Source organism: Macaca fascicularis, chromosome 1 (assembly GCF_037993035.2).
Source record: "Macaca fascicularis isolate 582-1 chromosome 1, T2T-MFA8v1.1".
Lineage (NCBI taxonomy): Eukaryota > Metazoa > Chordata > Mammalia > Primates > Cercopithecidae > Macaca > Macaca fascicularis.
Genome location: NC_088375.1, coordinates 12,772,637 through 13,060,063, shown reverse-complemented (window position 1 = coordinate 13,060,063; position 287,427 = coordinate 12,772,637). Strand labels below are relative to the sequence as shown.

Below are 287,427 nucleotides of genomic sequence, written 5' to 3'. Positions count from 1 at the left end.
CCCATTGCCGCTCGGCTGCGTCCGGGTTCCAATTCGCTTGACCCTGGTAGGAAGACCGGGTGGGAGCTGGGAACGAGCCAAGGGACCGAGCCACCAGCACGTTCATGGGCTCATCCACCCATTCATTGAGCGATTTTTGAGTGCCTGATCCTGTGCCCCCTACTGTGGAGGTTCGCCAGGAAACGGGGTCCCCCCCCCTCCGAGGCAAAGTCACCAGTGTACAACACAAGCCAGTGTCAGGAGAGGGCCCCAAGTCATCAAGGACATTAGGGCTGGAAAAACTGGCAGGGAAAGCTGCAGGTAGGATGGCGGGAATCAACCCAGGTCCTCTGGAAGAAATGGGATGTCATCAGTAGGCAGAGAAGGGAGGGGGAGGACCGAGCCGGGTGGATTCAGGGCACCATCCCCCAGCAGAGGATCTGGGGAGGAACCGGTTGAAGTACAGCCTTGAATCACAACTCTAGGAATTTGAATTCGCTCTATCACTCGGAGAAGAAACTATTGAAAGTTCTTGACAAAGGGAGATAAGCGATTTAAGTGGTATCCTGAATAATCGGTTAATCGTTAATTAGGCACTAGGGTGAAGGTAGAGACAGGTAAGTTATTGGAGGACCAAGTCTAAAACATTGAAATGAAAGAAGGAGCAAAACCTGATTATAAGATCGGCATTGCAGAGGAGAAGAAACGAAGTTAAAATTGAGTTCAAGGTTGTGCACTCAGAGGACTGGAAAATCAGTACTGCCTTTTGACGTCAGGGAAGAGGATCTGGGACAGCTGGAGCTGGATATGTTTGATGTCACACCTATTAACTTGGAGGGGTCAACAGGACATCCCTGTTTCCTGTCAGCAGCTAAAATTAACGACCTTGAACCTAGTTTATAATAATTCTTCAGAAAACAGCAAATTCTGTATAAAATTTAGGGGGCGTGAGTTCTGAACCAGCAGACAGGAAGAAAAAGCAAAGGAAACATGCCTTCTAAGCAAAACGCTTTTGATCTCATGAGATCTTGTCTTTTTCTTTTGAATTCATTAGCCATCAGAGATAACATTTATTACCCATCAGAGACAAGGTGTGTTCTACAAATATTCATTCATTTTGCACTCACAGTAACCCTAGGAAACAGTAACCCTAGGAAACAGACCTGCCTTGTTTTACAGAGAAGGGGCATAGAGGCCCAGAGAGGTTAAGTCATATTGCTAAGGTCACACAGCTGGGAGCTGGTAAGTGACCCTAGGTGTCCCAGCTGCAAGGACCCCACTTATAGCCACTGCATTAAGTGCCATCTGTTTACTACCTTTTACTCCTGTTGTTGAAGAGTTACAAATGCAGCCTGCAGTCTGTTGTCAAATACGGTGCTTTTCCTTCAGTTCCCGCCCAACAATACAGCACTGTGAGTCCCCAGTCTGCTCCCCAGAAGCCCTTCTGACTCTGCTCTATGCCATCTGTGGTTCTGACTGTTTCTGGGCTTCTGAGCCCCAGCACTGCCTGTTCCAGCGCTGCAAGAGCTCTGTATGGAGATTCTTCTCTATGTTCACCCGCACGTGCCACCGGCCCCACAACTTCCCCATGCCCTGTGGTTGAGGGAAACCCTAAGCTCTGTCAGCCTTTTTTGGTCTGTGCCTCCAACACTCCTCCTTCGAAAACCCCCACCCCAGCCTCTGTCACACATCAGAGCTGTCTCTGAAGCTGTGGTCTGTGCCTGGAATGCTCTTACCCTTCTCACGAATTCTCTCCCTTTTTGGTACTCAGGCAGCTTCTGAAACTCCTATTGGTCCATCCGTGGGACTTTCCTCGGGGAATACAGGAGGAGAGCAGTTCTCTGCTTTGCTGGTTCAGCACAGCCTCCCGAGTCCAGCCTGGCTGAGGTCAGGGCTCCCCATTTACTAGCTGTATAAGCGTGGGCAGGTTTCTAAGCTTTAATATCCTTGTCGCTTGTATGGGATGTTCATAGTTAAAATCAAAGGATTGTCATGAGGATTAGATAAGGTGATTCATTAAATGCTCCTAGCTGGGCACAAAGTAAATATTCAGTTAATATCAAACCATCCTTATTACCTAAGGATGGTTCTCCAGGAAACGGGGTCCCACCCTCCGAGGCAAAGTCACCAGTGTACAACACAAGCCAGTGTCAGGTGAGGGCCCCAAGTCATCAAGGAATTTCTATACTAGAAATTCAAAATGCCAAGACCATTAAGGCACAATCCCTTCTTTGAGAAACTCACAATCTATTGGGGAGACAAACACAGCAATAACACAGTGCGATGCTTTAAGAAATACACAAACCAACAAGAGATATCGCTTGTTGAATCCTGCTTCTGCTAGATGCTTCATGTAGCATTCAATTTAATACTAATAACTGCACAAGCTAGTAGCCCTATATGGGCAAAACAAGGTTTGCAGCGATGAGATAACTTGCCCAGTTTCACACAGGTAGTGAAAGACCTAGGATTTGAATCCCAGTTTGTCTGACACCAAAGCTATTATTCTTTCTGCCGCACAATCCTGCCCTTCTATGGAAGGAAAGGTTTCTCCCTTTATTTCCACCCACAAGATCTATTTGCTCCATTGTTTATACATAATGCCCATAATCTCTTTGTGCATGCTTGTGCTCCTTTATTTCATCAGTATCTCTCGGCCTGAGTAAGTCCAGTATATACGGTAAATTCTCTGTCATTTACTATTTATAGCCCTGCACTCGCCTCACATTGCCCAGTCCTTGTAGGACGTGATACTGATGCTGTGTCTCCTAGTAGGACAGTGTGTCCCTGTCACTCCTTTAGAATTTGTAGTTCCAAACACATTCGTCATAGAATACTTACTTTTAAATTGTGCTCTGGACATTTTCTAAGTGTATATAATAATTTGGTCTTTTTTTTTCTAGTTGTTTCTATGTTTTTCGGGGATAAAAGCTCTTTGGGGGCAAGGCCCATGTGCTTTATTTGTTCTCCTGACTTCACAGAGCCTAGCCCAATGCTGCATACACATGAATAAAATTTGCATGGTTCTTAACCGTTTAAGAACTCAGTGATATGTTGAAGAATCATCTGATATCTGCATTACCAACAGCACCCATAATTCTGTAATACACCAGTTTAAAAAAAAATGAAACCTTGCTCTTTTGAGACTTACACTCTTTTCTTGATGGCTGTCATCCTGATGAGGCAGAAACACAAAATTTGAGAAGCAGGTCTCAGGCTGTGTGTCTATAAGAAGCCACAGTAACTTTTACTTTTTTGTTTGTTTGATTTTTGAGATGGAGTCTCGCTCTGTCACCCAGGCTGGAGTGTAGTGGCGTGATCTTGGCTCACTGCAACCTCCACCTCCCAGTTGCAAGTGATTCTCCTGCCTCAGCCTCCTGAGTAGCTGGGATTACAGGCATGCCACCACACCTGACTAATTTTTATATTTTTAGTAGAGATGGGATTTCATCATTTTGGCCAGGCTGGTCTCGGACTCCTAACCTCAGGTGATCCTCCTGCCTCAGCCTCCCAAAGAGCTGGGATTACAGTTGTGAGCCATCACGCCCGGCCCCAAGGTAACTTTTCTCTCTGATGATTCAGACAAAAGTCCAGGCAGCTGAGTGGGAAAAGAGTTCAATTGGCTATTGCACTGAAGGAGGCATTTGTTCTAATCTCACTCTCCTGTGAGGATTGGAAACTGACCATATATGGCCATGGAGCTTTCCTTTATTTTCCAGATACCATGTAGATGTAAATGTATTAGTGTTCCAATTCCAGGGAATTCACCTAATTCAGGAATATTTTAAACAACGCACACTCAATTGTGATCTCAGATAAAAATGACACCTTTGGCCGGGCACGGTGGCTCACACCTGTAATCCCAGCACTTTGGGAGGCTGAGGTGGGTAGATTACAAGGTCAGGAGATCAAGACCATCCTGGCTACCACAGTAAAACCCCATCTCTACTAAAAATACAAAAAATTAGCCTGGCGTGGTGGCAGGCACCTGTAGTCCCAGCTACTCGGGAGGCTGAGGCAGGAGAATGGCGTGAACCTGGGAGGCAGAGCTTGCAGTGAACCGAGACTGTGCCGTTGCACTCCAGCCTGGGTGACAGAGCGAGACTCTGTCTCAAAAAAAAAAAAAAAAAAAGACACCCTGACAAAGGATGAGAATGAAGCAGGATTTGGTGCTCACTTTATTCTGTTTTCAAAGGAGATTCGGATAAAAAGTACTTTGGGAAAACACAATTATGTCCACCTATGTGTTTGGGAAGATGCCAAGCTTTTCAGGGTAAAGTTTAATTCCTATAGTTCTACATCCTGTTTTCCCATGAATGTTTTCCTGGTTCATTATCATCAGTCCTCCAGCATTCACTGCCGGGGTTTCACTTGCCTTTTGTTGTTATTTTAATTTTTAATCTTGATTTATGTAATTTTCAGCCTTACCTAAAAATTACAAAAATAATACAAAAAAAGTTCCATATACCCTTATATCCCCATATCTCATTTACTCAGATTTTCCTTAATAGCAACATTTTGCCATGTTTACTTTCTCTCTCTCACTCTCTGTCTCTGTCTCTGTCTCTCTGTCTCTTCACACACTCACACATGCACACACACACACACAGACACATCGATACATATATACACATATATTTTTATCTGGACCATTGAGGGTAAGTTGCAAACATGACACCTCTTTACCTCTGAATGCTTAAGTACATTCTTTAAAACTAGAACATTCTCTCACCTAACCATAACACAATTGCCAAAATAAGAAAATTAACATTGATATCATACTATAATGTAATTGACAGCTCTTATTCAGAGTTCACCGATATCAAAATAATGTCCTGTAATAGCAAAAGAAAATACCAGATTACAAATTGCATTCAATTGTCATGTGCTTTCAGTCTTCTTCAACTTGAAAGAGTTCCTCAGTCATTCTTTACCTTTCATGACTTTAACTTTTTTTTTTTTTTTTTAGAGATGAGATCTAGCTATGCCCAGGCTGGAGTGCAGTGGCTATTCACAGTGTGATCACAGTATGCTATAGCCTCAAACTCCTGGCCTCAAGTGATCCTCTCACCATAGCCTCTCTAGTAGCTGGGACTACAGGGACAAGTCACTGAGCCTGGCCCTTGACATTTTTTAAGAGGACAGACCAGTTATTTTGTAGGCTGTTCCTCAGTTTGGGTTTGTCTGGTGTTTCTTTCATAATTAGATCAGATTTTGCATACATTTTGGCAGCAGTAACATAGAAGTGATATTGTGTCCTTCTTAGTGCAACATATCAGAAGGAACATGTCCATTTGTCCTAATGCTGATAGCGTTTACTTTCATCACTTGGTACATTTATACCTCCTAATTTCTCCACTGTAAAATTACTGGGTTTTCTTTTCTAATTAATAAATATATTGGAAACAGATAATTTGACACTACATAAATATTCTGCCTTTCATTAAACTTTTACTCTCTAATTTTAACCCCATTAATGACTCTTACCAGAATCAATTGTTATTGTAATGGTTGCAGATATTTTTCTCTCTTCAGTTATTAAAAAAGAATTTTATTTGGTAAACTACACATACATAATATCTCCCATCTTAACCATTTTTAAGTGTAGAGTTCAATAGTATTACATTCAATGTATTAAATGGTAGTACATTCACACTGTTGTGCAACCATCACCATCATCCATCTCTAGGACTCTTTTCATCTCACAAAACTGAAACTCTGCACCCATTAAGCAATAATTCCCATCCTTCCTTCCCTCGGCCTCTGGCAATCACCATTCTACTTTCCATCTCTAAGAATTTGACTACTCTAGATGTCATATTAAGGGAATAATACACTATTTGTCTTTTTGTGACTGGCTTATTTCACTTTGCATAATGTCTTCAAGGTTCATCCATATTGTAGCATGTGTCAGAATTTCCTCCCTTTTTAAGGCTGAATAATATTTCATTGCACAGGCTGGGTGTTGTGGCTGACACCTGTAATCTCAGCATTTTGGCAGGCCAAGGCAGGTGGAGCCTAGGAGTTCGAGACCAGCCTGGGCAACATGGTGAAACCCCATCTGTACAAAAAATACAAAAATACAAAAATTACAAAATACAAAAATTAGCCAGGCATGGTGATGTGCACCTGTAGTCTCAGCTACTGGGGAGGCTGAAGTAGGGTGATCGCTTGAGCCTAGGTCAAGGCTGCAGTGAGCTGTGATCATGCCACTGCACTCCAGCCTGGGTAACAGAGCGAGATCCTGTCTCAAAAGAAAAAAAAAAAAAAATTGTATGTATGTAGTACCACATTTTGCTTATCCATTAATCTGTGTGTGGAAATATCTGTTGCTTTCATGTTTGGCTATTGTGAATAATGCTGCTTTGAACATGTATGGACAAATATTTCTTCAAGACCCTCTTTGCAATTCCTTTGGGTGTATACCCAGAAAGGGAATTGCTAGATCATATGGTAATTCTGTTTTAATTTTCTGAGGAAATGCCATACTGTTTTCCATGGCAGCTATACCATTTTACATTCCCACCACCAGTGTACAAGCATTCTAGTTTCTCTATATACTTTGACAACACTTACTATTTTATATTTTTTAATAGTAGCCATCTAATGGGTATGAAGTGATATCTTATTGTAGTTTTGATTTGCATCTCTCTAATGACTGGGGATGTTGAGCATCTTTTCACGGGCTTATTGGCCATGCATACATCCTGTTTGGAGATACGTCTTTTCATGTCTTTGCTGATTTTGAATCAGGTTGTTCAGTGTTTTTGGCAGTAATGGTCATTTTTAAAGTTTTTAATTTGAAAAATTTCAGGCTGGCACAGTGGCTGACGCCTGTAATCCCAGCACTTTGGGAGGCCGAGGACAGATCACCTGAAGTCAGGAGTTTGAGACCAGGCTGGCCAACACGGCAAAACCCCATCTTTACTTAAATACAAAAAAATGAGTCAGGCGTGGTGGCATGCGTCTGTAATCCCAGCTACTTGGGAGGCTGAGGCAGGAGGATCACTTGAACCCAGGAGGCAGAGGTTGCAGTGAGCCAAGATAGCGACTGCACCACAGCCTGGGTGATAGTCCCGTCTCAAAAAAAAAAAAAAAAAAAAAAACAAGACCAGGCGCGGTGGCTCACACCCGTAATCCCAGCATTTTGGGAGGCCGAGGTGGGTGGATCACAAGGTCAGAAGTTCAAGACCAGTCTGGCCAACATAGTGAAACCCCACCTCTACAAAAAATACAAAAAAAAATAGCCAGGCATGTTGGGAGGCACCTGTAGTCCCAGCTATTTGGGAGGCTGAGGCAGGAGAATCGCTTGAACCCGGGAGGTGGTGGTTGCAGTGAGCCGAGATCGCGCCACTGCACTCCAGCCTGGGTGACACAGTGAGACTCTGTCTCAAAAAGACAGAGAGAGAGAGAGAAGGAAGAAAGGAAGGAAGGAAGGAAAATTTCAAACCCTCAGGAAATTTGGTAAAAAAAAAAACAAAAATACATTCAAATGCACCAATTACTGGACATAGAGGTTCGGGCCTATAATCCCAGCATTTTGGGAGGCAGAGGCAGGAGGATCACTTGAGGTCAAGAGTTCAAGGCCAGCTTGGACAACATAGTGGGACCTGTCTCTACAAAAAAAAAAAAATGGTTTTAATTAGCCATGGGTGGTGGCATGTGCCTTGAGTCCCAGCTACTTGGGAGGCTGAGGTAGGAGATCATTTGGGCCCAGGAGTTTGAGGTTGCAGTGAGCTCTGATTGTGCTACTGCATTTTAGCCTGGGCATGACAGTGAGATCCTGTCTCAAAAACCAAATCAAACCAAATGCACCAATTGTTAACATTTTGCCGTGTTTGCTTTACCTCTTTGAACGTCTCTTTTATGCTCTTATTGTTGTTTGCGTAACCATTCGAGAGTCAGTTGCAGACATCATGACCCTTCATGCCTAAATACTTGTGCGCAGGTCTCCTAAGAGCAAAGACTTTCTCTTTATAACCACAGTACACTAATTGTACCTAGGAAACACAATTGTATTGTCTAAATATACAATCCGTATCCTAATTTTACCAATTGTCCCAATAATGTTCTTTGTAATAACTTTTTAAAAAATGATCATCTAACCCAAGATCATACATTGCATTTTGTTGTTCTTTCTTTCTTTCTTTTTTATTTATTTTTTTCTGAGATGGAGTCTCGCTCTGTCTCCCAGGCTGGAATGCAATGGTGTGATCTTAGCTCACTGCAATGTCCACCTCCCAGGTTCAAGTGATTCTCCTGCCTCAGCCTCCCAAGTAGCTGGGATTACAGGTGTGCAACACCATGCCCGGCTAATTTTTGTATTTTTAGTAGAAACGGGGTTTTGCCGTGTTGGCCAGGATGGTCTCGAACTCCTGACCATGTGATCTGCCCGCCTCAGCCTCCCAAAGTGCTGGGATTACAGGCGTGAGCCACTGCACCTGGCCTGTCCTGTCTTTTTAGTCTTCATTAAACTGCAACACTTTCTTGGCCTTTCTTTCTTGTTCATGTTATTTACAGTTGTTAAAAGAACAGGCCAGTTGTTTTGTGGGTCTTTCAATTCAGGTGTGTCTAATCGTTCTCTCGTGATTAGATTAGGGTTATGCAATCTGGCAGGAATGCTACAAAACTCACGGGGTGTCCTCAGAGCATCTCATCAAGAGATCCATGATGCCACTGTGTCCCGTTATTGCTGAAGTTAATGTTGATTGATTCAAGTGGTATCTGCCAGATTTCTTTACGTGACTCTTTAAGAAAGTAAATTTACTTAGTAATATTTCCTTAAACTCCAGAATTATTACTATTATTAACAACAAAGACATTATCTTTCATATTCTTAAAGCATCTACATATTATTTAATTTCATTTTGGAATGATGGAATGTTTAATTCTGTTGATATCAAATTTTAAGTTGATATCAGTTTTCTTCTAAATATTTTCTCTCCAAAATCGTTTTTGAAACAGCATTTTTATAACTATGCTATATCCCAAGACAATATTATAAGAAGGTATTGGGAGGTTAATCTTTTTGTTTGTTTTGAGACGGAGTTTTGCTCTTGTTTCCCAGGCTGGAGTGCAATGGCGTGATCTCAGCTCACCACAACCTCCACGATTCAAGTTCCATGGTTGAACTCCCAGGTTCAAGCAATTCTCCTGCCTCAGCCTCCCGAGTAACTGGAATTACAGACATGCGCCACCACGCTCAGCTAATTTTGTATTTTTTGTAGAGACGGGTTTCTCCATGTTGGTCAGGCTGGTCTTGAACTCCTGACCTCTTGTGATCCTCCCGCCTCGGCCTCCCAAAGTGCTGGGATTATAGGCGTGAGCCACCTCCCCTGGCCAGGAGGTTAATCTTAAAAGCATATATGTATGACTTCTCAGTTTCTGTTGTTAATTGTCTTATTCTAACAATGGACTTCCATATGTTAATTTGATCAGTCTTAATAACCCATACCAATCATTTATTCATCAATTAATATTTATTGAGCCCTTACTATGTACCTGGCGCAGTGCTAGACATTAAAGGCACACCTAAGAACAAAGTATGGTCACTGTTCTCTTGAAGATTACATTCTAATGGGGAAAGACGTATCCCCATTAGATACGTCTTTCCCCATGAATAAGCAATTATATAATGTGTCAGATGGAGATAAAGAAAAGTGCCGTAAATAAAAATGAATTTACATAAGAACTTACAGAGTGGAGGCTGGGCGCGGTGGCTCATGCCTGTAATCTCAGCACTTTGGGAGGCCAAGGAGGGCAGATCACCTGAGGTCAGGAGTTCGAGACCAGCCTGGCCAACATGGCGAAACCCAGTCTCTATTAAAAATACAAAAATTAGCCAGGTGTGGTGGCAAAAGCCTGTAATCCCAGCTACCTGAAGGCTGAGACAGTAGAATCGCTGGAACCCGGGAGGCAGAGGTTGCATGAGCCGAGTTCGCGCTATTGCACTCCAGCCTGGGTGACATAATAAGACTCTGTCTCAAAGAAAAAAAAAAAAAAAAAAAAAAAAAAGAGCTTACAGAATGATGTGGTTGGGTGTGAGAGGTGCAATTTTATTTTGGTATATCAGGAAAGTTCTCTATAATCTCTTCAATACATTTGGGGCAGAGTCCTGGGAAGTGAGGGAGTGAGCCAAGTGGGTAGGTTAAATGAAGAGCCCAGGCCGCATTTGTTCTTGAGCATAAGGTGCAAAGTTCTTGAGCGTAAGTGAGCTTCCAAAGGTTGGCAAGGGAGCCAGGTGGGTGGAGCAGGGTGAGTGAGGGGTAGACCCCTTGGCCCCACAGGCCACAGTAAGGACTTTGGACAGCATCTGAAAATAGTTCAATGAGCAATACTCCCAGACGCAGAAAGAATCAACCAATCTCCAGAATAAGTATTTTCGTGAGTTAGTTAAATTGCTACCTTTGGTTAGGGAAAACATTGAAGATAGTACAAACCTAGCAAAGGACAGCCAAGAAAGAATTCCAGTGCAAGACTAAATGAGATATTATCATTGGAAAGGTAGAAATAAAAATCGCAAAATGCTATTGCCTTCTCACTGAACTTAAGTGCAGTAACCTACAATCTAATGCTTGTTCTGAAAATGCAGACTTGTTCCACCTGGATGACATACACACATACCTCAGAGATATTGCAGACTCAGTTTCAGACCAGTGCAATAAGGCAAATATAGCGATCAAGTGAAATTACACAAATGTTTTGGTTTCCTAGTGCATATCGAAGTTATGTTTAGCTGTAAAAACCCTGGAAGAAAACCTAAGTAATACCATCCTGGGCTGGGCGCGGTGGCTCAAGCCTGTAATCCCAGCACTTTGGGAGGCCGAGACGGGCGGATCACAAGGTCAGGAGATCGAGACCATCCTGGCTAACACGGCGAAACCCCATCTCTACTAAAAACACATAAAATTAGCCGGGCGAGGTGGCGGCGCCTGTGGTCCCAGCTACTCGGGAGGCTGAGGCAGGAGAATGGCTTGAACCCGGGAGGCGGAGCTTGCAGTGAGCTGAGATCTGGCCACTGCACTCCAGCCTGGGCGACAGAGCGAGACTCCGTCTCAAAAAAAAAAAAAAAAAAAAAAAAATACCATCCTGAATATAGGAGCAAGCAAAGATTTAAGACAAAGATAGCAAAAGCAATCACAACAAAAGCAAAAATTGACAAATGGGATCTAATTAAACTTAAGAGCTTCTGCACAGCAAAAGAAACTATCAACAGAGTAAACAGACAACCTATGGAATGGGAGAAAATATTGGCAAACTACACATCTGACAAAGGTCTAATATCCAGCATCTATAAGGAACTTAAACAGATTTACAAGACAGGCCAGCATGGTGGCTCATGCCTGTAGTCTCAGCACTCTGGGAAACTGAGGTGGGCAGATCACCTGAGGTCAGGAGTTCAAGACCAGCCTGCCAACATGGAGAAACCCCATCTCTACTAAAAATACAAACATTAGCCAGGTGCAGTGGCATGTGCCTGTAATCCCCGCTACTCAGGAGGCTGAGGCAGGAGAATCGCTTGAACGCGGGAGGCAGAGGTTGCAGTGAGCCGTGATTGTGCCACTGCATTCAAGCCTAGGGCACAGAGCGAAACCCCATTTCAAAACACACACGCACAAACACACACACACATTTATAAGACAAAAAAACTACCCCATTAAAAAGTGGGCAAAGAATATGAAAAGACACTTTTCAAAAGAAGACATACAGGCCGGGCACGGTGGTTCACACCTGTAATCTCAGAACTTTGGGAGGCCAAGGTGGGTGGATCACCTAAGGTTGGGAGTTCAAGACCAGCCTGACCAACATGGAGAAACCCGCCTCTACTAAAACTACAAAAATTAGCCGGGCGTGGTGGCACATGCCTGTAATCCCAGCTACTTGGGAGGCTGAGGCAGGAGAATTGCCAGCACCCAGGAGGCGGAGATTGCAGTGAGCCGAGATCGTGTCATCGTTCTCCAGTCTGGGCAACAAGAGTGAAACTCCATCTCAAAAAAGAAAAAAAAGAAAAAGAAAAAAAAAAAAAAGAAATACATGTGGCCAACAATCATGAAAAAATCTCAATATCACTGATCATTACAGAAATGGAAATCAAAACCACAGTGAGACACCATCTCACACAGTCAGAATGGCCATTATTAAAAAGTCAAAAACGGGCGCGGTGGCTCAAGCCTGTAATCCCAGCACTTTGGGAGGCCGAGACGGGCGGATCACAAGGTCAGGAGATCGAGACCATCCTCGCTAACACGGTGAAACCCCGTCTCTACTAAAAAATGCAAAAAAACTAGCCGGGCGGGTTGGCGGGCGCCTGTAGTCCCAGCTACTCGGGAGGCTGAGGTAGGAGAATGGCGTAAACCTGGGAGGCGGAGCTTGCAGTGAGCTGAGATCCGGCCACTGCACCCCAGCCTGGGCGACAGAACAAGACTCCGTCTCAAAAAAAAAAAAAAAAAAAGTCAAAAAATAACAGATGCTGGCAAGGTTGAAGAGAAAAGGGAACATTTATACTCTGTTGGTGGGAATCTAAATTAGTTCAACCATTGTGGAAAGCAGTATGGTGATTCCTCAAAGAGCTAAAAGCAGAACTACCATTCAACCCAGCAATCCCGTTACTGGGAATATACCCAGGGGAATATAAATATCATCCTACCATAAAGACACATGCACGTGAATGTTCATAGCAGCATGATTCGCAACAGCAAAGACATGGAATCAACCTAAATGCCCATCAATGACAGATTGGATAAAGATGTGGTACATATACACCAAGGAATACTATACAGCCCACAAAAAAGAACAAGATCATGTCTCTCTTGCAGGAACATAGATGGAGCTGGAGACTATTATCCTTAGCAAACTAACACAGGAACAGAAAACCAAATACTGCATGTTCTCACTTGTAAGTGGGAGCTAAATGATGAGAACTCATGAACACAAAGAGGGGAACAACAGACACAGGGGCCTACTTGAGGGTGGAGGGTGAGAGGAGGGATAGGAGCAGAAAAAATAACTATTGGGTACTGGGCTAAGTATGTAAGTGATGAAATAATCTGTACAACCACCCCCCATGACACGAGTTTACCTGTATAACAAACCTGCACATGTACTCCTACACCTAAAATAAAATTTTTTTTTAAGTTATGTTTAGGCCACGCACGGTGACTCAAGCTTGCAATCCCAACACTTTGGGAGGCCGAGGCAGGTGGATCACCTGAGGTCAGGAGCTCGAAACCAGCCTGGCCAACAGGCCAAACCCTGTCTCTACTAAAAATACAAAAATTAGCTGGGTGTGGTAGCGCATGCCTGTAGTCCCAGCTACTTGGGAAGCTGAGGCAGGAGAATTACTTGAACCCGAGAGGCAGAGGTTGCAGTGAGCCAAGATTGAGCCACTACACCCCAGCCTGGGTGACAGAGCAAGACCCTGTCTCACAAAAACAAAACAAAATGGGAGGCCAAGACGGGCGGATCACGAGGTCAGGAGATCGAGACCATCCTGGCTAACCTGGTGAAACCCCGTCTTTACTAAAAAAATACAAAAAACTAGCCGGGCGAGGTGGCGGGCGCCTGTAGTCCCAGCTACTCAGGAGGCTGAGGCAGGAGAATGGTGTGAACCTAGGAGGCGGAGCTTGCAGTGAGCTGAGATCTGGCCACTGCACTCCAGCCTGGGCGACAGAGCGAGACTCTGTCTCAAAAAAAAAAAGTTATGTTTAGCTGGGTCTGGTGGGTCACACCTATAATCCCAGTACTTTGTGGGGACTAAGGTGAGAGGCTAGCTTGAGGCCAGGAGTTTGAGACCAGCCTGGGCAACAAAGTAGGATCCTATCTTTACAAAAGAAAAAAACAAGTCATGTTTATACTATACTGTAGTCTATTAAGTGCAATAGCATTATGTCTGAAAAAAAATGCGCACACCAAAAATACTTCATTGTCAAAAAATGCTGGCACAGAAACATGAAGTGTGCCCACACTGTTGGAAAAACGGCACCAATAGAGTTGCTCAATGCAGGGACGTCACAAGCCTTCAATTTGTAAAATAGGCTACATCTGTGCAGTGCTATAAAGTGAATCTTAATAAAACAAGGTGTACCTGTATCAGGGAATAATTTGCATAATATGAATGTCGCACTTGCTCATGTGAGATTTTGTCTTTGAAAAACACTAGATGAACAAACAGAGAATACTGCACGCGGGTGAACTGAGCTGCATTGGAGTGCACAAAGCGACCCATGCGCCACCCTGGCCAGGACAGTGAGCCACCCCCACCCCCACCCCCACCCCCACCCCCACCTGGGGTCCCAACTTTCCACACTGAATTTCAGATGCTGCTCCTTCCACCCCTTCACAGTTACTCACAAGCAGCCACCCTTCCAAAGGCCACTGGGCCGTGTGGTCACCTTCTCTTTAACTTCCCCCTCTTCCTTCTCAGTCTACTTTGCGTATTTCCTCTCTGTTCTCTTTCTTTCCCTCCCCTTTTTTTCCTCTCTGTTTTGCGCTCTTCCTCTTTTACACAGGTGGTGGGCCTGGGAGCCAGCTGGTGAGTGGGGAGGAGCGTAGGTGAACACCCTGCATGGGAACTTCAGGTCTTTTGCAAGCTGATGTCCTATCGTTGCTGTACTGTATATGCATTTCTTAGCCATGGAACATGTATGAAACTGTGCTGCCATTTTTATTAGGTTCCTAGGTTGTTAATGTCACTAATGAAGTTTTTGATTATTCTACTCCTAACCTGGTTTTCCTGGTGAGCCCTGTGGTTTTATTGCTGCAGTGATTTTTTTTTTTTTTTTTTTTTTTTTTTTTGAGACGGAGTCTCGCTCTGTCCCCCAGGCTGGAGTGCAGTGGCACGATCTCGGCTCACTGCAAGGTCCGCCTCCCAGGTTCACGCCATTCTCCTGCCTCAGCCTCCTGAGTAGCTGGGACTACAGGCGCCCACCACCGCGCCCGGCTAATTTTGTGTATTTTTAGTAGAGACAGGGTTTCACCGTGGTCTCGATCTCCTGACCTTGTGATCCGCCCGCCTCGGCGTCCCAAAGTACTGGGATTACAGGCGTGAGCCACCGCGCCCAGCCGCTGCAATGATTTTTAGGAACACATCTGTTGCAATCCAGCAGAACCTACCACATTTCAGTAATAGACATCAGCACAGCCACGGTAATCATCATTTTCATCAGGCCCACCTGTTTCTCTCTGGTATCATTTAAGTTAGGAAGAAAGTGATCTGCCAGTACTGGCCAGGCACGTGACTCACGCCTGTAATCCCAGCACTTTGGGAGGCCGAGGCAGGTGGATCACTTGAGCTCAGGAGTTCGAGACCAGCTTGGGCAATATGGCGAAACTCCATCTCTACCCAAAATACAAAAATTAGCTGGGCATGGTGGCACGCTCCTGTGGTCCCAGCTACTCAGGAGGCTGAAGTGAGAGGATCAATTGTGCCCGGGAAGTTGAGGCTGTGAGCTGAGATCATGCCACTGCACTCCAGCCTGGGTGACGGAGGGAGACCCTGTCTCAAAACTAAATAAATAAACAAGAAAGAGGTCTGCCAGTGCCATCCTTAAGAAGGAAGGCATCTACGCCACAGGGACTGAGGGCTGCTGGCCACTTCGTGGTGGGACTAGCTTTGCCTCCCTGCAGAAAGCCAGGGATGCCCCTGCCAGGCCCTTCTCAAAGCATCGCTTGCTGCACATCTCCTGAGCTGCCACTTGCTCCCAGGAGCCCTTGGCTTCTTGCGCACTAAAAACCCCACACCGTCATCCATTTAGGTGGCAAAAGTTACCTTCTGACAGCAAATGCTGAGCCAGCAGGGTAACTGGAAGGCCACATATGGAAACGAGGAAGTCAGGTTGCACAGGTTCATTCGGGCAGATTCAACAGAGCACTGAACATCCAGAGGAATTTAAGTTTGGGGATGGAGTCTTGCTACATTGCCCAGGCCGGTCTTGAACTCCTGGCCTCAAGCCATCCCCCTGCCTCAGTTTCCCAAAGTACTGGGATTACAGATGTGAGTCACTGCGCCCAAAGTGAGGGTTTTGACACAGAAATCATATACAAGTTAGAGGTGACCAAAATAAACACAAAAGAGACCTTTCTAGAAGCAGCTGGCTGAGGAATATTCTGTGAGCCTGACTTCCCAAATCTCCCACGTGCCTTGTGGGAAGACAGTTGGTGTTCTGCCTGTGCAGGGAAGTGTGTGGGTCTCAGAAAACCTGGAGTGGGGTCTTAGCAAGCTGCTTCTACCCTAATCTCATTTTCTGAAACTCCTATGGGTTGCAAAAGCCATCCAGGTTCCCTGGACACAAAATTCAGGTCCTGAGTGTAATTTCTCACCACACAACCAGAAGCAGCTTCCTATGTTTTTCACGATTAAATAAATAGTTACATGAGCAGTCCCAATGTACGATGTAGGTCCGCAGACAGGGACAATCAGGCTAAGACGTAGAAGAGGCTGGAAGAACAGGCCTGGCCCCACCCTGTCACACTAGCTTGGAGAGACAGGCTGGATTATTAGACAATGAGAAGCCAGTGAGTGTTTGGTGGCGTCAGGTGAGCTGTACTCTGCGATGATTACTCTGTCAGCACAATTTGGGAGGAATTAGAAAATAAATGACATGAACATGGAAGTATGCAGGAGAAAGTTGAAGACTCCAATACATGACAGGGGCAGACTCAGAAAGGTTGGGGAACTGAGGAGGTGACGAGTAAGGAAGAGGAGAACATGCTGGCCCTAAGTGTACTCCATTCAGCTCTAAGGCACAAAGCATGCCTGACAAACAGCCCTAGCTGCTGGCCTCTGGGGCCACCGCTGCATCACGCTGAGGTCCCATGTCCCTGAGCCCGGTGGGGGTGCTAGAGCAAGCCCATTCCTGTAGGACGCCTGCTCCTCTCTCCAGCGATCTGCTAAGCAGGCCTCAATGGCCCAGCCCAATCTTTCCCAGATCCACACTGCAGGCTGTGGGTCCTCCCACCAATGTTCCTGCCCTTTTCTCCTTCCCCAAGGCTGAAGGATCTCCCTGCCTCTTGGCCTGCTCCTTCCCCTTTATCCTTCATAGGTCTAAGAACAGGGATGAGGTTTGGGGACTGGCTGACTCACTGCCCTGCAGGTGAGGGAGAGGGTTACATCTATGCCATTTACAGTGTGTGATGCATAGACTGTCTCATCTAATCACTACAGCGGCCCTGTGGGCTACCTACCACAAACTCTGCTTCACTAGTGAGGAAACCGAGGCTGGGGGTATTTAAATAGTCTCCCAAGGTCTCACAGCTAATAAATGGCACAGCTAAGACTAGTATGCAGTCTTCTTTTTTTTTTTTTTTTTCTTTCTGAGATGGAGTCTGGCTCTGTCACCGAGGCTTGAGGGCAATGGCATGATCTCGGCTCACCACAGTCTCTGCCTCTTGGGTTCAAACGATTCTCCTGCCTCAGTCTCCTGAGTAGCTGGCATTACAGGTGCCTGCCACCACACCCAGCTAATTTTTGTATATTTAGTAGAGATGGGGTTTTACCATGTTGGCCAGGCTGGTCTCAAACTCCTGACCTCAGGTGATCCACCCACCTCGGCCTCCCAAAGTGCTGGGATTACAGGTGTGAGCCACCATGCCTGGTCTAACATGCAGTCTTCTAACTTCAAATACAACACTGTTTCCACCAGTGTGATGATATTCAAGGGTTTGTTGGTAATTTATTTTATTTATTTATTTATTTATTTTGAGATGGAGTTTCACTCTTGTTGCCCAGGCTGGAGTGCAATGGCGTGATCTCGGCTCACCACAGCCTCCAGCTCCCAGGTTTAAGTGATTCTCCTGCCTTAGCCTCCCAAGTAGCTGGGATGACAGGCATGTGCCACCACACTCGACTAATTTGGTATTTTTAGTAGAGATGGTGTTTCTCCATGTTGGTCAGGCTGGTCTCGAACTCCCGACCTCAGGTGATCTGCCTGCCTTGGCCTCCCAAAGTGCTGGGATTACAGGCGTGAACCACCGCACCTGGCCCCCTGTTTGGAAATTTTTATACCAACATAAGACTATTACCCCAATACTGCTTTTTTCTTTTTAATATTCTAATCAATTATAATATGCAAATATTCTAGACAGGGTTGCCATTACAATATATAGACATCACTTTGTCTTCACTTTTTCTTTCCATTAGCCTGGTACTGTAATAACCTCCACGTTGCAGCATAGTTTCATACTTAATATTTTGTTTACATTCCATTTATTGGTGCACACTTAATCTAACCATTTCTCTACTGCTAATGTTTAGGTTGTTTCCAGTTTTTTTTTTCTATTTTAATTTATTTATTCTATTTATTTTATATTTTATTATTTTTTTTTTGAGACAGAGTTTCACTCTTGTTGCCCAGGCTGGAGTGCAGTGGCGCGATCTTGGCTCACTGCAACCTCTGCCTCCTGGGTTCAAGCGATTCTCCTGCCTCAGCCTCCCGAGTAGCTGTGATTACAGGCGCCCGCCACCATGCCCAGCTAATTTTTTTGTATTTTTAGTACAGACGAGGTTTCACCATGTTGGCCAGGCTGGTCTCGAACTCCTGACTTCAGGTGATCCACCCACCTCGGCCTCCCAAAGTGCTGGGATTACAGGTGTGAGCCACCATGCCCAACCTTTTTTGGCTATTTTTAAAAAGCATCAGCAGTGAGTATTGCTCTTTCTCTGTAGGGCTTCTTTCCTCAAATCCTCTTCCCTAAAGTGGGATTGCTGGGTGAAAGGCTGTGGACATTTTCATGGCCTTTGATTGTATTGCTATTGTTGGGAATGTGGGCAAGGGGAGTCCTGAGAGGCAGGACATGAGCAAATCACCACCAACACCAGAGATACAAGAGGCATGCCTGTCCACCTTCCTACGGGTCCAGCTCCAAACCCCCCTTGCAAAAATCTGTCTCCAATCCACGCCCCCCGTACAATTAATCTCTCCCTTGCCTTCACCCTATTATACCAATGGTTGTAACAATGCCTCACCTAGTCCGCAAACTCTTTAGTGTACAACGTATCTCTACAACCTCATGTAATCTGCAGGAGTGTCTTTATCTCTCATTTTACAGATGAGGACACTGAGAATCGGAGTGATTGCCTTGCTCAAGGACACTCAGTAAGCAAGAGGCAAGGCCAGCTCTTCAAATACAGAGTTCTTTCCATTGCAGAGCTGTAAACCAGTAACTCAAATCCACAGTGAACTTTCTGTCTTTGACTGAAGAGGTTCCTGCACCCAGAGTTGGAGATACTTGCATTTGAGATAATACTGACTTCTCCTCCTGGCCAGGCAGCCTCTTCAGCTTTCAAAAAAACTCTATCAGGGCAAGCGACGTGCTTTCTTCCATAACAGTCATTCTCAGCAGAGTAGACTGAACGGTGGGGAGACAGGGAGGAGGAGGGAGGGGAGAATGGTGAATCAGAATTACTTTTTGCAAATTCTGATAAGCCTGAGCATGTGTCAGGGTCTAAGGAGGGGTTAGGAGGGAAAGGAAGGTTGAAACTTGAAAGAGAATCTGATAAGCACCCTAGATGGAGAATCTTTGATCGAAGCTGAAGATTTGCTGGAGGTCAGCATCGGGCTTTGTGTCCTGGTTCCCAGCAGGACAATTCCCGTCATAATGAGATTTCCTAGATACAGCCCATTTAATTCTGATTACAAAGTAGCCATTCCTTATGCAGGAACAAAGGTATGAGAATAAACAAAATGTAAACCCAGACAATGCAAACAGATAAAGGAAGGACCTTTCCACCCACTCTTCATTCTAATGCTGGGAAGAAATTTGTACAGCACCTTGTCACATGTCCTACTAATAATGGCTGAATGGCCAAGTGGGAAAAGATTTGGTGTAGAAACCATGCCAACAAATTTGAAAACCATCAGACGCTGTGACATGAACAGTTTGTTAAAAGACGCACCTAGAGCATCCTCTGTATTTACCTAGTGAGGGACTTCTGGGAAATCCTCCTTCTTTTCTTCATCTGCTGCCTGGGATGCAGATGTGGTAACTGGAACTCCAGCAGCCAACTTGAACCATGAGGCACACTTGGGGAGGGTGCTGTAGTGATCTGCAGGGGTCCCCAAGGACAGCGTGGAGCCGTCCTCACTGCCCGAGCTGCTGACTTCTGGACTCTTATTCCCTGAGACAAGGATCATAGTAAATGACCAAGCTTAACACATTCACAGGACAAATCACAGAAAGGGAGTGCCTTCTACAAGTATAGGAAAAAACGTGGCCAGGTGCCATGGCTCACGCTTGTAATCCCAGCACTTTAGGAAGCTAAGGTGGGAGGATCACTTGAATCCAGGAGTTCAAGACAAGCCTGGGCAACAAAGCGAGACCCCATCTCTATAAAAAATAAAAATAAATAAAAATCAGCAAGGCAGGCATGGTGGCATGGGCCTGTAACTCCAGTGACCCAGGAGGCTGAGGTGGGAGGATGCTCAAGCCCAGGCATCCAAGGCTGCAGTGAGCCGTGATCATGCACTGCACTCCAGCCTGGGCAACAAGTCAGACCCTGCTCTACACACACACAAAAATTTTTTATCAGGGACAGTGGCATGTGCCTGTAGTCCCAGTGACTTAGGAGGCTGAGGCAGGAGGATACTCAAGCCCAGGAGTTTGAGGCTGCAGTGAGCTGTGATCACACCACTGCACTCTAGCCTGGGCAACAGAGCAAGACCCCATCTCTAATAATAATAATAATAATAATAATACAAAACCAAACACAATCAACCTCTCATAGCTGATGGCACAAGCCTCCCTTGCAGGGCACATGCTGATTCTCCACTTCTCCAATGCTTGAGCGTTAACAGAAAATAAACATAGTAAGTAAATGTTATGATCTATAAAAAAAGCTGAGTGCTCTGGAGAAAATAGAGAGGCATGGGGGTTGGGAGTGTGGGGAGAGGCAGGAATGTGAAATTTTAAATAAAGGGATCAGAGAAAACCTCACTGAGAAGGCGGCAACTAAGCAAAGTCTAAAAGGAAGTGAAGGAATGAGCCATGAAGCTGTGCAGGGGAAGAGTGTTCCGGGCAGAGGGAAGTCAGTGCAAAGGCCCTGGGGCAGCAGCAGGGCTGGTATGTAGGGGGCAGGGAGGCTAGAGCCAGAGTCAGAGGGGAGTAGTAGGTGAGGTCAGTGTGTGTGTGCATGTATGTGGTGCGTGTATGTGGTGTGTGTGCTCATGTGAGCATAAGTGTGTGTGGTGCATATGTGTACACGTGTCTGGTGTGTGCGTATGTGTGCTCTGTGTGCATGTGGAGGGTGCATGTATATGGTGTATGTGTGTGCTGCATGTATGTGTATATAGTGTGTCTATATATGTGGTGTGTATGTGCATGTGTGGGTGTCTGGGTATGTGGTGTGTATATGCGTGTGTGTATGGTGTATGTATATGAATGTGTATGTGAGTATAAGTGGTACATGTATATGTATATGTGTATATGTATGTGAATGATGTGTGCATGTGTGTGGCATAGATAGGTTAATATGTATGTGTACATGTGAGTGGTGTATGTATGTGTGTGTTGTGCCTGTGTGCATGTGTGGTGTGTGCTTGTGGTGTGCATGCTTTGTGTGTGTGTGTGTTTACTTGGTGTTTGGGGAGTGGGGAGGGGAGTGGCTATTGGAAGGGCATATTCCTGGCATCGCCTGGCCTCTGAACTCTCCCATTTCCAAGCCTGATTCCATCCTGTTCCTCCCTCTTAAGAAAGAATCTGGTATCAGCCGCTGTTAAGGTCATTCTATCTGATTCTCCCAGGTCTGTACCATGACTTAACCTAGGCCGGTCAGTGCTCCTGGCCCATGCAGAAAAGCCAGAGGTGGGAATACAAACCAGTCAGCGGGGTCTCGGTTTTCAGGAAGAGTGTAAAGCTCCATTGGATCATTCAGGCAACCTCTCTGATTTGACATAAGAGCGGAGGAAATGAAGGATTTCTAATTCAAAATTCAAGGTTCTGGCTTTAAAAGAACCAAGTGGGAGAGGGTTGGGTGCTTTCGGTGGTTGTTTTTCAGTACTGGAAGTACTGGAGGAAGGAGAATTAACAATTTCTTGAAAAAGGAAAGATGTCTGCAACCCCTGCCAATCAACATCGATCAACAGGAAGAGGACGAAGAGGACGCGGCGGCTCCTCTCTGAGGGCATCCCAGGCGCTGTTTCCAGGCTGGCTGTGACTCGGCTTGCCTGAATTCAGGCATAAGAGGATGATTTCTACGCTGAAATACAAACAGAAAGGGACGTAGGGAGCTGGGCCCCTATTCATTCGTGTCATGGCCCTCAGTTGTCTCCAGTCTGCCCATCCCCACCCGACCTCCATACCACTGTTGAGGGAGTTCCTGGAAATGAAAATCTGATCAATTATCCTATTTCAGTGAATCCCACAGTTTTGGACTCCCTGGGCCTCTGAAAGTTTCAATGGAAACTGAAGTCACTGACAGAATGCCTAGCTTTTTATTGTCACCATCATTTGATTAATGACCAGATGTTTAAACATCAAAATACAGGGATAGCAAAGTGTCAGAATCAAAGAGAGTCCTTTCAATTGAATATAGTTCATGCTATGAAAAATTTGCTTTAGATAAAGTATACACATCTGTATAACTATAGATGTAATGTATGATTATAGGTACATGTAATTATGTTATATAATAATATATCATTATAATATATGTAATCTTTAACAATTTTACCACAGACCGATGAAAATTTTGTCATAGACAACAGCTGTTCTGGGCAGAAGGAAGTCACAGACAACAGCTGGCCCCAGGACTGTGCTTACAAGGGGCCCCTGGCCCATGGAGCAATCCTAGGCTCCCACATGGGATAAGAGGGACGCTTGCCAGTCCCTCACTCCCCACCTCACACTCCTGCCCCACTCACAGGTTCCTGAGCCTTGCGCTGTCTCATGCCTCCCAGTCCCAGTCGGTCCATTCTGCCTGGATGCCCTTCTCTTCCTCTTAGCCTTTATGTAATCTCCTACTCAACTCTCAAAATTCTGCTTAGTTAATACCTTCTCTCTTGAGTTTCCTTTGTTTTTCTTCTGCACCTAAGAAGACAAAATTGCTCATTCATGCCTTAGAATGGTGTCTTAGTCTGTTTTGTGTTGCTACAACAGAATACCCGAGACTGGGTAATATATAAACAACAGAAATGTATTTTTCACCATTCTGGAAACTGGGAAGTCCCAGGTCAAAGCACCGGCATCTGGTGTGGGGCTTCTTGCTGTGTCCTCACATGGCAGAAGGTGGAAGGACAAGAGAGGGTGAACGCTTTGTCTTCACACGGAGAAAGCAGAAGAGAGAAAGCCCATTCCCACAAGCATCCCCCTCCTTTTTAAAATTTTTTTTTTATTTTTATTTTTTTTTTTAGCAGAGTTTCACTCTATTGCCCAGGCTGGAGTCCAGTGGCATGATCTCAGCTCACTGCAATCTCTGCCACTCAGTGCAAGTGATTCTCCTGCCTCAGCCTCCAGATTAGCTGGGATTACAGATGCCCACCACCATGCCTGGCTAATTTTTGTACTTTTAGTAGAGACAGGTTTTGGCCATGTTGGCCAGGTGTGTCTCAAACTCCTGGCCTCAAGTGATCCACCTGCCTCAGCCTCCCAGAATACTAGGATTACAGGCGTGAGCCACCACACCTGGCCACAAGCCCTTTTTATGGTGGCATTAATCCATTCATGAGGGCAGAGCCCTCATGGCTTAAACACGTCTGCTAGGAACCACCTCCTCACGTTATTGCATTGGGGATTACATTTTCAACATATGGATTTGGGGGGACACATTCAGACGTAGAAATGGTATCCCTTTCCCTTCCCCCAATCCCTTGCAATTTTAATAATTTTGATGAACTCTTCTCTGTTTCCCCCTCTGGTTTCAGGCATCTTTGCAACCTAGACCTTGGTACACAGCCCAGAATCCCAGTGCTCCTGGTGCGCCATTGCCAATAGTAACCACAGAAGCTAGGGCGTGGAATGCAGTAAGTCTAGAGTCCTGGCACCCAGAGCCCGGGTGGAACTCAGGGTGGGCTGGGAACGGGCAGACAAACATCTTCTCTCCTGGATGCTGGGGCCGTGGCTGGAGGGGAGTGGGTGTCCATCGTGGAGTCCTCAGGCTCTGCTTCTGCCCTGAGCTTTGTGCACCACGCTACTACTGCCCCTCAGAAAACCGGGGAATGCAAATGGTATCAATTTTTTTTTTTTTTTTGAGACGGAGTCTCGCTCTATCGCCCAGGCTGGAGAGCCGTGGCGTGATCTCGGCTCACTGCAAGCTCCACCTCCCAGGTTCACGCCCTTCTCCTGCCTCAGCCTCCCGAGTAGCTGAGACTACAGGCATAGCCACCACGCCCGGCTAATTTTTTGTATTTTTAGTAGAGACGGGGTTTCACCGTATTAGCCAGGATGGTCTCGATCTCCTGACCTCGTGATCCGCCCATCTCGGCCTCCCAAAGTGCTGGGGGTATCACTTTTCTATCTTTGTCATTGTGTTTATTTTAAAATATCTGATTCAAGCCTGTAATCCCAGCACTTTGGGAGGCCGAGGCGGGCGGATCACGAGGTCAGGAGATCGAGACCATCCTGGCTAACATGGTGAAACCCCGTCTCTACTAAAAAAATACAAAAAAAAAAACTAGCTGGGCGAAGTGGCGGGCGCCTGTAGTCCCAGCTACTCGGGAGGCTGAGGCAGGAGAATGGCGTAAACCCGGGAGGCGGAGCTTGCAGTGAGCTGAGATCCGGCCACTGCACTCCAGCCCGGGTGACAGAGCGAGACTCCGTCTCAAAAAAAAAAAAAAAAAATCTGATTCTTTCTCCACTAGACTCTGAGTTCCTTGTTTACTGTAGGTCCCCCCACAAAAGTAAGCACATAGTAGATGCTCATTAAATGCCTACCAGGCCAGGCACGGTGGCTCATGCCTATAACCCCAGCACTTCCTGAGGCCGAGGTGGGTCAGGAGTTCTAGACCAGTCTGGCCAACATGGGGAAACCCCGTCTCTACTAAAAATACAAAAACATTAGCCGGGCGTGGTGGTGGGCGCCTGTAATCCCAGCTACTCAGGAGGCTGAGGCAGGAGAATCTCTTGAATCCAGGAGGCGGAGGTTGCAGTGAGCCGAGATCGCGCCACTGGCACTCCAGCCTGGGCAACAAGAGCAAAACTCCATCCCAAAAGAAAAGAAATGCTTACCAAACTGAACTGATGTTGAGCAGAAACCACCCTGTTCAAAGCAAAGTTTGCTTCATGAAAATGACTCATACATGAGCCAAGTAGTTAACAAAACAATTTCCCTGTGCAGTTCACATCATGTACTTGAAGCGGGACCAAGTCATTCGTCTCAGTGTTCAGACAGGTCCTGAAAGATACATTCTGTAGAGATGTGTTTAAAGCAAAGATCATTTCAGGAGGCTGAGGTGTGAGGATCTCCTGAGCCTGGGAATTCGAGGCTGCAGTGAGTCTTGGTCGCACCACTGCACTCCAGCCTGGATGACACTGTGAGACCATATCTTAAAAAAAAACAAATGAGTAGAACAATGATTATAATGCCTGTACTAACACATCATTTTTAAAAAGGGAATAATTGTATCGTGGGTGGGCTTTTTTTTTCATTTGTTTAACCTAAAACTTGTTCAGATCAGATCTCATTATTATTATTATTATTATTTTGAGACAGAGTCTTGCTGTGTCGCCCAGGCTGGAGTGCAGTGACACAGTCTTGGCTCACTGCAACCTCTGCCTCCCAGGTTCAAGCAATTCTTGTGCTTCAGCCTCCTGAGTAGCTGGGATTACAGGCACCTGCCACCACGTGTGGCTAATTTTTATGTTTTCAGTAGAAACGAGGTTTCACCATGTTGGCCAGGCTGGCCTAGAACTCCTGACCTCAGGTGATCCACCCACCTCAGCCTCCTAAAGTGCTGGGATTACAGGCATGAGCCACCGCATCTGCCTTAGATCTTATTTTCTTGAAGTAGTCTAGCTGAAGCGCAAAATACCCTTTGCCCCTTTACACTTAAGACACGCCAGCTCACAGTTAGCCAGGCGTGGTAGCAGGCACCTATAATCCCAGCTACTCAGGAGGCTGAGGCAGGAGAACTGCTTGAACTTGGGAGGCAGAGGTTGCAGGGAACTGAGATTGCACCATTGACCTCCAGCCTGGTCGACAGAGTGAGACTCCATCTCAAAAAACAAAAACACCACCAAAACCAAAAGAACCACACATGCTCAGGGCTCGAATACAGTTCCGTGTCATGCACACGTCTTCCTTCTCAACTACGAAGCTTTGCAGGTTCAGAAGTGGGCAGAAACCCCTGAGACCATGTATTCTTGTGGATGGTAACTGTATGGACCGAATGTCCTTTGTCCCAGTTAAAAGATCTGAAACTAAAACAATCAGCAGTCCACTCATTTCGGACCAAATATGGTATGTTTTGGCTCAGAACATACTCCATGGAGCTGTCATCTACAGGAAGGTTTAGGAGACACAAGCACTTATCTTTTTCCAGGAACTAGAGTGCTAAATATTTATAAATGTGAGAGAGGCTGTGTGCCTGAGACCCTCTCAAGGGACGAGTGGTTGCCTGAGGTTTTTTTTTTTTCCTCTTTCTGGGTTTACACTGAAGATATATTATTACAAAACAAATGATGAAAAATGAGAAATGTGTTCAACTGGTTGTTTGTGGAACATGACATCAACTGGCTAGCATGGTCCATCTGCGAAGCATTTTTTGTTTTTGTTTTTGAGAGGGAGTCTTGCTGTGTTGCCCAGGCTGGAGTGCAGTGGCGCAATCTCGGCTCACTGCAACCTCCGCCTCCCAGGTTCAAGCAATTCTCTTGCCTCAGCCTCCAGAGTAGCTGGGATTACAGGCACCCACCACCATGCCAAGGTAATTTTTGTCTTTTTAGTAGACATGGGGTTTCACCATGTTGGTCAGGCTGGTCTCGAACTCCTAACCTCGTGATCCGCCCACCCTGGACTTCCAAAGTGCTGGGATTACAGGCATAAGCCACCATGCCTGGCCCTGCAAAGCATTTTTAGTTCTATTCTGCTCTGCTCCACCCTTCACTCTGTCTCGTTAGAGAATCAGGCTCACTATGGAACAGCTCTCGTCTCTGAGAGGCCAGGTGAACAACTAGGCCTGAGAAGGGAATTTTTTAAGTTTTGTGTGTGTATATATACATATATATGTACATGTATCTATCCATCTATTTTATATATATATAATATGCTTTTTTTTTTTTTTGAGACAGAGTTTTGCTCTTGTTGCCCAGGCTGGAGTGCAATGGCTCGATCTTGGTTCACTGCAACCTCCACCACCCAGGTTCAAGCGATTCTCCTGCCTCAGCCTCCCAAGTAGCTGGGATTACAGGTGTGCACCATCACACCCAGTTAATTTTTGTATTTTTAATAGAGATGGGGTTTCACTATGTTGGCCAGGCTGGTCTCGAACTCCTGACCTCAGGTAATCCACCAGCCTCAGCCTCCCAAAGTGCTGGGATTATAGGCATGAGCCACCACGCCCAACCTCAGTTATATTTTAAACTAATGTTACCTCTCCCTATTACATTTATTTTCCAGTAAAATAGCTTGACTTTTACAGCTTTTCCATTTTTAAAACTATAGAAGTAATGCATGACTTTTATAAAAAATTCAAACATTCAGAGAAGTATAATATAAAAAAGAAAATTTATTATCTCCCTTGCCTACATTGCATACTCCAGATGTCATTTTGGATCTGTACCTCCCGAATGGTTTTCTATGCATGCCATGGTTAGGAACACAGACCTAACCCAGTCAGACTACCTGAGTGCATGCCCCAGCTCTGCTGCTCCTCCTAGCAGTGTGACCTTTCATGATACTTTACCTCCTTGTGTCTCAGTTTTCTCATCTGTAAAATGGGCACAATTATGGTACTTACCTCCCAGGGTTGTTGTGGGGTTTAAGCAAGTTATTTATGTAAAATGCCTAGAACAGTGCTTGGCACATAATAAGCACTAGATGTCGGTAAACTATCATTATTAGCAAAGATAGTACCATAAAGGTGCATTGTATTAATTACTACATGGGATTTGCAGCTGTTAACAGTCCCCAGACTCCCAATCGCCGGGCGCGGTGGCTCAAGCCTGTAATCCCAGCACTTTGGGAGGCCGAGACGGGTGGATCATGAGGTCAGGAGATCGAGACCATCCTGGCTAACATGGTGAAACCCCGTCTCTACTAAAAAATACAAAAAACTAGCCAGGCGAAGTGGCGGGTGCCTGTAGTCCCAGCTACTCGGGAGGCTGAGGCAGGAGAATGGCGTGAACCCGAGAGGAGGAGCTTGCAGTGAGCTGAGATCCGGCCACTGCACTCCAGCCTGGGTGACAGAGCAAGACTCCGTCTCAAAAAAAAAAAAAAAAAAAAAACAAAAAAAAACAGTACCCAGACTACAGTAACTCAAACCAGATAAAAGTGAATTTCTCTTTCTAGAAGCCGTTAGAGGAGTGGGACAAGGCAGGCAGTTGCTCTGTTGCATGAAGATTCGTCCTGTAGCAGGGGGCCCTTGTCTACATCAAAGCATTATCTCCAGGGTGTCACTGCAGAAAGGGGACAGAGGATGTGAACAACAACTAGCTTCCTTTTGAAGGATATGACCCCTTCATTGCATATATCACTTCTGCTCACATCCTGTGGCCAGAATTTAGACCTTTTGACAAAGCTAGCTAAAAGGGAGGTGACTGCCCACTTACATGTAGAATTCAGCCACATTGCCCTAGAACCTTGACACCCACCCAAGCCAACCACTTAAAACGGGGCTGGAGGGGGCCGGATTTCTTTTACTAGATGAAATAAAGGATACTGGGCAACAGCTGGCGGTCTCTGCCACGCACTCTTTTTCTTTAGTGGGATTATTTTGTATGTGCTGCTGTCCACATGGGTTTCTCATCGAGCAATGTGTTGGGTGCTGTTCCCTAAGTTCCTGTACACAGATCTGGTTTATGTTGTCCATCAGCTCTCTTGTATTCCAGGAAATTGAAATCTTTTTTTTTTTTTTTTTTTGAGATGGAGTCTCACTCTGTCGCCCAGGCTGGAATGCAGTGGCACAATCTTGGCTCACTCAACGTCTGCCTATGGGGTTCAAGCGATTCTCTAGCCTCAGCCTCTCGAGTAGCTGGGATTACAGGCATGTGCCATGACTCCCGGCTAATTTTTGTATTTTTAGTAGAGTCGGGGCGTTGCCATGTTGGCCAGGCTGGTCTCGAACTCCTGACCTCACGTGATCCACCCGCCACAGCCTCCCAAAGTGCTGGGATTACAGGCATGAGTCACTGCGCCTGGCCAGGAAATGGAAATCTCTTAATTCACATAGCCAAGCCTTACTGATGGATGGACATTGAGGTTGTCTCCAAGTTTTGCTATTGCAAAGAAAGCAGCAATGTACTTTTTTTTTTTTTTTTTTTTTTTTGAGTCAGACTCTCATTCTGTTGCCCAGGCTGGAGTACAGTGGCATGATCTCAGCTCACTGTAACCTCCGTCTCCTGGGTTCAAGTGATTCTCCTGCCTCAGCCTCCTGAGTAGCTGGGACTACAGGCGCACACCCCCACGCCCGGCTAATTTTTATATTTTTGGTAGAGACAGGGTTTCACCATATTGGCCAGGCTGGTCTCGAACTCCTGACCTCAGGCAATATGCCCGCCTCGGCCTCCCAAAATGCTGGGGTTACAGGCGTGAGCCACTGCACCCGGCCAAAACAGCAATGTACGTCCTTCTACACATTTTTTGCACTTTTTTTTTTTTTTTTTTGCCAGCCTTTCTATCACATAGGTTTACAGAAGCAGAAAGGATTTGCACATTTAACATTTTGACACATATGAGAGTCTTCACATCTAGAGATTGCCCCTTTAGAGAGACATGATTCCTATCTGAAGACCTCAGGGGAAAGGTCACCAGTCCCCACCCATCAATGACAGTCTTGATTTATAGCTGGCTCAGACTAACAGTCTGGAAGAAAGAAAGGAAAGGAGACAGAACCTTGACACTTATTGAGAGCTAATTATTATTATCCTTGTAAGTGTGGAAATACAGGCATGGACCAGTTACATAAGCTGTCCAGTTCACGGAGCTGGTAGGCCTTTCCTTTTCGTTCTTTTTGTTTGTTTGTTTTTTGAGATGGAGTCTTGCTCTGTTGCCCATGTTGGAGTGCAATGGTGTGAACTCGGTTCACAGCAACCTCTGCCTCCTGGGTTCAAGCGATTCTCCTGCCTTAGCCTCCCAAGTAGCTGGGACTACAGGCTGCACCACCACGCCCGGCTAATTTTTTTGTATTTTTAGTAGAGACAGGAGTTCACCATTTTGACCAGGCTGGTCTTGAACTCTTGACCTCAGGTGATCCACCAGCCTTGGTCTCCCAAAGTGCTGGGATTACAGGCATGAGCCACCATGCCCAGCCTTCATTCTTTTCTTAAATCAGCTTTATGGAGGTACAACTTACATATAATAAAATTTGCCAACCTTTAGTGTGTAATTTGTTACATTTTAACAAATGTGGACAGTTTTGTAGCCAGCACTAGAATCACGATATGAAACATTTTCATCACCCCAAAAGATCCCTCATTTACAGTCAATCCCTGTTTTCCACCCCAGCCCTGCCAGCCGCAGATCCGCTTTTTGTGGCTATCATTTTGTTTCTAGAATTTCATGTGAATGGAATCTTACAGTATGTGATCTTTTGTGTCTGACTTCTTTCACTTAGAATACTGCTTTTAAGATTCACCCATGTTGTTACGTATATGTGTAGTTGATTCTTGTTTTTTATTGCCGATGAGCATTTTATGGATATACAAACATTTGTTTATTCATTCTCAAGTCGATGGACATTTGAGTTATTTCCAGTTTTTAACTGTCACAAATAAAGCTGCTATGAATGTCCCTGTACAAGTTTATGTGAATACATGTTTTCATTTCTCTTGGATAAACATTTAGGTGTAGGATGGCTGGGCTGTATCGGTGGTATATATTGAAATATATGAGAAATTGCAAAACTGTTTTCCAAAGTGAGTATATCATTGTGCATTCCCAACAGCTATCTATGGGAGTTCCAGTGGCTCTATATCCTTGCCAACACTATCAGTCTTTTTCATTTTAGCCATTTTAGTGGATATGTAGACATATTTCATTGTGATTTCAAATTGCATTTTCTTTTTAATTTTTTTTTTTTTTTTTTTTTTTTTTTTTTTTGAGACTGGGTCTTGCTCTGTCTCCCGGTCTAGAGTGCAGTGGTGCGATCACAGCTTACTGATGATGCCTCAACTGCCTGGGCTCAAGCTATCCTCCCCCCTCAGCCTACCATGCAGTTGGCACTACAGATGCGTGCACACCACCATGCCCAGCTAATTTATTTGATTTTTGTTTGTTTATTTGTTTTAGTAGAGACAAGTTCTCATTATGTTGCCCAGGCTAGTCTTGAACTCCTGGACTCAAGCGATCCTCCCACCTTGGTCTCCCAAAGTGCTAGAATTACAGGCATGAGCCACTGCATGCAACCTGGTTTTCTTTTTTCTTTCTTTTTTTTTTTTTTTTTTTTTTTTGAGATGCAGTCTCACTGTGTCGCCCAGGCTGGAGTGCAGTGGCACTATCTGGGCTCACTGCAACCTCCGCCTCCCAGGTTCAAATAATTCTCTTGTCTCAGCCTACTGAGTAGCTGGGATTACAGGTGCACACCACCACGCCCAGATAATTTTTGGTAGAGATGGGGTTTCTCCATGTTGGCCAGGCTGATCTCGAACTCCTGACCTCAGGTGATCTGCCTGCCTCAGCTTCCCAAAGTGCTGGGATTATAGGTGTGAGCCACCATGCCTGGCCATGATTTGTATTTTGTTAATGATGAATGATGTTGATTTCCTTAACCATTTGTATATTTGCTTTGGTGAAATGTCTGTTCAAATATTTCACCTCCTCCCCAACACTTTTAAAGTGTTTTAAATTTTTTTTAATTAGTTCGTTTAGCTTCTTATAACAGACTTGTAATAGTTCTTCATATATTCAGAATACAACTCCTTTAACAGATACATATTTTGCAAATATTTTCTCCCATTCTATGGCTTGCTTTTTTGTTTTCTTAACAGTGTAGTTTTATTTTGAAACAAAGTCGCACCCTGTTGCCCAGGCTGGAGTGCAGTGGCATGATCATAGCTCACTGCAGCCTCAAATTCCTGGGCTCAAGCCATCCTCCTACCTTAGCCTCCCAAGTAGCTACGACTACAGGTACGTGCTACCTTGCCCAGCTATTTTTTTTCCGTAGAGATTGGGGTCTTTTTATATTGCCCAGGCTGGCTCTAACTCCTGGGCTCAAGTGGCCCGCCTGCCTCAGTCTCCCAAAGTGTTGGAATTACGGGCATGAGCCACTGTGCCCAGCCAACAATGTACTTTGAGGAGCAAATGTTTTCAATTTTGATGATGACCCATTTATTGATTGCTTTTTACGAATTGTGCTTTTAAAGTCATTTGTATCAACTACATTTTCTTATTTTTGGTATTGTTGATGCTCTGACATCTGAGACCTTACTGAGCCAAAAGAGGCTACCCCTCCCAGGCAGGGTAAGCTAATTCCCAGAGATAGCAAAGGACATGCCTGCAAGCACGCCTTCCATTTGCAAACCAATCAACCCAGAGTTCACACCCCCAACCACTTCCCTTAGTGGATTCCCACACTCCGCGCCATTATCTACCTGCCCTAGTCACCCCAGAACCTGGTACCAGGGAGCTAGGGACAGTCCCTGTGGCCCAGAGCCACCAAATTGTTCAAACTGCCCAATACTAACCCTGACTAGCCTGCTTATCTTGCATCATCTATTTCTTCCCGTGAAAACCATGATATAGGCTCCTGCCCCCAGTTTGCATCAGCACAGCCTGCTGTCTTGCCTGAGTACTTCTCCCTGTGGCCCTGCACGGAGTACCACACCTCCTGTCTCTAGGGACTGTGAGTATAACAAAAATCTTTTCCTTCATAACAATTATTTTCATATTTGCATGTCTTACCATACCCAATTAAAACAAATCTCAAATACCATTAAAACTCACTTCTGAGAAATCTTTGCCTAACCCAACCTCACAAAGAGTTTCTATATGTTTTCTTCTAGAACAGAGGTTACCAAGCTATAGCCTGCATGCCAGTGGCTTGTTTTTCTAAATAAGATTTTACTGGAACATGGCCATACCCTTCATTTTCATAATGTTTATGGCTGCTTTTGTGCTATGACAGAGTTAAGTAGTCATGACAGAGAAGAGACCACATGGCCCATAAGCCTAAACATCTGCTACCTTGCCCTTTAAGAAAAAGTATGATGACTTCTGTTTTAAAATTTTTATAGTTTTAGTTCTTACATTTAGGTCTGAGACCTTTTTAGAGTTAAATATTTTTATGATGTGAAGTGAAAGTTAAGGATATTTTTGTGTATGAATATCCGGTTGTTTCTTTTTCAAAAAAGACCATCCTTTCGAAGTTGAATTTTGTTGGTAGTCATCAAAAATTAATTGACCATGTAGCTGTTTCTCAACTTTTTATTCTGTTCCATTGATCTTCATGTCTGTTCTTCTACCAATACCACCCTGTCACGTCTATTGTATCTTTCTAGTAAATCTTAAAAATCAGGTAACATAAGCCCTCCATTTCCATTTTCTGGAAAAATTTGTGTAAAGTTTGTTGTAAATAAATTTTTGGTGCCACAAATGAAGTAGCACTTATACATAACTTTAATTTTCTCAGCAAGGCAATTTTACTTCTATAGAAGGGTGTGACTCGTGGATGGAACAATGGCGAGAGCACACCTGAACAAGGGAGGGTATGGAAGGGTGTGACTCATGGATGAAATAATGGCAAGAGCACACCTGAACAAGGGAGGGGAAGGGGTTCTTATTACTGACACAGGTAGCCCCTACTGCGGCATTGTTCCCCTATTGGCTAGGGTTGGACCGCATAGTCTAAGCTAATTCCAACTGGCTACTTTAAAGAGAGCAGGGGTATGAACCAGAGTGGCAGGGTGAGTAGTTCGGTGGGAAGGGCAGTTACAGAACAGGTGACTCTGGATGATTCAGGTCAGAGCAGGTGACCAAGGGTGACTCAGGATGGAGCAGGTGACCAGGGGAACAGATGTGAACTACTCATTGGAGCTGTTGGAGAAGGTTGTTTAGTGAAACTAGGGCTGAGGAGAACGAGGAAGTTCAACTTTAAAATGGAGAACAAAGCACTGAACATACTGACATACTGATTCTTTGAAGAGAAATTTAGAACTCACTGTATTCAACAAATTATTATTGTTGCTTTTAAATGTCTGTAGAATTCACTGGTGATCCACCTGCCTCAGCCTCCCAAAGTGCTGGGATTACAGGTGTGAGCCATCGTGCCCGACCAAGAACAGCCTTTCATTTCTACCTTGCCTATAGCCTCCCAAACCAAATACAGGTCTCAACCAATTTCAAGGGCTTCCAACCTGGTCCTTGATCTCCTTGACTCCCCTTGGACCCAAGAAGTATGGTTTCTGTCCCCTTTCCTCTGGTGGATGACCCTGGACACAACTCACCTCACACTGACGGAGACAGAGGGGTAGTCCCAGGGAAATGAGTGAGCAGTTACCTGCAGAAGAGGGAACTTTTGAGAGAAGGAACCAGGTAGCTGTGAGGCCCTTGAAAACAGAAGGCTGTCAAGGCAGACTTGAAGGGAGAATATATGTGAATTAGCAAGCGCAGGAGATAGAGAGAGCACTAAGTATTAGAAAGAAGTGAAAATAGGGCCAGGCGCTATGGCTCACACTTCTAATCCCACTTTGGGAGCACTTTGGGAGGCTGAGGCGAGTGTATCACTTGAGGTCAGGAGTTTCAGGCCAGCCTGGCCAACATGGCGAAACCCCCCCCACCGTCTCTACTAAAAATACAAAAGTTAGCCGGGTGTGGTGGTGTGCACATGTAATCCCAGCTACTTGGGAGGCTGAGGCAGGAGAATCTCTTGAACTCAGGAGGTGGAGGCTGCAGTAAGTCAAGATTGGACCACTGCACTCCAGCCTGGGTGACAGAGTGAGACTCCATCAGCAAGGAAGGAAGGAAGGAAGGAAGGAAGGAAGGAAGGAAGGAAGGAAGGAAGGAAGGAAGGAAGGAAGGAAGGGAGGGAGGGAGGGAGGGAGGGAGGGAGGGAGGGAGGGAGGGAGGGGAGGGAGGGAGGGAAGAAGGAAGGAAGGAAGGAGAAGGGGAAGGGGAAGGGGAAGGGAGGGAAGGGGGAAGGGAGGGAGGAAGGGAGGGAGGGAGGGAGGGAGGAAGGAAGGAAGGAAGGAAGGAGAAGGGGAAGGGGAAGGGAGGGAAGGGGGGAAGGGAGGGAGGAAGGGAGGAAGGGAGGGAGGGAGGGAGGGAGGGAAGGGAGGGAGGGAAGGGAGGGAGGGAGGGAAGAAGGAAGGAAGGAAGGAGAAGGGGAAGGGGAAGGGGAAGGGAGGGAAGGGGGGAAGGGAGGGAGGAAGGGAGGGAGGGAGGAAGGAAGGAAGGAAGGAAGGAGAAGGGGAAGGGGAAGGGAGGGAAGGGGGGAAGGGAGGAAGGAAGGGAGGAAGGGAGGGAGGGAGGGAGGGAGGAAGGAAGGAAGGAAGAAAGGGGGAACTAGGAATAGGGAGAGGATAAAGAGATTTTAATTTTTGAAAAAGCTATGTTAAGCTAATCAAGTCACATGAGATCATGCAGTGATGCAGCTACCATAGTATCTAAAGAAAAGGACTCTGAGGCAGGCAGGCTGCCTGGGTTCGAATCCTGCCTCTCCCACTTATTCACTGTGCAATCTTGGGCAAGTTACCTAAACTCTGTCTCAGTTTCCTCATTTGTGATGGTTGTTGTAAGGATCAAGTTATTGCACGTGAAGTACTTAAAACAACTCCTGTCCCATTAAGCACAAGAGACCTGTTTTTGTTCTTGCACCACCTTCCTCCTCATCATTACGTACCTATAAATTAACTAACCTGGATTTTACTGGCATTCCAAGATTTCCTTGCACAGTGCTAAAAGTCACTGTTCAAATTGTGCTCCAGTCTGTGCACTCTTATCAGAATATGGGCAAGAGGTTGGACAGAGTTGCCTACTAGAGAAAGCAGGTATATAGGGAGCATCTTTTACATATGTGCATTGGGGCGGTCTTTCATCACAATGGGAGCAGAATTTGACAGGCAGTAGGGCGGGTGAGGTATAGCTCCACACTAACCAGCTGGGCCGTGTGAGCAAATATTGAGGGTTCCCATTCATCATCAGGCTCCTTCCTTTTTTTTTTTTTTTTTTTTTTTTGAGACAGAGTCTCACTCTGTTGTCCAGGCTGAAGTGCAGTGACACCATCTCAGCTCACTGCAATTTCTGCTTCCCAGGTTCAAGTGATTCTCGTGCCTCAGCCTCCCGAGTAGCTGGGACTACAGGCACTCACCATCATGCCTGGCTAATGTTTTTTGTATTTTCAGTAGAGACGGGGTTTCATCATGTTGGGCAGGCTGGTCTTGAACTCCTGACCTCTGGTAATCCGCCTGCCTCAGCCTCCCAAAGTGCTGGGATTACAGGCGTGAGCCACCGAACCCAGCCATCAGGCTCCCTCTAACACGTGTTTACATTTAATCATTCGACTTGCATAAATCTAGCTTCTTGCCTGCCCTAGACATGTGTGGCTTTGTTGCAAAACTAGACATGCTTTAAAATTAATTTGAAATGCATGTATCTTTTGCTATCCCAAAGATGGTAATATAGCTGCATTGCATTCCTGGAGACCTCCAACACTTCCTTCCTTCCCGAACAGAGCATTTAACTCTCTTCTCAAACTACCGACTGTCTGGGGCAGTGTGCCATGATGCCCCGGGGGAAGCTCCGTGGATCCGGAAGGCAACTCGGGACATCTGCTCTGGCCAGCCCACCCACGTAATGCATTCAGCAGACCTGCCCCCTACAGGGAGGGCTGAGCCTCTGAGCTCCCACAGTCTGTACCTTATAAGTAAAGACTGAAGATTCTTTGTTCATAAGAAAGAGAGAAGAAAGAAAAGAAGCAATTAAACAGCATTGCAGGAGCTCCTAGAGTCTGTCAGTTTCTTGAGAGCCACGCCAGGGTCTCAGCTCTCTTCGTAGGCTGCTCAGTGGAAGTGAGGCACCCAGTGGGTGCTGGCTGAGGTCTCCTCTCCCTCGGCAGGGTCCCTTCTGATGGCCTCCCTCCTCCATCTGCAACAATCTCCCGCACCCCTATGGGCTTCCTTCTTCCCGCCACCTCTACATGCTGGGCCCTCTGGGTTCTGTCGTCTTCCTATTGGGAACTCCCTTTCCAAATGACCTCCTATCCTCTGCTGGCCCAGACCTCTGCTTATGTGCTGTGAATCTCCCATCTCCAACTCCAGCCTGATCTCTCTTCTCAATAACCAGAGACCACTTCCATCATGTCCCCCAGACATCCTAAATTCAGCACTTCCAAAGCTGGAATTCACAGATTTTCCAAATGCACTTACACACCTGGGTTCCTCATGCAGCCCAGGACACTGCCTTTCCCCGACTCGCTCTGTCTAAAACCCGAGTCTTCTTTGACTTCTCCCTTCCCTCTTTCCCTGGTGCCTAATGATAGTAAAATAGTATCGCTGATATATACTGAGTACACCCAGTGTGCTAGACAGCATACGAATCCCCAGCAGTTTCCTTTGATACACGAGGCAGGCACTATTATCAACAGCATTTTATGGACGAGGAAGTGGGGTGCAGAGAGCTGGCTGGAGGGACCAGAGCTGATGGAGAGCTGGACTGAGACTGGATCTGTTTGATTCCAGAGCTTGAGCCTTTTGCACCACTCTGCCCCATCCTTGACGGCCACACGTCCTAAAAACAAAGCAAAACCCAAAACACTCCACCAATGAACAATTTTAGTGATCACTGTCCCACCTCTGGGAGGGCTGGGAGTCCTCAGAAAACACAGAAGTAGCTCCCAGGCCCATAATTCACCCCAACGTTTTTGGTTATAGAAACCTGGTAAAGCAGCCACACGGGCCCAAGCCAACGACGCCCCGCGGCCCGGCTTCCCACAGCCCCGGGCCCAGCGAGGCTGAAAGCAAGTCTGGAAGGCGGCGAGGTGGGAAGGGATGCTCCTCTTTCACTTGCTTCAGAGAAACCCTCGCGAGTCTCAGCATCAGCGGTCCACGTGTGGCCTGCCCTTCAGCGGATCTCACCTGTAACAGCTTCGGGGATTTGGGGCAGAGACTGGGCCCCTGCGGCTGCCCCTGGGAAGCCTGAGGTGTGAAGGAGGATTCAGGATGTGCCTCTGTTTGTGTGTGTCCAAGTGTGAGTATGAGTGTATGTGTGAATGTGGAGGTGGGTGAGTGTATAAATGTGTACGTGTGAATTTGAGTGTCATGTGGGTGTCTTTGTATGCATGTGTGTGTGGGTGTTGTGGGTGTGTGTGTACATGTGCGCATATGTATGTAAATGTAATTCCGTGGATGTGTGTGTGTGTGTATGTGTGAGAGTGTTATGTGGGTGTTTGTGGGTGTTGTGTGTGAATGTGGTTGTGTATGTGGGTGAGTGTTATGTGGGTGTGAGTACGTGTATGCGTGGGTGTGTGTGGGTGAGTGTTGTGTGAGTGTGAGTGTGCATGAGTGTGTGAGTGCTACCTGAGTGTGTGTGTGTGAGTGTTATGTGGGTGTTTGTGGGTGTTGTGTGAATGTGGCTGTGTATGTGGGTGAGTGTTATGTGGGTGTATGTGTATGCGTAGACGAATGTGGGTGAGTGTTGTGTGAGTGTGAGTGTGCATGAGTGAGTGCTACCTGAGTGTGTGTGTGTTATGTGGGTGTTTGTGGGTATTGTGTGTGTAAATGTGGATGTGCATATGGGTGAGTGAGTGTTATATGGGTGTATGTGTATGCGTGGGTGAGTGTTGTGTGTGAGTGTGCATGAGTGTGGGGTGTGAGTGTGTGGGTACAGAATTTATCTGATCCCAAACCATTTTCACACCTACTCTCCCATTTGGAGGCCCATTAAAGGCCCTCCAAGCACTCGCCTGTCCCTCTCGAGTATGGAAGGGACACTCCTCCTCTGAGGTCTCCTAGCACAGCCCATCTTGCACAGTGGCCGTTTCCTGCTTACATGGTAGTTATTTGTACCGTCGTCTCTGCTCCCTCTAACTGGACGCCTCATGAGGACAACACAGCATCCACTCTGTCATTGTCTTCCCGAAGCCACCAGCACACAGTAGGGGCTCAACAAATAGCTGGTGAAGGCCAAGCACGGTGGCTCACACCTGTAATCCCAGCACTTTGGGATGCCAAGGTATGAGGATCCCTTAAGCCCAAGAGTTCGAGACCAGCCCGGTCAACATAGCGAAGCCCTGTCTCTATTTAAAATGTATGTAACTGGCGAACTCGTACAACCCACCCCCAGCTCAGTGTTCTCCACAGGGTCTTTGGGGGTGTTTTCTCTCCCCTACATTTCTGCTTTCAGCCCCAGGAACACCTGCCCCGACAGCCTGGGGTGGTTGGTTGGGAGAGTAGCTCCCTGCAGGCTTTGGTGAGGGTGACCCCACTGGAAACTCCACATAACGTCAACCTCCCTGGTCTGTAAGTCATCACAGAGAGGCTGAGAACCTGGCTGAGGTGCTGGAGGGGCCATGCGCGGTGACGGGACGCGCTCAGCCTTCTAGGCGCCTCAGTTTCCCCTCTTGGCACTAGGAGCAGCACCGTCCCACCCACTTCACAGGCGGTTGCAAGATGATAGCGGTGGCAGTTTTGGAAAAGCTCTGAATGATATCAGACGACAAGTCACAGCACTGTAAAAACAGGTCTAGTGCTTCCGGTGTGAGAAAAGGTTATTTTTCAGTGTGCTGAAATACTATAAAGCAAGTAAGTTGCTGAAGATGGATTCGAATGAACTAAAACTTAAACGTGGCAGAGAGAAAGCAGCCTGGGGCGTGGCTGACAGTGCTGTTTGGTGTGGAAATGAAGCCCAGCGGCCTGGGGCTTGGCTTTTGTAGATGAACCTCCGAAGTGAAGCTGGAATGAGCGAAGGCATCTGCCCCCAACACCGGGTGTCTGAGGCTCTGGCCCCACCCCACAAAGGGGAGACGCTCTCCAGCAAAGCTGCCGCTAAGCAGGGGCTCCGTGGCGACTGCAGCTGGTACCTCTTTTCTTGCTTCCATTTTGCCGTGGTCACTTGATTTTTAGAAGTTGCTGGAGGTACCTGTCCACCCCCTCCTTACACAAGGGGCTGCGTTGGTTTTGCAGGTAGAATCACTTTCCCTTTCTCTGGACTTGATTTTCAGGCCAGTGGACTTGCACAGCCTTTGTTTTGCCTGTTGTACCTTCTCTAGTCGTTGGCTATGTTCCTGGATATTAGCACCATATTTGTAAGGGAGGGTGGGTTGGAGTAGAATGAAAACTCAACTATTTTTGCCTGACAGCAGATTTGATAGAAGTTTTAGCAGAAGAGAAGTTAGCATTTAACTAATGATTCATTAAATATGTTTTCGATATTTCTTCTTATAAGAGATTTTCAACATCAATCATGTATCAAAGAACAGAATATACATACAATTTCCATTTTGTCAGTTTTATCCAATTCATCCACATCATGCAGAAACAGAAGTTTCCAGTAGACGGCGCCAAAGTCTGTCTTTTCTCCGCCTCCCTGCGCGCTCTTCGTTATTTCAAGATCAGCACATCCACCCTCAAGAAAATGACATTTCTTTATCAGCGCAGACCAGCACGAAGTGCTCTTCACAGCAGAAAATCCCGGTAAGATGTCTGGCAAGAAAAATAGCCCCAAGAGTTGTAGCCCTGGGCAGTAAAACCAGAAGCCAGGAACCCTGGTTTCCAAATAGTTGATGAGTTTTGTGCCAGTTCAGTTTTGAAGAAATAGCCCTGCAATACTGCGAGTCAGAGCCGTCTCCCATCTGCTCCCTCTGTCCCTCCCACTGGCCCCCATGGAAGCAGCTGCCCAGGCGTTTTGAGAAGGTGAGTGCCGGAACTCCAGGATAGGAAGAAGACGCTAAGCTTGGTCTTAAAAGACCACGAAGCATGAGATCCAACAGCCTGGGCAACATGGCGAGACCTTGTTTCTAAAACAAAATTTTAAATTAAAAAAAATTAGCCAGACATAGTGGTGTGCTTGAGCCCGAGAGGCCAAAGCTGCAGTGGGCTGTGATTATGCCACTGCATTCCAGCCTGGGCAATAGAGCAAGACCCTGTCTCAACAAACAAACAAAAAGCCAAACAAACAAAACCCCGCGAGATCCTAAGGTTTCCACGGCCTCTCTTCTTGCATTGGGCCCGTGACTCTGCCTGAGGCTGTGACCGGGACGTGAACAGAGAGGAAGGAAAGGGAAATGGTAAAGGGGACAGGATTGTCTCCAAGTACTTCACTAGGTCCAAGGGAAGAGGGCTGGCAGGTGAGGAAACCAGAGAGTGAGAAACCCAGGCTGGGCAATGATGTTGAGCCTAAATGCTGGCTGATGTATTGCCGTCTGTGTGCATTGGACAGTGAAAATTACAAAGAGATGTGGTTCCTGGCCTCCAGGAATTAACAATCAGGTGGAAAGAAAGTTCATTCCACCCGGGGATGCGTTGGGGCCCGCTGGCACCCGTGAGCTGATTGTGCAGGTCTCTATACAATGACGTCATCACGTTGCGTCGGTAGTTTCAAATCTGCCATGAAGGAGTGTTCACATCAGAGAAATCAGCAAACTCAGCAAACCAGGGCTCGCTCCACTCCCCGAGAGCTGAATGTTAAACATTTACCTGCACACTGGTGATTCTGCCTCACTATACCGCAAACTGCTTAAATAAAGGTGGGGCGGGACATTTTGTCATGGTCAGGAAGCTGAAAGTGTCATGGGTTTGAGTCTAAGGTCAAGCTCTTCCACTGATTGACTATCTGACCCTGATTATCTCCGCCGCAGCCTCTGGCCTCTCTTTAATGAGACTGACGCTATCTACCCTAGTTAGTTACAGGGTGGCTGGGAGGCTCAAATGAGATCAGTCTGTGTGGATACTATGTAAATGATAATGGATTTTATCAAGGTAATAGAGGTACCCTTAAAATTCATAAAATTATGAGAATGAGGCCCATCAAATCCCAGTTTGATAAGGATACATATGATAATGCATATTTGTTTGATTTCCCATTTATTTAATAACACTTATTGATGCTTCCCATATGCTAGGCACTGCTAGTTGGGCAGTCTTAAGAGAAGATGTAAAAACACTTTGTAGATTACAAAGCCTTTTTTTTTTTTTTTTTTTTTTTCTTTTTTTTTGAGATGGAGTCTCACTCTGTCCCTCAGGCTGGAATGCAGAGGCTGATCTTGCCTCACTGCAACCTCCGCGCCTCCGGGTTCAAGCGATTCTCCTGCCTCAGTCTCCCAAGTAGCTGGGACTACAGGCATGCATCACCACACCCAGCCAATTTTTGTATTTTTAGTAGAGATGGGGTTTCACCATGTTGGCCAGGCTGGTCTCAAATTCCTGACCTCAAATGATCCGCGCGCCTCGGCCTCCCAAAGTGCTGGGATTACAGGTGTGAGCCACTGCACCCAGCTGATTACAAAGCTTTTGTACAAGTCTTTTGTAAAGTAGAAGGCATCGTGCAAGGAAAAGTGTTGTTTTTCTCAACTTTCTTCATCTCTTCCAATCTGGAGACACTTGCATTTTCACTGCAACTAATATTATATATACCCTGATACTTTCATTTAGACCAAAATACCTGGCAGCGGTCACAAACAATGATGTGGAAAGGAAACCAAGACAGGAAAATATCCTTGCAATATTTCATTGACAAAAAAAGGCCAAAACAAAATTTATACAATATTATTTCTATGTATATCTATATGAATAGGGAAGAATATACATTAAAATATTCACAGTGGCTGTCTCTAGGTGGTAAGATTATTTTAATTAGCCTTTCTTGCTCATATGTAATTTTTATTTTCTCTACAAGAATTGGCTATGAAATTTTGGAGATTAAAAACTGAGAAGTAAAAGATCTTCATGCAGCTATTTATTTTGTAGAATTACAAATATGGATTTGAAAGGAGCCTTACAGATCATCTGGTTTCATAAGATGGGGAAACTGAGGCCGAGGGAGATGGAGAGGAAATAACTGAGGACTTTGAGTTTTTCTCTGAATTTGCATTCTCCTTTTTCTCTCCAAATGTATGTGTGGAGCTTTTAATAATTAATCTAAACCTGTACACTCTACAATTAGATTCTCATCTTTCATTATCTTTCTGACTTTTTGATGTATCCTCTAGTATGGTCACTTGTCTTTGCCTTATTTCTAATTTTTTTTTTTTTTTTTAATGTTCAACTGACTGCTTAGTTTCTCTTTTCTTTGAAAGACTCTTGATGTAAATAAGCCTTCTATCCCAATCAGTGGCCTCTTTAATTATATCTTCTCACGTTTGCTTTCTGGTCTTTACCGACTAATTTCTTCTAATTTCTCAGAAATTTGCAAGGGTGAATCACAATGCCTCCAAGCCATGATTCCCAGAATCAGAAAACTGCTTTTTAAATTTGAGGTAGACTGAAGCATTTTTCATCCACATATACGATATGATCTAATACACCAGCCTTTGCTTTCTGGACCTCAGCATTTACCTCTGCCAGGTGAATGTTTTCCCAACTTGCATGATGACTGCTTCTTGTTGAAAGCATCTGGGAAAATCCGAAGCCCTTTCCACCTCAACAGCACAGGCTGGGCAGGTGTGGTGGGCTCACCCTGTAATTCCAGCTGTTTGGGAGACAGAGGCAGGAGGATTACTTGAGTCCAGGAGTTCAAGACCAGACTGGGCAACATAGTGAGACCCTATCTGTATTAAAAATAAATTTGTCAGGCATGGTGGCACATGGCTGTAATTTCAGCTACTTGTGAGGCGGGAGATTGCTTGAGCCCAGAAGTTCGAAGCTGCAGTGAGCTATGATCACGGCACTGCACTCCAGCCTGGGCAACAGAGTGAGACCCTGTCTCAAAACAAACAAAAACAGCACGAGGCTGGGTACAGCGGCTCATGCCTGTAATCCCAGCACTTTGAGAGGCCGAGGGGGGCAGATCACTTGAGGCCGGGAGTTCGAGACCAACCTGGCCAACATGATGAAACCCTATTTCTACTAAAAAATACAAAAATTAGCCAGGTGTGGTGATACATGCCTGTAATCCCAGCTACTCGGGAGGCTGAGGCATGAGAATCACTTAAGCTTGGGAGGCAGAGGTTGCAGTGAGCCGAGATCACACCACTACACTTTAGCCTGGGCAACAGAGCGAGACTCTGTCTCAAAAACAAACAAACAAACAAACAAACAAAAAAACAGCACTAGACACTTGACTGCTAGATTGCACATGAGCAAATGGATCTGAGGCTAGAGATTGCGAAAGAAGCCTAAGCCACCTTCCAAGATGTGAAGAATTGGGCTGCACGCAGGGAAAGTCCAGAGAGGCAGGGCAAAACGTCAGAACAAGTGACTTCGACTCCTCTTTTTGTTGAAGCCTCTCTGTGACACACAGTTATCCAGCTCGGAACATCTCCGGGTACAGTTTGGCTCCTTATCTGTGGCCTCTTCGAAAAGTGTCAATCATAAGGGTTGAAACACCCGCCTGCATACACGCGCACTTAGTGAATCACGAATTGACACAAGCCTCCAAATTCTTTTTTGAGAGTAGAATAGCACTCGCTGTCCAGTAGAAATATGATGCAGGTCCCAAAGCTGAGCCATATATGCAATTTAAAGTTTTTAGCAGCTGCTTTTATTTATTTTTATTTTTTTAATTATTTATTTATTTATTTTGAGATGGAGTTTTGCTCTGTCGCCCAAGCTGGAGTGCAGTGGCATGATCTCAGCCGATCTCAGCTCACTGCAACCTCTGCCTCTCGTGCCCAAGCGAGTCTCCTGCCTGAACCTCCCGAGTAGCTGGAATGATAAGTGCGCACCACCACGTCCCACTAATTTTTGTATTTTTAGTAGAGACGGGGTGTTGCCATGTTGGCCAGGCTGGTCTCGAACTCCTGAGCTCAGGTGATCACCCCGCCTTGGCTCCCAAAGTGCTGGGATTACAGGCATGAGCCACTGCATCCAGCCATTAGCAGCCTCATTTAAAAAGGTAAAAAGAAATATGACAATGATTGTAATAATGTAATCAATATTAAAAACGATTGTTGGGGGCCAGGCGCGGTGGCTCACGCATGGAATCCCAGCACTTTGGGAGGCTGAGGCGGACAGATACTGAGGTCGGGAGTTCGAGACCAGCCCAACCAACATGGAGAAACCCCCATCTCTACTGAAAATGCAAAATTAGCCGGGGCCATGGTGGTGCATGCCTGTAATCCCAGCTACTCTGGAGGCTGAGGCAGGAGAATCGCTTGAACCTGGGAGACGGAGGTTGCGGTGAGCCGAGATTGTGCCATTGCACTCCAGCCTGGGCAACAAGAGCAGAAGTCCATTTAAAAAAAAAAAAAAAAAAAAGATTGTTTAAGTATTTTACATTCTTTTGCTCCTACTAAGTCTTCAAAACCCAGTGTGCCTTTTACACTAAGGGTGCGTCTCCGTTCCAACTAGCCACAGCTGAAGTGGTCAGCAGCCACATGGGACTGGCGGCCTGCAGGCTGGACAGCACCAGTCCAGGTGTATCCAGCGAGTTGCTGAGGATGGCAGGATGGAAAGGAGGAGTATGAAATCGTGCTGGAATGTCCAAGCAGATTTAATCTTATTGATTAAAGATGTCCACTAGGTGGCGATATATGCAAGGAATGAAAATTTACTATGTGGCTGGCATTGTTAATATATGCAATTATTTGTAGATAAAATTCAGTATTTCCATCATCCCTGCAAGATGAGTAAGAGGATGTTCATTTTGCACATGAGGAAAATGAACCTGAAGCAACCTAGGTGTCTGGTGAAAGGGTTTCCAGCCAGCAACCGGAGGAGGAGGCGGGAATCAAGCCCAGGTGTGTCTGGTGCTGGAGCCCAGAGGCTTCCCAGATCCCCACACTTCATGCTCACCCATCTGCCAGCCACACAGAGGTCCTGGATGTCTGGTGGGCGATGAGCAAGTGACAGAGAGTCTGTGTGATGAGGTTGCTCAGGCTGATGTGACGGCAGTGAGAAGAGGCGTCTCATCTCATCCCTAACCAGATGGGGTTAGGGATGGTGTCCTGGAGCAGCCAACCAGAGAGTGACATCACTGATAAGGAGGCAGATTCACACGCCCTCATCTTTATCAGTGCACGAAATGGCACCCTACGGCCTGCTGGTGACCCGACTGCAGAAAGCTCTGGGTGTGTGGCCTCAGTCCTGTGCCTCAGTCCATGTGGCCTCAGTACTGTGCCAACGGGCCAAGATGGCGACGAGCTACTTTGAGGCCAACGAGTACATCCACTATGACCTGCTAGAGAAGAACATTAACATTGTTCGCAAACGACTGAACCGGCCTCTGATCCTCTTGGAGAAGATCGTGTATGGACACCTGGATGACCCGGCCAGCCAGGAAATCGAGCAGGGCGAGACATACCTGTGGCTACGCTGGACCGCGTGGCCATGCTGCAGTTCATCAGCAGTGGGCTGCCCAAGGTGACCGTGCCATCCACCATCCAGTGGCCATCTGATAGAGGCTCAGCTTGGGGACGAGAAAGACCTGCGCCGGGCCAAGGACATCAACCAGGAAGTTTATAATTTCCTGGCAACTGCCTGTGTCAAATATGGTGTGGACTTCTGGAGGCTTGGATCTGGAATCATTCACTAGATTATTCTGGAAAACTATGCATACCTTAGGGTTCTTCTGATTGGCAGTGACTCCCACATCCCCAATGGTGGCAGCCTGGGGGGCATCTGCATTGGAGTTGGGGGTGCCGATGCTGTGGAGATCATGGCTGGGATCCCCTGGGAGCTGAAGTGCCCCAAGGTGATTGGCATGAAGCTAACGGGCTCCCTCTTCAGTTGGACCTCACCCAAAGATGTGATCCTGAAGGTGGCAGGCATCCTCATGGTGAAAGGTGGCACAGGTGAAATCATGGAATACCACAGGCCTGGCGTAGACTCCGTCTCCTGTGCTGGCATGGTGACAATCTGCAACATAGGTGCAGAAATTGGGGCCACCACTTCCGTGTTCCCTTACAACCACAGGATGAAGAAGTACCTAAGCAAGACCGGCCGGACAGACATTGCCAATCTAGCTGATGACTCCAAGGATCACTGGACGCCTGACCCTGGCTGCCATTATGACCAACTAATTGAAATTAACCTCAGTGAGCTGAAGCCGCACATCCATGGGCCTTTCACCCCTGACCAGGCTCGCCCTGTGGCTGAAGTGGGCAAGGTGGCAGAGAAGGAAGAATGGCCTCTGGACCTCCAAGTGGGTCTGATTGGTAGCTGCAACAATTCAAGCTATGAAGATCTGGAGCGCTCAGCAGCTGTGGCCAAGCAGGCACTGGCGCATGACCTCAAGTGCAAGTCCCAGTTCACTGTCATCCCGGCCAATGCTTGTGGCCCCTGCATTGGCCACTGGGACAGGAAGGACGTCCAGAAGGGGAAGAAGAACACAATCGTCACCTCCTACAACAGGAACTTCACAGGCCACAGTGACGCGAACCCCGAGACCCATGCCTTCGTCACGTCCCCAGAGATTGTCACAGTCCTGGCCATTGCGGGAACCCTCAAGTTCAACCCAGAGACTGACTACCTGCTGGGCAAGGATGGGAAGAAGTTCAAGCTGGAGGCTCCGGATGCAGATGAGCTTCCCCAAGCAGAGTTTGACCCTGGGCAGGACACCTACCAGCACCCCCACAAGGACAGAAGTGGATAGCACGTGGTTGTGAGCCCCACCAGCCAGCGCCTGCAGCTTCTGGAGCCTTTTGACAGGTGGGATGGCAAGGACCTGGAGGACCTGCAGATCCTCATCAAGGTCAAAGGGAAGTGTACTACTGACCACATGTCGCCTGCTGGCCCCTGGCTCAAGTTTTGTTGGCACTTGGACAACATCTCCAACAACCTGCTCATTGGTGCTGTCAACACTGAAAACAGCCAGGCCAACTCCCTGTGCAGTGCCGTCACCCAGGAGTTTGGTCCCGTCCCTGACACTGCCCGCTACTGCAAGAAACATGGCATCGGGTGAGTGGTGATCAGGGACAAGAACTATGGCGAGGGCTCGAACCGGGAGCATGCATGCAGCGCTAGAGCTTCACCACCTCTGGGGCCGGGCCATCATCACCAAGAGCTTTGCCAGGATCCACGAGAACAACCTGAGGAAGCAGGGGCAGCTGCTCCCGACCTTCGCTGACCCAGCCGACTAAACAAGGTTCACCCTGTGGACAAGCTGACCATTCAGGGCCTGAAGGACTTCGCCCCTGGCAAGCCCCTGAAGTGCGTTATCAAGCACCCTGATGGGACCCAGGAGACCATCCACCTGAACCACACCTTCGACGAGATGCAGATCAAGTGGTTCCACGCCGGCAGTGCCCTCAACAGAATGAAGGAGCTGCAGCAGTGAGGGCGGCGCCTCCCACCACACCCCAGCCCCACCCCCCAGCGCTGGCGTCATGTTCAAGTTCAGCTCCACACACGCCATCAGCCGATCCAATCCATCCAGCCATGGGCTCTGATTCCAAGGCGGTGTGACCAGACATGCTTCCTGCTCCCCTGCTCAGCCTGCAGAGTGACTGTGGTTGGGGGGTTCTTAAAATAACTTTTTAGCCCCTGTCTTTCTATTTTTAGTGTTTGGTTCAGATCTTAAGCAGCTCCATGCAACTGTTTATTTTTATTGACAAGACTCCCATCTAAAGTTTTTCTCCTGCCTGATCATTTCATTGGTGGCTGAAGGATTCGAGAGAACCTTTTGTTCTTGCAAGGAAAACAAGAATCCAAAAAAAAAAAAAAGGCAGATTCAGCAAGCTGCTGTGGGGAGGTGTCGAGGGCAGCTCTTTGGGGGATCACACATAACACCCTGTGGCTAGAATAGGGTCCAGGGTATGCTGTGAGGTGAACATGTGGGGTGAGAGCAGTAGAGATGTCAGCAGTGGGCATGGCACCGTGGGTATTCTACCTCCAGAGCAGCGGGATTTAAGCAGGCAATTGATATGAAGGGTTTTACTACCTAGAGGGCTCCACACCCCAGATGCAGAGTGTTGAGCAAATGAGGCAGCCGGTCCAGGGATGATCCCACCTGCACACTGCCTTTGCAAATTTGAATGACAAGTTTAACCACACGCAGTTACCCTGCAGTGTAGGACGTGGCCTAGCCAACAGAACGGAGCAAGAGTTCTGGAAGGTGCTTGATGTTTGCACCATATGCTGTGGAGTCCCACACGTCTAAACTCGAGCTCTGGCTTTGCCATTCACTGGTATCATAACTTCCGGCAACCCTTAATTTCTGTATCACACAGTAGGAATAATGCTGGGGTCAGTGGGTTAAGTTATGAGGATTAAATGAAGCATTGCTTGCAAAGTCGTGTTACCAAAGCAGTCCCATAGTGGAGTGTTCAGGACCACGAGTGGATGGAGGCACCAGACTCTGAAATTCTCATCCGGTCCCCTCCTGTGTTGCCCGCATGTTAGCACGTGGCCGGGCGGGGATACCTGCCCCACGAGCCACGTGTTCATTCAGGAACTATTCCGACCTTACACACCAGGCCCTGGGGAGGGAAAGATGCTGCCTTCATGGAGCTGATAGCCTGGTCGGGGAGATAGATGGTAGTTAAATGACACAATGAATATATAAATACAACCATGACAAGCATTTCGGAGGGGAACCCCAGGTTCTAATTGGGGAGGTGGAGAAAGCCTTGCTTTGTGTGTTAGTTTCCCAGCACTGTCATGACAAAGTACCACAAACTGAGGGGCTTGAAACAACAGGATTTTATTCTCACAGTTCTGGAGGCTAGAGGATCGAGATTGAGGTTAGGCAGGGCCGTGCACCCTCTGGAGGCTCTGGGGGAGGCTCTTCCTGGCCCTCTCCCAGCATCTGGCATTGCTGGCAGACCTTGGGATTCCTTGGTGGTAGATGCATCACTCCAGTCTCTGCCTTTGCTGTCACATGAACTTCTCCCTCTGTCTGTGTCCAGACATCTCTTTCCTTTATAAGAACTCCAGTCATTGGATGTAGGGTTCCTACTCCAACATGACCTCATCTTAACTAGATTATATCTGCAGAGACCCCATTTCCAAATAAGGTCAGTTTCACAGCTATGGTGGGGGCGGGGGTTGGGACTTCAGTATATCTCTTGGGGGAACACAAAAGATATATTGATATATATATTCCTCCACATCATTTGGGGAAGTGATATTTGAGCCAAGATCTGCAACTTGAGAAAGACGTATCCAGTCAAAGAGGTCAGGAAGTAGGTTCTGGGTAGGACGTGGTCTGTGCAAAGGCCCTGGGGCAGGAGGGAGCACAGCACCTACAAGGGACTGAAGGAGGGCAGAGAAAGGATGGGCTTTGGGCACTGATTATCTGTGGGAGTGAAAGAGGTGCTAGGTGTCATTATTGTTGTTTCTATAGAAACGATCACACAGGACAGGTCTTGGTGCCCCGTCCTGATAGAATTGTGCCATCCAAGCTGCGCAATCTGCTTTCCTGCTGTATGCCTTACAGCCAGTTCTTTCCACATCACGTGTCATTCAGAGCAACATGAAACCACAGATGTTTCTAAACGGGACAACTTCAGCGGATGGCGTGGCATGCCTTCAGCTCAGTGCACAGACTCTGCCCCAGACAACCCACCTGTGTGTCCACATTGCCCACTGAGCTGAGCACCTCCTGAGGGTGGGGGGCGTATCGCGTTAATATTTGTACATCTACCATTTCATGAAACGTTAGGCACATCAGAGGAATTTTATAAGTGTTTGCTAAATGTTACTGACTTAGATAATTTCAGGGTGTGGCCAATTCCATCCGAAGGGCGTTATTTCTCTTGTCACTAACCGTATCCTAGGGAAGTTATTAAGCATCCGTCTAATTCAAAGGAAAATGGGTAGGTGGTGGGAGGGTTAGAGAGTGGATGCCATGTTGGAAGTCAGGGGTAGGGGAAAACCAGCTTGCTAATCAGAATGTCAGTGAAGGCTGGGAGCTGGGGCTCACACCTGTCATCCCAGCACTTTGGGAGGCTGAGGCAGGAGGATCACTTGAAGCCAGGACTAGCCTGGGGGAACACAATGAGACCATGTCTCTAGACACACACACACACACACACACACACACACACACACACACACACACAATTTAAATATATTAACCAGGTGTGGTGGTGCACGCCTGTAATCCCAGCACTTCGGGAAGCTAAGGTGGGCAGATTGCTTGAGCCCAGGAGTTCGAGACCAACCTGGACAATATGGTAAAACCTCATCTCTACAAAAAATACAAAAATTAGCCAGGTATGATGGTGCACACCTGCAGCCCAAGTTACTCAGGAAGGTGAGGTGGGAAGATCACCCTAGCCCAGGGAGGTCGAGGCTACAGTGAGCCGTGATGGTGCCACTGCACTCCATTCTGGGTGTCAAAGTAAGGTCATGTCTTAAAATAAATAAATAAATAATTGTTCTATAGAATTGTATTGATTAAAGAAAATGTTCAGAATAGATTTATAAGTAAAAAATTAACAAGGTATATATACATAGGCCAGGCGTGGTGGCTCACGCCTGTAATCCCGGCACTTTGGGAGGCCAGGGCGGGTGGATCACCCTGAGATCGGGAGTTTAAGACCAGTTTAACCAACATGTTGAAACCCCGTCTCTACTAAAAATACAAAAATTAGCCAGGCGTGGTGGCGGGTGCCTGTAATCCCAGCTACTAGGGAGGCTGAGGCAGGAGAATCACTTGAACCTGGGAGATGGAGGTTGCGATGAGCTGAGATTGTGCCATTGCACTCCAGCCTGGGCAACAAGAGCGAAACTCCCTCTCAGGGAAGAAAAAAAAAAAAAAAAAAAAAGGCATATATATGTGTGCGTTGATTTGTGTATAGAATAAGACATACTTTTTTTTTTTTTAAACAGACCCAAATAAATGCTAACAGTTATCTGGGTGGTGGGATTGCAAGTGGGTATTTTCTTTCTTTCTTTTTTTTTTTGGAGACAGAGTTTCGCTCTTGTTGCCCAGGCTAGAGTGCAATGGCGTGATCTTGGTTCACCACAACCACCGCCTCTTGGATTCAAGCGATTCTCCTGCCTCAGCCTCCCAAGTAGCTGGGATCACAGGCATGTGCCACAACACCCGGTTAATTTTTGTATTTTTAGTAGAGATGGGTTTCGCCACGTTGGCTTAGCCAACAATGGTAATTTTAAATTTTATTCCATGGTTTTCTACATTTTCCAAATTCTCCTCAATAAAATAAAAATGATTTCATATTGTATTAATTACTACAATGCAAGATCGTAAGGTCAGAGGGACACTAATGGTGGTCTACCTCGTGATCCTCCAGGACACAGTATTTCACCGAGGGTTTTCGCATAGTTTCTCATTTGATACTCAGAGGACCCTGTGCCTAGGTGAGGATGGCGGTGCTGCTTCTGAGAAGTCGCTGCCTCCCCTTCTCCCTTTAGCCTCCCCCACAAAAGAAGACACTTTGATTGCTGGGCCACAGTCAGTTCTGACTCCCATATCTTACAACACTTGTCAGGGACCAGCCTGGACCTGTTACCTGAGCAGTGTGTGGCCTCCTTTCCTCTGAGCTTTCTCGACACCTCAAACTCCTATCACTCAGCCCCTTATCTCTCCAAGCTTTCAGCACAAGCCTCTCCTCAGCCTTCTAAATAAACAAACAACACCTACACAGAACACTGCCGTTTTCTGTAAGCTTTTCTCCCCCTTTAAAAATTGCAGCAAAATATACATAGGACAAAATGTATCATTTAATCTTTTTAAGTATACAATTCAGTGCCTGTGATATACATAAGACAAAATGTATCATTTAAATCATTTTAAGTGTACAATTCAGTGGGGTGATATACATAAGACAAAATGTATCATTTAAATCATTTTAAGTGTACAATTCAGTGGGGTGATATACATAAGACAAAATGTATCATTTAAATCATTTTAAGTGTACAATTCAGTGGGGTGATATACATAAGACAAAATGTATCATTTAAATCATTTTAAGTATACAATTCAGTGGGGTGATATACATAAGACAAAATGTATCATTTAAATCATTTTAAGTATACAATTCAGTGGGGTGATATACATAAGACAAAATGTATCATTTAAATCATTTTAAGTATACAATTCAGTGGGGTGATATACATAAGACAAAATGTATCATTTAAATCATTTTAAGTATACAATTCAGTGCCTTTAAGTCCATTCATGATGTTGCAATTGTCACCACCATCCAGCTCCGGAACTTCTTAATCATCCATGCTTTTGAATCCACAGTCTCCTAACATTTTATTGCCGTCCTCATTGTCAGGTGAGGAAGCTGAGGCTTTCTTCCTAACCTTGCTTTTGTGTTTTCTCTTTAACACTTGCAGTCTGGCTTTTGCTGGTGGCTGTCCCGGAACTGACCCCCTTCAGGCTGTCAGAGACCTCCCGGGGGCTGAATTTCATGGGCTGCTTCCTGGTCTGGTCTTGTTTCTGGTCTGCAGCATTTGACAATCTTGCTTTCCAATCTCTCTCAGAAATTATCTCCTCCCCAGGTTTCCATAACACTCTCTCTCGAGTTTCCTACTACTAATTCTTGGGTGTTTTCTTGTTCTTTTCTTTTCATGTTTTTCTGTTTATTTGATTGTTTTGTTTCTTTCTGGTTTTTTTTGAGCTGGAGTCTCGCTCTGTTTCCTAGGCTGGAGTGCGATGGTGCGATCTCGGCTCACTGCAACCTCCACCTCCCTGGTTCAAGTGATTCCCCCGCTTCAGTCTCCCGAGTAGCTGGGATTACAAGTGCCCACCAACCCGCCAGGGTAACTTTTTTGTATTTTTAGTAAGAGATGGGTTTTCGTCATGTTGGCCAGGCTGGCCTCGAACTCCTGACCTCAGGTGATCTGCGGGCCTCGGCCTCCCAAAGTGTTGAGATTACAGGTGTAAGCCACTGTCCCTGGCCTCTTCATGTTTTTAAATTAGTCTTCCCTTTTTAATTTATTTTATTTTATTTTATTTTATTTTATTAATAGAGACAGGGTCTCGCAATGTTGCCCAGGCTGGTCTCAAACTCCTGGACCCAAGCAGGATCTTTTCTTCTGGCTTCTTCTTCTCCTGGCTCAGGAACTCATCCTCACTCCCTTTAACCTTTCGATAACCACTCGCCTGGTTTCCCTGCCTCTGGCCTTGCCGATGAGACAACTAAGATCTTTCTGCCAGGGAAATGTGATGCTGCCCTCAAGTCTACAAGGGCAGCCTGAGCTGACAGGATAACATCTAACCTCCTTAGTTGGATATAGGATGTCCCTTGTCATCCGGCCCCCGGTGACCTCTAACATTATCCCCACCCCACCCCACCCCTTTACAGTCTGCAGTAGAATCATCTGCAGTCCCAGTGCTGGAAGCCCAGGCTGCCTCCTGCCTCCCTGTCTCTGCATATGTGGTCGCTTTATCCTAGAACTTAGCATGTAGTTGCCTGTGTGCCCGTCTGTCTCCACAACAGGGCAAGGTCCTGGAAGCGGGGGTGAGGGGCGTGGGGAAGGTCTTGCTTGTCCTCTTTACGTCTCAGTGCTTAGTGTACCTTATATTTGGACAATGAATAAATGTGTGCTGCTCTGGAAAAGAGATCAATGTCTCGATGGAGTGGAAATCACTAAGGGACAGAGCAAGGACTGGAAGTCAGGTCTTGGAAAGTTCTGACCCTTCCCACTATGTAAACATCCTTTCTACTGAGGGACCTCCCGGGGTGACAAAGCCTTGGAGGAAATGCATGCAGTCTCTGCATGGTCCTAAGAAAATAAAGGAAATAAAGTAAGTGTTGTAATCCTGGACCGGAGTAGAGAGACTTCTTACCGGGAGGCATTTTAAGGAGGGTGGAGAGGGGGATGCTCTCCCTGCCTCCCGGTCACAGTCTACAGGAGCTTGCTGCTTCAGATGTGCTCACACGGGACCGAGAGGCAGGCAGGCGGAGTGGTGCGGCTGAAAGACATCTCTGCATCAGAAAACTTGAGTCCCGGTTTTTTCTAGATCTGCCACTGACTGGCCAATCTCAGAAGGCCCAGCAGCCTTCATGTGTGAAACAAACGGGGTCGTTTCCATCTCTTTCAACCTGAAAATCCAGAAAGTGGGGACATCTGTGTTTAAAGATTGTTCAACATTTTTCAGATTAAACTGATCCACATTTTCCAAGGTATCAAAGTGGTGGCTGCGTCCTCTCATGGTGCTGGGAATCACAGACTTCTCCCCTCACCCTTGACCGTGACCTGATTGTAGAGGATTGTTGCTGATAGAAATGTCCAAGATAGGCCGGGCGCGGTGGCTCACACCTGTAATCCCAGCACTTTGGGAGACTGAGACAGGCGGATCATGAGGTCAGGAGATCGAGACCATCCTGGCGAACACGGTGAAACCCCGTCTCTACTAAAAACACCAAAAATTAGCCAGGCATGGTGGCAGGCGCCTGTAGTCCCAGCTACTCGGAAGGCTGAGGCAGGAGAATGGCATGAACTCGGGAGGCGGAGCTTGCAGTGAGCCGAGATCGCGCCACTGCACTCCAGCCTGGGCAACAGAGCGACTCAAAAAAAAAAAAAAAAAAAAGAAATGTCCAAGATATTCAAGGGGCTTCTCTAGAGGAAACAACTTCACTTTCACTCTTGATTCTCTAGGGGAAATATAACTTCCGTTTCACTCTTGATTTTTAACTATTTTCACGTTATGAGTTGAGATAAACGGCCTTAGAGTTGATTCATCGAGGAGAGAGTGATGCTGCCTAGCGTTCTGTGAAAGCTGGCTGTACTGAGCGAAATGCTAGGTCACTGCAGGGAAGGAAAGGGAAGAGAAGTGGGGAGGGAGAGGGGCAGGGAGAGGGACAGGGAGATTGGTTTCCTTTTACAAACCCAGCTGGTTTCCTCAGTAGTTGTGTGTGGTTTCCACCAAACCCACCTATCACTTAGTTAGGACTGCTAATTAGCGGGCAGAGATGAGGACTGCTGTCTGTAGCCCTAAGGATGGTTATTAACCAGGAGGCTGAGCTGGTGGTTGCAGCTGACACTGGAAATTTACCCGGCTCCGCCCCCCAGGAGATGTCCACCCCCATATCCTAGGCGGCTGTGGGCCACAGGCATTTCGTTCTCCAAAATCCTACATTCATCTGACTTCATTTAATATTTGCAGCCACATAAGAAGTAGAAACATGGCCGGGCGCGGTGGCTCAAGCCTGTAGTCCCAGCACTTTGGGAGGCCGAGACGGGCGGATCACGAGGTCAGGAGATCGAGACCATCCTGGCTAACCCAGTGAAACTGCGTCTCTACTAAAAAATACAAAAAACTAGCCGGGCGAGGTGGCGGGCGCCTGTAGTCCCAGCTACTCGGGAGGCTGAGGCAGAAGAATGCCGTAAACCCGGGAGGCGGAGCTTGCAGCGAGCTGAGATCCGGCCACTGCACTCCAGCCTGGGCGACAGAGCGAGACTCCGTCTAAAAAAAAAAAAAAAAAAAGAAGTAGAAGCATAACTTAATTTCCAGATTCGAAGACTGAAGTTTGGACAGAAAAAATAACTTGCCCCGTGTCACCCAGCTGGCACACGGAGGAGCTGGGATTCAACATCAATGACTCCAGGACCACGGTCTGTCTCCATAAGACAAGTATGCCCACCTCGATTCTCCACCTGTCAGGCCTTCTCCATTTTCCCACCTGCTAAATAAATCACACCTGGTTCCATCTCTCCTTCTTTCCTCCCCTAACCCATGATTCTTTGTTGTTGTTGTTGTTGTTGTTGTTTTGGAAACAGAGTTTTGCTGTTGTCGCCCAGGCTGGAGTGCAGTGGCGCCATCTCGGCTCACTGCTACCTCTGCCTCCCAGGTTCAAGCGATTCTCCTGCCTCAGCCTCCCAAGTAGGTGGGATTACAGGCACGTGCCACCAAGCCCGGCTAATTTTTGTATTATTAGTAGAGATGGGGTTTCACCATGTTGGCCAGGGTGGTCTTCAACTCCTGACCTCAGGTGATCCTCCCGCCTCGGCCTCCCAAAATGCTGGGATGACAGGCGTGAGCCACTGTGCCCAGCCATATCCCATGACTCCGTAAAGCACTCTGTGGTTGTTTCTGGGTTATTTTCACTTCTTCAACTAGGAGGTAAGTTTTTTGGGGTCAAACAGCATGTTTTCTACTTTGTTTTCATCCTATCCCAAATTGCCTGGTACCAATCTGGGCACATAAGATGTGTTTGGTAGTTGATGAGCCAACAGGGAACCCACAAATGGCATTGTATTAGAAAACCACAGGCTTTGGGCCCGAGGAATGACCCTTCTCTTGTACAGTTCTATCCACGCCTCAACAGCCCTCTCATAGCTTGGTGGATCTCAGCTGAATGTCACTGAGCCAGAGCTTTCCCCAACCACCCAAGCCCAAGTGCTGTCCCTCCTCGGAGCATCTCTTTTTCCTCCTTCATTGGACTTACTACAACGTGTACTCATAGGCTCATTTGAGTATCTTCCTTATTTTCTCCACTAAAATGTGAACCCAGCTACTGGGGAGGCTGAGGCACGAGAATCGCTTGAACCCAGGAGGCGGAGGTTGCAGTGAGCCGAGATAGCGCCACTGCACTCCAGCCTAGGCAACAGAGCAAGACTCCATCTCAGAAAATAAAATAAAATAAAACTCTGGAATGCTATAAAAGAAACCAATAGTAATGGTTAAGGGTGGGACCTGGGCAGGTGGGGACAGAGGAGCAAGGGAACGTTGCAAACTTTCCAACTGTCTTGCTCCATGCCTAACACCAAGTAAATCTTTAGTAAATTCAGTAAATTAAGTACATCTGTTGATGGATTTGATTAACTAATGATCTTGAAACCAACACATTGGACAAGCAACAGGTTGCAAATGTGCGTTGAAGACAGATGAAAGCACACACTGAACAGGGCCTGCTCCAGTGAACCGTCATCTGCCTGTATCTTTCCTGTTCCAGTTCAAGACCAGTCCGGATACTTGGGCCTTGTTTGGTTTTGCTCCTCTTGGGAAATGTCAGTTCATTGGTCATTACAAGGATAATAGGAGTTACTTCCCGACTGCATGAAAAGTACGTAGAAAAAGCCTGGCACAGAGAGAGAAGCCAATGAGCAGCAGGAATGATGATCACAGGCAATCTTCCCTTCCGCCACCACTCACCTCAGATGACCTGGTGAGCCTTGTATCACAGGCTGGGTATTTCCCCCGGAATTCATATGTTGAAGCTCTAACCCACAGTACACAGAACGTGACTGTATTTGGAGAGAGGGCCTTCTCTCCAAATAGAAGGAGGTAATTAAGGTAAAAGGAGGCCATCAGTGTAGGTTCTAATACGATATGACTGGTCCTGATGAGAAGTGGAGATTAGGATACTGAAACACACAGAAGGAAGCCCGTGTGAGGACACAGAGGAGGGAGGTTGTCTGCAGCCAAGGAGACTGGCATCAGGAGAAAGCAGCCCTGCCAACACCTTGGCCTCCAACTTTCAGCTTCCAGAACTGGAGATCTGCCAGTCAGTGGCACTTTGTCATAGCAGCCCAAGTCGACTAGCACACCTTGCCTAGCCCTGCATTTCTCAAATATATGCAACTACAGAAGTTGTCTTGATTGTTTAGAGCCAAGCCCTGTGCTGCTACAAGGGCATAGGCTGAACCAACCACCTGTCAAGGAGTTTCCATGCAGAAGCAGATGAAGGAGACTTCACCCTAGGGCGAGACCCTTGACCCTGTCCCCAGGAATTCTCCAGCTACGCCTGGGGATGGAAGCTGCCTCCCTGACTACTCTTTTGCTGTTGTGAAGTGCTGGGGTCTCACTCTGTCACTCAGGTTGGAGTGCAGTGGTACCATTACAGCTCACTGCAGCCTCGAATTCCTGAGCTCAAGTGATCCTCCTGCCTAAGCCTCCTGATTAACTAGGACTGGAAGTGCACACTACCACACTGGCTAATTTCTTTGCTCTTTTGCAGAGATGAAGGTCTTGTTATGTTGCCCAGGCTGGTATCAGATTCCTGACCTCAAGCGATCCTCCCACCTCAGCCTCCCAAAGTGCCGGGATTACAGGTGTGAGCCACAGACCCGCTCCCCTGGCAGAGCTTTGAAAACGCATGCAGAGCTGTAGCAGCCGCGGCCCTGCCAGAGAGAGAAGCCCCCATTTTGGGGTTGTTGGGGAGCAGGCATCTGCCAGAGATTCCACCTGGTTCTGGCACGTCTCAGGCCAGCCTGGGCTTCGATTCCTTGGCCAACCCTCCTTCCTTTCTTGCTGAAGTAAATGAGATGTGGTTTATGACGTTTGCAGTTCAGACGGTCTTGACTAATATAGTCTCTATGGAGTCAGATCCTGATGTTCAGCTACTCTTGGTCAGTGGTTGCTGCCGGGGCTCTGGCCTGCCTCTCACTCCTGTAGTAGTGCAGGGCCCTGCAGGGTCACTCTGGGCCTCTGGGACAAGCCTCTAAGCAGAGTGGGTGGCTCTGCTGAGCAGCGTCTGCTGACACCAACCAGACCACTTCTTCCGATGGTGGTGACAGCTGCTCAGTTCTCACCAAGAGCCTGGGGCTCCCTCCCATGGGCTTTCCTGGCACCGTTTGCCGATGGTTATTTAAGCACATATCACAAGGGTGGGTGTGTATCTGTCTTAGGTTATGATCTGAGAGACCAAAATAGACATCCCTGGCCTGGTGCGATGGCTCATGCCTGTAATCCCAGCATTTTGGGAAGCCAAGGTGAGAGGATACCTTGAGCCTAGGAATTCAAGACCAGCCTGGGCAACATAGGGAGACCACACACACACATACATACACATACACACACACACACACACACACACACATACACATACATACACACACATACACACACACACAAGCCAGGTGTGATGGTGCACGCCTGTAGTCCCAGCTACTTGGGAGGCTGATGTAGGAGGATTGAAACTAGGCCGCATAAAACTTAGAAACTAGGCCTCATAAAAAAAAAGAACTTAAAAAAAAATTAACACCAGGTGGCTCTGGATAGGGTCCCACCCTGCCTCGATAAGGTCCCACCCTGATAGGGTCCCACCCTGCCAATTCCGGGAAACAACCTCATGAGGTCCCACCCTGCCAATTCCGGGGGTCCCACCCTGCCTCGAAGTTCCCGGAATCAACAACTCCAGGAAAAAAACCTCATAAGGTCCTGCTCTAACCAATTAGAACAAGACACCTTGCTCAGGCCATAGACAGACCCAATTACCACGCGCCTAAAGCTTTGTTTGAATTTCACGCCCTAAGCTGTGTTTGAACTTGTGTTTGCCTATATAAACAGCCTGTAACAAGCAGTCGGGGTCCCAGGGCCAACTTAGAGCTTGGGACCCTAGCGCGCTAGTAATAAATAACTCTCTGCTGTGAATCTCGTTTCGGTGATCCTTCGTGGCGACCCCTGCCCAGGAGGGAATCGACAGTTCGGTTCCAACATTTGGTGCATTGGCCGGGAAGTGGGGTTGTCCGAGGACCCCCGACCCATCCAGCGGAGACCCATCTGGCCCGGGCCACGGACTGCTGACTGAACGGACCTACCAGGTACTTTCGTTTTGTTCTGTCTGTCTTGCCGGCTAACTCTGAACTCTGGGGAGTACTCCTTCTGAATTAAGTGGGGAAGGGGGACAGACGTGTCCGGCACCTTCCCACTTACGCCCCGGGGGATGCCCTGGCGGTAGTCTGGGAGAAGGCTGACGACTCAGTCAGCCTCCTTAAATCTGTAGGCAGGTCGCCCCTGCCGTCTGAGTATTTTATGATCTTGTGGCACCACTCTCTGGCCGCGCGGCTTCTCCTTACTTGTGGGGTCTTTGTTTTTGTTACTTTCGTTTTGTCCTTGTTATACGTGGATGAAATAAGACAGACGTTGACGACTCCTTTGTCTCTGACCCTGACTCACTTCCCTGACGTTCGGGCTCGAGCCCACAACCTCTCCATAGAAGCCCGTAAGGGACGATGGCGAAAATTCTGCTCGTCCGAGTGGCCTACCCTCCATGTTGGGTGGCCCCAGGACGGAACATTTGACCTCCCAATTATCTTACAGGTTAAAGCAACAGTGATGGATCCTGGGCCACACGGACACCCAGGCCAGGTGGCCTACATAATTACTTGGGAGGATCTGGTCCGAAACCCTCCCTCTTGGGTGAAACCCTTCCTCCATTCCCCTTCCCCACCCCAGTCTACCCTTCTTGCCTTAGAAGCCCCCCCAAAAAAAAATCGGAAACCAGACGCCCATAAGCCAGTCCTCCCAGATGAACCCCAGAGGGATCTCCTCCTTCTTGACCCCCTGCCTCCTCCACCTCAAAACCCCCTTCTGAGACCTCCACCTTACGCTTCACCCTTGCCCCCTGTCTTGTCCCCAGCTCTTTCCTCTACCGCCTCGGCCCCTACCCTTTCTCCAACTTCTCCCTCGGCCCCTCCCTCCACCCCGTCTCCTTCTCCAGCCCCGCCCAAACTCACCCCTCGGACGCCGCCACCGACACCTCCTCGTCTCCGCTTGCGGCGGACTGAGGACCCAGATGGCCCTTCCACTTGGCAATCCTCCCTTTTTCCCCTCCGTACCGTCAATCGCACGGTCCAGTACTGGCCCTTCTCTGCCTCTGACCTCTACAACTAGAAAACCCATAACCCTTCCTTTTCCCAAGACCCCCAGGCCCTAACCTCGTTAATAAAATCCATTCTCCTCACTCACCAGCCCACTTGGGATGATTGCCAGCAACTCTTGCAGGTCCTCCTAACCACTGAAGAAAGGCAGCGAGTCCTCCTGGAGGCCCGGAAAAATGTGCCAGGACCAGGAGGCCTCCCAACCCAACTTCCCAATAAAATAGACGAAGGATTTCCCCTCACCCGCCCAGACTGGGACTATGAAACGGCACCAGGTAAGGAGAGTCTCCAAATCTATCGCCAGGCTCTGTTGGCGGGTCTCAAAGGGGCAGGAAAGCGCCCCCAAAATTTGGCCAAGGTAAGGACCATAACTCAGGAAAGGGATGAAATCCCGGCAGCCTTCATGGAAAGGCTTCTGGAAGGGTTCCAAATGTATACCCCATTAGACCCAGAGGCCCTAGAACATAAGGCTACCGTAGCTATGGCATTCATAGACCAAGCTGCATTAGATATCAAAGGAAAACTCCAAAGACTAGATGGAATCCAAACCTATGGATTACAGGAATTGGTTAAGGAGGCAGAAAAAGTGTATAATAAGAGAGAAACCCCTGAGGAAAGGGAAGCCAGGTTAGCGAAGGAACAGATGGAGCGAGAGGATCGTAAGGACCGAGTGAGGGATAAGCATTTAACAAAAATCCTGGCGGCAGTTGTGAGAGAAAAAGGACCAGGGAGAGAGGGAGAGAAGCGGAGGCGGCCGGCTGGCCCCCGTGTCTTCGCATCATGGCAGCCACCGCTATGCTGGTCAAGGACTCTGCTAAGTTAACCCTTGGGCAGCCACTAACTATTACCCCACATGCTCTAGAGGCCATAGTGCGGCAGCCCCCGGACCGGTGGATAACCAACGCACGCCTAACCCACTACCAGGCCCTCCTACTGGACACGGACCACGTCCAGTTTGGCCCTCCGGTCACCCTAAACCCTGCTACGCTGCTGCCGGTACCAGAAGACCAACCAAGCCCACACAATTGTCGGCAAGTACTGGCTGAGACCCATAGAACACGGGAAGACCTTAAAGACCAAGAACTCCCAGACGCGGATCACACCTGGTACACAGACGGCAGCAGTTACCTTGAATCAGGTACCCGGAGGGCGGGAGCGGCGTTAGTAGATAGCCACAACACCATTTAAGCACAATCACTACCTCCTGGCACGTCTGCACAGAAGGCTGAGTTAATAGCACTAACCAAGGCCCTAGAGCTGTCCAAGGGAAAGAAAGCTAACATTTATACTGATAGCCGGTATGCCTTTGCAACGGCTCATACTCATGGAAGTATCTATGAAAGAAGAGGTCTCCTAACCTCAGAAGGAAAGGAAATCAAGAACAAAGTTGAAATAATTGCCTTATTAAAAGCCCTTTTTCTTCCTCAAGAAGTGGCTATAATTCACTGCCCCGGGCATCAGAAAGGACAGGATCCAGTCGCAGTAGGAAACAGACAGGCTGACCAAGTGGCCAGGCAAGCCGCCATGGCGGAAGTACTGACCCTAGCCACAGAACCTGACGAAACCAGCCACATAACTATTGAACATACTTATACCCCAGAAGACCAGGAAGAAGCAAAAGCCATAGGGGCTATAGAAAACAAAGACACTAAAAACTGGGAAAAAGGAAGAAAAATAGTCCTTCCCCAAAAGGAGGCCCTGGCAATGATCCAGCAGATGCATGCCTGGACACACTTGAGTAATCGAAAGCTAAAATTACTGATTGAAAAAACTGACTTTCTAATCCCAAAGGCAAGTACCCTCGTAGAACAAGTGACATCTGCCTGTAAGGTCTGTCAGCAGGTAAACGCTGGGGCTACCCTAGTGCCAGAAAGGAAACAAACTCGTGGTAATCGCCCAGGAGTCTATTGGGAAATAGACTTCACTGAAGTAAAACCTCACTATGCTGGATATAAGTACTTACTAGTGTTTATAGATATCTTTTCAGGATGGGTAGAAGCCTACCCCACCCGGCAAGAAACGGCACACATAGTAGCCAAGAAAATTCTGGAAGAAATCTTTCCTAGATTCAGACTTCCTAAGGTAATTAGGTCAGATAACGGGCCGGCCTCCGTTTCTCAGGTAAGTCAGGGGCTCGCCAGGATATTGGGGATTAATTGGAAATTACATTGTGCCTATAGACCCCAGAGCTCAGGACAGGTAAAAAGAATGAATAGAACAATAAAAAAGACCCTTACTAAATTGACCTTAGAGACTGGTTTAAAAGATTGGAGACGCCTCCTATCCTTAGCTCTGTTAAGGGCCCGAAATACGCCTAACCGTTTTAGGCTCACTCCATATGAAATCCTCTACGGAGGACCTCCCCCTTTGTCAACCTTGCTTAACTCCTTCTCCCCCTCCGATCCTAAAACTGACCTACAGGCTCGGCTAAAAGGACTCCAGGCAGTACAGGCCCAAATCTGGGCCCACTTGGCAGAACTGTACCAACCAGGACATCCACAGACCAGTCACCCCTTCCAGGTGGGAGACTCTGTCTACGTTAGACGGCACTGCACTCAAGGACTAGAGCCTCGGTGGAAAGGACCCTACATTGTTCTCCTGACCACGCCCACAGCCATAAAGGTTGACGGAATCTCCACTTGGATCCACGCATCCCACGCCAAGGCTGCTCCAGAGACGTCTGGACCAACACCACTTGAGACATGGAAACTCCGACGCTCCGCGGACCCGCTCAAGATAAGACTCTCTCGTATCTAACTCCTTGCTTATTGTTTGCCCTTCTTCCCTGCGCCGTCTCTAGTGTAGTTTTTGACGCTAACCCCCACCAGCCATTTAGCCTGACCTGACAGATAATTAATTTTAATAATCAAGAGGTCTTAAATAAGACCTCCGAGAATGCTCCTATAAAGACTTGGTTTCCAGACCTCTATTTCAACCTAAAAAAAAAAAAAATAGCAGGAAAGATAAAAAACACAGGCCCTTGGTTTACTGGTCCCACAGGAGTCCTATTAAGGACTCCTCAGGATGGACAAGAATGGAAAGGACAGGCTAGAAAGGTGTCCATCAGCCAGAACAGGTTTTATGCCTATCCCGGATTCAGGACAGGACAAATAAGAAAAACTTGTGAAAATCTGACTCACTTGTATTGCAAAAGCTGGTCCTGTGTGACTACTAATAATAGAAAGTAAAAATAGGCCACAAAACCTTGGTATATAACCATATCCTTTGTCCAGCCCTGTACCACAACCCGATATTTGGAAAATTGCAACCTGGTTCGCATCAAGTTTGAAGATGCGGCAAAATCTGATAACAGATAGATAACAACAAGGTTAATATAAGGTCTCTATTTATACCAGCACAACCCGCCTAAAATTCCCCTCCAAATCAGACTATTAGTCAATCCAGACACTGCCCCTGTTGCAGTAAGGCCAAACCAGGTTTTATTAGAAGCTAGGAAGCCCCCGGTTTCCATATCAGAGAAGCCCCAACTAAAAGCTCCTCAAAGCACCTCCCCGCCCTTAATCTCCCTCACCCTCGCCGACATGTTAGGAATTAAGGTAGCGGCTAGAGTTAAGACCGGGACAGCAGCCCTAGTGCATGGTAACCATCATCTGCAACAACTTAGAGTAGCCATAGATGAAGACCTTAGAGCCATAGAACAATCTATCACAAAACTTGAAGAGTCCTTGACTTCTCTGTTTGAAGTTGTATTACAAAACCGACAAGGACTAGAAATTGTCTTTCTGAAAGAGGGCGGGCTCTGTGCAGCCCTGAAAGAGCAATGTTGTTTTTATGCAGATCATTCAGGAATAGTTAAAGATTCTATGGCAAAACTAAGAAAAAGATTAGACAAGAGAAAAAAAGAGAGAAAATCTCAACAAAGTTAGTTTAAAAATTGGTACAACCAATCCCCTTGGCTTAGCACCCTAATCTCCACCATCTTAGGACCCCTCATCCTGCTCACGCTCATCCTGACTTTCGGGCCATGCATACTCAACCGCTTACTCACCCTTATTAAAAATAGATTAAACATAGTACATGCTATGGTTCTGACCCAACAATACCAGACCCTCAGGACTGTAGAAGAGGCTCAAGATTGAGCCTCTGACACAAAAAGAGGAGGGAATGAAACTAGGCCGCATAAAACTTAGAAACTAGGCCTCATAAAAAAAAGAACTTAAAAAAAATTAACACCAGGTGGCTCTGGATAGGGTCCCACCCTGCCTCGATAAGGTCCCACCCTGATAGGGTCCCACCCTGCCAATTCCGGGAAACAACCTCATGAGGTCCCACCCTGCCAATTCCGGGGGTCCCACCCTGCCTCAAAGTTCCCGGAATCAACAACTCCAGGAAAAAAACCTCATAAGGTCCTGCTCTAACCAATTAGAACAAGACACCTTGCTCAGGCCATAGACAGACCCAATTACCACGTGCCTAAAGCTTTGTTTGAATTTCGCGCCCTAAGCTGTGTTTGAACTTGTGTTTGCCTATATAAACAGCCTGTAACAAGCAGTCGGGGTCCCAGGGCCAACTTAGAGCTTGGGACCCTAGCGCGCTAGTAATAAATAACTCTCTGCTGTGAATCTCGTTTCGGTGATCCTTCGTGGCGACCCCTGCCCAGGAGGGAATCGACAGTTCGGTTCCAACAGGATCACTTGAACCCAGGAGGTCAAGGCTGCAGTGAGCCATGATCACACCACTACAGTCCAGCATGGGTGACAGAGCAAGACCCTATCTCGAAAACAAAACAAAACAAAACAGCAAAATAGACACTCCTTTATCAACTAAGACAGACCCTAAGGTTAAGGAGCCAAAACTTACCGACAGGTGGACTCAAAGTTTGGCAGCCATGGCAACTTCTTAAATTCCTACAGGAAAAACCACACTCTTGATAAACTCCCTAACAATAGGAGCTAACCAGCAAATTATCCTAACTCTGATTTACAACCCAGACCACTAAAACTTCGACTGGACAGAGGACCATCTTACACACGCTCTTTCCTGACAAGCAACTGCACACCTCCAGCCAGTTGCAGTCAGATCTAGAGACTGCACACAAACTGTCTGTGTCCTCTAGGTTACCTTTGACATAAAGAGCCCAATTCCACCTCATTTTAATCTAGGCCTCCCACAAAGTGAACATGGGATGTATGTTACATATGTGTTTACTTATTGCACACACACTGAGCTCCCCTCATAAATATGTATCGATTTTGCCCCAGACTTGCTGAATATGCATGACTCTATTGTGTAACACAGACCCTGTGAAGCGTAACACCCATCCTGCCCTTTCCTTCTTTGAAGAGAGAGCACCTTCAGTCCCAGCTGGAGACCATCGCTTCCTGGTTTGCAAATTAATGTCAACCAACAAAGCTCTCCCTTTTTTTTTTTTTTTTTTTTTTTTTTTTTTGAGATGGAGTCTTGCTCTTGTCACCCAGGCTGGAGTGTAGTGGCTTGGTATTGGCTCACTGAAACCCCCACCTCATAGGTTCAAGCAATTCTCCTGCCTCAGCCTCCCAAGTAGCTGGGACTACAGGCGCCTGCCACCATGCCTGGCTAATTTTTGTATTTTTAGGAGTGACGGGGTTTCGTCATGTTGGCCAGGCTAGTCTCGAATTCCTGACCTCAGGTGATCTGCGGGCCTTGGCCTCCCAAAGGGCTGGGATTACAGGCGTGAGCCACTGTGCCCGGCCAGCATTGACTCTTCTACAGCTTGCTGTTGCAGAGTCAAAAAGGATCCAGACCAAGATCCAACCTCCACAGCAGCTCAGAGTTAAAATGCCATTACTCGAGCAGCACTTACTGGAGCGGAACAGAACTGGCTGCTCACTGGCCCTTGGCCTCGCTGCCCTTGCTGGGGGGAGACCAGAGTCCAGAGCCTGGCTGCATATTGAAGGATGCCAGCCAGACAGGGCAGCAGGGGAATTGCAGTTCATAAGGTCATCAGCTCCAGGGGCCACTATTATAGCCATGGAATTGGCTGTGATCTCATCCCAGGTTGGCGGAAGCGGTGGGTCCTCACTGGGCTTTTTGGGCCACGTTGCCCAGTGGCTCAGAGCTAGACATGAGGCTTTCTGGGCCAGCTCTGACCTCAGTTAGCTGTGTGCCTTTAGGGAAGGTCCCTAACCCTGAGCTTCGTTTAATCGTCTGTTAGGGAGAACAATAATTATACATTAATAAAGACATGTTTAGGGATGAACAAAATACTGTGTGTTAAAATGTTTAATTCTAACACCTTAAAAATGGTTGTTTTTGGTTCGTTTGCTCATTTGGTTGGCTTAACTCCAATCTGTGGTCCTCCTCCCCCTGTACCTCTTATGGTCTGACCTCCTTAGGTTTCTCCAAAACCTGCTCGCTCTCATTCCTCGCAGCTCACACAGGATGTGCTATCTGAACCCCTACTTTTCTGTGTTCATTCTTTTTCTTTTACATTCCTAGTTCCTCCTGGGCCCTTGAGGCCTCCCTAATTGTATACTTCCTTCTTTCCATCTTAATCGTGTGATTCTCAGTCCTGGAGCTGGGAAATTGTGCACCTAGTAAGTGACTGCTCATTTCAGGGCCATGCATGGCTGAGTCACTTGTGTTTTTTGTTTGTTTGTTTGTGTTTTTGATACGGAGTCTCACTCTGCTGCCCAGGCTGCAGTGCAGTGGCGTGATCTCGGCTCACTGCAACCTCTGCCTCCCGGGTTCAAGGGATTTTCCTGCCTCAGCCTACTAAGTAGATGGGATTACAGGCACACACCACCATGCCTGGCTAATTTTTGTATTTTTAGTAGAGACGGGGTTCCACCATGTTGGCCAGGACGGTCTCGAACTACTGACCTCAAGTGATCAACCACCTCGGCCTCCCAAAGCGCTGGGATTACAGGCATGAGCCACTACGCCCGGCCTAATTTTTGTATTTTTAGTAGAGATAGGGTTTGCTATGTTGGCCAGGCTGGTCTCGAACCCCTGACCTCAGGTGATCTGCCCACTTGGCCTCCCAGAGTGCTGGCATTACAGGCCTGAGCCACCGCGCCCAGCCTCAAGTCAGTTGTTGGTCGCCCAGCCCCAAGTCAAAGGGGAGAGACATAAAGAGCGAGACAGACCAGCATCTACCTGTCAGCGTTAATGTAAGAACAGCTCAAGGTCTTCCATCGCCACCGTTAAACTGTCGGGATCAGCACCATTCATGGCTCCCAATTGGTGGGGGTAGGGCTAGGCACTTACATGCATTATTTTAATATTTCATTTTCACAGTAGCTCTGTGAGGTTGATGGCCTAGTCTGGACAGGAAGAGCTGTGGGTATCGACAAGGCTGTGCTTACAGTACCTCAGTGAAGCACAGCACTTGTGCATCCCAGCAAAACTCAGAGCGACCCATTTCTCACCTCAGTAGCTGGCATCTGTGCGCCAGCGGCCTGCCTCCTTCTCTGGGGCCCCAGTTTGCTCCCGAAACTCACCCAGCTTGCTGACAGGGGACTGTGCAGGCTGCTGCTGTAATCTGGTGGTGGCCTCTCATCAGACTGCCACAGACGATCGCCCTGAGGCTTGGATGTGGAGGTTGTCCAAGCAGAAGGCTGGCAATATTCCCACAGCCCAGACGTGCTGAGGCAGCATCCATGAGTCAGGCCGTGGCTGCTGCAGCCACGTTGTGGCTTTGTGCTGTGGTCGTGTGCGGAGCAGAGCAGCCACTCACCCATCCACTGACTCTCCAAATTGCTTCTTAGCACCTATAATTCCAGTTCTCCTGGGAAAAGCCCTGCAAGACCCAGGCTTTCCCCAACCCTGTTCTGCTGATTCCTTTTGGTCGATTTCCCAGTATGAGATCCAGTATTATTCCTTTTGAAATTGCATTCCCTGCTGTTTTCCCACATTGAGAGCTCAACTAAGAGGCACTTTGTTAAGAATCTGCTTCTAGGTGCTCTTGGACCAAGTTTAAGTTCTCTGTCCACTCTAGCAGGGCCCGTCTACTCCCAGGGCATCTGTCTGAAGCGGGGCCTCCTGGCCAAATCCTACCAGCCAAGACCTGGATCTCCCAGAGCTCAGAAAGCTCCCACTTGCAGGACCCCTTGGCTTGCCTTCCTGCCTCCTTTCTCTCCCTTTGTCCCCTAGTCTCCAGATGAGAAGACACAGGATGACTCTTGTCCCAAGAAGGCCTTTACTTGCGCTGTGGGCACAGAGGTCTTTCTTCCCTCTCTAAACACAAAGCAGTCACTGTGCTCTGCCTTGCAGAGGAAAAATGCAAATAGTGCTCTGGGTGTGGCCAAGTTCCTTGGGCCTCAAGTGCTGGCCTGCATTCTTTATGGGGTAGCCTTTGTTTTCCCTTCCTGCAGGCTGGGCCTGAACTCTGAAGATTACTTAAAACTCATACTATGCCAGGACATGGACATCACAATAAACTAGGTAAAGAGTGTCAACTCAAAGACTATTTAAGATTAATTGCTACACAAGAAAACTTGAAATGCTCTGAAAGCTTTTGAACCATAAATGAAAGAAAAGTTCATCACCATGTCCTGAAGCTTGAAAACAACCCTAAGAATCTACAAGACTAACAATGAGTTGCAAAGCTGAAACCAACTCTCCTGAACTTTAATAACAAAAACAAGGCGTGATCAATTGTGCGAGAGGAAAGAATTATCTCTCTATTCCCTCTACAGAAATATATTATTGCAGAATTATTCTTTTTGTTGTCATTTGTTTCATTTTTAATTTTTATTTTTAGAGACAGGGTCTCGTTTGTTTGTCCAGGCTGGAGTGCCGTGGCATGATTATTGCTCACTACAGCCTCGAACTCAGGGGCTGGAGTGATCCTCCAACCTCAGCCTCCCAAGTAGCTAGGACTATAGGTGTGCAGAATCATTCTTATATGAAGAGGGGTATACAGCCAAAAAATGCAGAGGTACTTCGGGCAATTACTAAGCAAAAACATAGCATTATTCTTCTGAGTTTTGTGATATTTGTAGTATTGGTCTTCTAAAACTTTGTAATTTGTTCCAAATAAATTTCTTGTTCTAAATAAATATTCACTTTAGTATTAAATTTTGTATATGTAACTTTATTTTTTCTTTCTTTTTTTTTTAAATTCTTTTTTATTATTATACTTTAAGTTCTAGGGTACATGTGCACAACGTGCAGGTTTGTTACATATGTATACATGTGCCATGTTGGTGTGCTGCACCCATTAACTCGTCATTTACATTAGGTATATCTCCTAATGCTATCCCTCCCCACTCCCCCACCTCATGACAGGCCCTGGTGTATGATGTTCCCTTTCCTGGGTCCAAGTGATCTCATTGTGCAATTCCCACCTGTGAGTGAGAACATGCAGTATTTGGTTTTCTGTTCTTGCGATAGTTTGCTGAGAATGATGGTTTCCAGCTGCATCCATGGCCCTACAAAGGACACGAACTCATCCTTTTTTATGGCTGCATAGTATTCCATGGTGCATATGTACCACACTTTCTTAATCCAGTCTATCATTGATGGACATTTGGGTTGGTTCCAAGTCTTTGCTTTCTGAATAGTTCCGTGATAAACATATGTGTGCATGTGTCTTTATAGCAGCATGATTTACAATCCTTTGGGTATATACCCAGTGATGGGATGGCTGGGTCAAATGGTATTTCTAGTTCTAGATCCTTGAGGAATCGCCACCCTCTCTTCTGCAATGGTTGAACTAGTTTACAGTCCCACCAACAGTGTAAAAGAGTTCCTATTTCTCCACATCCTCTCCAGCACCTGTTGTTTCCTGACTTTTTAATGATCGCCATTCTAACTGGTGTGAGATGGTATCTCATTGTGGTTTTGATTTGCATTTCTCTGATGGCGAGTGATGATGAGCATTTTTCATGTGTCTGTTGGCTGCATAAATGTCTTCTTTTGAGAAGTGTCTGTTCATATCCTTTTTAATGGGGTTGTTTGTTTTTTTCTTGTAAATTTGTTTGAGTTCTTTGTAGGTTCTGGATATTAGCCCTTTGTCAGATGTGTAGGTAGATTGCAAAAATTTTCTCCCATTCTGTAGGTTGCTTGTTCACTCTGATGGTAGTTTCTTTTGCTGTGCAGAAGCTCTTTAGTTTAATTAGATCCCATTTGTCAATTTTGACTTTTGTTGCCACTGCTTTTGGTGTTTTAGACATGAAGATCTTGTGCATGCCTATGTCCTGAATGGTATTGCCTAGGTTTTCTTCTAGGGTTTTTATGGTTTTAGGTCTAACATTTAAGTCTCTTATCCATCTTGAATTAATTTTTGTGTAAGGTGTAAGAAAGGGATCCAGTTTCAGCTTTCTACATATGGTTAGCCAGTTTTCCCAGCACCATTTATTAAATAGGGAATCCTTTACCCGTTTCTTGTTTTTGTCAGGATTGTCAAAGATCAGACAGTTGTAGATGTGTGGTATTATTTCTGAGGGCTCTGTTCTGTTCCATTGGTCTATATCTCTGTTTTAGTACCAGTACCATGCTGTTTTGGTTACTGTAGCCTTGTAGTATAGTTTGAAGTCAGGTAGCATGATGCCTCCAGCTTTGTTCTTTTGGCTTAGAATTGTCTTGGCAATGAGGGCTCTTTTTTGGTTCCATATGAAGTTTAAAGTAGTTTTTTCCAACTCTGTGAAAAAAAGTCATTGGTAGCTTGATGGGGATGGCATTGAATCTATAAATTACCTTAGGCAGCATGGCCATTTTCACGATATTGATTCTTCCTATCCATGAGCATGGAATGTTCTGCCATTTGTTTCTTTCCTTAAAGAGGATCTCCAGTATTGAATAAGGTTGCAGGTCCCACAAAAACTGGATCTGGCCCGGTCTCTGGAACTGCTTTCTCAGCACTACTTTCAACGTATCCCTCACCTTCATTCCTTTTACCCTGCCCTGGAGCCATAGGTAAAGCCTTTCTTGCATAGTTCACCAAAGCCTGGAGATTTCAACCACTATCAATGGCTATACATGTTGTGTGCCCAGGGACACCCATGGTGCAATCATAATAGCTAATTTTCCCTGCAGTGCATGAATCTTATACTACTGAAAGCAAGATCTGGTCAGTTCTCAGTCCCTTCGATGTAATGAAATTGTGTGGGTGCAACTAGCCACGTCTTCTTGCATGAGCTCCTTGAAACACTGCCTTTTCTGGAGATGAAAATAGGAACCTATTAGGAAGAACATTGAACATTATCAGACAGCTTAAATGCCTTTGCAAGAACTCCTGGAAAGAACTGGATCTAATTTTCCCCTCTGAAACTTGAGAAAACCACTCACTGTGACTTCCTGGAGAAGGGAATGATGTTGTTTTTTTGGGGTGAGGGGAACAGAGTCTTGCTATATCGCCCAGGCTGGAGTGCAATGGCTTGATCTCAGCTCACTGCAATATCTGCCTCCCGAGTTCAAGTGATTCTTCTGCCTCAGTCTCCTGAGTAGCTGGGATTACAGGTGCACACCACCAGGCCTAGCTCATTTTTTTACTTTTAGTAGAGAGGGTGTTCCACCATTTTGGCCAGGTTGGTCTCAAACTCATGACCTCGTGATCTACCCACCTCGGCCTCCCAAAGTGCTGGGATTACAGGCGTGAGCCACCACGCCCAGCTGAGGGTATGATGTTAACATGCTTCTTAAGATTCATTTATAGCAACAATTTCATTCTGTTTCCAGGCGAATAGGAAATAGTCTATGTTCTTGACCTTGTAGACTAAATTTCCTTTTTTACCGCAGATCCACTTAATACCAAAGTTTTAATGAAATTATTGAATCATTAAGAGAGCATTTCTGAGCAGCTCTAGGAAGGTTATACTACCTGCCTGTTTGCTTAGGTACTAGTTAGGGATTGTCCTAGATTTGGAGTTTATTATGAAGAATCCCACTGGAACTACTTGCTTAAATTAAAATTTGATTTTTATCTTATGACTGGAGGGATGTAAACAGTCTAAGACAGATTTATGGTGATAGTTGCACAACTTGGTGAAGTTACTGAAAATCACTGACTTATACACTTTGAAATGAGTGAACTTTTATTCGATAATGTTTTTTAAAAATCTGATATGCTTAATGCTCTTTCAATTTAGGAATTACAAACATGAGAGCAAAAAATAGGCATAAAATTCATGTATATCTTACAAAAAGTACAATTTGTTAGTTAAAATAGGAACTTTTAAAACACTCCTGGCTTTTACACAAGAATAATCTTAGCTTGTAAAACCCTACTTATCACTTATGCTATCTTACCTACTCCTTGAATCTCAGCACTCCTAAAACCTTTGAAACTCTTAGCATTCAAATTTTAAGATTGTGACTTAAACCAAAAAGCTCACAAAAAATGTAGACTTTGTCCTGAGTGGCTAAGAACAAACATTCCAGCCAGTGAATCAGTTGTTCATTCAATAATGAATCCAACACCTAACACGTGCTGATCTTGAAAGTGAAGAGGTAACTGTGTGTTTCTAACACTTTAGGTTTGGTGGAGCAGGACTTGTCATTGCCTAGAGCAAACAAAAAGTCTTTTATGGGCAGAATTCAGAGACTGAGAGCCACATGACACTAAGTTTTCAAAGCTTGAATTTTTAGAATTCTACTGTAACTGCTGAGGTGGTTTCCTCTAACAATGTACAACTATGAATATAAATAAGTCCAGCCTGATGATGGGATTCTCTGCTGTTAGGTCAAGGTTTCCATTTTTTAAGGGGCCTGCCCTCCTTAGTTGACTGACATTCCTTCTGGCTAGTGTGTTTTTTCTGGGGGCCTCTATTAATATTCTAGATTGAGCAGGCTATGGCTGGTTATATGGTTCCTAATGATAATTTATTTCTATAGCTGGAATCAGCAGAACCAAACAGTACAAAGTGTTCCTTCCCAGGGAAATACTAGCATGGATTTGGTTGTTGAAACCAGCTACTTGCCACCTTGGAAATTCGAGTCCTCTGAAGCGGAACACAGACAGACAGGTTTTATTGGGCAGGAAGTATGGGAGGGGTCTGTTCGCTCATTTCAAGTACACAAGTCATTGATTTTTAGTAAATTCATCAAGTCCTGCAACTATCACCATAAATGTGTGTTAAACTGTTTTCATCCTTCCAGTCATAAATTACAAATCAGATCTTAATTCAAGCAGGTAGCCCCAGTGGGATTTTCTCTAATAAACTCTGGGAGGGGTATCCCGCATGCTGCTGTCAGTGGAACTGGAGGAGCTTCACACTGGGGGTTCCTGGAGTCCTGAGCAGTATAGAGGCAGGGTAGGAGGTTTGGAACTGCAAGAGATGCCTGTTGGTAGCCTGATCTCAGAGACCAGACAAGTTGCAAAACAGGAATTCCATCTTTAGCTTGCCTTCTTTTCACTCCCTAAACATTTAAAAGGAAGTAGGAAAGAATTCCTGAGGACAGATAATAAAAAAGATAATCTCATGCAAATGTGATATACATTTTCCAAAACGTGAATTTTCAACTTTTTTTTTTTTTTTTTTTTTTTGAGACAGAGTTTCGCTCTTTTTGCCCAGGCTGGAGTGCAATGGCGCAATCTCAGCTCACCGCAACCTTCGCCTCCCGGGTTCAAGCGATTCTCCTGCCTCAGCCTCCCGAGTAGCTGGGATTACAGGCATGTGCCACCACCCCGGCTAATTTTGTATTTTTAGTAGAGACGGGGTTTCTCCATGTTGGTCAGGCTGGTCTTGAACTCCCGACCTCAGGTGATCCACCTGCCTCGGCCTCCCAAAGTGCTGGGATTACAAGCGTGAGCCACCACGCCCGGCTTTTTTTTTTTTTTTTTTTGAGATGGAATCTCGCTCAGTCACCCAGGCTGAAGTGCAGTGGTGCGATCTCGGCTCATTGCAATTTCCACCTCCAGGGTTCAAGCAATTCTCCTGCCTCAGCCTCCCGAGTAGCTAGGATGACAGGCACCCACCATCATGCCCAGCTAATTTTTGTATTTTTGTAAAGACAGGGTTTCACCATTTTGGCCAGACTGGTCTCGAACTCCGGACCTCTGGTGATTCAGCCGCCTTGGCCTCCCAAAGTGCTGGGATTACAGGTGTGAGCCACCACGCCAGAACAATTTTCAACTTTTAACAACACGCATAACATAATCTAGGAAGATCTGTAACAGTAGGGAAAGGTATTTGTCCCCATCTGGACTTCCAGCCTGGGCACTCCCTTTCTCCACCTGGAAAATTCCCTACTTGAAGGGAATGAAGTGGAAGCTTCCATAGAAGCGGCAGATGCCAGGGAGTCATGCTCCCAGCCACTCTTGCTGCTAAGATGAGAGCATGTGGTCTAGGCTCTGCTAATCAAATGCCCCTGCTCCAGACTTTGAATTGGAAGCTTGTGACTTAAGGAAGCATGGACTGCATAATCTATGCTACAGAGGGATTCACTTATCCAAAACCCTTTGTAACCTCTTCCCTTTGCCTGTCCCTACTATAGAGGCTGGACGTGCCAACTGAGTGCTTCCCTTAGAGCTCTAGATGGCTTACGGCCATCTAGGACTGTTGCTGTGGATTTATTGTGTAACTCTCACTCACCAATCCCCTAACTGGCCCTGGAGAGGGACCAGAAGACATTCCCTTTGTCAAGGCACCGAGAGAGACCCTGGTGAGAAGAGTATATCTCAAAAATACTGTCATGGCTATACTCTGTACATCAGGGATGCTATTGAGAGCTGCTGGAGAGGAGTGGACTCCCTCATGTTTGCCAGGATCCCGGGTGCCAGAGGTCAATGGCAGCACAACCACCACTAAGGGAGAGGTTATCCCAATAGAAGGCATGATGATCATGACCAGTCTGAGAATGGCCAGTCTGACAGTCAGAATTGCCTGCACATCAAAGATCTTTGGCAGAAACTAATTGGATATAAGCTTTTAGGACAAATGAGATGGGCGGTCCTCTATGGGCCTGCTTAATATAGTTGACAAAAACAAAATAAAAACTCCCTAGATCTGATTTACACCATCCCGACAGAGAGTGTTGTACCCACATCCAATTCTCAGACCCAAACTTGGATGCCAAAGAAGCGCTAAATTCCTAATCCTGGCTACTTGGGAGGCTGAGGCAGGAGAATTGCTTGAACCTGGGAGGCAGAAGTTGCAGTGAGCCGAGATCATGCCACTGCACTCCAGCCTGGACAACAGAACAAGACTCCATCTTAAAAAAAAAAAAAAAAAAAAAAAAAGGCCAGGCGCAGTGGCTCATGCCTGTAATCCCAGCACTTTGGGAGGCTGAGGCAGGCGGATCACCTGAGGTCAGGAGTTCAAGACCAGCCTGGCCAACATGGTGAAACCCCATCTCTACTAAAAATACAAAAAAATTAGTCCTATTTCCTTGGATTCCTGCTTCTACATTATGCTGGATAATTTCAGGCCTCTCGGCTTCTCTTGAATGATGTGGGCTGCCATTAATTCTAGGTTTCATTCAACCAATGAACCAGACAAACAGACCCCTCTCTCTGCTCCAGGAAGCATATTAAACTAGAATCTCTTGGTAAACAAATGTTCTTTGCCTCCTAGTCTGGTTTAGCACCCTCAAAATCCATTCCCACATGTATTCCAAAGACTTTTTTCCAGTATAAAGAGCAAAGTCTTGTAGTTACTCTGGGAAATATAGAAATAGACACCAGGAGTATTGGCAGCCACATACTCTCAGAGAATGGTGAGAATTTGAGCTTGGTTATTATGTCTGCTTGAGCTGGAGGAAAATGAAAATTCAGATAGTGTTAAGACGGTTCATGGCATAAATTGTCATTTGTTGTCAGCAGCGGTAAAGGTAACCCAGTACAATGAGATCCCATTGACATTAAAGTTTTCAGAAACAGAGTGATGCTGCCAGACAACAGTATGAGGACACAAAGAATTTAAGAGCTGTGGGCAAAAGTGGTTGATTCTAATGGCTGGATAGCTTGAGAAGCGAATAGCAAGGGCTGAAATTCTAGTTCAAGGCACACAGTCTGAAAACCAAGGACTTTTGATGACTTTCAATGATGATGCCAAAAAATTATTTTATCTTTTGCAACCCATGGCCAAAAGGCAGAGCCTGTGTGTTTCTGGTTTTCTTCCTTTCTTTCTTCCTTTTTTTTTGAGACAGAGTCTCACTCTGTTGCCCAGGCTGGAGTGCAGTGGCATGATCTCAGCTCACTGCAAACTTCGCCTCCCAGCTCAAGTGATTCTCCTGCCTCAGCCTCCCAAGTAGCTGGGATTACAGGCACACACAGCCACACCCAGATAGTTTTTGTATTTTCAGTAGAGACAGGGTTTCACCATGTTGGCCAGGCTGGTCTCGAACTCCTGACCTCAGTGATCCTCCCGCCTCAGCCTCCCAAAGTGTTGGAATTATAGACGTGAGCCACCGCGCTGAGCCAGGTTTCTGATTTTCAACATCTGTTAAATGCACAGCTCCTCTGGTCTCTTATGTGATAGTTTGGGGACTGATTGGAAAGAGTTGGAATCAGGGGATGGAGAATGGGGACAGATGGGACTGAGGACTGAGTGCACAAAGCTCCCCTTATCACAGAAAGCAGCCCTTTCTCCCTGTGTGAGGAGGCTGTTCCTGCCTTGCTGGAAGAACCATCAGGTTCTTGCCTGAGGAAGTCAAGTTGCCTTGTATCTCCCACTTCTCATTGTTTTCAAAGACAGAACTACATACCAATATATCCCTCATTTGATAAAACCAACCCTGGATGGAGAATTACACACCAAAGTAACTACAAGACTTTGCTCTTTATACTGGAAAAAAGTCTTTGGAATACACGTGGGAATGGATTTTGAGGGTGCTAAACCAGACTAGGAGGCAAAGAACATTTGTTTACCAAGAGATTCTAGTTTAATATGCTTCCTGGAGCAGAGAGAGGGGTCTGTTTGTCTGGTTCATTGGTTGAATGAAACCTAGAATTAATGGCAGCCCATATCATTCAAGAGAAGCCGAGAGGCCTGAAATTATCCAGCATAATGTAGAAGCAGGAATCCAAGGAAATAGGACTGTTGCTGTGGATTTATTGTGCAAATCTCACTCACCAATCCCCTAACTGGCCCTGGAGAGGGACCAGAAGACATTCCCTTTGTCAAGGCACCGAGAGAGACCCTGGTGAGAAGAGTATATCTCAAAAATACTGTCATGGCTATACTCTGTACATCAGGGATGCTATTGAGAGCTGCTGGAGAGGAGTGGACTCCCTCATGTTTGCCAGGATCCCGGGTGCCAGAGGTCAATGGCAGCACAACCACCACTAAGGGAGAGGTTATCCCAATAGAAGGCATGATGATCATGACCAGTCTGAGAATGGCCAGTCTGACAGTCAGAATTGCCTGCACATCAAAGATCTTTGGCAGAAACTAATTGGATATAAGCTTTTGGGACAAAAGAGATGGGCGGTCCTTTATGGGCCTGCTTAATATAGTTGACAAAAACAAAATAAAAACTCCCTAGATCTGATTTACACCATCCCGACAGAGAGTGTTGTACCCACATCCAATTCTCAGACCCAAACTTGGATGCCAAAGAAGCACTAAATTCCTAATCCCGGCTACTTGGGAGGCTGAGGCAGGAGAATTGCTTGAACCTGGGAGGTGAAAGTTGCAGTGAGCTGAGATCATGCCACTGCACTCCAGCCTGGGCAACAGAGCAAGACTCCATCTTTAAAAAAAAAAAAAAAATGGCCAGGCGCAGTGGCTCATGCCTGTAATCCCAGCACTTTGGGAGGCTAAGGCAGGTGGATCACCTGAGGTCAGGAGTTCAAGACCAGCCTGGCCAACATGGTGAAACCCCATTTCTACTAAAAATACAAAAAAATTAGCCAGGCGTGGTAGTAGGCACCTGTAATTCCAGCTACTCAGGAGGCTGAGGTAGGAGAATTGCTTGAACCCGGAAGGCAGGGGTTGCAGTGAGCCGAGATCATACCATTGCACTCTAGCGTGGGCAACAGAGTGAGACTCCATCTCAAAAAAAAAAAAAAAGAAGAAGTGGTAAATTCCCATCACTTTTTCATCTAACTGCTCAGTTGGTACACAGATGGAGGGGTCTTGGAAAATAAAACAGGTAATCATAAGCTTCATATGGTGGTGACTTCATTACAGCAAGCCCACACAGCCCCTGGAGGAACATGTTTTTTTTCTCATTCCCAATAAGTGAAGAACTCCAAAAGCCACTTTGTCTCATCTAGAAAGGATGCTTTCCCATCTCCTTCAGGGTTAGGTCAACTCTGGTCCACGCCACAATTTGGTCTTCAGAAATCTTAATCATTTTAATGTTCTTCAGGACATCACAGTGATACTACATTAATGACATCATGCTATAAAGACCTACAAGGCAGGGATGGCAGTTATTCTAGGCATGTAAGAGACATGTAAATTTCATGAGTCTACAGGGGCCTGTGACCTCACGGAAGCATTTCAGGGAGTCTAGGCTGAGATAGCTCCTCCAAAATGAAGGCTGAGATATTACACCTTACACCGGAAATAGGAAACAGAAGCATAATGCTTTGAGGTCCTATTTACGGAAGTAACATTTGTCACATTAGTGTGCTTCCCTGACCCACTTATGGGGTGTCTCAAAAGGGAGCTAATTTTGAGAAGGGGCCCAGGGCAGACGAGAGGCTCCATTTGGTTCAGGCTGCAATGCCATCTGTTTTGTCATCCATGACTCAGGGGATCTAACGGTGCTTAAAATATCAATGGCAGATTGGAGAGGTGTACGTTACCTGCGACAAGCCCTGTTAGGAGAATCACAGTGTCAATTATAAGGGTTTTGGAACACATACATGCCTTATTCGTCAAATAACTATTTTTCTTTTGAGAAAAAGAGTTGGCTTGCTCCTGGGCTGTGGAAGAGACTGAATGTCTTATCAAGAAGTCAGATTACCATGCAGTCTGAGTCGCCCATCTCAAGCAGCATGTTATTTTGATCCATCAAGCCACCAAATCTGGTTCCCCAAAACACCCAGCTCTACTGGAGACTCTCAGCATTCAGGTGGACACGTTGACCTGTCCTGGGTATGGAAGACGTCTTCTGTCCCCAGTTAGCCCACTGCTTATTCAATGGGCTAATGGACACAGTGACCATGCAGGCAGGGACTGATTGATCCATTTTGTAACAATCTGGACTTCCCCACCAAGGCTGACTTGGCTTTTCATGAGCATCGCCAGCCAACTCCGAATCTTCCAAGAGGTACGAAACTCAGGAGAAGTCCTAGACAGCCACCTGAAAGCAGATTACATAGACCTTTAATCACGTAGGACATCAGCAATTTGTGCTCGATGTAATAGACAATGCTTCTGAACTTGGACTGACTTTCTTTGCCCCCTGGGCCTGCATTATTGTCTTGGGACTTTCTGAATGCATCGCTCATCATCATGGTATCCTATACAATATTGCTCTGAACAAGGACCTCACTTTATACTAAAAGAAGAAATTGGTGGGCTAATTTCTGTCCCTCAAGTAGCAGCTGGCCTTATCCAGTGGTGGAATAACCGACTGTAGACTTAGTTATTGTGCCTGCAGGACAACAGCGCACAGAAAGGTAGTATTGGTATCCTATAATACATAGAATTTCTTCGGAACCCAAAGCTGACATATAGTGCTATTTGTCCTGGCAGTCAGGATACATGGCTACAGGAACCAAGAGAATGGTGCCTTTCGCTAACACGCAATGACTTACTTGCAAATTTTTGTGTTTCCTGTACCTTCGCCTCTACGCTTGGCTAGCTTGAAGGTCTTAGTAACCAAGGAGGAACTCTTCTACCCCGGGAGATTCAAGTGTGGTTTAATTGAAATAAAAGTTGAGACCCTGGCTACTTCAGAGTCCTCATGCTAGTGGATGTGTTGCAAAAAATAGTATGATGGTGTTGGCTGTGATGATAGTAACTATTAAGGGGAAGCAGAGTTGCTGTTACATGATGAGCATAAAAAGGTGAATAGACAGAATTCAGTCATGGTAGTGCCTCTTGCTACTGGCATGTCCAGTGGCAAACATTAACAAGATTAGATTCCTCAGAAATCAGGGCTACCCCTGACTAGCTGAGATTCCTGATGAAGGGAAGGGGAGATTTGTAATGTCCGTTAAGGAGAGCAGTCATAAATACCAATTACAGCTTTAGGACCAGTCAGAAAAACAAGAACTCTAACTTATATTTTTTTCTTGCTGTATCATATATATGTATTTCATAAACTGATGCAAAAGTAATTGTGGTTTTTGTTATTACTTTGAATGGCAAAAAGCCACAATTACTTTGGCGCCAACCTAATAATGAATTCTCCTTTCCTTTACATTTTTTTCCTCTACACTTTTATATAGGACAAACTAGTGATGGATAACTTAATAATTTAGTCCGTAAGATACAGAATGTCGAGAGGAGATAGTGATAGAATTAGAGGAATGGCTGTCACCCAGAGTTCCTGGGCTTGGAGCTGGACACGGAAAATGATGATCCTTTTGCAGGGAAAGAGGGAATGTGTTTTTCTGTTTCCTTCCCTCCCTCCCTCCCTTCCTCCCTCCCTTCCTTCCTCCCTCCCTCCCTCTTTCTCTCTCTCTTTCTTTCTTTCTTTCTTTCTTTCTTTCTTTCTTTCTTTCTTTCTTTCTTTCTTTCTTTCTTTCTTTCTTTCTTTCTTTTCTTTTTCTTTCTTTCCTTCTTCTTTTTTTGAGATGGAGTCTCACTCTGTGGTCTTTTGATCCATGCTGGAGTGCAGTGGTGCAAATCTCAGTTCCCTGCAACCTCCACCTTCCGGGTTCAAGTGATTCTCGTGCCTCAGCCTCCTGAGTAGCTGGGATTACAGGCATGTGCCACCACACCTGGCTAATTTTTGTAGTTTTTTTTTTTTTTTTTTTTTTGAGACGGAGTCTCGCTCTGTCGCCCAGGCTGGAATGCAGTGGCCGGATCTCAGCTCACTGCAAGCTCCGCCTCCCGGGTTTACGCCATTCTCCTGCCTCAGCCTCCCGAGTAGCTGGGATTACAGGCGCCCGCCACCTCGCCCGGCTAGTTTTTTGTATTTTTTAGTAGAGACGGGGTTTCACCGGGTTAGCCAGGATGGTCTCGATCTCCTGACCTCGTGATCCGCCCGTCTCGGCCTCCCAAAGTGCTGGGATTACAGGCTTGAGCCACCGCACCCGGCCCTAATTTTTGTATTTTTAGTAGGAACAGGGTTTCACCTGGTTGGCCGGGCTGGTCTCGAACTCTTGACTTCAGGTGATCCACCTGCCTTGGCCTCCCAAAGTGCTGGGATTACAGGCGTGAGCACCTGGCTTGGAATGTTTTCCAGTTGTACAAGGGATATAAAGTGGGAGCATCTTTATTGTATATCATCCTTATTTTCAGAATTGTAAAGATGATAAGAAACACATTTGATACTAGGTAGTCAAAAAGGGGAACCGTTGTAGCCATCTGGCGTTCTTTTTGTCTGCTTTGAAGGCATGATAAAGATGGCTAGTTTTTCCTAAATCCATTCACCCTTTCATCCATAATTACAGAACCATGACTTTCAGCTGTGTACAATGCCGTGGAGACTAAAACTACATTTCCCAATCTCTTGTAGCCAGCTTACTAGAGTAATTAAGTCCTACCAATGAGCTAAAAGTGGATGCATTGTGTGGTCTTTCTGGGAAGGCTCCAGAAACAGGAGAAACAAGGGCTCTTTAGTCTCCCGTGTTCCTCCTAACGCTGGCCTGGGATGTGGACTCCATGTCTAGAGAGCCAGTAGCCCTCTTGGATCATGAGGTAGAATCCATGCACACTGGAGGGAGAAATATCAGAGTTTGGACCTCTGTTGACAAACAATATTTCTTCGGTATAATAAAACAGTGTAATAAAATGTATGCGGATGTTTTTCCAATGTGCCAGGGGAGATACTGGTAAACAAGACACAGTTTCTATCATAAGGACACATAAATGTGTTGGGTGGGAGCGGGGGGACTAACAATTAGGCAAGGAGATTGGGGAAGCACACAGGTGAAACCCTAGCCTAATCCTGAGAGTATGGTGGGTGGAGAGTTCTGGAAAGGCTCTCTGCAGGAAGTAACACCCTCACGGATAGACAGGAAGGACCAGCTGTTAGAAGAAAGGGTAGAGTTTTCTTAGTCTAGGGGAGTCAGGAGGTGTTAACACTGCTTAACACCTTGGAAGAGATAAGGCAGGGAGGTAAGCTAGGGTAGGAGTTTAGACTCTATCCCCAGAACTCTGAGCAGCAAGGGAAGGGCATTTAAGCCCGGGAGTAAAGTGGCCAGGTGTTCTTTAGAACGATCATTCCATCATTCCACTTGCGGTGTTCAGAACGGGGATTGAGGGGAACGAGGCCAGAGGCGTGGAGACCAATTCCATATTTCCTCTTGAAATCGCGATAGGGAGAGGGAAAAGATAGAAAAACTAGAAAAGGAGCTCCACGCCAAAGGCACACTTGGCCCCAATGAACCACCTGGAATACGCTGGGTGCGCTGTAGCCACTAAGCAATTCTGAGCAAAAGCCAGGGTGGATTCTGAAAATGCCAGGCCCTCTTTTGGAAAAAGAACACACAATTAGGCACGAAGTGGAGTAAGAAAAGAAATCACAACTACTGGAGCCTTGGAAATCCGGGTTTCTTTCTTCTGTTTACCAGAAGCGCTTGCCCAGCAATGTTTCCAGAGGGCAGCCCGGCTTTCCCTCTTTTCCCAGAGCACTCCCCAGCTCTCCCAAGACAAGGGTGGCGTGGTGCCCCGGGGCAAAAACTAAGTCCATGTACACCCTCGAGGAGCGAGCTGTTCAGCAAAAGCAAAAGAGAAGGGCTCTCGGGCGGCGGGGACAGACCCTCCTTCGGAATGGGTTGGATCGGACAAGGGAGGCTGTGTGCCGTCAGCTGCCCCACTTCTCTCTGAAGCCCAGTGGGCTCCATCCACTGCCCCGCGGCCCGCGCGCCTCCCGGCACCAGCTGCGTCGCTGGGAGGTGAGGCGCTGGGAGCGCGTGAGGCTCTCCGGGAGAAAACAGCCCAGCTTGCATCCGAGAGGAGGCAGCAGCCGCAGGCACCGTCTGTTTCCTTACTCTGAGTATACAAATTTGACCTCAAAAACACAAACCCTGTCTTTGGCATTTCTGCATTTAGAAATAAACATCATTCCAGACGCCGGCCAGTTCATAGCCACAGAGTCGTAAAGTTTTATTTTTAAAGAGGGGGACGGAAAGGACTTGTAAAGTTTTTTTTAAAAAATTTTTTGGTTTTAAATAAAGGAATTAACTTCTGCAAAACAAGCAATCAGCAGCAGAATGCGTGAGGCCAGGAGCGAGATCCCCCGAGGCGCGGGGCGTGCCTGGGAAGTTTTGGGGGCGCGCGGGGCGCGGCTGGGAAGTTTTGGGGGCGCGCGGGGCGGTGCCGGGGCCGGGGAAGAGGCGCGCGGCTCCGGGGGCGCGCAGTGTGGGAGCGCGCGGCCCCTGGCACGGGGAGGGGGCCGGGGAAGAGGCGCGCGGTTCTGGGGACGCGCAGTGCGGGAGCGCGCGGCCCCTGGGACGGGGAGGGGGCCGGAGGCGGGGAGGAGGCGCGCGGCTCTGGGGGCGCGCAGTGTGGGAGCGCGCGGCCCCCGCCATGGGGAAAGGGCCGGGAGGAGGCGCGCGGCTCTGGGGGCGCGCACTGCAGGAGCGCGCAGTGGCGAGGATAGGGCGGGCCGAGGTTCGCGGGGCTAAGGCGCGCGGTGCCCGGGAGAGGGCGGGCCGGGGCGCGCGGGCCGGGGCGGGGGCGCGCGGGGCCGGTCGGCGCGCGGGGGCGGCGGGCGCGGCGCTGCCAATCGCAGACAAAGGCCGCCCCAGTGAATCATGTGGTGCCGGGGGAGGAAGTGCGGCTTGTTTTCTTTCCTCCAGTCTCGGGGCTGCAGGCGGAGCGCGATGCGCGGAGACCCCCGCGGGGGCGGCGGCGGCGGCGGCCCCGAGCCCCGATGAGGCCGGAGCGCCCCCGGCCGCGCGGCAGCGCCCCCGGCCCGATGGAGACCCCGCCGTGGGACCCGGCCCGCAACGACTCGCTGCCGCCCACGCTGACCCCGGCCGTGCCCCCCTACGTGAAGCTCGGCCTCACAGTGGTCTACACCGTGTTCTACGCGCTGCTCTTCGTGTTCATCTACGTGCAACTCTGGCTGGTGCTGCGCTACCGTCACAAGCGGCTCAGCTACCAGAGCGTCTTCCTCTTCCTCTGCCTCTTCTGGGCCTCCCTGCGGACCGTCCTCTTCTCCTTCTACTTCAAAGACTTCGTGGCGGCCAATTCGCTCAGCCCCTTCGTCTTCTGGCTGCTCTACTGCTTCCCCGTGTGCCTGCAGTTCTTCACCCTCACGCTGATGAACTTGTACTTCACGCAGGTGAGTCTCAGAGAGGCTCCGCTCACCTGGCGGAGTGGTCCCCGCGGGGCGCCGGAGGCAGGGGCGATGGCAGCCGCGGGGGCGGGTCCGGCCCTAGGGCTGAGAATGTAGGGAGAAGGCGCCGGCTCTGGGGTAGTGCGAACCCTGTCCTGCTTGCCGGCATTTCTCATAGGAAACTCCCTGCCATTCCCAAAAGGGGCGAGGAGAAGGAAGGGGAGGGCTGGGGGCCGCCGGTCACTCGCTGCCCCTGGCTCCGCATCGTTTGGTGGGTTCGGGGCGCTTCTCCGTGCAAAGCGCTAAGCAGCAGCGCCTTCGCACGCCAGTTAGTACGGGTGGAAGGTGTGCCCCCCAGGGAGGCCTGAACTCTAGAATTTGCCCTCCCTCCCAAGGCACCTAACTACCGTCCTGGAAAGGTCCTCGGCACGTTAGCTTCCAGATTTGGGCCCGACACTGCTGTTTTGAGCGCTGGCAGGGTGGGACCGTGCTGGTTTTGATGAGATGTTTTGAACCTCCGGCTTAGGAGCTCTACTGAACTGCGGCTTACTAACTCATTCCGCCAGATTGCTAAACGGCAGGCTGGGGTAACACCCAGCTTCCGAGCTGCTGCCGCTCATCAGACTTGCTGTCTGAGCTCATCTGAGAGGCCCCAAGAAAAGGCCATAAAAGTTGACTGGGGATCTTTTACAGCCACACAAAAATCATTTTATGGGGCATATTATTCAATAAGCGCATCGGAGAGTACGTGAATTAACGTGGCTGCTGCTTTACTGGTGATGATTGACTTAATTGAGAGTGCAGTAATTGTTGAGCACTTTGCAAATACTTTGTAAAGCATTGCACAAAGGTTTAATAACGCGGTGCGCAGTCATCATGGGCATCATCATTTCTGATTCCCATTAGTTTTCCAAGTACTAAGGTGTCCAGTTTCACTAGGACTCTGCCGAAGGGGAAGGCGCCCACGGTGTCACCTGGCGAGGGTAATTTAAGAACTGTCGGATGGGCAGAGACCCTGTGCAAGCGGGCATCTCATTCCTTTTAAGTGTCTTTTTTTTTCTTTTTTGAGAAAAAGTCACTTATTTTTAAAAAGAGGCCATATGCGGTGGCTCACGCCTGTAATCCCAGCATTGTGGAGGCGGAGGCAGGAGGATCGCTTGTGCCCCTGAGTTTAAGACCAGCCTGGGCAACATGGCGAAACTTCCTCTCTACAAAATGTACGAAAATTAGCTGGGTGTGGTAGTGCCTGCCTGTAGTTCCAGCTACTCAGGAGGCTGAGGTGGGAGGCCGAGCCCGGGAGGCGGAGGTTGCAGTGAGCGGAGACTGAACCACTGCACTCCAGCCTGGGTGACAGAGCCAGACCCTGTCTCAAAAAAAAAAAAAAAACAAAAAAAAAACAGGTAGGAAAAGGATTGCTCTGGTACCCTGGAAGCCACTGACTGAAAATTTCAAAGAAATACTTTTGGTTAAAAAATAGCGTATGTGATATTTAGTAGATATTATAATCTTTTAGAAATGGGTCTACGCTGAGAGACTTCTTATAAGTCCAGCGTATCAGCATATTTTCCAGTCGGAGAGTAATGTGTATTGTCTGTCCAAGTACTACCTTTAAACCAGCAAACCAGTTCAGGCAGTCAGCCGCATTGCACAGACACTTGGGCTTTGTAATTGAAATGGGGTGGTTCCAGCAAGATGCAAAAGACAGGTGAGGTGATGTTACCTCAAGAGCTGTGGCAATGGTGGTATTGCACATTGAGCTCTTTATATTTGTCCCCTTTTGGGGGGCAGTGGGGGAAGAGGAAAATGCAGGGAACTGCCACAGCCCTCTGGTAATCACATGCAAATTCTGAACTTAGAGCCGGATTAGGGGCCAGGCTGCGCATTTTCTGCACTGTCTGCTGGTTGGTGAGTAAATGCTGAGCAAGGGAAAAAGTGACCAGGCAGACAGAGCCACTCTGGCCCGGGGGCCCAAAGTCACGGCCCTGTCTTCTTTGTATCTCCCAGGTCTGCGGGCACCACAGCAAAGAGCATTTCCCCTGAGGGCACAGGGTGGCTGGCTGGAGAAGGTGGCACGTCTCCGTCTCTGAGTGCTGGCATTTCAAAGCCTGGCAGAACAAAGCTATTTCTGGCTTACTGACAAAACTGTGATACTTCTGGGGAGTTATAAAGTGGTCGGCCTTTTGTCGTCAACCCAGCTCTGCCTCCCATCTCCTCCTCTCCCCCTCACCCCCTCTTTCTCTTACACAAACCATTGGAATTACCTAAAGTGGGGGGCTTTAAGAATGACTATTGCTTGGGCCTCCATCTCAGACCAAGTAAATGCGATTTTGGAGAAGGGGCTAACAGCTAACAATTCAGAAGTAAGTTTAAGAAAGCATACTTTTGATCTCGGCTCACTGCAACCTCTGTCTCCTAGGTTCAAGTGATTCTCCTACCTCAGCCTCCCAAGTAGCTGGGACTACAGGTGTGCACCACCATGCCCAGCTAATTTTTGTATTTTTAGTTGAGACAGGGTTTCACCGTGTTGGCCAGGATGGTCTCGATCTCTTGACCTCGTGACCTCATGATCTGTCCACCTCAGACTCCCAAAATGCCGGGATTACAGGTATGAGCCACCACACCTGGCAAAGAAAGCACACTTCTAAGCAATTGGTCATACTTATTTTTACCAGAACTCTCTGAAGAAAGTACTGATATTGTCCCCATTTTCCAGAGGAGGAAACTGAGGCTGAGAGGTTATAGATGAGTTGCTGAAGGTCACACTGTCAGTGCATGGTGGAGCTGGGATTCAGTGCACATCTGTGCTGAGTGTGAGGCTTGTCTTTTTTTTTTTTTTTTTTTTGAGACGGAGTCTCGCTCTGTTGCCCAGGCTGGAGTGCAGTGGCCAGATCTCAGCTCACTGCAAGCTCCGCCTCCCGGGTTTATGCCATTCTCCTGCCTCAGCCTCCCGAGTAGCTGGGACTACAGGTCCCCACCACTGCGCCCGGCTAATTTTTTGTATTTTTTTGGTAGAGACAGGGTTTCACTGTGTTAGCCAGGATGGTCTCGATCTCCTGACCTCGTGATCCGCCCGTCTCGGCCTCCCACAGTGCTGGGATTACAGGCTTGAGCCACTGCGCCCGGCCGAGGCTTGTCGTTTATGTACAGTATGTGAAACCTCTTTTTATTTTTTTTGAGAGAGAGCCTTGCTTTGTTGTGATCTGGATTCACTGCAACCTCCGCCTCTTGGATTCAAGTGATTCTCCTGCCTCAGCCTCCCGAGTATCTGGGATTACAGGCACCTGCCACTGCGCCTGGCTAATTTTTGTATTTTTAGTAGAGATGGAGTTTTGCCAGGTTGGCCAGGCTGGTCTCAAACTCCTGACTTCAAGTGATCCGCCCGCCTCGGCCTCCCAAAGTGTTGTGATTATAGGCATGAGCCACCATACCTGGCCATGAAACCTTTTAATAATGGGAATACATACCTACCTCTAAATGCAACCTCATGTTCTCCAGGAGCGCAAAATCAGGTTGCAGAGAATCAAAGTATACATACAGCACAGTTAAGGCACAATTTGGGGCACTGAAGGGAATGGATATTGAAGCATCAGGAGACTTGAATGAGACAGGAGTCCTCTGAGAAGAAGCAGGTGTCTCGAGGCTGAAGCTGGGTGGGGGAGGAGGAGAGGACGGTGGGAAGGAAGCTGTGGGACAGTTTGGGAATTGGGAATGAATTAGAAGGGGAGGTCTGAGATGGGGAGGAAGCTTTTTCCTGTTGTTGTCAGTCCTTTGTCCTTTTGTGGGGTCCCTGTACCTGGGCCTTACTCATCTCACCCTCCCTGGTGACCCAGAGGGCACTGTTACCCCCCAGCTGAGGCTCAGAGTGGTGAGAACACTTGCCCACACTACCCGCTCTGAGCCTCCATGCAATGCACACGATGCTGCAGAACGCAGCCCCAGCTGCCCTTGGGTACACATCTGAGGGTAATGCAATCCTGAGAAGACTCAATTTGATTTACTTCCCCCTAAATCACTGCTTTTAAATTCTGCCAGGTTAAGTCTCTTTCTACCCCAGTGACCTCTTGGGCAGATCCTATGGCTTTCTAGTTATACTCGGTGATTATTATTACTATTATTCTTTTGGAGTCTGGCTCTGTCACTCAGGCTGCAGTAGTGTGATTTTTGGCTCACTGCAACCTCCGCCTCCCGGATTCAAGCAATTCTCCTGCCTCAGCCTCCTGAGTAGCTGAGATTACAGGTGTGTGCCACCACACCTGGCTAATTTCTGTATTTTTAGTAGAGACAGGGTTTCACCATGTTGGCCGGGCTTGTTTCGAGCTCCTGACCTCAGATGATGCGCCCGCCTCAGCTTCCCAAAGTGCTGGGATTGCAGGCGTGAGCCACCGCGCCTGGCCCTTATGGGGACTTTAGAGAGGGGCAGGACTCTGGAACCTGAGGCAGGCAGGGGTCTCTGCTCATGAGGAATTGTGGTGCCGTCCACCTCCAGGTTTTAGGGTAGAGGCTCAGAAGCAAAGGCGGTAGCTTCTGTGCCCAGGCAGCTCTTGGGCAGACAGGTCTGTGCCCTGCAGGGGCAGAAGTTGGTGTGACGGTGGGCTCGGTGACACCTCAGCAGCCGTGTATCCCAGCCCTTCTTCCTCGGAATTCCCAGCCTGGAACTCAGACTCTCCAGGTTCCTGAGTTTGGCAGAATGGAACAAGCTGGTTCAGCTCTGTCTTGGGCCCCATGACAAACTCCTGCCATTGCAGTCACATGGTTTGCGGAAGGAAATGGAGAAGCAAGTTCTCTCCGTGGGGAGAGGTGCTGTGATGAACGGACACTGATGTGGGAACTGAGACCTGAGACCTCACCACGCCCTGGAGGGCAGATGGGAAGCTGACATTTATCGGGGTCTGTTCTGTTCTGAAACTCTGCTAGGGACTTCCACACCCTCCACTCAGCTGCAGCAGGGATGGTTCGTGAGTCATGTGGTCCTGTGGGATGGTGCCAGCGGCTCGTGGTGAGGGCCCGCGGCTCATGGTAGGGGCAAACGGTTGGTGCTGGGAGCTCATGATGGGCACTAGGCCAGCAAAGCCTTATGAATCAGGAGGCAGCCCTGGGAGTGAAGGAGCAGGGTCCCTGGGTGCAGATCTGGGTTCCAATATGGGCTTGGCCTCCAGTGTGGGTCCCATGGCCAGTCACCACCTCTCCGAGGCTGCTGCTTCACCAGGGAGGCAGAAACCGTAATACTCATCCCACGGGTTGGTGTGGGTTAAAGGAGATGCCGCGTGTCCTGAATCCCTTTGCTCCTCTCCTCCCTTGGCTGAGATTCTCACTGTATGTTGCCTACAGCTCTGAACCCGGGCTCCTGCTTTGACACCCAGCCACTGTCCTGAAGGTCAGGTCTGCGGGCTGACCCTGCCCTTTTCCAGCCCACTGTGCTATCAAAATTACTTTTCCACCAAACAGCAACTTTTCTGTTTGTAAAATGGTGGTGACTCTTGGCACACCCGTAGGGAGCATGTGGCAAGCCTAATCGCAGTGCCTGACATGAGAGCGGAAGGCACTGGGGGTCCAGCAGCCCAGTCCCCCCTTTGCAGATGAGCCGACCAGTGGAGGAAATGGTCCCAGGCAGCCCAGCCAGGCGTGCAGAGGCAGGACAAGTCCCGTGTTTCAGGCTGACCGATCCTGTGCTTGCTGCACACGCCACACTGACTTGAAGTGGGTCATAGTCCTCATTCTTGCTGGTAGGGAACTAAGAGGCCCCTGAAAATCGAATCCAGGACCTAGTCCGCCACGCTCAGAAAGGGACGTGGGTGATTGCAGGAGCAAGGGGCTTCGGCTGTGGCTCTTGGCAGTCAGTTTAGTCAAGACGTGTTTGTCAAATACCTGTCATGTGCCAGGCCCTAGTCTAGGAGTTGTGAAGAGGGAAGCTTCTAGGCCTGTTGGTGATTGTGAAGAAGTAAGAGGCTTAGGAAACAGACAAGGCGGACCAAGGGGAAGGACTGTGCTCAGCCTGACCTCTGAGCCCCGCACCCATGGCCTCAGCCCCTGGCACCGGCTCCCTGCGGAGACAGCTCAGTGGGTTGATGGCCAGCCAGAGCCGTGTGTGCGCCTAGGTGTGTACCTTTGTATGTGTCTGTACGTGCATGTGTGCCTGTGTGCACCTGTGTGTGTATGTGCATGTGTGCCTGTGCATGTGTGGCTGCGTGCACCTGTGTGTGTATGTGCATGTGTGCCTGTGTGCACCTGTGTGTGTATGCGCATGTGTGCCTGTGCATGTGTGGCTGCGTGCACCTGTGTATGTGCATATGCGTATGTGCCTGTGTGCACCTGTGTGTGGGGGAGGTCTGTGTATGTGTGCCTGTGTGTATACCTGTGTGTGTGTGCCTGCCTCTGTGTGCCTGTGTCTGTGTGAGTCTCTGAGTGTCTGTGCATGTGTGTGCCCGTGTGTGTGTCTGTGCCTGTGTTTGTGTGTTTGCGTGTTTGCCTGTGTTTGTGTGTATGTATGTGCCTGTGTGTGTGTGTCTGTGCCTGTGTTTGTGTGTGCCTGTGCCTGTGTTTGTGTGTGTCTGTGCCTGTGTGTGTGTTTTCCTGTGTTTGTGTGTATGTATGTGCCTGTGCGTGTGGAAAGGTTTCCTTATTCTCATTTGGTCTGCCGTTCACCCCCAGCACCTCCCTGTAGGCCACTTTCTAAATGTACAGCCCAGTTTCCCGAGCCCTCTCCTCGAGCCGTGGCAGCGTGCTCTTCTCTCTGCAGCTGAGGCTGTGGCCTCATCAGTGCCTCGGTGATGCCCTGCAAACCAAGGGGGAACCAAATCCTGTTAATGCCCTCAGCACTCGGGAAACAATTAGGCCCCTCAGCACATTCAGCATCCAACCCCAGTGACCACCAGGACTTCCCCACGGCAGAGGCTGGGCTGAGGCTGCCGCCGCAGTCTCCATCAGGAGTGCCCCACTGTCGGCTCCGAACACTGTGGTACTTGCAGGCTTTGCTAGAGCTTCTTGCTCACCTGCCTTTCCGTAGTCAGACAGGTGGGAACTGGTAGTGACCAGCAGGGAGGCAGGGCCGGAGCGCTGTCCTGAGGCTAGTGCAGGTTCTCAGGGGAGTTCCAGGGCCCAGCCATGGCTGTCCCGCTGCTGCTGTGCCCACCGTCTTAGCCCCAGGCTAGCTGCTCGGCATGGAGTGATGGGGAGTGGAGGGCAGGGGTCATGACGGTGAGGGGAGAGCTGCCCAGAGAGGAATATTTGCAAGATCCAAGGCCCCTCAACAAAATCTCACTGCAAGCATCTTAGGGTTTTGCAAACAACAACGTCATGTGATCCCAAGGGCTGCTTTTTTCAGGCTGTTCCTGTTGGCCTTGCTTTTCCAGTGACAAGAGGAAAGCCGGTTCCTGGTTGGAAGGTCTGTCAGGGTCCTGACATTTGGCTGGCCAGTTCTCTCAGTACAGAAATAGCCCCAGCAGACTGTTTAGACAGTACCTGGGACAACAGGATTCCCCGAAGGCTGCAGAGGCTCGTAAATATTTCACTTTTTATGTTTCCTGCGGCTGAAGTTTAGAGTCCATTAACCTATGAGGACAGATGAAGCCCAAATGGTTTTACTCTGCAAGTGGGTTGATTATCTCAAGCTTGTGTGGGTCAGGATTTTAGGCCTGTGAGCCACATATGGTCTCTGTTGCATATTCCTTTTTTGAGACGGAGTCTTGCTTTGTTGCCAAGCTGGAGTGCAGTGGCATGATCTCAGCTCACTGCAACCTCCGCCTCCCGGGTTCAAGCGATTCTCCTGCCTGAGTCTCCCAAGTAGCTGGGACCACAGGCATGCGCCACCATGCCTGGCCAATTTTTGTATTTTTAGTAGAGACAGGATTGCACCATGTTTGCCAGGATGGTCTCGATCTCTCGACCTTGTGATCCACCCGCCTTGGCCTCCCAAAGTGCTGGGATTACAGGCATGAGCCACCGTGCCCAGCCGCATATATATATGTATTTTTAAACAACAACAGCAGCAAATGCAATGCATTAAAATGGTAAAAACCGTTCTTAGCTCACAGGCTTTACTGAAACAGCTTGTGGGATGGACTTAGCCTGCAGGCTTTAGTTTGCTGACCCCTGGGTTAGGACAGATTCACTATTTGTCACCAAGATCCCCCTCCACCATCATCACCTTTACCATTTTTGCTAAGGCAAGTCAGAAACAGGCTTCAGTTTCTCTCATGGTTTAGGGAGTTTCATGCATTCAGTGAACAAGCTGTAGTGATCCCTACACACAGGTGTCAGGGATCAGAGGTAGGAAGCTGGGATTTCTTCCCTGAAGGGCCACGGTCAATTGGGAAGGACAGACACAGGTAGAAAGGAGAGGGCTGGGAGCCACCTGTACCTCTGGCACATAGGAGGGACCCTCACCATGGCTGTCTGGGCTGGGGAGGCAGTCTTGACATCATGTGATATTATCAGCTCACTCTTTCCCTCGATTTTTTTCTTTTTTTTTTTGAGACGGAGTTTCCTTCTGTTGCCCAGTCCAGAATACAGTGGCGCAATCTCAGCTCACTGCAACCTCTGCCTCCCGGGTTCAAGTGATTCTCCTGCCGCAGCCTCCTGGGTAGCTGGGACTACAGGCACCTGCCACCATGTCCAGCTAATTTTTGTATTTTTAATAGAGACGGGGTTTCACCATGTAGGCCAGGATGATCTCGATCTCTTGACCTCGTGATCTGCCTGCCTCGGCCCCCCAAAGTGCTGGGATTACAGGTGTGAGCCATTGTGCCTGGCTTCCGTCCTCGAATTTTAAATGGCATACACACATATGAGGCTGAGCTACACAGTCTGCAAAACACAGGGTGAGAAAAAACCACACACACAGTGGAGTCCGCTCCGTGGGCTGTTCCCACCCCATAGGCTACTCTCCCTGGCGCCTTGGACTCTACTGCCACAGCTTCCTCGTAGCTGTCAGAGGTCATGTTGTCCCATCAGGCTGTGTGGCAGTCCGTTTGTAGTGCATGAGTCGTGGCAGATAAGGAGGGAAATGGGCAGGAGTGAGTGAGCCGTGCCGTGAGTCAGGCCCCATCAGGACCACACTCACTTTCTGGGAAGACAGCACACATCTGTCTCTGCGAGAGGGCTGCGTCCTCCCGGCTTTCACAAAGCAGCATAAAGTGCAGCTGGAACATGGAGATTCATTTCATTTATTCAACAGGTGTTTTTCTTTTTTTAATTAAAAAAATTGTATTGGCTGGGTGTGGTGATTTATGCCTGTAATCCCAACACTTTGGGAGGCCGAGGCAGGAGGATCGCTTGAGCCCAGGAGTTCACGACTATCCTGGGCAATGTAGTGAGATCTCATCTCTACAAAAAATTAAAAAATTAGCCAAGCATAGTACCTGTACCTGTACCAAGCATAGTACACACACCTGTAATCCCAGCTACTCCAGAGGCTGAGGTAGGAGGATTGCTTGAACTTGGGAGGTCAAGGCTGCAGTGAGCCGAGATCGCACCACTGCATTCCAGCCTGGGTGATAGAGCGAGACCTGTCTCAAAAAAATGTACTGGGGCCAGGCACAGTGGCTCGTGCCTGTAATCCCAGTACTTTGGGAGGCAGAGGCGGGTGGATCACCTGAGGTCAGTAGTTCCAGGCCGCCCTGGCCAACACGGTGAAACCCCATCTCTACCAAAAATACAAAAAACTAGCCTGGCAAGGTGGTGGGCGCCTGTAGTCCCAGCTGCTCAGGAGGCTGAGGCAGGAGAATGGCATAAACCAGAGAGGCGGAGCTTGCAGTGAGCTGAGATCCGGCCACTGCACTGCAGCCTGGGCAACAGAGCGAGACTCCATCTCAAAAAAAGAACAAGAAACAAAAATTAGCTAGGCATGGTGGGCACCTGTAATCGCAGCTGTTCAGGAGGCTGAGACAGGAGAATTACTTGAACCCGGGAGGCAGAGCTTGCAGTGAGCCAAGATTGCGCCATTGCACTGTAACCTGGGTGACAAGAGTGAAACTCTGTCTCAAAAAGAAAAAAAAATGTATTGGGCTAGGTGTGGTGGCTCACATCTATAATCCCAGCACTTTGGGAGGCTGAGGTGGGTGGATCATGAGGTCAGGCGTTCGAGACCAGCCTGGCCAACATGGTGAAACCCCATCTCTACTAAAAATACAAAAATTAGCTGGGTGCTGTGGCAGGCACCTGTAATCCCAGCTGCTTGGGAGGCTGAGGTAGAATTGCTCGAATCTGGGAGGCGGAGGATGCAGTGAGCTGAGATCACACCACTGCACTCCAGCCTGGGTGACAGAGCAGGACTCCATCTCAAAAGCAAAACAAAACAAAACAAATAAAAGAAAGATGTATTGAAGCAAAATTGACGCAATATGAAATTAACCATTGAATGCTTGCAGCTGAGTGATGTTCACTGCATTCACAGTGTTGCGCAGCTGTCACCCCTATCTAGTTCAGAACATTTTTATCACCCCCAAAGGAAACTTTATGCCCATTAAGCAATCACTCCCCAGTTCCCGTCGCCCCAGCCCCTGGCAGCCACCCATCTGCTTTCTATCTCTGTGGATTTACCTATCCTGAATATTTCATATCAAAGGAATCATACAATGTGTCTTCTTGTACGTCTTCCCCTTTCACCTAGCATAGTGTTTTGAGGTTCGTCACATTGTAGCGTTTATCAGAACTTCGTTCCTTTATGAGCTTAAATAATATTGCCCTGCATGAATAGAGACATTTTATTTATCCATTCATCCGCTGGTGGACATTTAGGTTGTTTCATCAGGCATGTTTGGGTGCTTGTTGTGTGCCAGACACTGTGCAGACTGTTTGAGGTCAGGTTTAGATTCTCCCTCCGTGGAACTCAGCCTTGAGCAGGGAAAACAGACTTCATGTCAATAATTTCTCCATTGTGCGATTGACTGGCTGATGTGACTTAGTGGCTGTCCTCACAGTAGAGATAGGAAGTGTGAGATGTTTTCAGGGGAAAAAAGAAGACTTAATTCATTCCTTTACCTCTGTGAGTCCCCCCTCTAGGATACGTGTTTTAAAAAGAACCAGTGGTTTTTGCTGCTATTTAAATGAAAGTCAAATCCAATTAAAAAATCTCACTGTAGGCCGGGCGCGGTGGCTCAAGCCTGTAATCCCAGCACTTTGGGAGGCCGAGGCGGGCGGATCACAAGGTCAGGAGATCGAGACCACAGTGAAACCCTGTCTCTACTAAAAATACAAAAAAAAATTAGCCGGGCGCGGTGGCGGGCGCCTGTAGTCCCAGCTACTCAGGAGGCTGAGGCAGGAGAATGGCGGGAACCCGGGAGGCGGAGCTTGCAGTGAGCCGAGATGGCGCCACTGCACTCCAGCCTGGGCAACAGCGTGAGACTCTGTCTCAAAAAAAAAAAAAAAAAATCTCACTGTAATGAAATCAAAATATTTCCCAAACACAGATACTCACTATGAAGCAGTGCCAGCATGGCTGTGGAGGAACTTCTTGGTGGAAGCCGCCACCTGTGATTTGGGCTGTCGGGTTTCCACCCACCATTGTCCGGGTCCTGCTCCTAGGGCCCCTTCCTTGGGTGCCACCAGGAGGCGAAGGCCTACGTTTAGGTTGACATAACAGGTGTATTTTCACCAGAATCAGATTCTGGGGCAACCAAGTGGGCTCCTGGCTAGTCTTGGGTTTTGTATGTGGAAGCCCCCAACCTCCATGTCCTCCTGGGCCCTGCTCCAGGTTAAGCTGGAATTTCTGGTCTGCCTGGTTTGTTCTCAGCGAATCATGGAGTCCAGACCAACATGAAGATGGAAGGGTGGTGCTGGGTAACCCCGACTCCTGCGCCGTGGGGCCGTGCACTGCACGCGTCACCCCTCCTCCCAGGACACACGGCCTGTCACGGCCTTCACAGCATATATAGTGTCTCTCCCAAGTTCTCTCTGCTTGGGGTCAGCTAGTCCCAGTTTTTTTCATTATTCCTGGAGGAATGTGGGTGTGTCTCCTGCCATCCTGGTTGCTGTTCCCGAAGGCCCCAGTGAGCTGGGACAGTGTCAGGAGCAGACCAAGGCCCTACCCCTAGTGAGGAGCTTCCCCCATTACCCACATGGCTTCTCCTCAAGGAGGCCCGATGATCATTCTCTCGGTGGCAGGACACAGGGAGTATCATCTAATACCAGACATGTCCAGCAAGGGCAGGAGTTCCCAGGGCAGCCTAAAACCTCAGACCTCTCCTCACTTCTGAAGCAGAAAGTTATTTTGTGAGGAGGGGAAAAAAACAAACTGGAGTATTTTCCCTGTGAATTTATTTTGTAGCTTTTGCTTAATTAGCCAGCAAGAATCAGGGCACAATGGTACGACACGACACACTGCCGTACGCGGCCCGGGACCCTCCTTCACAGGGCCATGGGGCCCCGCGGGCCAGCGCTTAGCCACCGGGAGAAACCCATCCTCTGTGCTTCTAAGGTGTCACCTTCCTTAAGTACATTTAGAACAATTAGGGGCAGGGCCCTCGCTGGTAAACTGTGAACTGCAACTTGTGGCTGAGCAGTTAAGAGACATAATAATGACGGTAGGGCCTTGTGTGGCCACAGCCCTTGTCATTCCCAAGGCCAAAGAGAGAGAATCCTGCCAGGGAGGCAGGTCGGAATTATTTGCCTCCACCTCTGTGCGGAACTGATGCTGAGACGGACTCCACCCAGGCGGTGGGCAGGCGGGCAGGCCGGTGCGCTTCTGTGGCTGAAGCGGCCGGGCCGCAGCCGTTCCTGCAGGGCTTCCAGGGCGGGGGACACGGGCTGCCCTGGGAAGGAACTTCAAGTCGTGGAGCTGTCAGAGTAGAAGCAGCTTAATGAATATTTGTCCCAATGCGTTCATCTTGTGGATAGACACTGAGGCCTAGAAAGGTCAATGGAGCTAACCAGGAACCAGCAACGTAGGCTCCTGGGGGTTGACCAGCCTTGCCCCGAATCCAGGTGCTCAGGGGACAAGAGACAAGTCAGAAAAGCAGGGAGACTGAAGGACGGCCTTTGGTGTGGCTTTAGGTTGACTTTGAGAGCCACAAAGGGTGTGGGTGGGAAGTGTGCTCTCTACAGAGTCCAGCCTCCTCGCGTGCTGCCTGCTGGGCTGACTTATCAATGTAGGGGCTCAGGGCCACCCCGAGTTCTGCCTTCTGGGGGGCCAGCCTGCATTGGCGCCGTTGGATGGAGTGAAGCTGTTTATGAGGACAGGGAGGCTCTCGTGAGCCGGTGGAGGGGTGGAGGAGGTGAGAGGTGCTTGCTGCCTGGGGAGCTGGGCTGCTGGGAACAGGAAGAAGAGGAGCCGTTGGGAAGGAGGGCAGCCAGTGGAGGTGCCCTTTATCTGTAAAGGTGAAGACCATTATCCATTATCATTTATGAAATGAGGAATGCCTTGTGAGGACTGACAGTAGGGACATTTTGGGTGGGAGCTGAACTCCTGTGTCATGGGGTGCACATACACAAACACATGCACACATACACATGCACACACATACACACAAACACACACGTACACACCTGAGGAAGGATCGTAGGTGCCAGGTGAGCTGAACAGGACCATGCAGCGGAGCTCTCAGAAGGGCCAGAGAAGGGCGCAAACACATCCAGGGGGCTCTGAGGTCTACAGAAATCCAGAGAGGCAATCATGGTTGGCCTCTGATCACATGGGAAGAAGCTTACTGAAGTCTGGGGGCCCCCATTCCAAGGGCCAGCACGAGGCTGGGAGCAGGCAGGACCAGCTTCTTGGGCCACTGCTTGCCATGGTCACAGGTGGGAGGTGATGCTGTGAACACCTGACCCTATATTCCAGTGACCCCTCTCACACCTGGCCAGCCTGGGACACAGACCAGGCACACCTTGGCTTCAGGCCACCGCCTCCCAGAACTTGATGGCATGGACAGCGTGCTTGCTTGCCTTTTCTGGCCAGTTACCTTCACTGCCACGGACACAGGACTATGAGTGGGGCTGTGGTGGTGGTTATCCAGGTCCTGAGTCCCTGGACCTACAGCCCACAGCTGACATTTGGAAGAAAAGAACATCCTAACGCAGGCGTAGAGGCGCTGCCCTTGCTCGCACTGTCTTGGAGACTCAGCCTCAAATGCAGATCCCCTCCCCGCCGCAGAGCCGCCTCGTGTATCTTCCGGGAACCCTGCAGAAAGGAGGACTCCGGTGTCTGGATTTCGGGGACTCTGACTGTCTTGTCGCCCTGCTCTGGTGAGTGAAGATGCTCAGCATATGGGAACAGACTGAAGCAGCTGACTAATGACTGTTGCCTGGGGAGACCAGGGCCTTGGGGTTTGCATAATTTCCCCAATATATCAGGAAGTGGGTAGCGCAGAGGGACCAGGAGAACAAATATCGAATGCGTCAGTGGTTCTTAACCTTTTTGAGTATGAAAGTTCCTTTTATGGTTAAGAAAGCATCTGTGGTCACAGTTGGTAGTCGTTGTGCATTTAGAATCATGGTTTGGGAACATATATAAGGACTAATAATACCAACAGCAGGGGTTGCAGCCGCCCACGTGGTACTTATCAGGTGGCAGGCATTTGTCTAAGTGCTCTGCATGTCTGTTAATTCACCAAACGCTTATGAAAACCAGGTGGATGGTGTTATTAGTCTCATTTTACAGATGAGGTACTTGAGGCACAGAGGGGTCAGGTGACTTTTCAAGGCCACACAGCCAACAATTGGTGGAGCCAGGATTCAAGCCCTGGTAAGCCAGCTCCAGATTCCACACTCTTAACCATCCCTCTGTATCCCTCTGCCAGAGAGGGCTACACAGCTATGGCCTGTTATATAGGAGTAGCGTCGTCTGTCAGTATACGTGGGGGACTGGTTCTAGGACCCCCAAGTATGTCCAGACCTCCACATACTCACATCACTGCAGAACCGGCATATACAAAGAGTTGGTCCTCCTTATACTCAGGTTTTACATCCTGAGAACATCATAGTTTTGATTCCCATTCAGTTGAAAAAAATCCATGTATAGGTACACCCATGTGGTTTAAACCCATGCTGCCCGGGGGTCAACCGTGCTGTGCCTTAGTGAAGATGCATGAACTAGACCTGTGTGTATCAACATAGATATATTCCAAACATCTAATCATGGGGAATAAACAAACTGCAGAAGGCTATGGAAGGTATTAATGCATCCATATAAAGTGCAGAACCGTGCCGGACAGTACACTGTATCATTCATGAATACCCGTGTACCCAGTGAAAGCCTGCCTGGGCTTAAAAACACCAAATTCGAGATAGTGATTACTTTCCTGGGAGCCAGCGGCACCAGGAGGGGCAGGCTGGGAGCTCCAGCAGTGTCATTTTTATTTATTAAACCACAGCTGGGGCCAGACATGGTGGCTCACGCCTGTAATCCCAACACTTTGGGAGGCTGAGGTGTGCGGATCACGTGAGGTCAGGAGTTTGAGACCATCCTGGCCAACATGGTGAAACTCTGTCTCTACTAAAAATACAAAAATTAGCTGAGTGTGGTGGTTGGGAGGCATGAGAATCGCTTGAACCCAGGAGGCAGAGGTTGCAATGAACCGAGATGCTGCCACTGCGCTCCAGCCTGGGCGACAAAAGTGAAACTCTGTCTCAGAAACAAACAAACAAACAAAATATAGCTGGAGCAAACGTGGCAAAGTGTTAAGGATGGAGTGCTGGGTGCATGAGTATTTGCTGTTATTTGTATATACATAAACGATTTTATAATATAAAATTTCAACTTGCCATGCATTTGTAACATTTTCAGATGAATTTGCATACATACGTTTTGAACCAGCGTGTGTGATAGAGACTGGTTTCTTTAGTCTGGAGTCTGTGCTTGGTGCATTGAGAGTTTCAGACCCCCCTCAGTTACTGCGAGGGTCCCCTCAGGGGTCTCAGCCCATAGGCAGGTAGGATCAGGATGCACCCCTTTTGAGGATAGGGGGATTATGAAGTGTCCAGAGAGTGGTGGCACAGAAGTGGAGACACTAGGGTGTCCAAATGTGGCTCCTGGCTTTGGGGAGATGATTTATAAAGTAAAATGGCTTCAGAGATTCTGAATCAAGCATGGTTTAGAAGCATCGTGCTTCGTTGGCTCATCACAGGCACTGCCGCCAGGGACATTGGAGGTGACTTCTGTTGAGTTTTGCTGACTGCACAGGAGACACTGTCATACCCACAGAGAACAGCAGGGGACATTTCTGCCAGAAACATCACTATGACATAGTAAAAATGATTGTAACCCAGCAACTCAGGAGGCCGAAATGGGAGGATCACTTGAGTCTAGGAGTTCAAGACCAGCCTGGCCAATGTAGGGAGACATCATCTCTAAAAAATAAAAGAAATTAGCCAGGCATTTGGGCCACACCTGTGTATAGTCCCAGCTACTCAGGAGGTTAAGGCAGGAGGATCCCTGGAGCCCAGGAGGATGGAGGCTGCAGTGAGCTATGATGGTACCACCGCACTCAAAGCTGGGTGACAGAGCAAGACCCTGTTTCTTAAAAACAAACAAACAAAAAGATTGTAAGACAGCAAATGTCAACTTGAGTTAGTAGTTGAAAAAAATAGGCTGGGCGGGGTGGCTCATGCCTATAATCCCAGCACTTTGGGAGGCCGAGGCAGGCAGATCACAAGGTCAGGAGTTCAAGACCAGCCTGACCAACATGGTGAAACCCCGTCTCTTTTCGTATTTGTAAAAATACAAAAATGAACCAGGCATGGTGGTGAGTGCTTGTAATCCCAGCTACTCGGGAGGCTGAGGCAGGAGAATCGCCTGAACATGGGAGGTGGAGGTTTCAGTGAGTGAAGGTCGTACCCACTGTACTCCAGCCTGGGCAACAAGAGCAAAAGTCCATCTCCAAAAAAAAAAAAAAAAAAATAGGCGAGCAGGAGTTCAAAGGGTGGGAACAAATCAGTGACGCGTGAACAGACTGATTTATGAGGGCAGGGGGCAGAGTCCAGCAGCTGCTCAAAGGCCTTTCTGCTTCTGTCGAAACAAGTACGTCACATGCAGAGTTCTAGGCCCTCCTGTGTCGTCCGAAGGATGGGGTGAAGGCCTGGGTTACCGAGGGGGCACGAGGCACCCACAGGTCCGGGATGAGGAGGCCTTGGCCCATTGTGGGAGCGGATGGTGCGGAAAGCCCATGAGGGCTCTTGAACATTCCCCAGCACCTGACAGCGGCCAGCTGGGGACATCTTCCAGTTGCAGCTCAGCCTTCAAAGTCAAAAGCCAGCATCACCCACAGCACCATCCCCAGATCCATTCTAGGTTCTGCTGAGGTTTTAGGTGGGACTTTCAAAAGCAGAAGAAACGATGCTAAAACTGAAAGGAATTTGCCACTAGGGTGAAGTGCTTTCTTTTCACCGGATGACAGACTTCAGGGTTTCTGATGAAAGTCACTGCAATTTCTTCTTTCTCCTTCAGGCCTGATTCTGCTCCCCTCCCCTGTCCTCCCATCCTTTTTTGCCACAATGGGGGAAGCCCTGAAAAACCCTGGTGTTTTCAGAGGCTGTGTGGAGCCCAAGGAAGGGGAGGGAAAGGAAGTGGGGCTGTCATTTACTGACCATTCAGTTCCTGATCGGGTTCCCCAAGAAGCAGCTGGGACTCTCCAACCTGAGCTCACTTCCCCTGGGGTCTCTGTGGTTAGGCAGATGGCACCCCCATGGCTGTCCCTGCCATGCTCCCTCAGACCCCTCCCTGCTGTGCTCCCTCAGACCCCTCCCTGCTGCCTCAGTTTCTTGGCCTCCACCCTTCCCTGCCTCCTGCCTCTCCCTGCCTACCCTTCTCTGGACCCAGGCTCCTTCTGTCTGCCTACAAGCATGCTCAGGTCTCCCCATCTTATAAACCAGGTCTGAACCCCCTGAAAACCTCTCTCTTGGATTTCACAAACATGCGCTTGTGGAATTATGCTCTTGAACTGACTCACTGCTCCCACTTCCTCCTGCTGCCATCCAGGGCCTGCCCGTTCCCCCTCCAGCCTCCCTGTCAGCTGAGCCCGCCCTTGGCCAGGCCCTATGGCAGCTCAAGGTGAAGCGGTCCGGTCTCTCAGCCGCACTGGACACCCTGACTGTCCCCTGCCCCGGGCCTCTCTCCCCTGTAGTCTTTGAGGCCTTTACCACTGAGGGGACTGCTCCTTGACCTCCTCCCTACTCTTAATTTTTTTTTTTAATAACAGCTTTATTGAGATACAATTCACATTTTCTGTGCTGTCCCTATCTCAAAGTGTACCATATTCAGAGTTGCGCAGTGACCCCACAGTCCACTGTAGACCTTTTGCACCCCAGAAGGAACCCCGTGCCTCTTAGTGGTCACCCTCTATTTCCCCGCCATGCCCTCCAGGCCCAGGCATCCTGAATCTGCGTTGGGCCTCTGATTTGTCTTCATTTTCACCTTCTCTGTCAACCCGTGGTCTGCAGCCTTTGTTTTGCTCTGTACCCCAGGGACCCCTCTCACAGCACAGGTCTGCATTCCAACTGTGCCAATGCTCCCCTGAAGCCCTCCACACCCTTACCCTGGATGGCAGCCTCTTCCTGACTGGTTCGCGCCCCAGCCCGGCCTTCTGCTGCCCTCCCCAGCTCCAGGCTCCTGCAGCACCTTCTCTCCTCATCCCCTCCCTCACCGCTCCTAAGTCCACATGCAGGTTCACACCTCCTCATGCTTCCCACACCTCCTCATACCTCCCACAGCTCCACACACACTTCACACCTCCTCATGCCTCCCACTCACACCTCTTCATACCTCCCACACCTCCACATGCTTTTCACACCTCCTGTTATGGCTTGGCTGTGTCGCCATCCAAATCTCAGCTTGAATTTTATCTCCCAGAATTCCCATGTGTTGTGGGAGGGACCCACAGGGAGGTAATTGAATCATGGGGGCCGCTCTTTCCCATGCTATTCTTGTGATGGTGAATAAGTCTCACAAGATCTGATGGGTTTATCAGGGGTTTCTGCTTTTGCTTCCTCATTTTTTCTCTCTTGTCGCCACCATGTAAGAAGTGCCTTTCGCCTCCTGCCATGATTCTGAGGCCTCCCCAGCCATGTGGAATTGGAAGTCCAATTAAACCTCTCTTTCTTCTCAGTCTTGGGTATGTCTTTACCAGCAGTGTGAAAACGGACTAATACGGTAAATTGGTACCAGGAGTGGGGTGTTGCTGAAAAGATACCCAAAAATGTGAAGTAACTTTGGAACTGAGTAACAGACAGAGATTGCAACAGTTAGAGGACTCAGAAGAAGACAGGAAAGTGTGGGAAAGTTTGGAACTTCCTAGAGAATTGTTGAATGGCTTTGCCCAAAATGCTGATAGTGATATGGTCAATAAAATCCAGGCTGAGGTAGTCTCAAATAGAGATGAGGAACTTGTTGGGAACTGGAGCAAAGGTGACTCTTGTTATATTTTAGCAAAGAGATTGGTGGCATTTTACCCTTGCCCTAGAGATTTGTGGAACTTTGAACTTCAGAGAGGTGATTTAGGGTATCTGGCAGAAGAAATTTCTAAGCAACAAAACATTTAAGAGGTGACTTTAGTACTCTTAAAGGCATTCAGTTTTAAAAGGGAAACAGAGCATAAAAATTCAGAAAATTTGCAGCCTGACTATACAATAGAAAGGACAAACCCATTTTCTGAGAAGAAATTCAAGCAGGCTACAGAAATGTGTATAAATAGCAAAGAGCCTAGTATTAATCCTCAAGACCATGGGGAAAATATCCCTAGGCTATGTCAGAGACCTTCACGGCAGCCCCTCCCATCATAGGCCCTGAGTCCCAGGAGAAAAAAGGGGTTTTGTGGGCCGGGCCCAGGGTCCCCATGCTGTGTGCAGCCTAGGGACTTCGTGCCCTGTGTCCCAGCTGCTCCAGCCATGGCTGAAAGGGGCCAATGTAGAGCTTGGGCTGTGGCTTCAGAGGGTGGAAGCCCCAAGCCTTGACAGCTTCCATATGGTATTGAGCCTGCAGGTGCACAGAAGTCAAGAACTGAGGTTTGGGAACCTCCGCCTAGATTTCAGAAGTTGTATGGAAATGCGTGGATGCCCAGGCAAAAGTTTGCTGTGGGGGTGGGGCCCTCATGGAGAACCTCTGCTGGGGCAGTGCAGAAGGGAAATGTGGGGTCAGAGCCCCCACATAGAGTCCCTACTGGGGCACCACCTAGTGGAGCTGTGAGAAGAGGGTCACTGTCCTCCAGACCCCAGAATGGTAGATCCACAGACAGCTTGCACCGTGCACCTGGAAAAGTCACAGACACTCAACACCAGCCCGTGAAAGCAGCCGGGAGGGAGGCTGTACCCTGCAAAGTCACAGGGGCGGAGCTGCCCAAGACCATGGGAACCTACCTCTTGCATCACCATGACCTGGATATGAGACTTGGAGTCAAAGGAGATCATTTTGGAGCTTTAAAATTTGACTGACTTGCTGGATTTCAGACTTGCATGGGCCCTGTAACCACTTTGTTTTGGCCAATTTCTCCCACTTGGAATGGCTGTATTTACCCAATGCCTGTACCTCCATTGTATCTAGGAAGTAACTAGCTTGCTTTTGATTTTACAGGCTCATAGGCAGAAGGGACTTGCCTTATCTCAGATGAAACTTTGGACTGTGGACTTCTAGGTTAATGCTGAAATGAGTTAAGACTTTGGGGGACTGTTGGGAAGGCACGATTGGTTTTGAAATATGAGGACATGAGATGTGGAGGGGCCAGGGATGGAATGATATGATTTGACTGTGTCCCCATCTAAATCTCAACTTGAATTGTATCTCCCAGAATTTCCATGTGTTGTGGGAGGGACCTGGGGGGAGGTAATTGAATCATGGGGGCCAGTCTTTCCTGCGCTGTTCTCGTGATAGTGAATAAGTCTCAGGAGACCTGATGGGATTATCAGGGGTTTCCGCTTTTGCTTCCTTCTCATTTTTTTCTCTTGCCACTGCCGTGTAAGAAGTGCCTTTTGCCACCACCCGTGATTTTGAGGCTTCCCTAGCCATGTGGAATTGTAAGTCCAATTAAACCTCTTTTTCTTCCAAGTCTCACATATGCCTTCATCAGCAGCATGAAAACAGACTAATACACCTCCTCATACCTCCCATGCCTCCACACTTTTCACACCTCCTCACACCTCCACACACCTCCCATACTGCCTCACACTTCCTACACCTCCCATATCTCCACACACTTTTCACACCTCTTCCCATCTCCTCCTACCTCCCGCACCTCCCCATGCATTCCTACACCTCTCATACCTCCTCACACCTCCCATGCCTCCTCACACTTTTCAATACCTCCTCACACCTCCCATGCCTCTACACACCTCCCCATGCCTCCCCACACTTCTCACACTTCCCATACCTCCTCACACCACTGGTACTTATTACTGACATGTCTGTCTGCCTGTGTATTTCTCTGGGACAGGCCCAGCTTCTCCTTCTTTTTACAATTCTTGGGTCCAACCCAGTGTCTGGTGCAGACTTAATGCTGAGTATCAGTTGACCTGACTTGAACACCAGCAGTCGGAAAGCCAGGATGATGTAAATTTTCATCTGGCCTCATTTGTTCCTTAGCCTCTCATAGGGGTCACATCTCCCTCTTTTTCATTCTCGTACATCTGGGGACACTGAGCAGGGAGTGCCCACTCTGTCAAAGCACCAGAGAGTATGACAACAGAATTAATGTCTGCTTCCCCACAGGAGCCGTCGCCCCTCCCAGCCAAGTTCCTGCCAAGGTCAGTGGGAGCCAGTGCAGACTGGCAGAGATGGGCAGCCGGATATGAGAGCCCGGCCAGTCAGAGAGCCAGGGTGAGCCAGGAGGTTTAGCTCAAGTTCCGGACACCCATCAGTCTTTAGTACAGTCTCTCAGAACACACAGGGAGTGGGTGGGAGAGTTTATATTTCTGTTTTTGAAAACTTGGTTTATGCCCTTTAATTAACGAGGGCAAAAGTTGTACTGAAATTATATGTGTGTGTGCTGATATTATCTATATAATAAGTTATATAGATAATGTAAGTGCATATATATATTATTTCAGTTTCACATGCCAGGAGTTAAAACACAACTTTAAGGAACTTAAGTTTAGGGATTAACTTGAAGGATTAAGGAAGTTTCTAAGCACAGCTTGAATAGTGCCCAGATGAATTCAAGAGAGAGAGAGAGAGAAAGAGATAGATACATAGATGGATGGATGCATGGAGTTTCGCTCTTGTTGCCCAGGCTAGAGTGCAATGGTGTAATTGTGCAACAGTTCAGCTCACTGCAACCTCTGCCTCCCGGGTTCAGGCAATTCTCCTGCTTCAGCCTCCCAAGTAGCTGGGATTCCAGGCATCTGCCACCACACCTGGCTAATTTTTATAGTTTTAGTGGAGACAGGGTTTCACCATGTTGGCCAGGTTGGTCTTGAACTCCTGACCTCTGGTGATCCACTTGCCTCAGTCTTCCAAAGTGCTGGGATTACAGGTGTGAGCCACTGCACCCAGCCCGAATTCAAGGTATATTGCCACAAATTATAAGAAGTGGATAGAGTTTTTCAAAATCATGGTCAAGGCTTTTATTTTGATGTTGTTAGCACTGTGGCTTTGAGCTTGGGAGGATCAAAATGACTGATTTAACATCAGATTGTGCCTTGATATGCTGATGACTTTTTCCCTTCAGGCAGGGAGGTGGATCTAGTGATGAAATGAGTGAGGGTTTGTGAATTATCCGCTTCTTGGCTGGCGTAAGTCATCCTTTCCTTTCAGGGCTAGAATGGTGAACTCCAGGGTCCTCTTGTACTCAGTGCATTGCTTGATCTGTGTTCATGTTCGTGGGGTAAAGGCTGGGGAGCATCTTAAAGTTGCTGCTGCTTCTCCTTTGTTGTTGTTGTTGTTATTGTTATCATCACTCTTATTAAGGCTGCCGTGAACCTTCTGTTCATACTTGGTTCCATAGCACAGTGCTTTGCAAACTCTATTCCCGGGAACACGCATTAGGAAGACTGTAATTGGTCAAATAAATTTGGAAAACCACTGTCTACCGTATGTTTCTCTTGAAGGTTGACAATGTATCTGCCTTTGAAAGGCTCTGAGAATTCCTGCAGGGGGAGACAGTTTTCCTAGCAGTTTCTGAACTTGTTTGATCACATGACATTTATTTTCAGTAATATTTCTTACTAATTTCCAGTTCTGCTGGGACAGCTTGAGGAGGCCTGCCTCAGAATAAATTCTTACAAGTGGAATTGTTGGGGCAAAGCATATGAACATTTATGTATGGTGGCCTGGAGCGCTGCAATATAGCTGCTTTATGTGTTGGGTAAGAGTAATCCAGGAGCGTTGAACTGAGTTCCCTACCACTCAGTAAACCCCACTAAGTGGGCAAAATACCAAAACAGATTTTTATATTGAACGGGTCAAACACTTTTTTAAAAATTCTGTAGTTTCTTCTTCTTACTTTGGCATTTGTGAAGAAGCCTCAGTTATTAAAAGCAAGATCCCTCAGGACTGTTTAACAGAAGGGCATTGTTCTACGTTGCATGAAATCAGTAGCATATTTTGTAATGGAACTTTGGAGTCATGTATTAATCTGTTTCTTGTTTCTAAGAGAGGTTGTTTGGTAACATGTCCTTTTATGGGTATCAGAAAAATACCAAAGGTGATGTGTCTTGACTGAAATCCCGTGGGGGGTTGTCAGATAAAGCAGAACCAGGACTTCTTTAAAGGAGGGTCGCTGTACTGAGCCATCTGTTGCGCCATTACCAGAGAAAAACATTTTAATATATACATGGTGTAAACCCCTACCTCTTACCTATTTCCAAAAAGGATTTATGACAAAGAGAAAACTCACAGCAGAACCAAATAATTCTTCTAGAAGGTTGGAAGGCTCACCTGTGAAGCTCGGAGGAGGTTATAAAAGGGAAGAGGTGCTTACTTAAAAGTCTTTAGGAATGACGGGGCACAGTGGCTCACGTATGTAATCCCAGCACTTTGGGAGGCCAAGGTGAGTGGAGCACTTGAGGTCAGGTGTGAGCCACCGTGCCTGGCCATCATAAGATCATTATTTTATGGTTTTTTTTTAAGAGCTGAGGCCTCACACTGTGTTGGCGAGGGTGGTCCCGAACTCCTGGGCACAAGCGATCCTCCCACTTCAGCCATCTCCCTGAGAAGCAGCGGAGAGTGGATGTGACCGGGGATTCATGAGGCAGAGGAGGACCAGGTGGATATGCACGTTGAGCACTGGGGTTCAGGAGCTTCAGGGGGCTGTGGGAGGAAAGGCCCCGAGGCTGAGGGTGGGTTTAGGAACTCCATGGAGAGCAGTTTGCTTGCAAGTGGGGAATCTGAGTCTTCTTTCCCCACCCCAGCTTCATTGAGGTATAATTGACAAAGATGGAATATATTCAAAGTGTGCACTGTGATGTTTTGATAATACATATACATGAGGAATGATTCCCACAGTCAAGCTAGTTAATAACATATCCATCACCTTACATAGTTGCGCACCCTTGTTTTGTGGTGAGAACACTTAAGATCTCTCTTAGCAAATTTCAAGTATACAATGCATTGTTACAGACTGTAGTCACCACGCTGTGGAACTCGCCAGGACTTACTCAACATGGCTGGAGGACACTACGCTAAGTGAAAGAAGCCAGGCACAGAAAGACAAATAGATCCCGCTTATATGTGGAATCTAAACAGGTTCGAACTTGTAGAAATAGAGAGTACAGTGGTGGTTGCCAGGAGCTGGGGGATGAGGGGGCTGTGGGGGGAGAATGGAGAGATGTTGGTCAAAGAGTCCAGACTTGCTGGAATGGGGGTCTTCAGCTACTCGACAGATTGTTTCTGAAAAGCTATCCTGTCTCCTCCAGTCTTCCACACCCTTTCTGTCTTCTCCCAGTACTGTACTGCAACCCTATTAAACCCCAGGGATCCGTGTGCTCATGTATAACTGCTCCACGGGCTACCCCAGTCCCCAGAGACCCCCCCGCCCACTGAGATCCCCATGAGCCTGGGCCCCTGCTTGAATCTCCAGCACATGCTGTAGCAGTAGCAGCCTCCCTGTCTGGGGAGTGGAAGCGTGCGTGGACGTCTACTTTCTGCCTCCTCTTCACCTTCTCTAAGGCTCTGCCAGGCTCTCTGCCATCCAGTGTGTGTGGGCAATTCAGCAATTGTGAAGACTTAGAAAAGAGCTTGAGAAATGCCAGTCTGCAATATTTCTCTTTTAGAAAACAGTCCAGTGTAATACTTCCATAGTCCAGAGACGTTTTGTTATTTTAAATGTACTGCAATGTTTGAGACCTGGGTAGGCAGACACTTACTAATTTGGTGCCAGCAAAAATGCTAATAAAGAGAGTGGACTGCTTATCTTAAATAAGAATCTTAAGGCCGGGTGTGGTGGCTCATGCCTGTAATCCCAGCACTTTGGGAGGCTGAGGCTGGTGGATCACCTGAGGTCAGGAGGTCGATACCAGCCTGGCTAACATGGTGAAATCCCATCTCTACTAAAAATACAAAAATTAACTGGGTGTGGTGACACCTGTAATCCCAGCTACTCGAGAGGCTGAGGCAGAAGAATCACTTGAACCCAGGAGGCAGAGGTTGCAGTGAGCCGAAATGGCGCCATTGCACTCCAGCTTGGGCAACGAGAGTGAAATTCCATCTCAAAAAAAAAAAAAAAATCTTAAGAGAAATACTTGGCCATGGTAGACTAGTAATACATTTACTTTTGTTTTCTTTTTTTTAACCATCCTTTACTGTTAAAACTGTATGTGCAATATAAGAAATATTTGGCATAACAAATGTGGATGTTTCCATTACAAAATACATGCCCCAGCACCGGGGGCTGCACGGGCAGAGGAATTCCCAGTGATGGTATCAGTCTGGTTCTGTCAACCTGCCATGTTTTTCTGTCGTTGCAGGTGATTTTCAAAGCCAAGTCAAAATATTCTCCAGAATTACTCAAATACCGGTAAGTACCGCGGGGCATCCCTTTCTGTGGTAGAAGGGGAAAGTGCTGACATGTGAGTCTCATCTCTCCGTCAGGGTTTGCACACATCGCTGCTCTGTGAGCCGCCAGAAGCAGTCCTGCCTGCTGGCTGGCTGCCCACAAGCACCGTGTGCATTGCCGGTGACAGTCAGGTCATCGAATCATGACTTCATGAATCATGGGGGCTTGCATCATACTTACCCAGTTCGGAAACAAGAGCCTGGTGCCTTTCCTAACAGGAGGAAACAGATGGGAATAAAATAGGTGTATGTTGCCTCTAAACCTTTCTGAGAAGTAAGAGCCTCAGCAGAAGGAAACAGGGTTCCTTGAAGATGCGGTGCTTTGTCAGGTGCTCCCCGTTCCCCATCCTGCCCCTCCCATGCTCCCAGTGCAGGTGCAGTTGCAGGTGTAGGTGCAGGTGCAGCTGCAGCTGTGGAAGGGCCTTGCCCCTGCAGCCTACCACCTGGTGGCCTTACGTGCCTTGTCTCAGCTGCTGGTAGGCTCCGGCTCCTTGTTTTTCGGAACTTCAGAGCCCATTGAACCCTAAGTTGCTACACAGCTACTTGAAAGGTATCCATCCACATCCAGGAATACCGTTCTGACCATTCAGTGCTCAGTTAGGCACCACGAGGAAGAATGTATTATAGTTGAGAAGTGGACACTATATTTGTAAAGATGGCTTAACACAAAGGCTTGCAGAATCAGGCAAAGCAGGATATGTAACATGCCAAAAGCATGGACACCGGGAGGCATGGACATTTTGTGGAAGAAGAGAGGCTTGTGCCAGAGTGTAATCTGGAAGGGAACCTCTTAAGTTATGTGAAGAGGGGGATCTGCATGTTTTTTTTTTTTTTTTTTTTTGAGACGGAGTCTTGCTCTGTCCCCCTGGCTGGAGTGCAATGGCGCGATCTCGGCTCACTGCAAGCTCTGCCTCCCGGGATCACGCCATTCTCCTGCCTCAGCCTCCCGAGTAGCTGGGACTACAGGCGCCCGCCACCTCGCCCGGCTAATTTTTTTTTTTTATATTTTTAGTAGAGACGGGGTTTCTTGACCTTGTGATCCACCCGCCTTGGCCTCCCAAAGTGCTGGGATTACAGGCGTGAGCCATCGCGCCCGGCCTGCATTTTCCTATGTAGGGGTTCATAGCTCTCCCCAGATTTTCAAAGAGGCCTATGACTTTCCTAAGGCCAAGAACCAGTGGCTTAAAGAATAGTCAGGTTTGGCCGGGCATGGAGGCTCACGCCTGTAATCCCAGCACTTTGGGAGGCCAAGGTGGTCTGATCACTTGAGGTCAGGAGTTCGAGACCAGCCTGGCCAACACAGTGAAACCCTGTCTCTACTAAAAATACAAAAACTATCTGGGCGAGCTGGCGCACATCTGTTGTCTCAGCTACTTAGGAGGCTGAGGTGGGAGAATCACTTGAGCTCAGGAGGCAGAGGTTTCAGTGAGCCAAGATTGCACCACTGTGCTCCAGCCTGGGCAAGAGAGTGAGAATCCGTCTCAAAAAAAAAAAGAATGGTCAGGTTTGACTGGGGTTGGGGGAGGAGAGCAGCCCTCTGGAAGAGGCGAGGGGGTGCAGCGTGGGTCCAGGGGTTCTGGCGTCTCTGCCCAGGAGAACTCCACTGCCTCTGGCAAACATTTCTGAAAAGGTGACTCTGGCCATCACCTCCTTGGGTCAAAATGAAAAATTATTTTGTCATTTTTTAAAATATGTTAAATCGTATACATATTTTATTTAAATATATATCATCTAAAAATACATAAAGACTTTTTACTTAAAATTCTGAAGGTGTAATAGTTTAATCCTGAGTTTATATCCAAGGAAACCAGTTCAGAAAGTTTCTCTGAAGTTCAGAAAGTTCTGTGAAGGTGCCTGGGCCAAGATATAAGTCCCAAGACTCACCATCCCGGGCTTTGTTTTGTTTTTCACCTGATCTTGCTGTCTCCCTTCACTGCTTTGCACGTGGCTCAGTTCACGTCTCTGCCAGACTCAGGTGGAACCTCAGCATCTGCTATGAAATGATGTTGGTCCCAAGGAGAGCAATTTAAAGTGCAGGTTGAGTGTCCCTAATTTGAAATGCTTAGGACCAAAAGTATTTTAGATTTCAGATTGGATTTTGAAATATCTGCATATACAGGCTGGGCACAGTGGCTCACTTCTGTAATCCTAGCACTTTGGGAGGCTGAAGAGGGTGGATCATTTGAGGTCAGAAGTTTGAGACCAGTCTGACCAACATGGTGAAACCCTGTTTCTACTAAAAATACAAAAATTAGCTGGGTGTGGTGGCAGGCGCCTGTAATCCCAGCTACCCAGGAGGCTGAGATGGGAGAACTGCGTAAGCCTAAGGGGTGGAGGTTGCAGTGTGTGGAGATCACGCCACTGCACTCCAGCCTGGGCAACAGAGCGGACTCTGTCTCAAAAAAAAAAAAAAAGGAAAAAGAAATATTTGTGTATACATAATGAGAGATGAGGGGATTGGATGGGACACAAGTCTAACATGAAATGTATTTATGTTTCAGATACACCTTATACACATCTCCTGAAGGCAATTTTATACAGTATTTTTAATAATTCAGCATAAAACAGTTTTAACTGTTTTGACTGCAATCCATCACATAAAGTCCGGTGTGGAATTCTCCAATTGTAGCATCATGTTGATAGATGCTCAAAAAGTTTCAGATTTTGGAGCATTTCAGATTTTGAATTTTCAGGTTAGGGATGTTCAACCCGTATAAAGTACAAGTAGACAGTTCCCTCTCTTCTCCAGTAACAAAATAGTAGCCTCGCCTCTGCATCTATAGTCTTTGCCCTGCATGCCCCCAACCAGAAATGTACGTCAAAGCATGAGTGAAGATGGGTGTGGAGAACATTCTGTCTGATTAGATCATGGAACTGATTTTATCTTGGAAGCAGTTGAGGCTAGGGTAATTAAGTGTCTTCTAAAGGTGGAATATGAAAGCACTGGTCAGAAGGGAAATTGTTTAAAAAGCTTTCAACCTCTGAGCACAAGGACTGGGGTCTTCAGGTGAGAAGATATGTGCGTGGGGCAGTCCTCGCTTGATCCTTGAGCCAAAGTGTACCTCAAAGACAGGCTGTGCTGACAGTTATGGCTGCATTTTATTGGGAAGGGATTTGCAGAAATGAAGGGAGAAGATGGGGAGAAATATAATTGGATCCAGATGTTAAAAATGAGATGTTTGGGACCCGGCACGGTGGCTCATGCCTGTAATCCCAGCACTTTGGGAGGCCGAGGTGGGCAGATCACCTGAGGTCAGGAGTTCAAGACCATCCTGGCCAACATGGTGAAATCCCGTCCCTACTAAAAATAGAAAAATTAGCCGGGCGTGGTGGTGCACACCTGTAATCCCAGCTACTTGGGAGACTGAGGCAGGAGAATCACTTGAACCCAGGAGGTCGAGGTTGCGGTGAGCTGAGATTGCGCCGTTGCATACCAGCCTGGGCAACAAGAACAAAAACGCCATCTCAAAAAAAAAAAAAAGAAAAAAAAAAGTGAGATGTTTGGGCCAGTGAAGTTGGAGAGTTCCTTGAAACAGGAGGGTGAAGTTTCAATGGGAGATGCCTGTTAACCCAGTCCTAGTGATTTTGTTGCCAAATGTAAAGAAATACTAGGAGTTATTCCTGTGTAGGCACATCTTTAGTCTCATCTATAGAATTCCTCAGTTCTCTTAAACCAGACGCCACTAGAGACATTTCAGGCCACAGTCTGTCCCTTGAGATGATTTGGTATGTTGGCTTCTAAATAGATTGGCTTCTCTAATTTAATCATGACTCCCTTGAAATAAAACATGAGCCATTGGTCTAGAACTAGTTGAAACTTTCCACTCCAATCTATTCCTGTGGTAATTCACTGGTTTTGAAGATAATTTATATTCAGCTCAGCCAAGAACCACTTTATTTTTCACTTAAAACCTCCTCTGCCCTCCCACATCTGCTAGCTCGAGTTTTGCTGGAGTGGAAGGCAGTTTGATTCAGGCTTTCTCTTTCTCAGTCTGTGTATTTTAATTTATTTGGTTTAAGAAATGTGAACATTGGGCATGGGAGTGCTCAAGAACACGTTGATTTTAAACATTTTCAACTGTTTGCCCTCTAGCTTTGTGATTTTTTAAATAAGTAAAAAATATAGTGAGCCAGGTTTTCTTTTTTTTTTTTTTTTTAAAGAGACAAGGTCTCAACCGGGCTGGAGTGCAGTGGCGGTGGTGCAGTCATAGCTCACTACAGCCTTAATCTCCTGGGCTCAAGCGATCCTCCTGCCTCAGCTTCCTAAGTAGCTGGGAATACATGTGTACGTCGCTACATCCAGCTACCAAAAAAAAATTTTTTTTTGTAGAGACAGTGTCTTGCTATGTTGCCCAGGCTGGCCTTGAACTCCTGGACTCAAGCAACTCTCCCTCCTCGGCTTCACAGAGTGCTGGGATTATAGGTACACGCCACCACGCCTGGCCTGCTTTTCCGTTTCTTTAAGTGAAAAAGCAGTGGCTTATGTTTGTAATCCTAGCGCTTTGGGAGGCTGAGGTGGGAGCATCACTTGAACCCTGGAATTCAAGACCAGCCGTGACAACAGAGCAAGATCCCATTGCTACCAAAAAAAAAAAAAAAAAAAAAATCAGCTGGGCATGGTGGTGCGCGCCTGTATTCCCAGCTACTCAGAATGCCGAGGTGAGAGACTTGAGCCTAGGAGATTGAAGCTGCAGTGAGCTGTGATGGCACTACTGCTCTCTAGCCCGGTGACAGAGCAAGACCTGACCCCCCCCAAAAAAAAAAAAAAAGGGAAGAAAGGGAGGGAACAAAAGAGAAAGGAAGAAAGGAAGGGAAGGAAAGAGAGAGAAAGGAAGGGAGGGAGGGGAACAGAAAGAGGAAGGAAGGAGGGAGGGAGGGAAGAAGGAAGGAAGGAAGCGATGGTATTGAGAGATACATTTAAAGCATGCTTTACAGCCCCTTGCTTCTGTCGCCTCCCAGTGGGAGGTGGTCAGGCGCTGCTGTGTTGGCTGCCTTGAAGACTCGCCTCACGCCTGCATCTGCTGACCAGCAGCACTGATCCTTCTGGTCCTACAAGCAAAGTGGTCTTCCCAGATGTGGGGTCACACTGATTGTTTTATTTCTTTGGGTCATTTCTGTCATCATGCCAAGATGAGCTATTTATCCTGGCCCTATGGTTTAGGTTAAAAAGAAGTAGTTTTGGGGGCAATGTACAAAACTCTGTTTCTGTGAAAACATACTTTTTTGATACAGTTATTCTGGCCCCCTTTTAAAACTCTCTCACTACACCTCCAGGTCACTCCCTTTCTACCACAGCTGCAGGCATAGAGGGAAAAAAACTTGTTTTGCAAGATGGTTTTGCATTATATAAGTGATAACAAGCGTATTAGGAAAAAAATTATAAAATAGAAAAAGATAGACATTTTGTGAATATAGACATGTGGAAAGAAAAAAAGCAAGTCCACTGAACCTTCCTTCCTCCCAACATAAACCCCCCTCCAGCCCTAAGGAAATACAATGATGTCTGTATTGCATTTCCAATTTTGCATCCTGACTTTTTAACTTGATGTTAGATCACACATATTTTTTCCATATTGTTTCAAATCTCCCAACACAGCCTGCTTTCTTAAGATAATAACAGGCTTTTGTTTAGTAGACTAAACAAAGCCTCCTAAAGGCTCAGAGAATAGGATTTGATACATAAAAATCAAGGGGGAGGAAGGTTCCAGGCAGAAAAATCAGCTTGCAGAAAGACAGGAGGTGGAGACACCCGGACATGTTTAAAACATGGAGTTGACTGGGTGCGGTGGCTCACGCCTATAATCCCAGCACTTTGGGAGGCCGAGGCGGATGGATCACGAGGTCAGAAGATCGAGACCATCCTGACTAACACGGTGAAACCCCATCTCTACTAAAAATACAAAAAATTAGCCGGGCATGGTGGCGGGCGCCTGTAGTCCCAGCTACCCGGGAGGCTGAGGCAGGAGAATGGCGTGAACCCGGGAGGCGGAGCTCGCAGTGAGCCGAGATCACACCACTGCACTCCAGCCTGGGCAACAGAGCCAGACTCCGTCTCAAAAAAAAAAAAAAAAAACAAACAAAAAAAAACATGGAGTTGACCAGCTTGATTAGCATGTAGCCTGTCCATAGATTGAGCTGCCTCTTGAGTGCTTGGGTCTGGAAGATGCAGGGTGGGGCTTTAGGGCAAAGGTGAATTAGGAAACTACATTAGTTCTGGTCAGAGGCATGAGACAGTGTGTGGGGCTGTCACAGGAGGCATGGATAGAGTGGGAATGAAGAATCTACTGACCTTGACAATGGATTACATAGCGGGTGGATGGAATCAAAGCAGCACGTTACAGTTAAAGAGTCTATGAAAAGCTATGGCACCTTTAACAGAAATAGGAATACTTAGAGGCGTGTTAGAAGAGGGACACAGGCTGGGCGTGGTGGCACGCACTTGTAGTCCTGGCTACTCAGGAAGCTTAAGCGGGAGAATCGCTTGAGCCTGGGAGTTCAGGGCTGCAGTGAGCTAGGATTGCATCACTGCACTCCAGCCTGGGTGACAGAGCAAGACCCCAACTCAAAAAAAAAGGACATTCGGAATTGAGTTTGGGACATGCTGGCTTGAGGGGGCAGGGCCTCCGAATGGCAGGCTGTTAGGGACATGAGTCTGGAACTCAGATCAGAGTCGTGGCTTGAGACAAAAGATGTTTGAAGTCAGTCGTACAAAAGTCATGATTGAAGCTACAGAAAAAAGCATATTTTCTGAGGAAGAGTGAAGGCCAGGTGCAGTGGCTCACAGCTATAATCCCAGCACTTTGGGAGGCCGAGACGGGAGGATCACTTGAGGCCAGGAGTTCGAGGCTGCAGTGAGCCATGCTTGTGTCACTGCATTCCAGCCTCGGTGACACAGATGCTGTCTCTTAAAAAATACAGAAAATCCTAAGAGAAAACAAATTTTCTACTCATTAAGTGGAAGCGAATGATCATCAAGGCCTTCATCCTCATTGTGTTTATGCTGAGTAAGTGGAGGAGGAGGAGGGAGAGGAAGGCCTTGCTGTGTCAAGGGTGGCAGTGGAGGAAAATCCATACATAAGTGGCCCTGCACAGTTCAAACCTGTATTGCTCAAGGGTCAGCTGTATTTCAAACAGCACCCACAAGGAATCATCTGGAAAACGTAAGTGGCTGCTTATGTGGAATGTGTGTACACACCAGCAAGGGTCCAGAAACAATAGGGCCATGGCCAGCCGGTTCTAGATGTTTCTATCTAGCGCTCTTCACAGAAGCACAGCAGATAAAACAATAAAAGCAGGGCTTTTGAGAATCTGGAATACAGATTTTTGGTAACTCCCAAGTGGCCCTGCCTTTGTTTCTCTCCACAGCTCCTTTGGCCCATACCCCCCTCCCCTGATTCCCCCATCACTGCGAGAACATGGGGCAGAGCACGTGAAAACCTGTAAGCCAGACGCTGCCCTCAAAGCTCCACAGGCATGATTTCCCTGGCCCGCTCCATGGACCCAAGAGACTGACACGGAACACCTCCAGCTCTAGAGAGGAGGAAGCAGCGGGGCTTGCTTGGTTAGGCGACTGGCTCAAGGTCTCATGCAAATTTCAGTTTCCTGATTCTGACCTCCTACACCCAGGGCTTTACAACAGGTTCCAGGAGGAGAAGAAGCACTGCCACGTTGAATGCAGTGTTCCATAGTGCAAGGTGATCCTGACCGTGGAAACATGAGAACATGAAGCAAAGAGTGTGTCATAGAATTGAAAGATAGGGCATTTAGTGGGAGCCCGGCATGGCATTTTGAGGCTGGGGATGTGGGACGGTGGGGCTGCCCCTCTCATGCCCACAGTCTGGTGGGGAAGAGGTTGGAGGTGCGGAGGGAACAGCAGGGCCTGTGACATGAATGGAGGGGACTTGCTCAGCGATCAGGGCCTAGAAAAGAATCTGTCCATGACAAATCATTAATGTCTGTTTGAAAAGCTCTGAGCGCATCATGACACGTGAGGTCAAATCCCCAAGACTTCACAGCGCTCCCCATCATCACACAGCTCTTGGGGGGTGGGGGACGCTGTTCCCATCCCACTGCAGCCATGCTGGGGTGGCGGCTCCCCTCCTGCATGTCCGACTTGCTCATCTGTCTGATGCAAGTATTGTATCGCTCCTCCAGGGCACACACGTTCCTTACTGTGGCACCTTCCTGCCCCCCCTGAGCTGCTTGGAGGCCCGGGCCGCCTCGTCTTCATCCCACTCTCTCAGCACGGGCCTGATGAGCAGCCAGCCCCAGGGCTGTGCAGTGAGAAGCCTGCAGTCTTTTTCGCCTCCCCAGAAAGTTGTTTAATTCCCCTGTGATGGGTCGTTTCCCCACTAGCCAGGGGAAGACCTAGCAGCTGCTGTGCTAGAGCATTCATAGGAAATAAAAGGGCAGCTCTTGAGAGCTGATGTCATGCTTTTTGGACTGACTCCTTCCTTCTTCCCTCCCTCTTAAACCTTCTTCATGGAGACCCTGCCACCTACAGCGTGGATGGAGAGAGTGGAAATGGGGAGTCTCATTTTCCACGGGACTTTCTGTCTGGGGAGACGCAGGCATTGATCAGATGGTCGCCCGTCTGTTTTGTTATAAACTGTGATGAGTCTGTGAAGTTAAAATACAGGGGACCAGGAGAGCAGATGTCAGAGAAACCTGACTGCCTGTGTACCCATGGTGTGTGTGCATGTGTGGAGGTGCAGGGAGAGTCGGGGCGTGTTTGCTGCAGTGCTGTTTGAGCTAAGATCTAGAGGATGAGCGGGAGCCAGGTAGACAAAGTTCTTTGGTAGAACTGGGTTCTGAAAGTTATGTGAGAGATTTTGCCAGTGGGTCGTACATTATTAATTACAAGACATAAAATGCCATTCAGATTAGCCTGAGTAAGTGGGGGTTGTTATGTCACACTGGAATCTGAAGGCAGGAAGTAAAACTGCAGCTGGGCACGGACCTGGGTGGGTTGAACCAAGGTCTCTTTGGCCCATACTCCCTGCTCCTCTCTGTCTCCTTTTCTCTGTCTGCCTCCTTCTCTTCTACCCCCTGCCTCTCCCTACCCACTCCCTCATCATCAGTGGCATGTCTAGATCTGGGACTAGAATCCCAGTTTCCATGTCTGGGTTTTCCCATAGATTTTATACAGGTCACTTAGGAAGTGCGTAGCTCTGAGAAACTACAGGTTAAAAATGGCCAATGAAGTAGAGTTTTGCATCTATTGATACTTGGGCAGTTTCTGTGGTATGTTTTTTTTTTTTTTTTTGAGACTGAGTCTCACTGTGTCACTCAGGCTAGAGTGCAATGGCACGATCTCGGCTCACTGCAAGCTCCACCTCCCAGTTCAAGTGATTCTCCTGCCTCAGCCTCCTGAGTAGCTGGGATTACAAGTGCGTGCCTTAACCTCCTGAGCAGCTGGGATTACAAGTGTGTGCCACCATGCCCAGCTAATTTTAGTATTTTTAGTAGAGATGGGGTTTCACCATGTTGGCCAGGCTGGTCTTGAACTCTTGACCTCAAGCAATCCACCCACCTCGGCCTCCCAAAGTACTGGGATTACAGGCGTGAGCCACTGCACCCGGCCTGTGGCAGATTTTTAATCACATTAGTGAGTGCTCTCTGGACTCCATGTCAATAATGACTTTTGGGGGTAAAATGCGTTATACAAATTCATTATCTCATCTAATCCCCACAAAAGACCTATAAATAAGGTAGGTATTATGTAGTCTTATTTTCAAGTGATGGAACCAAGGCTCAGAGAGGTTGCATTTGGCCTAAGTTAATTCTGACAATGTGGAGTTGTCAGAATGCCTGTAAAACCCCGTCCCCAGCCGTGCTCTCCACTCTTTGATATGAGTAGGGAGTGCTCAGTGAGTGTCCACGCCAGCCAACGTGTGTGAGCTCTCAGTCCTCACAACATCCCACAGATAGGGAAAGTGGGGTTCAGAGAGGTAAAGGACCATCCAGAGCCACAATTTGGGGTCAGTTTGTAATTTGAATCTGGGAACGTCTACTGCCAAAGTCCAAGCTCTTTTTTTTTTTTTTTTTTTTTTGAGATGGAGTCTTATTCTGTTCCCCAGGCTGGAGTGCAGTGGCGCGATCTCGGCTCACTGCAAGCTCCGCCTACCGGGTTCACGCCATTCTACTGCCTCAGCTTCCCGAGTAGCTGGGACTACAGGCACCTGCCACCACGCCTGGCTAATTTTTTGTATTTTTAGTAGAGACGGAGTTTCACCGTGTTAGCCAGGATGGTCTTGATCTCCTGACCTCGTGATCCGCCTGCCTCGGCCTCCCAAAGTGCTGGGATTACAGGTGGGAGCCACCACACCCGGCCATCCAAGCTCTTAAATGTAACCTTTGGTGTGTCTGCTTCTAGCAGTTCACCAAAACACATCACAGTTTCCTTCTAGGTCGACCTGGGATGGGCAGTTGACAAGTTTCTCTCATGCTTTCCAGGTTGCCCCTCTACCTGGCCTCCCTCTTCATCAGCCTTGTTTTCCTGTTGGTGAATTTAACCTGTGCTGTGCTGGTAAAGACGGGAAATTGGGAGAGGAAGGTTATCGTCTCCGTGCGAGTGGCCATTAATGACACACTGTTCGTGCTGTGTGCCGTCTCTCTCTCCATCTGTCTCTACAAAATCTCTAAGATGTCATTAGCCAACATTTACTTGGAGTCCAAGGTAGGTAGAAATGTGGTCAAGATCCCTCCCATGAAACGTGTTCTAAAAATAGTTTCCTGGTTTGCAAAAGTGCATTTTGATGAATTTTAGACTTGATTTTGCCTTGACTTTCTCTGTTTTATTGTGTCCCACACAGGGGTACTCACTTTTTTTTTTTTTTTTTGAGACGGAGTCTTACTCTGTCGCCCAGGCTGGAGTGCCGTGGCGCGGTCTCGGCTCACTGCAAGCTCCGCCTCCCGGGTTCACGCCATTCTCCTGCCTCAGCCTCCCGAGTAGCTGGGACTACAGGCACCTGCCACCACGCCTGGCTAATTTTTTGTATTTTTAGTAGAGACGGGGTTTCACCGTGTTAGCCCGGATGGTCTTGATCTCCTGACCTCATGAGCTCACCCCTGTGGCACACAAGCTAACAAAGCACTACTGGCAAAAGAAAATAGTATCTCAGGTTTAGTTAATGACTGACTGTCTAATAACAGTACTCAAAAGTCAGTTTTAGTTTTTTGGTCATGTTAACTATTCATTTTGAGCCAGGGGTCTTTTAACTGTCTTTGGAAATTGATAGCTTCATAACGTGGGGCACAAATCACTGATGTCCACATAATTCCAAGCCCAAAGTCACATGAGGGCTCCTGTATTCCCAGCCTCAAAGACTCTGGACAGAGCTGTCCTGAGCTCTGCCCCAGCCATTGTCCCTCTGAGATTGTTTACTTGCCTCCTTGAGCCAGAGGCCCTGGCCTGGGCTCACCTGCTGTGTGTAGAAGCCAAGAAGATCCTCTTGGAGCTGAGCAGCGGCCATTAGAGGTTTAGCAAATGAGCCATCTGACTTTCTTGCTTGTACACGCCAGGCCTCGGGAAAATGGTGCGTATTTTAACCCTGTTAAAGGCATCTCCAAACTAAGTCCCAGGGTCCTTATGAAGATACTTGAAATTGTAGGAAGGAGGAGTGTGAAAAGGACTCTGATGGAAGACCCAACGAGACCACAGTGCCCCGAGATCCCAAAGGGCTTTACCAGACTGATACCAGGCAGGGGCTGGGGCAGGGACTGGTGTCTTGGACCTGGAGTGGCCCATACCTCCTGCTCCCTCTTTTCCAGGGCTCCTCCGTGTGTCAAGTGACTGCCATCGGTGTCACCGTAATACTGCTTTATACCTCTCGGGCCTGCTACAACCTGTTCATCCTGTCTTTTTCTCAGAACAAGAGTGTCCATTCCTTCGATTACGACTGGTACAATGTATCAGACCAGGTCAGTGGGGGCGCTGAGGAGGTGTCACCTGACCAGGGACCACAGTTGACCCTTGGTATCCTCGAGGCACTGGTTCCAGGACCCCAGAAAATACCAAAATCTCGATGCTCAAGTCCCTGATATAAAATGGTGTAGTATCTGCATGCAGCCTACACACATCCTTCTGTATGCTTTCAATTAATCTCTAGATGACTTACAATACCAGATACAACACAAATGCCATGTAAACAGTTGTTATACTACATTGTTTGAAAATGTCTGTTTTTAATTGTTACTAGTATTTGTTATTTTCAAATATTTTTGATCCACGGTTGGTTGAGTCCACGGTTGGTTGAGTCCGCGGATGTGGAACCCGCCGATATGGAGGGCCGACTGTATTTGCATTTCAGTGGTTCACATGGCAGAGAAGTACAGGCTCCTTGTTTCTCCCGGTGAATGACTGAGTGACCTTGAGAGGTCACTTCCCTGTGTGACATCTGAACTCCTCTGTCAGATGGGATCACAGCACCTGCCTCATTCCCTTTCACATGTCTTTTGAGAAAACCAGGAGATTACATGTGTGTGTGTATGTATCCACACACATGTGCACACACATACTTTTCACTCCATTCTCCCTCTTAGGGCTCATGTTAAGCAGTACTTAATTTTGTTTTTTGTTGTTGTTGTTTTGTTTTTTTGAGATGGAGTTTTGCTCTTGTTGTTCAGGCTGGAGTGCAATGGTGCGACCTCAGCTCACTGCAACCTCTGCCTCCCAGGTTCAAGCGGTTCTCCTGCCTCAGCCTCCAGAGTAGCTGGGATTACAGGCACCTGCTACCATACCTGGCTAATTTGTTGTATTTTTAGTAGAGATGGGGTTTCACCGTGTTGGCCAGGCTGGTCTTGAACTCCTGACCTCAGGTGATCCACCTGCCTCGGTCTCCCAAAGTGTTGGGATTACAGGCGTAAGCCACTGCGCCAGCCAGTACTTAATTTTTTTTTTTAACATGCTTCCATATAAATGTAAGATGGTATTATTAAAGGGTGACATTTGCAAAGATTAAGCAAATTGTATTCAGATTTCAGAAAATACATAGGACTATGAAGTTATGAGAATGTTTTTTTTTGTCATCATCCTCCTCAGGGAGAGAATGATTTTTAATAGAGTATGTACACGGCATTTGAGAAAATCTAGACAAAAGTGACTGAGGATATTAAAGTTTTAAAAAAGCTCATGGCACTAGTTGTTGCAGTATGATACTCTTTCTAAAAATGCATTCTATACATGTATATATAAGTTACAAGTCATAAAGCAAATGAACAAAGGTAGTGAAATCTCATCTGCCATCCACGCTCACAAAAACTCAAAACAACAATGAGAATGAACCACCATTCACTCATTTGACAAACAGCATTTTTTTTTTTTCCTTATCTTGGGCACTGAGAAAAATGCCAGGGATACAAAACCAAACAGACTTTCCCTGCCCTTTGGGAGCTTTGTGGTCCACTAAGGAAAAGAGACACACAGATTAGCCACTAACAGTAAAGAAATGTAACTTCCCTATTATAAATGTATTAGATTGATTTGCAAAGGTTCCTTAGCTTTTCCTGGAAAACTATTGAATACCTAACCATCTATAAATGTGCTTCTAACATCTCAACAGTGCTCAAACCCTCAGCTGCATTTAGATAGTGGAAGAAAGAATAAAATGATCATGATAAGCTAAACCTGAGAGGACAAGGTAAAATTGTGTTATAATTAGAAAGGATTAAAACCACACCTCTGAACCCAAACCAATACGACAAACACAGGATGGCAGAAAGCGGGGCAAGGCACTGCTAAGGGTGTGCACTATTTTGAGGAAATCAAGTATATGAAAATCTAAACTTTAAACAATGATTAATTAGAGACAAGCATAATACACAAAGGATTTGATTTTGTATTGTAGTAAAATATACATAACATTTTAATATTTGCTATTTTAACCTTCTTTTTTTTTTTTTTTTTTTTTTTTTGAGACAGAGTCTCTCTCTGTCACCAGGCTGGAGTGCAGCAGCACAATCTCAGCTTACTACAACCTGCACTTCCCGGGTTCAAACGATTCTTCTGCCTCAGCCTCCTGAGTAGCTGGGAATACAGGCGAGTGCCACGACACCCGGCTAATTTTTTTTGTATTTTTAGCGGAGATGGTCTTTCACCGTATTGGCCAGGCTGGTCTTGAACTCCTGACCTCATGATCCGCCCACCTCGGCCTCCCAAAGTGCTGGGATTACAGGCATGAGCCACCATTGCCTGGCCCGATTTTAACCATTTTTAAGTGTACAGTTCACTGGCATTAAGTACATTCAGTGTTGTGCAGCCATCATCACCATCCATCTCTAGAATTTTCTCATCTTCCTAAACTGAAACTCTGTATCCATTAAACAACAAAGATTGGGTTTTAACAAAATTACTTCAGTTTTTCTTTCAATTAAGAATGCATGGGTGCTCTGCCTATAAATTCTGTATATGGAGGAGTAGCCATTCTTTATTTCTGTACTTTCCTAATCTTGCTTTCACAAGCAAGCAACAAAAAAATTTATAGGTGGGTGCAGTGGTCTGTAATCCTGGCATTTGGGAGGATCACTTGAGGCCAGAAGTTTGAGACCTCATCTCTACAAAAAATAAAAAATTAAAATTAAAAAATTAGCCAGGCATGTTGGTGCACACCTGTAGTCCTAGCTGCTTGAGAGGATCACCTGAGCCCAGGAGCTGAAGGCTGAGGTGAGCTGTGATCACACCACTGCACTCTAGCCTGGGTGATGAGCAAGACCCTGTCTCCAATCAAACAAACAAACCATATATATAAATAAAAAAATTTATAATTGCAATAGATTTAAAACATGACAGTCTTTAAAATTCTTCTATTTTTATGGGATATTTATGGTTATCTAGATGTGTGTTGCCACCAAAATAATCTAGGAGCAAGCAAACAAATGACCACAGTTGTATACCTTATTTGTGCGGAATCAAAAAAGAACACATAATTGAGATGTGATGTAGAGGAAGTAGGAGGGTGATTTTTCTGAAAGTAGCCTGAGTAGTTTTGGTCACCATGCTTTAAGGATGATGTTACAGAGAAGGCAAAACAGTTAAGTGTAGGTGTTTTGGCCCTTTTCAGGTACATTCTTTCTTTGAAACAATGGCTTTTCTGATATGGTTGCCCAAACCCAACCGTGCAGTTTCCTCACGAACCTTCTGTCTGTTCTGAAGAGAGAACACTGCTCCACCAAGCTCTCTGGCCATCTCACTGAGCCGCATACCTTAGGCTCTGATGATTGTTTTTCTAGACAAGCTAGCCTACAGTAGGTTTTAAAGGGCAAACAACAGGATATGGTTTATGTGAAGAAAAGTTTGAGAGTTGACCTCTTTATCCTAGGGATGGACTAAGGGATAATAGTTATATGCTGCTCTCAAGAATTTAGGAGGAGGCAGCATAACCTTCTCACTATTCAATTGTTGAAGAAAATCAGCTTAGATTTAAGTGAGAGTGTGAATTTGGACTTAAGAGTTTTGGGGGCATGAAGTATTAAAACATCCTAGGTTAGAAGTTTCTGTCTGAATATTTTGAAGAAGATAATCATTTATCCCATATGGTTTAAATAATCCCTGTCTGAGGTCTAGACCATTACTATTACCTGGTTTCAATGTGCATATTTTAGGAGAATGTACTATACTATATTTTAATACTTTAAATAGAAATATTAACAGTATATTCTATAGTACATTGTAAAATATAGGGGGATGAGTTGTACTATAGTATTAGAATTATTCTCTGTTCATGTTAGAAGGAATCAAATTGATTTCCTCTTGCCTTGGTCTAATGACTCTCCCTCTGTCTTTCTAACAGGCAGATTTGAAGAATCAGCTGGGGGATGCTGGATACGTATTATTTGGAGTGGTGCTATTTGTTTGGGAACTCTTACCTACCACCTTAGTAGTTTATTTCTTCCGAGTTAGAAATCCTACAAAGGACCTTGTAAGTAAGCCATTTTATATTTGTAAGAAAATATCTCCTGACTGTGATCATGAAACTTGCAATTAGAACTTTTTCTTCACTTTTCCCTAGAGAAGAGGGCCTCTTCCGTTCTGTGGTGGTATGAAAAGTTTCCTGGAGTATTTTATTGAGACATTCATTTCCCTTATTTTTTGAGGGAAAATGTTTTTCAGCTTAGTTTTATTTTACAAAAGAAATGAAAGTATTGCAAGTTGCATCTTAAGGCCTGGGGAAAGTGATTAACAATTTTTTTTTTTTTTTTTTTTTTTTTGAGACGGAGTCTCACTGTGTCGCCCAGGCTGGAGTGCAGTGACCGGATCTCAGCTCACTGCAAGCTCCGCCTCCCGGGTTTACGCCATTCTCCTGCCTCAGCCTCCCAAGTAGCTGGGACTACAGGTGCCCGCCACCTCGCCCGGCTAATTTTTTGTATTTTTTAGTAGAGACGGGGTTTCACCATGTTAGCCAGGATGGTCTCTATCTCCTGACCTCGTGATCCGCCTGTCTCGGCCTCCCAAAATGCTGGGATTACAGGCTTGAGCCACCCTGCACCCGGCCTATTTTTTTAATGCAACATTGCCTCACTAGTATTTGAGACTTGGACTTGCTACACACCAAATATAGAAGCTTTTCTAATAGCAAAGGAAACTAGAGAATAGAGAAATAGAAATAGGAAATAGAAAATACTCATAAGAAATAGTATGCTGGATGGTGACTAGGGAATGGGAGGATAGGGCAATAAGAAACATTATTGCAAGGAATGCTAAAGCTGCTCCCCTAGTTTGGTCACATTTCTGTTCAACCAACTTTATATAAATGTCTTTATGCGGACAGGACAGAAAATGCAAAACCAAGTAGCGTGAGAAACCACCTGGGAGCCTTGTTCTGTAAATTATTCCAACCACACAAACTAGTGGTAGCTTTTTGACTTACTGATCTATGAAACCCTAGAAAAAATACAGTGAGTGGATTTGGGGCAATGTGAGCAAAGAGCAGGTGGTGAGGAAGGCATAGATGAGTAACGTCCTCCAATAATTCACAATTCTTATTTCATACCCAGATGACTGACCTGTGTTTTATCTTGTTTTTGGAAGCCAGAGACATAGCCAGGCTTCAAATCAAGCAGTCTGGTTCCAGAGTCAATGGTGGTGGTTTTGTTTTGTTTTGTTTTGTGTGTGTGTTTTTTTGAGATGAAGTCTCGCTCTGTTGCCCAAGCTGGAGTGTAGTGGCATGATCTCGGCTCACTGCAACCTCCGCCTCCCGGGTTCAAGCGATTCTCCTGCCTCAGCTTCCCAAGTAGCTGGGACTACAGATGCCCGCCACGATACCCAGCTAATTTTTGTATTTTTAGTAGAGACAGGGTTTTACTAGTTGGCCACGCTGGTCTCAAACTCCTGACGTCAGGTGATCCACCTGCCTCGGCCTCCCAAAGTGCTGGGATTACAGGCGTAGGCCACCGTGTCCATGTGAGTCCATGGTTTTAATCCCTGTGCTACGCTGTAGCGTTCGCTGGCATCATAAGGTTTTGAGAAGAAATTATATTCTTAATATATATGACCTAATAGTCCTATCTATGACTTCTGTAATTACATAGGAAAAAAGTCTAATATTCTTTTGTGAGGAAATCTATAACTTAACTCATACCCATCAACTTTAAAGGAATACACTGCAGGTGGGGCATTTTTTAAAAATGTCATCTAACATTTGTATCCATAATTCATTTGGTGCAAACGGGTCTCTAAACTTGGCATCATTAGAGCCAAACTTCAGGGTCTAGGTAAGGAGATAGTTAAAGTGTGGCTCTTTACCATCCGTCTCAGAATCCGTCAGGGCGCTTGGTGTAAACATTCTTAGGTCGTGTTGGAGACCCAGACCAGAATCTCTGCGGTAGGTTCTGGGAATGTACATTTTTAATAAGCACTCCAAGTGGTCTGAATGAACTGTAAAGTTTGAGAATCTCTGTCCTTGTCCTTTTCTTTTTTGAGACGGGTCCTGCTTTGTCACCTAGGCTGGAGTGCAGTGGCACAGTCACAGCTCACCTCAGCCTTGACCTCCTGGGCTTGAGCAATTCTCTTGCTTCAGTCTCACATGTAGCTGGGATTACTTTCATGAGCCGTGTTGCCCAGGCTGGTCTCAAACTCCTGGCTGTTTTTTTTTTTTTTTCTTTTAAAAACAGCTTTATTGAGATGTAACTCACTTATATAATTCACCCATTTCATGTGTATAATTCATTGGTTTGCGGGATATTCACATATGTGCAGCCATCACCACAGCCAATTTTAGAACACTTTCATCATCTCAGAAGGAAACCCCATGCTATCATCTGTCATTCCCCATTTCCTTTCTGTCCCTGACCTACCCCTGGGCATAAGCCACTATAATCTCTTGTGTCTACAGATTTCCCTAGTCTCGACTTTCATATGAATGGAATCATATAGCATGTGGGTTTTTGTGACTGGCCTCTTTCACTTAGCAGAATGCTTTTCAGGATTCATCTACGTTGTAACATATATTTGTACTTAATTCCTTTTTATTGCCAAATAAATATTTCATTGTATGGATAGACCACATTGTGCTTACTCATTCATCCATTGATGGACATCACTGGGTTTTTTTTTTTTTTTATACTTTAAGTTCTGGGGTACATGTGCAGAATGTGTAGTTTTGTTACATAGGTATACATGTGCTGTGGTGGTTTGCTGCACCCATCAACCCGTCACCTACATTAGGTATTTCTCTTAATGCTCTCCCTCCCCTAGCTCCCCACCCCATGACAGGTCCTGGTGTGTGATGTTCCCCTCCCTGTGTCCATGTGTTCTCATTGTTCAATTCCCACTTATTAGTGAGAACACGCAGTGTTTGGTTTTCTGTTCTTGTGTTAACTTGCTGAGAATGATGGTTTCCAGCTTCATCCATGGCCCTGCAAAGGACATGAACTTATCCCTTTTTATGCTTGCATAGTACTCCATGGTGTATATGTGCCACATGTTCTTTATCCAGTCTATTATTGATGGACATTTGGGTTGGTTCCAAGTCTTTGCTATTGTGAACAGTGCTGCAGTAAACATGCATGTGCATGTGTCTTTATAGTAGAATGATTTAGATTCCTTTGTGTATATACCCAGTAATGGGATTGCTGGGTCAAATGGTATTTCTAGTTCTAGATCCTTGAGGAATCACCACACTGTCTTCCACAATGGTTGAACTAATTTACACTACCACCAACAGTGTAAAAGCATTCCTGTTTCTCCATGTCCTCTCCAGTATCTGTTGGATCGCCATTCTAACTGGTGTGATGGTATCTCATTGTGGTTTTGATTTGCATTTCTCTAATGACCAGTGATGAACATTTTTTCATATGTTTGTTGGCTGCATAAATGTCTTCTTTTGAGAAGTGTCTGTTCATATCCTTTGCCCACTTTTTGATGGGGTTGTTTTTTTCTTGTAAATTTAAGTTCTTTGTAGATTCTGGATATTAGCCCTTTGTCAGGTGGATAGATTGCAAAAATTTTCTCCCATTCTGTAGGCTGCCTGTTCACTCTAATAATAGTTTCTTTTGCTGTGCAGAAACTCTTTAATTTAATTAGATCCCGTTTGTCAATTTTGGCTTTTGTTGCCATTGCTTTTGGTGTTTTAGAATGAAGTCTTTGCCCATGCCTATGTCCTGAATAGTATTGCCTAGGTTTTCTTCTAGGATTTTTATGGTTTTAGGTCTTATGTTTAACTCTTTAAACCATCCTGAGTTAATTTTTGTATAAGGTGTAAGGAAGGGGTTCAGTTTCAGTTTTTTGCATATGGCTACCCAGTTTTCCCAACACCATTTATTAAATAGGGAATCCTTTCCCCATTGCTTGTTTGTGTCAGGTTTGTCAAAGATCAGATGGTTGTAGATGTGTGGTGTTATTTCTGAGGCTTTTGTTCTGTTCCATTGGTCTATATATCTGTTTTGGTACCAGTACCATGCTATTTTGGTTACTGTAGCCTTGTAGTATAGTTTGAAGTCAGGTAGTGTGATGCCTCCGGCTTTGTTCTTTTTGCTTAGTATTGTCTTGGCTCTGCAGGGTCTTTTTTGGTTCCATATGAAGTTCAAGGTAGTTTTTTCCAATTCTGTTAAGAAAGTCAATGGTAGCTTGATGGGAATAGCATTGAATCTATAAATTACTTTGGGCAGTATGGCCATTTTCACATTGATTCTTCCTATCCAGGAGCATGGAATGTTTTTCCATTTGTTTGTGTCCTCCAATTTCCTTGAGCAGTGGTTTGTAGTTCTCCTTGAAGAGGTCCTTCACATCCCTTGTAAGTTGTATTTCTAGGTGTTTTATTATTTTAGTAGCAATTGTGAATGGGAGTTCACTCATGATTTGGCTGTTTGTCTGTTATTGGTATGTAGGAATGCTTGTGATTTTTGCACATTGATTTTGTATCCTGAGACTTTGCTGAAGTTGCTTATCAGCTTAAGGAGATTTTGGGCTGAGACAATGGGGTTTTCTAAATATATGATCATGTCATCTGCAAACAGAGACAATTTGACTCCCTCTTTTCCTATTTGAATACCCTTTATTTCTTTCTCTTGCCTGATTGCCCTGGCCAGAACTTCTAATACTATGTTGAATAGGAGTGGTAAGAGAGGGCATCCTTGTGCCAGTTTTCAAAGGGAATGCTTCCAGTTTTTGCCCATTCAGTATGATATTGGCTGTGGGTTTGTCATAAATAGATATTATTTTAAGATATGTTCCATCGATACCTAGTTTATGGAGTTTTTAGCATGAAGGGGTGCTGAATTTTGCTGAAGGTCTGCATCTATTGAGTTAATCATGTGGCTTTTGTCATTGGTTCTGTTTATGTGATGGATTATGTTTGTTGATTTATATATGTTGAACCAACCTTGCATCCCAGATATGAAGCTGACTTGATCGTGGTGGATAAGCTTTTTGATGTGCTGCTAGATTATGTTTGCCAGTATTTTATTGAGGATTTTCACATCGATGCTCATCAGGGATATTGGTCTGAAACTTTCTTTTTTTGTTGTTGTGTCTCTGCCAGGTTTTGGTATCAGGGTGATGCTGGCCTCATTAAAATGAGTTAGGGAGGATTCCCTCTTTTTCTGTTATTTAGAATGGTTTCAGAAGGAACGGTACCAACTCCTTTTTGTATCTCTGGTGGAATTCGGCTGTGAATCTTTCTGGTCCTGGACTTTTTTAGGTTGGTAGGTTATTAATTACTGCCTCAATTTCAGAACTTGTTATTGGTCTATTCAGGGATTCGACTTCTTCCTGGTTTAGACTTGGGAGGGTATATGTGTCCAGGAATTTATCCATTTCTTCTTGATTTTCTAGTTTATTTGCGTAGATGTGTTTATAGTATTCTTTGATAGTAGTTGGTATTTCTGTGGGATCAGTAGTGATATATCAGTAGTGATATCCCCTATATCATTTTTTATTGTGTCTATTTGATTCTTCTCTCTTTTCTTCCTTATTAGTCTGGCTAGTGGTCTATTTTGTTGATCTTTTCAAAAAACCCAGCTCCTGGAAGGGTTTTTCATGTCTCAATCTCCTTCAGCTCTGCTCTGATCTATTTCTTCTGCTAGCTTTTGAATGTGTTTGCTCTTGCTTCTCTAGTTGTTTTAATTGTGATGTTAGGGTGTCAATTTTAGATCTTTCCTGCTTTCTTTTGTGGGCATTTTGTGCTATAAATTTCCCTCTACACACTGCTTTAAGTGTGTCCCAGAGATTCTGGTATATTGTGTCTTTTTCTCACTGGTTTCAAATAAGATCTTTATTTCTGCCTTAATTTTGTTATTTACCCAGTAGTCATTCAGGAGAGGGTTGTTCAGTTTCCATGTAGTTGTGCGGTTTTGAGTGCGTTTCTTTTTTTGTGTGTTTTTTTTTCTTGAGGCGGAGTCTCACTCTGTTGCCCAGGCTGGAGTGCAGTGGCGCGATCTCGGCTCACTGCAACCTCTGCCTTCCGGGTTCACGCCATTCTCCTGCCTCAGCCTCCCGATTAGCTGGGACTACAGATGCCCACCACCACGCCTGGCTAATTTTTTGTATTTTTAGTAGAGACGGGGTTTCACCGTGTTAGCCAGGATGGTCTCGATCTCCTGACCTCGTGATCCGCCCGCCTCAGCCTCCCAAAGTGCTGGGATTACAGGCGTGAGCCACCGCGCCCGGCCCTTGAGTGAGTTTCTTAATCCTGAGTTCCAATTTGATTGCACTGTGGTCTGAAAGACTGTTATGATTTCCATTCTTTTGCATTTGCTGAGGAGTGTTTTACTTCCAATTATGTGGTCAATTTTAGAATAAATGAGATGAGGTGCTGAGAAGAATGTATATACTGTTAACTTGGGGTAGAGAGTTCTGTAGATGTCTATTAGGTCCACTTGGTCTAGAGTTGAGTTCAAGTCCTGAATATCCTTAATTTTCTGTCTCGTTGATCTGTCTAATATTGACAGTGGGGTGTTAAAGCCTCCCACTATTGTTGTGTGGGAGTCTAAGTGTCTTTGTAGGTCTCTAAGAACTTGCTTTATGAATCTGGGTGCTCCTGTATTGGTGCATATATATTTAGGATAGTTAGCTCTTCTTCTTGCATTGATCCCTTTACCATTATGTAACAGCCTTCTTTGTCTCTCTTGATCTTTGTTGGTTTAAAGTCTATTTTATCAGAGATTAGGATTGAAATTCCTGCTTGCTTTTTTTTTTCTTTCCATTTGCTTGGTAAGTATTCCTCCATCCCTTTAGTTTGAGCCTATGTGTGTCTTTTCACGTGAGATGGGTCTCCTGAATACAGCATACTGATGGGTCTTAACTCTTTATCCAGTGTGCCAGTTTGTGTGTTTTAATTGGGGCGTTTAGTCCATTTACGTTTAAGGTTAATATTGTTATGTGTGAATTTGATCCTGACATTATGATGCTAGCTGGTTATTTTGCCCGTTAGTTGATGCAGTTTCTTCATAGTGTCAATGGTCTTTACAATTTGGTATGTTTTTGCAGTGGCTGGTACCGGTTGTTCCTTTCCATATTTAGTGCTTCCTTCAGGAGCTCTTGTAAGGCAGGCCTGGTGGTGACAAAATCTCTCAGCATTTGCTTGTCTGTAATGGATTTTATTTCTCCTTTACTTATGAAGCTTAGTTTGGCTGGATATGAAATTCTGAGTTGAAAATTCTTTTCTTTAAGAATGTTGAATATTGGCCCCCAATCTCTTCTGGCTTGTAGGGTTTCTGCAGAGAGATCTGCTGTTAGTCTGATAGGCTTCCCTTTGTGAGTAACCCAACCTTTCTCTCTGGCTGCCCTTAACATTTTTTCCTTTGTTTAAACCTTGGTGAATCTGATGATTATGTATCTTGGGGTTGCTCTTCTCGAGGAGTATCTTTGAGGTGTTCTCTGTATATCCTGAATTTAAATGTTGGCCTGTCTTGCTAGGTTGGAGAAATTCTCCTGGATAATATCCTGAAGAGTGTTTTCCAACTTGGTTCCATTCTCCACATCATGTTCAGGTACATCAATCAAATGTAGATTTGGTCTTTTCACATAGTTCCATATTTCTTAGAGACTTTGTTCATTCCTTTTTATTCTTTTTTCTCTAATCTTGTCTTCTCACTTGATTTCATTAAGTTGATCTTCAGTCTCATATCCTTTCTTCCACTTGATCAATTCAGCTCTTGATACTTGTGTATGGTTCATGAAGTTCTTGTGCTGTGTTTTTCAGCTCCATCAGGTTATTTATATTCTTCTCTAAACTCGTTATTGTAGTTAGCAGTTCATCTAACCTTTTTTCAAGGTTCTTAGCGTCCTTGCATTGGGTTAGAACATGCTTCCTTAGCTCGGAGGAGTTTGTTATTACCCACCTTCTGAAGCCTACTTCTGTCAATTCATCAAATTCATTCTCCGTCCAGTTTTGCTCCCTTGTTGGTGAGTTGTGATCCTTTGGAGGAGAAGCAGCATTCTGGTTTTTGGAATTTTCAGCCTTTTTGCACTGATTTCTCCCCATCTTTGTGGATTTATCTACCTTTGGTCTTTGATGTTGGTGACCTTCGGATGGGTCTCTGAGTGGACATGATCTTCCTTTCTGATGTTAGTTTTCCTTCTAACGGTCAGGTCCCTCTGCTGCAAGTCTGCTGGAGGTCCACTCCAGACCCTGTTTGCCTGGGTATCACCAGCAGAGGCTGCAGAACAGCAAAGATTGCTGCCTGTTCTTTCCTCTGAGAAGCTTTGTCCCAGGGGGGCACCTGCCAGATGCCAGCCAGAGCTCTCCTGTATGAGGTGTCTGTCAGCCCCTACTGGGAGGTATCTCCCAGTCAGGATACACGGTGGTCATCAACCCACTTAAGGAGGCAGTCTTACCCTTAGCAGAGCTTGAACGCAGTGCTGGGAGATCTCCTTCTCTCTTCAGAGCCATCAGGCAGGGACATTTAAGTTTGCTGACGCTGCGCCCACACCTGCCCCTTCCCCAAGGTGTTCTGTCCCAGGGAGATGGGGGTTTTATCTATAAGTCCCTGACTGGGGCTGCTGCCTTTTTTTCAGAGATGCCCTGCCCAGAGAGGAGAAATCTAGCAGTCTGGCCAGAGTGGCCTTGCTGAGCTGGTGTGGGCTCTGCCCAGTTCCAACTTTCCAGAGGCTTTGTTTATACTGTGAGGGTAAAACCGCCTACTCAAGCCTCAGTAATGGCCGACACCCCTCCCCATACCAAGCTCGAGCGTCCCAGGTCAACCTCAGACTGCTGCTGTGCTGGCAGCGAGAATTTCAAACCAGTGGATCTTAGTTTGCTGGGCTCCATGGACGTGGGACCTGCCGAGCGAGACTACCTGGCTCCCTGGCTTCAGCCCCCTTTCCAGGGGAGAGAACGGTTCTGTCTCGCTGGTGTTCCAGATGCCACTGGGGTATGGAGGAAAAAACAAAAGCAAAACAAAAAAAAACCTCCTGCAACTAGTTCAGTGTCTGTCTAAATGGCTGCCCAGCTTTGTCCTTGAAACCCAGGGCCCTGGTGGGGTAGGCACTGGAGGGCATCTCCTGGTCTGCAGGTTGTGAAGACCATGGGAAAAGCGCAGTATCTGGGCTGCAGTGTGCACGGTTTCTCAGGCGCAGTCCCTCACGGCTTCCCTTGGGTAGGGGGGAAAATACCCCGACCTCTTGCGCTTCCCGGTTGAGGCAACACCCTACCCTGCTTTGGCATGCCGTTTGTGAGCTGCACCCACCGTCCAACCAGTCCCAGTGAGAAGAACCAGGTACCTCAGTTGGAGATGCAGTAATCACCCGCCTTCTGCGTCGATCTTGCTGGGAGCTGCAGACTGGAGCTGTTTCTATTTGGCCATCTAATAGGTGATATGTTTTTATTCCTGTATGACATCACTGGTTTTAAGGAATTTTAAGTTTTCCTTCTTTTTATCGTTTCATTTCAAGTTTTTCTTTTTTTGGATACAGTCTGGCTCTGTCACCCAGGCTGGAGTAGAGTGGGGTGATCTCGGCTCACTGCAACCTCTGCCTCCCAGGCAGAGGTTCAAGTGATTCTTCTGCCTCAGACTCCCAAATAGCTGGGATTACAGGCACCCGCCCCCACGCCTGGCTAATTTTTGTATTTTTTAGTAGAGATGGGGTTTCTTTATGTTGGCCAGGCTGGTCTTGAACTCCTGGGAGTTCTGGGAAGTGCTGGGATTACAGGTGTGAGTGCTGGGATTACAGGTGTGAGCCACTGTGCCTGGACTATAATTTCAAGCTTCTTAACGACCCACATCAAGAAGCTTGAAATGACAAAAAGGACACATTTAAGGAAACCACTTGTGGATATGAGTAGATATTTGGGTCATTTCCACCATTTGGCTATGATGAATAAGGCTGTTGTAAACATTTGTGTACAAGTTTCTGTGTGAACATACGTTTTCATTTCTCTTGGGTATATTCTTAGGAGTGGAATTGCCGAGTCATTGGGTATTTTTGAGTGTCACTTTCTGAAAAACTGCCAGACTATTTTCCACAAAGGCAGCACCATTTTACATTCTCACCAGCAGTGTATGAAGGTTCTGATTCCTCCACGCTCCTAGCACTTGTTATCTGACTTTTTGATTCTAGATATCCTAATGGGTATTAAATGATATCTCCTTTTGGCTTCTGATGTGTATTTCTCTGTTGACTAAGTTAGTCGAGGATCTCTTTGTGTGCTTAGTGGTCATTTGCTTATCTTCTTTGGAGAAATGTCTATTCACATCCTTTGTCCACTTTTAAACTGGGCTGTCTTTTTATTATTGAGTTGTAAGAGTTCTTTATATGTTTTAAATATACTCTAAGTCCCTTGTCAGTTATATGATTTGCACATATTTTCTCTCATTCTGTAGCTGTCTTTTCACTTTCTTGATTGGTATTCTTTGAAGGACAAAAGCTTCTAATTTTGTCCACTGTATTTATCTTTTGTTGCTTGTGTTCTGGTGTCATACCCAAGAACCCTTTGCCACATCCTATACCGATGGTCCCTGATTTACAACAGTTCAACTTACAATTTTTCAACTTTACAGATGGTGTGAAAGCAGGACATATTCAGTAGAAACTATAATTGAAATTTTGAATATTTAAATATTTTCCTGGGCTAACAATATGGGTTATGATAATCTCTCAAGATGTATAGGGCAGTGAGGCACAGCTCTCAGTCAGCCATACGATCATAGGGGTCAAAAACCAATACTCTATGGTGTGTATTTTTTATTTATTTTCAACTTATGATGAGTTTATCAGAATGTAACCTCATCACAATTTGAGAAGCATCTGTATTTGCCCCTGAAAACTTGCCCCTATATTTTCTTCTAAGAGTTTTGTAGTTTTTGTTCTTACATTTGGTTTCTAATCCATTTTGAGTTATTTTTTGTATATGGTGTGAGATAAGGATCCAACTTCATTCTTTTGCACGTGGCTCATAGGTATTCTTAAACTATTAAAAATAGTAAATTTTAAGGCAATCCACCTTGTGTTAGTTCCACTTTGCTCCTTATGTTTGGCTACATTAATCTTAGCAAAGCAGGAATTCACATTTAGATAGCCATCCTGTGGCCACCTCTGTTCATGTTCTATTAACTTTTAAATAGATCACTGATGATAAGTACAAGGATGTCAAAACATATGCCTGATTTGGTGTGCCATATAATCTAGTTCTGATCTTGTTTATTTAAAATCTTTCCTGACAAAGACAACTTTACTTTTTAGAAGCTGCCGGCAGAAAAGGCTTTTCAAACCCCAACAGTCATCCTAGGGCAGCTGTGATCTTGAAAACTGGCAGTGACCTCTAGGGTGTACCTGAGACCAGTCATTGGAAATTTTTTGAGAAGTAAACTCAGTTTGGGGGCAGAAACAGGATGAAATGATTATAGAGGCAGGAAATGGAAATGGGATGAGAAATTCCCCCCAAATGATTTCACCATTGTCATGAATGCCTTCATGATTTATATCCAAATTGAACTATCTACTTTATTGGCTAATTTGGGCATCACCTAGCTTTTAAAAAAATTTTTGTGGGTAGATAATAGGTGTGTGTGTATATTTATGGAGTACATGAGATGTTTTGATACAGGCATGCAATGTGAAATAATCACATCATGGAGACTGGTGTCTCCACCCCAAGCATTTATCCTTTGTGTTACAAATAATCCAATCATACTATTTTAAAATGTACAGTTATTATTGACTATAGTCACCTTGTTGTTAGTGCTATCAAACAGTAAGTCCTATTCATTCATTCAAATTTTTTTTTAACCCATTAACCATCCTCTCTATCCCATGCCGCTACCCTTCCCAGCCTCTGGCAACCATCCTTCTCCTCTCTGTGTCCATGAGTTCAATTGTTTGAGTTTAGATCCCACAAATAAGTGAGAACATGTGATGTTTGTCTTTCTGTGTCTGGCTTATTTCACTTAACATAATCATCTCCAGTTCATCCATGTTGTTCCAAATTACTGGATTTCATTCTTTTTTATGGCTGAATAGTACTCCATTCTGTATATGTTCCACATTTTCTTTATCCATTCATCTGTTGATGAATACTTAGGTTGCTTCCGAAGCTTAGCTATTGTGAACAGTGCTGCAGCAAACATGGGAGCGCAGATTTCTCTTCAATATACTGATTTCCCTTCTTTTGGGTAGACACCAGCAGTGGGATTGCTGGATCATGTGGTAGCTCAATGTTTAGTTTTTTTGAGGAACTGCCAAACTGTTCTCCATAGTGGTTGTACTAATATACATTCCTGCCAACAGTGTTCAAGGGTTCCCTTTTCTCCACATCCTTGCCAGCATTTGTTACTGCCTTTTAGACATAAGCCATTTTAACTGCGGTGTGGTAATATCTCACTGTAGTTTTGATTTGTATTTCTCTGATCAGTGATACAGTTTTTCATATGCCTGTTTTTTGCTGTATGTCATCTTTTGAGAAATGTCTGTTCAAATCTTTTGCCCATTTTTTATTTTGATTACTACACCTTTTCCTATATATTCTGGTTATTAATCCCTTGTCAGATGGGTAGTTTGCAAATATTTTCTCCCATTCTGTAGGTTGTCTTGACTTTGTTGTTTCTGTTACTGTGCAAAAGCTTTTAACTTGATACAATCCTATTTTTCCATTTTGCTTTGGTTGCCTGTCCTTGTAGGGTATTGCTCATGAATTCATTTATTTTTATTTTTATTTTTGAGATGGAGTTTTGCTTTGTTGCCCAGGCTGGAGTACAGTAGCGTGATCTTGGCTCATTGCAATCTCCACTTTCTGGGTTCAAGTGATTCTCCTGTGTCAGCCTCCTGAGTAGCTGGGACTAAGACATGAGCTACCACACCCAGATAATTTTTGTATTTTTAGTAGAGATGGGGTTTCACCGTGTTGGCCAGGCTGGTCTCGAACTCCTGACCTCAAGTCATCCACCTGCCTCAGCCTCCCAGAGTGCTGGGATTACAGGCGTGAGCCACTGTGCCTGGCCAAGAATTATTTTTTTTTTAAATTTTAATCTTAATTTAAAAAGTTTTTGGGGAATAGGTGGTGTTTGGTCACATGGAAAAGTTGTTTAATGGTGACTACTGAGATTTTGGTGCACCCAGCACCTTAGCATTGTACACTGTACCCAATGCGTAGTCTTTTATCCCTCGCCCCCTTCCATCCTTCCCCCAGGTCCCCAAGTCCATTATATCACTCTTAGCCCTTTGTGTCCTCATAGCTCAGCTCCTGCTTATAAGTGAGAACATATGATGTTTGGTTTTCCATTCCTGAGAATTATTTCACTTAGAATAATGGTCTCCAACTCCATCCAGGTTGCTGTGGATGCTATTTCATTCCTTTTTATGGCTGAGTAGTATTCCATGGTGTGTGTGTATACACACACACACACACACACACCATTTTTCTTTATCCACTAATTGGTTGATGGGCATTTAGGCTGGTTCCATATTTTTGTATTTTTGGAATTGTGGATTGTGCGGCTATAAACATGCCTGCGCAAGTGTCTTTTTCATATATGATTCCTTTACCTCTGGGTAGATACCTAGTAAGTGGGATTGCTGGATCAAATGGTAGTTCCACTTTTAGTTCTTTAAGGAATCTCCATACTGTTTTCCAGTTTACATTCCCACCAGCAGTATAAAAGTGTTCTTTTTTTACTACATCCATGCCCACATCTGTTATTTTTTGATTTTTGAATTATGGTCATTCTTGCAGGAGTAAGGTGGCATCTCATTGTGGTTTTGGTTTCCATCCCCCTGATAATTAGTGATGTTGAGGATTTTTTCATGTTTCTTGGCCATTTGGATATCTTCTTTTTTTTTTTTTTTTTTTTTTTTTTTGAGACGGAGTCTTGTTCTGTCGCCCAGGCTAGAGTGCAGTGGCCAGATCTCAGCTCACTGCATGCTCCGCCTCCCGGGTTTATGCCATTCTCCTGCCTCAGCCTCCTGAGTAGCTGGGACTACAAGCGCCCGCCACCTCGCCCGGCTAGTTTTTTGTATTTTTTTAGTAGAGACGGGGTTTCACCATGTTAGCCAGGATGGTCTCGATCTCCTGACCTCGTGATCCGCCCTTTTCGGCCTCCCAAAGTGCTGGGATTACAGGCTTGAGCCACCGCGCCCGGCCTGGATATCTTCTTTTGAGAATTGTCTATTCATGTCCTTAGCCCACTTTTGGATGGGATTAGTTTTTTTTTTTTTTTCTTGCTGATATGTTTGAGTTCCTTGAAGATTTTGGATGTTAGTCCTTTGTTGGATGCATAGTCTGAGAATATTTTCTCCTACTCTATGACTTGTCTGTTTACTATGCTGATTATTTCCTTTGCTGTACAGAAGACTTTTTGTTTAATTAGGTTCCATGTATTTATTTATCTTTGTTTTTGTTGTATTTGCTTTTGGATTCTTGGTCATGATCTCTTTGCCTAAGACAATGTCTAGAAGAGTTTTTCTCATGCTATCTTCTAGAATTTTTATGGTTTCAGGCCTTAGATTTAAGTCTTTGATCCATCTTGAGTTGATTTTTGTATACAGTGAGAGATGAGGATCCAGCTTCATTGTTCTACATGTGGTTTGCCAATTATCCCAGCACCATTTGTTGAACAGGGTATCCTTTCCCCACTTTATGTTTTTATTTGTGTTGTTGAAGATCAGTTGTCTGTAAATATTTGGCTTTATTTCTGGGTTCTCTATTCGTTTCCATCGGTCTACCTGCCTCACTCTGTCACCTAGGCTGGAGTGCCGTGGCGTAATCCCAGCTCATTGCAACCTCCACCTCCCAGGTTCAAGTGATTCTCCTGCCTCAGCCTCCTGAGTAGCTGGGATTACAGGCACCCGCCACCATGCCCAACTAATTTTTGTATTTTTAGTAGAGATGAGGTTTCACCATGTTGACCAGGCTGATCTTAAACTCCTGACCTCAAGTGATCCACCTGCCTCAGCCTCCCAAAGTGCTGGGATTACAGGCATGAGCCACTGAGCCTGGCCCCGCCTTCCTATTCTTATACCAGTACCATGCTGTTTTGGTAACTATTGCCTTGTAGTATAGTTGGAAGCTGGGTAATGTGATACCTCTGGATTTGTTCTTTTTGCTTCGTCTTGCTTTGGCTATGCAGGGCCTTTCTTGGTTCCATATGAATTTTAGAATTTTTTTCTATTTCTGTGAAGAATGATGACCTTTTTGGTTTTTTGAGACAGAGTCTTGCTCTGTCACCCGGCTGGAGAGCAGTGGTGTGATACTGGCTCACTGCAATCTCTGCCTCCCAGGTTCAAGTAATTCTTGTGCCTCAGCCTCCAAAGTAGCTGTGATTACAGGTATGCACTACCACACCTGGCTAACTTTTGTATTTTTTAGTAGAGACAGGGTTTCGCCATGTTGTCCAGGCTGGTCCTGAACTACTGACCTCAAGTGATCTACCTGCCTGGTCTCCCAAAGTGTTGGGATTACAGGTGTGAGCCACTGCATCCAGCCTGATGATGGTATCTTGATGGGAATTGCATTGAATTTGTAGATTGCTTTTGGCAGTATGGTCCCTTTCACAATATTGATTCTGCCCGTCTATGAGCATGGAGGATGTGTTTCCATTTGTTTGTGTCATCTATGATTTATTTTAGCAGTGTTTTGTAGTTTTCCTTGTAGAGAGCTTTCACCTCCTTGGTTAGGTATATTCCTAAGTAGTTTGCTCTTGCAGCTGTTGTGAAAGGGGTTGAGTTCCTTATTTGATTCTCACCTTGGTCATTGTTGGTGATCCGTTTTAGGAGCTTTTAGGATAAGTCTTTAGGGTTTTCTAGGTATACGATCATATCATTGGTAACAGTGACAGTTTGACTTACTTTTTACTGGTTTGGATGCCCTCTCTTTCTGTTGTCTGATTGCTCTGGCTAAGGACTTCCAGTGCTATGTTGAATAGAAGTGGTGAAAGAGGGCATCCTTGTCTTGTTCCATTTCTCAGGTGGAATGCTTTCAACTTTTCCTGATTCAGAATAATGTTGGCTGTGGGGTTTGTCATAGATGGCTTTTATTACCTTGATATATGTCCCTTCTATGCCAGTTTTGCTGAGGGCTTTAGTCCTAAAGAGATGCTGGATTTTTTTCAAATGCTTTTTCTGCATCCATTGAGGTAATCATTTGATTTTTGTTTTTAATTCTGTTTATGTGATATAGCCCATTTATTGACTCACGTAGGTTAAACCATCCCTGCATCCCTGGTATGAAACTCACTTGATCATGGTGGATTATCTTTTTGATATGCTGTTGGATTCAGTTAGCTATTAGCATTTTGTTGAGGATTTTTACATCTATGTTCATCAGGGATATTGGTCTGTAGTTTTGTTATGTCCTTTTCTGGTTTTGTTATTAGGATGATACTGGTTTCATAGAATGATTTAGGGAGGATTCCCTCTTTCACTATCTTTTGGAACAGTTTCAGTAAGATTGGTACCAATTCTTCTTTGAATATCTGATAGAAATTAGCTGTGAATCCACCTGGTCTTGGACTTTTTTTGTTGTTGGAAATGTTTTTATTGGTGTTTTGATCTTGCTAGTTGTTGCTGGTCTGTTCGGTTTCTGTTTCTTCCTGATTTATCTAGGAGGGTTGTATATTTTGATTTTCTAGTTTGTGTAAAGGTGTTCATAGTAACCTTGAATGATCTTTTGTATGTCTGTGGTATTGGTTGTAATATCTCCCATTTTGTTTCTAATTGAGCTTATTTGGATCTTCTCTCGGTTAATCTCACTGATGGTCTATCGACTTTGTTTATCTTTTCAAAGAATCAGCTTTTTGTTTCATTTATCTTTTGTATTGCCTTTTTGTTTCAATTTCGTTTAGTTCTACTCTGATCTTTGTTATTTCTTTTCTTCTGCTGGATTTGGGTTTGTTTGTTCTTGTTTCTCTAATTCCTTGAGGTGTGACCTTAGATTTTCTATTTGTGCTCTTCCAGACTTTTTTGATGTAGGCATTTAATGCTGTGAACTTTCCTCTCAGCCCCACTTTTGCTGTGCCTCAGAGGTTTTGGTAAGTTGTGTCATTATTATCATTCAGTTCTAAGAATTTAATTTCCATCTTGATTTCATTGTTGACCCCAGGATCATTCAGGAGCAGATTATTTAATTTCCATGCATTTATATAGTTTTGAGGGTTCCTTTTGGAGTTAATCTCCAATTTTATTCCACTGTGGTCTGAGAGAGTATTTGATATAATCTCAATTTTCTTAAATTTATTTAGATTCATTTCATGGCCTATCATATGGTCTATCTCAGACAATGTTCTATGTGCCAATGAAAAGAATGTATATTCTGCAGTTGTTGGGTAGAATGTTCTTTAAGTATCTGTTAAGTCCATTTGTTCTAGGGTATAATTTAAGTCTTGTTTCTTTGTTAACTTTCTGTCTTGATGGCTTGTCTAGTGCTGTCAGTGGAGTACTGAAGTACTCCACTATTATGTTGCCATCTATCTCATTTCTTAATGTCTAATAATAATTGTTTTATAAATTTGGGGGCTCCCATATTAGGTGTATATATATTTAGGATTGTGATATTTTCCTGTTGGACTGATCCTTTTATTAATATATAATGTCTCTCTTTGTCTTAACTGTTGATGCTTTAAAGTCTATTTTGTCTGATAAAAGAATAGCTACTCCCGCTTTTTGTTTTCATTTGCGTGGAATATCTTTTTCCACCTCTTTACCTTAAGTTTATGTGAGTCCTTATGCATTAGTTGAGTCTCTTGAAGACAGCAGATACTTGATTGGTGGATTTTTATCTATTCTCCCATTTTGTATCTTTTAAGTGGAGCATTTAGGCCATTTACACTCAACATTAGTATTGAGATGTGAGACTGTTTTATTCATCATGCCACTTGTTGCCTGATACTTTTTTCTTTTTCATTGTTTTATAGGCCTGGTGAGATTTATGCTTAAGGAGGTTCTATTTTGGTGTATTTTGAAGTTTTGTTTCAAGAATTAGAACTACTTTTAGCATTTCTTGTAGCGCTGGCTTGATAGTGGCAAATTCTCAGCATTTTGTTGTCTAAAGACTTTGTATCTTTTTCTTCATTTACGAAGCTTAGTTTTGCTGGATACAAAATTCTTGGCTAACAATTATTTTGTTTGAAGAGGCTAAAGATAGGACCCCAATCCCTTCTGGCTTGTGGGGTTTCTGCTGAGAAATCTGCTGTTAAACAGCTCTTAAGATTCTTTCCTTTGCCTTTAGATAACCTGATGATTGTGCCTGATTATCTTTTTGAAATTATTTTCCCAGGTGTTCTTTGAGCTTCTTATATTTGGATGTCTAGATCTCTAGTGAGGTCAGGGAAGTTTTCCTTGATTATTCCCTCAAATATGTTTCCCGAACTTTTAGATTTCTCTTCATCCTCAGGAACATCAATTATTATGTTTGGCCATTTAACATCATCACAAATTTCTTGGGAGGCTGTGTTCATTTTGTAAATTCTTTGTCTTTGTTGATTGGGTAAATTCAAAAGCCTTGTCTTCAAGTTCTGAAGTCCTTTCTTTTCTACTTGATTCTGTTGTTGAAACTTTCCAGTGAATTTTTTATTCTCCAAGTGTGTCTTTCATTTCCAGAAGTTGTGATTGTTTTTTATTTTATCTATTTCTCTGGAGACATTTTCATCCATATCTGTATTAAAAAATTGATTTAAGTTGGTTTTTACCTTTCTCTTGTATCTCCTTGAGTAGGTTAATAATCAACCCTCTGAATTATTTATCTGGCAATTCAGGTATTTCTTCTTGGTTTGGATCCATTGCTGGAGAGCTAGAGTGGGCCTTGGGGGGTGTTATAGAACCTTGTTTTGTCATATTACCAGAACTGCTTTTCTGATTCCTTCTCATTTGGGTAGACTGTTTCACTGGAAAAATCTAGAACTCAAAGCTGCTGGTCAGATTCTTTTGTCCCACAGGGTGGTCCCTTGATGTGGGGTGCTTCCCCTTCTCCTAGTGACGGGGCTTCCTATGAGCCAGACTGCAGTGATTGTTACTGCTCTTCTTGGTCTAGTCACCCAGCAGGGCCACCAGGCTTTGGACTGGTGCTGGGGAATGTCTGCAAAGAGTCCTGTGATGCAATTCATCTTCAGGTCTCCCAGCTGTAGATACCAGCACCTGCTTTGCTGGAGGTGGCAGGGGATTGAAGTAGACTCTGTGAGAGTCCTGGTTGTAAGTATGTTTAGTGTGCTGACTTTCTTAAATGCTTTATGCTAGCAATGAAGTTGCCACCATGGACAGACTCAGGACCACTGTTTAGCCAAGATGCTGGAGGCAGGAGAATTAGCTGTTGTTTTTTCCTTCCTTGGAGCAGGCGATCTGTCATGAGTTGTAATGTCCTGAGTTGGTTGGCCTCCAGCCAGGAGGTGGCGCTTTCAAGAGAGCACCAGAGTTTTTCACCTGTCTTTCAGAGTTTGCAGTGACCTGCCGCTTCTTTCCAAGTGTCTGTGAATTCTTTCACTTTTCCTGGTATGCTCCTGTGGTGGTTCCTGGAGCAGAAGTCCATGGTGTGACTCTCCACACACTGTTCTGTCTGTCCAAGTGGGAGCTGCATGTAAGCCCTGTCTCCTATCCACCATCTTCCCTTCAAAGTATTTATATGTAAATAGAATAGATGAACAGAATCTAGATCCAGATGCAAATCTGGGATCCATTCCCTGCCTGTTGCACTTCCACTTCTTCAGGAAACAAATTCTCTGCTCTTTAGCCCCAAACCTCTGCCATCATGGCAGTGCCCATAGGGATACTCTCAAGAAATTTTTGCCCAGACCCATGTCTTGGCGATTTTCCCCAATGTTTTCTTGTAGTAGTTTCATAGTTTGAGGTCTTAATTTTAAGTCTTTAATCCATTTTATTTGATTTTTTTTATCTGGTGAGAGATAGGGGTCTAGTTTCATTCTTCTGCATATGGATATCTAGTTTTCCCAGCACCATTTATTGAAGACACTGTCTTTTCCCCAATGTATGTTCTTGGCAGTTTGTTGAAAATGAGTTCACTGTAGGTGTGTGGATTTGTTTCTGGGTTCTCTATTCTGTTCCATTGGTCTATGTGTTTTTCTTTTCTTTTTTTTTTTTTTTGAGACAGAGTCTTGCTCTGTCACCCAGGCTGGAGTGCAATGGCACAATCTCGGCTCACTGCAAGCTCTGCCTCCTGGGTTCACACCATTCTCCTGCCTCAGCCTCCTGAGTAGCTGGGACTACAGGCACCCACCACCTTGCCTGGATAATTTTTTGTATTTTTAGTAGAGATGGGGTTTCACCATGTTAGCCAGGATGGTCTCGATCTCCTGACCTCGTGACCTGCCTGCCTCAGCCTCCCAAAAGGTTGGGATTACAGGCGTGAGCCACTGTGCCTGGCCCTATGTGTCTGTTTCTATACCAGTACCATGCTGTTTAGTTACTATAACTCTGCAGTGTAATTTGAAGTCAGGTCATGTTCTTTTGTTCTTTCTGCTTAAAATAGCTTTGGCTGTTCTGGGTCTTTTGTGGTTCTGTATAAATTTTAGGATTGTTTTTTCTATTTCTGTGAAGAATATAATTGGTATTTTGATAGGGATTGCATTGAATCTGTAGATTGCTTTGGGTAGTATGGCCATTTTAACAATATTGATTCTTCCAATCCATGAACAGAAAATATTTTTCCATTTTTTTGGTGTCCTCTTCAGTTTCTTTCAATGTTTTATAGTTTTCATTATAGAGATCTTTCACTTCTTTGGTTAATTCCTAGGTATTTATATTTGTGGCTATAAGTGGGATTACTTGTTAATTTTTCAGATTGTTCACTGTTGGCATATAGTTTCACTGTTGGCATATAGAAATGCTACTAATTTTTCGTGCAACTTTACTGCATTTATTAGTTCTCACACTTTTTTTGTGGAGTCATTAGGTTTTCCAAATATATCATCTGTAAACAAGGATAATTTGACTTTTAATATTCCAATTTGAATGCCCTTTCTTTTGTCTGATTGCTCTAGCTAGGACTTCCAGTACTATGTTGGGTAACAGTGGTGACTCTGTGTTCCAGATCTTAGAGGAAAGGCTTTCAGTTTTCCCCTATTCAGTATGATACTAGCTATGGGTCTGTCATATATGGCTTTTATTATGTTGAGGTATGTTTCTTCTATCCCCGGTTTGAGGGTTTTTATCATGAAAGAACATTGAATTTTATCAAGTGCTATTTTTGCATCAATTGAAATGATCATATGGTTTTTATCTTTCATTCTGTTATGTTGAGCCATCCTTGCATCACATGGATAAATCCCACTTGGTCATGATGAATAATCTTCCTAATTTATTGTTGAATTGGTTTACTAGTATTTTGTTGAGGATTTTTGCATCAATATTTATCAGAGATATTGGCCTATAGTTTTCTTTTCTTTTTTTTAATGTGTCTTTGGTTTTAGTATCAGGGTAATACTGGCCTCCTCCATGAGTGTAGAAGTACTCCCTCTTCCTCTATTTTTTTGGAATAGTTTGAGTAGGACTGATACTAGTTCTTCTTTAAATGTTTGGTAGAATTCTGCAGTGAAGCCATCGGGTCCCAGGCTTTTCTTTACTGGGAGACTTCTTATGGCTTTGATCTCTTGCCTTTTTACTACTCCTTGTTACTAACAGTGAAAGTCTTTAGAAACCTTAAGAGAGCTCTGTTTTAGGGACAGAAGAACTGAAGAAAAGCTGGGAGAAAACATTGCTTTCTCAGTGGATCAGGGAGCAGAGAAATTCTAGTCAGGTAGAATAAAAGACTCGCTATTGGTCTGTTCAGCTTTTAGAGTTCTTTCTGGTTTAGTCTTGGTAGGCTGTATGTGTCTTGGAATTTGCCCATTTCTTCTAGATTTTACAGTTTATTGGCATATAGTTATTCATCATCTAGCTTTTCAATAAGGGATTAAAACAATGATGACTCATTGTTGCAAGCAAGACTCTGATAGATTTTGCCCATACTGATAAAAGGCAAGGCTAATCCCTCTCAAACATAAGAGTAACTGAAATGAATATTCCAGCTGAGCAGATACAGCCTACATGCAAATGAATAGAACATCTTTAGTCTCCTACAAGAAAGAGATCTTATTTTTGTCTAGTGCAAGGACGATGTCTGTAAGTATGCTGAATGATTACCTGTCTTTCTAGACCAATCCTGGAATGGTCCCCAGCCATGGATTCAGTCCCAGATCTTATTTCTTTGACAACCCTCGAAGATATGACAGTGATGATGACCTTGCCTGGAACATTGCCCCTCAGGGACTTCAGGGAGGGTAAGACCCTACTTCATGTTAGACAAGCCTCATTAGGAGGGAAAGGTTACACCAATGAAACAGATTCAAGCTAAAAGAAATTTCCTACATTAAAACTGTGCAGCCTTAGGTGGTATAAGACTGGATTATCAGTAGATCATTTTACTTATGGGAAACATTCAGGAATGAGAAAGGACATCAGATTTTTTTTAAAGCCCCACAGCATTATTGTATACAGTAGTGTTTCCTAACCAATATTCCATGAAGCACTATTGTCTTAATAGCTATGCTGTGCAAAAGGAATGATGATTTAAAAAGAAAATCACCTTTTTTATTTTTTGGAGACCAGGTCTCGCTCTGTTGCCCAGGCTGGAGTGCAGAGTGGTGCGATCTCGGCTCACTGCAACCTCCCCCTCCCAGGTTCAAGGAATTCTCGTGCCTCAGACTCTTTAGTTGGGATTACAGGTGTGCACCACCACGCCCAGCTAATTTTTGTATTTTTAGTAGAGACGGGGTTTCACCATGTTGGCCAAGCTGGATTGCACTCTTGGCCTCAAGTGATCTGCCCACCTTGGCCTCCCAAAGTGCTGGGATTACAGGCGTGAGCCACTGCGCCTGGCCAGAAAATAAACTTTTTAGAAAATGCCAAGAGAGCCCGTAATATGCTAATGTGTGCTCTGAATCTCCAAGAGGGAAATATAGCACTTGTCTATGGAATCACTCAATGGAACATGGTATCTTTAATCACATATTCTAAAGCTAGAGAGTAAATGCAGTAGTATTTATTTATTAGAATAAATTATATATTATAAAGGACCAAGTTTTCAAATTTGAACGATGTCAGTTCTTAATTTAAAATTTCAGTTACATGAAGGGTATTTACTTTAGTATTAATTTTCATGAATACTTATTCAATAAGTACTTCTATAGCATCTACTCTGTATCAGACACTGTTCTAAGAGATTCACAAATATCAACTCATTTAGTCTTAACAGTCCTGAGAGGTCAGTACTATTATTAGCCTCATAATACAGATGAAACTGAGGTATCCAGAGGGTAGGTGACTTGTCCAAGGTCACAGCTAGCAAGTGGTTAGGCTAGAATTCTAACTCAGGCAGTCTTGTTCAAACCTGTTTTCTGAATCACTATACTATGTAAACAGTTTGTATATAAGTACCCTGTCACTTGGTCTCACCTATGCTTATGTTATACTTTCATATGAGTTTTAATAGGAAGAGTCTCCTTGCTTGAATCCACATGCAGATCTGGCCCAGGAAATTTGGAGAGGGCAGTTAAATACTAAGAGTTCAAAGCAGCATACATAGAGGGTGTAAGACAATACGTGAACCATACCAGTCTGCTGCCATTGCCTAATTTTCAGTGAATTAGGAAGACAAATAAAAAGAGGGAAGCACCTGAAATTGCAACCATAGCAGAGACCCACCCCAGGAGTCCAAGTTTTGCCTACCTCAGCATGGGCATGGTCTGCAAACAGGAAGGGTAGTAGCTATTGGGATTCCCTTCCCTTTTCCTCAGCCTGCTGTGCTCAGCCATTCTCCACTACCCGACGACTATCGTGTTTCCCTTTCAGCCTGTGGCTGTGAGACAGTGAGGCCAGCAAGGCCAGCAGGGGTGAGAGGAGCCAAAAGGGCTGCAATAGTGCTTGCCGAGCCTGTCTTCTCTCTGCTTGTCCTGCCAGGACCCCCATCCTGTTCTTCGGAAAGGGGAGCTTCTTAGAAGTGAAAGCTTATCTTTTGTAATCTTTTGTGAGATTAAAGACTTAGCATTAACAACTTTACAACTTTTTCCCTCTGGGATGAAATGATAAAAAAGATATGCTTGCCTTTTTATGCCTTGTTAGTAACAGTGAAAGTCTTTAGAAAACTTTAAGGGAGCTCTGAAAAGAGCCCTTGTTTTAGGGACAGAATAATGAAGAAAAGCTGGGAGAATACATGCTTTCTCAGTGATCAGGCAGCAGAGAAATCCTGGTCAGATAGGATAAAAGATGGTGGCTGAGAAAAAAGAAGAAAGCTGCCCAATCCGCTGAGCCAGCAGATGTAAAGAATGTAAGCTGCAAGCAAGCCAGCAAACAAGGACTTCTTGAAGTCAAAAGCTGACCTTTGGGTCACTCCACCTCTTCCCTAAAACTGTTCTTTTCCAGTTACCCCACTGCACTTCCTATTAGTTTTTTTGCCCCTTTAAACCCATATTCTCCTGGAGCTGTCCTGCCCTCTCACCTGCCAGAAATGACTTAGAGCTGAGGGAGTCCTCACTACCTATATGGGCGAAGAAAAGACCCCCTTTCTACCACATAGAGGAACATAATTATAATGAAAACGACTTCCATGTATTGAGAATTAACTATATATTAGGTACTGTTCTAAACACTTTACAGGTGTTAACTCAGTCCCCACAATAGGCCCACGATGTAGTTACTAATAGTACTCCCATTCTAAGTGGAGGAAATTGAGGCACAGAAGTTATTTGTCCAAAGACACCACAGGTTGTGATCTGTACTCCTTGTTAGGATTCAGATACAGTTTGTTGCTAAAAACATTTCCTATACATAATAACTGGCTGGGTTCTCTAGTAATGCTATATACTTCTGTGCTCTACAGAGTTCAGTAGAGTTGTGGGTGGGCATTTAGTCCTGTGTGTAGCATTGTTTTGTAGGAAAATGGACTTTAAGAGCCATTTTAAAGAACTTTAGAGTTATCTACAGTTTGTGTAAAATCTCAGCTCTGTCTACCTAAACTAGACATGTCGTACATACTGTAATGTTTCAAGTCACTGAAATATTTTTTTCTTTTTAAGTTTTGCTCCAGATTACTATGATTGGGGACAACAAACTAACAGCTTCCTGGCACAAGCAGGAACGTTGCAAGACTCAACTTTGGATCCTGACAAACCAAGTGTTGGGTAGCATCAGTTAACAGTTTTATGGACGATTGCTCAGATGAAGAGCTTCAGAAAAGTGTAGTGACCGCTGAATTTTTAGGGCACTTTTCCTTAAGAAATAGAACTTGATTTTTATTTGTTACAGGTTTCCAGATGGCTCCAGAGGACTAAGCAATAATGTAGATTGATAAACCCTTATTTTAGTACTAAAGAGGGAGCCTTGCTATTTCAGTGGGTATAATTTAAACTTTTTAAAGAAAATCTGTACTTTTATAAAGATGTATTTTATATAACTTAAATAATAATGCTAAAGCATACTAGGGTTTTTTTTTTCTTGAGAATGTTACTGCAATTATGTTGTAGTTTGCACAGATTTTTATGCATAATTCACTTTAAAAATATAGAATATATGGTCTAATAGTTTTTTAAAGCTTTTGGACTAAAGTATTCCTCAGATCTTACCTCTTCAGGTCACTGATGGTCACTCCGATTCTGAGTGCCGCATTGGTAGACTCCTAAAATACAATTGACAACTTAGCCAATTGCAACTCCAGTGTTGATAGTTACAATGAAATAGAATAGCAGCAGACTGTAAGGTCTTTAGAGATTTTTTTTAAAGGTTCAGGCAATAGGTCCCTCAGAGAATCTCTTAAGGTTTGCCCAAAGATTGGTACTTCCTTTCAGTAGGGCGCTAATGTATACACATTAATGATAACAAGTTGATAACATTAAAAATGTAGCTGACTTATCCTATTAAACCTCCTCTGCTATATTCACAGATTCTGCATAGTTTTTCTTTCAGCCTAATGAAAGTATGCATTACCTCAGGGCTACATCGAGAGTATACCCTTTTCCCAACTCACTGAATGTTGATTACATTCAAGGAGAAAATAAGAGGTTCCATAAAGGGCATTAATAACAAATACCCCAAGCCCCTAAGCTAAGACTATGTGGAATCCTTAGTTTTTTCTGTACTCTCCAACTATATTTAAAATAATGCCCTTCCTTCTAAATAGCTCTGTAAAGAGCCTGTTGGAAGCTGCACATTTAAAAATGGCAATAGTACTGCAATATGCTGGAGCATGATGCCTGTCAGCCATGTAAAGGGTATGTTCCAGACAAGTCCTTAAGTCATCTTTCATTTAAGTAAAAAACATGTTATGAAATACTGCCTCCCACACCAGTAGTGCCATTCTAAAAACTCCACTGTATATATACTGGAGCCATAAAACTACCTATTGGGAGGCTAAGTGCTCTGCTTTTCTATAAAACAGAGATAAGGTTCTAGAGGAAGTACTGTTACCAGAAACAAGGTACCTTTCTGCTATGCCTAGGAATGTTCATCTGGGGACAGAGGGAAGGTCCGATGAAAAGGAACTTACATTAACAAATCCTACTACATGATGCAACCCATTTCAAATGACTCTTCTCATTTTGATCTTCAGGAATAACTGATCCCTGGGCACTGATTTCACAGAGATGAAGTCTACTATTGTTTTGGTAGTATTTAAAATTGGGATCTCAAGTTTCAAATCGATCATCATTGGGCTTTTCATTTGTATAGAACACCTTTACTCTGTGTAATCCTACATAACATTCTTGTCTTTCAGTACATGAAAAAACTGGGGTTACAGCATTTAAAATAGTTGTCAGGAAAAATTCTACACTGAAGTGAACCCTACGCTGTTATTCAAGTTGCCTTAACACATTATAAGCTATTATTCCAAATAGCTTTACCAGGTTATTGTGGTCACACTGTATTACTAATACTTGGGAGAATTTAAAGGCAGACTCAGCATGTTTTAAACTCCTTTAAGTCACATCTTCAGAAAGTCCTGCAGTCCTTCAGTATTAGGTCAGCTAAGGGAAGATATATTTTTTAAAATAGTGATAAGAAGTATCACTAATACCATACTCATCCTATAATAAGTAAACATAATTCTGTTGTTGCTGGCAGAAAAACTGTAATACTAGCATTAACTGATAAAAGTCAATCTACTTTTATGATGAAGCTACTGGGATTTATTTGAACTATTATTTTTGTTGGATAGTATAAAAATGTTCTAAGTGCCCATTTTTCTCTAAGTGCCCATTTTTCTCATTCCCTCCCTTTTTTTTTTTTTTTTGAGACAGAGTCTCGCTCTGTCACCCAGGCTGGAGTGCAGTGGCCGGATCTCAGCTTACTGCAAGCTGCGCCTCCCGGGTTTATGCCATTCTCCTGCCTCAGCCTCCCGAGTAGCTGGGACTACAGGCGCCCACCACCTCGCCCGGCTAGTTTTTTGTACTTTTTAGTAGAGACGGGGTTTCACCGTGTTAGCCAGGATGATCTCGATCTCCTGACCTCGTGATCCGCCTGTCTCGGCTTCCCAAAGTGCTGGAATTACACGCTTGAGCCACTGCGCCCGGCCTCATTCCCCTTTTAAAAATGTAATGCTAAAATTTCTAGAAGTGTTATAAACACAGAATACAAAAAAAACTATGATTGGTTACATCAAACTCTACTTCCCTCTTAGTAAGGAAAATTAAAATTCCCTTTGGCTTTCTAATCTACTTGTTCTGCTAGGTACACTAACAAAACTACTACTTATGGCTGGGCGCAGTGGCTCACGCCTGTAATCCCAACACTTTGGAAGGCCAAGGAGGATCATGAGGTCAGGAGATCGAGACCATCCTGGCCAACACACTGAAACCCCATCTATACTAAAAATACAAAATATAGCCGGGCGTGCGCCTGTAGTCCCAGCTACTCAGGAGGCTGAGGTAGGAGAATGGCGTGAACCCGGGAGGTGGAGCTTGCAGTGAGTGGAGACTGTGTCACTGCACTCCAGCCTGGGTGACAGAGCAAGACTCCATCTCAAAAAACAAAAAAAAACTACTTATGTGGAATATTGAATGCTAAGAGGAAAAGAATGGTGATTACTGGTTGCAGAATACCCAAATGTTCATTTGTTTTAAAGCAACACGATGAAATTAAAGCCCTGATAATTTGAAAGTTGAAGTGTATGGGGAAGAGGGAATCACTAAAAATGTTGTACCATCATTTAGCTAAGTCTGATGCAACACTGAAAAGTGTCATGGGAATGTTTCTGGGTAACTGTTGGAAATAGTTTCTCTGACTATTGGAATAGGTGTCTACCTCTGCAGTTAATTGTTTAAGAATATTGTATAGATATTTTTCATTGGCTCTTTATCCTTTTTACAATGAACTCGGTTGAGCTGCTGCTGAAAACATCTAGAGTATGTTACACAGAGCTGTGACTGTACGAAGGTTTGACTATTACAATATACACGTCAATCGTATTTATGCCAATTCTCTCTTGAATGTATCAGGCAAATTAAAAGCTTTGCTGGTTAAATTTAGCTGCTTAGATCAGGCACACTCACTAACGCCTCCTCAAATTTCCTTTCACCAAAATCCATGCCAACTGCTCTTTGTTGACCTCAGTGCTGGGCCAACACCTCGTTGAACACTTAAACCTTATTAAGAAGAAAGGAATACATAATAGTAAACCCTAGAACTTGAGAAGCGCTGTTAGAAAAAGGTTCTCATTTTTATATATCTCATTATATAGTGTATATTACTTGCTTTTAACAGTAAAGGTAAACTTATATTAGAACTAAATAGGTCTAAATATTTGAAACTTTTATCAAGATTTCCAATTAGACAAACTTTATCTAAAAAATACCACTCTTTCACTTTAGATTGTTGCATGATGAAGAATAGACTAGCATAGATCTGATCAGAGACACATCTAATATGCATTCCCAGTTTTCATCTTATGTGAGAATTGTATTAAAGGACATTTCTAACTCTATATCATGCTACTTCAGACATGGGTCCAGATGGAGGAGCTGCTGAAAAGGATCAGGCTAAAATTGTGGAATTCTTCTCATCAAAAAGATTCAATTAACAAACTGATTAAAGTGAGGAAACACTGAACAAGGAACAGTGAGGGTAAGAGAGTGGGATTCAATCTCTATTGAGTACCTATTATATGTGAGACGCTGGGCTAGGCACTCGTCACGTTTCTGTGGATCCTAGTCTATACTCAGGAACACCCACATACTAACGTTACTCTAGGCCCTTAGCAAGGATACATGAAGAACTCTTGCACCAAGGGTCAAAATAAGTTGAAGTCTTCTGAGGATGTCCTTGTGCCCATAACCTAGATCTGTGTTAGAGTCCCTGTACCTGCTGCCCGGTTCCTATGGGCCAGGGCACTGATACTACATTCATTCTGTGTGGAATTCTGAGATTGGCTGCCCAGGTCATTAATTATGGGTTCAGGGTCAGGGTCGTAAGATCTAAATCCAGTGACTCAGCAACTCCTAATGACCGGTTCCTCCAAGTCTGGATTCTCTACCTCTAGTCCTTGAGCTATGGCTGGGCCCCGTCTTCTGTTTTCTCAAACTGATTAACATCTTGCTAATACTAATCCTCTAGCTCCAAACTTGGTCTGCCCTTTTGGACCTTGGATGCCCTACCATTCAAAATATTAGACTTTCTATGTCCAGAACAGATTTTCTGCCCCTGAACTTAAGTGGAGATCAGATGCCTAGAAGATTCTCAAAATTGCCCCCTTTTTCTATTGATTCCTGTTACTATGACCTTTTTCTCCATCTCTCACTAACCTACAACAGTCCCTCCAGTCTCTTGGCAGTGCTCCTTGAAGGGATTAAATGAAGTATATAAAACATGCATTTATCCTAAACAAATAGTGCTTTACCAGAGCCATTAAATATGTGTAACTTAGTATCCTTTGAGCGCTATCTCCTTGGTGAATTCACTAGCCAAGAGTCTGGGCTCTAGGTTTGCAGGTTTAAAGCTCATCAAAGGGAACAGAACACTCACGCATTTGGAGGTATATTCTATGAAGGGAAGCCATAGCGGAAGTTAAATGATATCAGAGTGTTGCTTGGAATGTTAACTCCGCTCTGACCAGTGTTAGGGGAATGACTTTAATTGATTAATAGCATCAATCTATGACAATCTGATGGCACTGTCAAGACAGCATTAAGATTCACTCACATTGAGGACATCTTCTGCACTAGATAGGTGTCTAGTTGGCCATTCCCTTTTGGTTGATGTATTTTTTTCTTTTGGTGCATTCTCACTATAATCTAGTTAGGTTATAATGTCTAAGTTATATGATGGTAGGAATGTTTGTCTGTTTTGTTCACTGCTGTAGTCCCAGCTCCTATAACAGTGAATGAATAGTCAAATCCTGGTTTTTGGTAGATGTCTTTTTTTTTTTTCCCCCACAGTAACTTCTTGCACTTGCACTTTTATCCACATATTGATTTTACAAGTTTAGTGCTCTTTTAAGGGTTCCTCCCTCTTGTCTTATGAATCTTTGACAGATACCCAACTTTTGGGCAAATAATTCGTAATGGAATAAAAAATGAAATAGGGATTTTACATGAAAACAGTCCTTAAATCATTCCTAGAGACTATCTTAAAATAGAAGCACTGAGATGACGTTCTGTCCACACAGGCATTGCCTCCTGCCTCTATCTGCCATCATCTGTTTGGGCACTGCCAAATAGAACACTGTAATAATTTAAAAGTAATAAAAAGTATATCTTTATCAGGTAAAGTATCATAAGAACAGTGACAAAATAAGTGGTTAAAAGTGCAACCTTGGGAGAGAACTTGAGTTGGACAGTTTTAATATGCTCTATATGTTAAGAATTTTTTAAAGCTCGTACGGAAAAATAAACAAGAACAGTTAGAAAAACTGTATTAAAAAAAGGTGGTGGGGAAGAATGAGGGAGAACCAGTGCACTAGATTAAAATTAAAGCCTGGGTAATTAAAACAATGTGGTACTAGTGCATGACTAAACAGACCAGTGAAATAGAAACAGAATGCAGATACAGAGCTAAATATATATGAGGATTCTACGATAAGATCCATGTAGCCTCTCAAATTCATCAGGAAAAAACAAACAGTTCAATAAATAATAGTGGAACAACTGGGTTAATCACCTGTGGAAAAAATTAGGTTAGATCCAGAATGTACTTCAACGGTTCAAAATTTAGATGTAGAATTTAGGTGAAATTATTCTATTGCTCTGGATTGAGAAAAACATTCTAATTATGACTCAAAATCCAGGAACCACTAAAAAACTGGTAATTCAGACTACATAAAAAATTTTTAAAACTCATGACAAAACCATTAGAAGCAAAAGACAGATGACAAATTGGAAAGAAAATATTTGCAACTCATTACTGTCAAAGGGTTCATATCCCTAACAAATAAACAAATAACATATCAACGATATAGTAGAAAAATGGATAGGAACAAAATAATATGGGAACACAAAAGGAAATACAAATGGCTCCTAAACATATTAAAAGGTGATCAACCTTAGGCATCATAAAAATGTACATACTGAGCAGTCAGGTGTGTGCTGTGCACCTATAATCCAGGCTATTCAGGAGGTTAAGGCTGGAGGATCACTTGAGCCCACGAGTTTGAGGCTACGGTGAGCTATGATCATACCACTGCACTCCAGCCTGGGTGATAAGGTGGGACCCTGTCTCTTTTTTAAGGAAAATAAAAGAATGTACACATTGATACATATTTTCATCTATCAGAATGGCCAGAATCCAACATTTTAATAACACATCTATTGGTAAAGCTGCAGGTTAGCAAGTGCTATCATACATTTTAGATGGTATGTGAATTGATGACTACCCCTATGAAAGACAATATGCCAGTATCTTTCAAAATTATAAATGCACACAGTCTTTGCCCCCAAAATTCTTATCTTTGGGAATATATTCTGCAGGTACAATATTTATATAAATGTGAAATGACGTATGTACAAGGTCTGGAAACAACTGAACTGCCCATTAATAGAGGACTGGTTAATTCAACGCTGGCACATTCACATAATAGACTACCAAGCATCTACTTAAAAATGAGAAAACTATCTAGTCATATGTGAAGACTGCCAAGAAATACTAGGTGACAAAAATGAAATATTATGTATATGATGTCAATTTTTGAGTAAAAATGAGAGAAAAACATAAGACTTTCCATTTGTTTATGTTTGTACATGTCTAAAACAGTGTGAATGGAAACCTAAGAAACCAAGAACACAGGTTATTAATGGTAGGAGATGTGTGTGCAGTGTAGGAAGCTGGGCCAAGGATAGAAGGAAGACATTCACTGAGTAACTTTTTCTATTGTTTGTTTCTTTTAACCGTGTGAATGTATTACCTATTCAAAAAAATTAAATAAAATAAGCATATTTTATAAGCTTTATGATTCAATACAAATCAAACAATGCTTTTAATAGTTCCCACTTTGTAGCTGAATGGTAAAAGGCCAACTTACAAAACATCACAAAGTTTCTAGAATCAGTCTTTCTCGTCTCAAATTCTTGCTACACAACCTAGAATTTGTGATTATGGACAGGTTACTTAGCCTTTTTTATCCTCAGTCTTCTCACTTACAAAACAGAGAAGTAATTGTACCTACCTACTAGTGCTGTTGTGAAGATCAACGGTGTATTTATTTAAACCCAAACTATGCATGTAAAAGCCCTTCACAGAGTGCCAGCCAATGCTTGCCATTATAAGAAACAACCTCAGACTACTGATAAATACATCTCCCTTCTCCACAGGTTACAATCAAATCCTCATGCCATAAAAGGAAACACTTAAAATAGGGGGAAAAACAAGACAGAAAAGATTGAGAAACATGTACTTTAATTCACATTTTCTAGATTATGGTGGGTACAACAGTAAATTATTTGGAATTCTGTTCAAAAATCAAAGCTTCACCTGTAGATATTACTTAAAATACAGTACACAAGATTTGTGTGTGTTTTGTTTTTGTTTTTTTTTTTACCAAATAATTTCCATGATACCATGTACCTAATCTGCGTATTTTGGTGAGTAGCTATGGTTTCTGCAGGTACCTCAGTTTGCAAACTACTGAGAGGTTTACTGTGAACTGTTCCCAAATTTTCAGCTGAAGGCAATGCTGATGAAGATCAAAATAGGCATCCTTTCTTAATTGTGGCACATAGGCAAAGTTGAAAAATATGGCATAGAGTTTCATATACATACAGAGGATAAAAATAATCGAATAATTCACAATGTTAAATATGTCAAAACGTTTTGACTTATCAAATTTTAAAACTGTGGAGTCTATTACTATTCTGTCTGATCCTCCTCATAATCTAAGAATCAAAACAGGAGAAACATTCAAAGTTGACCAATTTTAATATATAGTTTGTCTAACTTACATAGATGCCACTTAAGTAAAAAATAAACTTATGCCATTGAAGGAAGGAATATTTTCCTTTTCTTCATTTTCATTACTTCATCAGCAGGTACAATCATTTCTGTCAGTTATATTATCAAGTGCTGAGTTTTTAAATTAGGTGATGAGATAAAGACAAAATGCCAAGAGCACCAGCAAAGCATTTTTACAATGCAGACAGTACTCTAGTAAAATATCACTTCACAACAAAAGATGTGAATTGGAAAAACAGTTTATATCACAAGAACCATAAAATGTCACAATCATTTAAGAAATAAAACACATATACAAAAATGTAGGCTGCCCCCTACAATCTAATTTATGATAAAATAAAGTTAATCAAAATGAATTTCAGCCTAAGAATACTTCATTTATTTTCTTAGTTGTGAAAAAATTAGTTAAGAACCTTAAAAAGAACTTTCTACTCTAACTAGATCTTTTAATTTCCTAGAACATTCTCTAATATACTAGTTTTCCTAAGCTTGAAACAAATCACAGTACAGAAAAAAATAAATAAATGGACATGAGCAAGGATTTTCTCTAGTAAACAGTTTAAATAATAGCCTTTAACTGAGGGAAGGGTGAAATAACACTATCAAAAAGTTCTTTATAGTTAATAAACAAAGTGCAAATTTTTCACATCTTAAAACTCTGAATGAATACTAAGAATAATTCTTACTAATTTACTAAATTAATTGGATAGTCACTTTTTAGACAGTTTGCCTTAAGGCCCCCCCCACCATACAATACTTGTATCCCTCAAGAAAAAGTAGAGGAGGCTCCAATCAAGTCAGCCTTTTAAACAACTTAACAAAAAATATCACCACCATCAATAACAAAACCCCAAGTTTATAACCGTTTGAAATTAGGTGAGAAAATAAGTAACTCTGAGACCTTAATGCCCCCGCCACATCCCACCGAGAGATGGCTAAGTATTTTTAAGAGGGGTGAGCCAAGCCAACTAAATACAATTTTTTAGATGTCACCAAATCATCAGTGAACACATTTCAGACTTTGGCAGGATAAAATATGGATTTAAGAGCACTTATTCTTTAATTCAGAAAAGACTAAAGAGTCTAAGGAAAAACTCTAGATCTTGTACCTACATTACTTCTACACAGATGCAACTTTCCAAATTGTATCTGCTGACATTTTTAAAAAATCAAGATTTTAAATATTGTTTAAAGATTTTAAATCCCAGATTTAGAAAATGACAGTTTAGGACTTAAGAGTCCTCTGTTGCTACGAATCACAGAAAGTACCGTTTATATACAGTGAAAAGAAAAGGTGAGGGGAGAGGAAGCTTAAAGGAGGGTTGACCTAATCTACCTTTTTATATATTCTGTCAGGGAAAAGCACACTGAGTTTGAGGATTGCATAGACTGTATTCTAAAATAAATCCTTTAAAAATGCTTACTTTAAGTGAAAATAGCAACTTTTGTGTATATAATATTTTCAGTTGGCATTATAAATTCATATAATCCCATTTAAATTTTATCAAGAAGTAATCTGTTAAATATTTCTGCAATGTTTTCTTTCTAAAAGTAACTGACAATTTCCAAAATGTCTTTGTCCCTAAAATTTCTAGGGGCAAAGAAAAGCAAAATCAAAAGGAGTTCTAAGTAAAAGAACACTCTTGGGCCAGCCCATTACACACATGAAATCTGGCTGGGTAGCATAGGGGCGAGGTCTTGTTCACCTTTATCAAAGCAGGTCCTTTAGACTGGAAACAGCAACAATAACAGCAACTAAAAACTGCAACTAAAAACTGCAACTAAAAACCAGTGAAATTGAAGTCCTGGGGAATCTTAAGGAGTTTCTGTAACTATGTATTGAAAGGGCCATTCATCATGGTGACAGTTCCAGATTCTAGAAATATTATAATATTTCTTTATATTATAGAAAGTGACACACACAGAGTGAGGCAAGAGTAAAAACACATTAAAAAGCATTGATAATTTTTTATCACTGACACCAGCCCTAAGCAACATTTGTTCCCTAGTTCTCCTTTTCCATATCAGACTGTGAACAGTGTTATTAGAATGCAGACATAGCCATCTAAAGTTTGACAACTGGAAATAAAGGATAATAGAATAAAAACAAAACCAATTCTAAGAAAAATAGAATTTTCAGCACATGAAAACACATGAAATTAAACACAGAATTAGTATAACTTACATGTTTTAAAAGTATATACTTCATTTATAAATATCTCTAGTCGATAATCTATTAAGAATCATAAATATTCAAGTGAGCATTTAAATTTTCTATTTAAGAGTTCAGAATTCTTGAAGTCAGACTAGTCTCTTTCTGCTGAATGTCCATAATTAAAAGGCTTTCCACAGTCACTTTATGTCTCTAGTTAGACACATAAAAGCCTTTATTACCTACTGTGTTGTAATAAGACTTTAAAATTCTGTAAGTCTCTTATACTTGTAGAAAGCCTGTAGAAGAAAGAAAAAGCATATTAGTAAAGTTAACATGATGCATACATATTTCAAATTATTGATATTGTTACATAAGCTATCATTTGAAAGCAAAATCTAAAATAAAAACCACCAAACACTGAAGCTTCCATGTTTCAATGAGTATTCTCATTAAGATTGGTTTAGAAGGGGCAAAGGAAGCCTGTTACTTCATACTATCTGCAGACACAAGATTAATAATGGGAACAGTGATATGAATAATTCTTAATAAAGAATCTCAAATCATTTACGATTGGTCTAATAAATTTATTTTGCACATTTCTCTTCGAATGATTGCTCTTCACTCAACGTTGCCCAAACACACTAATCTGTCTTATGTTATCAGCTCCCTAAGGGTAGAGACTCTTACTCTGTCTCCTGTTGAGCCTCTCTCCTGTGCCCCATGCCCACGGAAGCTTCTAGTATTCAATAAATTACTGACTGATCAAATGAAGTGCTTCTCAGAACAGGCCAAAAAGTAAAACTCAGGGATGGGAGATATACAAAAGTAATTCTAAAAGCTCAATTATCCCTATGGACAATTCAGGGGTGACAGAAGAAAAGTCTTTAACTATTTGATAGAAGTAAAGTTATTCCTTAATCACTTAGGAGGACAGGCAATGTTCTAAGCCCATCACATATATGATCTCACTATCAGGAAACAAACTAGGAAAGCAGTGATTTGCCTGAGTTCATACACTACTAAAGAGCAGGCCAGGATTCCAGAACTTTAGGACCCCTGATTCTGAGTCCATTACTCTGGGGAACAATAAAAGGTAATAAGCTCTAGATATAGAACTAAAACAAGAAAGGCTGCATTTGTGAGTATTTTTTATGAGACTGAAAGAAATTTTCAATTGTTTTGAAATTCTCAATTGTTTTCATCTTTCTCAACTTGGACTTAAGAGATGCTTAAATTATTTACAATAATTTTCAATTTATTTAAATTTCATTCAGTATCTCCTGTGTTATCTTTCTACAGGCCTCATAAGTGGACTGAATTTTTTATGAAATGCCAGTTCGTGGATAGTCTATATCTATCCTGTGCCTGAAATCTCAACCTACATAGTCATCTTTAAATACAGGGAAGCAACAGGTGAAATCCTTGCTATTGAGATGGGAAATGGCCAGGCACAGTGGCTCATGCCTGTAATCCCAGCACTTTGGGAGGCCAAGACAGGAGAATCACTTGAAGCCAGGTGTTTGAGACCAGACCGAACAACAAAGTGAGACCCCATCTCTACAAAATTTTTTCTTAATTAGTCAGGCACAATAGCATGTGTCTGTAGTCCCAGCCACTTGGGAAGCGCAGGTGGAAGGAACGCCTGACCCCAGGATTTGGACGCTGCAGTGAGCCATGATCGCACCACTGCATTCCAGCCTGGATGACAGGGCAAGACCCTCATTTCTTTAAAAAAAAAAAAAAAAAGCGGGGGGACATATAATAAATCTGTTTTTAATTTAACTGCTTCTTTTTAACTTAAAACACATGTTAAGAAAAACAAGAAATAATCTGTGTATTACTTAGTCCCCTATTTTTTTTTTTAAATTCTTCTTCAAGTTGACTTTTTTCTCTTTTTCCCCAAGGAATGGGCACAGTATTATTTTCTGTGATTCTTTTCCTTCTGTTCTGTATTCCTCAGTTGGCATTACATGTATCTCTGCCGGCAAATTCAAATTATTTTTTAAACCACTGGTGGTATAAACAAGCAAGCAAATTATATGTCTGAATACAGAAGTAAATCATGTAGAAATGAGTGAAAGAAAAATGACCTCTGAGCTTCAGAAATAAAGAGCATACTGCAGGAAAGAGGTGAGAGAAGAACAAAATAGTAATGAAAATTTAAGAAAAATAAGGAGCAGATGAAGCTTTTAATTTTCTTTTATCATCTTCTCAATCACACATTCCTTACTCCTGCTATTGTAGTTGAACAAGTGATAGCCAAGTAAAAAGAATATTAGAAGAATATCTTCCTCACAAAATTAAGGCGGCAAACGGAAAAACACTGGCAGTTGGAAACTCAGATTTTCCTGAGACCTGCAGAGAAACTGGCTTGTCAGCCTCTTGAAGTTAGTGCAGGTACAATACAAATTTTTTTTTGTCAGCAAAACAAACCCTACTTTTAGCAGAGAAGATTATCTTTGCAGTTTGTTGAAACCCAATGGGAAATCAAAAATCTTCAACACATAATAGTTCTTACCTTCCAAAAGCATTTAAAAGAGCAACTATTTCCTGTCGGGTGAGCTGGAAGCCTTTAGATGGACTATTCTCTGGCAGCTTTTGGATTTCTTTTTCAGAGAATAATATCTTCAGGGCAGTTCCTAAACCCTGAGTCTAAAGAAAATACCAATAAACTCATAATTAACTTTATATAATAATAACTAGTAGAAAGGCTTAAAGGAATATATAGCCACTGTTATGACAGTTAGAAAATTCATATGAACTGAGCTTTTCACAAAAATGTTACTATAGTTTCTACTTTCTCACAGGTTATGCATATGATAAACATATCTGAGCTGTTAAGGAAACCTGAATAGTCTAACACTTAATTGAATATATATCATACTATTCCAAATTATTAAAATGCCTTTTTTAACCTTGAAAATATCATATTAGGATTACAATGCTCAATTTGTAACCATAAAGGGTTTTTTTACAGCTTTTAGCAATTGAAAACTCAGAGATTAATGATACCTACACTTAATAATTTCTCAATTATTAGCACTATAGAAAAAGACATATTTGATTTCAGTGTAGCCTCCCTCCATTGTAATAATTCTGTCGCTTAATTTCCTATGAATTATCAGCTTTGTAAGAAAAAGAGAAAATATTCACCAATCCTTTGACACTGGCTTACACAGAGTAACAGACCTGTCATACGGAGCTTTCCTATTGTCACTAAGTGACCTTCTTTTGCTCATTTAAACAAATTCAACGACCAAGACTTGATATTTCAATCTTTTTATATAATTACATTTTACCTTTCTATATACATATGTAAAATACAAATATACTCGGTTCGTAATGACCACCAACTTCACAAATGAATCTGGTATCATACCAATAGAAACACAGACACAATGAAACTAAAATCACTAAAGAATAATATGAGAAACATCCTTTCACATACATGTAACACATATACCTTAATAAATTTCATCAACAGAAAAAACACTTTGGATCTGCCTATTTCTAAATTCTAATTCAATGAACAATGAGGACATTTTAATAAAAAGCTTGCACTCAGTGGAAAAAATAAAGGTTAGCAATGGCTTCAAAAGAGAAGACAGTACATGTACCTGTAATTTTCCCCATAATCTGCATTTGTCACATCCAACACAGTCCATTATACGGGAGATATTCTTGAAATGTAATCGGAATTCCTCCTAGCAAGCACAAAATTTTTCAGTCTAATTAGACTTTTAAAATTGAACTGCATTTGGCTAAATGATAAGTTTTGATGCTTATTAATAAAGCAGTTGTGTTTTTCATTTGAGAAGGAGTTTTGCTTTGTCGCCCAGGCTAGAGTGCAGTGGCGCAATCTTGGCTCACTGCAACCTCCACCTCCCAGGTTCAAGGGATTCTCCTGCCTCAGCCTCCCAAGTAGCTCAGATTACAGGCACATGCCACTATGTCCAGCTAATTTCTGTATTTTTAGTAGAGACGGGGTTTTGCCATGTTGGCCAGACTGGTCTTGAACTCCTGACCTCAAATGATCCACCCACCTCGACCTCCCAAAGTGCTAAGATTATGGTGTGAGCCACCATACCCAACCTGAGTTGTGTTTTGCAACAGTAAAGAAAAATATTTGAACTTATATAACATGGCACATAAAATACTGACATCAATGGAAATTACAAAATTCATTCTGCATATTAATTCAATAAACTCTTCACTTAGGAGCTACTTTATGCAAAGCACCAAAATATGCACTATGGGAGACACAAAAGTAAATAATACATGGTCTTTACTTTTAAGGAACTTAATTGCTGCTTCCATTTGTTATCTATATACAACCAACAATAAATATGTCTAGTGTATGTTTCACTTATTTTTGATTCTTTGCTTTGTGTAAGCCTGTATCAGAAAGCTAGTCCTAGAACAAAAATCAATTTTTGTATCACTCCTTAGTACCATACTATGTATGTTTGTCATGGTTGCTGAATCAACATGAATGATAACAGGCCTGTGTGACACATATGGTCCCACAGTCCTCTATGTTTGCCAATGCAGTTTTTATGGAGATGCTTGCTGGATCCCTCTATTTTGCTGTAATAGTTTCCTACACTAGCCAGGCATGGTGGCTCACACCTGTAATCCCAGCACTGTGGGAGGCCAAGGTAGGTGGATCAGTTGAGGTCAAAAGTTCGAGACCAGCCTAAATAACACAGTGAAACCTCATGTCTACTAAAAATACAAAATTAGCCAGGTGTGGTGGCATATGCCTGTAATCCCAGCTACTTGGGAGGCTGGGGCAGAAGGATAGCTTGAACCCGGGAGGCAGAGGTTGCAGTGAGCCAAGATCACACCACTGCACTCTAGCCTGGGCAACAAGAGTGAAATTCTGTCTCAAAAAAGTTTCCTACACTGGGGAAATTCTCCTGCCTGTAAGCATTTGTGTGCAATATGCCTTTAAGGTTGGTCTCACCTTATCTGCGGATAAGATTGGTTAAGAGAAAATTTCCTCATTTGTTTCACATGGCAACTGTAGAAAATAAAAATCATTTTATTGCATTGAGGGAACTATTTTATTGCATGAAGCTGGAGGCAAGTAGCCTGAAAACTCTGGCTACCACAAGCCCTGACTAGCTGCCAAAGGGTTGAAAGGAATCAATACCTTTGCAAAGAAAGACAATATAAATAGAACACAAAAAGTCCTGTGCTGGTCATATTCTCATGTAATATAAGTTCTTTGCAGCAGATGGAAAATGGACATAGGTTCTCCTTCATACATTCTTGACAAACAGCAAACACAATCCCAGCATTGTGTAGTTAAAAACTTGTTGTGAGACTCTTAGGCTTTGCTTATCTCACTTTCCTCATCTACAAAAACATCCATAATTATAGTTGCCCTATTACACAAGATCATTCTGAAGATTAAAAGTAGAACATATGTGTCGATACTTAGAAAACAGGAAGCATTATAAAAATTCATTATAAAATGAATTATAAAATTCATTATAAATTAAAAATTCATTATAAAAATGAATTAACATATTAAATACCAAAATGGCAATATACCTCTAAAACAACTGTAAAATAAAACAATCTTCCAACACTAAAATATAGTTGTGACTAAATTACTTATTTCAGAAATACCAAGAAAGTCTCACCAATGGAGAATCACTCAGTATTGATTTATTGGTTCCTATAGTACATCCACATCTAAAACATCTTGGGGTCAAATGTGTTTTAGAATTCAGTAGTTTTTAAATTTTAGAAATACAATACATGTACTATATATTATGAAACATCTCACCAGAGTGTGAGGAAACACCCTGCAGTCAAATCCATTAATGTTTCTGTAGCAAAATATAAAAAATTCATACCAAGCAGAATTTGAAAAACAAAAAACCCCACAAAACTATGAGTATCTGCTATATTCTTACATCAGTTTAGGTCAGGTTTTGCTAAAAAATTACCTTGTACTAAACATGAGAAAATGTTTCAGTTTTTGAAACTACCCGGATTTCAGAAGTGCATGTAAATGACTGTGAAGCTGTACTCAAGGATCATTTGTGGCCAGGTATGGTGGCTCGTGCCTGTAATCCTAGGTACTTGGGAGGCTGAGGTGGGAAGACAGCTTGAGGCCAGGAGTTTGAGACCAGCCTGGGCAACATAGCGAGACCCCGTCTCAAAAAATAAATTTAAAACTAAAAAAAAAAAAAAAAAGTATTTGCCAATTTCAAATACTTTTATAAACATTTTAAGGGTACAATGTGTTTCTTAATGTACTTTAAGCAAATGAAAATAAAGAACACCTAACATAAAGTTTGGTAATGTTCCGAAAACATTCTCCTTTTGATATCACAGGTTAACAGGTAGTTTTTACCTTTTAAGTTAGTCCAAAGGGACAACAACATAATAGTTTCAAAAACTGTAACATTCTATAAAATAAGCTTTAGAAAAATATGTTATTTATTGCCCTCAAAGTGGCTAAAAGCTCATGGTATTTTGAAAGCTGCATCAAAACAACAATATACACTGATTTTAAATAAAGAAAACTTTCCCTCAACTAGTATCTTTTAAAAAGACATTTATAAAGGTGTTATAGGACATACTAATGACCAACGATTCACTAAGCAGTTGGTCAATAGGAACTGAGAAAGAAATATGGAAAAGGCTTTTTGTACCATTTGTGGTAAAATCCAATCAGACCAACTTTGACAAGCTGGAAAACTGGAAAAGAAAATAGTTTAGATGAACAGCGTTAAAACATAACCAGCAAGCTGCTCCTAACCCCATGTCCCAGTCAAGAACTTTTTACCTTTAGTGACTTGGCCCCTTTTTTGTCACCTGCAAACATGGATTTCTCATCAAAGTGCATGGGAAAGGACCTGATAAAATGATAGTATTGTAATAAGTTACACATGAAAAATCCACGTACTCTGTATCAGAAATCTGATAAAATTTTCTATCCTTACAAATATTTAAAATTCATTATTTACTCTGATTTAAGGTTTGGTAATGTAGAAAAGTGACAAACAGTTCACACATAAACTATTTCATAAAAGACTAAAGCAAGACACAGATGGCTGTTAAATTTGATAATACTGTAATGTTTTAAATAAATGACATAATCTAAAAAATTAACTGAAAACAATCTATGTAAAAAATAGGCAATATTCTCTTAATATTCTTTAAAAATTTAATATATAATTTACTTTAAACACTTCTTAATCTTTCTCCTCCATGCTTATTTTAAAAACCAGTAAACTTGAGTTTTCTTGACCAAGTGTTTTGTTTAAAAGGTTATATTCTAGAAGGTAAGGCCAATGTTTCCTTACATATCCACCCCAATGCAAACACACGTATAGTATCACCTAAATTTAAATATAGTAACTAGAGGCCAGGCACGATGGCTCACGCTTCTAATCTCAGTACTTTGGGAGGCAGAGGAGGGTGGATCACTTGAGGCCAGGAGCTTGAGACCAGCCTGTTCAACATGGTGAAACCCCATCTCTACTAAATACAAAAATTAGCTGGGTGTGATGGCACATACCTGTAATCTCAGTTACTCAGGAGGCTGAGGCACAAGAATTGCTTGAACCTGGGAGGCAGAGGCTGCAGTGAACCAAGATCATGCCACTGCACTCCAGCCAGGGCAACAGAGCAAGCCTCTGTCTCAAAAATAAGTAAGTAAATAAAGTGACTAGAAGAATACAAAATTGGTAGAAAGACCATTAAAGTAGCACTAAATTTTGATACTACATAAAATTTAGTGATATTTTAAAGCACTATTCTCAAGTGTGAAAATTTCTAGAAAAAAAAAAAAAAACAGCCTTATTGATGCTTTTTCATCAACATTTTCAGAAATATTTTTAAATTCTGTTGTTCTATTGATCACTTTCCTCTTCTGTTCTACATCTCCCCTTGCTTAACTGTTAGGGGTCAGTTTTTGTGCTTTAAGTGCTACCTCATTTGAATACAGAGAGGAGAATTTCAAATCACGGATAGTCAATTCTTACTTTGTATCTTGAAAGATATTCAGTAGAAGAGTTTTTGTGTCAGCATCTTCTTCTGCATTTCCAGTGTAAAGATCGACAATTGAGCGCTCAAAATATGGAGCCACCTTTGACAAAGCTCGAAGCTCAATCAAATATAAAAAGTAAAGATTCTTGAGCCTTCTCGGACCTTCTCCCTTGGTTTCCACAGGGTCAAAGCGGCGTTTGAATTCTTTAATATTAGGTCCCCAACTGGGCTTACCCCAGGTTTCTAAAGAGAAAGAGAAATACATTACATTATTTTAGTAAATAGGATTTTTTTTTCTGCTCTAAAGAATATGTATTCCCTCCAATAATTTTTACACTAATAGAAGGCAAAATCACTTAAAAATATGATTACCTTCCAAAAGATAATTTGCGCATAGATGTAAATTGATGCTAGCATGAAGTCCTGATATGAGCTTATAGAAGACTCTTTTCTCCAGACACAAACCTATTCAGAAAAATATTGAAAAAGAAATCACACCTATTTAGATATCAGAAATATTGACTCAAGGAGGTTTAGTATGTAAGCTTATTTTTGATTGAAGAACATTATAATAAATCAAGGAATAATATAAAACTGATTAGATCAAGATTTTTTCAATAGAAGGCAACGTAAGATTTTGGCTTCAGAATGAAGTTCACTGAATATGATGAGAACTTAATGCTGGAAAAAGCAGAAAAGTTTGAGCAACTGGGAGTCAGAACACTATGGATAAAGCTGGCAAGTTCCCATGTTACTCGGACAGCAACAGCACGGGTTTTCTTGTTGTTTAGGCTAAGAACTTACTAAAGCAAATGTAATTATAAAGTCACTGCTGGATTTTTCCCCCCTTCCTTATATGTGTTATTTGCTAGCAGAGAAATAAGGGTTTTATTAACCTTCTGCCCTGGAATTGTCTAATTTTTTAACCATACGTTCTACTTGTAAGGAGCTGAAATTTGGAAAACAGAAATCCAGAAATTTCAACTAATTAAAAAAAAAATACATGTTGACTATTTACTGCTTGGGTGGAATCATATCAGTGGAGTACAGGAATGGAAGAGAACGTTATTTGATGGAGCCTTAAGCCACACGGGCTTTTTTGCTGAGAACTTAAGAGGTCAAGAGAGCCGGTCATCCTATCCTAACCCCTGCTCCCATTTTAAAAGATCTTCTCTCATAATAGGAGTAATGCACATTGTGAATGTATTTAATGCCACTAAACAATAAACTTAAAAATGATCAAGATGGTAAATTCTATGTTATATATACCTCACCACAATAAAAGAAGTTCTTCAGAAAAGTAATATTCTTTACAGGAAATTTTTAAAATAAAAATGCAGAAAATTTTAAGAAGTCAGTGGATACAGGGCCATTTGCTTTTCCCTCCTTCATCCAACAGGTTTTTAACACTTTCCCCATGCAGGGAAATGGGCTTTAACAGTGGAAAGTAAAATAGTATCATTTATATGCTGGGGGAATTTTTTTTTAATATAAGAGTATTTATGTGGTTTTGTGTCTATTAAAATTTTTTAGCAATTCACTCTCTTTCTGTCCTATCACAGATGACTCTGAAGCACATGGCCTCTAATTGGAAAAAAATAATTCTTTTGAGATCTCGTTCCCTAATTGGGAATTCTTGCTAGAATATTCAAATTGTCATGGATGGGGACCAAAAGAAATTAAATTTTATTTTGTAGCTTCCTCCCTAAAAGTATATGGCAATTTTGAATGTTTATGATAACAATGGATACAAACAATATATTTAATACAACATTAAGTACTAACTTCTCTTCTACTAAAACTTTTCATCAAATCTATTATCAAGTAACAAAATATCAGATATGAAGTTCACTTTGTTTTCTTCCCGACCTCTCTCTCTAAGCGGTGCTTATGTCCAATAAAATGGATAAAGATTAGAGAAGGGACAGTAAGCAAAGCAAAACTCATGAAAATCCATATGCCTACAAACCAGGACCTGGAAAACTGGGAGGCAGTTATAATTTGCAAAGCCCACAAAGCCCTACACTGAAATGAGGCAGAGGATAAGTGAGGGGAGAGAAATAGAAATGTATTTCCACAAACTGTGAAAAACAGGTAACTTCAACCATATTAATAAAAAATAATGCACCAACTAAGTGCACCCAGACACACAACACACTCAGCAGGAAATTGCTGGAGAGCTTCTCCTGGCCTACATACAGTCTGTGCCAGGCTGCAGGGTATCTTTAATTACGGAGGTCCAGGCAAAAGCCTTCTCAATCTCACTCTGAAGTAACATCTGCAAAAGCTGACTTACCAAGGCAGAATCCACCAACTTCTAACAACATAGAGCAATTCAGTTACACAACTTAGAAAATGGTTCTCTTCTTCCTCTTTTTGATTTAATTTCATTAAAATTCATTTTCAGCACCTGAACTCTCAGAAAGGTGCTGCATTTACTGTAACAGTAACATTGGGCATTTGGACATGGATTCGTGGTTTCCAAAGGAACCTTTACAGACATCATCTACACTCACAGTGTAAGTTAGTAGGATTGCTATTGCTCCTCTCCACACTCCAGATGAGGAAACTGAATCTCAGAAAAGACTGAGTCAGTTGCCTATGAGGGAATGCTCTTTGGAACCACGGATCAATATTCAGGTACTCCCAACAGTAAGACTGGAAGAATGGTTGATATAGTATACATAGAATCCAACATTGTTTCTAAATTTCATTCTCATTACTAACACTCAGAGTCTCTGACTACCTCTTCTAGCCTAAATGCTACTTTCCACAATTTGTATCTTTAGAGTAGAGCTTATTAAACAAAGCTAAACATCTTCTACATAAGTGATTTTCTCATATAATTCCTAACAGAATTTGCACATCAATAATGTTCACCTTAATAATGGCCAATGTATGCACATAGTTCATTGCAAACAAAGAAATAGGCCAGGTGTGGTGTCTCACACCTGTTATCCCAGCACTTTGGGAGGCTGAGGTGGGCAGATCACTTGAGGCCTGGAGTTCAAACCAGCCTGGCCAACACGGCGAAACTCTACTGAAAATACAAAAATTAGCCAAGTGTGGTGCCAGGTGCCTGTAATCCCAGCTATTTGGGAGGCTGAGGCATGAGAATCACTTGAACCTGGGAAGCAGAGGTTGCAGTGAGCCGAGATGGTGCCACTGCACTCCAGCCTGGGCGACAGCGAGACTCTGACTCAAAAAAAAAAAAAAAAAAAAAAAAAAGAAGTAATATTCATAAGATAACATGACCAAATGACATGCATAAAATAGAATTAGTTGGCCGGGCGCGGTGGCTCAAGCCTGTAATCCCAGCACTTTGGGAGGCCGAGACGGGTGGATCACGAGGTCAGGAGATCGAGACCATCCTGGCTAACACGGTGAAACCCCGTCTCTACTAAAAAATACAAAAAACTAGCCGGGCGAGGTGGCGGGCGCCTGTAGTCCCAGCTACTCGGGAGGCTGAGGCAGGAGAATGGCGGGAACCCGGGAGGCGGAGCTTGCAGTGAGCTGAGATCTGGTCACTGCGCTCCAGCCTGGGCGACAGAGCAAGACTCCGTCTCAAAAAAAAAAAAATAAATAAAATAAAATAAAATAAAATAAAATAAAATAAAATAAAATAGAATTAGTTTTACTCCATAGTACTCCTAAAAGGTTATGGCTATGAAATATCAATTTTCCTATGTCATTCAACTTGCTTATCTGTTACTAATATATTTTAATTTTTAATTTCATAAACTAATGGCAATTTGGTAAGGTAAATTTTTAAAAGCATTATATATCCAATTATTAACCTAAGTTATTAAAATCCTACAACATTTCACCTTTCCATTAATAGCATTTAATATTTACAACACTGGAAGTAAAAGAATGCAAAAGCATATAATACATCAGGATCTGTATTGCTTTATCTTTTAATTAGACAAGGTTAGACTATATTAACATGGCAAACATGTTTTGAACCTTTTGAATTCATATTTATCTTCCATTAATTTTATATATAAAAAGTACTTCCTTCCAAAAGGAATGTCTCCACTTTTAAAATATTTTGCATTACTTGTTACTAGAGAAGTAGCTTGAATGAACATTATATACAGAACAGAAATAAGATTAGGGAAACAGTTATGAAAACCTGATGACACTATTTGGCCTGTGTATTTATATAAACCTGGTTTTTAGCTGAGCACTACCTTCAAAATTTTCACATAATTGTATCCCAATATGTTAACCTAAAACACATTTTTTTCAAACACTGTGAAAATTAGTTGACTAGGTAATAAAATCCTAGACCTTACAAAAATATGCTAAATAAATCAGTATTTTTTACAAAAAATCCAATAAATTTAGAACAGACTGTTTACCTTCTAGCCATGTGTAGAATGATTCTCCTGAGAAAGAAAGAAAAGTGGATTAAAATATTATATGGTCATTTATAAAGTAGAATAAATTAGTTTATAAAATATTTCTGCAGGCTGCAGGGCATAGTGGCTCATGCCTGTAATACCAGCACTTTGGGAGGCCGAGGTGGGCAGATCACTTGAGGACAGGAGTTCAAGACCAGCCTGGCCAACATGGCGAAACCCCATCTCTACTAAAAATACAAAAAATTAGCTGAGTATGGTGGTGCAGGCCTGTAATCCCAGCTACTAGGGAGGCTGAGGCAGGAGAATTGCTTGGACCCAGGAGGCTAAGGTTGCAGTGAGCCGAGATCATACCACTGCCCTCCAGCTTGGATGACAGAGTGAGACCCTGTCTCAAAAAAATAAATAAATAAAAAATAAAAATGACAGATTAAGTAATCTCTCTAAAATGTCTACTGCTTCAGGTAAAATAGAAAAACAGTCATATGGTTCTAGGAAATAAAGCCTACAAATAATTTAAGTAACTTTAAGTGAGTGTTTTTATAAATATTTTGACTATTAAATTTTTTAAGAAAACATTTCAGTCAAAATATTATGAGCTGGGGACAGTGGCTTGGACCTGTAGTTCCAGTTAACTCAGAAGGTTGAGGGGGAAGGATTGCTTGAGCCCAGGAGTTTGGATCCAACCTGGGCAACATAGCGAGATCCTGCCTCTTTAAAAAAAAAAAAAAGTATATAAATCTTATTCATTGAAGGTGTAAATATCTGAAAACATGGAACAAACATTTTAACAATCTCAAATTTGCTTTTCATAACAACCATAGTGCTTTTTAAATATTCCAAAAAAACAGTGAATTATAATTAACACAAACATCAAACTATTGATTATTCCACTTTTCCTAATCCAATAAAACTAAGAATATTTCCTTAATTTTTTTTTTTTTTTTTTTTTTTTTCCGAGATGGAGTCTCGCTCTGTCACCCAGGCTGGAGTGCAGTGGTGCAATCTTGGCTCACTGCAACCTCCACCTCCCGGGTTCACGCCATTCTCCTGTCTCAGCCTCCTGAGAACCTGGGATTACAGGTGCCCGCCACCACGCCTGGCTAATTTTTTTGTATTTTTAGTAGAGATTGGGTTTCACCGTGTTAGCCAGGATGGTCTCGATCTGCTGACCTCGTGATCCGCCCGCCTCGGCCTCCCAAAGTGCTGGGATTACAGGCCTGAGCCACCGCACCCGGCCGAATATTTCCTCAATTTTCTAAGACTAATAAGGTTTTAAGGGGCAGCTAAGAAAATCTCTTAATTTTCGATATAATTCTTCAGGAAAGTTAATACTAATATAACACAGAAGGGCTTGACTAATCTGTGTACTAAATGCTGAAGAACATTCCTGGGGTTGGGGAGATGCTGGTCAAGGGGTACAAAATTTCAGTTAAAGAAAAGGGGTAAGTTCAAGAGATTTATTGTAAAACATGGTGGCTGTAGTTAATTACAATGTACTGTATTCTTGAAAATTGTTGTGATTTAAAGTGTTTACGCCAAAAAAATGGTAAGTATGTGAGCTAATTAGCTCAATATACCCATTCCACAATGTATACATATTTCAAAACATGTTAAACATGATAAAAATATATAATTTTTATTTGTCAACTTAAAAAAAAAAGAACTATTCCTGGCCCTATAACCTTCTTCAGAGTGGGGGAAAAAGAAAGAAAAGAGAGTAGTCAATAAGGATCAAAATTGTTAATGCACTTCCTGAGTTACCTATTCTGTTTTTTTTTTTTTTAATTGAGAACGATAGAAATTATAGAAAAACCGAACACTCAGATGAGCTGAGTAAGGAGTCTAGGGATAAATTAGATGGTGGGGAATTACTTTGCTTACTGAGAGTCTTCATATTTTGCACAACAATGAAAACATCTAGCAAATTAATTCATTCAACATATAGTAAGGATCACTTATCATTATATCACTTGTGATTCAGAAAACCTCAGTGCCAACAGGAAAAGTCTAGTACCCAACGTACTAAAAAATATAACATATGGCCTCTATCAATCTAACTTAAACTACCACTGTATAGTCTTACCTACCGCTAAAAAGGGTCTCTTTACTGTCTCCCCAAACATGCTTGACTTTCTCAACTCCCAGCTTCATGCTGTTTCCTCCAACATGTACTATCCAATTCTATGGATCTAAATGTGTCCCATTATTCAAAATTCACCTCAAATGCTACCTCCTCCAGTAAGCTTTCCCACATCTCTCCCGTGAGATACGATCTCTTTCTCCTCTAAGGAGCTATATATCATCTACCGTTTGTACCAGGTATGGAGTATTTTTTTACCTCATTACCATTGTTTATGTACAGTGCTTATCTTTCCTACTATCCTATATATCCTCAGCTCCTAGAGGGAAAGCACCATGTTTTAAATACTTTCCTACCCTAGACAATGCCCATCAGTGCCCCTGAACACAGACAGGTAAACATTCAGTTTAAATAATTATTTTGGCTATTTTGGGGGTATCTTTTAACCAGCATTCATTCAGTAATCAATTGTTTATAAACTGCTCGTCATCAAATTAAGTATTATATTGATACCTGAGATTAGAAATTTCAAAGTCAATAAGAAAATAAAGAGGTCACAAGACAAATTATCTGGTAAAACTACCTTAATTCTTTCTCCCCACTCCTCAGAACATATTCAAGTAAATTATATTATAACCAGAAAATGGGGAACTTGTAATGTGACCTGATTTACAAACTAAGCATTTAGGAAAAATGGTCTTTTTTTTTTTTTTAACATAGGATAACTTTATATATATATAATAATCTTTTTTTTTTGGTCACTATTCATTAGTAGTTATTTTCTTAGAAAATAGGAATACTTTCTTCTGAATTACATAAAGGAAAAATCAAATTCTGATTGTTAAAAAAATTTCCTCCACACTTGAAGCAAACACAAACATGAGTTTTGCTCACCATCATCTTCGCCTAAAAGAGAGAATAATAGAAAAAATTTTAGAAAATGTCTTACATAGCTCAGATCCCAATACTATTTTTTGAGATTAAAACTGTTAAACTATTAATTATATTACGAACCTTGGTCACTGAGTAGACATCCTGCAAATGAGTCTCTTAATCAGAATATAGGCCAAAGAGTGTAAGATTTGCACATTTTGGCCAGGCGCGGTGGCTCACGCCTGTAATCCCAGCACTTTGGGAGGCCGAGGAGGGTGGATCACCTGAGGTCAGAAGTTCAAGACCAGCCTGGCCAACATGTGAAACCCCGTCTCTACTAAAAATACAAAAATTAGCCAGGTATGGCGGCATGCACCTGTAATCTCAGCTACTTGAGAGGCTGAGGCAGGAAAATCACTTGAACCCAGGAGACGGAGGTTTCAGTGAGCCAAGATCGTGCCATTGTGCTCCAGCCTGGGCAACAAGAGCAAAACTCCATCTAAAAAAAATAAAGAAAGAAAGAAGCCTGGGCATGGTGGTTCAGGCTTGTAATCCCAGCACTTTGGGAGGACCAAGGGGTCAGGAGTTCAAGATCAGGTTGGCCAAGATGGTGAAACCCCATCTCTCCTAAAAATACAAAAAATTAGCCAGGCGTGGTGATGGGCGCCTTGTAATCCCAGCTACTCGGAGGCTGAGGCAGAGAACTGCTTGAACCCAGGAGGCAGAGGTTGCAATGAGCCAAGATCACACTACTGCACTCCAGCGTGGGTAACAGAGCGCAACTCTGTCTCAAGAAAAGAAAAGAAAAAAAAAGATTTGCACGTTTTAAAATACAATAAATAATAAAATACCAGAAAGCAACTAAAAATAGTCATTAAGACCACTATTTTCAATAATTAATTACTATATAAAGTTGCTCCTTTAATCATTATGCACACAATCCTCTCTGAACACTCCTGTTTCCATCCTGGAATATTTTTCTCTTTTAAATTACTGCTCCTCAGCAGAGATAGGCCTTAATGACAGTACATCCCGAACTGTAATCAGTGAAAGCCTTGGGCAAGGTGCTGCTTCCGGGAGGCCGAGAGGTGGGGAAGAGGCCAGAGGCTGGGCTCTAGGGCTACACGGCAGCTCTGCCTATCAGCTTTATTATGTGGGTTCTGAAGCGAGATTTCATTTTTGGACAAAAGTTCCTATTGCTCAAAACCTGTTAGAAAATAGTTGTATAAGCCTACGGGTTATGACTCAGAAACGTGGAAGAAAGAGTTAAGAAGATTAAAGAACTATTAATCAACCAATTTCAATGGAGATAGCATGTAAATAGCATGAGCAAGAGCTATTACTACATAGAGTACTCCTATAACAGCTAGGAACCATTCTCTTTACCTAGTCTTGTCTTCTTTCATATTTCACTTTTCTTCTTGTCTCCTCTTCCCTTCCTCTTTTTCTATGTAGTAGGTTTCCTGTTTCTCATCTTTCCAGCATAAAATGTTATGTCTCCAATATATCACTAACATGCAAGTAAAGTGTTTCTTAGGACTTGATGGTTTTCTTAAGTGAAAAATTGTATTTTCTGCTTTAAAAGTATTAAGTGGCTGTAGGAAAGGTCTGGAAGAACACCTTTCAAACTCTGTACTATGGAATAGAAGAGCTTTCCCTTTTCACTTTATGTAACTATTATATTGCTTCAATTTTTTACAAAATGTTGTGGAATTAAAACCTTTAAGTTGAAAACAGAAAAGTTGTGAAGCAAAAGTAGTAAAAGAGACAAAGGATAAGAAGCCAGGCACATCTTTTTCAGGACCAACTTCCTTCTCCAGGCAGTTTCAATGTGAATTTGGGGAAAACGAGTATTTGCCACATTGTGATAGAGTGAGCATGAAAAAGCAGTCTATGCAGTCAACCCTTCCAAGTCTATTTGGTTCTCAGAAAGGTCTAAAGATACAAATTTAGATCAGGAAATCAAATTTCTTAAAACACTCCCCATCTAAAGGAAACACTGGAATGGAGGTCAATTACAGAGCTGCTCCCAGGGTTTGGCTCCTCATTGAGAACAGAATGAGGATGTACCCACTGATGACAGTAAAGCTGTTCTATTGAAATATAATGCCAGACACAGGTGTTAACTTGTTTCTAATAGACACATTTTTAAAATTCAAAAGTATACACACACTACAACAAAAATATGTTACATGACACATAGGTTGTAGTAGTCTTACCACTTACCAAAACAATAAGGTTCTGTCCAACACCAATACAATTTTTACATCTAAATAAGCTAAGATTAAATAAAATTTAAAATTCAGTTTCACACTAGCCAAATTTTGTGTTCAACAGTCCCATGTGGAAACTGGTTACTTTATTGGACAGTACAGATATAGAGCACTGCTAAAGGCAGCCTACGTTTCTCATTTTTCCTACTCAAAGTGTGGCACATGAGTCGGCACCTGAGGCAGTACCTGGGAGCATGTTAGACTGTTGGGCCTCATACAAGATCTACAGAATCAGAACCTGCGTGTTACCAAGGCTCCTAGGTGATTTGTACGCACGCTGAAGTCTTAGAAGCAGTTACAAGACATTGGCTGTCAAACTTGGTTGCATACTGGAACCATCTGGAGAGTTTAAAAAATACCAATGCCTGCTGTTCTCATTCCAAGGATTCTGACTTAATTAGTATAGTGTAGGGCCTGAGAATCCAGATTTTTCAAGAAGTCCCCAGGAAATCTTTGATATATATTTCTTACTCACATATTTTAATTATTTTACATAAACTTCCTAGTTCAGGGTCTGGCACAGAGCAGGCACACAATAAATGACAGTAATTATGTAAAACAACATGCCTAGAAATCTCAAGACTTGACTATGAATTAATCTTATACTTTTTGTTCATCATTCAAATTAAACAAAATATAAAAATGAAAGCTTTTTCAATATAAAGTTTAGTTATAAAGACATTTTATAAATAATGAAAAGCGTGAAAATGTACATAGGAAAAACCTACCTCGGCTAGGTGCCAGAGGATTTAAAGGACGATAAACAGATCGAGGCCTGAAAAAGAAAGCATAATACCCGAACATAAAATGGTTTAATTTTTATAGTGTATAATTTTATTCCAGTAGAAACAAATACTCCCCTCCCCACCCTCTCTCTTTTTTTTTTTTTTTCAGACAAGAGTTTCACTTAGTCACCCAGGCTGGAGTGCAATGGCGTGATCTCTGCTCACTGTAACCTCCGCCTCCCGGGTTCAAGCGATTCTCCTGCCTCAGCCTCCCAAGTAGCTGGGATTACAGGTACCTGCCATCACGCCCAGCTAATTTTTTGTATTTTTAGGAGAGATGGGGTTTCACCATGTTGGCCAGGCTGGTCTTGAACTCCTGACCTCAGGTGATCCACCCGCCTCAGCCTCCCTAAGTGCTGGGATTACAGGTGTGAGCCACAGCACCTGGCCTCTCCCCACCCTCTCTTTATCAGTCGTTCCTTCTTCCCCCACCCCCTCCAGTTACTTGAAACAGTTCTCTTCATAGATGCTGTTCCACACTCTCCATGCAGAGGTCCCTTTATAGCCAGTGTAACGCTCTGGGTTCAGCAATAGGTCTACATACTGAGCAGCTGGAGATCTCTCATCTGAATAAGAAACAATTCATAAAAACCATCCATATTTCACCATTTATCTAAGAGTTAACAGTACAAAGCAAATCGGACTACTCAAAGGTAAGAGAAATGCCATGCTTTTCAAGTAATCTCCAACTTAAATGGTACAGTGGCTAGTACACTTGTGACTACTTGATGCAGGATTTGTAATAACTTCGACAAATTCCTTAAGAGAAGAAAAACAACTCTTCCATTTCCTTTGGATATGCAGTGCTCTCTTAAGCAATACAACATTCCCTTCACCTTATCAGAGGTATGAATCATTTCTTAAGTTTTAACCACCCAGGACTGAAAAGACCAAAGAGAATCATAACCTGCTTTAATATTTCATATGATTTATTCTCTAAGAATATACCTACCTAACCACGCACTTGGAAACATTTTGTAACATATATTGTATTAAAAATAGAGATTTCCCTGCTACTTTCTGCTTGGAGTTATGAAGTAAATGGCTCCATAACGTTGTGATCCAAATCTGATTATTCATAAAGCTATACCATGCTCTAGTTTTTAAAAGTTATATATTACTGTTTTTACTGAAGTTAACATACTGAAGTGCTTTTTTTGCTCTCAAACTAAAACGTAGTAGGCACAACTTTCACGAAGTTGTTGAAATATTTAAAATGAAATAACCATTTTCCATATTGAAACCCAAATGAGTATTTACCTGATCTCCACTATTTGGACTTTTTTTTTTTTTTTTGAGACGGAGTCTCACCCTGTCACCTAGGCTGGAGTGCAGTGGTGCAATCTCAGCTCACCACAACCTCTGCCTCCCGGATTCAAGTGATTCTCCTGCCTCAGCCTCCCTAGTAGCTGGGACCACAGGCACGTACCACCACATCTGGCTAATTTTTGTATTTTTACTAGAGACGGGGTTTAATATGTTGGCCAGGCTGGTCTCGAACTCCTGACCTTGTGATCCACCTGCCTTGGCCTCTCAAAGTGCTGGGATTACAGGTGTGAGCCACCACTATGTCCAGCCCTATTTGGACATTTTAATTGAGATCTCTAAGGAACACAAAAGATTTTAAAAATCTTAATTATTGAAGCTCACATTCTGAATAGAAATGGGAAACGTGATTTTCATAGCTAAAGAAAAATTACAATGACTAGGCCTCACACATATATGCTCATAATACATATAAGCTCAAGTGTTATATATGATGGCACAAATATATTCCTTTATTTATAGGCTTACTACCTTTTGTTGTCATTAGTTTAAACAATAATACATAATAATAGGCATCTGGTTTAAAACAGGAGTCAAATATGGTCATTAAATGTCCCTCTTTCATTACCTGATAGTATATTTTCCTGTAAGTAAACAGTATTCCCTGGACAGTCAATGACCACAGACTGGGATTATCCATGATCACAGGGCAAAATAACATCTTGATCCATGCCTTCCAAGAATTACCTGGCACTTTTTGTTTCTGAGACAGAGTGAGATCTCAATGTGAGATCTCAGCTCACTTCAACCTCCGCCTCCCGGGTTCAAGCAATTATCCTGTCTCAGCCTCCCAAGTAGCTGAGATTACAGGCACTCACCACCATGCCCAGTTGATTTTTTGTATTTTTAGTAGAGAAGGAGTTATGCCATCTTAGCCAGGCTGGTCTCAAACTCCTGACCTCAGATGATCCACCCGCCTGGCACTTTCATGATGTAGGAAGAATACAAGGATAACTAACAATTTACTATATTAAATGGGTTGTATATAACTTAGACAATGGAAACATGATTTTGCAGACCATAAGAATACTGGCTCTATTTCTAGCTCTAAATTTGAAAAGATACTCCACTATAAAAAACAAGGCAAATAAAACAATTAACAGATGGATAGAAAAAACTGTCCAAGAACACAGATTGACTCAGGACTCAAAAACAGTAACTTTCAAAAATCTTAATTTAAAATAAAAATTCAAATTATGAAGTATAAGTGTGGCTTTTGATATGGGCACAGTGGTGCATGCCTCTAGTCCCAGCTGCTTGGGAGGCTGAAGTGGAAGGATCACTTGAGCCCAGGAGTTGGAGGCTGCAGTGAACTATGATGGCACCACGCACTCCAGCCTGAGCAACAGGCCCTTTTTTTTTAAAAAAAAAAAAAAAGAAAGAAAGAAAGTATGGCTTTTAGTAAAGAAAAAAAATCTTAAAACTCAGTATTTAGTTGTATAGTTTTAATCTCCAAAGCTGCTCTTACATAAATTTGTCTGCAAAATTGAATTACGTATAAGTTTCACAATTAAATATAACATTAATTTATGTTCTCTGATGCATATATATGTACATATTCCTAAATAATTTGTGTGTGTGTGTACATGTAGGACTACATGTGTATAGAATCCTCTACAAATGTACAAACTGGATGAGTACCAACCGCTTCTCCCAACAAAACCAACCAAATAATAAAGAAGAAAAACCATGATTCAAATATTAAACCATGATGATTTAAAATATACTTTAAGGGAGCTAAAAAAAAAAAAAATCACAAGAGGAAAATCAATTATATCAGGTTTTTCATTGTTCTTTTTTAAGAAATGTGGTCTCATTTTGTTGCGCAGGCTGGACTCAAACTCCTGAGCTCAAGCAAGCCTCCTGACTCAGCCTCCCAAGTAGCTGGGACTCCAGGTGCTCACCACAACACACAGCTCAATTATATCAGTTTATATAACTACTTAAGTAAAACTTACATTTTTAAGATTCTTAATGTTTATTCCCTTATTTTAATCAATACTTGAAAAAAAAAAACTTGTAATACTTTCTCAAATCATGAAGAGTGGGTTTTGTTAACCTACACAAGGAGTTTGCAAACTACAGTTTGTGTTCCAAATCTGGCCTGCTGCTTGTTTTTGTAAATAAAGTTTTCATGGAACACAGCCATGTTCATTTGCTTACATACTGCTTTCACACTATTATGGCAGAGATGAGTAATTGCAACAGAGACCCTATAGTCAGTCTATAAAGCCTAAAATAGTTATTATTAGTCCATTACTTACAAACCTTACCATCCTCTGCTCTATACTGACAAGAATGTCATGAGACATCCAGAGTGAGCAAAGTGTGTGGCAGAAAGCAACTACAGGCTAAGTTCTCTACAAACATACTAGCTGGCAGTGCCCATCCTTATCCCTGGGCCATCTGTGACACTGATTTTCATTTGTTCCTCAACTGCAACTTGTCTCAGTTTGTACAGCTGCATCATTCATTCAGACAATTCTCTCTAAATTATCTGGCCCTCTACTATGACCTCCCCTACAAAAGTTTTATCTTCTTTCTGCCTCTACAAAGCAGCTTCATAATTCCTAACTCTGGGAATTCATGCAGTTGAACTAGTATTATTTCCTCCTCTTCAAGTATACTTTTTTTTTCTTTTTGCAATGAGTCTTACTCTGTTGCGCAGGCTGGAGTGCAATGGCATGGTCTCGGCTCACTGCAACCTCTGCCTCTCGGGTTCAAGCAATTCTCCTGCCTCAGCCTCTCATGTGGCTGGGACTACAGACATGCACCACCACGCCTGGCTAGTTTTTGTATTTTTAGTAGAGGCAGGGTTTCGCCATGTTGGCCAAGCTGGTCTCAAACTCCTAACTTCAGGTGATTCACCCGCCTCAGCCTCCCAAAGTGCTGGGATTACAGGCATGGGCCACCGTGCCCAGCCTCAAGTATACGATTTTTTCTAACTGAATTTCCTTGTCACTGTCCTAATTTAATAGAGTTATGAGGTCATACCACATTTTCTAGGATGTTAAACTTTCCTCCCTACTTCCTAACTCATATATCTCTTAAACATTAATGGTAGCATATAGGACAACTTAGTGTGCAAGCTCTTTGCTATGGTCACAGATAAAACAATACTGTATTATAGACTCAGGATTCAGCTTAAAGCCCTCCATCACCAACCCTACCCCAAACTGCTACTAACTCACTGTTAAAACATCATTTACAGTCAAGGAGAAGATATAGTATATATAAAGTGCTCAAGAAATTTTGATACACAACCAGATTTAGAAACTACTGTTTTAAACATTAAATTTATTAATGAACATATTTTAAGGGAAAAAATAAAACTAGAAATCTATCGTGCTATTTAGGCTTTTTATGAAACAACTAGTTCATTCAGCAAGTATTTACTAAGCACCTACCACGTCCAGGCACCGTTCTAGGCACTAGGGATACATCAGTGAACCAAAAACAAAGCCCTTGCCCTCAAGTAGCTCACAATCTAGCTGGGGAAGACTGACAAGAAATCGATACACTCAATAATATGCCATATACTGTCAGGCAGTTGTTAGTGCTTGGGCAGGGTGGGGGCCAGCAGTGCAAAGGGACGGGGAGTGATAGTGGCTACTATCTTACATAGCCAGATGAGAGCAGGTTTTTCTGATAAAGTGACATTTGAGGAGAAACATGAACCAAAAAGAAGAAGCAAGCCATGATAAAGATAGTAACAACAACAACAACAACAAAAGAGTGGTAGGAAAAGCAGTTTACCTTAAAGGATATTAAATTACTAAATTATTTTAAAAACTACGATTTGATCTATAGGGATCATCTTCCATTCAAACGAAGTCATTATCAACAACAAAACGGCAGGAAATGGGGTATATGAATATATTCCCCAGTAAACTAGGTAAATATTCTTTATATTTTTGTTTTAATCCACTGAATTTGGGAAACAGCAATAACTAAACAATGATTATAAAGCTACCCTGACGGTAATTTTAAAAACTACTACAGGCCAGGCATGGTGGCTGACGCCTGTAATCCCAGCGCTGTGGGGTGCCAAGGCAGGTGGATCACCTGAGGTTAGGAGTTCGAGACCAGCCTGGCCAATGTGGCGAAACCCTGTCTCTACTAAAAATAAAAAAATTACCTGGGCATGGTGGTGCATGCCTGTAATCCCAGCCACTAGAGAGGCTGAGGCAGGAGAATTGCTTGAACCCAGGAGGCAGACGTTGCAGTGAGCCAAGATTGTGCCATTGCACTCCAGCCTGGGCAACAGAGTGAGACTCCGTCTCAAAACAAAACAAAACAAAACTGCATATAAACCATTGGAATATATATGAACATTACAACTCAGAAGAGTCATGGTAAACCAATTAGTAGGTACCATGGTTTTATAAGAATATAAAAATAATTGATTTAAAATATAATCTTGAAAATCTTAAGGGGATGATTTCATATAAATTCTTAAGAAACATCTCTTACTTTTTACAATTTAAGAAACTAATATTTTAAAAAACAGTTAACACGGCTGGGTGCGGTGGCTCACGCCTGTAATCCCAGCACTTTGGGAGGCCAAGGCGGGTGGATCACGAGGTCAGGAGATCGAGACCATCCTGGCTAACACGGTGAAACCCCATCTCTACTAAAAATACAAAAATTTAGCCAGCCGTGGTGGTGGGTGCCTGTAGTCCCAGATACTCGGGAGGCTGAGGCAGGAGAATGGCGTGAACCTGGGAGGCGGAGCTTGCAGTGAGCCGAGATTGTGCCACTGCATTCCAGCCTAGGCGACAGAGTGAGACTCTGTCTCAAAAAAAAAAAAAAGTTAACACTGTTTATACTGATGGCAGGTAATCTACATATCAATTATTTATAGCACGTACTTCCTGCAATTAAGTATTTTATTAATTACCTATTTACCATAAGAGTAATATATATTCACACAAATTATTAATCTGAAAACCTATTAAATAAGCATTATTTATACTTTCATCAAAGAATAGGTAAATGGACAATTCAGAAATAAATGACGATGAGTGTTAAGCACTCAAATATAACTGTAATGACAAACAGAGCAAATGCAAGAGTAAGGAGAAGTTCAATGGCTTGCTTTGAAAAAACCTTTACCAATTCTATACATCATAGAGAGGATACTTCATTAATTACCCCTTGGTATAACCTTACTCAGATTCCTTTAAAATTTCCTTACTGAAACCACATAAACCAAGATAACATTCCATCTCCCACCATTATTCTCAGTTTACCAGACTACAGCAGAGGCTCACTCTAACTTACTCCACTACAGGCTGGATTGGTAGCACAACTGTAGCTGTGAATCTTTTTTAAAACTTTAGGAAGCAGATCACTCTAGATGCCTGAAGAGTTCCAAAGAACTATTTCCAACTATGCATACTTAATCCCCAAATTATTTTCCACTATGAAAAATATTACAATACCAAGGAAAAAGGTGAAGAGAAACCAAATGAATGATTTACGCCTACTTAGCACAATTCTTTGGGAATATTATCCTATAGATAAAAAATTTTGAGTCACTGCAATTACCTTCTGTTAAGAGAAGTGGTAGTTACTCTGGTGGAGAGTGTCCAGTCTTTCTACCATTCCAGGGGACTCTTGGAAAAAGGGCTGTGGAGAAGTTGAATTAGAGTCCTCTCCAGCATTAGAAAGCATCTTTATATGAGTTTGTTAAGACCTCTAGCAAATTCCAGTGTAAATATTTTTACAAAACGTTCACAGACCTATAACTAAGTGGCTTCAATTGAAGGTCCATGGCAGATGGGGTATCATAATGGAAAGAATACAGGTTTTGGATTCAGATATGGGATCAAATCCTGCCTCAGCCTCTTGCTATTGTGTGATCTTGGGCAAGCTATTTAGTCTTTTTCAGACTCAGTTTTCTCAGATATGAAATTAATACACACTTATGAAGGTAGCTGCAGAGACCAGAAATAATGTATTTAAGGCACTTAACACAAGGCCTGGAACACAGGCTCTCATTAAATGCCAGTATGAATGATAAGGTCTACATAGCAAAATCCAGTATTGAAGCTATAATTCAGTTTATATTTTCATTGATTAAAAATGTCTCATGAAAAGGTTAAAGTTAAAATAATGTAATGATAATAGTTTATTGTATTACCATCAAGTTCACAAAAGTGATCCCGTGAATCATCATATCTTGCCCAGTCAATGAAAGCTTCTTTGCTTTGATTACTATGGGAAGGAGGAATAAAAAAGAAAAATTATTAAATTTAGAGCTGCAACTTTTAACACTGTATTCTAGTATCATTAAAATAGATAATCTGAGGTCAGTTAAATATTAGATGATGCCACAATTCTGTTATTAGTGATTACACAAAGGAATGATAAAAAACAAGTTATATGAAAATATATATATTAATTTCCTTGAGTAATTTATATTTCTTAACTACACTGAATTATGACTAGTCAATATTTTAACTAGAAATTAATTTATAAATACATATAACATGTAAACACAAAACTCAAGCTAAACTTTTCAATTAACTTAGAAATTATAATGTTAATTGTATTTTTTCCTGAAGTAATTAAATTTACTTTCAGAATTCTTTTAATTTAAATTGCTTCTATACTTACAAGATCTAAAATACCAGTAACTGTATTTCTATAATCTCCCATCCAATGTGGTATTCACTGGTTACAACAATGCGACTTTCATCATGGTGTATCATTCATTTCACAGCCTACTTGACATTTAACAAAATCTATGATCAAGATTTCTTACTTGAAGAACTGATGAGGAACAACTTCACTGAAAACAACTTTGATCTACATTAACAAACCTATATTCAGGCCTTCTCTGTATTGAATACTCACGATGGTAGGACCTATCAGAGAGGCATCATTTTGCTACCCTCTTTATTCATAACACAAAAGGAAAAAACAAGGTACAAAAAACTATATAAATCAGGTATATAAAGGTAAAAATCAGGTAATTTCTAAATGTGGTACTGTCGTAATCAAGAATTTGTTTTGTATTTGAGAAGCCGCTACAAAGAAGTATATCAGCTTGGCTATACCACATCAACTTTATCAATATATTTTTCCGGTTCAACTTACTGTGGAATTTTTTTCCCTATGGGAGTATATAATAAAAATTAACAAAAATATTGTATCATAGTTGACTCAATTGAAATACATAATGCCATAAAAATAATGCCTAATTATAGCTAAAATGATGTAACTAAACTTGTGTTTAATAAGATAGATCTTATGTTGAAAATAGTGAAGAACAAATCAATAGTGATATAAATTCCTATTTTCTTGTTAATGATATGACTGACTTTCAGGAACTTTCTTCTTTGAGCATCCTTATTTGAGGAGGCTTTGCTGATTCTTTCACCTAATCCCTGCCTAAAACCATAATAAAGCCATGCCTAAGCCAGAAAAAACATTGAATGTGCATCCAAAGCTAACAAAGCTGACTCAGTTTGATTTATAAATGAATTAGAAGGGACCTTAGAGGTTATCTAGTTGAACTTTTCCAAAAGTCAGCTTGAAGATGGATGCAACACTATTTGCATGAGAATTTCTCAGGCTTATCCTTTCAAGATAGTGTCCTGAAGTTAAAGTAGTAGTCTTCAAACTGGGAAATGAGGAGCACAAAAGATGGAATAGGGAATGAGAAACTTTCTGGGAGTGATAATTTTTTTTTTTTTTTTTTTTGAGACAGGGTCTCACTGCACCCAGGCTGGAGTGCAGTGACATCATAACTCAATGTAGCCTTGACCTTCCGGGATCAAGTGATCCTCCTACCTTCAGCCTCCCAAGTAGCTCAAACTACAGACATACGCCAACACATCCAGCTAATTTATTTATTTAGTTTTTTGTACAGACAGGGTCTCGCTATGTTGCCCAGGCTGGTCTCAAATTCCTGGGCTAAGTGATCTGCTTGTCTTGGCCACCCAAAGTTCTGGGATTACAGGCGTGAGTCACCGTGCCCAGTCAATATATCTTTTATTTATTTACTTACTTATTTATTTGAGACACAGTTTTGCTCTGCCACCCAGGCTTGAGTGTAGTGGCACGATCTTGGCTCACTGCAACCTCCACCTCCTGGGTTCAAGTAATTCTCCTGCCTCACCCTCCTAGGTAGCTGGGATTACAGGCGCCCGCCACTACGCCTGGCTAATTTTTTTAATTTTAGTAGTATTTAAGTAGTATTTTCACCATGTTGGCCAGGTTGGTCTCAAACTCCTGTGATCCCCTGCCTCGGCCTCCTAAAGTGCTGGGATTACAGGCATGAGCCACCAAACCTGGCCTATGGTATCTTAATTGTGATGATGTTATATGGGTGGACACATGTCAAAACATCAAACTGTATACTTTATATGCCGTGTGTCATATTATACCTCAAAGTAAAGCTGTTTAAAAAATCATAGTACCAGTCGCTGGAGAAGTTGTAGGAAAAATAACTGATACACTGCTAGTAGCAATACAATCTGGTAGCAATTTTAGAAAACAATTTGGCAGTACCTAATCTCATTCCTAGGTGTATTCTCCATAAAAATGTACACATGTATGCACCAAATTTATTTTTTATTTTTTTACACATAGTATCTCACTTTGTCACTCAGGCTGGGGAGTACAGTGGCACAATCATAGCTCATTGCAGTCTCAAACTCATGACCTCAAGTGATCCTCCTGCCTCAGCCTCTCAAGTAGCTGGGACTATAGGCCCACGCCACTGCACCTGGCTATTTTTTTTTTTTTTTTTAATTTTTTGTAGAGACAGGATCTTACTTGTTGCCCAGGCTAATCTTGAACTCCTGGCTTCACATAATCCTCCTGCCTTGGCCTCCCAAAATACTGAGATTACAGGCATGAGTCACCATGTCCAACTGTATCCACCAAAATATTTTTGAAATGGCCCCAAAGTATAAGCTATCGAGAGCAGAATGGAAACATAGCACATTCTTACTATAGAATATTATGTGCCGATAAAAAAGAAGTAAACATTGCTATGTCCAAAAACATGAATGAATCTCAGACACATGTTAACAAAAAGAAGCCAGGTACAAAAGAATATATTCTATATCATTCTCTTTATAAACAGTTAAAACCAATCTCTGTCGGTATCTCAAAATCATGGTTAACTTTGGAAGGTGACAATGACTAGGAAAAGTCCACATGGTAATCCGGGCAGCAAGTGTACTGCTCTGGATGGTGGCTATAGAGTTGGGTTCACTTTGTAAAGTTAAATTGACCTTTACACTTAATAATTTTCTACTCTACTGCATGTGTATTATACTTAAAAAATTTAAGTTAAAAAAATTTCTGTTCAACAACAAAAAACTACAAGCAAAATTAAAAGACAAGTCCTAACAACCAATAGAGCCAACAAAGAATTATCACATTATATAAAGAATGCTTACAAATCAGTAATAATTTAAAAATCCAACCCAACAGAGAAAAAAATGACAAAGAATATAAACTGGCAATTTACCCCAAAATTTTGTAATGACTTAAGCCTAATCCCTAGATCATTCCTCTATTTACACTCTCTCCTTGGTGACCTCACTCAGGTTATGGCTGCTAAATACCATCTATTCATTGACTGACTTCCAGACCTCTCCCCTAATTCAGACTTGTATACCCAACTGCCTACCTGAAATCTCCAAGGGGATGTCTCACAGGCAGCTCAAACTTAACAAATCCAAATTTGACTTTAACTTTGTATCAGACTTGTTCCTCCTGCAGCTGTCCACAGGTCACTAAATGGCAACTCCATTTTTATAATTCCAAATCTTGTAGTCATCCAAAAGCTCGTATCTTCTCAAAATCACATATCTAATACTGCAGCAAATTCTGTCAGCTTTATCTTCAAAAGACATCCAGAACCTGACCGCTTCTCATCATTTCCACTGCTATCACCCTGGTCTAAATCACCATAATGTCTCATTTGGATTACTACAATAATCATGTAATAAGGTTTCTGCAACGTATCAGGCTCCCTCAACACATGCCCTTAACTCCTCTGTTCAAAACCTCCCAGTGACTTTTATTCTACCCACTCTAAAAGCAATACTCATTATAATTGCTTTCAAGGCTCTACAAGATCTCTACCCACCCCACCTCCTGCCCCATCCCCAGCATCTTTTGACCTTGTCTTCTGCTACTTTGCCCTTGATCACTGTGCTCCAGTTACATTGTTTTACTGTGTTTAGGTCTAGGCATGATCCTGCCATGGGGGTTTTCAACTAACATTTATATATACCTGGATTGCTCATACCCCAGCCAACCATAGGATGACTCATGCCTTCACCTTCTTCAGCAATTTGTTCAAGTGTCATATTATCACTTAGGTCTTCTCTGACCACCCAATTTAAAACAATGCCACTCACTCCCAGCCCTCTTTGTTCTTCCCTGCCTGTCTTCCCTAACATTCATAATCATTTTACTTACTTATTTCTCATATATTTTACTTGTCTATCATGTTATTTCCTCTGACAAGGATAAAGCTACACGAGGGCGGAAATTTTATCAGTTGCATTACTGTATTCCTAGTACCCTAGAACAGCGCTTGGCACATTGTAGACATTCATTTGTTGAATGAAGAAGAAACTCAAATGTCCAATAAATAAAAAATGCTCAAATCCACTATAATTACAAAGTATAAATTAAACAAAAATGAGGTGCTATTTCACACTTATCAAACATTACTTTTGGTAAGGATGTAGAGAATGATACAAGCTGTCAGCACTGGAGTCAGTAAACATTCACACCAAGTACTATGGAATGCCATCAGGCAATATCAAGAATGGGTACAAAAAAGACAATCCTAAGATTCAACAATTTTACTTCTAATGTGAAAAAAAATTCAGGAATGCTCAAGGTGGCATGTTTGTAAAAGTAAATAATTGGAAATAGCTAAACAATCGTCAATAGGAGAATAGCTAAGTAAAATGTGGCATATTTATATGATGAAAATCATCAGTTAAAAGAATAAATCTGTGTTTCAACATGGAAAGATCTAGAAAGCAAAATGTATAATGAAAAAAATTGCAGAATGTTAAATATAGGATATCATTTATATAAAGGAAAAATAAAACCATATACACAAAATAAAACTATCTTATGTATACATATAAATATATGATAAAAACAAAAATGGACTGGATATACACCACCAAATTCATGATAGTAGTTACCTCTACTGGATTAGGGAATACAGCATAAGGGATTTAAAATTTACGTGATATTTCTTGTTCCTTAAAACATATGGCAAAAAATGTTAATATTTATTTACTTGGAATGGAGGATTATTTATTTGAAATGGAGCATATATATGTGGGTGTTTATTATCTTTTATTTTCCTATATTAAATTTTGTTTTCAATAAATTGCTAATTTATACTGAGTCATTAGCAATTATAGTACATAAATACAAATCTTTTTTTGTTTGTTTGTTTGTTTTTGAGACGGAGTCTTGCTCTTGTTACCCAGGCTAGAGTGCAGTGGTGCGATCTCAGCTCACTGCAACCTCCACCTCCCCAGATTCAAGCAATTCTCCTGCCTCAGCCTCCCAGGTAGCTGAGATTACAGGCACCTGCCACCACGCCCGGCTAATTTTTGTATTTTTAGAAACAGACAGGGTTTCACCATGTTGGCCAGGCTAGTCTTAAACTCCTGACCTCAGGTGATCTGCCCACTTCAGCCTCCCAAAGTGCTGGGATTACAGGCGTGAGCCACCGTACCCATCTTGTAAATACAAATCTAATCAAATGGGAATGTAAAGGAATTTCTGAAATATCCCATTCCCAACTACTGATTATGTCTAGTCATTTTACACTGCACAATTTGAGGCCACTTATATATTATTTATGCTGGTTTCTACTTAGAACAAATAAGGAAAAGTTAACAGAAAAAAATCTATGAAATTTAATAGTTAGGCTAATAACTTTTATCATTCAAAAGGTAACATGCAGACTGAATTACTATTTATAAAAGACTTAGGAGTTCAAGCCCCTTCTTCCATAGTAATCAGGAAAAATGGATCCATAAACCCTGTTAGCTGAACAATCTTGTAAATTTCTACTTTTTAAAAGATTTACTATGGATGGTACATTCTAGAAATTTAGGGATAAATCAGCCAAGAAGAGGCAAAGCTATTATGAAATTTAGGATAAAGAAAAACTTTTTCTTCCTTTTAAAAATATATTAGTTAAAACTTTAATGGGTACAAAAATTTTTTACCAAAATCATAAAAAAAAATTGATTCTTGATATCAATAAGAGAATATTTTCTTAATACTACCAAAATAAAACTTGCCTTAATGTGCTGTTAATTGCTCCCAGTTTATTAGCTTGCTCACAATCTTCTAATTCTTTGGTACTGTTTGCCATTTTCAAGTACTGCAAAGAAGTTCATAAGTTTAGTAATAATTATTACCTTATTCTTTATTTCAGTTTCTACTGGCAGAATAATCAATCTGTCAACAATGATATACACTAAATATAGATACATTCCATTATAAAAATTCCTATCATATGTAAGAAATACAAACGAAAATGAGGCAGAAATTTCCACCACCTAAATATTATTTCCATCAACAACATATTAAAATTTAACAATTAGGCTGGGCACGGTGGTTCACATCTGTAATCAGCACTTTGGGAGGCCGAGGCGGGCGGATCACTTGAGGCCAGGAGTTCAAGACCAGCCTGGTCAACATGGTAAAACCCCATCTCTACTAAAAATACAAAAATTATCCAGGTGTGGTGTCACACACCTGTAATCCCAGCTACTCGGGAGAGGCTGAGGCAGGAGAATTGCTAGAACCTGGGAGGTGGAAGTTGAGGTGAGCTGAGATCACACCACTGCACTCCAACCTGCATGACAGAGCAAGACTCTGTCTCAAAAAAAGAAATAAAAATTTAAAAATAAAAGTTAACAATTAGCACTGATGTGTTGGTGATGATGTCAACTGAAAAAACAACCTTCTTGGGAAGTAAATTTGACCATATATATGTGTGTGTGTGTGTATGTATACATACATACATGTGTGTGTATATATATGTATACATATATACAAATATATGGTCAAATTTAGTTCCCAAGAGGGTTTTAATATATATAAAAGTTATATATATACACACACACATATATACACATACATATACACGCATACATGTTTGCAAAATGCTTAAACCTTTGAACCTGCACTCCCACTAGTGAGACCATATCCCAAGGCAACCATTCTTTTAAAAAGGTACAACTGCCTTGGAAAATTGTTTGGTATTATTTGTAATGTTGAGATAGGCACACCTTGTGGTTCAGCAATCCAGCCTTTACATGTACACCTAGAGAAACTCTTGCATGTGTGCACGAGACAAAGGACAAAAATGCTAATGCATTACTGTTTGAAATAGCCAAAAACTGGGAACAACTGAAATGTCCATCACTAGAGGAATGGCTAATATGTGTTATAGTCATACAACTGACTACAGCTATTAAGATGATGAACAAAATCCACATATACCAACAAAGAAAATTTCAAAAGCATGAGTAAAAACACAAACTGAAAAAAGTGTTTGTAACCTAAAGAAATACAAAAATATTTAAATAAAAAAATTTACACACAATAAATTACATATTACTTGTGAATACACATGCAATAAAGGTGTAAAATATATTACTTGTAGATACACCTGCAATAGGAATATAAAATCGCAGAAGGATACTTCAGAAAAATGGTTAGTTCTGGGGAGGGAGGAAGTAGAATGAACTGGGAAAGAGCTGAGGGGGTTTCAACTGCTTTTATATGGTTTTATTTATTTCAGATCTGAAACAAAAACAAATACAATAAAGTAAAAACAAAAGATTACACGGGAGAGAGAGCAAGAAGAAAATGCAAAGGAGGCACAAGGAGGAGACAGAGAGGATAGGATGATCTTCATTATGTACGTGCAGTAGTGAAAAACAGGAAATAAACAGTTATCTAAAAACATATAAATGGCAAAATAAACTATAATACTCTCATAAGAGGACAAGAACAATCATTAAAAATGAATATCTTAATACCATCTGAAAGTACTCTGCTCAAAATATCTTGATAACTATTTACTCTATACAATATAATTTTGAACCTGCCAGGCTGACTAGTTGAAACAGAAGACTAAAAATAGCTATGTGATAAAACACCTGCTGACTAAGGGATCTGACACTATAGTTACATTTAATAGTTGTTTCAGAGATTCCAAAAACAGTACTGAAGTAATTTCAAAAGAATCTAGGAATGTACAACCTATCTGCTTGATGCAAGAGTTAGGGATTTGGAATTCTGAGGCAAAATGTCTCCATTCCCAACTAACCATAATATGGTTCTTTATTACAGCCACTGTCAGTCAGTAAATGGTAAATTTCACAATGTAAAACAGAAACACTCAAGGAAGAGGAGGGACTTACCTTATTAGAATGCCCAGCTTTTATTCCAACCGGAATTTTACTCTTAAAAAAACAAGAAAAACACAAATTTAAAAAGTGATCTTCATTGTTTTTGGAATTTCTTCACAAATTGTCAATGCATTGCTCTAATTCATCAAGTATTTTATTCTATGAGGGGCAAATATACATTCGCTCAAATTCTGTTTTCACACTCTCTCATAAGGTAAAAGTGTTATCCCAATATACAGACTTATAAATCAAAGTATAGAAAACTGAATGACGTACACAAAGTCAGAAAGCCAAAAGCAGCTCTAATAACTCTTATTGCAGTATTTTTTATAGTTTATATAATTTAGGTTAAAAACACTGATAATCACTTCTTCCACAAACTTTGTTACCATAGAAAAGAAAGTTTTAAAAGTTCAATTATTTGCAATGTATTATGTGCAATTTTAACTTCTGCTCTAATAAAGTGTAGGCAATTGTGGATTACTAGAAGGCTTTTTTTTGGCCCACATGATTAACCTAGTAAATCTAGGGTTTACCAATGGGCGGAATGTGTGTAGCTGGAACATTCTTTTTCACAAGGCCAATAATTAGTGTTAGGCTTTAATAAATGTATCTGAATTATTACAACTGGTTTATCAAACAGAACTGTAAACAAAATACTTAATACATATTTTGTTCTTAAAGGAAACTGAATATTATAAATTTTTAAAGAATATTCCGTTTAGGAAGGACATTGGTGCAGATTTTTAAGGACAACAAACTAGACTGATTAGGTAAGAAAAACAGAAAGTGAAAGGAAAACAAGGCTTCAGCTAATTACTGTTGAAGGAGAGGAATATAATTAATTATGTTAGATAACAAAAATCAAAGTCTAAACTGTAGCATTCTCTTGGTATTAAGTATAGGTTTTTAAAAAAATGTAAACGTAACAAGGCCAAGTGAAAATCTAATTCCAAGCCTGAAATTTCCCCAATTAAATCATTATAAATTTGAAATATAGGGCCGGGCGCGGTGGCTCAAGCCTGTAAGCCCAGCACTTTGGGAGGCCGAGACGGGCGGATCACGAGGTCAGGAGATCGAGATCACCCTGTCTAACACGGTAAAACCCCGTCTCTACTAAAAATACAAAAAACTAGCCGGGCGTGGCGGCGGGCGCCTGTAGTCCCAGCTACTCCGGAGGCTGAGGCAGAAGAATAGCGAGAACCCGGGAGGCGGAGCTTGCAGTGAGCCAAGATCGCGCCACCGCTCTCCAGCCTGGGCGACTGAGCAAGACTCGGTCTCAAAAAAAAAAAAAAAAAAAAAAAAAATTGAAATATAGGGTCTAGTAGTTTATTTTTATTTTTATTTTTTCCTATGAAACAAGATGCTGATTCAATAAAGCATGAAACAAAAGACAACTGCAGATTCAATCCTAGAACAGTCCTCTGATTTTCCTTCCATTTTAGAATAAGACTATATTTCCACATTCGATGACCAGTATCACTGGATACAAGTGTCTTCAAATCCATTTTGGTGTCAAGTATAGAATCTTCAATAATCTGGTTCTAAAGGAGAAAGCTGAGAGCATGTGAATTTGCTGACATGTCCAAATCCATTGACATTAGCCTGAAATAAAACAGAGGTTATGCTTTTCTAAAAGTCCAAGAGAAAACTGGCTTTGCCCTGCTGTTTTATTTATTATACCTCCGGACAGGGCTCCACATGACAGTCTTTTATTGAACAGTGGCCATCTTCTGCCCAGAAAGGACAAGGTCGCTTCAGATTAACCTTGAAAGAAAGAATAAATTAAAGTTAGTAAACTCATATTATAGTTATGGGATGTTCTCAAAGTGTCACTGTGCTGGACACCAGTGACATGGTGGTGAATAAGAAGGAATACTTCCTATCCTAGTGGGACCTATATGGTTCAGAATTTAAAATGACTGCAATGAGCTAGATCATGCCATTGCACTCCAGCCTGGGTGACAGAGAAAGCATTTAGAACTACTTTAATGTCTTCCAGCCTCCTGATGTTATCTTATTAATGACAGTTCTCTCATGCACCCATTTATTCAACGAATGAGAACTGAGCATCCACTATGTGTCAGACACTGGTTAGGCTCTGGGTGAAAGGAATGGACAGAAAAAGAACTCCCCTCTCCCCCTGGGAGATACTTAAATATCTATTGAAGGAAACAAGTCAAATATTTGTATGTTTCGTACAAGTTGTAGTCAGCGCTACAAAGAAAATCCAGAGAATTGTAATAGTGGGGCTGGCAGATGGAGGCCTCTGAGGCGGTAATATTTTAGGATGGAGGAAGTGTGCATTTAGATAAGGCAATAAAAAGCCTGGACAGTTATGTGAACTAAAAATCACCAGTTGAGCTGATGTTTAACGTAGAAGGGGGAGGGTGGTAGAGAACGAGGATGGAGGTAAACAAGGGACAGATCATGCAGGACATTTTAACCATGGTAAAAACTCTGGATTTTCCTATTCTACACATTACAGGAAGACAGTAATGCAATAGGACTTGCAGATTGCCCATGCCAAAATCTAGATTTTATTCTCTTTCCTCCCTTTTCTTGTACCCCATCAAACAATTCATTTTCCATTTTTCACCACCTACCTCTTGCCTACACTATTGCAATAGTCTCCGTGCTTCTACTTCTATTTCCATATAGCAACTACAGTTATCTATTTAAAACAAATCAGATCACATTAATCCCTCCTCAAAACCTTCCTGTGGCTTCCATCACCCTTAGAGTTTATAAACTCTGCAGCAAGCTCCACAAGGCCCTCCATAACCTGGCCTCTGGCCTGCCTCTCTGACCTCTAGTATGCTCCTCTGGCCACACTGGCCTTGCTGGGAACACACCAGGCTCGGTATGTCTCAAGGTCTTTATTATTTTTATTTTTTGAGACAGAGTCTCGCTCTGTCACCCAGGCTGGAGTGCAATGGTGTGATCTCGGCTCACTGCAACCTCTGCCTCTTGGGTTCAAGAAATTCTCCTGCCTCAGCCTCCCAAGTAGCTGGAATTACAGGTGCCCACCACCGCGCCTGGCTAATTTTTGTATTTTTAGTAGAGACAGGGTTTCGCCACATTGGCCAGGCTGGTTTCGAACTCCCGACCTCAGGTGATCTGCCCGCCTTGGCCTCCCAAAGTGCTGGGATTACAGGTGTGAGCCACTGTGCCTGGCCAGTCTTTATCTTTTTTTTTTTTTCTTTTTTGAGACAGTGTCTTGCTCTGTCACTCAGGCTGGAGTGCAGTGGCACAAACCTGGCTCACTGCAGCCTCAAACTCCTGGGCTCAAGCGATCTTCGTACCTCAACCTTCCAAGCAGCTGGGACCACAGATGTATCACCATGCCCAGCTAATTTTTTTTTTTTTTTAAGTAGAGACGAGGTATCACTATGTTTCCCAGGTTGGGCTGGAATTCCTGGGCTCAAGCCATCCACCCACTTCAGACTCCCAAAGTGTTGAGATTATAGGTGTGAGCCACAATGCCTGGCCTCAAGGTCTTTATATTTGCTGTCCTCTCTGCCTGTATTATTGTTCCTCCAGATCTTATGACGGCTCACTCTTTCACCTCATTCAAGTCTCTCTCACATGTCACACCTCAGCAGAGAGACCATTCCTGGCCAGGCTTGCTGAAGTAGTGCTCAGTATGCAACCTCTATCCCAACGTACTGTTTTACATTCTTTTTTTTTTTTTTTTTTTTTGAGAGGGAGTCTCGCTCTGTCGCCCAGGCTGGGATGCAGTGGCCGGATCTCAGCTCACTGCAAGCTCCGCCTCCCGGGTTTACGCCATTCTCCTGCCTCAGCCTCCCAAGTAGCTGGGACTACAGGCGCCCGCCACCTCGCCCGGCTAGTTATTTTTTGTATTTTTTAGTAGAGACGGGGTTTCACCTTGTTAGCCAGGATGGTCTAGAACTCCTGACCTCGTGATCCGCCCGTCTCGGCCTCCCAAAGTACTGGGATTACAGGCTTGAGCCACCGCGCCCGGCCTGTTTTACATTCTTTTATGGCACTTATCACTACCTGAATGTTATCCGCTTATTTATTGTCTGCACCTCCTACCATCATAAGTATCAGAATTTTGCATTATCTTATCCTTAGTGCTTAGAACAGTGGTATAATACATACTAGACACTAAATTAATATGGTTAAGTAAACAATATCTATATTACAGAGAAGAAGGCAAAAATAGGTAGAGACTGGCAACATAGAGGGTGATCAACTCTGACTTTTGGTAATATGTAACATGGGTATGACTAGAAGTGTTTGAGGGAGATTTATAGGCAGCGGGGCAGGATGTGCATAAAAAAAGAACCTTAAAACAGCATGGCACATTTGGGGACTGCAAGTTCTCAGCCTGGACACCTCCCTCGAGCTTCTGGCCTGTATACCCACCTGCTTCCTTGATTATCTCTTCCTGGATAGGGCATTCATAGGTACCTCAAAATTAACATATCCAAAACTGTACTCCCTCCTTCTAGTAATTCTCACCATCTGAGTAAACAGCAACTCCATTATTCTAGTTCCTCAGGCCAAAATCTTGGCAGCTTTGCCAGCAACTCCCTGAGGCTCTGGCCTCTAACAAGCCATTATCCGGGAACCTAGGTAGCAAATAAAGAATTAAACCTCCTTGAGCCTAAACGGAAGGGACAGCACTCTATGTGCCTTCTTCTCCCCTGGCTTACTTCAGGTGCTAATCCTAGCCATACACTCTCTCCTTGGAAAGAGACTGGAGGCCTCTGCCAGCAAGAACAGGAGGAACAGCACTCTCTGTGCTTTCTTCCCTGGCTTGCAACCTCTCATTAGGAGGAGGCAAGGGGCCCTCTCCATGACTAGAAAGAGAAGGGGACATTCCCTGTGTCTTCTTCCCTGACTTGCTTCAGGGAACTCCAGACCAAAAGGTTACCCCTGCAAGGTGCATGTGAGACTTCTTGCTTGAACAGGAGAGTGAGCACTCTCTGCACCTCCTTCCCTGGCTTGCTCCAGACATAATCCCAGCCCTGAAATCTCTGCCAGCATGAATGGAAGGGACAGCACTTCTCAGGCCTTCTGCCTCCATGTGCTCTAGAGATAAATTCCTATAATCTCCCGGTGGAAGGAGGTGGGGGACCTCCCCATTCCTGAAAAGGAAAGTCAGCACTCCCTGTGCCTTCCTCCTGGCTTGCTCCAGTAATAGCTTCAGATCAGAAGTCTCCCCCTGCTAGGGAGGCATGAGACCTGCTGGCCCAAAAAGTAGAGTGGGCTTCCTGCACCTTTTTCCCTGCAGGCTCTGGCAATAATTCCAGGTCTTCAAACTCGCCACGAAAAGTTTTTGAACACATCGAGAACCCCAACTTTTATAGCTTTCATTGGAGGGACAGGCTGCTAAATCACCTAGCTCTGGGAGTTGATGAAGCTCTACACTCCTGAGTCTCCTAGACCACTGAGAACAAACAGGTGACTTTTAAACTTGCAAATAAATATTCAGCAGCTATCTCCTCCAGGTTAAAAGTCAGCAGTTAGATCAAGAATATAGACATCTGCCTCAGACACTCTCCTTGGTGCAGAGCAGAATCAGTGGGAGATAAACTCTGGCTTTCAGCTTCTCTGCAAGGAAAGAAGAAACCAAAGCATGCATCTAACATCCCAATACCTCTAGTCATATCCCAAGGGAATGGCTTCTATACCACCCCTCTCAAGGCAATAGTACAACTTGACTCTAATTTCTTGGAGGCCACTAAGAACAAAGACAGGCTGGACAAGCACAAAGTTCTGAGGAACCAGAATACTGCCCAGGCTGACTGGGAAGAAACACCTGCTACATAAGACCAGTCTAACAAGACTAGAGAAGGTGGTTCTTTTATATAATACACAGAAACCAATACAGAGTTAAGAAAAATGAAGAATTACTTCTTCTAGTAATATTCACCATCTGAGTAAACAGTAACTCCATTATTCTAGTTCCTCAAGCCAAAATCTTGGCAGCCTTTCCAGCAACTCCCCACAGCTTTGGCTTCTAATAAGCCAGTATCTAGGAGCCTATGTAGCAAATAAAGAATAAACCTCCTTGAGCCTAAACAGAAGGGACAGCACTCTATGTGCCTTAAGAAAAATGAAAAAATAGGGAAATATTATGCTCAAAAAAAAAAAAAAAAAAAAAAAAGACAATCTCAATTAGAAGCCAACCCTACTGAAATGAAGATATGTGATTTACCTAACAGGACATTTAAAAGGAGTCATAAAGATGCTCACTGAGGTAAGGAGTGTGATGCATGAACAAACTAAGAATGTCAACAAAGACGTAGAAAATATTTTTAAAATACCAAACAGAAATCATTGAGCTGAAGAACACAATAGCCAAACTAAAAAAATTCAATAGAGGGGTCCAACAGCAGACTAGATCAAGCAGAAGAAAGGATTAGCAAACTTGAAGACAGTTCACTGGAAATCATCCAATCTGAGGAACAAAAAGAAAAAAGACTGAAAAAGAGTGAAGACAGCCTAAGGGATTCATAGGATACCACCAAGCAGAATTACACACATTATCAGAGTACCAGAAGTAGAAGAAAGAAAAAAAGGGACCAAAAAAAAAAAAATTCAAAGAAAAAGTGGCAGAACACTTCCCAATTCTGGGGAAGGAAACAGAAAGCCAGATCCCCCTATGTTAGCTTGCTTATGATGAAAGAAAGAAAGAAGGACAGAGAGAGAGAGAAAGAAAAAAAAAAAAAGAAACAAAATGAAGCAAAAATAACAAAACAAAAAAACCCAGCCAGATCCAGGAAGTTCAATGAAAACTTGATAGGAGGAATCTGAAGAGACTCACACACCAAAAGACATTATTATCAAATTGTCAAAAGTTAAAGACAGAGAAAATATTGAAAGCTACAAGGGAAAAGTGAGTTGTTACAAACAAGGGAACTTCCAATAAATTACAGGCAAAATTTTCAACAGAAACCTTGTAGGCCAGAAAGGAGTGGAATATTAGATTCAAAAAGCTGATAGAAAAGGAAGAAAAAAAATTGTCAACCAAAAATACCATATTCAGTGATCCTGTTCTTCAAAAATGAAGGAGAAATAAAAACCTTCTCAGACAAAAGGTAAGGGAATTTATCACCACTAGACCTGCCTTATGAAAAATGCTAAAAGGATCCTTTAAGCTGATGAAAAATGTTGCCAACTAGAAATATTAAAAATATATGAAAATGGCTGGGCACAGGGGCTCACACCTGTAATCCCAGCAACTTGGGAGGCCTAGAGGGTGGATCACTTGAGGCCAGGAGTTCAAAACTGTTGGAACCGAACTGTCGATTCCCTCCTGGGCAGGGGTCGCCGCAAAGGATCACTGACACGAGATTCACAGCAGAGAGTTATTTATTACTAGCGCGCTAGGGTCCCAAGCTCTAAGTTGGCCCTGGGACCCCGAGTGCTTGTTACAGGTTGTTTATATAGGCAAACACAAGTTCAAACACAGCTTAGGGCGCGAAATTCAAAGCTTTAGGCGCGTGGTAATTGGGTCTGTCTATGGCCTGAGCAAGGTATCTTGTTCTGATTGGTTGGGGCGGGACCTTAGGAGGTTCTTTCCTGGAATTGCTGATTCCGGGAACATCGGGGACATTGAGTCAGGGTGGGACCCCATGAGGTTATCAGGGTGGGACCTCATGAGGCTATCAGGGTGGGACCTCATGAGGCTATTTCCCGGAATTGTCTTTCTGTTTGGGTTCTGGGAACATCGGGGGGCTATCCGTGGCCATCTGGGGTTTAAGTTTCATGATGGCCAAGCTTTCTAAATTTTATGAGGCTTAGGAATTATGAGGCCTAGTTTCAAAAACCAGCCTGGCCAACATGGTGAAATCTCATTTCTACTAAAAAAAAAAAAAAGTACAAAAATTGTACTTTTGGTGGTGCGTGCCTGTAATCCCAGCTACTCAGGAGGCCGAATCAGGAGAATCACTTGAACTTGGGAGGCAGAGGTTGCAGTGAGCCAAGATTGTGCCATTGTACTCCAGCCTGGGTGATAGAGTGAGACTGCATCTCAAACAAAAATAAATAAATATGAAAACATAAAACTCACTAGTAAAAGTAAGCATACAGTCAAACTCAGAACACTATTATACTGTAGTGGTGGTGTAAATATCAATTATATTTCTAATAGGAAAGTTAAAGGTCAAAATATTAAAAATAAATAACTATAGCTATAATACACTATGCAAACTATACAAGACATAAGACATGTCCGTAAAACCAAATTGGGTGGGTGGGGAGGGGAATAAAAGTATAGCATTTATGCAAGTGATCAAAGTTAAGTAAGTATCAGCTGAAAACAGCCTGCTACTAACGTAAGATGTATGTAGGTCTCATGGTAACTACAAAGCAAAAACCCTTAGTAGTTGCAGAAAAGATAAAAGATTCAAGGCATACCACTACAAAAAAGTCATCTGGCCGGGCGCGGTGGCTCACGCCTATAATCCCAGCACTTTGGGAGGCCGAGGCGGGCGGATCACAAGGTCAGGAGATCGAGACCACGGTGAAACCCCGTCTCTACTAAAAATACAAAAAATTAGCCGGGCGCAGTGGCGGGCGCCTGTAGTCCCAGCTACTCAGGAGGCTGAGGCAGGAGAATGGCGTAAACCCAGGAGGCGGAGCTTGCAGTGAGCCGAGATCACGCCACTGCACTCCAGCCTGGGCGACAGAGCGAGACTCCGTCTCAAAAAACAAAAACAAAAACAAAAAAGTCATCAAACCACAAAGGAAAACAGCAAGAGAGGAGGAGATAATAAAGGAATTACAGATTAACAACAACAACAACAAAACAATTAACAGAATGGCAATAGTAAGTCCTTACCTGTCAACGATTACTTTGAATGCAAATGGATTAAATTATCCAATCAAAAGCCATGAACTGGCTGAATGGGTTAAAAAATAAGACCTAATTATATGCTGCTTATAAAGGACTTGCTTCACCTCTTAAGGATACACACAGACTGAAAAGATAGAAAAAGATATTCTATGCAACTAGAAACCAAAAGAGCAGGGGTAGCTATCCGTATGTCAGACAAAATAGACTTTAAGTCAAACATGTAAAAAGAGACAAAGAAGGTCATTACAAATGATAAAGGTGTCAATTTATCAAGAAGTTACAAAAACTACATATACATGCACCCAACTTCAGAAAATGTAAATATATAAAGCAAATACTAACAGCTTTGAAGAGAGAGATAAACTGCAATATAATACTCTACTTTCAACATTAGATCTCTAGACAGAAAAAAAAAATCAATGAGGAAACACTGAACTTGAACTACACTTTAGACCAAATTGCCCTACCAGATATTTGTAGGATATTCCATACAACAGTGACAGAATATACATTCTTCTCAGTACATATGGAACATTCTCTAGGGTAGATCACGTTAGGCCACAAAACAAGTCTTAACAAATTTAAGAACACTGAAATCATACGAAGTATCTTTCCTGACCACAGTAACATGAAACTAGAAATCAGTAATCAATGAAACCAAAGTTTTTTTTTTAAAGACAAACAAAACAGACAAAGAAAAAGAGACTAACAAAGAAAAAGAGAAGATGCAAACAAAATCAGAATTAAAGAGGAGACATTACAACTGATGTTAAAGAAAAAGAGACTACTAATCACAACTATATTCCAATAAATTGGATAACCTAGAAGAAATGAAGAAATTATTAGAAACATGCAGCCTACCAAAGCCAGAGTAAGGAAGTAATGAAAATCTGAATAGGCCAATAATAATTAAGAAGATTGATTCGATAAAAAGTATTTTATCAAAGAAAGATCAGGCACTGGGCACAGTAGCTCATGTCTGTAATCTCAGCACTTTGGGAGGCTAAGGCAGGTGGATCACCTGAGGTCAGGTCAGGAGTTCAAGACCAGCCTGAACAACATGGTGAAACCCTGTTTCTATTAAAAATACAAAAATTAGCTGGATGGGGTGGTGTGGGCCTATAATCCCAGCTACTCGAGAGGCTGAGGCAGGAGAATCACTTGAACCCAGGAGATGGAGGTTGTAATGAGCCAAGATTGTGCCACTGCACTCCAGTCTGGGCAACAGAGCAAGACTTACTCTCAAAAAAAGAAAAAAGAAAGGCCAGGACCTCATCTCATGGCTTCACTGCTGAATTCTACCAAACATATAAAGAATAGCAATCAATCCTTAAACTTGTCAAAAAAAATTGAAGAGAAGGTAATACTTTCAAACTCATTTTAGAAAGCCAGTATCTACCCTGATTCCAAAGCCAAAGACACTACCAAAACAAAAAACAAAAAACAAACAAAAAAAAGAAACTACAGGACAACAGCCCTGATGAACAAAAATGCAAAAATCCTCAATAAAATACTAGTGAACCAAATCCAACAGCATATTAAAAAGATCATTCACTATCACCAAGTGAGATTTATCCCAGAAATACAAGGGGTAGTTTGACATACATAAATCAATAAAAATAATACACATTAATAAAATTAAAGACAAAAGCCACATGATTATTTTGATAGATGCAGAAAAAGCATATGACAAAATTCAACATCCTTTCATAAAAACTACCCCCAAAAAATAAGGTATGGAAAAAATGTACCCCAGCATAATAAAGGTCATGTACCCACAGCTAACATCATACTCAATGGTGAAAACTGAAAAGCTTTTCTTCTAAGATTAGAAACAAGACAAGAATGCCCACTCTTGCCACTTCTATTCAACATAGTACTGGAAGTTCTAGTCAGAGCAATAAGGTGAGAAAAAGAAATAATATACATCTATATAGAAAAAGAAATGAAAATATCTGTTTGCTGATGACATGATCTCATAGAAAACTTTAAAGACCACCAAAAAATCCAGTAAAAAACTGGTGATAAATTCTGCAAAGCTGCAGGTTACAATGTCAGTATACAAAAGTCCATAGCATTTCTGTACACTAACAATAAACAATCCCCCCCAAAATTGAGAAAACAATCATATTTACAATAACATCAAGAAATGAAATAGTTGTAAATTTAACCAAGGAGGTGAAAGATCTATGCACTAAAAACTAAAACACTAATGAAAGAAACTGAAGACACAAATAAGTGGAAAGATATCCCCTATTCACTGATTGGAAGAATTAAATTGTTAAAATGTTCATGTTACCTAAAGTGATCGACAGATTCAATGCAATTCCTATCAAAATTCCTATGTCATTTCTTTACAGACATATAAAAAACAATCCAGCCAGGCACAGCAGATCACATCTGTAATCCCAGCACTTTAGGAAGCAGAAGTGGGAGGATCAGTTGAGGACAGTTCAAGGTTTTCAAGCCTACAGTGAGCTATGATTGTGCCACTGCACTCCAGCCCACGCAACAGAGCAAGACCCTGTCTCAAAAAAACAAAAACAAACAAACAAAGAACAATCGTAAAATTTGTATGGAACCAGAAAAGACTCTGAATAGCCAAAGCAATCATGAGCAAAAAAACCAAAGGTGGACTCATTGCACACTGTGATTTCAAAATATATTACAAAGTTACTGTAATCAAAACAGCATGGTACTGGCATAAAAACAGACACATCAACCAATGGAACAAGTTAGGAAGCCCAGAAATAAACCTAAGAATCCCAAGTGTGTACGGTCAATTGATTTTTGACGAAAGTGCCAAGAACACACAACCGGGAATGGACACTCTGTTTAATAAAGTGTTGGGAAAACTGGATATTCACATTCACAGGAATGAAGCTGGATCTTTACCTCATACAAAAATGCTCTTTCCCCAGATATCCACATTGCTTGCTTTCTCACTCTTTAGGTCTTCCTGAAATGGCATCTTTTCAGTCCTTTTTTGTTTATTTATTTTTTTGAGACAGGGTCTCGCTCTGTCACCCAGGCTGGAGTGCAGTGGTGCGATCTCAGTTCACCGCAACCTCTGCCTCCAAGGCTCAAGTGATTCTCCTGCCTCAGCCTCCCAAGTAGCTCGGATTACAGTTGCACGCCACCACTGGCAGCTAATTTTTTTGTATTTTTAGTAGAGATGGGGTTTCACCATGTTGGCCAGGCTGGTCTTGAACTCCTGACCTCAAATGATCCACCAGTGCTGGGATTACAAAGTGCTGGGATTACAAAGTGCTGGGATTACAAACGTGAGCCACCATGCCCAGCCCTGCTGTTTTAAGCTGCTAAATGTTATGCTAATTTTTTAATTCAGCAAAAGAAATACATAGTGCAAGGAATGGACTGTGGTAGACACTGTACCATACTACTCAGATCACCCTTCAAGAATAAAGGGGTTATAATTACCCCAGCTGTGGAAATGTTGCAGGTAGACAACCTCGGGTGAAAAGAGCCCCCTTACCCAAGATTGGATCCTTATTTCCTATGGTGGCCTTCATCCAATGACCAACTGATGGAGAGATATAAAGGCCTAGACCTCTTGCCCCAAATGGGGACAACTAACTCGGAAGTGTTATTCCATCTTAAGAATTCCCCACAGGCTTACCTGAGGTTTCCACTGAGGCTGCATCACAGCTTGACTTCTCCCTTTGCCCAATCCTCATTCCCTGCCTTCCCCAAACTGTTGGTCCCAACAGTAGTCCCTAACTAAGCTCTTGTACACTTATCACTGTCTCAGAATATGCTTCTCAGAGAACCTAACCTGTGACAACTTGTCTAGCTCCAGGAAAATAAACAAAAACTTAGGTTTTGTTGTTGTTGTTGTTTGAGATGAAGTCTCGCTCTGTCACCCAGGCTGGAGTGTAGTGGCATGATCTTGGCTCACGGCAACCTCCACCTCCCAGGTTCAAGCGATTCTCCCACCTCAGCCTCCCGAGTAGCTGGGATTGCAGGCACACTCCACCATGCTTGGCTAATTTTTTATATTTTTAGTAGAGATGGGGTGTCACCAGGTTGGCCAGGTGGGTCTCGAACCTCAAGTGATCCACCCATCGCGGCTCCCAAAGTGCTGGGATTGCCGGTGTGATCCACTGTGCCAAGCCAAAATTCAGTATTTTTATTAGGATCACATTAAATTTACATATTATTTAGGGGAGAATTAAAATTGTTAAGCTACAAAGGATATCTTTCCATTTGTTCAAATCTACTTTTGTGTCTTTCAAGAATGTTTTAAAGCTTTCCTCCTTTAGGTTTTGCATACTTCTTGATGTACTTATTCCTATATACCTTATCTGTTTTATTGCTAATACATTTTTTGTTTTATTTTGTTTGCTTTTTTTTTTTTTTTTTGAGTCAGTAGTATTGCTATGTTGCCTAGGCTTGTCTCGACCTCCTGGGCTCAAGTGATACTTCCAGCTCAGTCTCCCAAGTAACTGGGACTACAGGCATGCACCACCACGCCTGGTTTCATTGCTAATGTAAATGGTGGTTTCCTTACTGTTACAACTTCTAAATGGTTATTATTTACATTTATGAAGATATTGATTTTTTTGTATATCAAGTTTATGGCTTGCTATATTGATATATGTTTTATTGTTTTTCATTTTATTATTGATTCTTTTGCATTTTTTACATATAACTTTTTTCATGTATCTATATTTTTTTATTTTTGAGACAGAGTCTGTCACCCAGGCTGGAGTGCAGTGGCATGATCTTGGCTCACTGCAACCTCTACCTCCCGGTTTCAAGCAATTCTTATGCCTCTGCCCACCCCCCGATCAGTAACTGGGATTACAGGCATACGCCACCATGCCCAGCTAATTTTTTATATTTTTAGTGGAGACAGGGTTTTTGCTATGTTAGATAGGCTAGTCTCGAATTCGTGGCCTCAAGTGATCCACCTACCTCAGCCTCTCAAAGTGCTGGGATTACAGGCAGAAGCCACCATGCCCAGACAACTTTTTTCATTTATCAATGAAAATAGTTATACTTATTCCTTTAAAATCTGTATGCCTCTCCATTGTCACTTATAAGGAGGAGCTAAACAATGTGCATACATGGGCATAGAATGTGGAGTAATAGTCACTGGAGACTCAGAAGGGTGGGGTGGGCCAGGCATGGTGGCTCATGCCTATCATCCTAGCACTTTGAGAGGCCAAGGTGGGCAGATCACTTGAGATCATGAGTTCAAGACCAACCTGGCCAACACGGTGAAACTCTGTCTCTACTATAAATATAAAAATTAGTCAGGCATGGTGGCATACACCTGTAGTCCCAGCTACTTGGGAGACCTGAGGCAGGAGAATCATTTGAACCCAGGAGGCAGAGATTGCAGTCAGCCGAGATCACACCACAGCACTCCAGCTTGGGCAACAAAGGTGAGACTCTTGTCTCCAAAAAAAAGAAGGGTGGGAGGGGAGTAAGGGATGAGACATTACATAAGGGGTACAATGCACACTATTCGGGTGATGGTTCCATTAAAAGCCCAGGCTTCACCACTAGGCAATATAACCATGTAACAAAACTGCACTTGTACCCCTTACATTTATACAAAAAAAAGTAAAATAAAATTTTATGACTCTAGTTATTTTTTTCTTTCTTCTTCTTCTTCTTCTTTTTTTTTTTTTTTAAATCAGAGCCATCACATTGGATAGTTTTTTTTTTTTTATTTGACTGTGTCAGACGGTATATCCAACAGTTAATGGAGATAGTGGGTATCCTTGTCTTGGTTGTTGACCTAACTGAGAATTCCTCTAGTGTTTCCCCATATGCAAGACATGTTAGGTACGCTGATGTTAGGACTGAAATCATCATATTAAGAAATATACATCATTCTTATTATTTTAAAAATCAGGAGCACATATTGAATTTTGTTGATCAACATCAATGCAAGAATCATCCTTGCATTCTTGGAATAAAATCTATTTGGTCATGATTTTACATATATGTATATTTGCACTTGTACATGTGCACTCAAAACTTAGGCATCATCCTTGATTCATTTCTATCATCATACTTCACACTCAATCCATCAGAAAAGCTTGCTAGTGTTACCTTTTGTGTACAACCCTAATTTGATCATTTTCTACATTTTTCAGCTCTAGCATTCTATCCCAAATCTGTACTGTTTTTATATGAACTAACACAATAGTCTCCTCTATTGGTTCCTCTAAATGGTTCCTCTATTTCTTGTCTTCTACCCTTACAGTCTTTTTTGCACAAAAAAGCCTTTAGTAGTTTCTTATCCTGCTTAAAATAAGATCCAGTATCCTTACATGGTTAATAAGGTCCTACTGTTTTTTAAACCTGGTCCCTACCTATATTTCCACCTCTCCCTCTCATTCCCTTTCCTCCAGCTATACCAGCTTTCTGCCCGTTCAACACACCAAGCTTATTCCTATCTCAAGATCATTTACTTGGTATTCTACATCTTTTCCCTGGAATGTTCTTTCCCCAAACCCTCTGATGGCTGTTTCGCATTAGGTAGGACTTTGCTCAAATGTCACATTAGCATAGATACCTTATTTTCCCAAATACCTTTCTTTAATGTAGGGCTACCTACCTCTCCCACCCTCCAATTCCCCAATATTCATTCTCTCCTACTTTACTTTTCTCCATAGAACTTACCTTATAAGCATCTGAAATTATATTTTATTGTTTATTTGTTTACTGTTTGTCTCTCTTATCAGAAAAGTTTTGTCTTATCCACTACTGTATCCGTAGTACCTGACACAAACTAATCATTCAATAAATATTTAGTGCATAAAGGAATGGAATAAGAAGCAAAAAAGAGAAGTCAGAAACACCAGCTATAGCAGCCAACTGCCCAACTGCGTAAAGGTGGACTGTTACCTCCACCTTGCTTGCTGAATCATAAGTATGTACGTGGTATGTGTTTAAAATTAACCTCTTTTTGGCTGGGCACGGTGGCTCATGCCTATAATCCCAGCACTTTGGGAGGCCAAGGCGGGTGGATCACCTGAGGTCAGGAGTTGTGGACCAGCCTGGTCAACACGGTGAAATGCCGTCTCTACTGAAAATATAAAAATTAGTCAGGTGTAGTGGTGCGGGCCTGTAGTCCCAGCTACCCAGGAGGCTGAGGCAGAAGAATCACTTGAACCTGGGAGGATGAGGTTGCAGTGAACCAAGATCGCACCACTGCACTCCAGCCTGGGCGACAGAGCAAGACTCTGTCTCAAAAATAATAATAATAATAATAATAATAATAATAATAATAATGATAATAATAATAAATTAAATTAACCCCTTCTCTTAGCTTTTTCTTTTTAAAGCTTTACTTTTTTTGCCACTGTTGTAGGTAGAGTATATTCCTTTTTCTTTCTTTTATAGGTTGACAGAACAAAAAGAGGAGTAGATATCACCCAAATATCCTAGAGTTACAGCTGAATGCATTAACTAGATCACAGCATTAACCCTCCCCTGTGAGAGGGTATGAGTATGTTTTGGTTGCATATGGAATAAGTTCACTGTGTTGATCAGAACGTTTTCAAACCGCACGTGTAAGAGGAAGAATGAGAGAGTTTGTTGAGTAGCCAAGAGCCACATTGTCATTTCTGCCTAACTAACTTCCATTATTCCTTCTTTGGTAACAGTCCCTAATTTCCCTTTGGGAAACAATGACTCCACTTTCACTCATGCAAATGAGACTGTCAACCAAGGTGTCCTTCCTTCTTTTGGTCCAATGGGTCATATGACTCTACCTGGACAGAAATACAACTCTTGCATAAAGTTTGGAAAATATGGGAAAATAGTTAATTTGATACAAAATTCCAGTGATTCCTTAAAGAAAATGGTCATTAGTTCCAGCTTTAGTTTTATCTTTTCTGAAGTACGCTTCCTCAGCTTATCTTTCAATTTTGTTAGCTACTCCACATCTTTTCTTAATAAAACTTCTGTTCTGTTTGTTAGCCAACAAAAATACCCTACCTGGAATATCTAAACTATTACTTCTTTGTTTGAAAAATGTGGCTAATATTGAGAAAATTTTGGTGTGAAGATTAAATGAGATATTCATTCAAACATTCAAATATTGGAGTACTTCCATTGAGCAAGCCTGCTAGGGGTAGAGAAACAGAAGATACAAACCCAAAGTGAAGGAGTGAAAGAGTGAGGGACATAACATTATGTAGAGATGTGAACTGGACCCCTTGTGAAGAGCTGGTCTTTGATACAAGAAACACTTCCTCCATTGTGTTACATTGAGCCATATGACACTGGCGCGTTCAACCATTTTTGAAATATAAAAGTAAAAATTTCACACAGTTCAATGTAATGGTAGAAAAGAAACAAGAGAAAGCAGCTACAAATGCATTTAGATTTACAGATTTAGTGGTGGGAATTTAAAGAAGCACTTGTCTCTCCCACTGCTCCTTGGCCTTTTGGCTAAGATCAAGTGCAGTATCTGTTCTTATCAGTTTAATATCTGATACGTCCTCTATCCGAGAACAATATATTTATGGATTTTTGGAGTAGGGAGATGGAATAGGAGCTTGCTGCATCCACTCCACGCATCGACCTGGTATTGCAGTACTTCCAGGAACGGTGCACTCCTCCAGAAAAAAAAAAAGCAGCAGCACATGTCTTATTTGTATATAAAATGCCTAGAGTAACAGACACTCAATAGTTTATTTAGGTATAGATTACTCTTTGAAATAAAGTCATGAAATATGCTTTCCTAAAGGATTTTGTATAGAGGAGAAACATCCATCACCTTTTTTGGATATTCCTGGTGCTGACAAGAAAGAGAGTTGTGTCCCAAAATCTTTAATTCTCTTATTTGTTATCTTTCTGCACAAGATACTAGATTTTTTTTAATCCTCAAAAATATTTAATTTGACCAGCCTAGCCAAAATGGTGACACCTCATCTCTACGGTGGTGGGCGCCTGTGATCCCAGCTACTCGGGAGGCTGAGACAGAATTGCTGAAACCCAGGAGGCGGAGATTGCAGTGAGCTGAGATCACACTACTGCACTCCAGCCTGGGTGACAGAGCGAGACTCTGTCTGGAAAAAAAACAAAAAAATTTAACTTAATTTAGCCTAGGAAAAAATATATATATAATATAAACATATATATTATATATATAACTAGATTTATATATATATATATATATATAGAGAGAGAGAGAGAGAGAGAGAGAGAGAGATCACTTGAGGCCAGGAATTTGAGATCAGCCCGGGCAAACATGGCAAGACCCTATCTCTGAAAAAAGCAAAAACAAAAACATACATATATTATTAAATAATAAAATATATATATTTAGGCCGGGCACAGTGACTCACACCTGTAATCCTGCACTTTGGGAGGCCGAGGCAGGTGGATCACCTGAGGTCAGGAGTTTGAGACCAGACTGGCCAATATGGCAAAACCCTGTCTCTACTAAAAATACAAAAACTAGCCAGGTGTGGTGGCACGCGCCTGTAATCCCAGCTACTCAGAAGGCTGAAGCAGAAGAATCGCTTGAAGCCAGGAGGCGGAGGTTGCAGTGAACTGAGATTGCACCACTGCACTGGGTGACAGAGTGAGACTCTGTCTAAAAAAAACAAAAAAAAATTAATTTAGCTGACCTAAGCCTAGGAAACAAAAATATAGATAGATCGATCGATCGATTGATCACTTGAGGCCAGGAATTCGAGATCAGCCTGGGCAAAAATGGCAAGACTCTGTCTCTAAAAAAAGCAAAACCAAAAACATACATATATTATTAAATAATAAAATATATATATTTAGGTCGGGCACAGTGACTCCCATCTGTAATCCCAGCACTTTGGGAGGCCGAGGCAGGTGGATCACCTGAGGTCAGGAGTTTGAGATCAGCCTGGCCAATATGGCGAGATCCTGTCTCTACTAAAAATACAAAAACTAGCTGCGTGTGGTGGCGCACACCTGTAATCCCAGTTACTCAGAATGCTGAGGCAGAAGAATTGCTTGAAGCCAGGAGGTGGAGGTTGCAGTGAGCTGAGATTGTGCCACTGCACTCCAGCCTGGGCGACAGAGTGAGACCTTGTCTCAAAAATAATAATAAGAATAAAAAATAAAACAAAGTAGAATAAAACAAAATAAAATGTTGTTCTAAAATTTAAAACACTGTTCTTTTGAATATTGCCTTACTGCTATATTTAAAGATTGCTGCTGCCTTTAAACTATCACTGGTTATTTTGTAAAGGTCTAGAGTAGACTATTATTAGATTTAAGAACCAATTCTGGAGCATTACTATTGGTAGTGGTCTACCTGAAGTCTCAGCCTGTTTTGCCAGCCCTTTCAGAAAGAGGTCCAACAAAGATGCCGCTGCGGTACTGTGCGCTGCTAACAATGCTAGCACACTGCCATCAGAACAACCCAAAGGCTGAGTAGGTGTGTCCAGATGGCAGAACTATATTATAAGAGAGGCTGACAAAATAAGTCTGTGGCATTTTCAGCTTCTGTAGAGACAGGAGTCTCTGCCTCAAAACCAAAACTGAAAAATGAGGAACTCCCCGTACAAAGGAAGGGGGCTAAGATTTGTACTGTTTAAAAAGATCGATAAGTTTTCACTACGATACACAATAAATTCAATGATGAAAGATAAACACAGGGTGCTGAGAGGAACTGAAATGGATTTCCAAAGGGATCATAAAGGTCACATATAAACCTTTGATATCAACAGAATACAAAATTAAAACCTTACCTTGTAATAACGAAAATAGTCTCTCTCTTGCAATTTTTTTATTTTGGGGAAGATTTTGTAGGTATTGAAGTTATCGATGCTGTCAATGTCACACAAGCAATCATCCAGAACTCCAGTGACCTAGAATTTATATAATTTAAAATATGTAAACTACTGATGTTTCAACCTTATCAAATCTACACTATTATATAAAAATGTAATTTATTCGTTCAAATTAGCCAGTACTTGCTGATTAAGATATAATATTAAAGCAGTCAATTTACTTTTTACTGTGGCCAATGAAATAAAAAAACAATAGAAAGATCAGCTATACCCATTTGGAAGAACATTTTTCTTTAGCACTTGAAGATTATTGAATTCTCCTTCCTCTACTTAAACATATATGAAATCCAAGTGGCCACTGGAATATGAAGGCAATATCTTCCCAACCTAACCTAGAAGTTACAGACTGTAATAATATTGCTGTAGTAACCCATGTCTTTTATCTTTCCTTTAGGAGGCCATTTATGGAACGCTTACATGATAGGCAGAGTATTAAGAGCTTTATATTATCTCATTTCCTCTTCAAAAGTATTCCATGAATGAGGTATTATAATCTTCATATTACATATAAGGAAATTAAGGTTTAACAGCCTTATAGTAATTTTTCCAGAGTAGAAATGGAACTTATTCCCAATCTATCAGACTTTATGATCTTATCCACTATTCAAAGATTATTTGCTAATCCAAGAAGAGAAATTGGTATTTCCGAAGTGAATTTAGAGTCCCAAAATTCCATAAAACAATCTTTGGCTAAATTAAAAATGGAACTCATTGACTGATATGCACAATCTGGATTTATCTTCCAGGAATTATCCTGAATGAAAAAGCAAGCCAAAAGGTTACACGGTATATGATTCCATTTGCAGAACACTTTTTAAATGAAAAAAATTTAGAAATGGAAAGCATATTATTTGTTGCCAGGGATTAGGGACTGGGGTAGGGGATGGAAGGTGGGATAGGCAGGGTAGGAAGGAAATAGTGTGGTTGTAAAAGGGCAACAGGAGGAATATCTGTGGTGATGAAACTGTTCAGTATTTTGACTGTGATGGTGAATACATGAACCTATGTATGTGATAAGATTGTCTGGCACTAATACATACACACACAAACAAAACAAGTAAAACTGGGAGAATCTGAGTAAGATCAGTAGATTCTATCACTGTCAATGTCCCAGTTATAACACTGAACTACATGTTTAAAGGATGTTACCACTGGGATAAACAGATAAAGAGTATATGGGATTTCTGTGTTATTTCTTGCAACTGCATAAGAACTTACGACTAAAATTTTCAAAAAACAAAAAATGGGTCTCAGCCTGTTAAAGGTTATTTATATGGTCCATAGGAGGAATATATGCAAGTAATGGTCAGAAAATGGAAACCGGTCCTTGCAAGCTGTTTCATTCTCATTCTCCCTCCCTAGGAATATAAATGTGTCCCCAGACTCCCTTCAACAGAGTTAGGGCTATATTATCTTGAGATAAGTGATCATTATCAGAATTTTGGCTCTAGAGTTATATTTATTTTGCTGTCCGACTCACTAGGATCCTATCACTAACTCCCAAATTTCATTCCATTGCTCTCACTTACTACTTACAAGACAGCGAGTTCTATTTTTTTCTTTCCGCTCCCCCGCAGTCTGAAATATGTTTGTAAAGACTTCAAATGCTAGCCCCTAAACAGGAAAAAAATACAAACCAAAAAGCTCTCTAGGTTTTAAAAATATTTTATCTACTGATATATATATAATATATACATATAATTATATATATATAATTAAATAACGAAGTAAATACTGCCAGTATCCTTTAAGCTCCTCTTTAATTACATCTATCTCCCTTTCCCTAAAGGCAGAAATAAATCATTTTTGTTATCAATTTTTCTTTTTCTGGTAATGCATCCCTAAACAATATGCTTGAGTTTTTTTATTTCTTATAAATTTTTCTTAAATTGTTGACTTTATAAAGCACCATATTTTACTTCTTTAAAACATTTTAATTGTGGTAGGGGATGGGTTCACAAAGTTGACATGTACATATTTATAACCTTTAAAAGACTACTGAGACAGAAACCTGTGTGTCACTAAAAGCTTCTAAATACTGCCAGTATCATATTAAAAAGTAAAACAGAAAAACAGATGTTGGCAAGGATGTGGAAAAAAGGGAATGCTTATATACTGTTAGTGGGACTGTAAATTAGTTCAACACCTATGAAAAACAATATGGAGATTTATCAAAGAACTAAAAGTAGAACCATCATTTGACCCGGCAATCCCACTACCGGGTATCTACCCAAAGGATATCATTATATCAAAAAGACACCTGCACTTGAATGTTTATCATTGCACTATTCATAGTAGTGAAGTCATGCAATCATCATGTAGGCAAGTGCCCATCAACGGTGGATGGAATAAAGAAAATGTGGTCCATGTACACCACGGAATACCAAGTAGCCATTAAAAAAAAAGAAATCATGTCCTTTGCAGCAACATGGATGCAGCTGGAGGCCATTACCCTAAGTGAATTAATGCAAAAGCAGAAAATCAAATACTGCATGTTCTCGCTTATAAGTGGGAGCGAACAGTGAGTATACACGAACACAAGGAAGGAAACAACACTGGGGACCCCAAAAGGTGAGGAGGGAGGGGGACAAGAGCTGAAAAATTCCCTATACCCATATAACAAACCTGCACAAGTACCCCCTGAATCTTAGGAAAAAAATAAAAAATAGAAATAAACAGTGCCAGTATCCTTTAAGCTCCTCTTTAATTACATCTACCTCCCTCTCCGTGAAGGTAGAAATAAATCTTATTTTTGTTATCAACTTTTCCTTTTCTGGTAATGCATCCCTAAACAATATGCTTGAGGTTTTCGGCCCCCGTTTCTGAACTTTAATGTTAATGGAATCTAATGTGTGAATTTTTCTGGGATGTGCCTCTTTGGCTAACACTTTATTATGGCATCTCTGATGATGAAGTCTGTAGTACCTCATTCATTTTCCCTGTTGCAAGTGTTACATTTTATTAGAATATCATAATTTCTCCATTCTACTCTTGATGCATACAGTAGACAGAATGCCCCACCCCCAAGATGTCCCTAATTCCTGAAATATGCAAATATATTATTTTTACATGGCAAAGGGGACTTGAAAGATGAGATGAATTTAAGGATCTTGAGATGGGAAGACTATAGTGGATTATTCAGGTGAAACGAGTGTAGTTCCAAAGTTCTTCATGAGAGAGGAAGGCGGGAGTGCCAGAGTTAGAGAGGAACTGGAAAATGCATACTGCTGGCTCTGAAGACGAAGGAATAAAGAGGCCATAAGCCAAAAATCACAACAATATCTAGAAGCTTGAAAAGGAGCCTCCAGAAGGAAATGCAACCTTGCTGACATCTTGATTTTAACCCTGTAAATCCCATTTTCAGAATTCTGGCCCCCAGAACCACAGCATAATAAATTTATGTTGTTTTAAGTCATTATATTTGTGGCAATTTGTCACAACAGCAATAGAAAATTACCACAATCCATATTTAGATTGTTTTCAGATTTGGCTAAAGAACATTGCTACACAAATGGTTTTGGACACATATCCTGGTATAAAAACACATGCAAGAGTTTCTCCAGGTTGGGCCAGGCACAATGACTCACACCTGTAATCTTAGCACTTTGGGAGGTGGACACAGGAGAACTGAGACCAGCCTGGGCAACATGGCGAAATCCTGTCTCTATAAAATTACGAAAATTAGCCGGGTCTGGTGGTGAGCATCTGTAGTCACAGCTACTCAAGAGGCTGAGGTGGGAGGATTACCTGAACCCAGGGGATCGAGGTTGCAGTGAGCCAAAATCACACCACTGCACTCCAACCTGGGGAAAAGAGCCAGACCTAGTCTCAAAAGAAAAAAAAAAAAAAGAGTTTCTCCAGGTTATATGCTTAGGAATGGAACTGCTGTAAGTATATGTTCAGCTTTTTCAGGAAATGGCAAAATGATTTCCAAAACAGTTGTACCAATTTACCAGCCCCCCAACAATGAATGGGAGTTACTGTTGAGCCATATCCTCACAATTTTTTTTTTTTTTTTGAGACAGAGTCTCCCTTTGTCACCCCAAGCAAGAGTGCAGGGTCTCAGTCTTGGCTCACTGCAACCTCCACTTCCTGGGTTCAAGTGATTCTCGTGCCTCAGCCTTCCGAGTAGCTGGGACTACAGGCACATGCCACCATGCTCAGCTAATTTTTGTATTTTTAGTAGACATGAGTTTCACCATGTTGGCCAGGCTGGTCTCAAACTCCTGGCCTCCAGTGATTAGCCTGCCTCGGCCTCCCAAAGTGCTGGGATTATACGTGTGAGCCACTGTGCCAGCCCATATCCTCAGTAATATTTAACATTAATCAATGCTTTAATTTTTGCCAATCTATTTAGCATGAAAAGTTATCTTTTTTCTTATTTGCACGAATAAGGTACAATGTTCATATGTTTTACAAGACATTTATATTTCTTCTTGTGTAAAATGTCTATTTATATCTTTGATTCACTTTTCTGTTAAGTTATCTTCTTCATACTGATCTGCAGAAATCAATACTGCTTCTTCCCTATTCTATTATTTTAGAACTCCAATTAGACATATTAGACATTCTCACTCTATTCTCCAGGTATCTTAAGTTCTCTTTAATATTTATTGTCCCATTGTCTCTCTAGATTTCATTCTGAATAATTTATTTGCATCTATCTTCCATTCACTTATTCATTAATTCAGCCTATTTACTGAGGCCCAACATAACATTTGCACTGTTTTAAGTGCTGGAGATATAAAATTAGAAGAAAAAAAAAAAAAAACAGACAAAAATCTCTGCCCTCAAGGAGTTTACATTCTCATAGGGAAAAGGGGGTGCAAAATGAATGAACAAGTACAGAATGTCAGATGGTAATAAAGTGATATAGAAGAAACCTAGGGACTGGAAACAGACTGCAGAACTGGGGCTGCTAACCATGTAAAACGGGACAGTTACAGAAGGTGTCAGTGACATTTTGGCGAGGAGTAAGACATGCAGGAATGGAGGGGACAGCATTCCAGGCAATGGGAGTGAGTGCAAAGATCCTAAGCGGTAAGCTTGTCCCGTGTTTGTGAGGAATAAGGAGGACTATGCAATAGGCAAGAAGGAGAATTAGACCACTGTAAGATTTTAGCTTTTACTGAATCTGAGTTATTTTATCACACCAACCGATTCTCTAACTCTGAGACCAACTGGGTGGTGTCCAATAATTCAATTCTGACACTATCCACCATCAGTGCAGACCCACAAATTAAGGGCTGAGTCCCACAAGATGGCCCCACTCCTGACACAAATCTCAGGTCCTGAGCCACTTGTTCTTCTGACTGGCTATCAGTTGGGGGTTCCTAGCACTTCCATTGCAGGTTTGATAATTTGCCAGAATGGCTCACAGAACTCAGAAAGACACTTTACTTACAGTTACCAATTATTATAAAGGATACAATTCAGTAACAACCAAATGGAAGAGATGCATTGGGCAAGCTACTAAGGCAGAGGGATGTGCAGAGCCTCCCTGCCCTCTCTCAACATGCCACCCTCCCAATAATTCAAGGTGTTCCCCACCCAGAAACTCATCAAATCTAGTTGTTCAAGAGTTCTTACAGAGCTAATCTCCAGCACCCACCTCTCCCCTTCCTGGAGGTTGGTGGGGCTAAAAGTTTCAATTTTCTAATCACTTGGGTTCTCGTGGTGACCAGTCCCCCATCCTGAAGCTATGTAGGGTCCCTGTCTTAAGTCATTTCATTACTATAAACACAAGTGTGATTGAAAGGGGCTCATTATGAGTAACAAAAGGCACTCCTATGACTCAAGAAATTCCAAGGGTTTTAAAGGGCTTTGTGTCAGGAATCAGAAATAAAGACCAAATATATTTTTGGATTACACCATGTGAGACAGGAAGCAATTGGGGAGTTTTAAGCAAAGGGTGACAGGAATTTGGTGAAGATAGAAGGTTTCTCTTTTAGATTTGTATGCTCAGGGACATTTAAGACAAGAGACATGTCAGATAAAGTGACACTTTAGCAGAAATCTAACAGAGCAAATCACATGAATACACGAGAAAAGAGGGTGCTAGGTAGAAGAAACAGTACAAGGCTTTGAGGCAAGAACGTATCTGCCGTGTTTAAGAACAGGAAGGCCAATTTGGCTGGAGCTCATGTATAAGGCCCGGGGGGAGGCGGGTTGGGGAAGACTGTGGAAAAAGCAGATATGGGGGAAAAGATCAGAAATGTGGTTTCTATATCAAGTTTGAGATATCAATCATCCAAGAGGAGATGTCGAAAAAGAAGTTGGATACATAGATCTAGAGCTGAGAATCCTAGTCTTGGAGACTAACACTGAGAGTCCACTGTACATCTGGTATTTAAAGCTAAGAGACCAGAAGAGATGACTAAGATAATGAGAAGAAAGAGTACAAGATTTGAACCCCGAGGTTCAAACGATTAGTAGTCAAGGGCAGGGGAGGAACAAAGAAAAAATGCTAAGACAGACTGGTCCACTAGACAGGAAGACAACCAGAAAAGTTTAATATCCAGGATGTCAGAATAAAAATTATTTTAAGGAGATTGAGTGATGAGTTGTGAAAAAATGCCGTCAATTGGTAAAGCTGAGATTTAAGAGCCAACCATTGGTCTTAGCAACAAGGAAGATATTGGTGACCTTGCCAGGAGCAGTTTCAGAGGTGTGGTAGGAGCAAAAGTCCGATTAGAAAGGGCTGAAAAATAGAAGAGCCAGCACAGTAAGAATAAATTAAATCTAACTCTTGAATTTTTCTAGAGGGAACAGAAAAAATAGGCAAAGGCAGAGGGAATATGTGGATCAAAAGATAACTTTAAAACAGTAAAATTAGCAGTATGTTTTATGATGTATAGTCCGGCTTTATCTCTTCACCCAAATCTCATGTCAAATTATAATCCCCAGTGTTGGAGAGGAGCCTGGTGGGAGGTGTTTGAATCATGGGGGTGGACTTCCCTCTTTCTGTTCTCCCGATAGTGAGTTCACATGAGATCTGGTTGTTTAAAAGGGTGCAGCTCTTCCCCGATTGTAAGTTTCCTGAGGCCTCCCCAGCCATGCTTCCCATACAGCTGTGAGTCAATTAAATCTCTTTTCTTTAAAAATTACCCAGTCTCAGGTAATTCTTTATAGCAATACAAGAATGGACTAAGCCAGGCACAGTGGCTCACGCCTGTAATCCCAGCACTCTGGGAGGTCAAGGCAGGCAGATCACTTGAGGTTAGGAATTTGAGACCCACTTGACCAACATGGCAAAACCCCATCTCTACTAAAAATACAAAAATTAGCCGGGCATTGTGGCTGGAGCTTGTAATCCCAGCTACTCGGGAGGCTGAGGCATAAGAACTGCTTGAACCTGGGAGGCAGAGGTTGCAGTGAGCTGAGATTGAGCCACTGCTCTCCAGCATGGGTGACAGAGCGAGACTCTACTCCAGGAAACAACAACAAAAAAAGAATGGACTAATACATGATGACAGTAAAATTCCATTTGAGAAGGACAAACTGATGATCCAGGAAAGAAAGAGAAGATTACTAGAGCCATGTCCGTGAGTGGGAAAGAAAGAATGAGACCTCACATGCAAGTGAAGGGACTGCCTTTGATAAAAGCACACAGTTCATCAATGGTAACCAACAGGAAGTCAAAATACGTGGGTACAGAGACTAGTAAATGGATAGATGTCAGTTACTCTATGGAATTTCTCTTCTGATTGTTCCAATTTTAGTAAGGTATGAACTGAGAGTAAGGATAGATGAAAAGGTGATGGGGGATTAAGGAGAAAGAAAAAAGACATGAAATGGTTGTTCAATAATTCAATAATCATTTCTTCAGCTGGATATGATCAGCTATTTAATCCATCCATTGAGTTTTAAAATTCAGTTCTAGAACTTCTAATTCATTACTATTAAAATCTTTTTGGCCATTCTTTAAAATCTTTTTTCCCTTTTATACTTCAAGTTTCTTTTTATTTGAACACATTAAACATAGTGATACTACATTATCTATCTGATAATTTCAGAACCTAAGGTCATTATGTGTTTGTTTCTGTTGTCTGTGTCTAATATCTGATTCATGGTGCCCTGTTTCCTTGTGTTTTGTGATATTTTACTGCTAGCTGTTTAGTCTTCTTGGCACTTTATCTTCAATAATTTTTCAAGGTTTGAGTTAAAAATAAATTCCTCCAGATGTGATGGATATTTGCTTTTATTAGTAACCTGAGGCATACAAATGTGGGACTGCTATGAATTTTCCAAGCATAAATATTTGGCTTGCAAACCTGCGTGAGGACTGACTCATGGTAACAAATTCTCAAAGTTTCTTCCCCACTTCTCCTAGCAAGTTTCTTTGCATTCCCCTTACTTAGAATGGGTTTCATTTCTCATTTACCCTCATATTGAGGATGTAATTGTTTGAAGTGCAGGCTCCAAACAGCTACCTCCTCAATATAAGGGTAAATGAGAAATGAATTTTGGTGGAGCCTCCTATTAGTTTCCTCTCACTGGGCAGACACAGGGCTATTTCTTGCCCACTCCACTCCATGCAACTGTTAAAGTAGCTCAAGATCTTTAGGGTTCAGGAGAAGCTCTCAGAGTAACGGACTGGTATAGCACTATTTGAGTTCTAAGTTTCTGGCTTTTCATTTATTGAGGGGTTCTGTGTATTCCTTAATTTTACACCACCTCAGAAATGCATTCAGAATCTAATTGAAATTACTTTTGAAAGGAAGATTGTTCTATCACTTGTATGCACTATGCCTTTAGCTTCCAGTGCTTCACCATAGTACAAAGTATATTTACATTTCATTTATAAGATAATGGGGCATGACATATCCAAACGCGTATCCTTTTGTGTGCTCAAAAATATTTTTCTGCTTTTATTTTGGAAGGAGATAACATTTAAAATATGTATCTCCTTAAATGACTGATTTCTTGTAAACAGAGATAGTTTTCAAAAATTCTAATTCTTCCCTTTATCAGTTAGTTTTCTACCAATTTATTATATGGATGAAGTCAAAGAACTGGCTGAATTCCACTTTTTGATTTTCCTGTTTTCCTTCTGCTTTTCTATACTAGAGAGAATTGAAAATACCAACATACTGTATAGACCAGAAGGGGTTCCACATTATGGCTCCACTGTAATGTCACTCGCTCATTTAAGACATTTACGTGCCGGGCGCGGTGGCTCAAGCCTGTAATCCCAGCACTTTGGGAGGCCGAGACGGGCGGATCACGAGGTCAGGAGATCGAGACCATCCTGGCTACCACGGTGAAACCCCGTCTCTACTAAAAAATACAAAAAACTAGCCGGGCGAGGTGGCGGGCACCTGTAGTCCCAGCTACTCGAGAGGCTGAGGCAGGAGAATGGCGGGAACCCGGGAGGCGGAGCTTGCAGTGAGCTGAGATCCGGCCACTGCACTCCAGTCTGGGCAACAGAGCCAGACTCCGTCTCAAAAAAAAAAAAAAAAGACATTTACGTTTCTTGAACTTCAGTTATCTCAATGGTCCCATTTCGGAGAGATGTATCAAATAAAATGAGATAATCTGTAACCATCTTACAGATTAAAGTACTATCTAAAAGATGATCAGGCCAGGCGTGGTGACTCACGCCTGTAATTCCAGCACTTTGGGAGGCCAAGGCGGGTGGATTACCTGAGGTCAGGAGTTCGAGACCAGCTTGGCCAATGTGGTGAAACCCCATCTCTACTAAAAAATAAAAAATTAGCCACATGTGGTGGCACACGCCTGTAGTCCCAGCTACTTGGAAGGCTGAGACAGGAGAATCACTTGAACCTGGGAGGTGGAGGCTTCAGTGAGCCAAGATGGTGCCACCGCACTCCAGTCTGGGTGACACAGAGCAAGATTCCGACTCAAAAGAAAAAAAAAAAAAAGAGCAAAACAGTACAGTAGAAAGTACTGTTGGTGGCCTTGGCGTGGTGGCTCATGCCTGTAATCCCGGCACTTTAGGAGGCCGAGACAGGCGGATCACCTGAGGTCAGGAGTTCGAGACCAGCCTGGCCAACATGGCAAAACCCCATCACTACTAAACAAACAAACAAAAATACAAAAATTAGCCAGGTGGGGTGGCAAGCACCTGTTATCCCAGCTACTCGGGAAGCTGAGGCAGGGAGAATTGCTTGAACCCGCGGGGCAGAGGTTGCAGTGAGCCAACACATGCCACTGCACTCCAGCCTAGCCAACAGAGCGAGACATTGTCTCAAAAAATAAAGAAAAAAAGAAAGAAAGTACAGCTGGCAACAAAAACCAAATATATTCACTTGGAAGACTGTTGGCACAATGCTACTTCAAATATTCACAAATCTTTAACTGTTGAACTATATTTATATTCATTTGAATATAATGAAATTAAAAGTACAGGGGCAGGCCAGGCACAGTGGCTCATACCTGTAAGCCCAGCACCTGGGAAGCCAAAGTAAGAAACTTGCTGGAGGCCAGGAGTTGAAGATCAGCCCTACAACATAGTAAGTCCCCATCTCTATGCAAAAATTTTAAAAATACAGGTGAAATTATAAAACATTAGTTACACATAATTAGTGGTAAATGAAAAAATCTAAAATGAAGTTTCTAGATAAGCATAAATTAATATATGCTATATAAAAAGAGAAAATGGGAAATCTCATTTTAGAAAAATATCTAATTGTAAATTTCACTCAGAAACTAGTGACTAGAAAATAATTTTGCCAAAGACAATTTGGAAAATGTACTTTCGTAAGTCTGCCCAGACTACCACTATCTATTCTATTTCAGTGTTTTCCAAGTGAGGTCCAAGAGGTAATCAAAAGATAACTTTGCTACAGTTACTGTACTTGCAATGTTTGTTTAAAATGCTGTTATCTGGGCCACATTCCAGATCCATTCAATCAATAATCTGGAGGCCGGAGAATCTGCATTTTAACATGTTCCCCAACACCAAAAAGTCTGCCCCTTTTATTTTTATGGTTCACAGACACAAATGGACCATTCAGGCACTCTGGGATTTAGTGCAGGGTACCATAAAACCATGAAATAAAGTGACTCAATTCAGAAAAACATGTTTTCACGGTTACACTCATAGTCAACCTTCAATTTTTCTTAGATGAGCACTAATTGCTTCAAATGACATCTCCCCCTCATTATCAGGCCCCCTGAGACTTTCGTTTTATTTTTTTGGCCCTTGCAGCAGGTGCAGACAACAGGCAGCAGCACCTGGCAATCAATTCAAATTCTACTGAATAGAAGCAAACACCTCTCTGAAGGCGAAAGGATCTGGTCAGCTAAGCCTCGGATTTCTAGCACATTGAGAACACTTGTAATCATCTCTTCACATCAACAACCAGCCAGCACCTCACGACTGCCTGAGCCAGAGCCTCCATCCACGAGCCACAACGCCAGACTCAGACCCCCCAGTCTCGTACTGGGACTTAAGTGGCGATGCCACTTGGCAGACACAGCTCAGCTGGGTAAAAACAAAGCAATCTTGAGCAAGGGAAGGTGCTCGAGGAAGGGTAAAAGCCCAGAAAGCTCTAGTCCGAAAGTTCAAGTGAGTGAAGTCTTGTCCCCTCCCAATTCCTCTGAGCCTGGCGGGGCCTCGGGGGTCTGCGGAGTGCCCCCTACTCTCAGTCTCCCTCCCTCGCTAACTCCTGAAGGGAAGGACGACACCGTTTCTCTAGGCGCTCGACCCCTTCGCAAGACAGCCGAGGGGGTTCATGCCCGTCTCATCTCCCGCCACACTCCCAGCCGCTTAAAACATCGAGAGGAAAAAACGAAAACAGCTCAGGGGACCGTCACCATCTTCCTCTTTTGACTGCCATTACCCGGAGTGTCGTCGTCCCCCCGCCCTGCGGGCGGTTCGCAGATGTTTCCCGCACTGGACGGTCAGGTCTCTGCTCCCCGGGTTTTCTGCTCACCAGAAATCACCTCTGTTCCGGCCCGGCCCGGCCTGGCCCTCCCCGCACCACAGCCACGGCCCGTGTGTAGCGGCCGCGGGTGTTCGGCCGGGGGTTCCCGGCCCGCCATCACTCGGGCTTACCTGCGCCTCGACGACGCTCCGGAGGAAGCTCAGGGTGACCAGTAGCTGCACCGCGGCCGCTGCCCCCTGCCCAGCGCCTGCCCGGCGGACCCCTTGGCTCATGCTGATCTCTCCCCACGCCGCTGCCAGCCGGGTCCCTCGGGGCCGGGGAACGGCGGGCGGCCCGGGCGACGACCCAAGGGGACGGTTCCCAGCGGCCGAGCGGCTCCAGGATCAGAGGTTTGCACGCCGGTCCAGAGGCGGGAGACTCTCCGAAATACCCGGCAGCTGCGAGTGAGGCAGGAAAGGCGAGCTCCCCTACATCATCCCCCAGGCGGCCCCGCCCCCAGCTCGCTCGGCTCATCGGCCACGCCCCCCGAGCGCGGGGCCTTGTGGGAGTTGTGGTCCTGGGAGGCCGCTTAGGCGCTGCGGCAGGAAGGCGGAGCCGACAAACTAGAGGACTCGGGAACTACAACTGCGAAAGCCGCTCCGCCTCCCCGAGGCCTCGGACTCCACGGCGGCCAATGAGGCGGGACCACGCGGGCCTCCAAAACACCCGGAGGTGCGGGCGGGGGAAGAGGGGCGACCTCTTCTCCGGGAAACCAGGCTGGGGACCTCCCTGCGTCGGTCCGTGCTGTGGCTCCCGCCAGGCTCCAGGATTCACCCAGTATGCGGGAGAGTTAGGAACTAACGGTGCGGGATCTTTGACTTTCGGTCTGAAGCGTATTCTTTGTCTCATCATTTTCCTGTAGCCTGACATCTGCTGTGGGTGCCTATGTAAGCCACCTGTGACTTGTAGAGGTGGCTTCGGCTTTTTTTTAATTTCATGCACCCTAGATGTGGATGTCATGTCCTGCCCTGCCCCCGCCCGACTCCTAGATTGACACGTGCAAGTATAACACATGCTGAAGAATGAAGACAAACCGAAAGGTTTATGATGAAATATGGGGATGGGGTAAAACAGAAAAACTTAGAGTGACATAGTTTGGGCGCAGATCCCAACTCTAAAACATTCTAGTTAGTTATTGGGCCTTAATTCCCACCCCATATCTTGTTCTAGGGCTACATAAGATTAGATGCAGAAAAACCTGAGTATAGTGCCTAGCACCTAGGAAGTACTCAATAAATGGTAACTGCTATTAGTTTCATTAATGTCTTTGATTTCTACAAAACGAATAATACATCTCCCTTGTGTTTATGTGGCAAGTATTAGTTTCTCATTGATGCTATAAGAAGCTATCACACATTTAGTTGCATACAACAAAAGAAATTCATTATCTTATAGTTCCGGAGATCAGGAGTCCAAAATGGACCTGTAGGGCTGTGTTGCTTTTGGAGGCTCTCGGGGACAATGTGTTTCCTTACCTTTTCCAGCTTCCAGAGGCCACCTGCATTTCCTGCCTCATGACCTCACATTATGGTCACATCTTCTTCACTCCTTCTGCTTCCCTCGTCACATGCCTTCTCTTGTGACCCTAGCTCTTCTGTCTCTCTTGTATAAGGACCCTTGTGATTACATTGGTTACAGACCATCCTATCTCAAAATCCTTAACTTAATCACATCTGCAAAGTCCCTTTTGCCATGTTGGATAATATATTCACAAGTTCCAGAGATTAGGATAAGGATCTATAAATAGAGGGCCATTAATTAGCCTACCACATAGTGGTTTATACCTTTCAGAACCAGCAGAGCATTAAACCAAATGCAGGGTCCTGGGGTTGCTGACTGCACAGATCACATGCCCATGAAGCCAGCCCTGCCTGTCCTTTTCCTCTCCAGCAACTCTTTCCCTTCTGCCTCCAAACTATCCAGATCTTCCCTAGTTTAAAAGCAAAAAAACGGGCTGGGTGCGGTGGCTCACACCTGTAATCCCAGAACTTTGGGAGGCTGAGGCGAGCGGATCACCTGAGGTCGGGAGTTCGAGACCAGCCTGACCAACATGGAGAAACCCTGTCTCTACTAAAAATACAAAATTAGCCAGGCAAGGTAGCACATGCCTGTAATCCCAGCTACTTGGGAGGCTGAGGCAGGAGATTGCTTTAACCCGGGAGGCGGAGGTTGCGGTGAGCTGAGATCATGCCATTGCACTCCAGCCTGGGCAACAAAACAGAAACTCTGTCTCCAAAAAAAAAAAAAAAAAAAAAAAAAAAAAAATTGTTGCTTGGTTTTTCCAGCGACTTTTCCATGTCTCTTCCAAACCTATACTTCCTATCTGCTCGCTGCCTTCTTCCCTTCATATAAATCTGCTTTTGATAAGAGAAACTTTTTATCAAGTTTGGTAGACTTTTTTAAAGATTCCTTGTCTGTGCTGCATTTGATGTTGTCAATAACACATACTTCCTGGGATTTTGTTATGCAAAACTTTTTTTTAAATTGTGGGTTATAAATTTTCCTATTATAAAATCTCAGGTTCTTTAAGGACTCTCTAGTGCCTGGATATCAGAGGCAGAATTCATGGCCTTCCAGAGGCTTGAAATATTTGTTATTAAAGAACAAAGGAAGAAAGTGGTTCGGGGGTGGAGTGAAAAAAGAAAGAGAGAGAGACAAAATGGACAGGGAACTGTAATGCAGACAGGGGTCAGATAGCTTCTGTCCTCTTAGTTACAGAATCCAGAAAGTCACAGCAACAAACCTCCCCGTTTGCTTGTTTTTAGCTCAGAAGCCGGACACATAACTTCGAGGGACAAATGAGATTTTTCTTGGCGAGTGAAATTGGAAATAGCAGGTATTTGTCATGAGATATCAGTGTACCAAGGTTCACTTAGAGTGGTGCCTGTCATGATCTGTTTTAGTGTTCATTGTTATGAGTGCTATGCCGGGGTTGTTCCTTTGTGAACAGGCAGCCCTCCTCTTTGTTCTCTCATTCTGGCTGATTTACCTCTGCTTTCCCTAAAATCAGCTACACTGAAACTGGCATTGTGAGAGGCCGCGGCGATGTGCTATCACCCATGCTTCCTGCAGATGATGTTCTGTTAGAACCTTCTCATTCCTAAGGCTGTGGTTAGAAGTTGAAACAGGAAGAAAGTGCAGACAACTAAACCCCTTTGATTGCACGCCACAAAAATCAGCTCTAACTCTTAATTTTTTTGAAATAGTAAATGAAAAAAATGTCAAATTGCTTACGGTACTGAGGAAGATTTCACCACACACCTCTAGAAAGGTAAGTCCATTAGGACAGAATTCAGGGACTCTAAAGAGTACAACTCATGATTGAACAGTCTCTTCTAGGGCATTGCCATTATACTTATCGATTCCCATCGCTTTTAGTCTTCTGTCCCTCCTATCAAAATTCACATTCTTTCTGGAGTTTAGCTTGCAGGTAGAAGGTAGAATGTGAGCACCTTGATTCACAGTCCTACAGACCACAAGAAATGAGCCAGAGGTAGCTGCACAAACTACTACTTTCTTTTTCTTTTTCTTTTTTTTTTTTTTGAGACGGAGTCTGACTCTGTCACCCAGGCTGGAGTGCAGTGGTGTGATCTCACTGCAACCTCCACCTCCCAGATTCAAGTGATTCTCACGCCTCAGCCTCCAGGGGAGCTGGGATTACAGAAGTGTGTCACCACACCTGGCTAATTTTTGTACTTTTAATAGAGATGGGGTTTCACCATGTTGGCCAGGCTGGCCTCAAACAACTTTCTATTTTTAATAGAGGGGAAAGGGATGCTGATCAGACAAAGGCAACAGATGTCTCCTTCAGGATGTTGAGTTCTTATTGAGTACTGCATTCGAATTCACTTCCTTTGCCTCAGCTTGTATTCACACATTCATCACATTATCACAGATGTCTTTCCACGCCCCTCCCCCCAAGTATATATGTTTTTATTCAGCCATTTAGTTTACAACATGAGGTAAAAGGAAAAAGTTCTCCTTGACCAGTATTTTACACAGTTATAGTGTAAAACATTTTAGACTTCAGGGATTTATAAGGGATTACATTTCTGAAAAGTTGGGATCAGGTTAAACAAGTTTTGTTTTTTTTTCTTGAGACGGAGTCTTGCTCTGTCACCCAGGCTGGAGTGCAATGGCACGATCTCAGCTCACTGCAACCTCTGCCTCCGGGGTTCAAGCAATTCTCCTTCCTCAGACTCCCGAGTAGCTGGGATTATAGGCATGCGCCACCACACCCAGCTAATTTTTTGTATTTTTACTAGAGATGGGGTTTCACCATGCTGGCTAGGCTGGTGTCAAACTCCTGACCTCGTGATTTGCCCACCTCAAACTACTTTTAACTGAATTTTCCAGGTGACTCTTCCCTTCCAATAGTAACAAACTCTAGTTAGTTACATAAGTTTCTTCAAGGCCAAGTTTTATCATCGTTGCTGATATCCTTAGAGCTGAAGCACTGCTATTTCAATCAGTATCCACCAATTCCACTTCAGAAACGAACTTTGCATTTGGTGGAATTTGGCATCAGGCTGCGCTTTCTTTCCATAAGCCCATTCTGCTTCACTCTTCGATTGAGGCTTATCTCTTTTACCCAGTCAAGAGTGCTTCATCCCATCCTGTGATAACTTTGCCACTTTGACCTTAAAACTTAAAGGCTTAGTATTTTCTTTTTTGAGTTTGTTTGAATGTTAGTATCAAAAACAGTCCCATCTTGTAGTGTTCCTGTATACCAGCCGTGAACAACATCTCCCCATCTTCCAAAAAGGAGAAATGTTATTCACTGCTGTTCATTTCCCTTTTTTTTTTTTTTTTTTTTTTTGGAGATGGAGTCTCGCTCTTGTTGCCCAGGCTGGAGGCGGGAGTGCAGTGGCGCGATCTCAGCTCACCACAACCTCTACCTCCTGAGTTCAAGTGATTCTCGTGCCTCAGCCTTCCCGAGTAGCTGGGATTATAAACATGTGCCACCACACCCAGCAAATTTTGTATTTTTAGTAGAGACTGGATTTCTCTATGTTGGTCAGGCTGGTCTCGAACTCCCGACCTCAGGTGATCCGCCCGCCTCGGCCTCCCAAAGTGCTGGGATTTCAGGCATGAGCAAATGCGCCCCGCCTTATCTCCCTTTTTTAGAACAGATTTTGCATATCTTGGTGGACTCTCAGCCAGAGTCTCTTCAGACTTGGTTTCTTTGGGTTTATCTTCATTAAGCATCACATTTTTCACTTGCAAACACTTACCATATTGGTACCCTTGAAACACTCGGTTTCAAAAAGATGGTTATAGGCTGTAACCAAATGGTCCTTGTTAGCTGTCTTGCCCACATTTTTAATGTTTCCTAATAATTTATGTTCTGCAAGAAACGAATCTGAATTGTGGTCCTGCAGAAACTTGATAAAGTCCTTCTTGGGCAGGTGCTTACTGTGCAGCTGCTCCAGGGTTCACGCCTGCAGTGGAATGGCTGCTGCCATCTTCCCCCACTGCCTGTGCCTCACTGAGCCGGCCGGCTGCAGTTCCCACAGATGTCTTGATTGTGGTATACCAAAAAGCATGCATCGGGACACTGGCTGACCAGAAATGGCAACAGTATGCCTATCGTAGCTTATGTAATTTATGATTAACTATCATCAACCTGGTTAGATGAACCTAATTACCTGGAAGTGAGGTACAGGAAAACTGACCACATTTTTTGAATGGAAGAATTTATGAACCTCTTGTATTTCCTAATCTGAGATAGGGCAGGGCTAGCTATGTCAATCAGCATAACTCCCTCATTGTAAGCAATGATAATATGTAATTGATTTGGCCATGACAGTAGGTCACAGGGGTGTCCGAGAGAGAGAATACAGTCATGGGTTCTTAGTTTTTGTTTCTGGCTGGGCCACTAAAGCCTATTAAGTTTAGCCTCAAGCTGCCTCCTTACATATATAATTTCAGCCGAAAGATATTTCTGTACATTATGAACTATAACAACTGGAAGTATAAACCAACGATAGCCCACACTTGTGCCAGTCACTAAGTTTTGGGCAAAGAAATGGAGCCAACTGTTTGAACCGTGTTCAAATAAGGCAAATACCAAGCTGTAACCAATCCAGTTGTTTCTGTACCTCACTTCCATTTCCTGCAGGTCACTTTCCTTTTGCTGTCCATAAATCTTCCACCACGTGGCTGCGGGGGAGTCTCTCTGAACCCGCTGTGATTCTGGGGGCCGCCCAATTCAGAAATAGTTCATTGCTCAGTTAAACTCTTTTAAATTTAATTCGGCTGAAGTTTTTCTTTTAACAAGCCCCTTCCTCATCTCTCTTTTCTGCTTATCACTAGAGACAGAAACTAAAACTATGACTTCAGGCCGCTAAAAGCCTAAAACTAAACTAAAAACAACGACAGAAGAAGGCGGGTTGAACAAGCTTGAGAGGGACATAGATGGTCATTCCACTAGGGCCAGCCATGACTGTATTTCCTATGATTCTAAATGAAGCCAAACAGCCTCAACTATGGATGACCTCAGTGTGCTTTTCAAACGGATAGTGTCAAAATGACAGAGGAGTTAAGAAGAAACTACTTAGGCAGATAGTGAGGGTATGGGAGTCCTCAGTAAGGTTTTTCTTTTTAACGAAAAGCAGCCCCCAAATCATTTTCTAACAAAGAGCAGCGTGTAAAATCGAGCTGCAGACAATAGAAGATAAGCTGGAAGCTTGCAGGGGTGAATACCGGCAGGAAAAAAGCTACCTGGGACTAGACATCTTCAAATTAGAGGCCTCAACTTCCCTTTTCTTTGGCAGTGGCCTGGTCAAGTGGAAAGGCCATTTGCATAATAAGATTAGGGTGGGGTAGCCAGTCTTCCCCGCCTGCTATGTAAATGTCACACCTGATCCGTCCAATCTGTGGGCCCTATGTAAATCAGACACCGCCTCTTCAAACCAAACTATAAAATCCAGCGCACTCCACCACCCACCGGTCTTTCCTTGCAGAAGCCTCTCTCTCAGTGGAGAGCTAGTCTCCTTTCTCTTTCTTTTGCCTATTAAGCCTCTGCTCCTAAACTCCTCGTGTGTGTTCCTGTCCTAAATCTTCCTGGTGCAAGACGACGAATCCTGGATATTTACCCCAGACAACGAAGCCGCTTCAAAAAGTGTTTCGATCAAGATTAACCTTATTTGTATTGGAAGTGTAGTCACACTGACACCATGTACAAAAACAGACTGATGTTGAGAAGCCAGAAGAACAGAAAAAAAAAAAACCAAAAACAGATTTACATTGATTACAGATGGACTCTGTTTTACTCTCAAATAGAAATGATTCCCCTCATCTCTTTATTTCTATGCTTCCCTTCCCCCTTCCCACTCCATGTTCCCCTCTTCTGTGGAAGGATGGCGAATCATTTCATCTCTGTAGTCCAAAGTGAATCAGTGGAGCCCTATGGCAGTTCCTACACACAGTATTCACGTAGCACTAGCAATCTGCCACTCTGCATTAGAGTGAGCTTTTCTGTGCACTGTGTATGTGTATTATAGCCCACCTAGAGTGCAAAGTTTTAGTAGACTCTATCTTTTTGTACTGTATTCCCTTTAGTGGTTACTGCCTAGGAACAATAGTCAGTTGCAAGAACAATAGTCAGTAAACACTTGTTCATTGACTGGATATTGTTTACTATCTCAATTTATCTTAGGAGATAATATCTCAGAACCAATCCTGAATGTGGGGGCCCCTGAACGTGTCTTGTGGAGGGGCCGGGAAGTGGCTTTGTTAGGAAGGCATGTTCCTGGAGAATGCAGTAAAATGAAACTGGCAGTCTTCCATTAAAGCAAAGGATTACAGTTTTTTTAAATGGGGGTGCATCTGGGGGCTATGAAAAAGACTGAGGGAGTAACAGACTCCTCAGACTGGTGGAGACCCATTGCTGGAAACCATCACTGCTAGAGTTTGCCTCAAGCAGTACTTGAAGTGTCTATAGCTAATGGATTCTGAAGCAAAGGCTTGAGAATTATCTTGAATAGATTGCCATAATGCTTAAGAAACTTTGTGAATTAACAAAATTACACTAAGCATTTACATTTTCAAGATATCATCAAATGTATTGTGTTTTTTTGATTGTGTTTCTTTGTATGGCTTGGTTAACTTGTGACTTCTAATGAAGAAGGAAATTGTTGATGAATGGCTGTAAATAAAAGTCAAGGTAATGGGATGGAAGTTAAAAACACCAGTAATTTTCTCTCCTAATAGCAAGCTGAATTGTGATTAATGAACCTGCTGAGTAATGGCAATCTGTTGTGTTTAAACAACTGTGTTTGCAGATAGTACTGGTGTGTTAACAACTGACCATGCCAGTTTCTTAAAACTGGATTTCCATCTGTGACATAGTTATAGGGGAATTTTGGCTTGGTGATTGGATTTCTGAATTTTACTGAGGGGATTTCTTCCCCTTGTCTTTTGATAATTAATAGGGATTAAAAGTTGTTAAAATCAAAGAACTTGTCTGGCCTGCGGCTTGTTATTAGTTACCCTACCTTAAGTATTCCTTGTTTTTCTTTAATATTTACTCAGCTGTGTCATTCTCAAGTATTTTCACTTAAGAGCATTAAAGCTGATAAACTTGAATCAGTTAGAATTCATTCTATTTCTAAAGGAGTTGACATGGTGATATAGTTTGGATAAAACCTTTTCTATAACAAACACGATACTATGCTAGAAGTTAATATAAGATGTGACAAGGAATCTAAATAATTGGAAAAACTAGAAACATAATTCTACCAATTTCCACCCCCCACATAACTTCTTTTTTTTTTTTTTTTTTTTTTTTTTTTTTTTTTTTTTTTGAGACGGAGTCTCACGCTGTTGCCCAGGCTGGAGTGCAGTGGCGCGATCTCGGCTCACTGCAAGCTCCGCCTCCCGGGTTCCCGCCATTCTCCTGCCTCAGCCTCCTGAGTAGCTGGGACTACAGGCGCCCGCCACCGCGCCCGGCTAATTTTTTGTATTTTTAGTAGAGACGGGGTTTCACTGTGGTCTCGATCTCCTGACCTTGTGATCCGCCCGCCTCGGCCTCCCAAAGTGCTGGGATTACAGGCTTGAGCCACCGCGCCCGGCCACATAACTTCTATAATGAAAAAAAAAAAAAAAAAAAAGCCTTCACATAACCACAGAATTGTGAGGCACATTGGGACCATTTCACTTCTACCTACTCTCCTTACCCACTCCATTCCACATAGGGTCCAGGGTAAATCACAGTGACAGCTAATACCACAAACATCATAGGAAGTAGAAAGGACCAAGGTCACAGAGATGGTGACAGCAAGTCGGAAAAGGCTGACTACACAGCCCAGCTGGACATGGTGGTGAGTGGGTGGTTCTATGCTGGTACTAAGTTCTTCCCTTCTGTTGGTCTGTACGCCATGTCATTGGGAGCCTCAATAAGTTTAGTTTCTCTGCATTCAGCTTCTTTTTCATGAGTTCAGTTGAGTATGTATATGGATTACAGTCAGATGCGTCGGCCGTGCCTTGTGCCGCTCCTGCTTCTCTGCCTCCGCTGCCTTACTGTCCCCCTTTCCCACCCACCTGCAAGGAAAGTCTGTTTTTGTTGTTGTTGTTGTTGTTTGAAATGGAGTCTCACCTTGTCACCAGGCTGGAGTGCAGCGGCGTGATCTTGGCTCACTGCAACCTCCGCCTCCCAGGTTCAAGCGATTCTCCTGCCTCAGCCTCCCAAGTAGCTGGGATTACAGGCGCGCACCACCATGCCCAGCTAATTTTTGTATTTTTAGTAGGGATGGGGTTTCACCATGTTGGCCAGGATGCTCTTGATCTCTTGACGTCATGATCCACCTGCCTCGGCCTCCCAAAGTGCTGGGATTACAGGCGTGAGCCACCACGCCCAGCCTAGAGTCTGGTTTTTATTGTGCAGCCTCAGTGAGGCAAGATCCTGACCTCCTGTATGTTATTCTTTCTGGACTCAGATTTGGATTCTACTTGGCCTTAACAGAATCACCTGCTTGCCGGTTTTATTTTATATAATTTCCATTGTTCCATTTAGGGACTTTTGATGATCTCTCAGAGATACACATTCTTCAAGGATCTTTTTCTTCTACTTGAGCAGGATGGCCTTGCGTTTAGAATTGTATTTAAACATACTGTGCTCTTTTTCTGGAAAAGACAAGCTTATGATATAATCTGCAAGGCATTACAAGTGCCTCTTACCTAATACTTCTCAAGGTTGGAATCCTAGTGGAATTCTTGTTTATTATAACCCACAGTCACCCACAGGAGCAGGATGAGCCACCATAGTAAACTTACATGAGAGAATCGTTCTAGTCCCCAAGAATGAAAAAGGCCATTTTATGTGTCTCCTTTTTCTCGTGATTCTAGGGATTTGGTTTCTATTCTGTTATCCAATGAAATCATCTCGCTATTTCTTAGGAATATTTTCAACAGTCTGCATTGCCACCAAGTTATAAAACAATCAGAAAACAGAGAGAAAATGTCCAACTAATTCAGATTATAATTATTTGGGAGTATCTTCTCCCCAATTTTCAGATACTGTTTTTTTTTTAGTTTTGTTTTTTTTGTTTTGTTTTTGAGAGAGTCCCACTCTGTTGCCCAGGCTGGAGTGCAGTGGCACAATCTTGGCTCACTGCAACCTCCGCCTCCCAGGTTCAAGCAATTCTCTGCTTCAGACTCCCAAGTAGCTGGGATTACAGGTGCCCGCCAACACACCGGGCTAATTTTTGTATTTTTAGTAGAGACGGGGTTTCACCATCTTGGGCAGGCCGATCTTGAACTCCTGACTTCGTGATCCACCCACCGCAGCCTCCCAAAGTGCTGGGATTACAGGCCTGAGCCACCGTGCCTGGCCCAGACACTGTTTTAATGATGTTTTAAAGTCTGATGTTCCTGGTGGTGCTTTTAAAAGGGATCCCTGGATTTATCATACAACCACATTAGAGCGATTCTTCACCATACGAAATAACTTACCAAAGAGGTTTTCCTACCAAATGACTTCACTGTACTTCTGAAATCACCATACATAAAAATTTACTGATTTATCAAAAAAAAAGGCTCTAAGACTTTTAATAAAACATTTTTGAAAATCAGAAGGTGTGCTTATTCGAAACCATATGTTTATATCTGAAAGCTTTGTATAGTCATTTTTTAAAAATAGACTTCATCTTTTAGAGCAGTTTTAGTCTCACAGCAAAGTTAAGTGGAAAGTACAGAGAGTTTCCTTATAACCCTGCCCTGCACACACTGCCTCCCTACAGTCAACTTCACCACCACCGTGGTACATTTGTTACAATCAATTAAGCAGCATTGACACATCATTATCCGGCCACTGCACTCCAGTCTGGGCGACAAAGCGAGACTCTGTCTCATCATTATCAAGTTCATAGTTTACGTTCGGGTTAACTCTTTGTATTATATATCCTGTGAAGTTTTTTTGTTTTGTTTTGTTTTGAGATGGAGTCTGGCTCTGTAACCTAGGCTGGAGTGCAATGGCTGGATCTCGGCTCACTGCAACCTCCGCATCCCAGGTTCAAGCGATTCTCCTGCCTCAGCCTCTCAAGTAGCTGGGATTACAGGAGGGCGCCACCACACCTAATTTTTGCATTTTTTGTAGAGACAGGGTTTCACCATGTTGGCCAGGCTGGTCTTGAACTCCTGACCTCAAATGATCCACTCACCTCGGCCTCCCAAAGTGCTGAGATTACAGGCGTGAGCCACTGCGCCCGGCCCATCCTGTGGGTTTTGACAAGTGTTTAATAATGTGTATCTACTGTTGTAGAATCACACAGAATAGTTTTCACTGCCTTAAAAATCCCCTGCACTCTACCTTTTCATTCCTCTTTGCCCCAGTGAAATAATTTTAAAATAAACCTTACTACCTAGAAGTTTATCTCACAAATGGAAAAGTCCATAGAGCTGGAATTCATTCTAACCATGTAGATTAAAACAAAACATCAAATTCATTAGCTTAAAATGGTTTCTCTTCATTCTGTCTGCATGATGTGCTTTCAAGAGAAAAAGAACTGATGGGTAGTGGTGCCCAGTTATCTTACAAAACATTAATGATCATCAACTCAATATTCTGACCAAAACTATGAACCAGGAAAGTGGGATTTTAAATCTTGCAGCAATCCAGATGGCTTAAGTGAAATCAGAGATAAGAAAAATCTCTGTAGCACTGTCAAGGTTATGGAAGAAAATTAAGATACAATGACTGCTGTAGACTACTTGTTAAGCCTCCCAAAATGTATGCACACTAAAATGAGGGTATTTAGAAGTGGGGCCTTTGGGAGGTAATTAAGTCATGAGAGTTGAGCTTTCATGAATGGGATTAGTGTCCTTATGAAAGAGACTGCAGAGAGCTCCTTCGTCTCTTCTTTATATGAGGACCCAGAGAGAAGATGGTGGTCTATGAACTAGGAAGTGGGCCTTCACCAGACACTGAATCTGGCACATGATCTTGGACTCCCAGCCTCCAGAACTGTGAGAAATAAATATTTGCTGTTTAAGCTATGTAGTCTATGGTATTTCTGTTATAGCAGCCCAGACAGAGAGACAATGATTTTCCTTAAGTGTCTTTGGAATAGCACCCTACAGCTATGACTTCCCACATCATTCTGTATGGTCACCTCTGAAGTGCTTCAGACCAGAATTGGCTTAGAATTCTCTACACCTCAGCCTGCTGCATAAGGTGTCTATGCCACCTGCATTTCCGCATGTAAAAAACAGCTCTGATATGTTTTGAGTGACAACTAAAAAATCCCCGTACTGTCCTGAAAAGTTGCATTCAATTCTTAATCTTTTTTTTTTTTTCCAGACAGAGTCTCGCTCTATCGCCCGGCTGGAGTGCAGTGGTGCAATCTTGGCTCATTGCAACCTCCACCTCCCAGGTTCAAGCAATTCTCCTGCCTCAGCCTCCTGAGTAGCTGGGATTACAGGCATGCGCCATCACGCCTGGCTAATTTTTGTATTTTTAGTAGAGACGGGGTTTCACCATGTTGTTCAGGCTGGTCTCGAACTCCTGACCTCATGATCTGCCTGCTTCGGCCTCCCAAAATGCTGGGATTACAGGCATGAGCCACTGCGCCTGGCCCTTTCTTAATCATTTTTTAATGGAAACCTACTAATGTGTTCTTGTTTGTTAATTTCTATGATACGGAGGAATAGACCCTCCCCTGCCACTAGAGATAAGTAAAGGGTAGACAGCCACTTCTCAGGGATGTTATAGGGGGTTTAGGCATCAAAATGAATGATTGGGCCATGTGGGTTTTAAGAGTTTTTCAACCTTGACTTTCATGATTCCACCTAAAAAACAGAGCAGTACTGAGCGTTTTTTCAACCAACCAACAAACGAAAAACACTTTTTCTGACCTATTTGAAACATTTTAGAACAGTCCCTTTCTATTTTTAGTATGAACATCAGTGTCAGCAACTCAGTGAGTGGCCCATTGTCCTGTCCTCCCACATTCAATAGTTTGAACTGGATTGAGTGAATGGAACCATCGGAAGTCACAGTCCTCATACTCATGAAATAAACTAGACTACACTACATATAATAATGCCCAAGAAACAGGAATGTAGTATACTTTAAAATACATATATATATATATATATATATAGAGAGAGAGAGAGAGAGAGAGAGAGAGAGAGCGAGAGCAAGTGAACGGGCGTTGTGGCTCAAACCAGTAATCCCAGCACTTTGGGAGGCTGAGGCAGGCGATTCACTTGAGGTCAGGAGTGTGAGACCAGCCTGGCCAACATAGCAAAACCTCCTCTCTACTAAAAATATAAAAAATTAGCTGGGCATGGTGGTGCGTGCCTGTAATCCCAGCTACTTGGGAGGCTGAGGCAGGAGAGTTGCCTGAACCTGGCAGGCAGAGATTGCAGTGAGCTGAGATCACATCACTGCACTCCAGTCTGGGTGACAGAGTGATACTGTCTCAAAAAAAAAAAAAAAAAAAAAAAAAAAGTGAGAAACACTTTCTGACTCAAAGATTGAAACTTTAAACTAACAAAAGCTGGTGTTGAGATGAAGGGAACTAGTTATTGTGGGGTTATTTTAATATAATTGTTTACTAAAGAAATATTTTAAAGCATCTGAATATTAGTGTCATAAATAACTATTTGGGAGAAAAGTCACTGGACTGTCTTGGGATATCAGTACACCATTTCTTCCAACATTCATAGCACCAGCATTAGCAACATTTGGACTTTGCAGATTTTGAAGACAATCTTCTCATCCCAGAGTGAGTGTCTCATCCATCACTGTCATTATATTTAAAATATAATTATGTTGGCCGGGCGCAGTGGCTCATGCCTGTAATCCCAGCACTTTGGGAGGCCAAGGAGGGCGAATCACCTGAGTTCAGGACCTTGAGACGAGCCTGGCCAACATGGTGAAACCATCTCTACTAAAATTACAAAAATTAGCCAGGTGTGGTGGCAGACGCCTGTAATCCCAGCTACTTGGGAGGCTGAGGCAGGAGAATCACTTGAACCCAGAAGGTGGAGGTTGTAATGAGCCAAGACTGTGCCATTGCACTCCAGCCTGGCCTACAAGAGCGAAACTCTGTATCAAAAAAAAAAAGAAAAAGAAAAAGAAAATAATATGCTCTACTGTATTTACCACTTTTATAGGATTTTCTGTGTTGCGAATGAGAATTTGAATCAATTTTTCCTTTTTAAATTAAAAAAATAATAAACTTAAGCTGAGACTTGTTTTAAATGAGTCCTTTCCATCCCCCCAAAATTTTTTTCTTGTTCTTCCACATGATTCTCATCTGTAAGTACTTCCCATGCTGAAAGGCAAAACTGGTGCGCGTCTCTCTTCGACTTCCTATGACCCATGAAGGAGAGAAGTTGTTGTTGTTGTTTTTGTTGTTTTTGAGATGGAGTTTCACTCTTGTTGCCCAGGCTGGAGTGCAATGGCGCTATCTCGGCTCACCGCAGCCTCCGCCTCTTGAGTTCAAGCGATTCTCCTGCCTCAGCCTCCCGAGTAGCTGGAATTACAGGCATGCACCACCATGCCTGGCTAATTTTTTGTATTTTTAGTAGAGACGGGATTTCTCCATTTTAGTCAGGCTGATCTCGGACTCCCAACCTCAGGTGATCTGCCCGCCTTGGCCTCCCAAAATGTTGGGATTACAGGTGTGAGCCACCGCGCCCAGCCAGGAAAGAATGTTTTATGGAGATGTAATCCTTCAGTTGAGGGTTCCAGTATGAAGCAATGGTCTTTGATTTTCCTTCCTTTAGATCAATCAAAAATTTTAAAGTGAATAAAATGACCATAAGGCAATTAAGGTAATATTATTTACATATTTTTTTAAAAAATAAAAGTTGAGCCTGGGCATAGTGGCTAATACCTGTACTCTCAGTGCTGTGGGTGGCTGAGGCAGGAAGATCGCTTGAGCCCAGGAGCTAGAGACCAGCCTGGGCAACAGAGCAAGACTGCGTCTCTACAAAATTTTGAAAATTAGTCACGTGTGGTGGTGTGTCCCTTTAGCCAGGCTACTTCAGCCAAGCTGAAGTGGGAGGACTGCTTGAGCCCAGGGGTTCATGGCTGCAGTGAGCCATGATCACACCACTGCACTCCAACCTGCGTGACAGAGTAAAACCCTGTCTCAGAAAATCAATACAAAATTGTTAAAAGTTGAACGATGATTAAAAACTACATATGGCGTTTGTATGCATGTGGATAAGATCCGGTTAGAAAACATGGACAAATGAAATCAGTGTGATATGCTTGCAAAAATGTAGGTACATTTTAAATGTTTATTGAAATGTACATTTGTTGGAGGCACAAATGTTTCTTATGATTAGGCATAATTGAAGCCTGTCAGTAACAATATGAACAATTAAGCAGCTGATCAATCATTACCTCCTCCTCCCTGCTCTTGTTACCCAATAAATAGGAAGAGCTGTAGAAGTTTGGGGGACTGCCTTTACTCACTAGAAGCAGGGAACTCTCTTCTTTCCCATGCTAGTCCTTCCTTAAAATAGTTACTTTTGTTTTAAATTGTTTTTTCTAGTTCATCCCTTCGTTCAGTCATAATGATGGTCTCAAAAGTAATGGTAGTAACTGCTGTAGTGACGGTCTCAAGTAGTAGTAGTGGCAGTCAGCCACATACATTTATACAGCTACCTTATCTGTGAAATAAAGTTAGTGATGACACTGAATATCTACAGCGAGAGATAAAGATAGGATGGGAACAGATGTGCATATATATATGCATATTTTCAAATGGAGTTAATCTTTTAAGTATTATATCTATAGGCCCTTTGCTTGTTCTTAAAAGTTTACTACCAACTCTCTAGGAAACAGCCCTAAGTTCAGATTTTCGGAACTTGGGAAGTCTCTAAAAAAAATTTATTGAAGTGGCAATTTGATAAGACTTACTAAAGGGACTTAAGGAACACTAGTCCTGATAACGCTTAGTGTCCACTGGGACTAGAATTTTTGTTTTCATGGGAAGTTGGGCCCTTTGGGGAAAGTAGAAAGAAGACTTTGTTCAGTAAGAGAAAAGAACAGTGATGCTACTTACTGGTAACCTGTCTATAGGAAACCAAACTTCCAGTCCTTCTTCTACCACCAAGTGACTTGAGTCAGGTCATCTAATCTTTCTTTTTAGATATCTTCATCTGTAAAGTGAGTGTGATAATTCTTGCCTTCCCTAAGCCTTATAAAGCTGATGTACAAGTAAAGTGAAATAACAGCATTTGGTGGTGCTGACTCCTTGCTATTTCCAGGTACTTTTCATTTCAAGGCTCATCCAAACTTCGTTGGAGGATCCAACTTCATAATAAAAGAACAGGACTATCAATGGAACCATATTTTGGATTGTGAATTGCAAAAATAAACCCAGATGACAAAACCTTAACGTCCACGAAGGCAAGGACAGGGTCTGTTTGGTCACAACTGAATGCCCAGCCCCAGGTCAGGAGACTAACAAATAAGTAGTCGGTCTACAGATATTTGTCAAATGGACATGCAGATTGGCCTTCATGGTTATCTCTATGGAGAAACTAGCTCTGAGAAAGTAGCCCATACTTAGGGTATGAATGCAGTGCTCAATATTCTTTTTTGTTTTTTTTTGAGACAGTCTTGCACTGTCCCTCGGGCTGGAGTACAACGACACGAACTCAGCTCACGGCAACCTCTGCCTCCTGGGTTCATGTGATTCTCCTGCCTCAGCCTCCTGAGTAGCTAGGATTACAGGTGACACCACCACACCTGGCTAATTTTTTGTATTTTTAGTACAGATGGATTTTCACCATGTTGGCCAGACTGGTCTTGAACTCCTAACCTCGTGATCCGCCTGCTTCGGCCTCGCAAAGTGCTGGGATGACAGGCGTGAGCCACCCCACATGGCCGGAAAGTTGTTTGTTCTTTTCCTTTTGGTTTTTTTTGGGTGCCATCTCAGCTCACTGCAACCTCTGCCTCCCAGGTTCAAGCGATTCTCCTGCTCCAGCCTCCCGAGTAGGTGGGACTACAGGCACGCACCACCATGCCCAGCTAATTTTTGTATTTTTAGTAGAGATGGGGTTTCACTATGTTGGCCAGGATGGTCTTGATCTCTTGACCTTGTGATCTGCCTGACTCGGCCTCCCAAAATGTTGGAATTACAGGCACGAGCCACTGCACCTGCACAGTGCTCAATATTCTACCGGATATAGAAGGCAGCCAGGCGGGGAGGGATTTGGAAAGTATATACTAATGGCTCTCTACTTGCGTGCTTAAGCAGTATTCTATGTTGTCTTTGAAGTCTACATATCCATAAATGTGGATATGAATGTGGGTAGAGATTATTCAAAACAGCAATATGTTATTTGATTTGTTATATAGAGTTAAGGAAATCATTGGCTCTTCTAATGTTGCAGGTAGGTAGTTCACAGACAGCACTAACAGTAATACCAGTTAAAGTGTTTGCTGGATGCATTGTGGTCTTTGTTGGTGTGTTTGTAGTGAGAAGAGCTCCCTAGAAGACTCAGACCCAAGTCACCTTGGTTGACTTGATAGATCACCTTGGTTCCTTTGATAGATCACAGTTCTTGGTTCATTCAGTTCTGGTTATAGGTCCTCAAGACTATTCTACCTCTTTAATAGATTATATAGCTACATCATAAAAGATGGGCTGAATGAACCTCCTTATAATGATTTAAAATTTTTCATTTCTGGGTCATTTTGTAAAAAGTTCTTTCCCTCTCTCAGAAGCCAGACACAAATATGTAGTACCCTTGAAGCAAATATTCCCTCCACCCGAGAAGAAAAGGGAAAAATGGGAATAAGGAAAAGGAGTGATTACACTTCATAATCTGAACAAAATCTGATCCTGGCATTGGTAATTCTGAACTGAGCCTCACTGGAAAGCCTGGGAACTCTACTACCTGCTGCTGTCTTGAATGCAGGCTTACAAACAGCTAGACTTTATAATGGCTTACAACAATTTATTCAACCAAAAATTATGGTAATTTAAAATAGAGTGGCTCTATTTTAAATAGAGCCGTGGCTCACACCTGTAATCCCAGCACTTTGGAAGGCCGAGGCGGGCGGATCACTTGAGGTCAGGAGTTCAAGACCAGCCTGGCCAACATGGCGAAACCTCATCTGTACAAAAAATACAAAAATTAGCTGGGCATCATGGCGCACGCCTGTAATCCCAGCTACTCGGGAGGCTGAGGCAGGAGAATCGCTTGAACCTGGGAGCCGGAGGTTGCAGTGAACCGAGATCGTGCCACTGCACTCCAGCCTGGGTGACAGAGTGAGTCTTCATCTCAATAAATAAATAAATAATAACATAGGGATACTGTACCACAAAAACCTTGTTAGTTTGAAGCCTTCTGTTCCCTCATCATTTACTCTTATTTTTCATAAGTTCATCTATGAGGTTCAGAAATTTCATATTTGTCTTTTTTTCCTAACCAATATTTGCAGAGGGTTAACAAATTTTTACCCACAAAGAAGTTCTCCGTTAAAAAACACTGGTTCAATTTTAAAATTGTAATTGTTGCCCAGATAAGAACTAATTTAATAATTATATTGGACCAATGTTCTTTATTTGTTGAAGTAGCTCATGTTATTTATACAGCTTTAAGAGAATTTGTTTTACATAAGAAGAATGGATTATCATTTTATTGTTAGTTTAAGTTGCAGTATGACCCTTCAGTTCCTGGCAACACAGAAATTACTTTTTAGTGCCTCATTTTCCAAATAAATACATCCAAATAATTTCACATTTAGAACACAATTTCAGGCTGGGCGCGGTGGCTCATACCTGTAATCTCAGCACTTTGGGAGGCCAAGGTAGGTGGATCATTTGAGGCCAGGAGTTCAAGACCAGCCTGGTCACCATGTAACTCCATGTACACCATGTGTAACTCCGTCTCTACTAAAAATACAAAAAATTAGCTGGATGTGGTGGCACATGCCTGTAGTCCCAGTTATTCAGGAAGCTGAGGCAGGAGAGTCACATGAACCTGGGAGGTGGGGGCTGCAGTGAGCCAAGATCACACCACTGCACTCCAGCCTGGGCAACAGAGCAAGACTCTGTCTCAAAAACAAAAACAAAAACCCATAATTTTAAAATCACTACTCCTTTTTATATAGCATTTCTCAAAATCACACAGGCACATATATGCACCATGGATACATTATAGTTCCCATGTGTACATGGATACATGTGGTTTCTTTGATATTCCTAGAAAAGATTCTAATGGAAATACTAGATCCTTTTGTAACTCATAAGCATGATGACTGAGGTTTCACACACATGTATGAAATGTGCCTCCCTCAAACTGATAGGGACAGGAGGCAGGGAAATTCTGGGCAGAAGACAGTGGGTCCCTGGCAAGGGCCCCACCCTCAAGCCTGGAACCGCAGCCCAAAGTGAGAACTGACATCCCTGTTTTCCCACTCAAATGTTGCCTTTTCCAAAACCCCCATGGCCCGTTCCACCCCCGATCCTGTGCCTATAAGAACCCCAGACTCTGCGGGCAGAGAAGAGCAGAAGCAGCTGGATATCGGAGATTAGGGCTGAACATCAGAGAGAAGTGGCTTGACTTCAGAGGGACAGCTTGACCGTGTAGCTCTGGAGAGGAGTCTAGCTGAGGGCAGCCAGACTCTGGGGGAAGATTACCTTCCTGCTCCATCCCCTTTTCAGCTCCTCTTCCTGCTGAGAGCTGTTTTCATCGACAATAAAATCCCCTGCATTTACCATCTCCAACTTGTTTGTGTGACCTCATTCCTTCTGGACGCTGGACAAGAACTCGGTACGGGTGTGAAAGGCTGTCACACTGACCCTCCACTGAGCTGTTAACACTTAAGCTGTCTGTGGAGAGCAAGGCTAAAAGAGCACTGACTGTAACACTCCTTCTGGGGCTTCAGGGGTTGTGGGCGCACCCCTAGAGGCTGCCATGGGGGTGGTATAAAGTTCATTCCTGCCAGCGCCCAAAAGCGGTCACCCCGGCTCCTGCACCTGCTCACCTGCATGCTGCCTCCTGGGAGAGGTCGAGTGCGGTGGGTTCAAGTGAGTGGAGTTCACTCCCGCCTGCGTGGAAGCAGCCAGCTACTTCCAGCAGCTGCACTCCAGTTCCTGCTCACGAAGGGGTCAGGGAAACTTCTTGATTCAAAACTTTGTTACTACATCAGCACATTACCCACCTGGTTAAAACATATATATACTGAAGAAAACATGATAACAGTTTAACGTTAATCTGTTGGAAACATTCTTTCCGCTTTCATGCCCATTTTTACACCTGTGGAAACGGAGGTGGGAGGAAACATCACAGGAGGAGGCCCTGGGACAACAGCCAAGCCAATTAGTTGGGAAACTGAAGCAAAGGTAGTCCCGGACCTGGGTTCTTCCCTCTCTTCTGGGCCTGGAGTGAGAAGTGGGAGGGGATCTACCTCTAGGCTGGAGTTGTAAGGGTGGGCAGCACATTCTGCTTCCCCCTCATTCCGACCAGAAATCGGCCAGGACATAAGTCTCTGTTGCCTCTCTAGACTCTCACCGCCCCTCTCCCAAGAAGGTGTACAAATAAGCGCAACAGACACTCTATGCGGACTCTGATCCCAAAAGATAAGCCCATGGTCTAAACTTACTGAATACCTGGGGCAAGCTGACACTAGAGAACAGAAAATAAAGGGAATTTCTTACTCAGGAGAAAACAGAGTTAATACAGCAAACAAGGCAGGGCTTTATATATTTAAAAAGTATATAGTCTCCAAATTTAAGAGAAGACATACTTACATGAAAGGCTATTATACATTTTTAAAACATTTAGGGATCTTGGAAATGAAATGCCTAGTTGTTCAAAAATCATTTTCAGCCAACAGCAGATGAATAGGTCAACTAAATGTGATATAGACATACAATAGAATATTTTTCAGCCTTAAAAGGAAAGACTTTCTTTTTTTTCTTCTTTTTTTTTTTTTTTTTTTTTTTTTTTTTTTTTTTTTGAGACACCGTCTTACTCTATCACCCAGGCTAGAGTGCAGTGGTACTGCAACTCCCAGGTAATTTTTAAAAAAGTTTTTGTAGAGACAGGATTGCTGTATTTCCCAGGCTGGTCTCCAACTCCTGGGCTCAAGTAATCCTCCTGCCTTGGCCTCCCAAAGGGCTGGGATTACAGGCAAGCCACTGCACCTGGCCAAGGAAAGAGATTCTGAAGTATGCCACAACATGGATAAACCTGGAGGACGTTATGCTAAGTTAAATAAGGCGGACACAAAGGGACAAATATTGTATGATTCCACTTATATGAGGTACCTAGAATAGGCAAATACATAGAGACAGAAAGTGTAACAAAGATTAGCTGTGGCTGGGAAGAGAAAGGAATGGGGAGTTACTGTTTTGGGTGTAGAGTTTCTGTCTGAGATGATAAAAGGTTCTGGGAATGAATAGTGGTGATGGTTGCACCATAGTACGAATGTACTTAATGCCACTGAATTGTACACTTAAAATAGTTAAAATGATACATTTTATATTATGCATATTTTACCACAATTTAAAAAAAATCACTTTGGGGCCGGGCATGGTTCACACCTGTAATCCCAGTACCTTGGGAGGATGAGACGGGAAGATCCCTTGAGGCCAGGAGTTCAAGACCAGCCTGGGCAAATAGTAAGACCCCATTTCTATTAAAAAAAAAAAAAGAAGAAGAAGAAGAAGAAGAAGAAGAAGAAGAAGAAGAAAGGAGGAGGAGGAGGAGAAGAAGAAAAGAAAAAAACCACTTTGTTTTATACAGAAGAATGAGAATAGCAGCTGAAGAATTTCACCCCAAAGTTAAGAGGCAGAGTGGATACAACTAAAAGTTCTAATATTGGGGTTCATGCATTTCATTGACTTCATTGTCCTCATGCCTCATCAACTTCTCCCCCAGAGAAATTACCTTAAGGGGCCTAATTCAGTCCCACCCCCATCCCAACTTCCACCCAGCAATAGGTTCCAGCCAGCAGCACTGGACCTGCTGGGTGCCTGGTCTGGAGCCTGGGCTTGTGGCTTGGCCAAGACATGTGCCTCCAAGGAGCACTCTAAGAAGCCCAGACCCAACAGCAGCCCCTCAGCACCCGCTTCCGTCTCCAGCAAGGTGCCTCCCTAGATGTGGACATCTGCATGGCTCAGACTATCCCCATCTAGAGTACAGGTCTCAGAAAATGAAAGACCAGAATTAATCGATTACTCCAAAACACATGAAAAACCCCCCTTCAAATGCTAGTAGCCCTCAGCAAAGGCCCCAAAGCTCAATGCCCTTACTTCCTCCTTCATGCCTAAACCTGCTCCTTTGCCCTGGGCCAGGGCCCTGTAGTGGCTTGTCTTGCATTGTGGTGTTTGGAGTCTTGTCTTGGGTCTCCAGGTCCCCCAGTGGAGTATGCAATGTAGCAACCAGAGGAAGCAGCCCTGGGTAGTAAGCAGGGGCATGAACTTAGCCTCCAGGGGAGCCCATGACCTTGGGGCCCGAAAAGGGTGAGAACCAAGCAGCCTTTAAAGCAAAGCAAGAGGGAGAGGCAGGCCGAATGTGACTCTCCCCTCAGCCTGTGAAAGCAGTCACAGCGTACTCACCCAAACGTGCCCAGATTTACCTGTCCACAGAGTCTGACTGCCCCACTGAAACCCTAGTTACCATCTGTTGTTAATGGACTCCAGAGGCCTGAGTGAACCTGCTTCATAAGAAGCCTAGTCCTGGCTGGGCACGGTGGCTCAAGCCTGTAATCCCAGCACTTTGGGAGGCCGAGACGGGCGGATCATGAGGTCAGGAGATCGAGACCATCCTGGCTAACCCGGTGAAACCCCGTCTCTACTAAAAAATACAAAAAACTAGCCGGGCGAGGTGGCGGGCGCCTGTATAGTCCCAGCTACTCAGGAGGCTGAGGCAGGAGAATGGCGTAAACCCGGGAGGCAGAGCTTGCAGTGAGCTGAGATCCGGCCACTGCACTCCAGGCTGGGCGACAGAGCGAGACTCCGTCTCAAAAACAAACAAACAAAAAGAAGCCTAGTCTCAGGCCTGGTTAAACCTAGCAAGTGCAGGTTGTCCACAGCTTTTTCTGCTTTGAACTGATTTGGGAGAGAAGTACCTTTCCGTATCAACCCAATAAAGCGATCCTTTTATTCCGTTTTCCTGCTTTATTTATTAAATGCAATTGCGCAGTTGAAGGTGCACTGTGCGAGCAGTCATCACAGTAAGAGCTAATGTCTGAGTGCTTCCTCTGTGGCAGGCTTTATGGCGAAGGCTTTTCATGGATCACATCCTCAGAACAAGAGTGTGATGAAGCAAGGGCTGCTCTCCCTTTTATTTTAGACAGGAGAAAACTGAATCTTAGAAATAGTTCATAATACCCTAAACTAACAGAGATAATAACAAGCAATGTAGGATTTGGCTCCACAGAATTTGATTCCAGGGACCTGGGCCCATCCACTGATGTATATGGGCTTGGAGTCTAGTTTTCATTCTGTTGCTAGCTCACTGGGTGACATTGTGCAAGTCATTCATGTGTCACGGCCTTGGTTTCCTTATCTGTAAATAAATTATCACATTAAGCCGCTTTTAGCCGAGGTTTTATGACTATTATTGAGTACCTGCTGTTTAGAAGGCCTTTGCTGATAGAGACATGTCGAACTGCTGTAAGTGTTTTGGGGTGAACTTTTTGCTGTACATTAATTTTGCAAGGTCATTTAGCTCAGGAGGCCTCTTTCAGTCTCTAGGCTTTACTGACTAGTTTGTTATCCAGTCTTGAATTTATTCTACCTCATCCCCAAACAAGCACCAAGTGAAAAGCTTTTCATTTTCTCCACTAAAAGAACAAACCTTTTTATTAACATTTGGAATCCACTGTCTCTGGAGAGACTCTTTTTCCCCTGCCATCTGGGTTATGGGACCTATACCAGCTTTGCCTTATTAACATTCATCTATTGACTTGAACCTGCTTTCCTCTTTAGAGAATCAGTCTTGATCATTTAGAAGGCTATTGACCTAGAATTACCTCCATTGATTTCTATAATATACTGGATTCAGATGCAACCAGAATTTGCAGCAAAACACAGTTATATATAAACTTATATTGAACTTATAAGTTACATTGAACAGGCTGGGTGCAGTGGCTCACTCTTGTAATCCCAGCACTTTTGGAGGCCAAGGCAGGCGGATCCCAGCATGGTGAAAACCCGTCTCTACCAAAAACACAAAAATTAGTCGGGCGTCGTGGTGGGTGCCTGTAGTGCCAGCTACTCAGGAGGCTGAGGCAGGAGAATTGCTTGAGCCCAGGAGATGGAGGTTGCAGTGAGCAGAGATTGTGCCATTGCACTCCAGCCTGGGCAACAGAGCGTGATTCCATCTCAAAAAAAAAAAAAAAAAGTTATATTGAACAATCAGACAAACCTAACATAGAACAATCAGATAAACCTAACATCATATAAGAACATTTTGGGTGCAGTGAAAGGACCAGAATACTATAATACTATGTTTAAAATTAGACAAACTGGAGTTCAAATGTCAGCACCTACTTTTTTTTTTTTTAGTTAATGTGACTTTAGATAAGCCAATTAGCTTCTCTGAGCACTACTTTCCTCAGCTCTTCAAAGTAATATTTTCCCCATAATAACAAACAACTATATGATGCTCTGTTCTAAGTATTAACTTGTTCAATCCTTAGACAAACCACCTAGGTAGATATTTCATTATCCCCAATTTTATAGACAGTTATGCAACTTGCCTAAGTTCAGTTACTAAGTGGTGGAGACAGAATCTGAGCCAGGCAGTTGGCTCCAGGGGTCATGTTCCTAAACACAGCAGGGCCCTAACTAACTTAGCAGTGTTTATAATACCAACTCCCAGTCCTGACGTTCATGTTCCAAGCTCCTAGTAATCTGTCATTGAAGAAACCAAGTACTGTACTATATATACAACATACGGAAGGAGAGCTGAGTAAGCTAAGTATATCACAACTTTTATGCTCTTAAATCCCTAGAAGAAGTAGCAGCAGGATTCCCCATGATTTTATTAACTCAGAAGATTGACTTGTGACTTCTGGGCAAGGGTAAGGCCTCTGCTTGTGCTGAAAATGTTGACAGAGCTGAATATTGGCTTTGAACTTCATCTTCAGGCCTAGTTCATAGAAACATTTCTTAGGCAAAGCTTGATCATGGATAGTTCATAAAGAATAAAGGTGAGAATTCCTTGTGTCATTAGCTCTAGTTTCAGCTGAGAAGAGGGCAACTGTTTTTTGTTTGTTTTGTTTTGTTTTGCTTTGTTTTGAGACGAAGTCTCACTCTGTTGCCCAGGCCGGAGTGCAGTGACACCATCTCGGCTCACTACAACCTCGGCCTCCAGGGTTCAAGTGATTCTCCTGCCTCAGCCTCCTGAGTAGCTGAGATTACAGGCGCCCACCACCACGCCCAGCTAATTTTTGTATTTTTAGTGGAGACGGGTTTTGACATGTTGGCCAGGCTGATCTCGAACTTCTGACCTCAGGTGATACACCTGCCTCGGCCTCCCAAAGTGCTGGGATTAGAGGATTGAGCCACTGCACCAGGCCAGAAGAGAGCAACTTTCATCTTCAAGACTCTTCAACTTCCTTTGGGAAATGTCCTATCCTTGGGGTTTCAAACTGGTGGTCTGAAGTTAGTGGCGCCATATGATGCAAAACTATCCTGTTTGGCTTGCAAAATGTTAACGTACAGATTTTGCTTAAATTGAATTAGTCATTAACATTTAACAAGAAGGGCAGTTCACATTTATATTCAAGCTGCTGTTCCATTGAAAAATCTGAAGGAGCCAGGCACAGTGACCCTAGCCTGTATTTCCAGCATGTTGGGAGGCCAAGGCGGGAGGATCACTTGAGGCCAGGAGCTTGAGACCAGCCTGAGCAACACAGTGAGACCCTGTCTCTATAAATAAATAAATAAAAATGGAAAGATTTTTAAAAAGAAAGAAAAATCAGAATATTGGACAACAGTCAGATGTGTCAATCATCGTCTGGAGCTTAGCAGACGCTGCTGCTACTGGAATGGGCATGTACCGCACTTCTCCATAGCCCCTCACCAATGCCCCTTTCATTAACATCCCATTTCACTAATGTCCCTACCTCCTGGCTCCTAATAGCAACTGAAATGGCCATCACGACTCCTGACTCTTGGGGCTTTTCCCTGACATCAGCCCTTTTCACCAAATGCCTAGCACTTTTCTGTTTGAAGTCTGTCTGCTTCATTAACTCAATTAGAGACTCTTTCCAGGTTTTAAAAAGTCCGGAAACATAGCCTTGCTAAAATGCAAACATCTCCCTAGAGGCCATTAAGGGGATAGGATTAATAGGATTTCAGGCGTCCAGAAGACCCATGTTATAAATGGCCTTTCAGCAGGATTTGCTTGATAATAAATCATCTTCAGGGCACATATTAGAGACATTTTTAAGGCTATAGTTTCTTTATAAAGTTTTTATTTTACCAGTAGTCACTTTTGAGAAGTGACTCATTTTGAGAAATGGGTAAGTCAAGATCCAGAATTATATGGATAATGTACTCCAAATGTCATGTCTAAAGAAATCTATAGTGATGATCTACTTATTGCTAACTTATTAAGGGATTATTTCTTAAAAACTCCTAAAGTAATATGTACATAAGTGAATAAAACAAAATCCTTCATAGAGAGAATTTTCCTGACGATAGTTCTTCAGGAAAACCTTTTCGGCCTCCAATTGCAGTCTTAGATATGTTTTTCCTAATTTGATACTTTCTAAGACAGTATCTTCCTATGGAACCTTTTGTAATAGATCTACTACACAACTCAATATTTTTGACAATAGTTAAACCATATTTAATCAAGATCTCTGGAAAATCTAGAGCTATGTCCCATATATAATGAAAGTCCATTCAGATTTAAGTGGATACGAACCATGATAGCAGTATCATCAAAAGCAGTATCATCAAAGCCATAATCATTAAAGCCATAATTGAGAATATCACCTCTCCCATAAGTAATCAGTAATTATAGATTTATGTTATATTTAGCATCTCTTACAGCAGGTACTGTACAGTATAAAAAGCATCATATTATATCATTTCTCAACTAGGAATGCGAAAACATTGCTGACAATAGATGTGCTATCCAGAAAGAACAAGGAGTGTACATAGTAGTTTGAAGTCTTACATTTGCAAGCCTAGTCCTTGTTGAACTTTATGACACAATTAAAATTACTTTATGTCTTTTTATGTTTATTTTCATTTACTTATTATTTTTTTTTTGAGACAGAGTCTTGCTCTGCCGGCCAGGCTGGAGTGCAGCAGCACCATCTTGGCTCACTGCAACCTCCGTTTTCCAGGCTCAAGCAATTCTCCTGCCTTAGCCTCCAGAGCAGCTGGGACTACAGGCGTGTGCACCACACCCGGCTATTTTTTGTATTTTTAGTAGAGACAGAGTTTCACCATGTTGGCCAGACTGGTCTCAAACTCCTGACCTCAGGTAATCTGCCTGCCTCGGCCTCCCAAAGTGTTGGGATTACAGGCGTAAGCCACCGTGCCCAGTCTTTATGTCTTTTTAAATATTTATAGGACAACTCATATTTTGTATACTTTTAATTTTTATAAAATATTTTAACCACAATTCCCCTGGAAAGAAAAAAGGTGGCCATCTACTTACTATATTTTATAGGGCACCCAAAGTTCTCTGCCATTCAACATCAGTAGGCTTTGACGGCCTCTGAAATCATAGCTGTTGGTGACACACAATGCTGCCAAAAAATCTGCAACCTCTCTTATCTTGGCATCATTTTAATTCATGATACCATGTCTGCAAATCTATCTGGATTGCAATCTTGGTCACATCTAATTTTACTTTTTTTAAAAAAAAATCTCAACTCCAAGTTGTCCTCATGACAACCCCTGGCAATATTATTGGTTCAGACGCAGGATAAGTGATCAAAGTTGGTCCAGTGAGACATATGGGAAGGGCTTTCATTTTATGGCTAGAATAGAAGTCAGTGAGGAAGTGTCTTGTTCTAAAAGCTACTAGCAGCCATCTTGTGACCTGGAGGGAAGGGAGTCTGCAGTCTTCTCCGCTACATTGCTTAAATGTTTAATCAGGGTTACTAGATCCTTATCCCTATATTTAACCAAATCATTTCTAATTTGTTTTAATGTTTTTAAAAATTTTTTTGAGACAGAGTCTTGCTCTGTTGCCTAGGCTGGAGTACAATGGCACGATTTCGGCTCGCTGCAACCTCCGTCTCCCTGGTTCAAGTGATTCTCCTGTCTCAGCCTCCTCAGTAGCTGGGACTACAGGTGCCCACCACCACACCCAGCTAATTTTTGTAATTTTAGTAGAGACAAGGTTTCACCATGTTGGCCAGGATGGTCTCCATCTTCTTACCTCGTGATCTGCCCACCTTGGCCTCCCAAAGTGCTGGGATTACAGGTGTGAGCCACCGCACCCAGCCAATTTTTGTATTTTTAGTAGAGACTGAGTTTCACCATGTTGGCCAGGCTGGTCTCGAACTCCCGACCTCAGATGATCTGCCTGCTTTGGCCTCCCAAAGTGCTGGGATTACAGGCATGAGCCACTGCACCCAGCCCTAATGTATTATAAAAGCACACTGCTCAAAGCAGAATTCTGTTTTTCTAAATTACTAAAAAGAAATAAATTTCTTTGTTATATGATATTTCAACTGTTAATCAAACACTGGTTAAGCAATGTAACAGATCTCTTACAATTTCATAATATTTCTCTTTCCATAGGTAACCAAGTTTTAGCTGTCACAGAACAAGTTTGATCAGGTTTGGGATCTTTAGAAGCCTTTTGATTATTCTTACTAATGTGTTCCACCATGTTCTACAACCCCAAATAACTTATTGGCCCACTGCTTCATTCTTGATCATTGCCGATTGCAGGAGAGAATTCACAGATAACAATGTTGACAGAGTCGAGGCAGACAGAGGAGGCAAATCCAAATGCAGAGTGGATATGTCCTGGGGAAGGAAAAATTGCTGCCCTTTCCAAGAAGAAAGGAGTCCAAAGTCACTGGCAGACCCCCAGTTAGCTGGCTGGTCACCTTGAGACACGGTGCCAGAGTAGGTGTCCAGTGTGAACTATGGTGGCCAGAAAAAGTAGAAAAATTAGTCACTCAGCAGTGAAAGCTTTGATGATGGAAAGTCCATATTAATGAGCTTTCACATAACTTGAAGCCTTGCCACTAAGAATGATATATTCATGACCGGGCACAGTGGCTCACACCTATAATCTCAGCACTTTAAGAGGCCAAGGTGGGAGGGTCACCCGAGGTCAGGAGTTTGAGACCAGCAGGGCCAACATGGTGAAACCCCGTCTGTACTAAAAATACAAAAATTAGCCGGGTGTGGTGACCGCCTGTTGTAATCCCAGCTACTTGGGAGGCTGAGGCAGGAAAATCACTTGCACCCAAGAGGCGGAGATTGCAGTGAGCTGAGATCGTGCCACTGAACTCCAGTCTGAGCAACAGAGCTAGACTCGGTCTCAAAAAAAAAAAAAAAAAAAAAGGAAAGATATATATTTATGAACACACCGGGTTGGCAAGGGGAAAGGGAGACTAACATTTAGACCTCAGGTGGTCTTGTCTCCTTATTTTAAAACTTCTTTTGCAATGGGATCTAAATAATCTTCTTGGCCTTCTTGGGATGTAGTGATGGGACATGGATGAGTCTGACATACATGTGGCTCAGAGTCAGTATTTCTACTGTTCCAAGTCTTAGCATTCCTTCCCCGACATCAGGGATTCTCAGCCTTGGCACTGTGGTCATTTTGGGGCATCGAGAGTGTTTCATAGCACTTCTGACCCTACCCACTAGAAAACTGTAGCTCCCTGCCAGTTGTGACAGTCTAAACTGTATGTGGACACTGCCCAGTTGTAAGAACCACTGCTCTACACCATCCCAAGGGGTTTCTTATCTTTACCCTGCAGTGCAGCCAACCTCACGGCCACAGGCTAAAGCAATCTCGTTCTTTGAAGTTCATTGGCAACTGTAGTCCATCATCATCTATTTACCGCTCACCATTAGCTGCTCTGTATTATGAGCTGTCTTCTATGTGTGTTTGTATCATAGCCTATCCAGAATGTAACATCCTTGAGGAGAGAATTCCTCATCCGTGCAATAGCTCTCTATTTCTCACAGCACCCCCGACAGTTGCCAGTAATCATTAGTTGCTTGAATCATTGATAGTGTTTCAATGTTCCATTTGATGTCAAAGGATATCTCAGATGACCCTTTTAGAATTCGTGCCCTTTGTGCAAACAGAAAATTATAAACCCTAGACTTTGATTTAGCTCTTATTAAAAGTGAAGCCACAGGGGGAGAAAAACCAGGATAGTATTTCTTTGAGAGGGTAAGATGACCCATGAGGCAAACGCTTTTGAGAAGGAAGCTCTGAACTTGTTACCCTTGGACAGGGAAGAGGGAGAAGGCTGAAAAATATTTACTTGTCAGTCACCATAACGACACAAGGAGAAAAGAGCATTAGCCAAGTGGGGTAAAGCTCTGAACTTATTCTGATTTTTAGTATCATAAAGTTATGTTTCTGGCTAATTTTTTTAAATGAAGGGCAAAACATCCTCTTGTAATAATCAATTTTTAAGTGCAAATTTTTTTTGCCCACTCCTATGGAATTTAGCCCTTAACTTTGAGTCTAAGGTTACAAGTTTGTTGCAGGATGCTGTATTTATTATATGTTTATTATAGGGAAATACAACTTTTTAACTCATTTATAAAAAAATTTAGTTTACCCACCTAAGTTTTAACATATGCAATTGGCCTTCCATATGGCATCTATTGATTGAACCACCCATGGATCAAAAATATTTGGAGGTTGGGTTGTGGTGGCTCATGCCTGTAATCCTAGCACATTGGGAGGTCGAGGTGGGAGGATCACTTGAGCCCGGGAGTTTGAGACTAACTTGGGCAGTATAACAAGACCTCGACTATACAAAAATTTAAAATATTAGCCGGGGTTGGTGGTGTGCACCTGTAGTTTTGGCTACTTGAAGGGCTGAGATGGGAGGATTGTCTGAGCACAGGAAGTCGAGACTGCACTAAGCCTCAATAGTGCCACTGCACTCCAACTGGGTGTGGTGGCAGGCGCCTGTAATCCCAGCTACTTGGGAGGCTGAGGCAGGAGAATTGCTTGAACCCTGGAGGCGGAGGTTGCAGTGAGCTGAGATCGCACCACTGCACTCCAGCCTGGGCAATAAGAGAGAAACTCCGTCTCAAAACAACAACAACAACAAAAGAAATACCTTGAAAATAACTTATCTCTACTGTCTCATCCTATGCTCACTTTCCAGGAGGCTATTTCTGTCACCAAGCATCATAGAGAATTCCTATTTAATGAGTATAACTTGTATTTTATGATGATACTTTGTTTTCCACACAATTTTATTAAATAACTAAAAAATTCATTTTAAAACTCCATACTTTAAATATGTTACATAAGTTAGACAATAAAACTAGAAATCATCCACTGACTGGCCAGGTGCAGCAGCTCATGCCTGTAATGCCAGCACTTTGGGAGGTGTCAAAGTGGGAGGATTGCTTGAGCCCAGGAGTTCGAGACCAGCCTGGGCAACATAGCAAGACCCTGTCTCTACTAAAATAAAATTAAAAATTTGACTTTAAAAAAGAGTTCATCCACTGACTATGCAGGCTAGCTGATGTTCGGTGAGAACCTAAAAGGAAAGGAGATTCCATAAATGGCTGATGGGGGATACAATTGTCCCAGCTATACGGTTTGCTGTGACAGTCACTCGCATTAGCAATATCAAGAAATGGAGAAAGCTGGGCTGGGCGCGGTGGCTCATGGCCGTAATCCCAACACTTCGGGAGGCTGAGGTGGGTGGATCACTTGAAGCTAGGAGTTCAAGACCAGCCTGGCCAACATGGTGAAACCCTGTCTCTACTAAAAATACAAAAATTAGCTGGGTATGGTGGGTGGCACGCACCTGTAATCCCAGCTACTTGGGAGGCTGAGGCAGGAGAATCGCTGGTCATAAAACATGTTCCTTGAAAAGTAAGAAATGATGTAATGCATGTCTCAATTAAATAACTGTCTTTGTTTCTCACTTCTGTAATATGCTTCCCCCTGCACAGATCTACCCCCCGCCCCACAAAATGCTTAAGAGGAGGTAACCAGACTCTTTGTTCGAGGCTCAGTCCTTTGGATGTTAATCTGACTGAGTTGGTACACCTAAATAATTAAATAAGTCCTCCTCAACCCCTTGATCTCTCTGATTCCTTAATTATCCTGCTGCACGTGAATAGACAGAGATTGGCAAAATGGATTTAAAACAAATAAACAAAACAGGATCCAGCTATCTGGTCTCTACAGAAGATTCACTTTAGATTTAAGGGCACACATAGATGGAAAATGAAAGGATAAAAAGATTCCATGCAAATAGTAACCAAAAGACATAGGGGTGGTTATACTAAAAAAACATAGACAAATAGACTTTAAGTAGAAAACTGTCACAAGAGACAAAGAAGAATATTGAATAATAATAAAGGTTTCAATTCACCAAGAAAACATAACAATTATAAATATGTATGCAATAAATATCAAATTTCCTATATATGAAGCAAACATTGATAGAATTAAAGGGAGAAATAGACAGCTCTACAATAATAGTAAAATACGTCAGTACATCACTTTCAATAATGGATAGAACAACCAGACAGATGGTCAATAAGAAAATAGAAGACTTGAACAACACCACAGGCCAACTGGTTCTAAAAAACATCCATAGAACATTCCACCAAACAACAGCAGAATATATATTCTACTCAAGTGCACATAGAACATTCTCCAGTATAGGTTAATAGATTAGGTCACAAAACAAGTCCTAAAAATTTGAAAAGAATGAAATCATACAAAGCATCTTTTCTGATCACAATGGAATTAAACTAGAAATCAATAGCAGAAGTAAAACTGGAAAATTTATAAATATGTGGAAATTAATTAACACCATCTTAAGCAACCAAAGGTCAAAGAAGAAATCACAACAGGAATTAGAAAACATCTTGAGACTAATGAAAGCGAAAATCAAAATACAGCATATCAAAACTTATAAAATGCAGTGAAAGCAGTGCTAAGAGGAAAATATGTAGCTGGAAATGCTTACATTAAAAAAGAAAAACTCTCAAATCAACAAAAACCTAAGTTTACACCTTAATCAACTAGAAAAAGAAGAACAAACTAAATCCAAAGCTAGCAAAAGGAAGGAAAAAATAAATATTAGAACAGCAATAAATAAAATAGAGAATAGAAAAACAATTAAAAAAATAAAAAACCAAGAGTTCTTTCTTTGAAAGTATGAACAAAATTATAAGCCTTTAGATACACTTAGAAAAGAGACAAGATTCAAATTACTACTACCAGAAACGAAAGTGTGAATGTAAGTACTGATGATTTACAGGAGAGTACTATGAACTACTGTTATCCCAACAAACTGGATAACCTAAAAATTGAAGATGAAGGAACGCTTTCTAACTCATTCTGTGAGACTAGCATTACCCTTAATGTCAAAGCCAGACAAAGACAATACAAGAAAACTACTGACCAATAATCCTTATGAATATTAATGTAAAAAACACTCAACAAAATACTAGCAAACTAAATTCACCAGCATACCGAAAGGATTATACCCCTTGAGAAAATGGGATTCTTTTTTTTCTGGAATACGAGGATGGTGCAGCATATGAAAATCAATCAATTAAAAAGTGAATTACCACATGATTCGGCAATTTCACCACATGATTCAGCAATTTCACTTCTGAATATATACCCTGTGCAGGCTGAAGCAATCCATCTTAGATGCTCATATGCCACATTAGCTTCTGATTAACTCCAAATCTGGGAAGGCCTCTGAGATTTCCAATTTGTCTATTGCTCCTTGTGTAAGACCACCTACTCACCGTCAATCAGGGCAAATTCCTACCCATTCCCTCTGAAGCACAGATGCCCCTCCCCTATGGTATATAATCCCTTGGTCTGGGGGTAACCGTGAAGGGATCTACCATCTTGTCTCACTGCGGGAGACACAAACATAGCTTCTTCTCACAAATCTCTATTAAATGTTTCTTTCTAAGAAACTGGATTTGTCCTCCTCTTGAGCCTCTCAGCTTCCTTGGACTTTGGGGTAGGTTTGCATAGACCTGCCCATTGTGAAACACACCTCCCAATAACTGAATGCAGGGATTCAAACAGATATTTGTCCACACATGGGAACATTATACACAATAGTCATAAAGTGGAAGCAGGCTGGGTACAGGGGCTCACACCTGTAATACCAGCACTTTGGAAGGCTGAGGCAGGTGGATCACTTGAGGTTAGGCGTTTGAGACCAACCTAGCCAACATGGTGAGACCCCATCTCTACTAAAAATACAAAAATTAGCTGGGCCTGGTGGCATGTGCCTGTAATCCCAGCTACTCAGGAGGCTGAGGCAGGAGAATCGCTTGAACCCGGGAGGCAGAGGTTGCAGTGAGCCAAGATCATTCCGTTGCACTCCAGCCTGGGCAACAGAGCTAGATTCCATAAAAAAAAAAAAAGAAAAAAAAAAAAGGTGGAAGCAGCCCAATTCTCCACCAATAGTTGAATGAATAAACAAAATGTGGTAGATACATACAATGGAATATCATTCAGAAATTGTAGTCATTATTCTTTTTGATACTCAACTTGACTCTTTCACCAGTGAGAGTCCCTTTAAGTCAGCTGTGTTCACAGTATTTTATAGCTTCCTTGCTTTCTGGCGCAAAAGTTGCAGGCTTATCTGCAATACAGTATTTGTTGATCTAGACCTTGAATTTGCCATTTCATAGTAAAATGGTAAAATGGTATTTTTTAGGTAAAAATGGCATTTAGAAATACCAATCTACTTGCTATTTGATATTGCTAAAGGATATCACTACTTTTAGATCCTTTCAGTGCACGTGAATTCATATTGCTAGTCCCAATTCAAATGTAACATTATAGGATTTATTATTACCTTATTACTTTTATTTTCATGTATATTTTCTTTTACACTGAAAACATTGATGCAAATGCTATGTGTGTCTGTAATTTTCAAAAGTCATTTCCATGAAGATCTACAGTTTATAAACATATTTAAGTGAAATAATTTTAGTGCAAGACTGGGCACGGTGGCTCACGCCTGTAATCCCAGCACTTTGGGAGGCCAAGGCAGGCAGATCACCTGAGGTCGGGAGTTTGAGACCAGCCTAACCAATATGGAGAAACCCCGTCTCTACTAAAAATACAAAAATTAGCCAGGCGTGGTGGTGTGTGCCTGTAATCTCAGCTACTTGGGAGGCTGAGGCAGGAGAATTGCTTGAACCTCGTAGGTGGAAGTTGCGGTGAGCCGAGATCATGCCATTGCACTCCAGCCTGGGCAACAAGAGTGAAACTCCATCTCAAAAAATAAATAAATAAATAAATAAATAATTTTAGTGCAATTTACATAAAGCTTTTAATAATGATGTTAACTATTTTCAACACGTTTTCACTTAGGGGAAGATGCCTTTCCTGAATTGAAGCTCACTAAAGTAAGGAGAAATAGGCAGAACACATGAGGCCTCTCCAAAGTTATAAAGCTTTTCAAGGTGAGGAAACTATAGTATGGGTCATTTAAAACTTTGAGTCAGTTTAACAGTGCATTTTCTGAGTATTGGAAGTTGAGAAAGGGAGATGCTTCCTTCTTTATTCTTTTAATAAGAGGTTATTATATCAGATTTGTAATTAAACATTACAAAATCTATTGCACTAAAGAGGATGTTTTTTAATTTTTGAGATGGGTCTTGCTATTTCACCCAGCCTGGCCTTGAGCTGCTGGGCCCAAAGGATGCTCCTGCCTCAGTCCTCCTGTGTAGCTGGGACTACAGACATGCACCACTGTGCGCAGCTTGGGATTTTTTTTTTTTTTAAGTTATTTTAATAGCGTGAAGAGCTCCAGCACAATGAGAACAGAGCAACCAAAGAGGAAGTAGCCCTTTGCTGCAGAGAATCCAGGGGCACCTAAATCCTAGCCATGCATCCCTCCATATGTTTACATATATACTACCTGCACCAGATGAGGCTAGAAGAGAGAGAGAATTAGAAGAATGGAGGGGGAAGTTAAAAAAAAAATGACTTTATAAAACAGAACCTCTGTTCTCAGCTCAGTTATACTTTTTAGCTTTAACTTTTTTGTTTGTTTATTTTTTGTAATCTTAATTTCTCTGCAGTTTTTTAAATCTAATCTGTTTATTTATAAAACCATATTTTCCTTTAAGTCATTGGACATTTATACTAGCTGTTTTAATATCTCTGATGAAATCTGACATCTGGGCCATCTAGTGATCATATTTTCTAGTCCCATGAGCCTAAAGCATTTATTATCTTGCCTCTTACAGCAAAAGGTTGCCAATCCATGTTCTAGAGCATGGCCTTTATTCCTAAGGTATGGGATTTCTGTTGTTTTATATTGATGCATCAGGTGTTGTAAAAGTCCTTAACTAAAAGGGCCAGAACTTGGTCTTCCAGCAACTCTTAACCTCTAATATCTCTGTTCTACTCTCAACCCCATAGCAACCACTATCAGATAATCCTTGATTTGTCTTTCATGTGCATATAAATCCCATCCCTCTGCCAAAGATTTGCAGGAAACCCATTCAGATTTCTGCCTGGCAAGGATTTTCAGAAAACTCTCACACACAATTCTGCCTTTGTTCACTGTGCAGTTCCTTCTTTTCTAGTGTCCTGCTCTGCAGAATTCAGCCATATCAATAGCCCCAAACTCTAAAGTCCCTCCTCAGCTCCATGGGACCACCAGGCTATGCTTGGGTTCCAGGTTCCTGGAATGCAGTCAGGAAATTTTTCCTAGAGAGAATGCTGGACAACTGTAGAAGTCTTTGTCTGAGTTTCCCTTCTCTCAGGGATTGCAGTCTATGTTGCTTTTGCCTGGTGCCTTGAAACCATTGCCCTATATATTTTGTCTAGTTTTACAGAATTTCCTGTTGTTGGCCAGGCACAGTGGCTCAAGCCTGTAATCCCAACACTTTGGGAGTCCAAGGCAGGTGGACCACTTGAGGTCAGGAGTTCAAGACTAGCCTGGCCAACATAATGAAACCCTGTCTCTACTAAAAATACAAAAAATTAGCCAAGCATGGTGGCATGGGCCTGTAATGCCAGCTACTTGGGAGGCTGAGGTGGGAGGATCGCCTGAACCTGGGAGGTTGCAGTGAGCTGAGATGGCACCACGGCACTCCAGCCTGGGCAACAGAGTGAGACTCCACCTCAAAAAAAAAAAAAAAAAAAAAAAAAAAAAAGAGTTTCTTCTTGTCTTAAGGAGAGGAAAATGGAAATTTTTATAAAGGGAAATATTATATTTTAAAGTGTGGTGAGGTCTGATACTATCATAGTCTGTCTTTGAAATAAACTTACTATCATCCTGGGGATATTATAAAAGAAAACAGGCAGGGTGCGGTGGCTCACACCTGTAATCCAAGCACTTTGGGAGGCTGAGGCTGGCGGATAACGAGGTCAGGAGTTTGAGACCAGCCTGGCCAAGATGGTGAAACCCTGTCTCCACTAAAAACACAAAAATTAGCCAGGCGTGGTGGCAGGCGCCTGTAATCCCAGCTACTCAAGAGGCTGAGGTAGTAGAATCGCTTGAACCTGGAGGTGGAGGTTGCAGTGAGCCAAGATTGCACCACTGCACACTAGCCTGGGTGACAGAGCAAGACTTTATCTAAAAAAAAAAAAAGAGAGAGAAGAAAAGAAAAGAAAAGATTAATTCATCTAAAGTTCAGTAATATAAAATAGGAATATAATATTCTAATTCTGTTAGTTCAAGTCTTATACACCTTCATATCGTACTTTTCCATAAGAACACATTTGAGCTTTGGATAACTCTATGTGCCCTTGGTTATTTACCTGAAGAATGCTGAGAAGTCAAAATTGAATAAACTAAAGACATTTGACCTCAACTTTTTCCACTTAAAAAAAAAATTCAGTTTTATGTGGACCCATTACTCCAGGGATTGATGGTACTAATAGGATTTAAACTATTAATTGCATTTTGCCAGTTTTCAGATAATGTGTTTTAAGGGTCAATACTACAAAATCTTTGAGGAGAAGCTAGAATGAGAGGTGGTCCTTTTGTTGCTATTTTAAGTATGAGTTTGGAAATGAGAAAGAATATGCAATATGATTATCTGTAACCTACTCTCATATCTAAAACATGTTTTAAAAAATTATTTATATCTATCTATATCTATCTACCTAAATATATATAGATTTTTTTTCAAGGCAGGGTCTTGCTCTGTCACCCAGGCAGGAGAACAGTGGTGCAATCTTGGCTTATTGCAACCTCCACCTCCTGGGCTCAAGTCATCCTCTTACCTAAGCCTCCTGAGTAGCTGGGACTATAGACATATGCCACCACACGCAGCTAATTTTTAAAAATATATATTTTTAATTATTCCTATCTTTGACAACATAAAATCTTATTTTATGATAAGATTTGCCACTAAAAACCACTATGCAAAACAGTGGTTTCTGTAAAAAATTTAATGCTTAATATTTTTTATGTTCTTTGACATTCCCAGAATATATGCCTGTTTAAGTCTCAGTTATGAAGAGACTATAAAAATTCAATGTTTTGACATATTAAATCGTCCTCTCATCACATCATAGAGATGAGGAAAATGCAGCCAGAATGCTTTATGCCTCTCTTTGAGCTAGGTAGCAGCACATGGAGGGTCTGCCTTTAGACAACAGTTTTTCCCACAGTGATGTGGACAGTAAGGTATCAAGTTATTAGGAACTCTCAAACTTAGATTTGTTAATAATCAACAATCACAAACATTTGAGGAAAACCAACGTCCTGAGAGACAGTAATCTCTATACATGAGGAGACTTTAACAAAGCAGAAGGGGGTTCTAAAATAACTATAGTTAATATTTTTGGAGGGCTAAGAGTCAATAACACCTGCAGAATGGAGACTGGATGTTAAGAAAAGGTTTTACATGAGAAAAATAGCTTTTAAAGGTAAAAAAATTCAACAGATGGGCTGAACAGCAGATAAGACACAGTCCAAGAGCAAATCAGTGAACTAGATAGAATATCAAGCGAAGGACTTCTTCGAGAATACAACACACAATGAGAAGCAAGTTATGAGAGAAAAGTTAAAAGATAGGAGGGACAGATCCTCGAGTTCCATCATTCCCAAGTTGCTTAGCTTATGTGACTGTCGTAAGTAAAGACTGGCTTCTTGCTTTTCTTCTTAGCCCAAAATAAGTTATGTTAGCCAGCCTTTTCTCTTCCGTGGATTTGAGGTACTGCACAGCCCATTATAGGGGCCAAAGGCACCACCACACCTGAAGAGCCGAGATCACTGGAGGAGGTACCAGCCTGGCCAGAGTATGCCCTCTTTTTTTTCTTTTCTTTTTTTTTTTTTTTTTTTCTTTTTTGAGATGGAATCTTGCTCTGTTGCCCAGGCTGGAGTGCAGTGGTACAATCTCGGCTCACTGAAGCCTCTGCCTCCCAGGTTCAAGTGATTCTCCTGCCTCAGCCCCCCGAGTAGCTGGGATTAGAGCTGTGCACCACCACATCAGCTAATTTTTGTATCTTTAGTAGAGACGGGGTTTCACCATATTGGCCAGGCTGGTCTTGAACTCCTGGGCTCAAGTGATCTGCCTCCCTTGGCCTCCCAAAGTGCTGGGATTACAGGCCTGAGCCACCGCACCCAGCCTTGCCCTCTTGTGCCACATGGTCTGAGGTGTGGTCCTGCTCTTTGTACCCTGGCCTGCTGCTCCTCGTTCCCAAGCCTCGGCCTTAAACTAAGGTTTGCTCCTGGAACAGCCCAAGTAAATGAGGCTGAGGAGGACCTCCCTGCATGGAGTCTCCAAAGTTCTTTAACTAAAATTTAGCCTGTCCTGGGACCACACAGAGCCCTGGCACTTGGCCCAGACTTTCAAAAAATAGAGGCAGAAGTGCTTCTCTCTCTTTCGCTCTTTAGCCTCATACCAACTGGGAGTTCTTAAAAGTTTCATTAGTAACTTCTAGGTGCAGCTTCTGCCTCATTTTCACTGAAAGCCCAACTAAGGGCTCTCACTATCACTACCATTTAAACACACACATAAGGGCAGGCATGGTGGGTCCCACCTATAATCTCAGCATTTTGAGAGGCCAAGGTGGGGGGATCGCTTTAAGCCAGGATTCAAGACCAGCCTGGGCTACTTGACAAGACCCATTTCTACAACAAAAATACACACACACACACCCCACACACACATATAAACACACATACAAGCAATTAAATTTTAAAAATAAAACAAGCCAATGTATATGAACCCATTGGTGGCAGCCCAGGATGTGAACAAGACTAGAGTTCCCTAACTTGTGAACACCGACAGAGGCTGGGTTCAGAGACCAGTGACTCTGGACCTTTGGCAGTTTCCACAATTGTGCAAACAAACTTGCTAAATTCCAGTGGACAACACGCTAACTCTGAGAGGGTCACAATCTGTCAGCACTGAAAGTGGAAATCAGTTTGAACTGAAAAAGGAAACAGTGGCTCTGCTGTGAATCAGGCTCGGAGGACAGGCAGAGAGACCAGCTGCAAAGGTCATGAGAATCATCATTTCTCTAAGGCAGAAGTCCCCAAGCTCCTGGGCTGCCGACTGGAACCAGTCTGTGGCCTGTTAGGAACTGGGCTGCACAGCCGGAGGTGAGCACGCATTTCCACCCAAGCTCTGCCTCCCGTCCGATCAGCAGCCACATTCCATTCTCATAGGAGCACGGACCCTATTGTGAACTGTACATGTGAGGGATCTAGGTTGCCTGCTCCTTATGAGAATCGAATTCCTGATGATCTGAGGTGGAACAGTTTCATCTGGAAAACATCCCCCCGCCACCCCACACGCTGTCCGTGGAAAAATTGTCTTCCACGAAACCGGCCCCTGGTGCCAAAAAAGTTGGGGACTGCTGCTCTAAAGTCATGCTGCAGTTTGAAATGCCATAAGGCTCACAAAGATCCCCTCTTTGATTGACTACTGGTTTTTCACCAATGATGCCCCCACACCTGCTTTGCGAATCTTGTCTATTACTGGGGATACCCAACTGGAAAGGGTTTATGACAGCACCCACATCATGATTAATCCCTGCTTCTATGAACCCCACTTTAGATACCACAACCAATCTAGAACTGATCTCTGCTTCCCTTAGATCTGCCTCAGACTCCTACAGTGGGATCCTAAACCTTGCTAAAGATGCATTTCTTCTCCCTTATTTTGAGCAGGATGCTATGGTTCCTATGGAATGTCCTGCTCACTGCACCAAGTTAAAAAGTTCGATTTGATCAGGCTGCAGGCCTGTCTCTGGTGGTCTTTGGAAGATTCGGCTTGAATACCTCTGAGAAATTTCCTGATAGACTGGGTCATGAAGGGGTGAGCCATTTCTCTGAGGCCTGTTTTGCCACCTTCTAATCAGGAGGCACAGCCAAGATAAACCCTCCCAGGTGCCAGTTTCTCATAGGGCTCCAGGTGCCAGCTCTTCTTAGGACAACTCTGTTTTAATGAGCTCTTGACAAAAGAGTCCATCGATATTGGGTGCAAAGTGCAGTGATAAGTTATCCTAATATGAGGGAACAGTTTTTGGGTGCCAGGCATTTCCGTGTGTGTGCACACACCAAGTATTGTGATAAATGCCTGACAAAAATCTCAGAATAACCCTTTGAAACAGGTACTATTTTTTTTTTTTTTTTTTTGAGACGGAGTCTTGCTCTGTTGCCTAGGCTGGAGTGCAGTGGCGTGATCTTGGCTCACTGCAACCTCTGCCTCCAGGGCAGGCAAGGGTGGCAAGATATTGAGGGTGGGGGATAAGGAATTTGATCAGCTATCAAGGAGGATCAGATAGGCTGGGCATGGTGGCGCACACTTGTGGTCCTAGCACTTCTGGAGGCCCAGTGGGGCGGATCACTTTAGGTCAGAAGTTGGAGACCAGCCTGGACAACATGGAGAAACCCTGTCTCTACTAAAAATGGAGTCTTGTTTCAAAAACAAAAACAAAAACAAAAAGAATGATCAGATAGCAAGTGTGAAGGATTTTCACTAAACTGACGTGGCAGGATTCTTGCTAAAACTGGATTAAGTGGGCAGAGTCACTGGATGAAGGACAGAGCCCAAAGTTGGTGATTGGTCAGAAGAACTCAGAGGAGCATGACTCTAGTTTGGTTAAAGGAGAGAGTCTTTGTCATGACTCATCCTGTTTTTTGCAGCCACACATTTTCATTAATTCTTTCATCGAACACACAGTAAGTGAGGAGTATTAAAACAGTTAAAACAACAACATGCAAGCACTCTGGCAGAGACATGGGCAGTGCAACAACCTGCCTTGTTAGGTTTAGAATACATGATTCCAGGTCTGGGCTCAGTGGTTTATGCCTGTAATACCAACACTCTAGGAGGCCAAGGCAGGAGGACAGCTTGAGGTCAGGAGTTTAAGACCAGCTTGATCAATATAGCAAGACCCCATCTCTACAAAAAAAAAAAAAAAAAAAAAAAATTTAATTAGCCAGGCATGGTGGCAGGCACCTGTAGTCTCAGCTACTCTGGCGGCTGGGGCAGGAGGATCACTTGAGCTCAGGAGTTGGAGGTTACAATGAGCTGTGATTAGGCCACTGCTCTCCAGCCTGAGTGACAGCACAAGATTTTCTCTCAAAACAAACAAACAAAAACAACAAAAAAACCCCCCATGATTCCATGATTGAGTTATTACCACCACTTCATTAATTGACTTAATTGAAATTAAGATGAAGAATAACTCAGAACAACATCTTTTGAATAGAAGAATATGTGGACTATCTAGACCTGTACCATCCCATACTGTGGCCAGTAGCCACACGTGGCTAGTGAACACCTGAAAAGTGGCTGAATGCTGCTGAAGTGGCAAGTCAGTGGGCCTGAGCGGGAGGCTAGGAGAGCACCACCCACAAAGGCCCCAAAGGGCAGAGCTGCCCACAACTAGTCTAAACTGAGATATGCTATAAACTTAAATTTAAAACACACAGTGGCTTTCAAACACTTAGTATGACCAAGTCAGGCAATACTGCATTCATAATCATCAGAAAAATGCAAATCAAAACTACAATGAGATATAATCTCACCTCAGTTTAAATGGCTTTTGTCAAAAATGGAATAACAGAAGCTGATGAGGATGCAGAGAAAGGGAAATCCTCATACACTGTTGGTGGGAATGTAAATTAGTACAGCCACTATGCAGAACAGTATGGACAGTCCTCAAAAAACTGAAAATAGGCTAGGCACGGTGGCTCAATCCTGTAATCCCAGCACTTTGGGAAGCCAAGGTGGGTGAATCACCTGAGGTCAGGAGTTCGAGACCAGCCTGGCCAACATGGTGAAATCCTGTCTCTACTAAAAATACAAATTAGCTGGGTGTGGTGGCGTGCGCCTGTAATCCCAGTTACTGAGGAGGCTGAGGCAGGAGAATCACTGTAACCTGGGAGGCTGAACCCACCACTGCACGCCAGCCTGGGCAACAACAGCAAAACTCTGTGTCAAAAAAAAAAAAAAATACTGAAAATAGAACCACAATATGATTGATCCAGCAATTTCACTCTTGAGTATATACCTAAAAGAAAGGAAATCAATATATCAAAAAGACGTTAGCACTCCCATGTTTACGGAGGCACTATTCACAATAGCAAAAACATGGAATAAACCTAAGTGCCCATCAATGGATGAGTGGATAAAGATAACATAGTATATTTACACGATGGAATATTATTCAGCCCTAATCCTGTCATTTGCAGCAACATGGATGGAACTGGAGGTCATTATGCTAAGTGAAATAAGCCAAGCACAGAAAGACAAATATCACAAGTTCTTACTTATATGTGTGAGCTAACGAAGTGAATCTCATGGAGGTAGAAAGTAGATTAGTGGTTACCAGAGACCGGGAGGCATGGGTGGGGAGTGAAGAAAAGTTTATTAATGGCTACAAATACACAGTTTGATCAAAGAAATAAACAGTCTACAATAATCTATTGTATATTTCAAAATAGCTAAAAGAATTCAAGTGGTTTGAGCATAAACAAAAGACAAATATTTAAGGTGATGGACACCCCAAGTATGTTAATTTGATCTTTACAAATTATATGAATGCATTAAATTATCACATGTATCCTGAAACTACATACCTCTATTATACATCAATAAAATTTTTTTAATGAATGTATACCCACTCCAAAGTGTGTCCTTTAGAGTCTTAGCCTCTCAATTTTGCTGTTTGGCTCCTTCCATTCTTGAAATCCCAACACAAATCTCACCCCTTACCTGAGTCTCATAAGCTAACCAACAACTTCACTGTGAAAGACCCAAGTGATTCATTCAAAGCTATTTGATTTTGAGTGGTTACAAAGTGCCGGGTGCTGTTCTAGGTGCTGGTAACACAGCAGTGAATGAAACTGGCCAAGACCTTGCTCTCATGGAGTCCATATATTAGCAGGCTTACTCCTCGGAATTTTCATGTTTACTCTTCCTTCCATTTGTTTGTTTGTGGGGTTTTTTTTGAGATGAGGTCTCACTGTTGTCACCCAGGCTGGAGTGCAATGGCATGATCCTGGCTCACTGCAACCTCCACCTCCCAGGTTCAAGCGATTCTCCCACCTCAGCCTCCCCAGTAGCCGGGACTATAGGTGCGCGCCACCATGCCCAGCTAATTTTTTGTATTTTTGGTAGAGATGGGGTTTCACCATGTTGGCCAGGCTGGTCTCAAACTCCTGACCTCAAGTAATCTGCCCGCCTTGGCCTCCCAAAATGCTGGGATTACCAGCGTGAGTCACTGTGCCTGGCCTATTCTTCCTTCCATTTATTGGGCTGCTCTGTTGTTTTGAGTTATCCTTCCATATATGGGTGTGTATGACATTACGGTATGCAGGGGGAAATCTTTGTCTTATAAATATTATAGACTTATGGTCTTGAAGGATATCTCAGGTGGATACCTTGGAGCTGGTTCTTTTGAAAATTCCCTTGGAGAGCTGGTTCATACTCTCTGAGTCAGTACCTTTCCTGAAGAGGGCAGCAACCTGAAAGGTGATAAAACTAGCATTCTTGCATCAAGAAAAAGGATTACAAAGCCTTAAATACAGGTCTGCTATTCAGCTGTCAAAAAGTCCACAAGGCAGCCAGATGTGTGTAGCCAACTAATGGAAACTGTCAGCTCACAGAGGCGGGAGGCTATCATCCCCAAAAGCAATGGGAAATTCCTCTAGTTAATGACTCTCCTTGACATATGCTTGACAATGGCCTTGGTTCATTTATTATAGTGGTTAAGTAATTGTACAAATTAAGAAGCTTGCTCTGGGCAGTTACAGTTTCATGATACAATCAAGGGTATTGTTTGCTATTAAAATTTTGTGGGTTCCTGATTTAGGAATCAGCTAATGAATCAGCTAATTCTGTATTAGTGTCAAGGTAACGAGATGAACGTGTAACAAACGGCCAGGTGCAGTGGCTCATGCCTGTAATCCCAGCACTTTGGGAGGCCAAGGTGGGTGGATCACTTGAGGCCAGGAGTTCGAGATCAGCCTGGCCAAAATGGTGAAACCCCATCTCTACTAAAAATATAAAAATTAGGTGAGTGTGGTAGTGTGCACCTGTAATCCCAGCTAAGGGAGGTGGCAGACAATTCTCTGAAGCAGAGAATCGCTTGAACCTGGGAGGCGGAGACTGCAGTGAGCCAAGATTGCACTACTGCACTTCAGCCTTGGCAACAGGGTGAGACTCCATCTCAAAAAAAAAAAAAAAAAAAAAAAAAAACCAAAAACAAAACAACAAAAACAAAAAAAAAACGGCTGGGCACGATGGCTTATGCCTGTAATCCCAGCACTTTGGGAGGCCAAAGCTGGAGGATCACTTGAGGTCAGGAGTTCGAGACCAGCCTGGCCAACATGGAGAAACCCCATCTCTACTAAAAATACAAAAAAAAATTAGCCAGGCATGGTGGTGTGTGCCTGTAGTCCCAGCTACTCAGGAGGCTGAGGCAGGATAATCACTTGAATCCAGGAGGCAGAGGTCGCAGTGAGCCCAATATTGCACCACTGTGCTCCAGCCTGGGTGACAGAGTGAGACTCCATCTCAAAAAAAAAAAAAAAAAAAAAAGAGCGTAACAAACGATTTGTACTTCCAGGAGTAAGCTGAACTCTGATAAGTGAACCAACTGGGGTCTGGTGACTACCTTAATCTGTATGGTATAATAGAGATATGATAAGAAATAAGGCTTCTGAAGAGCCTGATGATTTTGACTTGGGCATAAATTGCAATTTGTACTTGGTGGTAAGATTTCTGATATTTACTTTCTCCTTTCTTTGGCAAGTACACAGGATAAAAAGTAACTAGAATGAGTCCACTGTTTTTCTTCAATGTTTATAGAACTATAAAACTCTCAAGTTGGCTTTACTAGACAGGGTTAGATAAATTTGGGATAAAGTTAGAATGATTTGCATTCCTAAAAGAGGACACAAAATGAGAATTGTCAGTTTAAAGAAAGCCCATTTTTATAACTAACATATCGACTAGGCTAGAGATTAATGAGTGCTGTTCAGAATAAAAAAACTTAATAAACTCGATGACTGGAAAACTTCTTCCATCATTCTCCCCTTTGTTCCACAAACCATCTTATTCAGCACAAGATGCTTTGCAGAATTGAAACATCAGGAAGTCAGTTAACAAAACTGGGCTGTTAGCATTGCTTTTAAACGCCAGACCACTCCGCACAGCACGCCTACTAACCTTTGGGAACTAGCCACATTCTTGGAATATGCTCGACCCCCAAGAGTAAGAGGGACCACTGGGGACTTGCTCTTCTTTCACGGTCCCCCACTCTTCTCTCACAAATAACACCTTGGACATTGCAGATTAATTACAACTTTCAGCAACTAGGAACCGCCCCCAGAGTACAAAATAGATGGTGAATGGAAAGAAGAGAAATGCCTTGCCTTTTCAAGGCGGAGCCAAACTTAGGAGCACACTGAGGACACTGCCGTCACTTTACAGAATCAGACACTTGCAACCCTGTAAGCACTTGCATAGTGATTCAAGAAGACAGAATGGGAAAGAGAACAGAGGGGCTTCAGTTTCATGGAAATAGAGACCAAATCTCTTTTTTTTTTTTTTTTAATTTTTATCTCACCATTCTAGACCCAGATGACAGCACAGTGCCTGGAACAGAATAGAGTAAGCGCCCGTAACTGACCTCTGTTGCTATTTTTACTGCTATAGGTTGCACAGCGAGTACATGCTGAATGGGGCTGAAGTGGCAAGTCAGTGGGCCTGAGCAGGAGGCCAGGAGAGCACCACCCACAAAGGCCCCAAAGGGCATAGCTGCCCACAACTTCCTCACACTGCATTGCAGCAGGGCCCTTTTCACTTAATGCCATGAAGATTCATTCCATTAGGTTAAAAACAGTGAGGCAAGTTTAGCAGGTCCAATACTACATCAGGCATAGTGTATTGTTAGAATTGCAGTCTTGCCAATGGCTAGGCATTTACATCACTTAAGATAGCTCCTACTCCAGGAGCGGTGGCTCACACCTGTAATCCCAGCATGTTGGGAGGCCGAGGCGGATGGATCACTTGAGGTCAACAGTTCGAGACCAGCCTGGCCAACATGGTGAAATCCTGTCTCTATTAAAAATAAAAAAAAAGTTAGCTGGGCATGGTGGCACATGCCTATAATCCCAGTTACTCAGGAATTTGAGGCAGGAGAATCAATTGAACCCAGGAGGCGGAGGTTGCAGTGAGCCCAGATCGCGTCACTGCACTCCAGCCTGGGTGACAAGAGTGAAACTCCATCTAAAAACAAACAAACAAAAACAACAACAACAAAAAGAAGAAGACAGCTCTTTGGATCTGCCTCTCCAAATCTTTGGTTCCACCACTGGCACTCCATTTACAATCATATAGAATTTCTCGGTATCACAGAAAAAAAAACTCATCAGACAAAAAGCAAATGCTATTTTCTGATTTAAAAATTTAGGCTGGGCATGGTGGCTCATGCCTGTAATCCCAGCACTTTGGGAGGCAGAGGCAGTCAGATAGCTTGAGTTCGAGACCAGCCTGGGCAACAGCAACATGGCGAAAGCTGGTTTCTAAAGAATATATAGACACACACACATATATTAATATATATACATATATATAAAAAATATTTGTATACACATATATATGGAAAAAACTGGCATATGTCTGTAATCCCAGCTACTCAGGAGGCTGAGGTGGGAGGATCCCTTGAGCCCGGGAGGTGGAGGTTGCAGTGAGCCATAATTATGCCACCCCACTCCAGCCTTGGTGACAGAGACTCTTCTCAAAAAAAAAATTTAAAAAAAACGTAGTACATTTTCTCTCATGCACATACATACACATGCACACACACTTGCAAGATCCAAAACAACCAAACCCTCCTGTTCCAATGGCTCCAGTCTTCTCTAGGCCTGTTGCTGCTCCATCTCCACACTGCTCCCTGCTCCACCTCAAAGCGCCTTCTGTGATGGAAGGAGAACAAGTGGAGGCACCTCCTGCCCGCCTCCTGTGAGTCTCCTACCAGCACACTCTGCCCCGGGCATGCGGTCCCAGGGGCTTGCCGGGTTTCCCTTATTGGTCAGAGTTGATAGAGCTGGTCTACCGTCCGCAAGGGGAAATGAAAAGTATCTACCTCTCACCAGTGGTTGTCTTGCACCTGACATACAGGATGGTCAGCCCAACTAGCAGACCTGGAGCCAAAGGACCTGGGTCTGGTTATGGATAAAATAAACTCACTGTGGGGCTTGGGACACATGCTACCATAACACACCCACATGAGACACACACATGCGTGCACACACACAAAACTTCAAATATGATAATTCAGCTGAATTATATTGGTGGTGTCTTGATACCCAAATTCGAATGCCGGCTTCATTTTGGAGTAGCAACTTTACCACCTCCCTGCATCCCATCCACTTCAGTATTGCACCAGGACACCCTCATACCTCAACTCCTGCCAAGCCAACAACAAAAATTCATGACTCCAGTCCTACCTCTCAAGCTTCATTCATTACCTCCTAAATCTGGTAATCCCACCCTCATTTTCTTTCCCCCCAAAACCCACCACTTCCTGGGAACCTTCCAGATGTTTGTCACCCCTGCAAACAATTGGTGCCAATTTGTCACACTGCCTACGCTACATAATAGCCTCTCCTACAATTTTAACAACCAGGGCTTTGACTTGTAGCAAAAGCCTTCAAAGCTCCACTGCCTGTAATAGTTTGTAAGTAGCTGGAGATGGATTTTAATCAGTCTATTGTGCAAATACCTGAAGCAATAAGACACCTGACCAGTGAGTGACAGGGTAACCGAGACACTACAACAAAAAGTTTCACCAAAATACAACCTTCCAGGAAATAGAAAATGGGGTCTCTGCTTCCATCTGGGAGTATGGGTACAAATGCCAATGATTATCACACTAGGGGGAACGGGGAGCCCCAGCTGGCCACTAGGCTACAAATACTGCCTCTTTTCTCATTTAAAAAAAAAAAAAAAATTGGGCCAGGCACAGTGGCTCACTGTGGGATTACAATGCCTGGAATCCCAACATTTTCAGAAGCTCAGGTAGGAGCATCACTTGAGGCCAGGAGTTGAAGACGAGTCTGGTCAACAAAGCCAGACCCCATCTCCACAAAAAAAAGTAAAACATTAGCCAGGTGTGATGGCACATGCCTGTAGTCCCAACTACTTGGGAAGCTGAGGCAGGAGGATCCCTTGAGCCCAGGAGTTTGAGGCTGCAGTGACCTATGATTATGCCACTGCACTTCAACCTGGGTGACAGAGTGAGACCCTGTCTCTTCAAATAAAATAAAAAACAAACAAATTGGCCGGGCTTGGTGGCCCACGCCTGTAATCCCAGCACTTTGGGAGGCCAAGGCTGGTGGATCACCTGAGGTCAGGAGTTTGAGACCATCCTGGCCAACATGGTGAAATTCCATCTCCACTAAAAACACAAAAATTAGCCAGGGATGGTGGCAGGTGCCTGTCATCTCAGCTACTTAGGAGGCTGAGGCAGGAGAATCTCTTGAACCCAGGAGGCAGAGGTTGCAGTGAGCCGAGATTGCGCCATTGAACTCCAGTCCAGGCCAACAACAGCGAAACTCCATCTCAAAAACAAAAAAAAAAAATTTAAATAAATCCTGTAGCACCTGTTTCTCTTTGCACATACCTGGGGGAGGGGCAAATCTGTGCAAAGAGTGGAAAACAGGCCAACAAGGAATCTCAGGTACAGAAATGGGACATAACCAGTCACAAACATTTGAGGAAAACCACACATGGAAAGAATAACCTTATATATTTTTCTTTTCTTTTTTTTTTTTTTTTTTTGACAGAGTTTCACTCTTGTTGCCCAGGCTGAAGTGCAATGGCACTATCTGGGCTCACCGCAACCTCCACCTCCCAGGTTCAAGCAATTCTCCTGCCTCAGCCTCCCGAGTAGCTGGGATTACAGGCATGCACCACCACGCCCCGCTAATTTTGTATTTTTAGTAGAGACGGGGTTTCTCTATGTTGGTCAGGCTGGTCTCGAACTCCCGACCTCAGGGGATCTGCCCGCCTCGGCCTCCCAAAGTGCTCAGATTACAGGTGTGAGCCACCGTACCCAGCCTCATTTTTTTTTCTAAAGGAGAACCTGCACTTGGAAAAAAGTTTAAAAGAGTGAAAATCAGTGTAACTAAAATACGGATACAGATAAGCAAGAATATCACAGCATGAAATGAGAGCAGGCAGTTATGAAAAGAAAGCCAGGCCGGGCGAGGTGGCTCACGCCTGTAATCCCAGCACTGTGGGAGGCTGAAGCAGGCCTCACCTGAGGTCAGGAGTTTGAGACCAGCCTGGCTAACATGGTGAAACCCCGTCTCTACTAAAAACACAAAAATTAGCCAGGTGTGGTGACGCAAGCCTGTAATCCCAGCTACTCCGGAGGTTGAGGCAGGAGAATCGCTTGAACCCAGGAGGTGGAGGTTGCAGTAAGCCGAGATCTCGCCACTGCATTCCAGTCTGGGCAACAGAGCAAGACTCCATCTAAAAAAAAGAATAAGAATAGTAATAAGAATTAACCAGAGATCTTGGACACAGAAACAGCTACTGAAAGAAAAAGAAACCTTCAAGAGGTGGGCAAAACAGCAGGACGGGCACTGCTGAAAAGCAAACAAGAGAGCTGGAATAAATATGAAGCCAAGGAATTCTCCCAGAAGGTAACTTAAGGGATAAAACGATCAAAGCTTTATGAAAGACAAAGAATTGTGGAGGACATTTAAACGCCGCAGCATAATCCACAGACATTCATCCCATTGATCTGGCTGTAGTCTTTCCTGCTCATCTTCTTAGCCAAAATTAAAGCACCTTAGCGGCTCTGCTTTTTCCCAGTTACAGTCGGCTTCCACCCCGTGGTGCTGGTTTGGACTTGGGGGTCCTGGGTGGGGACCCCCGGGGTTCCCCCATGGTTCCCCTCTTAGCACCGTAACTTCCTGGGCGCCAAACAGGCTGTCCAGGCAGGCCGGAGGACCAGCAGCTTCAACGCCACCCAGTCCCCAGCCCTGCGCCTCCTCAGCCGCTCTGGAACGTGCTGCCCTTCGAGCAGTGTCCGAGGTGACGGTCGGGGCGGTGAGAGAGTCCAGAGGTCAGAGGAGGAGGAATCCTTCCGGCCGTGAGAAAGCTTTTCCCCGCCCCTTGGAAGCCCAGTGAGGGCGCGCAGATGCTGGGCGCAGAGACTTCATTTGCATCTCTGCAACGCCCACCCTGCAGTGTCACGCCCACGAGCGTGAGGCCTTCTGGGAGTTCTGATCCCAGACGCCCGTAGGGCGCTACAGTCCGACCGGGGAGCCGGATGAGGAAACTCGGGAACTACAACGGCGGTGGCGGCTCCGCCTCCTCGGGGCTGGAGCTCCCTGACGGCCAATGAGGCGGAATCACGTGGGCCTCCAAAACACCGTGAGGTGCGGGCGGGGCTGCTGGGCGCGCTCTTCTCGGCCCCGCCGGCAGTCGCAGCGCTTCTCCCTGGGCCCTCCCACATCCCCGGTTACAGCCTCCACGTGCAGCATTTACGCCCTCACCCTGCACAGCCTTGATTGTCCAAAGATAGGCCTGGACTTTTGCAAACAGGGGGCTCTCCTCCTTCATGAGTCTTTCTGTAGCCTCATACCTACAGGCTGTTAGAAATTACACCAGTGACTTGTAGGATTCCGGAGTAAACAGAAGCTGCTTTCGGAAATCTGGTACCCTGCACGGTCCACAGTTGCAAACACAAAGACCTACTTCCAGGCTGCCGTCGATGTACTGCCCAATGAAGCAACACGTAAACCTCGGTGGAAGGCGCCCACCTTTTCTCTAGTCCTTCTCTCACTGAGTGCCCTATCAAAATGGAAGAATCCCTGAATGAAGCCATTTCAAGTTTGAATTGTGGTAAAATATTGCAATCTCAAGTGTTGGTTGCCTACAACTTCCTACTGATTTTGCCTGGTGTCTAAAACGAATATACCCCCCAAATAAGATAAAAACAAGGACCAGAAATGTCTCCTGTGTTAGCCCAGTAAATAGTTGATTTTCTTTTCTTTCCTTTTTTTTTTTAGAGACAGGGTCTTGCTATATTGCCCAGACTAGATTCAAACTCCTGGGCTCAAGTGATCCTCCTGCCTCAGCCTCCCAAGGAGCTGGGACTACAGGCAGGTACCACGGTGTACTCGACTTTTTTTTTTTTTTTTTTTTTTTTTTTTTTTTGAGAGGGAGTCTTGCTCTGTCACCCAGGCTGGACTGTAGCGATGGGATCTTGGCTCACTGCAACTCCACCTCCCGGGTTCAAAGCGATTATCCTGCCTCAGCGTCCCCAGTAGCTGGGACTACAGGCATGTTGACGAAAGAGTCAAACTCTGTAAAATATTTTAAGAGATTTATTCTCTTAAATATGAGACGGCCAAATATGAGTGGCCATGTCCCGTGACACAGCCCCCAGGCGGTCCTGAGAACACGTGCCCAAGGTGGTCCGGGTACAGCTTGGTTTTATACATTTTAGGGAGGCATGAGACATCAATCAAATACGTTTAAGAAATACATTGGTTCCGTTCAGAAAGGCGGGACAACTCAAAGCGGGGTGCGGGGAGGGGGGTGCTTCCAGGCTATAGGTCAATTTAAACATTTTCTGGTTGACGGTTGAGTTTATCCTGGGATCAAGAGAAAGGAAATGTTCAGGTTAAGATAAAGGATTGTGGAGACCAAGTTTTATTGTGCAGAGGAAGCTATCCCATAGCAGACCAGAGAGAGCAGGTTGTAAAATGTTTCTTATCGGACCTAAAAGGGTATCTGGCTCTTAGTTGATTATCTCCTGAATCTGGAAAGGAAGGAAGGGAAAAAAAAGGGCAGGGGGTTGGGGTGGTGGCAGGCGCGGTGGCTCACGCCTGTATTCCCAGCAGATCGCCTGAGGTCGGGAGTTCAAGACCAGCCTGGTCAACATGGGGAAACCCTGTCTCTACTAAAAATACAAAAACTGGACGGGTGAGGTGGTGCACACCTGTAGTCCCAGATACTCAGGAGGCTGAGGCAGGAGGATTGCTTGAACCCAGGAGGCAGAGGTTGCAGTGAGCCAAGATCTTGCCACTGTACTCCAGCCTGGCGACAGAGTGAGACACTGTCTCAAAAAAACAAAAACAAAAAAGAACAACGAAAGAAAGGGGGAAAGAGGATTCCCTATAGAATGTGGATTTTTCCCACAAGGGATGGCTTTGCAGGGCCATTTCAAGATGTGGCAGAGAAACATGTTTTGGGGTAAAATATTTTGATATTCTTCCTTGTCATGCCAGGGTCAGATTGGAAAGTAAGTCATGATATACAGGGTTAAATAAAACCCATCTGATGAGAATTTATGGTTTGTAGGGTATGACTCCCCAGATCCCTTAGATAGGGATTTGGGCAAGATTAAAAAAAAAAAAAAAAAAAAAAAAAAAAAATTCTGGGCTTAGTCCTCTCAGGTGTGTACCACCACACCCAGCTAATTTTTTTTTTTTTTTTTTTTTTTTGTATTTTTAGTAGAGACAGGGTTTTACCATGTTTGCCAGGCTGGTCTCACACTCCTGACCTCAGGTGATCCTCCCACCTCGGCCTCCCAAAGTGCTGGGATTACAGGCATGAGCCACCAGGCTGGGACAGAATGAGGGTTCTGATGAGCTGAGCAGAGGCGGTTGGCTTGGTAGACAGAAAAAGGCTGAGGAAAGTGTTAGGGGAAGCTGAGAACAAAAAGCAGATTGGTCCTTTCAAAGTTATTTTCCTCCTACAGGTTTGAGGGAAGAAAAATAGCTCCAAGCATTCTGAGCTCTGTAAAGTACTCGGGACCAGAGAGACAGGAGTGTGAGACTTCAGTCATGCCTGCCTCCAGCCCTCCCCCTGCCCCATACCTGGGGGTCAATTGTTTAAGGTAATTTTGTTCCTGACTAGCCGCCTCACCCAGTGTCTTCCTGTTCCTGGAATTTGTGATACAAAGAATGTATAGCCAATCCATAGCTTATATTATTTAATTGTGAAATCTTGGCAAACAATTTAGGAACTGCCTCTTCTTTTCCTTTAAAAACCTCGAGGTAGTGAGTCCCTGCATTCCCAAGTACTTGGGAGGCTGAGGCAGGAGGATTGCTGGAGCCCAGGAATTGAAGGCTGTGGTGAGCCATGATTGCACCACTGCACTCTAGATAAAATAAATTAGCCAGGGCCGGGCGTGATGGCTCACGCCTGTAATCCCAGCACTCTGGGAGGCCGAGGTGGGTGGATCACTTGAGGTCAGGAGTTCAAGACCAGCCTGGCCAACATGGTGAAACCCTGTCTGTACTAAAAATACAAAAATTAGCCGGGCGTGGTGGTGGGCACCTGTAATCCCAGCTACTCAGGAGGCTGAGGCAGGAGAATCGCTTGAACCCGGAAGGTGGAGGTTGTAGTGAGCCAAGATTGTGCCACTGTACCCCAGCCTGGGCGACAGAGCAAAACTCCATCTCATAAATAAATAAATAAATAAATAAATAAATAAGCCAGGTGCAGTGGTGTGTGCATGTAGTCCCAGCTACTTGGGAGGCTGAGGCAGAAGGATCACTTCAGTCCAGGAGTTCAAGGCTGCAGTGAGCTATGACCATGACTTGGCACTTGAGCCTGGGCAACAGAGCAAGACTCTGTCTCTAAAAAAACCAATTATCTAACAGTAATAATGGTACTAACAGTAGTGAATTTAGGGCAAGCACATCACATGCCTCATGGCTTATCCTTTCTTGGGATTGTCACAAGACTCCAGCCTTGAACTGAGGCAGCCTCACTTCACAGACCAGGGTTGCTACCTCTCAGCCCCCACATAACTGGGATTTGTTTCAGCTCTGCAGGAGAGAACTGTGTGACCTTGGGCAAACTCTTCCCCTCCTGGTCTCCCTTATCTGTATCTGCACCCAGCTAATGGTAAGTGGTGGTAAAAATCGTTCTAGCTCTGAGTTTGTAGGATTATTGGACACCCACTGTGCATGAGGTGACTGCTTACACAAGGAGATGTTACATTAAGATATTGGACAGTCAGGCGTGGTGGCTCACACCTGTAATCCTAGCACTTGGGGAGGCCAGGGCAGGTGGATGACAAGGTCTGGAGTTCAAGACCAGCCTGGTCAACATGGTGAAACCTTGTCTCCACTAAAAATCCAAAAATTAGCCGGGCGTGGTGGTGGGCACCTGTAATCCCAGCTACTCAGGAGGCTGAGGCAGATAATTACTTGAACCCGGGAGGCGGAGGTTGCAGTGAGCCAAGATCGCATGACTGCACTCCAGCCTGGGCAACAGAGTGAGACTCCATCTCAAAAAAAAAAAAAAAAAAGATATTGTACTAAGGTTGGTGTTTAAATGGACCCTATTTGGTAGTTACTCAACTGTGTAGTAATATTTTAGTTGTTAAATGAGGTGGTATCTTTTCATCATTTGGTTTTTCTGCCTTGTACCGAGAGCAGGCACCAGATAATCAGCTTTTGGTGTTGCTTAGCAAAATGACAGCTCTTTCCTTAAAAAAAATTTTTTTTTTTTTTTTTGCAAGAGAAAAGACGGATTTATATTCATGTATGTATGGGAGTTCAGGGGAAAATGTGACTCTAGCTCTTTCGTTTAAAGCTCATTAGTTCTCTTGGAGCTGGAGACATTTTTTCTCTTCTGCTCTTTGGGTTGTGAGGCTGAGAGATTCTAAGACACTAAGCCTTGCCTTTGTAATCCTGTTTTATAACGCTGTTTTCTCCTTTGAAGACTAACTCTCGATCATTTAGATACTTAAAAGCCTAGACACAGCACAACTTATTCCTATAATGTACTGACCTCAAATACCAAGGAGGTATTGCAGCGCCTACCCAGGAAACAAACCTTGGCTTCTGCACAAATGACTTAAACACGTTAAAGTGCCAGGATAAACCCAGGGGTTTTCAGAGAAAATATCAGAATGAGAGAAAAGGCTAGAATATAGAATGTCAGATATACTTGGGTTCGAATCCAGCATTCTCCCTTCTTGACTCCGTGACCTTGGACAAATTAATTAAACTCTCTGAGCTTCAGGTTCCCCAGCCATAAGATGATAGATAATATCTGTGATCTGGGAGAGCCAAGTTGGCATCCCTTTATCAACGAAGACAAACCTTAAGGTTAAGGAAACAAAAGTTACCGGTGAGTCAAGGGTTCAGGGCTCAGCTGGCATGGCAATTTCCTAAATTCCTGTGGCTACAAGAAAAACCACACTCTTGTTAAACTCCCTAACGGTAGGAATTATCAGGCAAATTGTCAGATACTTCCTAAGTCTGATGTACAATCCAGACCACTACAGCCCCGATTGGACAGAGACTTGTCTCTACAAAAGAAAAATAAAAAAAATTAATTAGATGTGGTGGTGCACACCTGTAGTTCCAGCTACTTGGGAGGCAAAGGCAAGGGTGAATTGAGCTCAGGAGGTCAAGGCTGAAGTTAGCTGTGATTAAGCCATTGCACTCCAGTCTGGACAACAGAGCTAGATCCTGTCTTATGAAAAAGAAAAAAGAAGTGGAGATTTCAGGTACTTAGGAGACTAAAAGGAGGAAAGAGTTGCCTTCTGACATCCATCCAAGATCACACAGAGATTCGTCTACTGGCCTGGATAAATTATTACTGTGTGGTGACCAAATATATCAGACAGGATCTGTTAGGTAAACAGAAGCAACTTCAAATATTCAGGACAGAGGGATTTTAATTCAGGGACTTTTTTTTTTTTTTGAGACAGAGTCTCGCTCTGTCACCCAGGCAGGAGTACAGTGGTGCCATCTTGGTTCACTGCAACCTCCACCTCCCATGCTCAAGTGACCTTCCACCTCAGCGTCTCAAGCAGCTGGGACCACAGGTGTGAGCCACTGTGCCCAGCTAATTTTTATACTTTTTTGTAGAGACAGGGTTTTTCCATGTTGCCCAGTGTGGTCTCAAACTCCTAAGCTTAAGTGATTTGCCCACTTTGGCCTCCCAAAGTGCTGGGATTATAGGTACGAGCCACCACGCCCAGACAGGGATACTTTTTTACAGCAGTGATGAAGAACTGAGAAGCCAAACTGGACGGTGAGGTGAATCAGAGATCAGCCAGAGTAGGAAGGCAGCCAACATTAAGGACACAAGGAAAGAAGCAGCATTGCCAGAGCCTGGAAACAGGTGTTGGAGTGACACCCAGAATAGTCTCATTTTAAGGTTTTTGTAAAAACCAAAACCAAAACCAAAAACAAAGAACCCTGCTGTATTGACATACAGTTGACACACAACAAAGTGCACATATCTGAGGTACAAAATTTGACAAATCGTTGACATATGTATACACCCGTGAAAACATTACCGCAGTCGATACGGTGAACAAGCCTATCATCTCCAATAGTTTCCTCATAACCCTGTGTAATTCCTTTCCCCTACGCCACCAGTCCTTAAGCAACAATGATCTACTTTATACCACTATCGATTCCTTGGTTTTGTTTTATATTTTATTTAAT

The 287,427-nt window shown here is 43.5% G+C and overlaps 2 protein-coding genes, 2 long non-coding RNA genes, 1 other non-coding gene and 3 pseudogenes across 12 annotated transcripts; 5 read left to right on the top strand and 3 right to left on the bottom strand.

Annotated features, from left to right (window-relative positions):
- Positions 1–45,020: 45,020 nt before the first annotated feature.
- On the top strand, positions 45,021–49,165 carry LOC102142256 (aconitate hydratase, mitochondrial pseudogene; annotated as a pseudogene).
- An 11,954-nt stretch (positions 49,166–61,119) lies between these two features.
- On the top strand, positions 61,120–66,191 carry LOC135970623 (uncharacterized). The gene is made up of 2 exons (XR_010586408.2): positions 61,120–65,857; positions 65,895–66,191. It is a non-coding gene; the product is annotated as an uncharacterized lncRNA (long non-coding RNA).
- Positions 66,192–85,347: 19,156 nt separating this feature from the next.
- On the top strand, positions 85,348–153,524 carry GPR137B (G protein-coupled receptor 137B). 2 transcript variants are annotated; one of them, XM_005539723.5, is made up of 7 exons: positions 85,348–85,851; positions 111,661–111,710; positions 122,204–122,426; positions 123,521–123,670; positions 127,537–127,665; positions 149,751–149,875; positions 152,669–153,524. In XM_005539723.5, exons 1-7 carry the CDS (start codon positions 85,438–85,440, stop codon positions 152,775–152,777), a joined length of 1,200 nt encoding a protein of 399 aa, XP_005539780.1. In that variant the 5' UTR covers positions 85,348–85,437; the 3' UTR covers positions 152,778–153,524. The 2 variants fall into 2 exon arrangements, with proteins under 2 accessions (XP_005539780.1, XP_073895159.1); XM_074039058.1 differs by lacking the exon at positions 85,348–85,851 and adding an exon at positions 88,363–88,450.
- On the bottom strand, positions 98,084–100,054 carry LOC141410290 (uncharacterized). Its single transcript, XR_012434799.1, has 2 exons — positions 99,325–100,054; positions 98,084–99,148 (listed from the first exon to the last, which is right to left on the bottom strand). It is a non-coding gene; the product is annotated as an uncharacterized lncRNA (long non-coding RNA).
- Positions 153,525–160,452: 6,928 nt separating the features above from the next.
- ERO1B (endoplasmic reticulum oxidoreductase 1 beta) lies at positions 160,453–229,281 on the bottom strand. Of its 7 annotated transcripts, XR_012434365.1 has the most exons (17): positions 229,007–229,281; positions 216,883–217,002; positions 199,012–199,095; positions 197,341–197,382; positions 195,205–195,287; positions 189,036–189,109; positions 182,010–182,130; positions 181,508–181,554; positions 178,528–178,539; positions 175,551–175,577; positions 171,559–171,651; positions 171,183–171,429; positions 169,982–170,051; positions 168,143–168,199; positions 166,794–166,880; positions 165,695–165,828; positions 160,453–163,472 (listed from the first exon to the last, which is right to left on the bottom strand). XR_012434365.1 is itself a non-coding variant. In XM_005539720.4 (16 exons), the coding sequence occupies exons 1-16, from the start codon at positions 229,106–229,108 to the stop codon at positions 163,412–163,414; spliced, it is 1,404 nt and encodes a 467-aa protein (XP_005539777.1). In that variant the 5' UTR covers positions 229,109–229,281; the 3' UTR covers positions 160,453–163,411. The 7 variants fall into 7 exon arrangements, 6 of the variants coding, with proteins under 6 accessions (XP_005539777.1, XP_005539778.1, XP_065399698.1 ...); XM_005539720.4 differs by lacking the exon at positions 168,143–168,199; XM_005539721.4 differs by lacking the exons at positions 168,143–168,199; positions 178,528–178,539.
- LOC123570659 (U2 spliceosomal RNA) lies at positions 214,578–214,767 on the top strand. The gene has a single exon (XR_006694929.2). It is a non-coding gene; the product is annotated as a U2 spliceosomal RNA (small nuclear RNA).
- Positions 229,282–233,207: 3,926 nt separating the features above from the next.
- LOC135970612 (peptidyl-prolyl cis-trans isomerase FKBP3-like) lies at positions 233,208–234,557 on the bottom strand (annotated as a pseudogene).
- A 14,022-nt stretch (positions 234,558–248,579) lies between these two features.
- Positions 248,580–248,651, top strand: LOC123571262 (small nucleolar RNA U13; annotated as a pseudogene).
- The last annotated feature ends 38,776 nt before the right edge of the window (positions 248,652–287,427 follow it).

Coding starts and splice junctions, on each gene's coding strand:
- GPR137B (XM_005539723.5), top strand. CDS start 85,438: ATGAGGCCGGAGCGCCCCCGGCCGCGCGGCAGCGCCCCCGGCCCGATG. Junction 85,852..111,660: donor TGAACTTGTACTTCACGCAG/GTGAGTCTCAGA, acceptor CTGTCGTTGCAG/GTGATTTTCAAAGCCAAGTC. Junction 123,671..127,536: donor GGTACAATGTATCAGACCAG/GTCAGTGGGGGC, acceptor TCTTTCTAACAG/GCAGATTTGAAGAATCAGCT.
- ERO1B (XM_005539720.4), bottom strand. CDS start 229,108: ATGAGCCAAGGGGTCCGCCGGGCAGGCGCTGGGCAGGGGGCAGCGGCC. Junction 199,096..216,882: donor ACTATTTTCGTTATTACAAG/GTAAGGTTTTAA, acceptor CTTTCTTTCAAG/GTTAATCTGAAGCGACCTTG. Junction 195,288..197,340: donor AAGCTGGGCATTCTAATAAG/GTAAGTCCCTCC, acceptor ACTTCTTTGCAG/TACTTGAAAATGGCAAACAG.